The sequence below is a fragment of the Ascidia mentula genome, chromosome 3, assembly GCF_947561715.1.
Source record: "Ascidia mentula chromosome 3, kaAscMent1.1, whole genome shotgun sequence".
In the NCBI taxonomy this organism is placed as follows: Eukaryota; Metazoa; Chordata; class Ascidiacea; order Phlebobranchia; family Ascidiidae; genus Ascidia; species Ascidia mentula.
The window spans coordinates 22,085,500-22,327,987 of record NC_138568.1 but is presented as its reverse complement, the minus strand read 5'-3'; the positions used below and the strand labels follow the sequence as shown (position 1 = coordinate 22,327,987).

General features: G+C 38.7%; 25 protein-coding genes, 1 long non-coding RNA gene and 2 pseudogenes across 30 annotated transcripts; 14 read left to right on the top strand and 14 right to left on the bottom strand.

Annotated features, from left to right (window-relative positions):
* Nucleotides 1-15,394: 15,394 nt before the first annotated feature.
* Nucleotides 15,395-21,639, bottom strand: LOC145893995 (scavenger receptor cysteine-rich domain-containing protein DMBT1-like). Its single transcript, XM_082982425.1, has 10 exons — nucleotides 21,575-21,639; nucleotides 20,374-20,564; nucleotides 19,847-20,009; nucleotides 19,043-19,236; nucleotides 18,283-18,442; nucleotides 17,731-17,781; nucleotides 17,324-17,502; nucleotides 16,738-16,909; nucleotides 15,851-16,044; nucleotides 15,395-15,595 (listed from the first exon to the last, which is right to left on the bottom strand). Exons 1-10 carry the CDS (start codon nucleotides 21,621-21,623, stop codon nucleotides 15,425-15,427), a joined length of 1,524 nt encoding a protein of 507 aa, XP_082838551.1. The 5' UTR covers nucleotides 21,624-21,639; the 3' UTR covers nucleotides 15,395-15,424.
* A 6,929-nt stretch (nucleotides 21,640-28,568) lies between these two features.
* Nucleotides 28,569-34,820, bottom strand: LOC145895971 (scavenger receptor cysteine-rich domain-containing protein DMBT1-like). The gene is made up of 10 exons (XM_082984736.1): nucleotides 34,772-34,820; nucleotides 33,570-33,760; nucleotides 33,043-33,205; nucleotides 32,280-32,473; nucleotides 31,518-31,677; nucleotides 30,966-31,016; nucleotides 30,559-30,737; nucleotides 29,976-30,147; nucleotides 29,089-29,282; nucleotides 28,569-28,832 (listed from the first exon to the last, which is right to left on the bottom strand). The coding sequence occupies exons 1-10, from the start codon at nucleotides 34,818-34,820 to the stop codon at nucleotides 28,665-28,667; spliced, it is 1,521 nt and encodes a 506-aa protein (XP_082840862.1). The 3' UTR covers nucleotides 28,569-28,664.
* A 2,803-nt stretch (nucleotides 34,821-37,623) lies between these two features.
* Nucleotides 37,624-43,495, bottom strand: LOC145893994 (scavenger receptor cysteine-rich domain-containing protein DMBT1-like). Its single transcript, XM_082982424.1, has 10 exons — nucleotides 43,377-43,495; nucleotides 42,368-42,558; nucleotides 41,841-42,003; nucleotides 41,235-41,428; nucleotides 40,480-40,639; nucleotides 39,934-39,984; nucleotides 39,542-39,720; nucleotides 39,105-39,276; nucleotides 38,156-38,349; nucleotides 37,624-37,899 (listed from the first exon to the last, which is right to left on the bottom strand). Exons 1-10 carry the CDS (start codon nucleotides 43,423-43,425, stop codon nucleotides 37,708-37,710), a joined length of 1,545 nt encoding a protein of 514 aa, XP_082838550.1. The 5' UTR covers nucleotides 43,426-43,495; the 3' UTR covers nucleotides 37,624-37,707.
* A 3,824-nt stretch (nucleotides 43,496-47,319) lies between these two features.
* LOC145893993 (tolloid-like protein 1) lies at nucleotides 47,320-52,432 on the top strand. Its single transcript, XM_082982423.1, has 10 exons — nucleotides 47,320-47,447; nucleotides 47,762-47,964; nucleotides 48,262-48,421; nucleotides 48,918-49,117; nucleotides 49,289-49,448; nucleotides 49,789-49,830; nucleotides 50,259-50,437; nucleotides 50,929-51,100; nucleotides 51,563-51,759; nucleotides 52,136-52,432. The coding sequence occupies exons 1-10, from the start codon at nucleotides 47,393-47,395 to the stop codon at nucleotides 52,349-52,351; spliced, it is 1,584 nt and encodes a 527-aa protein (XP_082838549.1). The 5' UTR covers nucleotides 47,320-47,392; the 3' UTR covers nucleotides 52,352-52,432.
* Nucleotides 52,433-57,446: 5,014 nt separating this feature from the next.
* On the top strand, nucleotides 57,447-61,381 carry LOC145895970 (scavenger receptor cysteine-rich domain-containing protein DMBT1-like). The gene is made up of 9 exons (XM_082984735.1): nucleotides 57,447-57,561; nucleotides 57,900-58,102; nucleotides 58,671-58,830; nucleotides 58,981-59,180; nucleotides 59,519-59,678; nucleotides 59,880-59,884; nucleotides 59,981-60,152; nucleotides 60,587-60,783; nucleotides 61,160-61,381. Exons 1-9 carry the CDS (start codon nucleotides 57,507-57,509, stop codon nucleotides 61,379-61,381), a joined length of 1,374 nt encoding a protein of 457 aa, XP_082840861.1. The 5' UTR covers nucleotides 57,447-57,506.
* A 693-nt stretch (nucleotides 61,382-62,074) lies between these two features.
* LOC145895968 (CUB domain-containing protein 2-like) lies at nucleotides 62,075-64,349 on the top strand. Its single transcript, XM_082984734.1, has 5 exons — nucleotides 62,075-62,080; nucleotides 62,594-62,683; nucleotides 63,464-63,635; nucleotides 63,859-64,052; nucleotides 64,152-64,349. The coding sequence occupies exons 1-5, from the start codon at nucleotides 62,075-62,077 to the stop codon at nucleotides 64,347-64,349; spliced, it is 660 nt and encodes a 219-aa protein (XP_082840860.1).
* Nucleotides 64,350-65,585: 1,236 nt separating this feature from the next.
* On the top strand, nucleotides 65,586-70,824 carry LOC145895967 (tolloid-like protein 1). The gene is made up of 10 exons (XM_082984733.1): nucleotides 65,586-65,641; nucleotides 65,980-66,182; nucleotides 66,751-66,910; nucleotides 67,061-67,260; nucleotides 67,599-67,758; nucleotides 68,386-68,427; nucleotides 68,817-68,995; nucleotides 69,603-69,774; nucleotides 70,169-70,365; nucleotides 70,651-70,824. Exons 1-10 carry the CDS (start codon nucleotides 65,587-65,589, stop codon nucleotides 70,822-70,824), a joined length of 1,542 nt encoding a protein of 513 aa, XP_082840859.1. The 5' UTR covers nucleotide 65,586.
* A 293-nt stretch (nucleotides 70,825-71,117) lies between these two features.
* LOC145893991 (uncharacterized) lies at nucleotides 71,118-79,678 on the bottom strand. Its single transcript, XM_082982422.1, has 14 exons — nucleotides 79,562-79,678; nucleotides 78,733-78,873; nucleotides 78,088-78,176; nucleotides 77,638-77,818; nucleotides 76,874-77,199; nucleotides 76,282-76,479; nucleotides 75,702-75,899; nucleotides 75,271-75,465; nucleotides 74,555-74,608; nucleotides 73,680-73,839; nucleotides 73,417-73,489; nucleotides 72,340-72,556; nucleotides 71,993-72,132; nucleotides 71,118-71,476 (listed from the first exon to the last, which is right to left on the bottom strand). Exons 1-14 carry the CDS (start codon nucleotides 79,648-79,650, stop codon nucleotides 71,270-71,272), a joined length of 2,268 nt encoding a protein of 755 aa, XP_082838548.1. The 5' UTR covers nucleotides 79,651-79,678; the 3' UTR covers nucleotides 71,118-71,269.
* Nucleotides 79,679-81,214: 1,536 nt separating this feature from the next.
* On the bottom strand, nucleotides 81,215-81,694 carry LOC145894003 (uncharacterized). Its single transcript, XR_014401534.1, has 3 exons — nucleotides 81,665-81,694; nucleotides 81,518-81,578; nucleotides 81,215-81,279 (listed from the first exon to the last, which is right to left on the bottom strand). It is a non-coding gene; the product is annotated as an uncharacterized LOC145894003 (long non-coding RNA).
* Nucleotides 81,695-82,145: 451 nt separating this feature from the next.
* Nucleotides 82,146-84,660, top strand: LOC145893996 (proteasomal ATPase-associated factor 1-like). Its single transcript, XM_082982427.1, has 8 exons — nucleotides 82,146-82,197; nucleotides 82,253-82,415; nucleotides 82,472-82,697; nucleotides 82,749-82,847; nucleotides 82,929-83,056; nucleotides 83,450-83,685; nucleotides 83,754-83,961; nucleotides 84,150-84,660. Exons 2-8 carry the CDS (start codon nucleotides 82,354-82,356, stop codon nucleotides 84,442-84,444), a joined length of 1,254 nt encoding a protein of 417 aa, XP_082838553.1. The 5' UTR covers nucleotides 82,146-82,197; nucleotides 82,253-82,353; the 3' UTR covers nucleotides 84,445-84,660.
* A 111-nt stretch (nucleotides 84,661-84,771) lies between these two features.
* On the bottom strand, nucleotides 84,772-87,843 carry LOC145893999 (popeye domain-containing protein 1-B-like). The gene is made up of 6 exons (XM_082982430.1): nucleotides 87,621-87,843; nucleotides 86,938-87,139; nucleotides 86,365-86,513; nucleotides 85,867-85,975; nucleotides 85,381-85,512; nucleotides 84,772-85,016 (listed from the first exon to the last, which is right to left on the bottom strand). Exons 1-6 carry the CDS (start codon nucleotides 87,800-87,802, stop codon nucleotides 84,885-84,887), a joined length of 906 nt encoding a protein of 301 aa, XP_082838556.1. The 5' UTR covers nucleotides 87,803-87,843; the 3' UTR covers nucleotides 84,772-84,884.
* Nucleotides 87,844-89,104: 1,261 nt separating this feature from the next.
* Nucleotides 89,105-92,938, top strand: LOC145893998 (popeye domain-containing protein 3-like). The gene is made up of 7 exons (XM_082982429.1): nucleotides 89,105-89,481; nucleotides 89,691-89,822; nucleotides 90,358-90,449; nucleotides 90,760-90,871; nucleotides 91,395-91,506; nucleotides 91,670-91,834; nucleotides 92,692-92,938. The coding sequence occupies exons 1-7, from the start codon at nucleotides 89,125-89,127 to the stop codon at nucleotides 92,841-92,843; spliced, it is 1,122 nt and encodes a 373-aa protein (XP_082838555.1). The 5' UTR covers nucleotides 89,105-89,124; the 3' UTR covers nucleotides 92,844-92,938.
* Nucleotides 92,939-93,248: 310 nt separating this feature from the next.
* Nucleotides 93,249-105,567, bottom strand: LOC145893990 (uncharacterized). Of its 2 annotated transcripts, none has more exons than XM_082982420.1 (22): nucleotides 105,277-105,567; nucleotides 105,044-105,134; nucleotides 104,836-104,971; nucleotides 104,117-104,452; nucleotides 103,807-103,867; nucleotides 103,353-103,531; nucleotides 102,211-102,336; nucleotides 101,826-101,889; nucleotides 101,385-101,592; nucleotides 100,788-100,866; nucleotides 100,648-100,729; nucleotides 99,788-100,228; nucleotides 99,193-99,418; nucleotides 97,837-97,980; nucleotides 97,685-97,768; nucleotides 97,355-97,435; nucleotides 97,122-97,282; nucleotides 96,555-96,667; nucleotides 95,951-96,112; nucleotides 95,470-95,576; nucleotides 94,777-94,980; nucleotides 93,249-94,079 (listed from the first exon to the last, which is right to left on the bottom strand). In XM_082982420.1, the coding sequence occupies exons 1-22, from the start codon at nucleotides 105,483-105,485 to the stop codon at nucleotides 93,825-93,827; spliced, it is 3,549 nt and encodes a 1,182-aa protein (XP_082838546.1). In that variant the 5' UTR covers nucleotides 105,486-105,567; the 3' UTR covers nucleotides 93,249-93,824. The 2 variants fall into 2 exon arrangements, with proteins under 2 accessions (XP_082838546.1, XP_082838547.1); XM_082982421.1 differs by having other exon boundaries at nucleotides 103,491-103,531.
* Nucleotides 105,568-106,774: 1,207 nt separating this feature from the next.
* On the bottom strand, nucleotides 106,775-120,238 carry LOC145895966 (gamma-aminobutyric acid type B receptor subunit 2-like; annotated as a pseudogene).
* Nucleotides 120,239-123,702: 3,464 nt separating this feature from the next.
* Nucleotides 123,703-125,771, top strand: LOC145894001 (uncharacterized). Of its 2 annotated transcripts, XM_082982432.1 has the most exons (3): nucleotides 123,703-124,232; nucleotides 124,524-124,609; nucleotides 124,667-125,771. In XM_082982432.1, exons 1-3 carry the CDS (start codon nucleotides 124,198-124,200, stop codon nucleotides 124,882-124,884), a joined length of 339 nt encoding a protein of 112 aa, XP_082838558.1. In that variant the 5' UTR covers nucleotides 123,703-124,197; the 3' UTR covers nucleotides 124,885-125,771. The 2 variants fall into 2 exon arrangements, 1 of the variants encoding a protein (XP_082838558.1); XR_014401533.1 differs by having other exon boundaries at nucleotides 124,306-125,771.
* Nucleotides 125,772-128,105: 2,334 nt separating this feature from the next.
* Nucleotides 128,106-130,244, top strand: LOC145893997 (D-serine dehydratase-like). The gene is made up of 2 exons (XM_082982428.1): nucleotides 128,106-129,039; nucleotides 129,476-130,244. Exons 1-2 carry the CDS (start codon nucleotides 128,290-128,292, stop codon nucleotides 129,878-129,880), a joined length of 1,155 nt encoding a protein of 384 aa, XP_082838554.1. The 5' UTR covers nucleotides 128,106-128,289; the 3' UTR covers nucleotides 129,881-130,244.
* Nucleotides 130,245-130,316: 72 nt separating this feature from the next.
* On the bottom strand, nucleotides 130,317-132,558 carry LOC145894000 (protein lin-7 homolog C-like). The gene is made up of 4 exons (XM_082982431.1): nucleotides 132,360-132,558; nucleotides 131,840-131,992; nucleotides 131,249-131,458; nucleotides 130,317-130,750 (listed from the first exon to the last, which is right to left on the bottom strand). Exons 1-4 carry the CDS (start codon nucleotides 132,432-132,434, stop codon nucleotides 130,586-130,588), a joined length of 603 nt encoding a protein of 200 aa, XP_082838557.1. The 5' UTR covers nucleotides 132,435-132,558; the 3' UTR covers nucleotides 130,317-130,585.
* Nucleotides 132,559-133,119: 561 nt separating this feature from the next.
* Nucleotides 133,120-138,926, bottom strand: LOC145894782 (uncharacterized). The gene is made up of 11 exons (XM_082983429.1): nucleotides 138,716-138,926; nucleotides 138,137-138,256; nucleotides 137,591-137,710; nucleotides 136,924-137,437; nucleotides 136,372-136,557; nucleotides 135,614-135,793; nucleotides 135,337-135,531; nucleotides 134,522-134,698; nucleotides 134,178-134,309; nucleotides 134,004-134,112; nucleotides 133,120-133,697 (listed from the first exon to the last, which is right to left on the bottom strand). Exons 1-11 carry the CDS (start codon nucleotides 138,825-138,827, stop codon nucleotides 133,482-133,484), a joined length of 2,061 nt encoding a protein of 686 aa, XP_082839555.1. The 5' UTR covers nucleotides 138,828-138,926; the 3' UTR covers nucleotides 133,120-133,481.
* A 348-nt stretch (nucleotides 138,927-139,274) lies between these two features.
* Nucleotides 139,275-150,041, bottom strand: LOC145893799 (uncharacterized). The gene is made up of 13 exons (XM_082982140.1): nucleotides 148,968-150,041; nucleotides 147,794-147,977; nucleotides 147,453-147,601; nucleotides 146,513-146,688; nucleotides 145,303-145,531; nucleotides 144,152-144,301; nucleotides 143,427-143,519; nucleotides 142,918-143,113; nucleotides 142,470-142,701; nucleotides 141,955-142,199; nucleotides 141,671-141,873; nucleotides 141,141-141,455; nucleotides 139,275-140,824 (listed from the first exon to the last, which is right to left on the bottom strand). The coding sequence occupies exons 1-13, from the start codon at nucleotides 149,947-149,949 to the stop codon at nucleotides 140,076-140,078; spliced, it is 3,903 nt and encodes a 1,300-aa protein (XP_082838266.1). The 5' UTR covers nucleotides 149,950-150,041; the 3' UTR covers nucleotides 139,275-140,075.
* A 1,570-nt stretch (nucleotides 150,042-151,611) lies between these two features.
* LOC145895123 (prostaglandin E synthase-like) lies at nucleotides 151,612-153,341 on the bottom strand. The gene is made up of 3 exons (XM_082983882.1): nucleotides 152,898-153,341; nucleotides 152,500-152,582; nucleotides 151,612-152,185 (listed from the first exon to the last, which is right to left on the bottom strand). The coding sequence occupies exons 1-3, from the start codon at nucleotides 153,018-153,020 to the stop codon at nucleotides 151,942-151,944; spliced, it is 450 nt and encodes a 149-aa protein (XP_082840008.1). The 5' UTR covers nucleotides 153,021-153,341; the 3' UTR covers nucleotides 151,612-151,941.
* Nucleotides 153,342-154,645: 1,304 nt separating this feature from the next.
* Nucleotides 154,646-164,641, top strand: LOC145894184 (uncharacterized). The gene is made up of 3 exons (XM_082982675.1): nucleotides 154,646-163,047; nucleotides 163,254-163,358; nucleotides 163,762-164,641. Exons 1-3 carry the CDS (start codon nucleotides 162,278-162,280, stop codon nucleotides 163,976-163,978), a joined length of 1,092 nt encoding a protein of 363 aa, XP_082838801.1. The 5' UTR covers nucleotides 154,646-162,277; the 3' UTR covers nucleotides 163,979-164,641.
* A 1,680-nt stretch (nucleotides 164,642-166,321) lies between these two features.
* On the top strand, nucleotides 166,322-175,797 carry LOC145895965 (uncharacterized). The gene is made up of 19 exons (XM_082984732.1): nucleotides 166,322-166,385; nucleotides 166,770-166,917; nucleotides 167,018-167,063; nucleotides 167,231-167,583; nucleotides 167,823-168,020; nucleotides 168,443-168,838; nucleotides 169,115-169,309; nucleotides 169,631-170,029; nucleotides 170,274-170,451; nucleotides 170,876-171,018; nucleotides 171,074-171,136; nucleotides 171,514-171,737; nucleotides 172,347-172,597; nucleotides 173,098-173,229; nucleotides 173,399-173,572; nucleotides 173,888-174,172; nucleotides 174,468-174,616; nucleotides 174,921-175,129; nucleotides 175,520-175,797. The coding sequence occupies exons 1-19, from the start codon at nucleotides 166,322-166,324 to the stop codon at nucleotides 175,795-175,797; spliced, it is 3,885 nt and encodes a 1,294-aa protein (XP_082840858.1).
* A 4,034-nt stretch (nucleotides 175,798-179,831) lies between these two features.
* Nucleotides 179,832-181,488, bottom strand: LOC145894047 (uncharacterized). The gene is made up of 2 exons (XM_082982487.1): nucleotides 180,623-181,488; nucleotides 179,832-180,472 (listed from the first exon to the last, which is right to left on the bottom strand). Exons 1-2 carry the CDS (start codon nucleotides 181,423-181,425, stop codon nucleotides 180,334-180,336), a joined length of 942 nt encoding a protein of 313 aa, XP_082838613.1. The 5' UTR covers nucleotides 181,426-181,488; the 3' UTR covers nucleotides 179,832-180,333.
* A 3,862-nt stretch (nucleotides 181,489-185,350) lies between these two features.
* Nucleotides 185,351-187,412, top strand: LOC145894048 (uncharacterized). Of its 2 annotated transcripts, XR_014401535.1 has the most exons (3): nucleotides 185,351-186,130; nucleotides 186,283-186,536; nucleotides 187,341-187,412. XR_014401535.1 is itself a non-coding variant. In XM_082982488.1 (2 exons), exons 1-2 carry the CDS (start codon nucleotides 185,376-185,378, stop codon nucleotides 186,431-186,433), a joined length of 906 nt encoding a protein of 301 aa, XP_082838614.1. In that variant the 5' UTR covers nucleotides 185,351-185,375; the 3' UTR covers nucleotides 186,434-187,199. The 2 variants fall into 2 exon arrangements, 1 of the variants encoding a protein (XP_082838614.1); XM_082982488.1 differs by lacking the exon at nucleotides 187,341-187,412 and having other exon boundaries at nucleotides 186,283-187,199.
* A 165-nt stretch (nucleotides 187,413-187,577) lies between these two features.
* LOC145895964 (uncharacterized) lies at nucleotides 187,578-195,492 on the top strand (annotated as a pseudogene). The gene is made up of 15 exons (XR_014401632.1): nucleotides 187,578-187,621; nucleotides 188,159-188,365; nucleotides 188,670-189,068; nucleotides 189,314-189,493; nucleotides 189,981-190,106; nucleotides 190,162-190,224; nucleotides 190,602-190,825; nucleotides 191,437-191,687; nucleotides 192,188-192,319; nucleotides 192,489-192,662; nucleotides 192,987-193,283; nucleotides 193,590-193,770; nucleotides 194,042-194,210; nucleotides 194,523-194,731; nucleotides 195,147-195,492. The product of XR_014401632.1 is annotated as an uncharacterized LOC145895964 (transcript).
* An 11,318-nt stretch (nucleotides 195,493-206,810) lies between these two features.
* LOC145894053 (uncharacterized) lies at nucleotides 206,811-208,968 on the top strand. The gene is made up of 2 exons (XM_082982493.1): nucleotides 206,811-207,670; nucleotides 208,082-208,968. The coding sequence occupies exons 1-2, from the start codon at nucleotides 206,904-206,906 to the stop codon at nucleotides 208,155-208,157; spliced, it is 843 nt and encodes a 280-aa protein (XP_082838619.1). The 5' UTR covers nucleotides 206,811-206,903; the 3' UTR covers nucleotides 208,158-208,968.
* Nucleotides 208,969-215,824: 6,856 nt separating this feature from the next.
* Nucleotides 215,825-220,464, bottom strand: LOC145895963 (uncharacterized). The gene is made up of 4 exons (XM_082984731.1): nucleotides 220,433-220,464; nucleotides 216,942-217,067; nucleotides 216,711-216,821; nucleotides 215,825-215,963 (listed from the first exon to the last, which is right to left on the bottom strand). The coding sequence occupies exons 1-4, from the start codon at nucleotides 220,462-220,464 to the stop codon at nucleotides 215,825-215,827; spliced, it is 408 nt and encodes a 135-aa protein (XP_082840857.1).
* An 826-nt stretch (nucleotides 220,465-221,290) lies between these two features.
* On the top strand, nucleotides 221,291-224,129 carry LOC145894046 (uncharacterized). Its single transcript, XM_082982486.1, has 2 exons — nucleotides 221,291-222,903; nucleotides 223,274-224,129. Exons 1-2 carry the CDS (start codon nucleotides 222,107-222,109, stop codon nucleotides 223,479-223,481), a joined length of 1,005 nt encoding a protein of 334 aa, XP_082838612.1. The 5' UTR covers nucleotides 221,291-222,106; the 3' UTR covers nucleotides 223,482-224,129.
* The last annotated feature ends 18,359 nt before the right edge of the window (nucleotides 224,130-242,488 follow it).

Sequence of the window (242,488 nt, the reverse complement as noted above, 5' to 3'; positions counted from 1 at the left end):
AACTGGCTGCCCGGGTAATCCAGTCTCAAATGGTGTGCGTCGAGGCTTTCAAATGATACAGCGTTTTTGTAATGGCGACAACTCCCAAGGCCTCGAACTACTATAGAACCATGTGAAAATTTTGTTTAGGGTAGTAAGATTTTACAAAGCTTGGAAATGACACTTTCAGTGAGTAGTTTGACCATCCTGGAAATTTAACTGCACCTAAATATGCAAAAGTAATTGTTATGTTCTGTACTCACTGTGTGCTGCAGGGACCTAAGATGTGTGCAGTGCCATACACCTTCCGCCATCGGTTACGCTATGCCGTCAAAATGTTTTTTAAATAAATTCCAAAACTTTATTACTAGTGGGAAAAAAGGATTCCCTTCAAAACTACAAGTTGGTAATGAGAGAAAAAAAGGTAAAAAGAATAATTGCTTTACGAGATTTGGAAACATATCCCAGTTAATAAGTAACTAATTATGCACTCATAAGGCGACCCGTTCCGTTAGTCAGAGACAGCTTATTAAGGCCAGATGTCAATTATGCGGGCCTATACTGCCTCGGTGCAAAGGTGATAGTAAAAGATAAATAGGTAGTTAAAAGTTTTAAAACCTATAAATAGACAACAAAACTTGATCAAAATTACGAAGGTTTGCGCACTACACAAAAATTGTGCACAAGCCTTGTAGTAGCAATTGCAGTAGTGCCAGTAAAGCTGCATTCTTTAGTGACAGAACTTTAGGAGCAGAACCAATAGTTGAGCTGGATAAAGTATTTTTATCACAATATGTTTCACAAATTACCGCCAAGCCACTGGTTAGTCTAGCTATTGCTGCATATTTTTGGAAAGACAAAATAATCTGACAGAGCACCTACTCTCCTAATGAAAACCTCACATTATTTTGTTCAATTTGGACGCCAATTTACAGAATAAAACTCCGGTTTTCTATTGCTTGTCAGGTTCCAGTTCATTGCTAGCATAAAAAACTTTTCACGACATAATTCAATATCAGAGTATTATGACGTCATACAGAAAAACCAAATCATAATCACTCAACGCATTATTTAAACTAGAGCGTGGCCAGGCCAGGTCTGGTAATTCATACACATGTAATACAGTAAAATGACGTTATAACCTGTTGCTTGCATTTTTACAGGTTCGCACATTTTGTAAATCACAGCGTTGAGCCATAATCGCTGTTCAAAATTCGACATTGTTTAAATGTCTGTTTGGAACAAGGCAAGATTTTTTTGTTCTGTGTTAAAACCAAGACTTAAATATACGTTTTTAAAGGCGGTTGCTGCCGAGGCGGATCTAGCGGAATCAGTAGAAGGTCAAAGTCATACGTCTTCAACTTTTTCCCTTTCCTCAGACGAAGTATTCGAACCAGAATGTTTTTGCAGTGACGATTTTAAAACGTCACCCACTATTGGTAAGTTAGAGCTGTCTAAAGATCGCTTTGTTGGGATTTTAATTTCTAATTATTGATACGGTGAGCGATCGACAGCCTGCGAGGGGCCTTTGGTCTTTTGATCCAGTTTCTATTTATTAATCACATCCACTATTGGTAAGTTAGAATGTCATTTGTAGTGATAGTTGTGGATAAAAATGTTTTGCGTGCCCAGTTAAGTCATGCATACAAGACAACGACCAGTAGAGAATATGTTTGATTTGCTCTTTGGAGTATTTTCATCGGTATTTAACTATATGCGAGTCCGTTAGCTTGTGGCGAAACCGCCAACCATTTCACGTAACTTAAGTAAACAGTTGGCGGCTGTGATAGCATTGCGCCATAAAGCAGAGTGCTGTATGTATTTTTTGCTTGCGAAGGTTCTATATTATGTCATATTTTGTTTTATATCTTGTTTATTCAAACAAGATTGTAGTTAAATAAAGAAGCACCCGGATAATTAGGTTGGCTAATGGTTGTGCTCTGTAGCAACTGAGTTAAACGTTGGTTTCCAGAAGCAAAACAGATTAATAAATAGGTTGTGCTTTCGTAACACTTAAAAACCGTTTGTAAATCATGAATAGCAAAATGGGCCCACGAACACCATTGTTTGCATTGAATGTAGGGGATTTCTAGCGTAAAGGTTGGGTTCCATCGATAACGTCATGCGATGTGAAAAAAAAACAGGTCCACACACCTTCACATTTTTGCTCCCTAAAGGCTCTGGATCTCTGTGTGTTCGTTGCGCGTTCTTCAGACGATTGTGGTAATGTTTAATATTGAGGAGAACTGTCAAAAAGGCATGATTTTACCCCAATGGTCACTGCACGTGTATATTTGTAATTTTGAGTTTTTGTGTCATTATAATTTGTTTTATAAAAATGCGTCAATGGCAGTATACAATACTATGGTTTTCCACTAGTACCGCTGAAGATATGGTTCGAATAGTTTGTGTCCTTCATATAGGGCGAGTAGTACGTCATATCTCAAACAGCGAATGACGTTAAATCCAGTCGCGTGCACTAGTTTTGAATGGGAGTGCAAACAGAAGTAAAGTTTTTGAGTTTCACCATAAGTGAAATGTTTGCGCCAATCAGAAGCGCGCATGGAGACACTCCCAAGCTCAAAGTACGAAGTGTCCTTTTACCAATCCTTTCTACAGTAGTATTTCTATGATCTATATGTTTTATTAAAAAAATACTCTATTATTGCTAAATAATTGCAACTTTTTAATGTATAAGTTTTTATCTGTACCTAACCCAAATTATGTTAAAATTCGCTTGACCAAACATTCCTCCCCACTGTGTATCAACACTTCCTCCATACTCTTACACAAAACATTGATTTTGGCTGTCACGTCATTACTTAGTGCTGCTGTTGTTCGGTTATAGAATAAAGTGTTTTACTACATAGAGAGGTAGACCTTTGTGCGTGCCTTAGTTAACAGCAAGGTTTAATTTTTGATAATTTCTTTTCAAAGGTAAAACAGTATTCGTTCGTTTAAAAATCTTAATTTTTTGGTAGATTCAAAAAGTTTTCCTGGCACTTCATCGCAATCAGTCTGTTCGTGTCTGGAACATGTTACGCCAAATGTGGTAAGTTTTCTGCAGCTTTAGATGATTGCCAGTTACTAGTAACTTCCAGATTGGAATTGCTCAACAAAGGTAATATGTTTACTCAGCGGTTTGTATCCACAGAGCGCCCAGCAGGCGAGAACCAAAGAACAGAAAAATGGTAAGTGACCTTGCCTCCCTGCTTGAAGGTCGACATTAACATAGTATTAAGTATAAACAATATTTTCCGCTCCACGTGCAGCATTTATGTGACGAATACATACCTGGCATGTAACAGTATAAATACCCTGCTAAACCAGTATCGCTGGGCATGTAACGCACATACTCAGATCATACAATGACAAATATGAGTCGAAAATCTGAAACATTTGGCCGATGCTCTCACTTTGGAACATCCACGTATTGAAATAAAGTCATTTTCCATAAACTAGAAAAGTCTACAGCAGGTGGGCTTCTGCATTTAATTGGTGAGAACAAGTGGTCTCAGCGAATCCCCAACAACACAAAAACAACCACGCTTTACCCGACGTAAAATTTCAAATGAAATTGCAATGTAAAATGCTGACTGGGGTTTAACTTGTTTCAGATCTAAGCGCGAATCTCAAGAGATTGGCATTGAAAGAGGCCGGCAGACTGTCATGGTCGACGTTTATTCAAAAAGGCGACATTGGCGGATGCCGAAAGTTTGTTTCTCGAGAATATCGACTAAAAACTGAACAAAAAGGGACTGATGACGCCCAGGTGGTGAATCTTGAAAACCTGTTCGAAATTTCTGATAAGGAGGCGAAAATTTTGGCCGAGAAACGCACAAACACAGAGGAAGCATATTTAGATTACATGGAAACTGTTAAAAACAACATTTTCCTTGTGGCAAACGCTGGGTTCGGCAAAACGTGGACAAGTAAACAATTGGTCAAGCTTGCGATCAACGGTGAAATGGGGTTCGATGCAAAGTACGTGTTCTTCATCCAATGCGGAAATATTGACCTGGAAAGTTCGAGCACTTTACCTGTGTTCATTGCAACGGAAAGTGGTTTGAAAACAGAATTTCTTGGTCAGATTATCCATCTAGAGGAAAGAGACGACATTTTGTTCGTGCTCGATGGCTTGGACGAAATTAATATCAGTCGTTTAATGCAAGAAAACGGCAAGAGAGCGAAGCGTAATTTGTCGACCCAGAAAAGTGGATACGCTCATTTGCACAGCATCTTTGTGAGGGGGGTGTTTCGCAAGGCAAAGAAAGTGTGGACGTGCAACTACCAAACGTGGCAGGATTTAAAGAAACAAACCAGCGGCATCGTCTTCGACATTCTACCATTAAGTGACGACAAACAGCAAGAACACCAAGAGAGCAGGTTCTGCCGAGACGAGAGTAAAAAAAGCAAAGCGCGCTCGATATTCGAAAACCATCAGTTTCTTCGAGATCTCTGTCGTTCTCCTTTCTATGCCGACTTGTTTTACTCAACGTTGAACAAGGACTTCGAACCCAACCAGTGCTCTGTTAGTAATTTGCTGTGCATGGGTTTACAATGCCACGTGAACCGTCTTCATGACATTGGCGAGAGCCTGGAGGTCGTCTACAGAGACCAACTGCCTCGGATTTGCGAAATTGCGTGGAAAAACTTTCTTCTCTTCAAGTTTGTGTTCGAGATTGACGAATCCCTGCAACGACTGAATGAGCGAGTGAAGGAGCGATTTCTGGAACCGGCTAAAAGTGCGGGCGTGGTTAAACGTTACAAATTCCCCCATCGGCTGCGTCAGGTGTTCCTTGCCTCCGTCCACGCAATGACTTCCCTAGATTTCAAGGAGTTTAAAAACGTGGTGAACGCGAAGTCATTGGCCGACGACAGATGGGCCACGATGGCAATGTGTCTGTTCGGTATGTGTGACGTCACAAAGCAAGAGCTTTCGGAGTATGTGCATCGACAGGTACAAAAGGTTGATACAAAAAAAATTGATCACCTCGTGGAGGTTGCGCAAACGGTGGTGCGCGAGGCGACATACGCGGAAGGATGCGGCGAAAGAATACAGCCACTCTTTCACGTCGGGCGCTGGATGCTGGAGGCCAAATGCGAAAGCGTCCTCACGTGCGTTTCAGAATACTTGCCGAATCACGTGGTTCTTACTGAAAAGATATTTTCCCGCGACGTCGGTGCACTCTGTCATCTCGCCAGGCATCGTCGCATGGATCTCTCCATCGGTTTTAGGTGTTCCCCCCACTTCAGGAACGACGCCTTGTTCCTGTTGTTTGCTTCCGTCGCCATGGAAGACAAACTAAAGGTGGGGACCAACTGCCGGTGTTAAGCCAACTGCAGCAGCTGGGCAAATTTATAGGCTTAGTTCTTATTACTTTATGCGACGATATACCTCTGTACTAAGACACAATTAAGTTCGTTTATTTAAAGATCTCTGCTTTCTGTCAAACACTCACTAGTGGAAGTGGAATTTCACACTTAACATACCAGTAGAATAAGCTCTCTATTTTACAGGATCTCAAAAATATATTTTTCGCTTTTGTCATTCACGATAACCGAAACTATTATGACAGTTTTCTCTAATATTTCCACGCATGATAGAATTCACAGTAATGAGACGTCATCAAGTGCCACAACCCAAATATTTCAGATACGATTTGTGGACTTGAGAGGAAGAGAGATCAATTTAAGGGTGGGCAAGGAGATTGCGAAGTGCATTTCCAAAGTCCGGTCCCTCAATCTTGGCGGGGCGAAAGTTGATGAAGAAACACTCATTTACATTGTTGACTCAATTGCTGCACTTGACCGAGTCGTGAGTACTCCGCAATAATGTTTTGAAATAAGCGAACTAATTAGCTATTTTGAGCGATCTTAAGCTTTGATGTTACAAATCGCGATTCAGCCAAAAGAAAATATGCAGTCTGAATATGACTACAATTGCACCACAGCATGCACTCACATCATTTTGTAGAATGTTACTGAACCCTTATGACAAGGGTGCACAATTCACATAATTTTAACTTTGGTAAATTTGTTGAACTTATTTAAGAAATCCCACCTAATATAACAGAACCATACGTTCTCACGCTTAAATTAAGTTGTTACGATAGGATTTTGTACTTACACCATGTACTGTTCACGTTATATAGAACACCACGTGCTGTGACCGCGGACACAAGCTTCAACTGGGAAGCAGTGATATGAAGATGGGAGAAAGGCTACTGAGGGCCATTGCAAGGTCCGTTGTGAATCTATCAGAACTGACCCTCATCGCGGACAATGTGTCTTACCCCGGTTTGCTGTTCCTTGTCCAAAACATTTCAATGCTGACTTTCAAGGTGAATTACTATTGATTTTTGTCAATCTGTAAGTTCGAAAGTGTGATTTCTCGTCGTGGCCAAGAAAAGGTACCACCCAGAATATGATACGACTTTGCTGGAGATAATATTTGATCGCGTACTTTTATACAGGCCGTAACAAAATAACTGTGGCATGAACGTAAGTGACAACAAACGCTTATTGTTCAAAACCAACAAAAAAAGTATTGCTCTTGTGATCAGCAGGGAATAATTGTGCAAATAGATTTTTTACTCCTTGATGGTTTCATGGGGGTTATTCTATGTACCACGTTTACTATTAATCTGTGCAGTAACTTTACGTGCAACAGAAAACGGATTTGATTTTTTTAAGCATATTTGTGAACGTTTTTAGTTGGACTTATTGGATCTCGGAGTTCCTTTTTTGGACGAGGAGTTGTCCCACGAACTCGGTAAAAGCTCAGATAAGTTTCATTCCCTGCGGCTGCGAGGATGCGAAGTAACCGAAAACTCCATACCGGTACTAACTGAGCAAATACTTCAGCAGGAGGAAGAGGTGAATATATTTTTGTTTTCGGTCAGACGCTATTTCAACCTGCAAGGTCTCATTAGTGGTACAGGTGACGTTGGCTCTCTGCTGGCTGCTAAACTAGCCGGATTGACAAAAACGTGACGAAACACTGTGCTGGTTTACACTATGTCAAAATACTCCATCAATAGTGGTGTAGAATAGAATGTCAGCCAAATTTATTTGTCACACATTTGTTCGTCTCGGCTGTTGTTTTAGTAATGGCCACGGACGTTGACTCAGAGTCACCACAAAGTGAAAGTGTCTCTGCCCGGCTGGTTTATCAGCTAGGCCGGAGCCACAATCATCAGCAGCACTGATGATGACCTTGCAACAATTATCTGCAGCTCCTAATGTATTTTTGCTCTCATGCAGATTTTGGACAGCTCTAAACTGGCGAATTCTTCACATATCAAGAAATGATTTTCATTACAAAATTTATTTCGCAGATGCGTGGACTGTACCTCGATCACGTGAAGGTCACAGAGCGTGACGTCAAAGCTATTGGCCAGTGTTTGCACAAATTTAAATCTTGGCTCGTTATCATGTATTGTGACGTCACTAAAGAAGGATTCGAATACCTCAAAGTGAAGCACGTGGCACTTGGGCAAGATGTAATTAATTTTTTTAAATGTTTAAGTCCTTTGTAAATAAATTTGGTTCGCGGTTTTCACCTTGCAACCCCTTCGGGTCGGTTGCCATAGCAACACGACAAACACTTCGCTGCCTTCTGCGTGTCAGTTTTTTGTGACTCCTCCACATTAACCATCCGTACCATGTGAACTATTTGCACCACCTGTAGCAACTGCACGGCATTATATCATACAGAGAGCTAGTATTGACCCAAAGAACATATGTTTTCAGAACTACCTTCAGATTTTTCTCGGCGACGTGGAAGGAGTTGGTGAGAGTGTGACGTTGCAGAGGTCTTGACAATTTTACAGGGATGCCAGCGGAGAAGGTGTGTCTGTACAATTCAAATGCAATCCCGCCATTTTGGGGTTATATTTCCGTCCATTGTTCGGCTTATTGGAAGACTTCATCATTATAAAAAGGCAAACTGCCACAACCAATATGAGGGACAGCAGTGCACAAACTCTTCTTTGTATATTTGACTCCATACTGGGGTGAAGAAACAAGTGTGAGTTGTGTGTAATGTTTATGCGAAACGATCCATGTTATTTTGTGTTGTTGTTGTGATTTTATTTATAATTCATATATTTTTCTTGCCGTGATGGCAAGTACAACTTATTGCAATCGTTGTAGGCGTTATTGCCATTACGACGAGAAAAAATTAACTTTTGATTCATGATTTTTATCGTTTACTCGTTTTCATACAAATCTCTATTTTAACGTCTTATAACATTGCTTTGCCTTTTGTCATGTTGCATGCGGCCGTTTTAGATGCGCAAAACAGATATGTTTTCATTTACGTCGTATCTTTGCACGCTCCCTACATGTCGCAACCTTCATGCAATGCCTCGAAACCTCTGTCACCATTTGAGCAAAAAAGCGACATACGAACATTTCTCCACAAACCTCAATATTAAACAACAGGAAGCTGTTAATAAAGGATGTCGTGATTAGGAAAACGTATAAATGTTGAGCAGGAAAATGTAGCAATTAACGTGTTGTCATTTCAAATTTAATGTCGTGTATGACAAATTTAAAGAAAGCCGGGAAATCCCCAGAGCACGAATGTCCAAGTAGCTGTCACGGAAAGTGGATTTTGGTTGCATGCTAAATGACCACAATATCTTAGAGCCAGGTGTACGTTCACATGAGACGGTCGCTGTCTGAGATAAATATAAAATGGTTTCTACCCTTAAAGAATTGCGATTAATTTCTGGCCGAATCTGTACTGATGGAAAATCGTCTTCCCAGACTCAATCGCATTTTGTTCCGCGTCCACCAACATTCGAAGTTAAAAACATGCTTGATGGCAAAATGTTGTAGTTTTGCAATAATGCCCACGCATGCATTATACCCCGGGCAATCTGTTTGTCGACAAATTCGTTTATCTGATGACGATTATGTGCAGAAGTGTGTTTTAAATTTACCCACCAACCACGGTATCCAAATCGCGATTCGTTTGCCCAAAACACTAAGCCTGGCTTACCTCGACGATAAAACCTAATCGATACCAACATACGACAGGCAGAACATGGGGTAAAAGGAGGCGACACTGCTCTGTTTGAAAACCTGGTCGTTCCGACGGTGCTTTCCGAAAATTTACAACAGTACAAAGGCCCTTTTTAAAGGCTTTGGCCAACACGACCAAAAACAGCCCGATAATTTCAAGCAAGTTTCATTAGTGAGTGATGTATTCATGGGTTTTTGCAGAGCATTGCGGTGTCATGGCGTAGTCTCTAAACTAATCAGTTACTTTTAGTGTTGAGGAGGTGGTGTACGTTACCAACCACCAGAAGTCACCTACAGAATTCGACTACAACCTATGTGTTTAATATGGAACCATTCAGCTTGCTTAACGAAACTGACCATACACAACATGTGCATAATATCATTATGTTTATTTACAAATGTGTAACAAATTTTGCAGCCAGCTCCGTAAACTTGGACTCAGATTAAACTTGGATCCACTTGCACGTGGCTCGAAACCCACCCTCGGCCAAACTTGAATCACTTTCCAGTTCCACTCTGGCAACGTTCGAAGATGTTGTCACCGTGGTCATCCGATATAATTTGCCCGTTAACTGGATGAGCAGTTCGTGGGCGCGCGTGAGGCCGTCGTAAACCTTAACATACGCATGCGTCATCACTCAATGACAAGAAACAAACTCTGTTTCCACCGGTGTATCGACACTTGCTAGAGAAAAATTATGCCGATAGACATTACGCACTTCAAAAACCGTGATAAAACCGTGCGGTTAGTGATAAGTATACTGTGCAGGTGTGTTCGCCCTTATCGCTTTTTCGTTGTTTCACTTCTTCTTTCTTTTGTAGCGTTTCTGTTTATGTGCCTCAAATCGTCCACTGTGGTAGACTTAGATACTTCCTCCTGATGAAGGCTGTTGCATGATAGCCGAAACGTCGAGAAACGTAAATACAATAAAGTTTGCCAGAAGAGCAGTATTAAGCAATGAAGTATGTTTGTTGCAAGGAATATTCAAATATTTTTGCCTGACAAGATTTTTTCATGTAGCACTGATAGTGTTATCACAATGAATTATAAATGTATATTACCTTGACGAAATCCCATCCATGTTCCACCATCACAGCCAAAAAGTGGATTTGAACTTTAGTTCCGACCGGTGCACGAATTATCCAAGTCAGCGTAGCTGAATTCGGGTATTTCCCATTCGGAAAACCAGGAGATGAGAAGTATTGCACACTTGGTGTCGCTGTGAGTTCGTAGGTGCTCGATTCGGATGCGAGAGCTTAAAATATTTCGGCGGGTGATTGTCAGCATTGGTCAAGCGCCCGACCCATATAGCAAGAAAACCTGATCGGGATTCGTGGCCAGGATATCCTTCAAAATCCCGGTGTGGTAAAAAAAAAACTAAAAATATTTGATAAAGTAACTTGAACAGGAACCTTTGTTTTAATACGGAAGAGTGGATTGAATATGGAAGAATGAAGGGCATTCTGCATTGGGCTGCGATGTTTTACACGAGCAGGGTTTCTTATGCCTGCTGTAATTTCTTTTATCGAGGAAATTCATAACTAAATTAGGTATGGAAAAAGCAAACGTTTTGAATAGTGCGTTTATAAACGGTGCTGGTGAATGGAACTGTATTTGCTGAGTCTAATTTCCATGATCCCAAGCTAACTTCCTACTTTGAATTTGCTCTTCAGAATTACTTATTCCAAACATTTGCGACTTATTGTGGTTTCTAATCTCCTTATCTACCTTCTGGTCTGTGTACTTCGTAGTAAGCCCTAAAGCCACGCTTGTTGTAAGTGCTGTCGCTGTCGAACTCGACCCGAATCACGTTGCTGGTTGACACAAAACTGTAGAATCGATCTATTGAACCCATCAAAGTGCCGAGTATTTTTGATGTCGACCTGTTTCCTGCTCGAACCTGAACATGATAGGTTTTATATTTGAATCGTAAAAGCCTCCAGTATTTTTGATGGGAAATATTTCAAAGAAATCATTTTGTACTTTCTGTTACATGATTTCCAACTGTGTGGAAACAATAATAAATATTATTTAAATGAACAAGTAAATATTGACTTCTTTCCTGTTTCTAAATCAATTTACTATATTTACTATGTAAAAATCAGGCAAAGCCAGTGTCGACTGTAGACTATCGAATATTGGCAGTTAACGCTTTATTTTCTTACTTATCTTGTCAAAGTTCCTCTCCGTTTCAAACGTAACCGAACCAAACATGGACTTGTGTATCCGGAGGTGAACGGATCACCCACGAACATCTAACACTGGATGGGTAGTTGCTGGGGAATTTTGGTGAAGTGAAGAATCTATATCCACTATCTGGCGCTGTGAGGCTCTCCGAGCATTCTGAAAATATACCTTTATTTTCATCTCAATGATGCGGTAAATAGATTGCAAACGTTCAGCCTCGGGCTGTTAAAACTTACCAAGGAAATGTGTTCGAGGGTTTATGACTCACACGAAAGAGCAAATGTACTTATTTTACCTTTATTTGTATGGCATTCATCATTTTATTTTATTGGAGAGCACTCCTTATATTTTTACCCCATTCTGGACGTCAATCTGTAAATTCAATCCAGCTTGATAATTTCAAAATGTTGAAACATTACTGCAAAAACGTATTCTAAAATAAAGCCAAAAAGAGTGGCAGTCGGTAGAAATCGACAAATACCTTCATGTCCAGTGGTTCCAGTGGTTCCAGTGGTTTCAGTGGTTTCAGTGGTTCCAGTGGTTCCAGTGGATCCAGTGGATCCAGTGGATCCAGAGGTTCCAGTGGTTTCAGTGGTTCCAATGGTTCCGGTGTTTACGACGTTTCCGTTGTTAACGACGTTTCCGGTGTTAACGACGTTTTGGATATTTCCGGTGGCCCTAACGGTGTTTCCATGGCCGATGATTCTGTTGTTTATTATCCCAATCCCTTGCCCGGGGTGCGATAGGTCAAACGTACCGCCAAGTGGCATACCAGGTGGAATGACATGTGGAAAGATATGTGGAATGAGAGGCACGGCGGGACGAATGATATATGGAATGTCAGGTACGACAGGATAAATGACATGTGGCACAATCCCTAAGATAAAGCCAGTCACACCTGCAACACAGAAACCAGTTCTTCTTACTCCAAGCTTTTTTACTGAAGAAATTTAATCCGTATTTCCAATATTCGTTTGGAGATATCAGTTATTGCAACAGAAGAACCACTGTAGCTGGAAAGCCAACGCAATTTCAGTATTTTTATCTTTTGATATCTCGTCTTTTGATATACTTATCAAGGTTAAGTTACGTCACCACTAAATCAAAATTTGGTATAGAAAAAAAATTTCAATGTTTTTGCTGATTTCTTGGCAAATCTATGCAACGCTTCCTTAAAGATATCCAACGCACAGAAGAACAAGAAATGTTGCAAAACAATTGATCATCATGACAAAAAACAATACATACCTCTACTGACAATCGTTACCAGGACGAGGATTGCAAGAAGCTTCATCATTTTCGTTGTAGATCTCGTGCAGACAAACGCAGAATGTGATTTGCTGCCGTTGTGGGCTCTTTACATATTCATCACGTTCGTTGGCAATGCCAGATTTACGGGGAACGATTTGCAAAAGTCTCGGTACAAAACGTGTTGGCGTTTATTGAAAGTACATCACAGCTTGCAAACTGCTACAAATAACAGGAAAATGTTGGGCGCTCAGAAACATCAATAATTTTATTATTTACTGGAATTGTTTTGAATTTTGATAAAGCACAAATTGACGAACAATAAAAGTACCAAGCACCGAAATTTAAATATACGTTCATGCATTGAAACTGGGGAACTAACTGCAACTATCGCGTTAGGCAGATACTTGGCTTTGGTATGAGTTTTTACTGTGACTATTAAGTCTCGATTGTGTGGAAAACAACAGCATATGAATCAAAGGTCATTTGAAGATTATCTGTTACGTTTTTTGTTGGTGCTTACTACCAAGTGCAAAAGTTTTTCAAAATTCCCAAATTTTCATAACATATATTTGAGAACTTTAGTATGTATTTATCGTTTGAAATAGTTTACTTTCTTTCATTTTAATTTTCCGTATCATATGACTTGAGTCTGCGCTATATACGTTTATTGGACGGACTCCAATTTAAACCAAAGTTATCTTAGCAATAATCTTTACCAACAGCATCCTGACGTCAGGGTTAGGATGCGTGAAATCAGAATAGGATTGTATTCAATCATTCCAATACAAACATATACCGAGATTCGCATCAATACCAATATATATGTTGTTTGTGAAGTTCCGTTGGCGTAACGAATTTATTTTCATCAACAAAGTTGTTTGTTCATAAGTTTGCGATTTGAACGATACAAGAGCAAATATCGGGCAAAGAGTTTTGGCTTCTTATCCACATTTGTTTCTCTTCCAGGTCGTGCGAATGTCGGACGTTGTTTTTGTGACATTAGACCGGAAACAAGTCGTCTCTGGCATTGCAGAATGTTTGGTCGCATGAGATTTTTGCAAATGACGCCCAATCCACGGCCATGAAATGTCATCACATCCTGAAGTTTCTCGCGGCTTGGTCCAAACGTGGGCGTTTCGCGTTACATCGCAAAAATACATCGACACTTTTTACAAAAGTACTTCCTTCAAATTTTTTCAGCGACAAACATTTGCTTTTGAAACATTTCATTAATTGGACATTGTTTGGTTGTGAACACTGTTGCATACTTAACCCTGTTATAGTGCAAAAAAAGGAAAACAGGAAAACATGTTTCTGTTTTGGTCTTTTGTTGCATTTCAAACAATTCAAGGTTTTGAAATAAGTTTGTTCAAGCTTTCATACGCAGAATAAACAAACACTTACTTCACAAACTCGAAAGATTTTTGCGAATGCAGCGCACGAAAAATGGCACCGGTTTATCTTTAATAAAACTAATAAGGTATGCGATATTTGAATTTGCAATTCGGTTTTAAACGATTGCAAGGAGGGCGTAACTTTGGACCTATTCGCTACATTTAGACAAATAATGTGTACATATTTGTTCGGAACAAATTTTGTTAACATTGCAAGCTATCGTCTTAAACGATCCTTCAGCTGGCAAGACAACCCATTACCACCTAGCTTTACCCAGAGATAAAAAAATTAAAGTAATCATAATATAGTGAGAATCAGAAGTGAAAAATTACATGTGAGCATCAGGCAGTGCATGTACACATGAAAGTTTGCGCTGTGGACTTTACTGTTAGGCTGACTCCAAGTCGTTGGTCTGATGCAGTTCAGTTGTTGGGTCGGCTATAGGATTATATTACTGTGCTATTATGCTAGATACTATAGGCAAGAACAGTCAACATGTAGTTATCTACATGAAATAAAGTGGTATTGACTTAAAACTCAACAATGATAGGCTAAGGCAGGGGTTCTCAAACTGGGGTCCGCGGAACCCTGCGGGTGCACGGGGGTCTGTAAAGATATTAAAAAACAACTGATACGTTTCCTACAGCGCTGGAGCAGCATTAACTGCAATATTTTATAACTTAAGTGGTTTTATGAGCTGTACAACACGTAGAGTGGACAATTACTCCACTTTTGAATGGTTCTTATACTATCTCATATCTTTACGAATAAATATTGATACAACACGTTTAATAATTTATACTATCTTTGTATCTTACGATTTCAACGTTGTTCACAATTGTTTATTTTACTACGCGTCTATGACGTAGGAATTCACACTTATTGCAGGTGACAAACTCTGATAAGGTTAAGGTCGTATTTGCTGTTTCGTGGAGTGAGTTACAGGTGAATGTGTGATTACACAAAACTAAATTGAGTGCCGAGTCCAGACTATGCGTAGACTTGGATTGAAGAGTCTGTCGCAGTATATTTGTCTGGCGCAATAAAGCTTCGTAAATAAACATGTTTCGTTACTGTTGATATTGTTTTGTAGTAATTTCCACTGATTACATGGGAAAAATTGATCTGACGTAAGATTAGGGGTCCGAGAAAAAACATGTTCACGAAAAGGCGCTAAACCTGGGAACGCATGGGGGGATTTCCCATAGCAAACATTCACGTTTTGATGAATGGCTAAGTTTGATTGTCAACCTCACTGCGTTTCGTTCGCATTTAAAATGATTATCGGGGTTTGTATGGTGGCCTCACACTGTTAGAATGCTCTTTACATTTTCGCTGTTTTCGCGAACGATAACTACCAGGTATTGTTTCAACCCTACACAATTTTCCCATAACTGGCATTGCAAAGTATTGGTTTGTTTGTCATGTGTTTAACATGCAACCATGCAGTTCAACTCTTTCGACATATCTTACACAACATACGTTTAATGCCACCATGTTTATTAACAAATGTGAAATAACTTTTCCATCAGGTTCAAAAGCAGGGATTCAGATTTGTCGAATTTCATCACTTCGGCTCTATTTCGTCACCCACTTGTAGCTGGCACGGAATCCACCATGGGCTGTTGTTGAATCGCTGTGAAGTTCAACTCTGGCAGCGTTCGATGATGATGTGACTATGATGATCTGGTAGAACTTTCCGGTGATGCCGACGAGCAATTTGTCGGCGGCTGTCAGACCGTCGTAAACCTTGACACAAAATCCAAAGCGTGTTCGTTTCATTATATAGCTAGGCTGCAATGCTTGGGCTGCGAAATCTGTAAATCTAATTATTCCGATACGATAGCTGTGATCGCCAAGGAAGGACCTGCACATTGGGGAGATCCTGTCAATCATGCGATTACATTTCATACTGCGTTTCATAACAGATATTTAAGTATTTTCTGCATCACGAAAAATATTATTTCGTGCGGAAGTAATCGAAAAAAAACGATTTGAAATTACCCGGATCCAATCCCAGCGACGCTCAACGCTCAGCGCCAAAAAGCCGATTTGAACTTTGGTTCCAAATGGAGCCCGAATAGTCCATGACAACTTTACCGAAACTGGGTAACTCATGTCGGGGAAACCAGGAGACGAGAAGTATTGCACACTTGGTGTCGCTGTAAGTTCGTAAGTGCTCGATTCGGATGCGAGAGCTGAAAATATAAATGTTTGTTTGTCGAGTGTTCGACCCATATTCCTGTGAGGAAACCTGACCGAGAAGCAACATTCAAGGAAATTTTACCCTCACCGGTAAAAGATTGGCGAAGTAGGAGCTTCGTAAATTATGTTAATTTTTGCGACACATGTGGCCGTAACATATGAACTGATGTTATTTCAGTTTAATTTAACGCTTGTGCACTGGACGGTTTTGGTGGACGTTTCAAACATGGCTGTGCTCAGAAACAATCCGCCAGAAAATGTTCAGCATATTAACTTTGGCTTTTCTGTTTTTTTTTTTTTTCGATTTATAGTTTTTTAACTCTCAAAGGATTTTCTGTTTTTGTCATAAAAACTCGTGACAAAGAATAAATTGTTATTTGTTATTCGCTAATCCAGAGGTTACGACGCGACGCAGGTGCGTTGTTGTTGGATTGTCACAAACTTGATTAAAGGCCTATAGACGAATTTTATTTTCACAATAAACTGCGCGGGCTTTTTGGCGGTTAAAGTGGAAGTAGAACTAATTTATCGTAGCAGGTTTGCGAATCTGCCTCCAAAAATGCGGTCAAAACTACAAATATCTTCGTAATAGGTCACACTTTTTTGGGTGCCTTGGTATAACAGTTAGATGGGGATCAGTTCGTCGCCGGTTCGTGAAAGTTGGAAATCACTAAAATCCAATTTACCTCCTGGTCTGTGCACTTCGTAGTAAGCCCTGAAGCCACGCTTGTTAACGGTGCTGTCGCTGTCGAACTCGACCCGAACCACGTTGCTGGTCGACACGTAACTATAGAAACGATTCTTTGAGCCACTCACGAGGCCGAGTTTGGTGGAAGTCGGTTCGCTTCCGTCCCGGACCTGGACACGAGAAGTTTTCAATTAAAACCGTAAAAAGGTTAAAATACCACAAGCACTTTTATGGTTGTGGTTTCAAAAAAGTCGTTATGCAAATGAAAGTTTGTGTTTTCGCAATCTCCTGGAAGCTTTATGGGCAACTTAGTAACTGAGTAAAATATGTTTTAAGCAACACCTGTATGGAATGCTAAATCTTTCTTCTAGTCAAACAAACGGCTTAGGATACCTTACTGGAGTAACTTAAATCGTATTGCATTGATATGTAATATATTTTTTTTCATACAAATTCGGATGTAGCATAATTGTTTCTCTGTGTTGTGCTGAATGCAAAGCGAATATGTGGTGTCAGTTGAGAAGTACATTCGCAACAATCGGTCGGCGAGCAAGATTGAACTTATTTGAATAAGTACGAGTTACCTTTATCCAGTCACAGCATGTCTCGGTATCAATGTAACCGAACCACACGTGGACTTGTGTTCCTGGAGGTGAACGGATCACCCACGAACAACTAACACCGGCTGGGTGGGTGTTGGGGAATTCCGGTGAAGTGAAGCTGCCGTGACCGTTAGCTGGCGTGGTGAGACTCTCCGAGCTTTCTGGAATTGCATTGGCAAAGTCACGCGCCCGGTATACGAGATACCATGAAGTAAACTTGATCGGGATTTGTGGCCAGGATATTCGAGGTTCAAATCCCGGCGTGGCAAAATAAAGAAAAATTAAATGATAGAAAATATAGTTAGTAAAGCGCTATCTGGACAGGGGCTGATAAAACTGGCCGCCCTACTTTTACTTTGAGTAACGCTGTAAAATATTGAAAATCATACTCATGTTGTATGGAAGAGCTGGAATTGGTAGCAATCCTGGAGGAATGATCACTGAAATACAGGAACAGTGTTAATGCAAAGGCTTATACTGTCTCACCAACAACATCAGTGGTATCATGTTGAAAACCTCATAGGATATTATAGTTTACTTTCTAGTTTGACATCAAATTTTTGTGTCTGATTTATCATATAGAAACCAAGATCACATAAATCTAATCGTTACCACATGGAAAGCATTGTACGTTCTGTCTAATGTATCAATAATTAAGGTTTTTTCCCCAAGATTAAATCTGACTTCACGTTAAAAACTACAATATTAAAGACCTCGTATCTAAACGCAGTTGATTTTATGAATAGATGTTTCGCTGGAAAAAACACCATCAGTTCTTATTCAAGTAACAACTTGTGGTCATAAAATAATAAACAATGTTAAAAACGAGGTTTTTAGATAATATAATTTCTTCTCAATTGTTTCTAAGCCATTGAAATATTTTATTCAAAAAGCATATTGAAAGCATGCGATTATGTAATTCAATCTATATTTCCACCCACCTGCTTTAGCGCTTGCTATAAAGCCAATGTAGTTTGCGGTTGTGTCCGACCTAAATCTCACCACCAGCACTCCTGTTGACGATCGGTAAATAAGATCTTTGAGACTTTGTCCGAACACGTATCCGATAAGCTTGGAAGTCATTTGCGAACCGTCTCTCACCTAAAAACCATATAACTTACGATGTTTGCCTCGTCAGCATGATTCATGTATAACGCAAAGCATATAATTGACGAAAATACTTCGACATAACTGGTGCCCAGGCAGCAAATAAATTTCAAAAAATCCAATGTGATGCAATGTTTTAAGTGAGCTGCATAAAAGGCCACTGCACAAGTGACTGGTGAGTTGACATTATATAGGTATCATCGGTGCAGCTGGTGCAGCTGGTGACTAACAACGGTCATGTCGGCTAACTCTATACAGACAGAGGTTGTTCTACTGTGCGGTGGCTTTGTAGTCGGTCTCTTATGTGACTATGTACGAAGTACCGGAGTAGTTAAATAGCAATATTGTGCGCTTGCCCATGCAGTACGTGTGGCTATTTTAATCTTAAATTTTTGCATCAACTGCTTTTATTTGGTGTGCATATGTTTTTAAGCCCTCCGTACCACAAGAAACTTATATTTCCTCGTTAAAATCAATCAGTTTTGTGTCTAAGACAAATATAAGAAAAAGCATCACTTAAAGCATTCCATCCACTCTTAAGAACCCATCAACCCCATAAAACATGTATTGATGTTGTCATATTTTAAAGCTTACTGTAACACTGTCACAGCATGTCTCCAGTTGGTGATTATATATTGTGATTTGGACTTGCATGCCTGGAGGTGCGGTGAACTTCCACTCGCAGTAGCGATTGTTCGGGTATTTCGATGGATATCCCGGGGAACTGAAGGTTCGAACCCCGACCGTGTTGAGAGTATGGGAGCCTCCACAGCTGGTTAGGTCCGGAACTGTGGAATATATAACATTAGTTATAGGGTTGGCGTCTCAAGTTCAAACCTTAAACAAGGTTCTTAGACATGACCCTGAGGATGCTTCAGGTATATTTACTAGAACAGTGGTTCTTAACCTTTTTTATCTCATTTCCGACTTCATTTTAAACGGAATCCTCATTTCCCACTAAGATTTAATTTTTTAACCTTTTTTTTTTAATTATTGCATTTTCGCTATATCTGTTTTCCTCTTTTCAAACTTTTTCGGTCGCATGACATGACCAGTTGCCAATAATTGTGCGACACACAGTGAATACAGAACATGATATTTTCTTTTCTAAACACATTTGTATATTTTAGTGCCGTCTAATTTCCCACCGGTTAAGAACCACTGTACCAGAGAGACTTTTTTAAAAAGATTTTCAAATTAAAAAGTGATTTCCTTCTTGGTTTAAAAAGTAATTTTTGTTCCTGGTTCAAATGAATCCACCGAGGGTGAGACGTTTAATTTTGACACTTTTTGTGTTTCAGTTATTTTTGACACTTTTTGTGTTTCAGTTATTTTTGACACTTTTTGTGTTTCATTCCATTGTGACACTCCGTTTCTGTTTAAACTTTTACAACTTACTGATTCGATATTGTACACTGAAACCGGTTCCTACAATCGATTCGTCGGATGTGAAGGTGATGTAGAGAGAGCCGAAGGAAGATACGAAGTTGAAGGTTGTGTTGATTTGTCCGGTCAGAGGTACAAGAAGCACTTGGGCCTCGGCGTTGTCCCCATCACGAACCTACAGCACACAGTCGGATACATTTTACTGCTGTATCAACGTTGCTACAACGCTGGGTAATATCTAATAACCTTATAATGCAGAATAAAATCAGTGATCTTATACCATAGGTCGGCAACCTTATAAAGAGTCATTTAGACTGCGTTACTGTTAACAGGTTGTCGAAAATTTTAAGGTGATAATGAAGGCACCAAAAAATCGCTTCACCGACTCAAGAAACTGTAATTTGGAATACGTCGTCCGCGTGGGTCAGATTAAATCAGGGTGAACCCCCATGACCGATAAATAAATTTTCCTTGGTTGTGACTTCATGCAAAATGAAATTTATCCCTGAAAGTAACATTGTTTCGGGGGAGTGATTTACCCTGACAAAATCACCGCCGGCTTCAGTATCGATTTTCCCAAATTGTGCTTCAATTTGAGCTCCTTCGATTTGACTCGATATGATCCAGACACAATTTAGGTTGTTGGTGTAAGAGTACGGATGGTTGGGAGTTGTGAATGTCTTTAACGAAGCGGTTGCTGTCAGTTCACCTCCGCAAGTTTGGCCTTCACCTGAAAGTAAACTATAGTCAGAAATCTGATTCAAAGCAAAGCAATTGTTCGTAACAATGCGATCTGTGACGTAGATCAGGTCCGATCTGTTTGACCGTGGAGCTGGACCAACCACGCTTCTTTAAGCTGATGATGGAACAAGTTTTTGCCGAAACGTTTTTACTAAAAAAATATGTTAATGTTTTCAGCACTTGGAGCAAGTCTGTTTCTTATCAGAATGCTGCAAATGTTGAGAGGAGCTGTGTGATCTTTCGAGGCAAGCGATTCAAAACTTTCCTTTATATCATGTGTTAATTATTTCGCACAAACAACTTAATAACACATATATATCATTAGAATTTTGCCCTCATGATTAATTTAACTTTGGCACACTTTGTAATTATAAGTAAAAAAAGTATTTTAACGCAACAAACCGATGACGGCGAATGGCTTTTATGTCAGTAATGAGATTATCAAAAACATTTAATGTAAAGTCTTAAAGTAAATTAATTTATTGCCATTTCTTTGAATCGAATATTTTTTCGGGATTTACTATAAATACCTCCTTTAGATTTTTAACTGTTTCAACATTCCTGGTACTCGCGACAAATTTAGGCAAGTTAGCTTATGTGCTGCCTCCCGGAAGCCATTTTGTTTTTTTCTAATTGGACCAGCGTCACACAAGGCTTCCGAAAAGGACGCTTTTTTAAATATTTATAGCGCACTTAGTTGACTAATCTTTAACTTTTTTTGCAGGCGTTTTGGTTGCGGTTCTAAGTTAGTTGTGTGAAACTTTCACCATTTGTCGATATCCCCACTGTGAATAAAAAAATAGTAATTTTTTTTTAAATTTTGAAGTCTATTGTGGCAAGATTACTTCTACAAATTAATTTTCACCTTTGGAAAAAAAATGCTTTCTAAAATATCCTTTATTGTACAAGTTTGTTACAAATTATCGGCGCTAACTTATCACCAAAATGTAAACTTGCTTCAAAAAAATAAAATTTAATAATGAAAACAACAACACATACCTCTACTAAAAATCGTTGCCAGAACGAGGACTGCAAGAAGCTTCATCATTTTCGTTGTAGATCTCGTGCAGACAAACGCAGAATGTGATTAGCTGCCGTTGTGGGCTCTTTACATATTCATCACGTTCGTTGGCAATGCCAGATTTCCGGGGAACGATTTGCAAAAGTCTCGGTACAAAACGTGTTGGCGTTTATTGAAAGTTTATCACAGCTTGCAAACTGCTACAAATAACAGGAAAATGTTGGGCGCTCAGAAACATCAATAATTTTATTATTTACTGGAATTGTTTTGAATTTTGATAAAACACAAATTGTCCAACAATAAAAGTACCAAGCACCGAAATTTAAATATACGTTCATGCATTGAAACTGGGGAACTAACTGCAACTATCGCGTTAGGCAGATACTTAGCTTTGGTATGAGTTTTTACTGTGACTATTAAGTCTCGATTGTGTGGAAACCAACAGCATATGAATCAAAGGTCATTTGAAGATTATCTGTTACGTTTTTTGTTGGTGCTTACTACCAAGTACAAAAGTTTTTCAAAATTCCCAAATTTTCATAACATATATTTGAGAACTTGAGCATGTATTTATCGTTTGAATTAGTTTACTTTGTTTTCCTATAATTTTCCGTATCATATGACTTGAGTCTGCACTATAAACGTTTATTGGACGGACTCCAATTTAAACCAAAGTTATCTTAGCAATAATCTTTACCAACAGCATCCTGACGTCAGGGTTAGGATGCGTGAAATCAGAATAGGATTGTATTCAATCATTCCAATACAAACATATACCGAGATTCGCATCAATACCAATATATATGTTGTTTGTCAAGTTCCGTTGGCGTAACGAGTTTGTTTTCATCAACAAAGCTTTCACTGAAACGTTTGCGATTTGAACGATACAAGAGCAAATATCAGGCAAGGAGTTTTGACTTCTTCTTCCACACTTGGTTCTCATCCAGGTCGTGCGACTGCCTGTCCTCGAACGTTGTTTTTGTGACATTAAGCCGGAAACAGTTTGTCTCTGCCAATGCAGAAAGTTTAATCGCATGAGATTTCTTGCAAATGTCGCCCAATCCACGGCCATGAAAATGTCATCACATCCTGAAGTTTCTCACTGCTTGGTCCACACGTGGGCATCGCTTGCGTTTCGCGTTACATCGCAAAAATACATCGACACTTTTTACAAAAGTACTTCCTTCAAATTTTTTCAACGACAAACAGTTGCTTTTGAAACATTTCATTTATTGGACATTTTTTGGTTGTGAACACTGTTGCATACTTAACCCTGTTATAGTGCAAAAAAGGAAAACAGGAAAACATGTTTCTGTTTTGGTCTTTTGTTGCATTTCAAACAATTGAAGGTTTTGAAATAAGTTTGTTTAAGCTTTCATACGCAGAAAAAACAAACATTTACTTCACAAACTCGAAAGATTTTTGCAAATGCAGCGCACGGAAAATGGCACCGGTTTGTCTCTAATAAAACTAATAAGATCTGCGATATTTGAATTTGCAATTCGGTTTTAAACGGTTGCAAGGAGGGCGTAACTTTGGACCTATTCGCTACATTTAGACAAACAACGTGGACATATTTGTTCGGAACAAATTTTGTTAACATTGTAAGCTATCGTCTTAAACAATCCTTCAGCTGGCAAGACAACCTTTACCACCTAGCTTTACCCAGAGATAAAAAATTAAAGTAATCATAATGTAGTGAGAATCAGAAGTGAAAAAATACATGTGAGCATCAGTCAATGCATGCACACATGAAAGTTTGCGCTGGAGACTCTACTGTTAGGCTTACTTCAAGTCGTTGGTCTCAGTCTGATGCAGTTCAGTTGTTAGATCGGCTATAGAATTACATTACTGTGCTATTATGCTAGATATTATAGGCAAGAACAGTGAACAGTTATCTACATGAAATAAAGTGGTATTGACTCAAAACTCAACAATGATAGGCTAAGGCAGGGGTTCTCAAACTGGGGTCCGCGGAACCCTGCGGGTGCACGGGGGTCTGTAAAGATATTAAAAAACAACTGATACGTTTCCTACAGTGCTGGAGCAGCATTAACTGCAATATTTTATAACTTAAGTGGTTTTATGAGCTGTACAATACGTATAGTGGACAATTACTCCACTTTTGAATAGTTCTTACACTATCTTTAAATCTTTACGAATAAAGACTGATACGACACGTTTAATAATTTATACTATCTTTGTATCTGACGATTTCAACGTTGTTCACAATTGTTTATTTTACTACGCGTCTATGACGTAGGAATTTACACTTATTGCCGGTGACATACTCTGATAAGGTTAAGGTCGTATTTGCAGTTTTGTGGAGTGAAACTACAGGTGATTGTGTGATTACCCCAAACTAAATTGTGTGCCGAGTCCAGACTATGCGTAGACTTGGATTGAAGAGTCTGGACGATATATTTGTCTGGCACAATATGGCTCCGTAAATAAACATGTTTCGTTACTGTTGATATTGTTATAGTATTTTATAATGATTACATGGGAAAAATTGATCTGACGTAAGATTAGGGGTCCGAGAAAAAACATGTTCACGAAAAGATTTGGAAACCCTTGGTCGCCAAGGCGCTAAACCTGGGAACACATGGGGGGATTTCCCATAGCAAACATTTACGTTTTGATGAATGGCTGAGTTTGATTGTCAACCTCACTGCGTTGCGTTCGCATTTAAAATGATTATCGGGGTTTGTATGGTGGCCTCACACTGTTAGAATGCTCTTTACATTTTCGCTGTTTTCGCGAACGATAACTACCAGGTTGTAGCGACATATTATGTTGTATGGATGTGCATTCGCGGGTTTGCGTTGGTTTCTGTGCGTGTTGCCTTTTTCGTGCGTTTCTCTCACGTGTCATGTGTCACGCCATGTTCGCATCATTCTATTGACTATGAATAAAGAGCAAGCACACCACATTTTGGTGACCCCGAGCGTCAAGAAACGATATTTCTTGGACAATGCAGGATCAAGAAGAAGTACTACACACTGCTGTTTCTTTGAAACTACCCACGTTCTGGACTGAACAACCCCGAGTGTGGTTTCAACAAACCGAAGCACAATTTACGCTACGCAAAATATCTTGCGATAGAACGCAGTATTATTATGTGGTGTCAGCATTGGACCAACTAACAGCAAGCCGTCTTTTGGATCTACTTGAAAGTCCGCCTGAGCAGAACAAATACGCAGCAATCAAGGAACGCTTGCTTAGAACATTTGGACTTACGGAGTATGAAAGAGCTGCACGATTGCTTAACATTACCGAGGTTGGAGACCGATCACCATCGCAGCTCATGGATGAAATGTTGTCCCTGATGGCCGGTCATAAGCCATGTTTTTTGTTTCACTACATTTTTCTTCGAACCTTGCCAGAAGAAATTCGGCTCGTGTTGACAAAAGAGACGTTGGTCGAACCAAGGCAATTAGCACAACGTGCCGACGTGACGTACTTTGGAAGGCAAGAAACAGCGAACAATTTTTCGTTTCAAAAGTCCGCAAGCGTGAGATGCCTTCAGCAAGACCTGCGCAGCAATCACGTAAGAACGGTTTCTGTTTTTATCAACAACGCTTTGGCGACCGTGCCCTTAAATGCCAGCAACCTTGTGCTTATCAGGAAAACTTAAAGGCCGGCCGTTGTTAACTGCAGCAGCGGCCGGCGTTCACAATAATTTGTTTTTTCTATGGGACAGTAATTCACAACAACAATTTTTGATCGACACTGGAGCAGAAGTTAGCGTTTATCCGGCTTCCAGCAGGGAACGCTTGCGTCAATGCAACGACTTCAAGCTTATAGCCGCTAATGGGAGCGCCATTAAAACATTTGGAACAAAAACAATTTCGCTCGATTTAGTAGCCGGCAAGTTTTCTTGGAAGTTTGTTTTAGCCCACGTTCCCAGGCCGCTTCTCGGAGCAGATTTCCTGCGTGCAAATTCCTTGCTTGTCGACCTGAGGCACAAATGCTTGTTAAACGCTCGTTCCTTTGCGAGTGCACCACTTCATTGTACCAATCACTCACCAATGCAACTCAACGCACTTTCGACAAGTAACAACATTTACGCACGATTGCTAACGCAGTTTCCTTCCATAACTACTCCCAAGTTCTCCGCAGCAACGCCAAAACATCAGGTAGAACATTATATTCCAACTGACGGTCCACCAGTTCACGCAAAAGCACGACGCTTGTCGCCAGAAAAATTGCAAATAGCAAAACGCGAGTTTTCTAAAATGTTGCAACTGGGTATTATTCGCAGATCTTCCAGTCCATGGGCATCACCATTACATATGGTGCCGAAATCCTCCGGTGATTGGCGACCGTGTGGTGATTATCGCCGTCTGAATGCTGCCTCAATACCAGACCGTTACAATATACAGCACATTCAGGACTTTAGTTCTCGGCTTGATGGAGCAAAAGTGTTTTCAAAAATTGATTTAGTGCGCGGATACCACCAGGTGCCAGTTGCTAAAACCGACATTCCAAAGACAGCCGTCATCACCCCCTTTGGTTTATTTGAGTTCCTTCGCATGCCTTTTGGATTAAAGAACGCTGCTCAAGCTTTTCAAAGACTTATGGATTCTGTTTGTCAATCATTGGATTTTACCTTTGTTTGCCTAGATGATATACTGGTTGCGAGTTCCTCGTTAAAGGTTCACCGCACACATCTCAAACAACTTTTTCAACGACTTGCAGACAATGGCCTTGTCCTTAACGTGAATAAATGCGTTTTCGGAAAAACGCAAATTGATTTTCTGGGACATCGAATTGATTGCAACGGTGCTCAGCCACTTCCTGACAAAGTTTTAGCCATTCAACGTTTTCCGCCCCCAACTACGATTAAGGGCCTACAAGAGTTTGCTGGTATGATTAATTTTTATCATCGCTTCATTCCTGCAGCTGCTAAAATCATGTCCCCAATCTATAAACAATTTTCTGGTAAAAATTTACAGCTGCAGTGGACACCTGAATTAAATGCCTCCTTTGAAAACGCAAAAATGGCTCTGCAACGTGCAACCGTTTTGTGCCATCCGCAACCACGGGCTCCAACGGCATTAACCATCGATGCGTCGGATAAAGCTATTGGCGCGGTATTGGGGCAGCAAATCAATGGAATTTGGAAGCCGTTGGCTTTCTTCAGCAAGCATCTGCGACCCGAAGAAACAAAGTACAGCACTTTTGATCGTGAACTCTTGGCGTTGCACCTTTCTGTTCGCCACTTTCGCTATTTTCTTGAAGGTCGAACGTTCACCGCGTACACTGATCACAAGCCTTTAACATTCGCTCTGAATAAGCAGTCAGAACCTCTTTCTGCTTGACAGCAACGCCATTTAACTGCTATATCCGAATTTACAACGGATGTTAGACACATCGAGGGAAAACAAAATGTTGTTGCAGATGCATTGTCCCGGTCGTACATTGCCTCTGCAGACCAAGCACATATTGACCTTGATTACAACACCCTCGCTGCTGCTCAACAAAGCCAAGAAGTACAAGCATACCGCACAGCGCTTACCAAGTTAAAGCTTCAAGACATAAAGTTTGAACCCGATTTAACGCTCTTATGTGACATGTCAAGCGGTTCCCCTCGACCAATCATTCCACAACCATGGCAACGTCGTGTATTCGACGTGATTCACGGGCTGGCGCATCCTTCTGTTCGAACCACACAGAAGCTGGTATCAAGTAAATTTGTCTGGCATGGCATGAATAAGCAAGTTCGCACATGGGCTCAACAGTGCAATGCTTGCCAGAAGGCAAAAGTTGGCAGACACACGCGTACACCATTGAAGCATTATCCTACAGCTGCAAGCCGTTTTCAACACATCAACGTTGACATTGTGGGGCCTCTTCCACAATGCCAAGGTAACAAATACTTATTCACAATCGTTGATCGGTTTACTAGGTGGCCTGAGGCTATACCTATATGCCTGATGCTACCACAGAAACTTGCGCACGTGCTCTTATCCACCATTGGATAGCCCGATTTGGCGTTCCATCTCAAGTTACCTCGGATAGAGGTTCGCAATTTACATCGCATCTGTGGGCGATTGTTACAAACGTTATTGGTATTAAGCGCAACTGCACAACAGCTTTCCGCCCTCAGGCAAATGGTCTTGTGGAACGTTTTCACCGACACTTAAAAAGTTCCTTAATAGCCAGACTCAACTCTTCAAATTGGATAGATGAGGTGCCATGGGTGTTGCTGGGAATCAGGGCCATGCCGAAAGATGATCTTCAACCCTCCAGCGCTGAGCTGGTATATGGCGAACCGATCGCTGTACCGGGTGATTGCATTCCGCACGCCACCACTGCCGTTGAACCCTCGCAATTTCTTAAAACGCTTCGCAGTTCCGTTTCCCGTGTTCTACCTGTACCAATGTCCCGCCATCGAACTTATCGTACTTTTGTTCCTGATTTGCTTTTTACTTGCAAGTATGTGTTTGTTCGGAAAGATGGGTACCGTCCTCCTTTAAATTCACCATATCAGGGACCTTTTCATGTTGTAACGCGCAACGACAAATATTTTGTGTTAGATATTTCTGGAACCCGGCAAACAGTCTCCATTGATCGCCTTAAGCCGGCCTTTATTGATGCAACACAGCCAGTTCTTACACCAAAGCCTAAAAAAAGAGGCCGACCTCCAAAAAGTGCAAAACCCGCTTCTGGGGGGGAGTAATGTAGCGACATATTATGTTGTATGGATGCCGTCGCGGGTTTGCGTTAGTTTCGGTGCGTGTTGACTTTTTCGTGCGTTTCTCTCACGTGTCATGTGTCACGCCATGTTCGCATCATTCTATTGACTACGAATAAAGAGCAAGCACACCACAAGGTATTATTTCAACCCTACACAATTTTCCCATAACTGGCCTTGCAAAGTATTGGTTTGTTTGTCATGTGTTTAACATGCAACCATGCAGTTCAACTCTTTCGACATATCTTACACAACATACGTTTAATGCCACCATGTTTATTAACAAATGTGAAATAACTTTTCCATCAGGTTCAAAAGCAGGGATTCAGATTTGTCGAATTTCATCACTTCGGCTCTATTTCGTCACCTTAGGGAACCCACTTGTAGCTGGCACGGAATCCACCATGGGCTGTTGTTGAATCGCTGTGAAGTTCAACTCTGGCAGCGTTCAATGATGATGTGACTCTGATGAGCTGGTAGAACTTTCCGGTGATGCGGACGAGCAATTTGTCAGCGGCTGTCAGACCGTCGTAAACCTTGACACAAAATCCAAAGCGTGTTCGTTTCATTGTATAGCTAGGCTGCAATGCTTGGGCTGCGAAATCTGTAAATCTAATTATCCCGATACGATAGCTGTGATCGCCGAAGAAGGACCTGCACATTGGGGAGATCCTGTCAATCATGCGATTGCATTTCATACTGCGTTTCATAATATACATTTAAGTATTTTCTGCATCACGAAAAATATTATTTCTTGTGGAAGTAATCGAAAAAAAAACGATATGAAATTACCCGGATCGAATCCCAGCGATGCTCAACGCTCAGCGCCAAAAAGCGGATTTGAACATTGGTTCCGAACGGAGCCCGAATAGTCCAAGACAACTTTACCGAAACTGGGTAACTCATGTCGGGGAAACCAGGAGACGAGAAGTATTGCACACTTGGTGTCGCTGTAAGTTCGTAAGTGCTCGATTCGGATGCGAGAGCTGAAAATATAAATGTTTGTTTATCGAGTGACCGACCTATATTCCTGTGAGGAAACCTGATCGAGAAGCAACATTCAAGGAAATTTTACCCTCACCGGTAAAAGATTGGCGAAAAAGGAGCTTCGTAAATTATGTTGATTTTTTGCGACACATGTGGCCGTAACATATGAACTGATGTTATTTCAGTTTAATTTAACTCTCGTGCGCTGGATGTTTTTGGTGGACGTTACAAACATGGCTGTGCTCAGAAACAATCCGCCAGAAAATGTTCAGCATATTAACTTTGGCTTTTCTGTTTTTTTTTTTTTTCGATTTATAGTTTTTGACTCTCAAAGGATTTTCTGTTTTTGTCATAAAAACTCGTGACAAAGAATAAATTGTTATTTGTTATTCGCTAATCCAGAGGTTACGACGCGACGCAGGTGCGTTGTTGTTGGATTGTCACAAACTTGATTAAAGGCCTAAAGACGAATTTTATTTTCACAATAAACTGCGCGGGCTTTTTGGCGGTTAAAGTGGAAATAGAACTAATTTATCGTAGCAGGTTTGCGAATTTGCCTCCAAAAATGCGGTCAAAACTACAAATATCTTCGTAATAGGTCACACTTTTTTGGGTGCCTTGGTATAACACTTTGATGGGGATCAGTTCGTCGCCGGTTCGTGAAAGTTGGAAATCACTAAAATCCAATTTACCTCCTGGTCTGTGCACTTCGTAGTAAGCCCTGAAGCCACGTTTGTTGTAAGTGCTGTCGCTGTCGAACTCGACCCGAATCACGTTGCTGGTCGACACGTAACTATAGAAACGATTCTTTGAGCCACTCACGAGGCCGAGTTTGGTGGAAGTCGGTTCGCTTCCGTCCCGGACCTGGACACGAGAAGTTTTCAATTCAAATCGTAAAAAGGTTAAAATACCACAAGCACTTTTATGGTTGTGGTTTCAAAAAAGTCGTTATGCAAATGAAAGTTTGTGTTTTCGCAATCTCCTGGAAGCTTTATGGGCAACTTAGTAACTGAGTAAAATATGTTTTAAGCAAAACCTGTATGGAATGCTACGTCTTACTACTAGTCAAACAAACGACTTAGGATACTTTAATGGAGTTACTTAAATCGTTTTGCATTGATATGTAAAGATTTTTTCATACAAATTCGGATGTAGCAAAATTGTTTCTCTGTGTTGTGCTGAATGCAGAACGAATATGTGGTGTCAGTTGAGAAGTACATTCGCAACAATCGGTCGGCGAGCAAGATTGAACTTATTTGAATAAGTACGAGTTACCTTTATCCAGTCACAGCATGTCTCGGTATCAATGTAACCGAACCACACGTGGACTTGTGTTCCTGGAGGCGAACGGATCACCCACGAACAACTAACACCGGCTGGGTGGGTGTTGGGGAATTCCGGTGAAGTGAAGCTGCCGTGACCGTTAGCTGGCGTGGTGAGACTCTCCGAGCTTTCTGGAATTGCATTGGCAAAGTCACGCGCCCGGTATACAAGATACCATGAAGTAAACTTGATCGGGATTTGTGGCCAGGATATTCGAGGTTCAAATCCCGGCGTGGCAAAATAAAGAAGAATTAAATGATAGAAAATATAGTTAGTAAAGCGCTATCTGGACAGGGGCTGATAAAACTGGCCGCCCTACTTTTACTTTGAGTAACGCTGTAAAATATTGAAAATCATACTCATGTTGTATGGAAGAGCTGGAATTGGTAGCAATCCTGGAGGAATGATCACTGAAATACAGGAACAGTGTTAATGCAAAGGCTTATACTGTCTCACCAACAACATCAGTGGTATCATGTTGAAAACCTCATAGGATATTATAGTTTACTTTCTAGTTTGACATCAAATTTTTGTGTCTGATTTATCATATAGAAACCAAGATCACATAAATCTAATCGTTACCACATGGAAAGCATTGTACGTTCTGTCTAATGTATCAATAATTAAGGTTTTTTCCCCAAGATTAAATCTGACTTCACGTTAAAAACTACAATATTAAAGACCTCGTATCTAAACGCAGTTGATTTTATGAATAGATGTTTCGCTGGAAAAAACACCATCAGTTCTTATTCAAGTAACAACTTGTGGTCATAAAATAATAAACAATGTTAAAAACGAGGTTATTTGATAATATAATTTCTTCTCAATTGTTTCTAAGCCATTGGAATATTTTATTCAAAAAGCATATTGAAAGCATGCGATTATGTAATTCAATCTATATTTCCACCCACCTGCTTTAGCGCTTGCTATAAAGCCAATGTAGTTTGCGGTTGTGTCCGACCTAAATCTCACCACCAGCACTCCTGTTGACGATCGGTAAATAAGATTTTTGAGACTTTGTCCGAACACGTATCCGATAAGCTTGGAAGTCATTTGCGAACCGTCTCTCACCTCAAAACCATATGACTTACGATGTTTGCCTCGTCAGCATGATTCATGTATAACGCAAAGCATATAATTGACGAAAATACTTCGACATAACTGGTGCCCAGGCAGCAAATAAATTTCAAAAAATCCAATGTGATGCAATGTTTTAAGTGAGCTGCATAAAAGGCCACTGCACAAGTGACTGGTGAGTTGACATTATAAATAGGTATCATCGGTGCAGCTGGTGCAGCTGGTGACTAACAACGGTCATGTCGGCTAACTCTATACAGACAGAGGTTGTTCTACTGTGCGGTGGCTTTGTAGTCGGTCTCTTATGTGACTATGTACGAAGTACCGGAGTAGTTAAATAGCAATATTGTGCGCTTGCCCATGCGGTACGTGTGGCTATTTTAATCTTAAATTTTTGCATCAACTGCTTTTATTTGGTGTGCATATGTTTTTAAGCCCTCCGTACCACAAGAAACGTATATTTCCTCGTTAAAATCAATCAGTTTTGTGTCTAAGACAAATATAAGAAAAAGCATCACTTAAAGCATTCCATCCACTCTTAAGAACCCATCAACCCCATAAAACATGTATTGATGTTGTCATATTTTAAAGCTTACTGTAACACTGTCACAGCATGTCTCCAGTTGATGATTATATATTGTGATTTGGACTTGCATGCCTGGAGGTGCGGTGAACTTCCACTCGCAGTAGCGATTGTTCGGGTATTTCGATGGATATTCCGGGGAACTGAAGATTCGAGTCCCGACCGTGTTGAGAGTATGGGAGCCTCCACAGCTGGTTAGGTCCGGAACTGTGGAATATATAACATTAGTTATAGGGTTGGCGTCTCAAGTTCAAACCTTATATTTACTAGAACAGTGGTTCTTAACTTTTTTTTATCTCATTTCCGACTTCATTTTAAACGGAATCCTCATTTCCCACTAAGATTTAATTTTTTAACTTTTTTTTTAATTATTGCATTTTCGCTATATCTGTTTTCCTCTTTTCAAACTTTTTCGGTCGCATGACATGACCAGTTGCCAATAATTGTGCGACACACAGTGAACACAGAACATGATATTTTCTTTTCTAAACACATTTGTATATTTTAGTGCCGTCTAATTTCCCACCGGTTAAGAACCACTGTACTAGAGAGACTTTTTCAAAAAGCTTTTCAAATTAAAAAGTTATTTCCTTCTTGGTTTAAAAAGTGATTTTTGTTCCTGGTTCAAATGAATCCACCGAGGGTAAGACATTTAATTTTGACACTTTTTGTGTTTCATTTAATTTTGACACTTTTTGTGTTTCATTTAATTTTGACACTTTTTGTTTTTCAGTTATTTTTGACATTCCGTTTCTGTTTAAACTTTTACAACTTACTGATTCGATATTGTACACTGAAACCGGTTCCTACAATCGATTCGTCGGATGTGAAGGTGATGTAGAGAGAGCCGAAGGAAGATACGAAGTTGAAGGTTGTGTTGATTTGACCGGTCAGAGGTACAAGAAGCACTTGGGCCTCGGCGTTGTCCCCATCACGAACCTACAGCACACAGTCGGATACATTTTACTGCTGTATCAACGTTGCTACAACGCTGGGTAATATCTAATAACCTTATAATGCAGAATAAAATCAGTGATCTTATACCATAGGTCGGCAACCTTATAAAGAGTCATTTAGACTGCGTTACTGTTAACAGGTTTTCGAAAATTTTAAGGTGATAATGAAGGCACCAAAAAATCGCTTCACCGACTCAAGAAACTGTAATTTGGAATACGTCGTCCGCGTGGGTCAGATTAAATCAGGGTGAACCCACATGACCGATAAATAAATTTTCCTTGGTTGTAGCTTCATGCAAAATGAAATTTATCCCTGAAAGTAACATTGTTTCGGGGGAGTGATTTACCCTGACAAAATCACCGCCGGCTTCAGTATCGATTTTCCCAAATTGTGCTTCAATTTGAGCTCCTTCGATTTGACTCGATATGATCCAGACACAATTTAGGTTGTTGGTGTAAGAGTACGGATGGTTGGGAGTTGTGAATGTCTTTAACGAAGCGGTTGCTGTCAGTTCCCCTCCGCAAGTTTGGCCTTCACCTGAAAGTAAACTATAGTCAGAAAATCTGATTCAAAGCACAGAAATTGTTCGTAACAATGCGATCTGTGACGTAGATCAGGTCCGATCTGTTTGACCGTGGAGCTGGACCAACCACGCTTCTTTAAGCTGATGATGGAACAAGTTTTTGCCGAAACGTTTTTACTAAAAAAATATGTTAATGTTTTCAGCTCTTTGAGCAAGTCTGTTTCTTATCAGAATGCTGAAAATGTTGAGAGGAGCTGTGTGATCTTTCGAGGCAAGCGATTCAAAACTTTCCTTTATATCATGTGTTAATTATTTCGCACAAACAACTTAATAACACATATATATCATTAGAATTTTGCCCTCATGATTAATTTAACTTTGGCACACTTTGTAATTATAAGTAAAAAAAGTATTTTAACGCAACAAACCGATGAAGGCGAATGGCTTTTATGTCAGTAATGAGATTATCAAAAACATTTAATGTAAAGTCTTAAAGTAAATTAATTTATTGCCATTTCTTTGAATCAAATATTTTTTCGGGATTTACTATAAATACCTCCTTTAGATTTTTAACTGTTTCAACATTCCTGGTACTCGCGACAAATTTAGGCAAGTTAGCTTAGGTGCTGCCTCCCGGAAGCCATTTTGTTTTTTTCTAATTGGACCAGCGTCACACAAGGCTTCCGAAAGGGACGCTTTTTTAAATATTTATAGCGCACTTAGTTAACTAATCTTTAACTTTTTTTGCAGGCGTTTTGGTTGCGGTTCTAAGTTAGTTGTGTGAAACTTTCACCATTTGTCGATATCCCCACTGTGAATAAAAAAATAGTAATTTTTTTTTAAATTTTGAAGTCTATTGTGGCAAGATTACTTCTACAAATTAATTTTCACCTTTGGAAAAAAAATGCTTTCTAAAATATCCTTTATTGTACAAGTTTGTTACAAATTATCGGCGCTAACTTATCACCAAAATGTAAACTTGCTTCAAAAAAATAAAATCTAATAATGAAAACAACAACACATACCTCTACTAAAAATCGTTGCCAGAACGAGGACTGCAAGAAGCTTCATCATTTTCGTTGTAGATCTCGTGCAGACAAACGCAGAATGTGATTAGCTGCCGTTGTGGGCTCTTTACATATTCATCACGTTCGTTGGCAATGCCAGATTTCCGGGGAACGATTTGCAAAAGTCTCGGTACAAAACGTGTTGGCGTTTATTGAAAGTACATCACAGCTTGCAAACTGCTACAAATAACAGGAAAATGTTGGGCGCTCAGAAACATCAATAATTTTATTATTTACTGGAATTGTTTTGAATTTTGATAAAGCACAAATTGTCCAACAATAAAAGTACCAAGCACCGAAATTTAAATATACGTTCATGCATTGAAACTGGGGAACTAACTGCAACTATCGCGTTAGGCAGATACTTAGCTTTGATATGAGTTTTTACTGTGACTATTAAGTCTCGATTGTGTGAAAAACATCAGCATATGAATCAAAAGTCATTTGAAGATTATCTGTTACGTTGTTTTGTTGGTGCTTACTACCAAGTACAAAAGTTTTTCAAAATTCCCAAATTTTCATAACATATATTTGATAACTTGAGCATGTATTTATCGTTTGAATTAGTTTACTTTGTTTTCCTATAATTTTCCGTATCATATGACTTGAGTCTGCGCTATATACGTTTATTGGACGGACTCCAATTTAAACCAAAGTTATCTTAGCAATAATCTTTACCAACAGCATCCTGACGTCAGGGTTATGAAATGAAAGAAATCAGAATATGATTGTATTCAATCATTCCAATACAAACATATACCGAGATTCGCATCAATACCAATACATATGTTGTTTGTGAAGTTCCGTTGGCGTAACGAGTTTGTTTTCATCAACAAAGCTTTCACTGAAAAGTTTGCGATTTGAACGATACAAGAGCAAATATCAGGCAAGGAGTTTTGACTTCTTCTTCCACACTTGGTTCTCATCCAGGTCGTGCGACTGCCGGTCCTCGAACGTTGTTTTTGTGACATTAAGCCGGAAACAGTTTGTCTCTGCCAATGCAGAAAGTTTAATCGCATGAGATTTCTTGCAAATGTCGCCCAATCCACGGCCATGAAAATGTCATCACATCCTGAAGTTTCTCACTGCTTGGTCCACACGTGGGCATCGCTTGCGTTTCGCGTTACATCGCAAAAATATATCGACACTTTTTACAAAAGTACTTCCTTCAAATTTTTTCAGCGACAAACATTTGCTTTTGAAACATTTCATTTATTGGACATTGTTTGGTTGTGAACACTGTTGCATACTTAACTCTGTTATAGTGCAAAAAAGGAATACAGGAAAACATGTTTCTGTTTTGGTCTTTTGTTGCATTTCAAACAATTCAAGGTTTTGAAATAAGTTTGTTTAAGCTTTCATACGCAGAAAAAACAAACATTTACTTCACAAACTCGAAAGATTTTTGCGAATGCAGCGCACGAAAAATGGCACCGGTTTATCTCTAATCTCTAATAATTCGCTACATTTAGACAAACAACGTGGACATATTTGTTCGGAACAAATTTTGTTAACATTGCAAGCTTTCGTCTTAAAACGATCCTTCAGCTGGCAAAACAACCCATTACCACCTAGCTTTCCCCAGAGATAAAAAAATTAAAGTAATCATAATATAGTGAGAATCAGAAGTGAAAAATTACATGTGAGCATCAGGCAGTGCATGTACACATGAAAGTTTGCGCTGTGGACTTTACTGTTAGGCTGACTCCAAGTCGTTGGTCTGATGCAGTTCAGTTGTTAGGTCGGCTATAGGATTATATTACTGTGCTTTTATGCTAGATATTATAGGCAAGGACAGTGAACAGTTATCTACATGAAATAAAGTGGTATTGACTCAAAACTCAACAATGATAGGCTAAGGCAGGGGTTCTCAAACTGGGGTCCGCGAAACCTGCGTGTGCACGGGGGTCTGTAAAGATATTAAAAAACAACTGATACGTTTCCTACAGTGCTGGAGCAGCATTAACTGCAATATTTTATAACTTAAGTGGTTTTATGAGCTGTACAACACGTACAGTGGACAATTACTCCACTTTTGAATGGTTCTTATACTATCTCATATCTTTACGAATAAATATTGATACAACACGTTTAATAATTTATACTATCTTTGTATCTTACTATTTCAACGTTGTTCACAATTGTTTATTTTACTACGCGTCTATGGCGTAGTTATTCACACTTATTGCAGGTGACAAACTCTGATAAGGTTAAGGTCGTATTTGCTGTTTCGTGGAGTGAGTTACAGGTGAATGTGTGATTACACAAAACTAAATTGAGTGCCGAGTCCAGACTATGCGTAGACTTGGATTGAAGAGTCTGTCGCAGTATATTTGTCTGGCGCAATAAAGCTTTGTAAATAAACATGTTTCGTTACTGTTGATATTGTTTTGTAGTAATTTCCACTGATTAAATGGGAAAAATTGATCTGACGTAAGATTAGGGGTCCGAGAAAAAACATGTTCACGAAAAGATTTGGAAACCCTTGGCCGCTAAGGCGCTAAACCTGGGAACGCATGGGGGGATTTCCCATAGCAAACATTCACGTTTTGATGAATGGCTGAGTTTGATTGTCAACCTCACTGCGTTGCGTTCGCATTTAAAATGATTATCGGGGTTTGTATGGTGGCCTCACACTGTTAGAATGCTCTTTACATTTTCGCTGTTTTCGCGAACGATAACTACCAGGTATTATTTCAACCCTACACAATTTTCCCATAACTGGCATTGCAAAGTATTGGTTTGTTTGTCATGTGTTTAACATGCAACCATGCAGTTCAACTCTTTCGACATATCTTACACAACATACGTTTAATGCCACCATGTTTATTAACAAATGTGAAATAACTTTTCCATCAGGTTCAAAAGCAGGGATTCAGATTTGTCGAATTTCATCACTTCGGCTCTATTTCGCCACCTTTGGGAACCCACTTGTAGCTGGCACGGAATCCACCATGGGCTGTTGTTGAATCGCTGTGAAGTTCAACTCTGGCACCGTTCGATGATGATGTGACTGTGATGATCTGGTAGAACTTTCCGGTGATGCGGACGAGCAATTTGTCAGCGGCTGTCAAACCGTCGTAAACCTTGACACAAAATCCAAAGCGTGTTCGTTTCATTGTATAGCTAGGCTGCAATGCTAGGGCTGCGAAATCTGTAAATCTAATTATCCCGATACGATAGCTGTGATCGCCAAGGAAGGACCTGCACATTGAGGAGACCCTGTCAATCATGCGATTGCATTTCATACTGCGTTTCATAATATACATTTAAGTATTTTCTGCATCACGAAAAATATTATTTCGTGCGGAAGTAATCGAAAAGAAAACGATTTGAAATTACCCGGATCGAATCCCAGCGATCCTCAACGTTCAGCGCCAAAAAGTGGATTTGAACATTGGTACCAAATGGAGCCCGAATAGTCCATGACAACTTTACCGAAACTGGGTAACTCATGTCGGGGAAACCAGGAGAAGAGAAGTATTGCACACTTGGTGTCGCTGTAAGGTTGTAAGTGCTTGATTCGGATGCGAGAGCTGAAAACATAAATCATTTTTATCGAGTGACCGTTTTGTGTCCAGATGACCTGGGTTCGAATCCCGATGTGGTCAAAACAAGAAAGTACAGAGCATTTGTTGAAGCAACATGCAAGGAAATTTTACCCTCACCGGTAAAAGATTTGGCGAAGTAGGAGCTTCGTAATAGTAAATTATGTTAATTTTTTTGCGATACATTTTTCAAATGAGGCCGCAACATATGAACTGATGTTATTTCAGTTTAATTTAACTCTCGTGCGCTGGACGTTTTTGGTGGACGTTTCAAACATGGCTGTGCTCAGAAACAATCCGCCAGAAAATGTTCAGCATATTAACTTTGGCTTTTCTGTTTTGAGCAACTCCAGGTTTTTCGCGCTCTAGTTTTTAAATCTCCATGGAATTTCTGTTTTTTTGATAAAAACTCGTGACAAAGATTAAATTGTGGTTTGTTATTCGCTAATCCAGAGGTTACGACGCGACGCAGGTGCGTTGTTGTTGGATTGTCACAAACTTACTTTAACGCCTATGGATAAATTTTATTTCGATAACTAACTGCGCGGCCATTTTGGCGGTTAAAGCGGAAACAGATACTGATTTATCGTAACAGGTTTGCTAATTTGTCTCCAAAAATGCGGTGAAAACTACAAATATCTTCGTAATAGGTCACACTTTTTTGGTGCCTTGGTATAACCGTTAGATGGGGATCAGTTCGTCGCCGGTTCGTGAAAGTTGGAAATCACTAAAATCCAATTTACCTCCTGGTCTGTGTACTTCGTAGTAAGCCCTGAAGCCACGTTTGTTGTAAGTGCTGTCGCTGTCGAACTCGACCCGAACCACGTTGCTGGTCGACACGTAACTATAGAAACGATTCTTTGAGCCACTCACGAGGCCAAGTTTGGTGGAAGTAGGTTCGCTTCCGTCCCGAACCTGGACACGAGAAGTTTTCAATTCAAATCGTAAAAAGGTTAAAATACCACAAGCACTTTTGTGGTTGTGGTTTCAAAAAAGTCGTTATGCAAATGAAAGTTTGTGTTTTCGCAATCTCCTGGAAGCTTTATGGGCAACTTAGCCACTGAGTAAAATATGTTTTAAGCAACACCTGTATGGAATGCTAAATCTTTCTTCTAGTCAAACAAACGGCTTAGGATACCTTACTGGAGTAACTTATATCGTTTGAATAAGTACGAGTTACCTTTATCCAGTCACAGCATGTCTCGGTATCAACGTAACCGAACCACACGTGGACTTGTGTTCCTGGAGGTGAACGGATCACCCACGAACAACTAACACCGGCTGGGTGGGTGTTGGGGAATTCCGGTGAAGTGAAGTTGCCGTGACCGATTGCTGGCGTGGTGAGACTCTCTGAGCATTCTGGAATTGCATTGACAACGTCACGCGCCCGGTATTCGAGATACCATAAAGTAAACTTGATCGGGATTTGTGGCTCAAATCCCGGCGTGGCAAAATAAAGAAATAATTAGTGAGAGAAAAAATCCTCAGTAAAGTGCTGTGTGGACAAAGGATGATAAAACTGGTCGCCCTACTTTCACTTTGAGTAATGCTGTAAAACATTGAAAATCATACCCATGTTGTATGGAAGAGCTGGAGTTGGTAGCAATCCTGGAGGAATGATCACTGAAATACAGGAACAGTGTTATTGCAAAGGCTTACTGTCTTACCAACAACATCAGTGGTATCATGTTGAAAACCTCATAGGATATTGTAGTTTAGTTTCTAATTCAACATCAAATTTTAGTGTCTGATTGATGACGTAGAAACCACGATCACATATCTGAACGTTATCACGTGGAGAGCATTCTACGTTCTGTCTAATGTATCAATAAGTAAGGTTTTTTCCCTAAGATCAATTCCAAGTTCACGTTGAAAACTACAATATTAAAGACCTCCTATCTTAACGCAATGGTTTTATGAATACATGTTTCGCTGGAAAAACACCACCAGTTCTTATTCAAGTAACAACTTGTGGTCATAAAATAATAAACAATGTTAAAAACGAGGTTTTTTGATAATATAATTTCTTCTCAATTGTTTCTAAGCCATTGGAATATTTTATCCAAAATGCATATTGAAAACATGCGATTGTGTTATGTAATCTATATTTCCACCCACCTGCTTTAGCGCCTGCTATAAAGCCAATGTAGTTTGCGGTTGTGTCCGACCTAAATCTCACCACCAGCACTCCTGTTGACGATCGGTAAATAAGATCTTTTAGACTTTCTCCGAACACGTATCCGATGAGCTTGGAAGTCATTTGCGATCCGTCTCTTACCTTAAAACCATATAACTTACGATGTTTGCCTTATCACAATGCTTGTATAATGTGTATAATGTGTATAATGTATAATGCAAAGCATATAGTTGATGAAAATACTTTGACATAACTGGTGCCCAGACAGCAAATAAATTAAAAGAACATTCAATGTGATGCAATGTTTTAAGTGAGATGCATAAAAGTCCAATGCACTTTGAAGGTGACTGGTGAGTTGACATTATATAGGTCTCATCGGTGCAGCTGGTGACTAACAACGGTCATGTCGACTAACTCTAGGCAGACAGAGTCTGTTCTACTTTGCAGTGGCTTTGTAGACGAAGTACCAGAGCAATTAAATAGCAATATTGTGCGCTTGTCCATGCAGTACGTGTGGCTATTTTAATCATGAATTTTTGCATGAACTCCTGCTTTTATTTGGTGTGCATATGTTTTTAAGCCTTCCGTACCACATCAGAAACGTATATTTCCTCGTTAAAATCAATCAGTTTTGTGTCTAAGACATATTTTACTTCACTTAAAGCTTTTCATCCACCCTTAGGAACTCATCAACCCCATACAACATGTATTGATGTTGTCAGTTTTTAAGACTTACGATAACACTGTCACAGCATGTCTCCAGTTGGTGATTATATATTGTGACTTGCACTTGCATGCCAGGAGGTGCGGTGAACTTCCACTCACAATAGCGATTGTTCGGATATTTCGATGGAAATCCAGGGGAACTGAAGATTCGAGTCCCGACCGTGTTGAGAGTATGGGAGCCTCCACAGCTGGTTAGGTCCGGAACTGTGGAATATATAACATTAGTTATAGGGTTGGCGTCTCCCATCAAGTTCAAACCTTAAACAAGGTTCTTAGACATGACCCTGATTGCCAATAATTGTGCGACACACAGTGAATACAGAACATGATATTTTCTTTTCTAAACACATTTGTATATTTTAGTGCCGTCTAATTTCCCACCTACAACCCCATAATTTCCCACTGTTGGGTAATTTCCCACCGGTTAAGAACCACTGTACTAGAGAGACTTTTTTAAAAAGATTTTCAAATTAAAAAGTTATTTCCTTCTTGGTTTAAAAAGTAATTTTTGTTCCTGGTGCAAATGAATCCACCGAGGGTGAGACATTTAAGTTTGACACTTTTTGTGTTTCATTTATTTTGGCATTCCGTTTCTGTTTAAACTTTTACAACTTACTGATTCGATATTGTACACTGAAACCGGTTCCTACAATCGATTCGTCAGATGTGAAGGTGATGTAGAGAGAGCCGAAGGAAGATACGAAGTTGAAGGTTGTGTTGATTTCACCGGTCAGAGGTACAAGAAGAACTTGGGCCTCGGCGTTGTCCCCATCACGAACCTACAGCACACAGCCGGCCACATTTTATTGATGTATCAACGTTGCTACAACGCCTGGTAACATCTAATAACCTTATAATGCAGAATAAAATCAGTGATCTTATACCATAGGTCGGCAACCTTATAAAGAGTCATTTAGACTGCGTTACTGTTAACAGGTTTTCGAAAATTTTAAGGTTATAATGAAGGCACCAAAAAATCGCTTCACCGACTCAAGAAACTGTAATTTGGAATACGTCGTCCGAGTGGGTCAGATTAAATCAGGGTGAACCCCCATGACCGATAAATAAATTTTCCTTGGTTGTGGCTTCATGCAAAATGAATTTTATACTTGAAAGTAACATTGTTTTGGGGGAGTGATTTACCCTGACAAAATCACCGCCGGCTTCGATATCGATTTTCCCAAATTGTGCTTCAATTTGAGCTCCTTCGATTTGACTCGATATGATCCAGACACAATTTAGGTTGTTGGTGTAAGAGTACGGATGGTTGGGAGTTGTGAATGTCTTTAACGAAGCGGTTGCTGTCAGTTCACCTCCGCAAGTTTGGCCTTCACCTGAAAATAAACTATAGTCAGAAATCTGATTCAAAGCACAGCAATTGTTCGTAACAATGCGATCTGTGACGTAGGTCAGGTCCGACCTGTTTGACCGTAGAGCTGGACCAACCACGCTTCTTTAAACTGATGATGGAACGAGTTTTTGCCGAAACGATTTTACTAAAAAAACATGTTAATGTTTTCAGTACTTGTTGTTGAGATGAGCTGTGTGATATTTCGAGGCAAGCGATTCAAAACTTTTCTTTATATCATGTGTTAATTATGTCAAAGACAAGTAAATTTATTGTTTGCCATTTCTTTGAATCGAATATTTTTTCTGGATCTACTATAAATACCTCTTTTAGATTTTTCACTGTTTTAACACTCCTGGTACTCGCGACAAATTTAGGCAAGTTAGCGTAGGTGCTGCCTCCCGGAAGCCATTTTGTTTTTTTCTAATTGGACCAGCGTCACACAAGGCTTCCGAAAGGGACGCTTTTTTAAATATTTATAACGCACTTAGTTGACTAATCTTTAACTTTTTTTGCAGGCGTTTTGGTTGCGGTTCTAAGTTAGTTGTGTGAAACTTTCACCATTTGTCGATATCCCCTCATTTTTCTTGTTGTGAATTAAAAAATAGTAATTTTTTTTTTAATTTTGAAGTCTATTGTGGCAAGATTACTTCTACAAATTAATTTTCACCTTTGGAAAAAAAATGCTTTCTAAAATATCCTTTATTGTACAAGTTTGTTACAAATTATCGGCGCAAACCTATCACCAAAATGTAAACTTGCTTCAAAAAAATTAAATTTAATAATGAAAACAACAACACATACCTCTACTAAAAATCGTTGCCAGAACGAGGACTGCAAGAAGCTTCATCATTTTCGTTGTTGATCTCGTGCAGACAAACGCAGAATGTGATTAGCTGCCGTTGTAGGCTCCTTATATATTCATCATAAGCGGAACCAACCCAACGAGACTTTCCACGAAGCGACTGAAAACTTTCCACTGGATCGAAACCAATCAACAAAATATCGGGAACTGAAGCCACGCAGGTTTCAAACATGAGGTAATTTTTTGGTTGTTGCGCAAAAACTTAGCCATGGCGCCGTTTCATTTAATTAAGTCGTAACAAACTCATTAAAAATGCGTTGACTTTTGTTTAAAGTTGATTTCAGTTTGTCGGCCACGTTGTGGAAATAACCAGGGAATAATATTTTGCAATTCAAATTACCTAATTTTGACTTCTGCGAAACAAATAAATGCAAAAAGAACTACCTTATTTTAAATAAAAGTAGCCACACATAAAAACTAATTCCCTTTATTTTCTATTTGGAAATCCAGATTTTTTTAAGATTTCAACATGGAAATAAATACCAATTTTTTTATAACTCTACAAAGTAAAAACCCGTGCATTGACTTTACCCACGTGGCCAGAGTTGTTATTCAGACCATCTCGAGCAATAATACCAAAAAATTTCTGTAATTTTCCACGACCCTGCAACACGGCCGTAAAACTTCATGCAGAAGAACCTTCTTTCAACGGAGCTACAACCGGTTTATCACGTAGGCTTAACGGAACGAAAAATCGACGTCTATGTGGCCATGTTTGGTCATCTGCATGCTGCTGCTGTATAGAATGCGAATGCATCGTGTCGAAAGAATGCAACGCGGCTCTTAATCCCGATAGGATTACTGCAAACCGGCGAAGAATAAAAAACTGACTTCTACCTAAACTTTTAACTTTTAAACCAAACAAACCGGCCATCACGGAAACTCTGTTTAAAGCCAGGAATATTGTGAATCACAGGATTAAAGAAAAATTTGCTGGTCACATGTTGCTCATGAGCTTTTAACCGGAGCATTTGGCAGCAAGGGCAAAATAACGGACAAAGAATTTGTTTGATTAACGGTTGTTTTTTTGAATCTCTTCCAGGTCGTGCAAATGTTGGTCCTCGAACGTTCGTCTTGTGACATTGGACCGGAAACAGTTTGTCTCTTCCAATGCCGAAAGTTTAATCGCATGTGATTTCTTGCAAATGTCGCGCCATCCACGAACATTAAACATTTAATTAATCAACACCAAGATGAAGTGATTCAATGCCTGTAATAAGGATTTTGGAGCAAGCGGGATTCGAACCTCCAACCTTCAGACAAACTACAGAGGCGCTTGTGTTCTTTGGTTTTACTACAATATGGCGAAATGCAAACTCCTGGTGATGTACCCGGCCACGTCCTGCGTCATATCGACGCTGGGTAAGCATTCAAACAAGATCAGGTGGAATTTCTCGCAATCTTTGTTGCATAAAAATCATGTAAATATGATTTATTAACTTTTACTACAAGATAGCTTTCCAGGTAAAATGGTGTCAACGTTTCGGTTGCTGTGCAGCTTGCAACTGATTTTGCCAGCATGTGTTGACCAATATGCCTTAAAATACATAATTAGAAATGTGAACTTTGATGTTAAATTTAGTTTGTCGTTATTTTTTCACGGTTCAAAGTGTAACATTTGAATGTAATACTTGTCATATTAATTAAGGACCACCTCCCATGTCCGCAGAAATTTCAGTAACCCCTGAAACACCAGAGATGTTGTTCCTCATTTCAAAATAATGTTTCGAAGTCTCTTTTCGAAACAAGAACCAATTCGTTATGTGGGCCATGCATAGGTTTCTGGTTGGAAAGCACTGCGCATTTGCGCTGTGCCGTGATTAAACGCACCGAACTAACTGGCTAAATGAAAATCGCTGAATTTAGCAAATATTTTCTCAGGAAGTTTATTTAAAAGGTTTAAGAATTTATTGTCCCCAAATCCAACCCCGGCCCAATTACAAAACCGCTGTAAAAGAAATGCGTAAACACAAAACAACATGCAGGTATCAGAAGTGGGATATTATGAGGTGGTGTAATTCAAAACTTTAAGAGCCTTGAATTCATCCGCCAAGAAATTATTCATCGTGATAACGCAATGGGGGAACTTTGTGAGAAAGATACAACAAGGAATGCCGGTTATTTTCCAACCCACGAAGTAAGTTTTAAATCACCACAAGGATGCCGCGTCGCTTAGCGACAAACCCAATAATTCCTCTCGGTAAATGTAGCGTTTAGCTGCAGGCTGGAAACTCGCGCAAACTGATGGAAATTATTTCTGTAAAATTCCACCCAACGTAGGGTCACGTGCCTCGCATGAAACAGGAACTGGAACAAAATAAACGAGTTTTGTCAAAAAAGGGCGAAGTCATTTTTTTTTCTTGACCTCTCCAACTCGTGTTCGGAATGCGTGCAGGTCGTTGTTGGTGCGCAACAAAGGAGACAATACCGCACTTCACAAATTATTGTTACGTAATAAGCGCAACGTCTGCAACTTCGAAAGAGAATCGGAAATTCAAGTTAATTTAAAGCGCATTTTCGATACAGTTGTTCATTATGACATATTTTTACCAATTTTTAATTTCCCTGACCTCTTGTCCTGCTCTGGTGCCAAAACTTCAACACAAATTTAAGAATAAATTGCATCGCAACTACTAGTTTACAACACAAATAATGTCTATACTCGCCTAGCGTGCGAAAAGTTATTGTTACAATTTCCGACCCAATAATTGCTTTTAAAAAAAGATTGCAAATAATATTCTCTTGTATATGTCAATTTAAGCTGCAGATTGTTTGAGTTAGACACAACTACAGATAAGCGAGGCGCTACAACCAACTTATTCGTTTGGTTGTATTTGCGCACGGAAATATCACAGGTTAACTTAGAAAGGCCAAGCCATAATTATGACGCATTGCCGAGAATTGTTATCTGTCGTTGACCAAATGTTTTCCAGCTTGAAGCAAACTGTGGTAAACAACTTTAAAATGTCAAACACGATGATTTCATTTCGGGGGATTTACCAAAACGTGCAACTTCTTACGTGTTGAAGAATTTCTTCTTCGCAGAGTGAACACTTTAGCCCAAGGGTAAAATTGCGGCTTAAACTTTTGCGTAAAGCTGTCGACCGTGTTATTAGCGATGCTATCGCGAACAAATCACATGATGATGGCGGCTGTTCACTGCCATGTTCTCTTCTCACCGGACAACTCATGTTCTTGAAATTCTCATTTTTAATTTTATGAACAGTTGTAAGTCAATGTTTTTAACACATAGCTCAGAACTGCGGATGGACCAATCACTTGTGATTACGTCACTGCTCTGCCGATTTCAACAGGCGAGCTGTTGTCACGTGATGGTGAGATTAGTTGTTTTGTTCATGAACTCGCTTGACCCTTGCTGGGCTCAACCTGTGCGTTAAGTCAACACTAAGTACTGTTGATGACCAAAATATACGCTTACAAGCAGCATTCTAGGTTTTGGCTTTTTTACTAATTTTTCTAACAACAACAACTACGAGAAATGTGAAAACAGCTGACATTAGAACTGTTGAGGTTTCATCGGAATCTTCATCACAACAGCACATATGTAGTTCATACGCATATATAGTCTATAGAAACCATGCTTTGTGGGCATGTTTTTGTCCCTGCATATTAATTACCGTATTCTGCCATGTACGACTTTTATAAGCGTAAAATGGGGAAAGGTAAATATTATAGGATTAAAGGGAGTTTGTGCAGCGAATTTAATATAAACTGAACTTTGGCAGATATTAAGAGTACAACAACGCGCAATTAAATTTGACACATTGTCCGCAAATGCTTAATGGGAGATGATTCAGCGTAAGTAGGCGAAATTAAATATAGCATCAAGCAAAGTGCAAGCCGAACCTGCAAATGGCCTGCAGCAAAATTAGGCCGGGTATAAGTTGGCATCCGGACCAATATTTCGGCGTCTTGCATTGTCAATATTTTCACCATGAAATTTGTGGCAGCTTTGCTTGGTAGCTTTGTGCTGGTGGAAGCGTTTCTTGGTGAGTGATGATTCTGTATATTGGTCTGCAATGTTTAGCCAGTAGTGTTTGTTTTTGCATTCATTCAAATTTGCAATAAATGCAAAAACAAACACTACTGGCTAAACATCAATATCGTTTCAATTGTGATAAGATTTAACCAGACTGTGACGGTGACAAAATAATTAAAATTAGGTGGATTGACAGCGAATGATGAAAAGTGCAGTGTTTTGTTGAGCAAAATTAAAAAATTACATTGTGAATCGGCAAACCTGTTTAATTCACATCTATGTAATTTCGAAAACTTTTGTCATCAAAACCTTTTATCGGTGTAGCTGTTTTTGGTCAACAACCAGAGGAATGTGAATTCATTCTGATCGCCAACGAAACGGTGGATTCTTTTGCCACCCCTAACTATCCCGAACCGTATCCCAACCATCTGAATTGCGTCTGGATCGTGAAAGCTCCAAACCCTGACCAGAAGGTCGAAATCCTCTTCTCTGTAATCGACACCGAAGCTTGTTGCGACTTCATTCACGTAAGTATAGGAAACAGTAAATGTGTTTCGGATGCTACTATGCGGACATTGTAAATTTGCAACCGTAAATCCGCTAACATTTTATCAAACCTCGTAAACAGAACCAAAACTTCCTGCTAAAGTAACGCTTAATTGGGTTTTGTGATAATACATTTACCGTGTAACTTAAAGGCTTATATTGTTAAAGGCTTAAACAACAGAGCTTATACTGTTTAAGCAAGTTGAATCTCACTGAGAAATATAATCCAGCTAAATTATAAAAGTCTTATTTCTGATTGGTCACTTGGTTCTTTTCAGATAAGAGATGGAGAATCGTCCGCGTCACCGATACTTTTCCCTGCAAGCGGAAACAGAACAAAGACACGATATTTCGTATCGACATACGACGCCCTGCGCGTATCATTCAGCTCAGATGATTCCATTACTAAAAGTGGTTTCCACGTTCAGTATCATATCGGTATGTTAGGTATCGATATGTAGGTATCGTATCGAATACAGTAGCACACGACATCAAAAAAGAAACAAAAATTAAAGATGTTCGATATAATTGGTCTTTTATGACGTCAGCATATCACTGTGATGTAATAATCGTAAAAGAACTTAATTGGAGGTTAAGAGGTTGGCACCAATTCCGAATTCGAAAGATTTCGCAAATTGCTGTCATTCTAAACTCACATGGACATTACTGATTACTAATCACATATTCAAAATGTGCGTTTGGAGGTTTCACAAACAAAATTTCATCGTAACCTTGGTGGGAAACAAAATCCAGAATATTAATCAACCTCACTGCACAAGTTGCTCGAAAACATTTCATTCGCTTTGTGTACTTTATGACGTAACAACTCAGCAAACTTTTCCAACGGTTATTCCAATCAACTTATTGTAGTTAGTTTTTGAAACATGTAGTAATCTATAGTAGATAAATGTCGTATGATTCTTATACATTTCAGCTGTCACTCAAGACTTTCCGGAATGTGGAGGTGACGTCACAGCTACACCATTCAGGCAAAGTTTGTCGTCGCCAGGTTGGCCTGGATATTACAAAAACAACTTGTTCTGTCTTTGGACGATCCGTGCCTCAGATCCTGATCACATGGTCGTACTTACTTTCGTCGCCTTCCAGTTGGAAACTTGCTGCGACAGCGTCCTGGTGAGTGATTTCTATGGAAATTTCTTAATTTGAATCATTCCAGCTGCACGATATTAATTACGTGACCGTGATTACTTATCTACATCACGATTTAAATCACAGGATCATAGCTACACAATTAATATTTTATCGTTTTTTTTCACATTTTGTACTTATCCCCACTTACCTCAGGTACGGGACGGAAGTGACGTAAACGCGAAGACAGTTGCTTACGTCAGAGGGAGGGGTGGTCGAGCCCGCCCTATCGTTTCAAGTAACAACACTCTACAAGTTCGGTTTCGTTCCGACCAGAGTCACAGCTTTCGTGGTTTTTATGCCATCTTCGAATCAGGTAGGAAAGTAACAACCTGCAACGGACAACGATTCTGACAATATTAAGGAACCAGTCTTTCTCAAAATAGCTTGCCATCTGGCAAGAATGAACGTAGTGTGTGTTCTTGCAACGTTTCATTTTCCATACGGCGAGATTTCATCAGTGTTCAAAAACGCAAATCAAATATGTTTAATCCTAATGAGGTTTTGTAGCAGACGAAACGCTGCATGAATAAACACAACGTTAATTCTTTCCAGAAAGTCAGCTATCTTGAATTATGCCAGGTAGCAACTGCAAAGTAAATAAATTTGTATATAATATAACCAAATAATAATAAATATATTGTTCTTTGTTTTAGTTCCACGAGGCAATATGACAGCTACGATACCAGAAGATCCTGGTAAGACAAAACGAAATGTTTCAACTTTTATGAGTTTGGAAGAATTATCGATAACATTAAAAGCCTCGGTTTAAAGTTATGAGTTTGAATTCCGGTTTGGTCGGTGTTAGTAGGCAGTATAAGAATAAGTGGTCAGTATAAGTGGTCAGAACCACAGACACCACTCCCGTGAGATTTCGTGTTGCGTTAAATTTGTTTTTTTCTACCTGGGTGAATGAAAATGTGATAACATTTTCTAACCTGTGTGATTGCCGTAAAATTAATCTAATGATTTTTGTTATTTGAACAATGAAAAGCCTTACTTTTTCGTATGTATGTTTTAAACTCTGCATCTTACTAATCTCGACCAAGTTGGTTAATTTCTGTACGAGGCGAATCACTGTAGCAACGTCGCCAACCTGATAAACAAACGATGCGTTTTTCCACAGAATGTGGCGGTGAGTTAGTGGCGCCACCTAACGGACACGAAAACTTTACTTCTCCGAATTACCCGAAAGCATACCAGAGCAGTTCTCAGTGTGTTTGGGTCATCCGGGCCTCAGAGGGGGAGAGGGTTCGAGTGTGGTTCTCGTACGTTGACACAGAAAGATGTTGCGATTGGATTAAGGTAATACAGACGATCATTGGGGTGGCGATACATTATCCCCAGTTATTTCCTTGACGCCTCAAAGATCGCTGTCTTCTGGTAAAACTTTGCCGCTGCGAGGACCTTTAGTAACGAAGACCACATGACGTTTTCAGTGAAACCAAGCCCTTTATGATATAAATGCCCTATTCCTGAAGCATACTATGATACTTCATGGGCCCCTATTTGCCTTCTAGGTGCTTCCCCCACATGTGGTCAGGTGCTTCCCCTACAAATGGCTAGGTGCCCCCCTCCCCCCAAAAAATGTTACTAATTCTTGAAAATGAATTGTACGAAGACATTTTAGTTGTTTATTGGTGATTGGGGCGACGATTGTTCAAATCAACTTCTACTTGTACTTTTAATACCCAGCATTAGTACACACTACCAGCACACACAACGTCATAAAATGACAAAACCTTGCCATGATCCAATATTAAAGTTTCCAACAATGATGATGTCTTGTATTTTAGGTGCGCGACGGAGCAGAGTTCGATTCTGACAAGCTCGGGGTCATCAGCGGTTACCCTATCACTTTCAACAGCTATGTATCAAGCTCAAATGTCATACGTGTTGAGTTTGACACCGATTCAAGCGTGCAAGAACGCGGTTTCTTTGCTTATTACGAAACTTACAAACCGACACGTAAGTAAATAAAGGGTTACGTGTGTCTGTGATGATTACTTAAGCATACAATTTATCAATGGGAGCAACATTGTCTAATTTTCAATTGGTTTTAATCGCAATTGTTACTTAGACGTAAATATTTTGACCATTTCATATATGGCTGTGTTTTGTAAAACCATTTTTTGGCATATTGCACTTGACTATATACATTACTGTGAATATCTTGACCATAAACATTACTTTGAATTGCATTAATTTGTACAATAACCACTTTCCATGAAACCTGAATCTTTTAATGTTGGTCTTCATTTTAACCTGAATGTATTGTAAAGTTTTGGGTGTGGGTTTTGTTGCATGATCTCAATCTACCATTGCTCGCACCCACTAAACAGAGCGTGGCAGATTTTCTTTTATTATTTATTTTCTTATTTACGACCATTGCATGTAAACAGGGGAAATAACCTAAACATATATTTTCAGTCGATATTTCTACTTCGTCATGCGGAGGAAATCTGAACGCCGACTCCAACCCTCAGTACTTCTCGTCACCAAATTTCCCTAACGGTACTTACCCGGTTGGTGTCACGTGTTCCTGGATCATCAGATCCCCGTTCGGGACCCAAGTGAGAATCAAGATTCTCGGGGTCATCCTTGAAACTTTCCTGGACACGCTGACGGTGAGATAGACAGAGTATAGAGAGAGACCAAAAGACAATCGACATTTTCACTGCGCAACTTTGCTCCACTGTAAAACGCTATGACATTTCAATCAAATATTCGATGGGCGTGTTAGTGATAAAGTAAAGCAACCATTGGGAATTAAGTCGTGACTTGTAGACATTGCACAAATCACTACTACAGCTCTAAACGAGGGTAAACCGTGAAACCAGTAGAGGGAGTGTTTGTGACTTAGCTATGCTGTTGTTGCACTTTTCTAGTTAATTCAAATATTTTGAAATAGAAACAACGAAATATTAGTTTACAAAAATTACTGAAAATATGACTTGGTTGCTTTTGTCAAGCCTTCGTCTAAGTGTTGTTTTCTTCCCTAAGGTGTACAATGGAGGGACAACACTCTCAAAGAGGATCGTTACCCTCACAGGAAAACACCCGCACAAGTTCACAATCACCACAGGAGGTAACGAAGCGCTCGTGGTTCTTTCTTCGAGCAGACGCGAGAGTCACGCGGGTTTCAGGGCAACCTACGAAGCCGTTGAACGACAGGAGGATGTGACGTCAGAGGGCGGTGAACCGGAAGAACCGAAATAGGAGAAACCCGCGACTTTTGATTCACAATTGTTGTTTCCTTTTTCACACAAATAAAGGCATGTAAATCTTGCAGTATCCAAACTCAAGATGTGTCCATTTTTGCATGAGTATTTTGAAGGTTTACACAAAAAATTTTCTGTTCCATTTTGTGTCAAGTTAGACAGAACTTTTCATTCTCACGTCAACCACAACAGGCAATTTTCAGCTAATATGCATGTTTTTAATAATGATTGCATAAAGCCCCAGATCTTAAATACACTGGTGTTAAACATAGAATTGGTTAAAATTTTGTAACTACGAAATGTCCATCAATGAAATTTAAATTGCAAAACGAAACCAATGTGGACGCATTGACCAAGTCGTGAAGGCTCTTCGTCATGACATGGTGTCATTTGCAAAAAAAATTTAGGCGATAAAATTTTCGCATTGCCAGAAACGAAATTGTTTCCGGTGAACAGTCACAAGATTCGAGAACCGACATTCGCACGACCTGGATGAGAACCAAGTGTGGATGAGAAGTCAAAACTCTTCACCCGACATCTGCTCTTGTATCGTTTAAACCAGAAACTTTTGAGCAAAAACTTTGTTGTAAAAAAAAACATTTGTTTCGGCAACGGAAAACCACAAGCAACCTATTTCTCTTGTAAAGTAGTGTTTCTGCATGCGTTGTGATGGAAATGATTGCATACAAGTGATATTTCTGGCTTCGCATTTAATGGACCTAATGTTACAATGCAGGTAAAGAACACATCAGAAAAGGTGTCTGTTTAAAATGGATAACTACGTTTAATTGATGTTGATATTTCTTTGTCTGCTACTGGTGAAAATTGTTGATTGTTGAGAGAAATCTGAAAATAACAGTGAAAACGCAGAGGCTAAATGTTTCCCATACTTTTGACCGGTCAAATCAACACTACCTTCAACTTCGTATCTTCCTTCGGCTCTCTTTACATCACCTTCACATCTGACGAATCGATTGTAGGAACCGGTTTCAGTGTACAATATCGAATCAGTAAGTTATAAAAGTTTAAACGAAATGTATTAAAATCCAGTCCTCGTTGGTCATAATCTGAACAAGGAAGAGAAATAAGGTTCAAAGTTAAAGGAGGCAAGTTATATTTTAAAACGTAAATACCACACCGTCAATAGCGTGCCTAGGAACCTAGTTCAAGATTTAAAGTTGAAGAAAGGCGCTAACTTGTAATGGATGTCATACATTCCACAGTTCCGGACATAACCAGCTGTGGAGGTTCCCATACTCTCAACAGGGTCGGGACTCGAACCTTCAGTTCCCCTGGATTTCCATCGAAATACCCGAACAATCGCTACTGTGAGTGGAAGTTCACCGCACCTCCAGGCATGCAAGTCCAAGTCACAATATATAATCACCAACTGGAGACATGCTGTGACCGTATTATCGTAAGACCCTTAACAAATGTCAATACATAAAAATATGTTTCCATAGGTTGGATGGCTTCTTTATGGACTGGGTAGGATAGAAAACTTATGCACACACACAAAAATAAGAGTTCGGGCATGATTCATTAGTAAATAGACAATTATGCTGTGCTGTTAAGCGCTCAATGGCTATGTATAATTGCTTGGCAATCCTTTTGTTTATTTTAGTGTTGTATTTAAATATTTTTGTATATATTTATATTTTTTTTATATTTTACTTTTAATTTTGTCATAAATAAACATTATTTATGTCAACGAGGCGAGCAACGTAACTCGTATTGTTATAGGTAAGGGACGGAACGAAAATGACTTCAAAGATTTTCGGATATTTGTCAGGGCGATATATCAAAGTCCTCACTTTCCGATCATCAGCAGGAGTGCTGGTGGTGAGATTTAGGTCGGATACAACCATCAATTACGGTGGCTTCACAGCAAGCGCTGAAGCAGGTGGGTGGAAATACGCGATAGTCTCAAGTACTTCAACAAAACCATTAAATCGCAAATTACAGTATAAAAAAACTAGTGTTTGAGCGCTGTTTTGATCCAAAAATGCATGTTTCTATTCGAATAAAAACTCATGATGTTCCATCCTGCTAAACATCTATCCATAAATTAACCCTTCAGACATGAAATCTTTATATTGTAATTAAATATTTTTTTATTTTCACGTGGTTCACGAAAAACAAGTGGCAATGGAAGAAGTTTCATGAAAAAATAGTTATGTTTTCGAAGAACGTAACAAGGTTCTTTCAACGGTTAGATTTTTAACTTTTAGAGATGTTGGTTTCCGAATTGTAAATATGACACAAAAGTTTGATGTCAAGCTAGATAGCTTTTGCATTAATACAGTTCGTATATTACAGTGAACACTCCTCCAGAATTTCTACCAATCCCAGAATACAACATGTCTAAGGATTACTACGTTCTGTAAAGTGAAACTAGGGTGGCCAGTAAGATCCCTTGTTCAGATGATGACGCGTATTCGTTGTTGTCACTTCACAGAATCGAGACGTACGTGACGCATTACAAGTGTAATTTGGGGTCGGCCCACATTGTTGTGAAATACTTTAAGACGTCGGTAAGCTTTTTTCGTGAGGAAACTGTGCCCACTCCTCAGGCAGACTTTGCTACAATCGTATTTCCGATATTACCAATATAAGTCTTGCAAGTTGTTATCTGCAATCACTCCCGCTCAGATAAAAATTCCAAAAAAAAAATGTTTACTGCGATTTTCATAGTTTTGTTAAGCCATGCGTGTTTGTTGAGCATCCTGGGCACGAATCCCGATCAGGTTTTCTTCTTGGTATAAAGGGTCGGGCGCTTGACCAATGCTGACAATCATCCGCCCGAAACAAAGAAATGTTTAAATTCCAGAATGTTCAGAGAGTCTCACCACGCCGTAACATCCAACTAGGTGGTACGCGTCGAAATTGTTTTACCTGCAAGTGGTACGCAACCGCAAAAAGGTTGGGAATCACTGCCATAGGTGGGCGGTCGTCAGAAGTATAGACTATATGATATACATATTGTATGTAAGTTCATAAACATTTGATTCAAATCCACTTCCACAAAAGTGCTTGTGGTATTTTAACCTTTTTCGATTTGAATTGAAAACTTCTCGTGTCCAGGTTTGGGACGGAAGCGAACCGACTTCCACTCGGCCTCGTGAGTGGCTCAAAGAATCGTTTCTATAGTTACGTGTCGACCAGCAACGTGATTCGGGTCGAGTTCGACAGCGACAGCACCGTTAACAAGCGTGGCTTCAGGGCTTACTACGAAGTGCACAGACCAGAAGGTAAAACAGATTAGTGTTTTCCAACCTTTATACAACCGTGATATGCTCACCCTTAACAAAATGTTACACCGAAACACCTAAAAAATTTAACTTTTCTTAGGAATGTTTGGTTCACAGACTCTGTAATAAAGAGTTTTACAGGCGAATTAGCTGCGAAATAAAATGATTAGATTTTACAGCTGAAAGGATAAACAAATCGATTTGAAGGCGTATTTGTCTTTTTCAGCTCTTGCATCCGAATCGAGCACTTATAACCTTACAGCGACACCAAGTGTGCAATACTTCTCGTCACCTGGTTTCCCTAATGGGAAATACCCAGTTTCGGTAAAGTTGTCTTGGAATGTTCGGGCTCCGTTCGGAACCAGAATTATAATCGAATTTTCGGCCATGATCATTGAACGTGGGACTCAATCACGGTAACATGTTTTCGTGTCACTCTTCTACACAAACTTGTATTATCGATGGTGGTGTAGGAAATATTGCAATTAAAATAAATTTTGAAATTTTGTGTCGAGGTTTTCAACGGTCTGACATCCGCAGACAAAGTAATGTTCCGGTTCTCTGGAAATTTCTACCTGACCTACCGTATCTTATTTTCTTCAAACGCTGCCAGACTTGAACTTCGCAGCAATGCAACCACAACCCATGGTGGATTCCGCGCCAGCTACAAGTCAGTCCCGATAGACGATGTGTTCTTAAGTCCAGAGTGATAGAATATATCAAATCTGAATAGCAGTTCAGTAAATAAACGTGTTGGCATTACGTCAGTTTGTGTAGGGTTTTTTAAAACAGTATAGCTATAGCTGGATTGATTTGCACTGCTTCAGCGAAAGCAAAAAAATCTAAGGACTGTTGCGGACTTTGCGTACGAATGTTGTTGAGATTGACCTGGGATAACCTTTATTGGGGTATGACCTGGAATACCCTTTATTGGTGTCTGTACCACTCTATTTTGTTTTGTCGCACGCCGCACTCCTTAACGGTCAATATATTTTTATCCGTTTTTAGCTTTTAATACCTAGAGTAACCTAAATAGATACCCATTAACCCAATGACATTATCGCAACATGCAAATCCTTGTTCGCAACGCAAAGTGTGAAAAAACTAAACACTTGCCATTGTAACAAGTGCAATATATTAAATGGACCACCTGTAGGAAGCACATGTAGTATATTGATGCAAAAAACTACTTTATTACCTGATCAAGCAACTGCGCACACCTTAATAAAGTTCCTCGTGCCCCACAGAGATATGAGCACCCCCGATAGACAATATCTGGGATAGATCTACACCAGGTGTGTTAAACATGTCCGTTTATTCTCTGGGGTTCTTTTGCTTGCAGAAAAAAAATGTTGAGGTTTCATTACAATCTTTGCAACCTTCATCACAACAGCATATTTCGAGCTGATGCAAACCAAAGAATGAAGTTCCGTGGCGTTAATTCACCTTTGGATGCAATCTACCTCCGCTTTATAACATTCGAAATTGCATGTTAAAAAAAATTGTCTTCCACAAAACATATGCAGTCTATTGAAACCAGTTGTTTGTGCACGAAGTAACCGCATTTTTCCAGGTACGCCTTTCCTCAATGCAAAGTAGCGAACGGTAAACATTACAAGATTAAAAGGGAGTTTTTGAAACGATTTTAATATAAATTAAATTTTGGCGAATAATAAGATTAGACTTTGGCAGATATTAAGATCACAACACCACGCCATTGAGTTTGACACATTGTACGCAAATGCTTAATGGGAAATAATTTAACGTAAGTAGGCGAAATTAAATATAGCATCAAGCAACAGTGCAAGCCGAACCTGCAAATGCCCTGCAGCGAAATTAGGCCGGGTATAAGTTGGCATCCAGACCAATATTTCGGCGTCTTGCATTGTCAATATTTTCACCATGAAATTTGTGGCAGCTTTGCTTGGTAGCTTTGTGCTGGTGGAAGCGTTTCTTGGTGAGTGATGATTCTGTATATTGGTATACAGGTTGCAGTCTTAGCAGTTGGTGATTATTTCATAACACAATGTTGATTGCAATGAATGCAAAAACAAATAACTTCAATATCTTTTCAATTGTGATAAGATTTAACCAGACTGCGATGGTGAAAAAATAATAAAATTAGGTGGATTGACATGCGAATGAAAAATGTACTATAATTTTATTCAGCAAAATTAAAAAAGAAGATTGGAAATCGGCAAATCTGTTTAAATCACATCTATGTAATTTTGAAAACTTAATAATTAATGTAAAACACAAGCAATAAAGTAATATTCTCATCCTTTATCGGTGTAGCTGTTTTTGGACAACAACCAGAGGAATGTGAATTCATTCTGATCGCCAACGAAACGGTGGATTCTTTTACCACCCCTAACTATCCCGAACCGTATCCCAACCATCTGAACTGCGTCTGGATCGTGAAAGCCCCAAACCCTGACCAGAAGGTCGAAATCCTCTTCTCTGTAATCGACACCGAAGCTTGTTGTGATTTCATTCACGTAAGTATAGGAAAGTGAGTGTGTTTCGGATGCGAGACATCGTAAATTTGGAAAACTGCACTTGAAAACGTAAATCCATAACATTTTCCTAAACCTCGAATGCAGGTTAGTTAAAAAAAATTAAACTTACTGTTAAAGTAACGCTCAATTGTTGGTTTCGACCTCCCGCAAGTTATTTCACCATATTAGAGTGATTAAACCGGATGAATTATTTGCTTAAACAAACTGTTTCATCAGCCGCTATCTGAGTTTTACATGAACAATGTTTCAAAAATAATCAAGTGACGTTTTATGACCAACAGCATGCAAACCACAAACAAAACTTCATAACGAAATTGTTTCTTTACTAATTTCCTTGACGCACACAGAAATAATAGCGATGAAAATGTCAGTGTAACGCAAGCAATAAAACTTATGCTGGTTAAGCGAGTTGAACCTCACTGAGAAATATAACATGTCATTCTTGCAATAGATATAAAATGTAAGAAAATAACTAAACAATAAAATATAAAGAAACCAGCTAAATCACAAAAGTCTTATTTTTGATTGGTCACGTGGTTCTTTTCAGATAAGAGATGGAGAATCGTCCGCGTCACCGATACTTTTCCCTGCAAGCGGAAACAGAACGAAGACACGATATTTCGTATCGACATACGACGCCCTGCGCGTATCGTTCAGCTCGGATGAATCCATTACTGGTCGTGGTTTTCGTGTTCAGTATCATATCGGTATGTTTTGTATCGATATATCGGTATGTTTGGTATCCATATATCGGTATGTTTGGGAAAACCAACAAACCAACCTCACCGCACAAAAAGTCCTACAATATTTCAATCGATTTACTTATTTTGTAATCGTATGATTCTTATACATTTCAGCTGTCACTCAAGACTTTCCGGAATGTGGAGGTGACGTCACAGCTACACCATTCAGGCAAAGTTTGTCGTCGCCAGGTTGGCCTGGGTATTACAGAAACAATATGTTCTGCCTTTGGACGATCCGTGCCTCAGACCCTGATCACATGGTCGCAATCTCCTTTTTCCTCTTCGAGTTGGAAACATGCTGCGACAGCGTCCTGGTGAGTGATTTCTATGGCAATTAATTTCAATCATTTCTGTTTTACTGCACGATATTAATTACGTGACCGTTATTACTCATATCGCGATTTGAATCACAGGATCGTAGCTACACTACTTTATTGTAATATTTTATGTGAAAGTTGATCTGTGATTATTGTGTTAATCACATGATCGTAATAGCTTTCTTCTCACCCTTTTCACATCTAGATTTACTACAAAAAAGTGGAAAAGAATAAGAAAAAACGATCCTGTTCCTTGCGTTACGATTCACAACAATGTTTATTACCTAGATATGTATTTATTTTTTCACTTTTTCACTTATCCCCACTTACCTCAGGTGCGGGACGGAAGTGACGTAAACGCGAAGACCCTTGGTTACGTCACAGGGGCGGGTGGCGGAACCCGTTCTGTCGTTTCAAGTAACAACACTCTACAAGTTCGGTTTCGTTCCGACCAGAGTCGCATCTTCCTTGGTTTTTTTGCCACATTTATATCAGGTAGGAATGCAACCGCTTGCAAACGACAAAAAAATACAATTAAGTAGGTGCTTCCCCTACAAATGGCCAGGTGCCCCCCTCCCCCAAGAAAAAATGTTACTAATTCTTGAAAATAATTTGTACAAAGACATTTTAGTTGTTTGTTGGTGATTTGGGCGACGATTGTTCAAATCAACTTCTACTTGTACTTTTATTACCCAGCATTAGTACACACTACCAGCAAACACAACGTCATAAAATGACAAAACCTTGCCATGATCCAATATTAAAGTTTCCAACAATGATGATGTCTTGTATTTTAGGTGCGCGACGGAGCAGAGTTCGATTCTGACAAGCTCGTGGTCATCAGCGGTTACCCTATCACCTTCAACAGCTATGTATCAAGCTCAAATGTCATACGGGTTGAGTTTGACACCGATTCAAGCGTGCAAAAACGCGGTTTCTTTGCTTATTACGAAACTTACAAACCGACACGTAAGTAAATAAATGATCACGTGTGTCTGTGGTGATTACTTAAGCATACAATTTATCAATGGGCGCAACATTGTCTAATTTTCAAATGGTTTTAATCGCAATTGTGACCTAGACGTAAATATTTTGACCATTTTATATACGGCTGTGTTATGTAAAACCATTTTTTGGCCTATCGCACTTGACTATCAACATTACTTTGAATAGCATTAATTTGTACAATAACCACATTCCATGAAACCTGTATCTTTTAATGTTGGTCTTCATTTTAACCTGAATGTATTGTAAAGTTTTAGGTGTGGGTTTTGTTGCATGATCTCAATCTACCAATGCTCGCACCCATTAAACAGAGCGTGGCAGATTTTCTTTTATTATTTTTTTTTTTTTTACGACCATTGCATGTAAACAGGGGCAACAACCTAAACATATATTTTCAGTCGATATTTCTACTTCTACGTGCGGAGGAAATCTGAACGCCGACTCCAACCCTCAGTACTTCTCGTCACCAAATTTCCCTAAAGGTACTTACCCGGTTGGTGTCACGTGTTCCTGGATCATCATATCCCCGTTCGGGACCCAGGTCAGAATCAAGATTCTCGGGGTCATCCTTGAAACTTTCCTGGACACGCTGACGGTGAGATAGACAGAGCTTATAATGAGACCAAATGACTATCGACCATTTTCACTGTGCAACTTTGCTCCACTGTAAACGCTATGACATTTCAATCAAATATTCGATGGGCGTATTAGTAATAAAGTAAAGCAGCTATTGGGAATTAAATTGTGACTTGTAGACATTGCACAAATCACTACTATAGCTCTAAACGAGGGTAAACCGTGTAACCAGGAGAGGGAGTGTTTGTGACTTAGCTATGCTGTTGCTGCACTTTTCGAATTAATTCAAATATTTTGAAATAGAAACAACGAAATATTAGTTCACAAAAATTACTGAAAATATGACTTGGTTGCTTTAGTCAAGCCCTCGTCTAAGTGTTGTTTTCTTCCCTAAGGTATACAATGGAGGGACAACACTCTCAAAGAGGATCGTTACCCTCACAGGAAAACACCCGCACAAGTTCACAATCACCACAGGAGGTAACGAAGCGCTCGTGGTTCTTTCTTCGAGCAGACGCGAGAGTCACGCGGGTTTCAGAGCAACGTACGAAGCCGTTGAACGACAGGAGGATGTGACGTCAGGGGGCGGTGAACCGGAAGAACCGAAAAAATTTTGATTCACAATTGTTGTTTCCTTTTTCACACAAATAAAGGCATGTAAATCTTGCAGTATCCAAACTCAAGATGTGTCCATTTTTGCATCAGTATTTTGAAGGTTTACACACAAAATTTTCTGTTCCATTTTGTGTCAAGTTAGACAGAACTTTTCATTCTCACGCCAACCACAACAGGCAATTTTCAGCTAATGTGCATGTTTTTTTAATAATGATTGCATAAATCCCCAGATCTTAAATACACTGGTGTTAAACATTGAATTGGTAAAAATTTTGTAACTACGAAATGTCCATCAATGAAATGTAACTTGCAAAACGAAACCAATGTGTACTCGTTGACCAAGTCGTGAGGGCTCTTCGTCATGACATGGTGTCATTTGCAAAAGAATTTTAGGCAGTTAAAATTTCCGCATTGCCAGAAACGAACTTGTTTCCGGTGTACAGTAACAAGATTCGAGGACAGACATTCGCACGATCTGGAGGAGAACCAAGTGTGAGAGACAAGTCGCAACTCTTCACCCGATATCTGCTCTGGTATCGTTTAAACCAGAAACTTTTTAGCAAAAACTTTGTTGTAAAAATAAATTTGTTTCGGCAACGGAAAACAACAAACAACCTATTTCTTTTGTAAAGTAGTGTTTCTGTATGCGTTTTCTCTGGCTTTCTGGCTTCGCATTTAATGGACCTAATGTTACAATGCAGGTAAAGAACACATCAGAAAAGGTATCCGTTTAAAATGGAGGAATGCGTTTAATTGATGTTGATATTTCTTTGTCTGCTTTTGGTGAAAATTGTTAATTATTGAGAGAAATCTGAAAATAACAGTGAAAAGGTATTTCCAGTAAGTTTAACAACATTGTTTAGTGTCCACAAAACAATGTAGCATCGTTTTAGTGGCAACAATAGACAGTGTGTGGTGTAGCGGTAAGTATATTTTCTTTTTTACAAAACAAAAATTGTCGAAGAAAATAGTTTTCAAGCGCTTTACGTTTAGGCATAAAACTCTAGCAGCAACTATCGCGTCATGTGTTTATGCTGTGCTTTTAAGCGCTAAATGGCTTTGTATAATTGCTTGGCACTCGTTTTGTATATTTTAGTGTTGTATTTAAATATTTATATATGTATATATTTTTTTTTATATTTTACTTTTCATTTTGTCATAAATAAACATTATTTATGTTAACGAGACAAGCAACGTAACTTGTATTGTTACAGGTAAGAGACGGAACGAAAATCACTTTCGGATATTTTTCAGGACGATATATCAAAGTCCTCACTTTCCGATCATCAGCAGGAGTGTTGGTGGTGAGATTTAGGTAGGATACTACCATCAATTACAGTGGCTTCACAGCAAGCGCTAAAGCAGGTGGGTGAAAATACGCGATAGTCTCAAGTACTTCAACAAAACCAATAAATCTGAAATTACAATAAAAAAAATCTAGTGTTTGAGCGCTGTTTTGATCCAAAACTGCATGTTTCTATTCGAATAAAAACTCATGATGTTCCATCCTGCTAAACATCTATCCATGAATAAACCCTTCAGACATGAGATCTTTATATTGCAATTAAATATTTTTTTATTTTCACGTGGTTCACGAACAACAAGTGGCAATGGAAGAAGTTTCATGAAAAAATAGATATGTTTTCGAAGAACGTAACAAGGTTCTTTCTTTAATAACCTTTAGATTTTTACCTTTTAGAGATGTTGGTTTCCGAATTGTAAATATGACACAAAAGTTTGATGTCAAGCTAGATAGCTTTTGCATTAATACTGTTCGGTCGTACGCACGCACCTTTTTGTAATATGCAGATATAAATCGAATTTAAAAAATCGTAAGTGATCTTAAAATGTTTGTTACTTCATTCCCTAGGTTACTTTGTAACACTCAACTAGGTGGTACGCGTCGAAATTGTTTTACCTGCAAGTGGTTACGCAACCACAAAAAGGTTGGGAGTCACTGCCCTGCGGGTGAGCGGTCGTATTGTATGTAAATTCATAAACATTTGATTCAAATCCACTTTCACAAAAGTGCTTGTGGTATTTTAACCTTTTTACGAATTTTATTCAAAACGTCTCGTGTCCAGGTTCGGGACGGAAGAGAACCGACTTCCACCAAACTCGGCCTCGTGAGTGGCTCCAAGAATCGTTTCTATAGTTACGTGTCGACCAGCAACGTGGTTCGGGTCGAGTTCGACAGCGACAGCACTTACAACAAACGTGGCTTCAGGGCTTTCTATGAAGTACACAGACCAGAAGGTAAAACAGATTAGTGGTTTCCAACCTTTATACAACCGTGATATGCTCACCCTTAACAAAATGTTACACCGAAACACCTAAAAAATTCTTTTCTTAGGAATGTTTGGTTCACAGACTCTGTAATAAAGAGTTTTGCAGGCGAATTCGCTGCCACATAAAATGATTAGATTTTACAGCTGAAAGGATAAACAAATCGATTTGAAAGCGTATTTGCCTTTTTCAGCTCTCGCATCCGAATCGAGCACTTACAAACTTACAGCGACACCAAGTGTGCAATACTTCTCATCTCCTGGTTTCCCTAATGGGAAATACCCAGTTTCGGTAAAGTTGTCTTGGACAGTTCGGGCTCCGTTTGGAACTAGAATTATAATCGAATTTTTGGTCATGATCATTGAATGTCAATGGGACTCAATCACGGTAACATGTTTTCGTGTCACTCTTCTACACAAATTTGTATTATCGATGGTGGTGTAGGAAATATTGCATTTAAAATAAATTTTGAAATTTTGTGTCAAGGTTTTCAACGGTCTGACATCCGCAGACAAAGTAATGTTCCGGTTCTCTGGAAATTTCTACCTGACCTACCGTATCTTATTTTCTTCAAACGCTGCCAGACTTGAACTTCGCAGCAATGCAACCACATCCCATGGTGGATTCCGTGCCAGCTACAAGTCAGTCCCGACAGACGATGTGTTCTTAAAAAGTACAGAGTGATAGAATATATCAAATCTGAATAGCAGTTCACGGAGCTGATGGAAAAGTTGTTTAGCATATGTAAATAAACGTGTTGCCATTACGTCAGTTGTGCTTGTGTAGGGTTTATTAAAACAGTATAGCTCTAGCTGGATTAATTTGCACTGCTTCAGCGAAAGCAAAAAAATCTAATCTATTGCAAAGACTGTTGCGGACTTTGCGTACGAATGTTGTTGAGTTTGACCTGGGATAACCTTTATTGGGGTCTGACCTGGAATACCCTTTATTGGGGTCTGTACCACTCTATTTTGTTTTGTCGCACGCCGCACTCCTTAACGGTCAATATATTTTTATCCGTTTTTAGCTTTTAATACCTAGAGTAACCTAAATAGATATCCATTAACCCAATGACATTATCGCAATATGCAAATCCTTGTTCGCAACGCAAAGTGTGAAAAAACTAAACACTTGCCATTCCAACAAGTGCAATACATTAAGTGGACCACCTGTAGGAAGCACATGTAATATATCGATGCAACAAACCACTTTATTACCTGACCAAGCAACTGCGCACACGTTAATAAAGTTTTTCGTGTCCCACACAGATATGAGCACCCCCGATGGGCAATATCTGGGATAGATCCAAACCAGGTATGTTAAACATGTTCGTTTATTCTCTGGGGTTCTTTTGCTTACAGAAAAAAACTGTCGAGGTTTCATTACAATCTTTGCAACCTTTATCAGTACAACATATTTCGAGCTGATGCAAACCAAAGAATGAAGTTTCGTGGAGTTAATTCACCTTTGGATGCAATCTACCTCCGCTTTATAACATTCGAAATTGCAAGTTAAAAAAAATTGTCTTCCACAAAACATATGCAGTCTATTGAAACCAGTTGTTTGTGCACGAAGTAACCGCATTTTTCCAGGTACGCCTTTCCTCAATGCAAAGTAGCGAACGGCAAACATTACAAGATTAAAAGGGAGTTTGTGAAACGATTTTAATATAAATTAAATTTTTGCGAATAATAAGATTAGACTTTGGCAGATATTAAGATTACAACACCACGCCATTGAGTTTGACACATTGTACGCAAATGCTTAATGGGAAATGATTTAACGTAAGTAGGCGAAATTAAATATAGCATCAAGCAACAGTGCAAGCCGAACCTGCAAATGCCCTGCAGCAAAATTAGGCCGGGTATAAGTTGGCATCCAGACCAATATTTCGGCGTCTTGCATTGTCAATACTTTCACCATGAAATTTGTGGCAGCTTTGCTTGGTAGCTTTGTGCTGGTGGAAGCGTTTCTTGGTGAGTGAGGATTCTGTATATTGGTATACAGGTTGCAGTCTTAGCAGTTGGTGATTATTTCATAACACAATGTTGATTGCAATGAATGCAAAAACAAATAACTTCAATATCTTTTCAATTGTGATAAGATTTAACCAGACTGCGATGGTGAAAAAATAATAAAATTAGGTGGATTGACATGCGAATGAAAAATGTACTATAATTTTATTCAGCAAAATTAAAAAAGAAGATTGGAAATCGGCAAATCTGTTTAAATCACATCTATGTAATTTTGAAAACTTAATAATTAATGTAAAACACAAGCAATAAAGTAATATTCTCATCCTTTATCGGTGTAGCTGTTTTTGGACAACAACCAGAGGAATGTGAATTCATTCTGATCGCCAACGAAACGGTGGATTCTTTTACCACCCCTAACTATCCCGAACCGTATCCCAACCATCTGAACTGCGTCTGGATCGTGAAAGCCCCAAACCCTGACCAGAAGGTCGAAATCCTCTTCTCTGTAATCGACACCGAAGCTTGTTGTGATTTCATTCACGTAAGTATAGGAAAGTGAGTGTGTTTCGGATGCGAGACATCGTAAATTTGGAAAACTGCACTTGAAAACGTAAATCCATAACATTTTCCTAAACCTCGAATGCAGGTTAGTTAAAAAAAATTAAACTTACTGTTAAAGTAACGCTCAATTGTTGGTTTCGACCTCCCGCAAGTTATTTCACCATATTAGAGTGATTAAACCGGATGAATTATTTGCTTAAACAAACTGTTTCATCAGCCGCTATCTGAGTTTTACATGAACAATGTTTCAAAAATAATCAAGTGACGTTTTATGACCAACAGCATGCAAACCACAAACAAAACTTCATAACGAAATTGTTTCTTTACTAATTTCCTTGACGCACACAGAAATAATAGCGATGAAAATGTCAGTGTAACGCAAGCAATAAAACTTATGCTGGTTAAGCGAGTTGAACCTCACTGAGAAATATAACATGTCATTCTTGCAATAGATATAAAATGTAAGAAAATAACTAAACAATAAAATATAAAGAAACCAGCTAAATCACAAAAGTCTTATTTTTGATTGGTCACGTGGTTCTTTTCAGATAAGAGATGGAGAATCGTCCGCGTCACCGATACTTTTCCCTGCAAGCGGAAACAGAACGAAGACACGATATTTCGTATCGACATACGACGCCCTGCGCGTATCGTTCAGCTCGGATGAATCCATTACTGGTCGTGGTTTTCGTGTTCAGTATCATATCGGTATGTTTTGTATCGATATATCGGTATGTTTGGTATCCATATATCGGTATGTTTGGGAAAACCAACAAACCAACCTCACCGCACAAAAAGTCCTACAATATTTCAATCGATTTACTTATTTTGTAATCGTATGATTCTTATACATTTCAGCTGTCACTCAAGACTTTCCGGAATGTGGAGGTGACGTCACAGCTACACCATTCAGGCAAAGTTTGTCGTCGCCAGGTTGGCCTGGGTATTACAGAAACAATATGTTCTGCCTTTGGACGATCCGTGCCTCAGACCCTGATCACATGGTCGCAATCTCCTTTTTCCTCTTCGAGTTGGAAACATGCTGCGACAGCGTCCTGGTGAGTGATTTCTATGGCAATTAATTTCAATCATTTCTGTTTTACTGCACGATATTAATTACGTGACCGTTATTACTCATATCGCGATTTGAATCACAGGATCGTAGCTACACTACTTTATTGTAATATTTTATGTGAAAGTTGATCTGTGATTATTGTGTTAATCACATGATCGTAATAGCTTTCTTCTCACCCTTTTCACATCTAGATTTACTACAAAAAAGTGGAAAAGAATAAGAAAAAACGATCCTGTTCCTTGCGTTACGATTCACAACAATGTTTATTACCTAGATATGTATTTATTTTTTCACTTTTTCACTTATCCCCACTTACCTCAGGTGCGGGACGGAAGTGACGTAAACGCGAAGACCCTTGGTTACGTCACAGGGGCGGGTGGCGGAACCCGTTCTGTCGTTTCAAGTAACAACACTCTACAAGTTCGGTTTCGTTCCGACCAGAGTCGCATCTTCCTTGGTTTTTTTGCCACATTTATATCAGGTAGGAATGCAACCGCTTGCAAACGAAAAAAAAATACAATGAAGTATAAAAAATTGCTTCTCAAAAAAGTGTCAATAATTTGGGCTGATTTATAATAAAATTTGAAAAATCGATTTCGCCTGCACGGGTATCCTCTGTTTTTTCGCAAGTACAAAATTGCAAGTAAACACAGTAAGCTGTACGGGAATTGTTAAAATAAACAAAGCTTAGTAGCGGGATAAATTCTGGCAAAATTAAGGAAATAGTCTTTCTCAAAATAAGCAAAGTGGAGTCAATAACATGAATTGTGTATAAGCTGCATACAGATGGCCACTGTTTCTTGTCACCACAAAGTTGAAGTCTTTGCTTGGCCGTTTGGTCAGCAAAGTCGTTTCGACCTGTAAGGTCTCATCAGTGCAGTGCTAGCTGGTAGACTAGCAGGCACACAGATTTCCACTTTGTGGTACCTTTCGGTCAATCGTCGATATGTTGGGTACCAAACTAGGTACCAGCTAGCACAGTGCCACATCAACAGCTGCACTGATGAGACCTTACAGGTCGAAACAGTGCGTGTATACACCCTGTCTGCAGCTCTCATTGATTATTATGGCTCTTTTGCGCATATAAATATATTTTTCTTTGTTTCAGTTCCACGAGGCAATATGACAGCTACGATACCTGAAGATCCTGGTAAAACAAATCGAAATGTTTCAACTTTTATGAGTTTGGAAGAATTATCGATAACATTAAAAGCCTCAGTTCAAAGTTATGAGTTTGAATTCCAGTATTGGCGAAAATAAGTGGCTTGTGTTACACAACTATTAGAAGTAAAGACACCACTCCAGTACGATAACATATTGCGTACATTTTCTGACCTGTGTGATTGCCTTAAATTTGACCGATTGATATTTGCTACTTGAACAACTAAAAGCCCTACATTTTCTTATGTATGCTAGATGGCTGCACTGGTTTGAATCCCGTATCTTGCTAATCTCGACCAAGTTTGTTTAATTTCTGTCACCAACCTGATAAACAAAAGATGCAGCATTTTTTTGACCACTCTGGGATCTTTTCCACAGAATGTGGCGGTGAGTTAGTGGCGCCACCTACCGGACATGGAAACTTTAGTTCTCCGAATTACGCCAATGGATACCAGAGCAGTTTGCAGTGTGTTTGGATCATCCGGGCTGCAGAGGGAGAGAGGGTTCGGGTGTGGTTCTCGTATGTTGACACAGAAAGATGTTGCGATTGGATTAAGGTAATACAGACGATCATTGGGGTGACGATACATTATCCCCAGTTATTTCCTTGAAGCCCCAAAGATCGCTGTCTTGGGAAAAGAAAATAGGCGGATTTTGCATGACATTTTCAATGACACCCAAACTTTACGATAGAAATGCCTTAGTCCTGAAGCATGCTATGATGTTCATGGGCCCCTATTTGTTTTCTGTGTGACGCATAGACGTACTAGTGGCCAGGTGCTCCCCCAACAAGTGGGCAAGTGCACTCCCCCCTCCTCCCAGAAAAAATGTTACGAATTCGTGAAAATAATTTGTACAAAAAATTTTTAGTTGTTTGTTGGTGATTGGGGCGACGATTGTTCAAATTAACTTCAGTTAAACGAGCTACTTGTACTGGGCTGTCATCCGTAAATATTTTGCTACCACACATATTCTTGGAAACGGGGAAACGTTTCCGTCGGATGCAAATCTCTGTAATGTTGCGGTAGTTTGAAATTAATGCATAGTCGGTTTTAATACCCTGCATCAGTACACACTACCAGCACACACAACATCAAAAGATGGCACAACGTTGCCATGATCCAATATTAAAGTTTCCAACAATGATGACGTCTTGTATTTTAGGTGCGCGACGGAGCAGAGTTCGATTCTGACAAGCTCGGGGTCATCAGCGGTTACCCTATCACCTTCAACAGCTATGTATCAAGCTCAAATGTCATACGGGTTGAGTTTGACACTGATTCAATCGTCCAAAGACGGGGTTTCTTTGCTTATTACGAAACTTACAAACCGACACGTAAGTAAATAAAGGGTTACGTGTCTCTGTGCGGTGTTTACAAGTGCTTAATTTATCAGCTGGTGCAACATTTTCTAATTTTCAATTGGTTTTATCGTAATTGTTACTTTGACGTAAATATTTCAACCATTGATCTGTACCACCTTCTTTAAGAAATCTCTTGAGGTGGTTTATATAGGCCTGTGTTTGGTCAAACCCTTTTTGGCCTATGTTGTATTACGTTAAGTAGTATTGGTTTGTACAATAACTAAACTGTGGGTTTTGTTGCATGATCTCAATCTTCCAATACTCGCACCCATTAAACAGAGCTTGACATTAATTATTTTAATATTTATTTTCTTATTTACGACCATTGCATGTAAACAGGGGCAATAACCTAAACATATATTTTCAGTCGATATTTCTACTTCGTCATGCGGAGGAAACCTGAACGCCGACTCCAACCCTCAGTACTTCTCGTCACCAAATTTCCCTAACGGTACTTACCCGGTTGGTGTCACGTGTTCCTGGATCATCAGATCCCCGTTCGGGACTCAGGTCAGAATCAAGATTCTCGGGGTCATCCTTGAAAATGCCCTGGACACGCTGACGGTGAGATAGACAGAGTATAGAGAGAGACCAAAAGACTATCAACCATTTTAACTGCGCAACTTTGCTCCACTGTAAACGCTATGACATTTCAATCAAATATTTGATGGTCAGAGTAAAGCAACCATTGGGATTGCATTGTGTCTTGTTGCCATGGCACCAATCACTACTATATAGAAAATTTGTAACTGCAATGTTGATGATGATGTTTAATCATTTCCCTAGTATATTCAGCTAAAAAAAATATGATTTCTTCAAACCCTCGTCCAAGTGTTTGTTGTCTCAAAGGTCTACGACGGAGTTACAACAGATTCCCCGGGGTTCCTTTCCCTGTCAGGGAAACACCCACACAAGTTCATATTCACCACAGGAGGGAACGAAGCGCTCGTTGTTCTTTCTTCGAGCAGACGCGGGAGCCACGCGGGTTTCAGAGCAACCTACGAAGCCGTTGAACCAAAGTAGGAAACGACAGAGAAGAAAGAGGAGAAATCTTCTCGGAACAGATGCTTTGTTCGTTTACAATTTCACGCAAATAAAAGCATGTAAATCTTGCAATATCCAAACTTTTTCGGAGTTTTTGCAACAAATATTTGTGTTACGTTTAATCTCTGGTGACAGCAGACAAAACTAAAATGTCTACTCGTGAATCAAGTCGTGTTGAGGACTCACCACGATTCAAATGAACTTAATGAAACTTTCTTCATGTTTTCCGTGTGTTCAAACACTCGAGAAGAAACAATTAATTTGTAATATTTTCTGCGATTCATGCCTTGCTTCACCGTCTTGAATTTTTTTGCCATTTGCAGAATATAATGCCTTGATATTCTGTCAAGTTAGAAACCAAAACACTCGGTAAATGTTTGTGCAAATGCGACAACATTTATATTCGCAACGAAACCAACAGAAATCACTGCTTCTCAACCCACTCGAAATTGGCTCCACCCGCGCAGTCGGAAGAACCGGCCATCTGCTGACGTAACCATTTCGTGTATGACGTCACGCGGGTGTACACAGCGGGGAACCCCCGGGCGCCGCACTTCAATCCGTATGACGTCACTCCGTCGACGTACCACCGTTGTCCGTGTTTACAGATGAGGGGTCCGCCACTGTCCCCCTGCGAAGGATTTCAGCGGTTAAAAGTGCGTGGATACTTTCTCGGGGGTTTTTCGCCTTCATGGTTTGACTGCAAAAGTCGTTAGGTTGTCGGGATTTGCCCAAAAACTTGTCGTTGAAACTATTGTTCTGTAACTGATTAATTAATCGCAGGAACAATACAGCCGGTGTAAAAGCAAGAAAGTGTTGGTTTCCGCTAAATATGGCGGGGACGACCTCAGCCCTGTGTGAACAAACTTTCGACTTAAAAAGTAGATTCAGGTAAATACGTCAAAAAAGATGTCTTTAATTTACCGTTGGCTTGCGCTAGAGAGGCGAGGTTTACAATGGACTTGTGCGATACCAAGACGATAACCTGATTGGGATTCGTACCCAGGATATCCCGGGTTCCAATCCCAGTGTGGTCAAAAAAAAGATTGGCAAACATCAACACAGTCGCTTCGCTAAACTCGTATACCAAGAGAAACCTGATCCGAATAACCCGGGTTCGAATCCCGGTGTGGTAAGTAAAGTTTACCTGACACGTGTCGTGATTTCCATCACCTCCGACACAAATCATCGTCCGCTCATCGAAATCCTGATATAAGAGCTTGCACTCATGGGATGATCGCACACGAAGACTCGCTTGCTTTAGAACTGTTGCCGCGGGTCCGCGCTCTGCGTTGTAATTTCAGCATAACATGATAAAACCTACAGTCAAAACTTGCCCCGAAAATTAGCCTTTCTTGCTGCTGTATTGGATATGCCTAGCTCATATAGTTATATAACATTATTTCAGAAATATGGGTCAAGCAGACAGCTATATATATATTATGTTGCTGAGGCGTATCCTATTTACCACAAACATTTCTGCAAATATCTCACTTTTTGTTGAACCCCAGCCCGCAACATAGCAGAAAGCACCAATCGGTGGACCCCAGGCACTACCACGCTGGTACGGATCAATAAATTCGGGTACACACGCTGGACGGATGTGACGTGTCATCTCGATCTTCTTCGGGATTCTGATGAGCGCGATGTCGTTCACGTGGTTGTTCAAGTTATAGTGGGGGTGGATGACCACTTTGTCCGCAACCTGGTTCTGTGTATATTCTCTACAGGTTGAGATTAAACTTGAAACATAAGATCGAGGCATTGAGTGTGAACGGATTCAGAATTTTCTCTGGATGGGGTAGGTGGTTACCCTACAACAAGATAAAAACCTTATCGCGATTTGTGGCCAGGATATCCAGGGTTCGAATCCCGATGGGATACAAAAAAAATGGAGACTTGGATCAACAGACGAGTAGATAGCTATATAAGCGCCAGACAAAACACGCTGGTGATAAACGAAAATAATTTTAAGACAACCTTTGTTTTCAGCGTGATAACTTTTTCATAAAGTTTTTCAGCAGCTGCAAAAAATATAGGGATTTTAAACCCCAGCAATGTTACTTGATTGGGTCGGAAATGATGCATTGTTTGTTAGTCAGGGTGACATGGTAAGACGTATCTCGGCCATTTTGGGCGATGAAGGCCGCTTTTGGTCAGTGCAGTTATGCGCATATTCGGACGAGGTTAACAACGTGCAAATCTAATCCTTACCTACTTTGTAAATCACGTTTTTAAGTTGGAAGAGAAAGGTCCAAGCTACTATGTTGCTATTAATAGACGTACTGAGAGGTTTTAGACACTTATAAGTTCTTCATTCCTTTAAACGTTCTTAAGTGAATCTAAAGTTCATGTATTCGTAGCGACATGGAACCTTTTGGCGTTTTTGCAGCCTCGAGGGAAAACAATACCACAAGCAGTTTTAACGGTTATATTCCAAGCGAATGCTCTGCTATTAATACACATACACAGGTGTTTTGAAAACAATGCGTTAACCATTGGACTGAAGTGATTTTAGTTCGACACATATGAGTATTTATTTGCAGCATTAAGACTTTATTTGCATCTTACCACAACCAATCTTGCCGTTTCGTTTCCTTTTTTGTGTTTCCCAACGTTGACGCTGTACAGATAAGCTTGTTTCCTGCGAAATAAATAGACATAAAAAAGAATGAAATGAAGCATTCATTAGCAACCACATGTTTCTATTCTTACAATAGAGGGCCGGATTCTCGTTGTGTTCAACAGTATTTCAATGCTTATGAACTTCGTTATGTTTTAATCAAGAAACAATTTGCAAATGTTACCAACAAACACTTTAGGCCTCAACTCACTCCAACACAAATCCACTTTCGTGCTGAAAACAGTGAGCTGCCGTTAGAATCCAGTTTGAACATATTAGTGTTCCGCCACATTGGTGCTTTTCAGCTCCAAGTATTCCCTTTATAACTTGAGTAATCCAAGGCCAAGATCCAGCAACTGCCCACTCACCACCTGAAATGGCAAATTGTTAATTGTTGTTGTACCTTAGTTTTGTAACATCGTTAATTTCAACCCTAGTGGTGTGGATTGTGTTGACCTGGTGACCTCATGACATTGTGGTTTGTTATTGCTGTTGGAGGTCATCATTATTTTGTGCTGTTCACTGTGAAGTGTGCTTTGTGTCAGGTGCATGTGAGTCACACTGTTTTACTTAATTGTTAACATTTACTTGTCTTCTATTCTAATTGAATAAGGATTCTGCTTAAACAAGACATATTTGGTCATTATAAATTCTTGGATAATTGGGTAACGACTGCCAAGGACTACAGACTATGCAACAGGTAAAGTGCATAAACAAAAGTAATTCAGTCTATGTGAGATAGAATTTGTAGAAATAACAAGGCTAACGTATTAAATGGCTTTGTAATATTCCTTCATAAAACTGCATGATTTTAAGCTGACCCACTCACGGTGAATGTCCAGTAGAGTCGTAAGCATTCGCACATGCTTGGAAGTCAATATTTTTTTCTGAATTTCTTACAAAGCACCTGGTCCAATTACTTTAACTTTCTCTTTTCACACACGTATGTCAAATTCAAATTTCTTGTATCAGTATTAAGGGCCGGGGCAACCTCTTTATAAATTACCGATTTAGATAGGAGGTTTCTATTGCACAAATCAGAAATGTTACAAAAAATGTAGAGGCAATCTATCGCCCCCAACTTACCAACAATTCTTGTTTTCGGTAAGTAGTATTGCGTTCCGCACTTAATTTTCCTCACTGTAAAACATAATACGTTTTGCTTACAAGAAAGTTCGACAATTATTTGTGATATTTGTCGTTTATTTCCATTGTGTCCCGAAGGGATGATGATTCTTGATCGTGTGTTTCATAGTGCATGTATTAAGCAGCAGTTTATTGCTAAATTGATTTAAATCCCACTGTGTTAAAAAATGAAGTTATTCACATATTAACAATATCATTATAAATTAGGCACAACAGCAACTTTTGAAATCCATTTATTTTGCCACCAACCGCTTGTTTACCAAAAACGCTCGCAGGAGGATTTTCAAGAAAACAATGGGCAACTATTCATCTAAATATTGCTTCATGGAATGCATTGCCTTAAACATTGCGGCGGTGATTGTAGTGGTAGAGTTCCAATACGTAAGTAAAGGTTGCCTGGCAAATTGTGCGCTTGCACACCAGTGTACCTTGGCCACAATATACCCTCGTGAAACCACTGAGCTACTGTAGCTCAGTTGGTAGAGCGTTGGGCCTGGTTAGCCCAGGGTCGTGAGTTCAAACCTCACCGGAAGCTTGATTTTCAAATCTCGCTCCGACTTGCATGTATAAATATGGCTGATCTAGCTTAACTGCAATGCTTGGGCTGCGAAGCCTGCGTAAACCTTATGATTCGTAGCAGTATTGTACGTGATTACCAGGTGGTGGAGGACAAACGGCGACACAAGTCCGGTTGTGCCAGAAAGGAATGTAGCTCGGGCAAGCGCAACCGGAAACGCAGTTGTTTGGATCGGGCACGCAGGTTGCTGTGATGGGATTTCCCCATCCCGGGCATGTTCGTGGACACGTGATGCAGCCCGTGTAAACTCGACCGCCCTCGCATTGCGGGAAAACTGAGGAAAGAACGGTGACGTTTATGGAGCGGATTGTGAGAGTCTCTCGGCTTTGTCTGTACCCATGGTAATAGTGATTTTCGTTGATATATCCAACGTTACATTACGACATCTTAATTTGAAAATATCAACACCACAATGTGGCTGGAAATAGAATCGTATGACGGTTCTCTCACATCAACCAAAGAAACAATGCTTGAAAAAATTATACCTTGGTTAACACACCACAAGCTTACCTGGAGGAAGGGGGCAGAGTATATGTGGAATGCATCTCTGCGCGTAAACGTAAGGAGCAAAACTGGGGCAGGAGCATCCGTTTCTGCAGTTTCCCGGTGCATCTGTACATGGAGCAGCGAACCGTTCGTAGCCAGGACAGGAGAGGGGGCATCGCATACAGGTCGTGTGCTGCTTTACTCCCTCGCATTTCGGTGGCACTGAATACAACGGGAAATTGACGTAAGTTCCCAACCATCGCCATAAACTTGAGTCCTAACGTATGGGCGAACACAGGAGGGGGCGGATGGGGCATCCCCTCCTAGAATATGTTGTAACACAGAAACGCTGCAGTGGCAGACAAAAGGTTGTCTGAAATTAATTAACGTTCATGACCAGCGTTTTCTGTCTGGCGCATACATTGTTAACTACTCGTCTATTGACCACCAAAATTGCCATTAGTTTTAAATAGATTTAAATACAGTAACCGAACACCTATAGACTGTTTCCGCATTTCCCCCCTCCTTTTTTGATATACCGCTACCATCGTTATAAACAACTTCAAAAGACGGTGTTACGAATACACTTAAACATAGTGCATACATTGGTCGTGACACTGTTGTTCCGAGAGACACCGACTTCCGTGCGAAATGTATCTCTCCAAGGGACAAGCACAGGTTGGAGTGCAAGTCCTCGCAAAGCAATTGTAAGAGACGATTCTTCCCAATTCACAGCGGTAGTTACAAGGTGGTTGGCAGGGAACGAATTCCTGATCACCAAGACAGAGGTTGTTGGTAAGACCTGAGCGGAAAACACACAACTGATTTGCCGCCTTCTGTAGTTCCAAGCAGGGTTTCTCAAACTGTGCGCCGTGAAGTGTGTTCTGGTTTGCCGCGAGAAAATGTATTAAAATATCATAGACTTCCACTGCAATTATCGGTTTCCTTGATGCTACTAATTAAAAATAAAAAACGCTAGGAAGTAAAAGTAGCCCCGAATCAAAGCAATTCGTTCACCTAACCAAGGTCATCTGTTATCTTTTGACTTGAACTAACTTAAAAGTTTGGTGTGCCGCAAACGAATGAAAGAATAGAAATCCAACACAAATCTACTTCTCAACATGCATCCAATAGACAAACCCATTGTGACAATAGCGCCTTTTCATGAAAAATTTTAAACAAGTTTACAAGCTTACTTCGGTTCGAACCAACTGCCGTGGAAGGGATCAGTGCCACTGAAGTTGTAGTCGTTGGTGACGTGGTGGTCGCCTGTGGCGTGGTTGTTGCTTGTGACGTAACAGTCGTGGTAGTTGTTTCCGGGACAATGATGACGTATTCCATTCTAAACCCAGGGTAGGTAGAATGACTGTCGGTGGTGAAGGTCACGTTGACCTTGTTTTCCGATGAAGTGAAGGAGGCGATAGTGGAACGCGACCCGCACAACTTGATCGAGTTCGATTCGTCGTTTATTTCCAGTTTATCATCACAAACTTGCGTACAAGTTCCTTGCGTGCAAACTAATCTAAGACAAACACCAAGCATATTAACACTAAGTTAAAAAGGTTATGTTCATCGGTGTAGCAAATATTACACGAAAATATGGAACACAAACAAAAAGTACAAAGATGTATCTTGTAACTAGATTACCTTAAGCCATTTTACACAGATCAAATATTAACATTTTTTAACAAACTCAATGCACAGCGATGAAAAGGTTTCTGACAATGATCAAAAAAATTATCGACATGAACAAAGGTTATTTTTTGTTTTCATTCTAATCGAATACAGCTTCCAGTTTAACTGAGGTTGTTCTTGTTTTAAATTGAAGGGAAGAGATCGTCAGACTGTCCAGACGATTCACATTTAGCCTTGATTCAAATTAAGGAAACGACACGTAAGGTTTCCAATTAAACTTCCTTTATAATCACAACAATTTTCAAATTTTCAGAAATATTGTTACCTCTGCGATTGCAAATCGAGTTTGGTGACACGAATAATAATGTAGGCATTATTCGGTCCCTCTATGTTCCACTGACAATTCATCAGATTCATATAATTCTGCGGGTGATTGTATGACGTCAGAAATCCCGATAACGTGTTGTTTATGATCATTGGAGATCCGTTGCAAGGGTTTTTCGAATCTAAGGCATAAGAATTGAGTAAAAGGATGCCATCCACCCGATCACATGGCCTTAAGGGCGAAACCCGATCATTCCAAGGCACATTTCACTGATTTGACGAAATCGAAACCGTGCTGTAAAAGGTTCCATACACCGTATCAATTCTCCTAATTTTCAATTCGAAAATTGCCCTAAAACTGTTTTCGAAAGGAGTAAAAGGCCCCGTCCGCATTTATTCGTATCGGTCCACATAAGAAAACGCATGATAAGCATAACCACAAGGAACCAACCGTGTATACATGCTGCTCCGAGAGCACTATATCCATCGCAACACACTTTGTAAGTCCTGGTGCAAGTTGTCGTTATAACTACAGGCCGTCTAAAAAAATTGAATTATTTAATAAGTCGTATTAGTTTTGTGACTCTCAATTGTAATTTTAAGGTCTTATCTCCATTGAAAGCAAAATGTGTGTGTTTTGTGCTTGTATACGCATTTTGTAGCGTTGCCATTATTTACACCTGATGAAGCGAGGGGAACTCGCTAAAGCTAGTAGTTTAGAAAATAAAATATCTTTTTTTTCAACAAAACCAGAAAAGGAGCCTGCAATAAAACATGCTGAATTATCACCACTACACGGATTATGTAAGAGCCTGTACTTGTTCGTCAATAGGACGTCATAGGGAAAAGCACAATTTTAAAGGAACATTCTTGGCTATAACTGACAGAACGACAACACGTGTAATTTATTATGGGAAACATTGTCATGTCACACTCATTTTCTTTACTGATATTCTGCACTGTCAGCTACAAAAGAAATACGCACGGAAATGTTTGTTTACCATGGCTACTTTACTGCTTTAAATAGTGAAGTGTTGACTAATTTACGCAACATTATAATTTGTGATCGAAGAAGTTGGCTCGGTGAGTCACTTACTGTTGGCAAATGTACGGGTAGAAGGTACCCACACAATATAAGGGGAAGGTCTGCATCACCGTTTTGGTGCATGGATAATGAGCTGTGTTTTGTGTGAAACATTCTTGGTGGCCGAGCTGTCTTTTTCTTCGATGCCTTAACCTGCGTCGCAAGATACACAACGTATAAGTTGTGTTAGTATCATATGCGTCTTTATTGCAAAACAGGAGACCACGTTTTACATGGTTTTTAAACTGTACAATATTCTGAAAATTGTGTAAGCTGCATACAGATGGCCACTGTTTCGACCTATAAGGTCTCATCAGTGCAGCTGGTGTGACTATCAGACGACTTTGCCGACCAAACGCCCAAGCAAAGACTTCCACTTTGTGGTGACTATACAATCACCGTCATCCGTTGGGCACCAAACTAGGTGCAACCTTACGGAGAAAATAAGGTGGAAACACTATGGCCAAGCAAAGCTCAACCAATAGTGCCGTCAGGCCCTGTGTAATATATATTATTGGCTCCACTTTGCTTATCATATTTTGAAAACTGTTGGCCGGGGAAAGTGCAAAACATATTGCGATTAAGCTAAGTGTTTCCAAATGTGGGCTCTAATCTACGATTTTAAGAAAAAACTACTGAGCCCAGAAGGCATCTAGAAAAAAGACGCATTCGCATGGAGCACAACAACATGGGGCTGATGAAGGCGAAACACTAATTAAAAATGTTTACTTGACTTTTTTGCCTGGTTACGCAAACAAATAAGTTAAGTTTTGTCAAAACAGAAAAAAGTGCCCTCAAAACAAGCTTTATGTTCATTGTTAACAAAAATGTTAGCATTCACCTCAAACTTTTCCCTGCTTCTGTAGATCCGACAATGAACAAGATTAAAACCAGCAAAAAGACATGCGCGGTGTTAACCCAAGCCTGCATTCCAAAACCACACAGTTAGTCAACAGCTGCAATAAAAAACATGTTGAAAAAATTATCAACAACATTTCCTGGTCGTTAGCACCGGCACTGTGCGCCATCCATAACGAACCTATGTAATCTTCTGTGATATTTTATTTGCGGAACAGAATTACAGTCTACCTCAACATACGTACTGTTGTTTGCATGCAAAACATACGAGTTTTCCAGCAGATCCATTTCCACTGACAGAGAGCGCGATTGTGACGTCAAACGACGTGATAACTTGCGCACGTTTTAGCCTGGGGGTGAAAACATTTTCAACGACGCAAATTACCACGAATTCTATAATTGAAACTTTATGGTCAGGCAAAAATGATATCACCAAGATGGCACTGTGGTATTTGCAGACACATTCATATCGGGTTGTTATTGGCATTGTTCCTCTGTTGGAATCATTATTGTCCTTATTTCCATAAACTTGCAAGGAATATCCTAGAATTTCTATTTAAGCCAACTGCGTTTACAAGGCATCAGGATTTCGCCAGACGTGTCCGGGTTTTCGGGTTCACATATCTACATTAGCAGAAAATCTTAAAATAATTTTGTTGCGTCATAGTTGTACGTCAGTAATTGCTGATTTCTGTTTACCTCTCCCACGAGTATGAAAGATTTCCGCCTTTGTGCGTCAGAATAACAACACGAATAAGTGCCTTTACAAACAGCGGTTTCTTATTCCTTATATCCTATTAACATAGTGTTTGTTTCATTGTGAGATGTAAGTTTAATTTGCAATGAGTGTCTTTTTGGACTGACACTAATAAGTTTCCTGGTATCATTATCAAAAAGTACAAATAATATGTTTACTGCGAAATTACCAATCAACAGGCACATGCCTTAGGGCCAGTCGAAAATCCAAGCCACCTAAATAACTTTATTGCCTGGGTTCAGAATTAAAGAGGCCACGATCGAATGGTGATTGCTTGGAAAAAATGATTGATAAGCTTTTCGCTAGGTTCGTTAATGCTTTATTATTACTCTATGGAACGCAATATTTTCGGGCGCCTTGGGTCCAGCAGATTCCTAATCTAGCACTGATCATAACTCCATAAGTTCTGCAGTTCACAACTTCAAATTAAAATGTAAAAATAAGTTTATTGCCATAAAATGAAAAACACAAAAAAGTTAAGCAGAACGAAGTTTATAAAACAAAAACTAAAAAGATGAAAAGAAATGAAAATTATTTGTTCTTAGTTGGGTGAAGACTTCTTGATACAACTTCTAACTTCTGCAACATGGCATTTTTTTCATTTAGAAGATCTATAAAAAGTCTACTTCAATTGATGTATAACTTTTACTTGCAGAATATCTTAACCTTTTTCCTGTTGTTTATAGTTTTGTAATAAATCATCCACCTTTTCCACACATTGTTTTTCCAACTGAGTGCTGTTTCTGGGCAAAAATAAACATATTATGATGACTCTGTAAATAATGAATTTAAACAAACTTGGTGCTACTGCATAGCATTTAATAAAACTACATTAACAAACCTAGTTTACAAATTTTTCCTCTACTTCTAAACTGAAACAAAAACAAACCGAAACATTGGAAGGTAATCCTGCATTGTGTACTCCTGTACAGAATTTGTTAAATCTATAAAAAGTTGCAAACAAGTTTAAACTGACTGACCATAGATGAAAAAATCTTTTTATCTAGATGAGCAACAACACCAAAAAAATATTTGTCAGCATCTGGTTATAATTCTTGCAGGACTAAGTCAGTATCTTTCACATTTACTTTCACACAAATTACATTTAATTATTGTGTACCTAAGCTACTCAGCATAATATAAAACTAAACAAAAACTGCTTTCTATTCATATATTTTTTACCCTTTAAAGTGCTGTCTGCATTCTTTTGACCAGCAACGTCAGTAGCTTCTGTTATTGAATTCTTAAACATACATTTAAAAAACTTTATTTGCAACGAAACATTACTACTTAAACACATAGAAACGCCAAATAGTACAAGATACGCACCAACTCCATGTCTCTCCTGTTCTGCTTGTTCTTTTTACAGCAAATTTTTCACGAAAACTCCCACGAAATGGTTTATTTTATTTGGTGCCAAAATCACAATTCAAATCTTGGGACCACATAAAAATCTTACACATTAAATTTAGCGTTGAATAAAAAAAAAAATTCACATAAATTGTACAATAGTCTGTTTGTTGTAACTGACTTTCAAATCAAATCATTTTTATGTTGCGCAAAACACTAACAACACATAGAATGAAACAAAATGGCATGGACAACGAGGGCCCATGCGAAATTGCCTCATAGGGAGCAAGCTCCGCCAGAGGATTTAATCTAGTCAAACTGCATGGAAGTCGCAACCAGTCGTACTTTTTCATGTAATTCTTTTAAGTTATGTTGCTTTAATGATGTTTTTTCAATGCCAGCTTGTTTCTGCGTGGAAACACAAGTGACACGCTTCATTTATTTCACAACACAACACACAACCACGTGATAACAGCGAAGTTGCTGTGTAATAAATTTGCAACAGAAAACAGGTTTAATGCTCAATTTATTTTCTCTTTTTCCTCTTTCAACTATTGTTAATTTTAGATTAATTTTCGCCTTCATGTGCGGCCATTTAAGTGGTTGGTTGCTGCAACAAGACCGAAGCTTTAAGAAATATATGAATAGTGCAACAATTAAACAGCATAATGAGCTGTAATTTAAGCAATTCCTACCTTGTCTTGCAACCAAATTGGAATGAAGTGTTGTGGTAAGGATTAAACAAAAAACGTGCACTACCACATTCACTAGTCACTTATTTTTAAGGCAATCTGGTGGAAAAGCTTGGGCCTACATAAAGCATCCACAACAACCAACTATTCATGCTGATATAATAAATTTGGATGAGTCAGATACAAATTTTCATGTTACTGAAGGTTTTTTTGTGAAGAAAATTGATAAAAACTCCATCTTCTTGGAACATGCTCAACAAAAAGTTGCAGTAAAGTTTATTGCGCCCTTTTCTGAATTTACAGGAATCCACAAAAGCAATGTAAGTTTGGCAACACACAAAATTATATTTTGCAATAATGATTTCGTGTAGGTGACTTCCCTTGACATATCTGTGGGAGGAGGACTTGGTGTTTCTTCTGGCAGAGATGAAACACTTGTGATATGGGACACCAAAACCGGCAATGTCAGGGTTAGATTTTTTAGTTTAAAAAAAATCCTTTCAATTCATTATTTTTGTTCCACATGTAATTGCAAAACACTTTTTGTGTAGAGAAAGCTTGATGGCCATTTTGGTGAGGTAGAATGCAGTAAATTCTTTCCTTCGGGTATGGTTGTTTTGAGTGGGGGGATGGACACACAGCTTAAGATATGGTCAGCTGAAGATGGATCCTGTGCAAGGTGACTTTGAACATGTAAACCACAAATACTCAAATGATGCATGGTAAATATTCGACAAAAATAAAGCGTTGAAACCCTAGATCTGTTATTTAACAAAAAAATACCTATTTTTTGTTTTATTATGCACTTATACATGATAGTTGCAATGGATGATTAAATGGCACAGACATTCATCAACATTATGACTGTAAAGCACTAGAGAGGCCATTAGTTTAGGGGCACCAAATCTGTTTCAATTCAATCAACATAAGTATTTGTGTCAGTTTAAGGAGAACTAAAAAATTTTTTTCAATGTTATGGTCAGAGTCCTAATAAAGGTTTATTAAATTATGTCCGGAATGTTGATTAAATTAAATTTATGCCTGGCAGCTTTAGCGACAAAATATTTCTCAGAACACTCAATGGTCACCACAAGAGGGCAGTACGGTGTATAGCAGTTGTTGACAAAGGAAAAAATGTTGTGTCTTGTTCTGCTGATGGGTCAGTAAGATTGTGGGACTGTGGATCATCGTTACAAATTGCTTGTTTAGCTGAAGGTAAAGAAGAAATTAACTGTTGTGCTATTGCAACTGGCACACCAAAACTTTTGGAGACTTTTGATTACAATGCTGACAAAGATATATCAAGAAGTAAGATGCACAAATTTTATTTTGAGAATAACTGTTTACCCTTTAATGCATTTTTTTTTTGTTTCAAGGTGATTTAGAATGTGCCACAGAAAATAAAATTCTGATCATTGGAAGTGAAAGTGGATTCCTGGAAGGGTATCACATCGCAAACAGATCAAATGTTTTTACAAAGCAATTGTCCAGTGCTGTGAACTGCTGTTGTTTTATCAATAGTCAGCTTGTGGCAGTGGGGTGCCATGATGGAAGTGTGAATGTGATTGACTTGACCCTAGCAAGGTTTGTTTGTTTGTTTAGGAGTGTAGGTAACTCTTGCTTTCAGTTGATCACGATTTTCTTTACAATCTGTTAGATTTTGTTGAATAATTTTGTAAGTGGTAATATGCTTTAAAGTTTACTGACATTGCACCCAAGGCATTGCAGTCTTTACGTGAAACCTTGACTATAAACTTATGATAATGTTGCAGCCTACCCATGGTTACGGATCGCGGAACAGAATCCCCAGTTCTGGCTCTCCACCCAAGCTCGACTGCGAACTACGAGTTGAGTTTCTGGGTGGGTTTCGGCAATGGAAGGTGTTCGCTCATGCAAGTTTCTAAACCAACTGGAAGCGGAGATAATGCGGAAGAGCAACACATAAAAGCTGCCATTGAACTTACTGGACCCGACTGTGATTCTGTGTACCAAGTCGTCGAATCACGTGACAGCTTCGTGTACACCGCTTGTAGAGACGGCCTGATACGAAAATATAAACCATCCTGAATCCTCTAAAAAAAACTTAATTGTTGAACTCTTTGTGTGTTTGGTTGTTGCACAAAAACTCTTGTTGTAATTTCTGCGTTAAATATTGAAAGAAAAGTAACTGGTTGTGAAGCATAAAAACGTTTGCTGCTAATCCCTTCTGTCTATAGACTGATATTTTTTGTATGCCTGTCGTATAACCCGCGTGAGTCCTGTGTAATTAAACTGTTGGTAAGGCATGAACTTGCTAGAAAAACACATTATCTGCTGTTAAACGAACAAACCTCAGAATTAGTTTAAAAATTGAAGAAAGACACTTCTGGTGTGTGAATAACTTTTAGGTACAAATGATATATACACGGCTTTATTCACTACAGTTGTAAATCCCACACATGGCTTACATTAATCAACAATATGAGCAACATACAATTCTTTCAAAGGGAGCCAACAGCCTTTAACATCTACTGGTAGATGACGCTTGGATCCTCATGGACAAAACCCTCTCTGATGTCGATAGCAGTCAGGTGTCTTTCCTTGAATTCCCCGTCGGTGTTAAGACCTTTTCTCAATGCGTTCATGGATGTCTGGTAGACCTGTCCACACACAAAGTTGCTTTATTTTTGCGAGCAGTTACACCAACATTTAAAGCAGAGGACAAATGAAACGGTCGGGAATATGTTATACTGAGAAAGTTGTTGTGGCAGATAAAAGTTAGTTTTGAAGATTGATTACCCGTTCATCGCTAGAGTGTTTTGTCTGGCGCGTACTACATGGCATTCTACTCTTCTAACGAACACAATCACCTTTATTGCGTCACAATGTGTTTTGAATGGTAACCGCCCACTATATAAACAAAATTGATCTGCACATGACCCAAAAGTGTCGATGTTTTTTTAACGCACTCGCTCTACGCAATACCAAGCTTAGAATGGTATAAAGCGACAACCAATGTGTCACCTTTTCCATGATGTCCTTTCCCCGGATGTACTCGAAGGCCGCCTCGATTTTCGGGTTGACTTGCATGTAATATTGCAGCTTCTCGCGGTTCCAGCAAAGGTAAAAGCAACGGTCAATCGCCTCAATCGTTACCTGGTTGGAATTAAAACAAAACTGCATAAAATCGTAATCTAATATTGTAATGTAATGACGTTTCAACAACATTTTCAACCATTGGTGGGATTCAAATATTTTAGCATCCGGTTCCCTCATCAGCAGAATACCATGGTAACCGCGTAAATACGGTGCTGTGAAACATACGCTTACACATATGGTTGTTTACAACCGGTTCGTGTTGGTCATTAACTCACAAAGAACCGGCACGGTCTTATTAGTATTGCGCCGGCAAGCTGACGTGTTATACTAATTGTGTAGGGTGTGTAGAATGCGAAAAAAACGCGCAGGCACGACAGACGCATACAGCATCAGCGCAACACAGTAAATTACCTGAAACATTTCCCCTCTCCTGAGCTTGGTCGTGTCCCACTCAACAGAATCGATCATTTGTTTTTCCTTCACATCGTGCAAGAACATCCCCTTGTGAGTCACGCGCATGCTGAACAGTAAGAACAGATTTAAAATCCCGAGACGTTTGACATGAAAATGTCCTTTTGTTGACATAACTGATCTCTCCAATGCTGCGTCGACCAAGCTAATGGAGCTCTGTTTGTGTTATAAGTGCGTACATTGCGGAAATGGGAATTTACCTCAGGAACAATATACGATTTCTATTATAAAGTCAACCCCCAACACCCCCAATAAATTTACACTGTATTCAAAAATAAACTTCAATTATATTGAAATTCTGATGATATTTAATATTCTAGAGTGCACGATGCCGACCGCAAGGAATCGCGACGCGCTCTAGAGTTCAAACCACCCTGATTCACATAACAATGATCCGATTCCACAACCAACAGCATGCACCGGATAAACTGCACCCACCATCCAACCACGAGCATTGAAACTCTCGCTTCCACCGTCGTGTGATTCTCAACGGCGTATTTATCACCCGGATAGATGTTCACCCACTTGCAATTCTGGTGAGTCAACCCTTTGAACTCTCGTCTCGTAATATTGAAGGGTTCGAACACCTGTCGATTTAAAACAATCCCGTGCTGATTTACAATATGACGTCATGTGTGACATCACGTGGACTGCAGAAATGCAGCGATCCGATTCGTTTTAGCTTGCTTGTTTGCTTGTCTAAGTTGGCGACTTGAATGATATTGGTTTAAGAAAGAAGATTTTTGAGAGAGAATTCCGAAAAAGGGCGGATTGATATATTTGCGGACAGCGTTATACAAGTGGCAGAAGTGTTGTAAAATATTGTTAAATTTAATTGATTTCGCATCTTATAACATGTAGTTGAACTTGACGTCTAAGCATGGATGAAATATGTATGCAGTAAAAAGTTCAGAAAAATGTTTTCCGCCCGTAAATTTACACCCGAAACTTCATGTTTCGGATTCCATCCGGCGAGAAAACTTCAAGGAAAGTGAGGATTTTCCCGCCTACCTCCAAATACACATCCTCCAAATCCGCGGGAAAACGGACTTGCCTCATCTGGTAGAAAGCATAGAGAAGTTGCACCAGGTTTTGTACAAGATACACCGAACACCAGATCACGACATCGTACGTACACCAGAACATCACCCCCCACACAATCAGCAACGCGAAGGCGAAAACCAACAGAGATCTCAAGGTGATGACGTAATGCCTGAAAAAAGGGGGGGGGGGTATTTGTTAAAATGTTGCTGCTTCCGTGGGTGACGTCCCCCAAATTTTTGTCACAAAAGATCGAATTTAATATTCTGATGTAAACGTCACGCATTATGAAGTAGATAAAATGATAAATGCTTTGTGGCAAAGAAGATTTAAAGAGGATTATTTCACAACTAACACACAAAAGCAAGTGTAAGAAGAGGTGGAGTTTTAAGGTTTTCGATACTTGGATGACAATAAAAACACACACTGATGCTCAGGAATATTAAACCGAACAGGTTTTATTAAGGGCAGGTATGACGTCATATTTGAACGTCACGGGATGTGAAATAAAAACTACGTGCATGCAAGAATTCGCGCCTCACATGAACGCACAGCGTTTCCAATAGATAATTTCAGATTTATATAAAACCCACACGATCATAATGGAATACGACTATATTTTATTGAGTTTTACCCGGCGTGTGTAGACTTACTTGAAAGACACAGGGACCAGGAAAGCGGCAGCGAACAAAGCCATGCTTGCATGGTAGGTTGGGTTCTGAGCTTTCAACCATTCATTGCACATCCCTGGTAGATACGGAATAACTTCGACCGTCGTCGCAGGGGTTGTGGTGGGATACAGAGATGTGGTGACATAAGGTGATGTACCATTCATGGTGTCCTATATGAGATTGTCTGAAAAGCGTGGCCGGTTTACGATTTTTAAACATTCAAACAATCAAAAATCAACCAGCCCATAATATTTTATTGCTACAAATACTAAGCAGAACAAACAAGTTGAATCGTTTACGACATCATTACAAGATGTCAGGATATCTGTCTTGTTTGGCAGATGTATTGTCTGCATATGAGTACTTGCAGCTAATATCCTTCCTTGCATTATTCCACATCACCTCTGTTTTCAATTTAAATGCTTTTCGCGGCACCTTCCAGCTTGTTACCCCTAAATGTATACCAAACAACCGAGTAATTCTGTTATCTGACTTCCCGCGAAGTTTTACAACTGAGACAGCTCGCTATTGGAACGAATGTGGGAGTTGGTGTCGAACTGCGGAGAGCGCAAGTAACATTGGAAGCAACCTCTCTTAGCCTTTCATCAGTCACGCGGGATTAAACAGCTGCAAAGTTGACGGTATTTTTAACACGGGCGACGAAACCTCCTATCCTTGATTGAATTAATGCAAAGCGCCGCCTGCTTCCCGGGACGCCTGCAAGATAGCAAGAGGGAAAAACTCAACTCATAGTTGCAGCAAGTTGTTCAAGCAGTTTAGCGTCAGTCAATCAGATAGAAAGTTCGAGTTGTTTGGTTCAAGCTCAAGTTTTCTGCACATTTTATCAAGTTACGCTCGAGGTTGTACATTTGGAACTAACAGTCGAATATATTGCGCGAACATTTCAGAAAGTTGAAAGTTACTTTTGTGGTTATTCGGCGTACGATGTTTTATTGATGTAATTTCTGATATAATTCACAATCCATTCAATAACAGTAGAAATTAAAAAACAGTTAAATGGTTTACAAATATAATTAGAAGAATAACTTACTGATTTTACATTTGAGGAAAGGCGACAAACCGAGCGACTATGGCAGGAAATATAGATAAAAACATGACCCCTGACAGGAGCTTGGTCGGGAGCTACGAATTTAGCAGCAAAATTGCATTTACATTTGTGATGTAAACGGAGAAAAACATTTTCCCTGCTTTGTGCAAAGGGACGGAATTGCATTTAAAGTTTTGCTAAATTTATGGCGTTCGGCCTAACGCCTGCCAACCGATTTTGTCCACCACCACAAAACGCTTGATGATTTGGAGGCAGACATTATTTGTTTGTTTTTTCCTATGTGAACTCTGTTATTTTTTTTTGTGAGACGCGCGGCTGCTGCGCTGTTGACCATAGTTTGTATTTCAATCGCGGATGAATTTATTTCCGTTCGAATGCATTTTTTGCATTGCAGGTTCTGAAAGTACGTAACAAACAATGACGTCATCGGGAATCCCCGCCTTTGCTCTGGCGAGGGGTGATAACTACGTGGCATCCACGGTGACGTCACCAAACGAGATGACGACAGCAGCACCGGTGCCGGAAATTCGTGGTGACACGTGGTTGCAGTGTGAGGTTTGGTATCGAACCATGCCTGGATCCTTCTTTCAGTGCTTCTGCGTCTTCCTCTGCCTTGCTTTCATGGGGAGCGGGAAGAATGCGGTGGCCGCCATGTACCTCCACGTCATGTGCGCTTTCGGTTTCTTCTTCTGTGCGATTTGGGCGATCATCGACTCCTGCACTGCGGACGTCGTGGTTTGGAGTTTTCTGATTGTTCTCATCAACGTTTCCCACGTGAGCGGTTTGGGGTTGTCTCGTATTTATACACGGGATAACTTGTTTTAACCAATTTGATATGCATGGATTTTTGTAGGTCAGTTTTAGACGAATTTGTATGAATACATGTAACACTTTATAACATAACAAGAACCTTTTTTGCCATTTTTTAAAAACAAAAAGAGAAAAACTTATTTATGTGCACGTTTGTCTCAATTACGTTTCAGATCGCTTACAACACGTACAGATCCAAACAAACGGAGAAAGTGTTCGTTGGAAAAACTCAGTTAGTTTATCTCCTTCGGTTCGCCCCGTTTGACATTTCCCTGGAGACTTTCGTTGATCTTGTAACTTGCAAGGTGAAAATATAAACCTGACCACTTGGGTTTCACTTTGCTTCTCCAAGTTTTAATAGTTTTGTCACATTGTTTTGAACAAATCAAAGTTGTATTGCGGCCAAAGACAACACTGGAAGTGAAATGCGTAAAATCACGATTCCTAGGTGAGGTTTGAACTTCTGACCTCGGGCATTCGTACAGAACGGGGCAGCTCACCACTCACAGTGGGCAAAGTGCGGCTGATTCGTGTCTAAACGCGGTACATGCCCTTAGAAATTCAAAGGAAGATAATCCTTAAGTCCTGTTTTCGAAAACGGCTGTGTTCATCATCAGTGATAACTAATTGAAAGCACTGATGATCACCACAGTGCTGGTGCTCAAACCTTTGCCAGAAAACGTCCAGCATATTAGCTCTGACTTTCTTATTCGAAGTTTCCAATTCCATGCTTTTCACACCTAAATATCCCACACCATACTTTCTCCAACAAAAGCTGTTTTCATTTAACTTTTCTTGTCCTTTTCTCACAAACAAAACACTAAAGGACAAATATTACAGGGCTGCGAAATGCTCACCCTCTCCAAGGGCCACAATTACTCTGCAGAAGGGAAAACACCTATTGAGAAACTGTCGCTCCTTGTGTCTGGCAGGTGAGCAATAGTGATTGTTTAAATATTTAACTTTATTGGTAACATCGGTTAAATGCCCGACAAAGGAAGAAGAAATCCTGGTAGGGATTTGGAGCCAGGATATCGTGGGTTCGAATCCCGGAGTGATAAAAAAAACTGTGGGATTTTAAATGATTTATGTGTAACCAATAAGCTTTAAAACAAAGTTGGGATTTGGGAATTACGAATAAAGTCCACAAAGAACTTAACGAGGAGACATCCAGCTAGCGTTCATTCACATTAATTATCTCGCACACATTTATCTTCTGCCTGACACGCATTACCCTTTCAGAGTGAGAGTATCACGCGACAACAAGGTTCTGCATTACATCAAAGCGAACGAATTTATCGATTCCCCTGAGTGGCAATCGCTCAAATCGTCCAGCAACAAGTCAACTTACAAGGTTTGTTTGCTTTCTTTATCAATTGGTTTAGCTTTTTCAAAATACTTTGATCACTTGCTCTCGCCTTCTTGAGCTTATGTTGACTAGAATACAAGATAAACGACCAATGCTGTCGTATGTGTATAGCCTATAATTGGTTATTATTTGTTAATCGTGCGAAATAATACGGATTGCAAGAAATGGTCGTGCCTGTGTGTTCGAATGCAAATATTAAAAACTAAAACTAACATACTAGTAGCAGGGCCGAAAAATCGGAAACACAGATATCACAATGCATTCTTGTTGCTGGCTTTACCATGCAGGCATAATTTTCAGTCAATCTAAAGCTCTTCCGGTAAAAGAAGCTATTTTATAAGTCACGTACTTAGTCCCGATGAAGGTCAATTGCATGACGACCGAAACGTCGACATATTAAGTAGTTTCTTTTGCCAGAAGAGGATTGAATCGACCCGAACCCCTTGAATTTATTACACCAGACGCGCAAGCGGTCTTGTTGTAATTCTGGTCATTATGTTACTTGTAGGTCACAATCATGGCTGAGACAGACTGTAAATACATCACCTGGAAACGAAAGCCGCTTCTCTCATTGCTCGCAAAACGCAAACGACTGGAAACACTGATGAGTCACATGATTGGTTTGTTTGTAGCTATAGCAACGACGTACATTTGAATTTCTTTAAGTTCAGGATCACGTGTTTAACTCCTTACTTTAAAGTTGGATCAAACTCGAATGACCCCCAAACATTTGATTCTTATGTTCGCAATGAATAAAGACCGAACATCCTCCATATTCGACAGGTCGTGATATTGTGAACAAACTCTACCAACTCAACAACACACAGTTCAATCAGAGAGGATTCCGTTATGACATCAGACTGCCCCTTGTTATGTCACTGCGCGATGACGTCATGGAGCGGGAAAAGCGCAAGAAAGATGTTTCGATGGGGTTGGAAAGTCCTGCAGGTACAGCGGGGTGATATCAAATTTGATTTATGACGTCATGCGTCATTTGACACGTCATTGTTTCAGTTGATGTTACGTCATCACAACCGTCACCATCTTTATCATCATGAAATGACGACATATATTGTTTGTTTGTGTTTGAGTCAACCTTTTTATGTGTGCTGGTGTTAGATAGTGTGAGTAGTGTCATCAATGCATAAACTTATCTTCAGTAAAGTAACAGTGGTTTTTTAATAACAAGAAAAAAGTTTGTCACAAGGTAAATCAATTTGTCAGCTTCTGTGAAAATGATACAATAAAAGTAAAAAAAGTGATTCGCTACTTTATTTATATCTCTCGTTTGCAAAGCAGAGATGTCAAATTATGATGTATCGCATGTCACGCTCATTTTCATTTCCAAACATACTATCACGATATATACCTCATTCCCCCATATATATCTGCTGTGAAATTCATTGGGAAGAAGTTTTTTTTGTTTGTATAATCACAACTTCAACTTAACAAACTTTCATAACTTGCGGATAAATAATTGTTCCACAACAAGTTTTTCCGTTTATCCCACAGGAAGAAATCGTGATTCATCTTAAATCCTGGTGTAACTTTTAGTAAAGTATCACATCAAATTTAGTTGCTGTGGCTTTGTAATTCCTTATGCTAAACGCATTTAAACGCATTCAGTCACCGGTTCAACATGGTTCACGATCACACTAATGTAATTAGCCGAGGTATAAAGGGATTCACTTTGACCGACAACAGCTGCATGAAACCATCGCTTGCCAAGACAGCCGTCCTTCACTCCATCCATTGCCTGCGTCACAATCAATTAAATAGCAACTTCAAATGCAATTGTGACGTAGGGCGACGTCATAAGAAGCTCGGCAAGACAGCCTCTGAGCACTACAGTGCGCTATTCGCCCGTAGAATGTCACAGAGGCTGGGTTTGCTAAACAAAATGAGAGACCGCAAATCCGGCGAGCCTGGAACAGCGGCTGTGCAGAAAGAAGATTAGATTGCTTGCTTGTGTGTTCAATAAAGACGTGTTTAAAATGTAAAATTTTGTGATCACTTGATGTGGCGGATGTTTCAAAAAACCATAAACAAATCATACCCTATTAAAATATTTAAAGACCTGTTTTTTTGGGTAGCATAAAGCAGAAAATTTGTAAGAAACTGATACAATTACATATCTAAGGCGTTAAGGACGGTAGAGCGGACATACAGGAGCATATTTTTGGTGCAGTATTTTCGGTAGGAAACCTTATCAGTGACACCAAATTCTCCGCTTCGTCGAATGCCAGCTCCAAAGATATGATTGATAACACAAGGGCTTGTGGTAACCAGCGGATACAATTACATATTAACGTCTCTTTGCAAAGTACCTGCCTTCCATAACTTACTTAAGAAATAGTTTCACATAGTACGATTTATTCCAAGTAAAACCCGTCAGAAAATATATGTCAAGTACAAAGGCACCGTCAATAAAACAATGATCACGTGACAACAAGGTCAAATAAGGTAACAAAAATCCTAACGCAAAGTCAACTGGCTTAGAGCTAAAAGACAAACACACCGTTATGCCTCTGGTAAAAAAGCACCATAACACCAACAACAAAAAAACGTCGTAAAGAATGAAATCATTTCCACAATTGCTCGTTTAAGAGAAAAATTCTCACAGATACAGTGGGGGTATTGATAAAGTGGCAGGCGTATCAAGGCTTAAAACCCAACGGAACTTTATGAGAAATTTGGCAATAACAACAAACGACCCTTACTTCCTCTCCATCAGGTACTTCCGTTTGATTTTGTGACGTAACAACGTCGCCCGGCAGTGCAACAAACTATTACGTCACAATTAAATCGAGAAAACGATCATAAAACAAGTAAAGCGTTTAAATATATGCAAAAATATAGAAACAAGTTTTTTTGTATATAAATATCACCACGAAGGGCCAGCCTTCAGGTCGTAAGTAACGCAAAAGGGAAACCACCGTCAAACGTACGCGGGATCGATGGACGAAACTCGGCCGCTGTCGCGCGTGTCCATGTCGTCATAGTAACCGGAGGACTGGGCGCGCCCATCTTCGTCAAAAAAACGCCGAAAAGTGAATTCAAAAAACGCGTGTTCGCCAGGACCCAGTTTCATGGTGCCATTGTTGAGGGTGTTCGCGCACTTTCCCAAGTTCAGCGTGCTGTTCTCGCCACTAGGTGGCAGGTCGAAGTTCGACGTGTCCTCCGAGAACTTGATCTGAAGAAAAAAAACAAGTCTGTGTAATCACTGTTTCAACATAGAAATTCTGCTTGGGAAACTAATTTTTTGACACACGAGTTCAAGCTTTCAAACCCCAGTCATAGAAACTATGTCAATCCTTGAACCACAACGTTTGTTACATAAGTGAACCAAACCAAATCATTAGCACTATTTTTTGTTAACTAACTATCTATGTTGGGTGACTTTTCCATCCTCACTTCAGTGCTGGGTTTGCGAATACTTCATAATGTGACACAAATAATTTTTTCACTGCATCGCATCCTCAATAAGAGCTTGACAAGCTGTTTCACTGCCAGTTTTTTCTTGTGGCAAAACCCCTCACTCAATAACTGTGAATGCAACCTTTGCAAACTATTGTGTGACAACATAGCCAAAAAAAGACTTATTTGAAACCTGTCAAAACTTTGTGAATCTTGTTGTTTGCGTCTTTACTGTGGTCGCCTTTACTGGAATAATCTAAACAACTCAATTTTTGTCACAAGTAGCTTAACATCTTGAAGTTCACTTTGACATATCTACTTTAGTCTAAATCAACTAATTTTGCAGACGTAAGTTGAGTAGTCGTTCAAACAGCTATGGTTGTATGACCTTTTTACGCTCACACATTCTAACACAAGGAAAATTTGTTTATAATCTTCTCCAAAAAATGGCAAACATTCCTACAACTGCGTACCTCGGGTACGTAGGGTGCCTCCAACTGCCGTAAAGTGTTCCAGTTGATTCCAGCAAAAAAATCATGTTGTTTAACATCAGCGGCACCACCCTTGCAACCCAAGCGCTCATGCTGGTCGCAACACAGTCGTAATATGATGTCTACGGTGCTCCGGTGCAATCTCGAGCAGGATGGTATTTTTAAATGTTGTTTGAAATTGATCACCTACAAACAATCAGTTTTGCATAAATGTTTCAAGGTAGGTGCAAAATAGTTGGGAGCTGAAAATCAAATAATTTTGCTGAAAATAGACCAAAAGCTTGGCATAAGCACTTGTTGAAACGTTTTTAAAAAAAAAAACATGTCAATGTTTTCAACATTATAGGCCAGTCTCCTTATTCTCAGAATTATGAGTAGATCTGCAAGTAGTGTTCCTAAATTTGAGCCTATTATCTTGATATAAATGTGAAACTATAAATGCCAAAGCTAGGAACCTGCTAATTTGCATTTATATCAATGCAAACTGTGTTTAACATCACTACAGTTGCAATATTACCATGCTAATCAGCAGATTCTTAGCTTCATCAAATCAATTCAGTAAAAAAAAAACATTAATTTAGACTCACAAATGCTTGCGACAATCATTGAACCATTTCTTACACTCAGTGATTTATGAGTTTTAATTCAATCGAAAGTAAACAAATGTTGGGGTACCTTCATTTGTGTTTCAGCTGGGTTATTTGAGTGGAATGGTGGACATCCAACCACCATTTCGTACAGAATCACACCCACACTCCACCAATCACACAGCTGGTTGTAACCTAAAAAGCAACACAGACCATACATTAAAATGTGAATATGTAGTCCAGTAGTCTAGTTGTACTTTGTTATCCTTATCAAAAATGTGGTTTAGGTTTTCTGGCATCCATTTGGATAAAGTGATCCACAGCTGCAACCATTTTACCTCTGACATTATTTATTCAGGAATCATTGCACACCAGGATTCAGCAAATACACTTTCTCAAAGGTTTATATAAAGAATGCCTGAATTAAATGCAGGAATTGGCTCAGCGAGTGCTGAATTACCTTTGATTAAAATTTTCCACTAATCCTTTTAACCAAATTTGACAAATTACAGAAAAATTGATAAACTTTAAACTCAAATGTAGAAATAATATAAAAAATGTTCGACTACCTTCTCTCAGTAAAACCTCAGGAGCTATGTAGTTTGGTGTTCCAACAAGAGATCTCGCTACTTGTCTGTTAGCTTCCTGTAACCTCCGTCGGTGGAGAGGTTTCATCGGGGCTCCGTCCCACTCATAACTAAGGTCCATGCTGTCTTCACGGGCATGACCATCTTATAAAACATCAAGTTGTTTACCAGGAGGTTTTAGAAAGGTTTTTACGACAATTTTCACTTACAGCTATACAGTAAAACAAAGAGAAAATGACAGATATGCACATGTTTGACTTGTAACAAATATATAATCATTGATAAATGTGCCATTTTCATTTCAATTTAAGAATATGCAGAGATTTATATGCAGGGTTGACATATCATCCTTATTTCAAGATTTTTTCCAAAAAATTTTAAACACCAGCTTTTTTTATGTAAGTATGACAGTGCTGCGATGATATTATGGCTTTAAAACCATTGCAGTATGTGGGAAACGCAACTGTTTGAAAGGCAATCACAGACCAGTAATTTTATTAACTTTTACTACCAAAGCTTTCCAAGTTAAAATATTTAATCAGCTGTGAATTGAACAAACTTTGTACCCCATAAAAACTGAACAAACCTCTTTGGTAGTATTTCGAATCGTGAGTCCATCGGAATCCAGTACACAAACCAAAGTCAGTTAACTTGATGTGGCCATCACGATCTATCAGGATATTATCAGGCTTGATGTCTCTGCAAAGTGCAAAAAGAATCGTTGTTTGTGCTTGAAAGATAATCGCAAGTTTTTGCGCATGTTGTATGTTTTTAATTGTTTAAATTATTATTTTTTATTTCTATTGACATTCAGTGCTTTAGCAGCGACACAACAAAATTTTATTTAAAATATACATGGTTACTTTAATCTAAGAAATTCTTGCCAGTTGATTTTGGAAAACGTTCCCCATTCTATTGCAATCACATATGTTGATTTCTACCTCATATACTTTATCACAAGCATAGAAACGTTTATTCCTGGTCAAAAATTGCAAGCTTTCTGACTAGGAACAAATATATTTCGCTTTAAATAGAATCTTTAGTGCCGTATTTAAATGGATTTGTATTCTAAACATGTGGAGTAAATATATCATTTCATCAAAAACATAGTTTTCGATGTTGCCATGCATAGCTTTCTAGCAGAAAGTATTACCTGTGAATGAACCCCATCTTATGAACGCTTTCCAGGGCCAGTGTGAGCTCTGCTGTGTAAAACCGTGCAAGTGTTTCCGGGAAAATTTCTTTCTTGATCAACAAACTCATCATGTCGCCCCCAGGGATGTAGTCCATCACAAAGTATAGATTTTCTTTATCCTAAAACAAACAAAGCATTTGTTCAGTTACACAATCCCGATTAAGCTACTTGGGGTTAATTCCTCATTATACCTGGAAGGTGTAGTAAAGCTTTACAACCCAGTCATTGTCAGCTTCAGCCAGGATATCCCGTTCAGCCTTAACATGGGCAACCTGAAAATTAAACCATGGCATATTTTTACACGAAGTTGAATGTGACACGACCAGATTGTAACAGAATTGTTGGGTGGAAAAGTATTGGAGCATTTTCATGATGCTCTTAGACAATAATTGATCAAATTAACACTTTGGATTGTATTTGCAGACCGCAGCAAAACTGAGTTATTGGGGAATTTTAAACATTATCAGGTACAAAAATACTTTTGCAAAGTGAAAACGTCAATAAAATAAAACACAGCTAACCTGGTTCCTCTTGAGAACATCTTTCTTTTCAAGGAACTTTATGGCATATAATTTGTTGCTCGCTTTGTTTTTGGCCAGCATAACCTGAATAACAAGTGTTTCAGTCATATAACAGCTGAGCATACAAGATGGAAGTTCTAAAATACACAGACCTTTCCAAAAGCACCGTGTCCAATCTTTTTAATCATCTGGAACATTTCCAAATCTATTTTTGCTCTCTTCAAGCGAATGTAGTTGGATTCTTTCTTGAACAACATTTTCCTCATTTCCGATTTCGTGTCTTCTGGAAGGCTGAACTGCAACCAATGGACAAACACGATAATGCCTTGAACTAAATACTACCACTGTATGACTACTATATTCAATGGTGTATTTAGTTCTGCATTATTGCATTGGTGATGGATATAAACAAATTCAATGCTAACTAAAAATTTACAATCTAATTCACTTGAGTGCAAAAATATCTGGAGTTTAAATAGCAAGCCAAAGCTAAAATGCTGTTGATCATATTAAGCTAGTAAACGTTTCGCATTCTTACTGGGTTCATGATCAATTCACTTGAATTCAACAAACTAATTTGTGTGTATGTGTGTTTTTTTCTAGCAACTAAGTATATGGACTGCATGGGAGAATAAAATGATAAACTCGAGGTAAGAAAATTGCTGTAAACCATGGCAAGATTTTAAAATATTTTATACATTTTGTGTAACATTAAAGTGTTAAATTTGGTCAAAAAAATTATGTTAAAACTTGGATGCACACCAAAAAACACCAAAATATTTTTAGCAATATGCTGACTGCATCAATCTTTTTCAGGCTTTTTAACATTATATATACACACGACACATGTATATATACCATATTTAAATACACACGTGTATATATACCATATTTAAATCATAATTTTGAAGGTCAAAGTTTCAAGTTATGGTGCAACTGGAGTCATACTGGGTCAGACATACCTCCCATTGTTATATGGGAGTTGGGTTACAGAAACAAACGGAAAGAATCTGATCTGGAGATACCTAAAGTCTGTCCATAATATAGTCTGACTGCAGTAGCAAAAATGTTCAAAGGTCAAAAACTTTTGAAAACAAAACATTTCTGCAGTAATCTGATTACAGATTTTCTTTAAAAAAGCAGACAAATTTACTTGACAAATTAGACCTACACTGTGGTATACAACACAGAATAATAAAACCTTAAATTAGACCTACACGGTGGTGACACAGAATAATAAAACCTTTTTTTTTAGGAAACTACTAAAAAAAAACTTCAGTGTAGCAAGATTGTAAGAGAAGAATGCATTTTATTGGCAATATTGTCCATAGTCGAACCAAGCTGCACTGATGAAGCCTTTTTAGTCAAAACAGTGACCATCGGTATGCAGTTCACAGAATTCATATAATTGGCTTAATGCTTATTCATATAACTTATTACTGTTTGGCATCATACACACAATGCAGTATGTACAATACAATTTATTAAACATAAAACACACATCTTACTTTGGTCATTTCTTTTTCCAATTGCCATCTTCTACCTGTGCGAGCTTTGTGACCCTTAATGACGTTCTCAATGTGTTGTTCCATGTAGAACTTGTATGCTTCGGGCGAGTACTTTTTAACTCTGCGCGTTCTGGTCGGTAAAGGTGGAAGTTTGGGTTCTTCACTTGCTTCCGGATTCATTTCTTCCTCCCAATCAGAGTCTGTTCCATCCTGGTTGTTCATCAACCTACAGTAATATTTGTACACAATGAAACAACGGAAAGCACACAAACCTGAAAACATTACAGCTAAAACATTCAAACTTTACAATCCAGGCAGCGCTTTATTAGTTTGTCTATATTTTAAATCTATCCCTAATATTTGTTGATAATTTTACATTACAGATGTGACCACATGGCACAAAAACAAAATTTATGGTTCTTGCAGTTTATAATCCGCCTTCCAGATACAGGGAAATCAATGCTGCTAAATTTAAAAAAAATCTAAGAACACAAAGATGTATTACAGCCGAAACGTCAATAAAATAATGTTTAAATGCGCTGGAAAGTTCCGCAGAAATAAAAAACATATTTTCACAACTTGAAGCTACACTCACCTTGCTTGTGGGTTTGCCGTTTCTTTCTTTAAACCACGACGGACAGGCACCGGAGATGTGTTGATAATAGGTTTCTCAACAGGAGCATCGACTCGAAACATGGGAGCCTGCTCCTGACTTGAATCGGAATGCACAGAATTGTCCGACCAACGGTTGGGTTGTTTTGAGCTGGGTGCAGCCGAAAACGACCCCGAGTGTCGTTTGTTCGTAACCTTGGCAGCTCTCTTCACATTATCCAAGTCTTTGCCAGTCGGCCTTCGCATGACAACTTTCTTCTCGACAGCTTCAATGTAAGCATCTGCGACTGTAGAGGACGGACTTGGAGCTCCACCACGAGGTTTTGTTGATGATTTTTTGGCAACATTGATGTCGAGCGACAGCTTCGGTGATGTTGCAGGTATTTGTGATGAAAGGTTGTGTTCGTTATATGGCGGAGGATCCCTGAAACATAACACAATTATTTGCAACCCAATGTAACAAAACCATAAACAGCACACATTAAACCAATTTGCAATGGTTAATAAAGAGTATTTTTATTCCATGCATGTAATACAAACAGGATCCAATTAACTTGGAAATCATATTTAATGCATACCACACGCATTATACAATAGTTGTAGTGATTTGAAGTCTCATATCATCTGAACATCAGAGATTTAGGCACCAATATGCAAACTTTTGGAAGCTATATGTTGTATGTTCACTTGAAAGTGCAACACAACAAACATCAAATTGAGCGATGATTACTCATGTGGGACAAGCCTGAATTCAGATGTTAATAGTTGGACAAGGGAGACAGTTTCATATTTAAATAATGACAGCTCATGGAAAGTAAATATGCGTTGTCCTAAAAATTGTACCTTTTCTGTGTAGTAGACTTCACTTGGTACTGCTTTTCAGAATAGTGTTGGGCTTGTGAATGGTGACTCCCATAAGCAGTATCTGCAAAGAAAGTGGCTTACATTATCTCTGTTGTAACTTATCATACCATAATCCATACCCATTGCTGCTTCATTGACCAAGTGGTTTTGGATCACAGACTGCTTCATGTCGCCTCCTGGCTGTGCTGGTCTGGATAACTGAAAACAAAAAATTATTATCAGACTTTCTTGTTTTAAAACACAGCTTTTTTCATTATTATTTATTTTACAGCTGAGCTTCAACCAGATCAGCGCTCTTCAACCTGCGTCATGGAAACCTTGATATTGTGAAACCCAAATTCAAAAAAAAACAATGAAAACCTGTTCTACACAAAGAAAAACATATATTTTTCACTAACAAGCTCTTGACACATTAATGCATAGTTGCATAGTAGCATAATAGTTAAAACAGAATATTTCAGTGTAACGCAGTAGTATTTAACGTTGTGAATGTCATGATATAATGAGTTGTATAAACTCCCCCCGAGAGTGCTTCCCGAGCTACTGAAAAACCCAGGTTGAAGAGTTCTTAAATGTAATGTGTGATAAACAACTGTGCACAGAACAGGGAATAGTATGAGTTTGAACAATTAACCACAGACTAACATGCTGACGCCAAATTACTGCGTGGCAAAAAATTATTGTTATGTACAGTTACCATTTATTATTTGTTTTACCTGATGATAGGAAGGGGGAGGTTGTCTAACTCCATTGTTCTGATCGTTATCCATCATTGCAACGTATCCATTCCTTGTATTATGAACATCCACGTTTTGCTGGACGTACATCGGGGATGTATATTGTGAAGGGTGGCCAATATCATGTGGAGGGATGTTACCCATTAGGGCACTGTTGATTGCAGAAGATGCACAATCTGCTCTAATCCTGCAGCAAGGATTTTTGCATCAAATTTATTTTTTATAATAGGCAACATTTAAAAACCTGAATTTAGTGAAATAAAAAAAAAGTGTAACACAAAAACATTTTTAACCTTCAAAGAAAATTAATAGGTATATATATACAACAGACAATAGATTGCACGCACTGCTATACGGCAACATGTAGACCTGACCAGCCTGAAGAAAAGTAAATTGTGACAATAAGGAAGTCATACTCACACATCATGTTGTGATTGCAGCAATTCAGGATGTCCCTCCATATGAGGTTGAGGTGGCGTGGGAGCTAATGGCAAAAAAATTAAAATGGGTAAGTCAGTTGTGAGTTGGTAAACTTGACCAATTGACACATGTTGTTCTCATGACAAATTTGATTGCAACAGTTATTTTTTAACAAGAAAGAAAAAGAAAAATTGTTAATTTTCAGTGTTGATGTGAATAATTGACTACAAATCATATGGTCCAAGACACAAAGTTATGAAATTTGTTTCAAATAATAAGTGCATGTCAGTGACAAACAATGGAAGGCAATGTTTTGGCAAATGCATGCACAAAAAACTTAGTAATTATACTTTGTGTCGCACTGTTGCTTACATATATAACTTACTGTATGAGTTTGGTTGGGTGAATTTCATGAACCTTTGTGCTGTAGAATAACTGGGCAAATGCCTGGATGGATTGACCTGGCTTGATTGACCATTATTATGATAGAAAGGACTGTTTGCTGTTGACCCTGTTGCATGACAATAAGTAATTGATTACGCTTTGCATAAAACAAGACAACAAACTCTCTCCATTGCGCAAACATATCAGATGGTTTAATCTGATATGCAAAGCCCTTCAAGCCAACGCCAAGCCTGTTATGCATTTTGTCACTTGAAAGTGTGAGCCAAAATTATGCTTCCCTAAATTACAAGCTGCGCAAAAGCAACATTGGAAATAAAATTTCAAGAAATGCTGAGGCAGTGGTTCTCAAACTGTGGTACGAGGGCTTTTCAAGTGGCACGCGATTTAGTCTACTCTATACAATTTGCCGCACTTTGCAGAAGCCAAAACCGCTGCAAATACATGATGTCGGTTTTCTTTATTGTGTATTTGTGACGCAATAGTATCAACATGAAATTGTTGCACTGTTGAAGTAATTCTGACATTGTGTATTCAACTGTGCAACAATTTCACGTTGATACTGTTGCGTCACAAATGCACAATAAAGAAAAACAAGCAACTGGTGATATTGGCTAAATTGTTATTCATTGGTGTTATGTCATAACAGTTATGGTATAGTAATACGGTGGTACGCAGTGCATTAAAAAACAAATGAGCGGTACGTGATTGGAAAAAGTTTGAGAAACACTGTGCTAAGGAAATGTTGGAATTTTGGTCTAGAATAGGGGGGTGGGTAAACGGACAAGAAATTATGACAAAAAATTGACAATGGAATACATAAGTAAAATAATACAAACACTGTTTACATTACAGTATATAAATGAACCTATTCACAATAATTAATATTTAAATACTATAACTGAAAAGCAAAAAACGTTTGATAAAATTGCACTAGGCTGCGATACGAACAATTTTCTGAGAGACAGTAATTTATATCAACCCTAGTTTGATGGCAGGAAAAAACAAACAGGTCAAATTTGACAGCAGTTTGCCCATATTTGTGTGGAAAGTTGCTAATATGCCAGGAATCACAAGCATGCAAATTATTAAGCTGTTAAATTAGAAGAGAAATTATTGGGAAACCTTTAATTATTGGTTGGTGCGCTGTGACTTCAGATATACCAGATTTGTGGATTTCATGCAAACTGTCCACATGTGCTGTTGCCATGCCTGCTGGATTGCCACCTGGCGACATGCGCTTAACCATTTTTTGGACATGACCTTGTTTAACCACCATTTCACTGGAGTCACCAGCATCAGATCTACAAAATAGGAATTATGTAAAATATCTAGTAAGTCTGGGCCGGTCATGGTTATAACAGTGATTCCCAACCACAAAGCAAGGGGAAATTTAATAAATTTTGGAAAAGAATTTCAGCAAAAAGAATCCAAAGCAAACTTTGAAAATTTCCAAATTTTTTCTGTATATTGTGGTGTTATATGAGGCTCTGGGACTGCATGGACTTAATTTACATATCACAGCTATAAGTTTACTCGCAATCCAAACAAATATATGCACTGAAGCAACAATATTTACCTGTCTTGGGTATAGTGGTTTGAAGGCACACCTTCTTTAACATGATAAACTGTTTGCTGGCCTATAAAGAGACAAATACAGTCAAAAACAACAAATTTTCTGTTAGGATTTCATATAAATGGGCAATTCAGACGAAAACCAAACTAAAATCTAACTTAAAATGAAAACAAAAACACATGCAGTAATAACTCATAATCTCCCAAAAGATAAGACATTACACAGTTTCAGCAAAAATAATATTTTTAAACAGGTATATATATACATATATATATATCCCAAACAAATTAAATTTAAGCACAGAGTCACCAACCTGACAATCCAATATCAGAAGTTTGTGGTGAAAAGGAGCCACTATGTCGATCAGCGTGTGTCATTCCAGGATAACTTGGAGGCTTAGTTGTCGGAATTTTATCCAAACCCTTTTCAGAGGCAAACTGTCTGGGATAGTTATTGTAATTTTGATCCATGTAAAGCTGCTTAGGGACTTGGGCAGGTTTTGTCTCGTAGTAGGCCCCCGGATGCATCCTGACTGCGCTTGATGGTGGCGGACTCTCTGCTCGACTACTTGCACCATCTGGACTTCCACGCACGGCCAGGGATTCATGGGAGCCGTACATAAAACGATGGCGCATTACTTGATTGATATCTGAACAACATTTTACCATTGATATAATGTAGCATTGCTGCACTGCCGTAGGATAAGACAATGCTAGGGGTGCCAACGTTTACAACTGATGTTACTTGCAGAGGGTTTGCAAATGAAAGTTAAATAAACACGGGCAAACCTGTTGTGAGTAAAGTTAAATATAGCTTTTATATTGCTTTAAGTACAGTTAGACACCTTTAAACTAAACCATGATCATTACAAACCCACACTATCTGACATAACCAGAAACATACATCACTAATTCTTAAATTCATTAATCCATATATCCTGATAAACCAACATCATATAGCTCTAAGTAGTTCAGACGAATAAGGTTTGAAACTGTTACAACTTTGGAAAAGTCAAACTTTTACACTGCTGACCTGGAGGAGGTTGGGTGTACAAATGATTGGGGGGTATCTGCCCTTCTTGTTGCATTTTCCGATGCAAAATATTCATCAAAATCTCTCTTGCAGCTTCAACACTTTTAGTTCCTTGCAAGGCTTTGGTAGCGGTGTCCTGTGACACAAAGTTGAAGTAAAATTTTTTTGAAGGAAAAACAAAATGAATAATAAAGGAAAAAGTCATTACTTTGTCCACTTGCATTTCCTGCATGAGCTTTCTGACATGCTTTTGTTGGTCCAGATCATTGCGAATTTGCTGCATCTTCGCTTTAGTGGAGCTTCACATGTATTTTAAGAATAGTTTTTTTGATGTATTTTCATAAAGGTTAAAAAATAGTTTTTACTGGAGGTAAATAATTAGTAAATGTATTTTAGCTAACTGTTAATATTTATTAATGACTTGCTGTGACGACAACTGACCTGTTTGCTGATGTTGAGATATCGGAGGCTTCAGATTCTGTCAAGCTGTAGCGCTTCATTTTCTTGTCATTACTTAAATTAACTCTCATGAACTCCTTATGCAGCTCTGGCATGCCAGCTGCTCTGGACTGCTGCATATTTGGGAAAGATACAGGCCTTGGTGATCGCCCTCTTGATGAATCGCTTGCCGATGAATCTGCACGCCTCATTTTAACACTTGGTACCAACACAAATAGTGATGTTTTGTGTCATAAAACTACATTACGGAAACACAAACCTAACTTTAACAAAAGAACTGCAAGACAAGCTGTTTAGTCCCCAAATAACGAGTTTATTAAAAAGCATTTAGTTGCAAAGCATCCATCAAAGCTTAATCAGCAATTCTAACCATAACGTTTAAACGTAACAAATCAACCTAGTATTCCTTGTATGATCGTTATTATGTGAAAAAGATTGGCAATATCCAAAAAAATATTCAGTATACTGTAAAAAATTCGAAGCTTGCAAATCAAATAAAAACTTCACAATAACACTGAAAAAAAGCTAAACTTTAAAACGCTACTTTTCCTATTGCTAATATTTCCCGAGCGAACAACAAAGTAAAAAACAAACAAGAAAGGAATTCCAATAACGTTTCGCGATGCACAAACTAACCGAGCAACGTCCAATCGATAAAATGCAACAAGTGATTTCTATGGTAAAACAGATTTAGGAATACCAAAAAATAGGCGTACACCCTTGACTTAAACTCATTTCCATGGCTCAGAACTCATTTTCGTTAACCACGAATTCCTCAATTAATTTGTAATATGTCAAAACTTTTTTTTTTATTTTGATAAGAGTCGTACAACCAAAAAAATTGATGCACAATATCTTGTGGCAATATATTTTAATTAGGGTTGGTGAACTTGTGATGACGCACAAGTCTAACGACGTCTGATGATTCAAACAAGATGGTTCATGTTTTTTTGTCATTTTCCATTAGTTTAAAACAACTCCAACGAAGGCACTTGAAACACAATAGAGTGCTCGAAATTCCTAAATCTCCTGACGCTTTTGTGTCCGCCCGCATTCTAACATTCCATTGTTGAATTCGCGTTATCGTGACAACAGTAGGGCTTTTCTTACGTTATAAACACCTGCTTAATTTTAAGGTCAAAATTGTTCTAAAGTGTTTGTTATGTAATAGTTCCCGAATCGCGGACTGGACAATAAAACAGCCGGGGCGAGTCAACTCCAGTGAACTAGTTGCAAAGTAGAACAGCTAACAACATGACACATTGCCACTCGCTTAATACATTCATATTAGATTACTTGGCGCTTGTTGTGTTACGTGTCACATTTCAAAATTCCCGTATGAACTCACAATGGCGCAACTGTCGCATCACAAACACTTTGAAACAAAATATGCGTTGGACATTTTTTCCTGGGTAGCGAAAATATTGATCAGTACAATCAGACGGGGATCGAATTTATTAGAAAAATGATTCGCGCTACATCATAACACTGAACTTGGATGCCTTTCGTGTGAAGAGGTTGTATTGGCGTTGTCAGTATCCTTGATAACAGCAGAATTAAATTCGAAGTTTTTCTGGAAAATAGAAACGACAGCATTTGACTTTTGCGAGTTTTAAAATGTTTAAGCGAGAAATTTTGTTTTACTTTTTGACACGTTTAATTAAACCTTAGCCAGGGGTAATCCTGTGTTAAAACAAATAAAAATTCTTGGTTTCTTTAACAATTTATCACATCAGGTCTAATTAATATTAATCTATCTATAGTATATCGGTGCTCGCTCACATCTTCTAGAATCTTTTCCAAGCGAATCCTTTCCGTTCGCAATCGCGCTCTGAGATTCTTGATGTCCTGAATAGAACTGGGATCGTGTGATTGGGAGGAGCTGCTCCTCTTCTCATCCACTGAAGACTCCACAGTCTCACTCATCATCCGAGCTACTCCTGGTGTGTTTCTGACGATGTGGTTTCGGTTAAAAGCTTTATTTTAAACTGACGATTTCGTTCAGGCGCAGTTATTATTTATGTATACTTTATAATGAAAGATCGCACTCGCGGTAATCGTCAGCCACTCTTTCGGAGTAATTTGGATATGTGACAAGAAAAGCCAGATTCGTTGACACCACAAACCATAACACGCTAATTCCTGAAGTCTTTGTGGCATTTTTCCTTAGTTTATTCAATTGCGCAAACAAAGCTTCAGCACTTGTGTATGACGGACAGATTGTCCGTAGACCTCAATGGATGCAATCCGCCAGCGCGAAATTGTGGTAGAAGTCGGTAGGGTTTGAGGGAGTTTATGTTTTAATGCTCAACGGCAAATCTTATCAATAATTTATCCGCAAAACGGGTTTTCGAACAGCTGAATCCCATGACCTTCAAATATTGCATCGGTCAAAAGGAATCATTGCTTTCCCGAGCGAATTCGTGCAAAAAAAAGTCAACAATATAAATATGTATAAATAGGTTTACAGGCGCGGGATTGGGCACTTTTCCTGACAAGTCGAAGCGAGATTTGAAAAATCAAGCTCCCGGTGAGGTTTGAACTCACGACCCTGGGCTAACCAGGCCCAACGTTCTACAAAACTGAGCTACAGGTGCTCGGCGGTTTCACGGGGAATATTGTGGCCGAAGTATACCAACAACAAAAAGCTCAGCATTTTACGCGTGTCGGTATAACACTTTGTTGGGAGCAAGTACGTGTCATAGGTTCGTGAAAATTTGATAAAGAGGATTTATTCCTACCGGATTGTCATTGACAGCATTTTCCTCACTGGTCTCTCGGATGCCCCCTTCCGTTGTATCTACGACAAACCACAGAAGATGTTATCTACAACCGAGTTGAAAATTCAAAGCCATAAGTTACACAAACTACTAACATCTATGAACAAAGAGAATATGTCAAAAATGACGGTCTTTTGGGAGTCTCAGGAATAAAACATACACAAACATAAAATAAAAACCTTATGTTTTTATGTGTTAACCGCAATATCATTGAGTAGGTTAGAATTTTAATGCAAGAAAAACTATGGCCCGCAAGTCGGAAGGATTAGAAACACTGCTAAAAAGCATATGTTATGCGTTAATGTCCTTAATTTATATCAATAATTTGTGTGATTTAGTACAGACAGTTGTTATGTAATTGCAAGACGAAACAGGACAGCAGTTACTTTGTTGACGTAACAAACACTTTCAGAACACTTACCCCGCGCAAACGCACGTGCATCAGAGCGTCGGGGTTGTCTCTCATGCGCCGCAGAGCGGTCACTTTCGGTACAAAAACCAAGCACAAGGTGGCGGTAGTGCACAGGAGAATGGAGAGCGTGGAAATTGTAAAGGAAAGATTCAGGTAGTCTCTGAACAATGAAATACAACAAATTACTACAGTTAAACAAGGTATTCTTTGCGAAAAGAAAAACGCCAGCAGAGCTTAGCGCCGTGGGGCGAACATGCCGAACATGCCGTTGTATGAAATATCACTACGCCGGAGCTAATATGCCATTTATGGTAAGAGCAAACGTTTCGAACACTGCTGTGTTCATTATCAGTGCTGTGAGGTAACGGAGTTGCAGCAAATCGCCTACAGAAGCGGGCACGCAACCATAGAGACGAGGAAACAAAAACCAAGGCAAACTATGTAATTGATTTTGGAATCATTCCCCCATTCTGTTTCAATTTATGCGACGATTTTTTTACTTATTAGGAATCCTTCCCTATTTCTGCGTACTAAAAATCAATTATTCAGCAGAGTTTAAATTTAGTAAAGACCACTGCTAGCGGGTTTTAAAAAAGTGAAGGCACTTTTACCAACATTGCTTCATTACAAAAAAGTCATTCGCGCAATTAAAGACAACTCGGTATCTTTGGTGGAAACCTTTGGACGAAACCTCCCTATCGATTTCTATCCAACGTGCGCAGCAAAAGCGGCGCAAGGCGAGCTAGAATCAATTCATTCCCGACGTCTTCTTCGTTTGAACTCGATTTAAACCTGGGAAGAGCCGATAACCGGGGTTTGTGACATTTCAAAATCGACTTGACAAGAGTTCGGAAATCGATTAAAGCTTTTTCAGATCTCGCACTCCACACGTCACCTGAGGGCAAACGACGTAGTCGGCCCGATGACGCAAGCCACGACCGTGACATAGACACTGGCGCCGATGTACTTGCTGTCGTTGAGAGTTGTCAAGGCAACGTGACGCGTTTCCCAGGCGAGAAACAATCCAAAAACCTGAAAATGTGAGGTTTTCGTGAAGTTACTTTGTTTCACGAAACGAACGAAACGTTCACGACGCCAATTCCGAACCGAATCAAAATCTTAAAATGCCATTGGGTTGTCGGCAATCTTACAGACAGTTTTACGCCGATTAACACACAATGTTTCAACAAAAACACACTTATAAGATATATAAAATGACACGCAATGATCCAAAGTTTGCTTTGAATTCTTTGGGGCCCGAATTAATTTTCGCCATTCTGAAACGACGTTTCCAGTTCAATAGAAAATTGTTTTGCATACAAAAAAAAATCCTTCTTTATTGACTTCAGCTACAAATTTTAAATGTTGTTACTCCACATTAAGCAGCGTCCTTTAATATAATTATTGTTGTTGTTCATTACGTCATACAATACAAAATAGGGGATTCCCCCAACATCCAGTCCCACATACAGTTTGTGGAGATATGATAGACCGAAGGATTACGTTCAACCCTTTTTCCGGGAGAATTTCGCGTCATCACTCACCAATAGCACGCCCTTGTATACGCATATGATACCCAGCCACAAGATGGCGTAACTGCTTTGGCAGAATTCGTTTTGAAATATGACGAAGAAATTTTCCTGCTCATCCCAACGCTGAAAACAAGGGAAACAAAATGTTTGTCCAAAGGATCAGGTGGAGACTAAGTTGACAGAATTTTGCATAGCGCGTTTACAATCATAAATTCACAGTTTTAATTAAAAATGTCTGCTTGCAGAGTTTTCACTTGAAATGTTTCGCAATGACAGAAACCTTACCTCGTCACTGGCGTTTTTTACGACACGCTTTATTGGGTCGACCACGTGCCACGTTGTGAGTACAACCACGTCCACAGACAGAAAAACAGCCAGAATCCCGAAAAGCTGGTAGTCGCTTATCACCTGCAAAGCGGTGGCACCAGTTACTGCCACGTGACGCAGGGAAATCAGGCTATTATTACGTCACAAATGTAGAGAATTTCATTACTTTTGCATCAAAATTGATCAGCTGGCTTCATTATGGTACCAGTATTGTAACTAAACATATTTACGAAGTATGGGGAAAACGCAGGCATGCGCATCAGTGATCAAACTAAGAACACTATTTTGTCACATTATCCCTTCCAACCTGGCCTCCCAAACATTGGTACAAACTAGTGGCCGTTAACATCAGTTTAATGAAATTTTAGAGCAAATTTTTTGCGTTTGGCGAAAAGTTTTTCTTCCTGAAATCAACTTTTTCCAACGCCACTGATGCGTGACACAGGTGCAACTTCACGTCGAAAACCACAATTTTAAAGACCTCGAATCTAAACGCATTTCATGCAACGTCATCACTTCTATTTAAATAGATTGGTAATTTTTACAAAACAACAAGTTACAACTTTAAAATTTTATTATAAATAGAAAGTTCATAAAGTGTTGTTGAAACAATCATTGCCCGCTTTATACTCGCATGGACAATTGGTCGTCAATCAAATTTTTGTAAACTTCTGGCTCGTGAGTTTACTGTGCTGTATAGGATGAAAATAAAAACAGAATCACAATCAAATACCTTTTTCTTTACTGTGACGTTTGTAAAAATTGCATGAACCCTCCAAGTTTTCAAAAACATGGTACCGAAGGCCAGTGTGAACGCACACGTGGGGAGCAGGTTTCGTATCTGGAAGAAGTGAAGATGAAACGTGCATAAAAATGCGACCGTTTAAACTTATTTAATTCGCTCACAACATAATATGTTCGGATAGTTGGAGTTTGAAGGTAATACCATAGTTCGCAGTACTGAAGTATGTTCACATATTTTGGGTTGCGTTGTCACAAAAACTTTAACCCAAAACAAATAGTTATTTTACACAAATTTACCATTTTTTTCTAGCGTTTTAGACAGGCATCAATTTACACACAATAATGTTTCTCACATAAAAAAAATATATAAAAAACAATAAATATGTTAGGTTTGAATATCGGTGTGGTGAAAAATAGCCGTTTAGTTACCAGAAGTCTCACCTTACAAAGAATATCGAAGGCGGAGGGAGTGACGTATTTGGTCTGAAGACAGGAAAGAATTAAACTGACGTAAGCGGTGACGCAACCGACGACAATGACGTTGTTTAAATTTGGACTCGACATTTTGATGATTCTACAAAACAGAAATGTTCAATTTAAGGTTGTGTCGAACATAATATTACATTAAATACAATTTAATGCTTATTATGTTAAGAATATTTAACTTTATAAAATGTATGGATCGCCCGCTGACAACTGTGTACGTTCTTGGTCGTTCCTTAAAACGTTTTGTTGATTGTGATTTTCAAAACTAACCCAGGCACTGTATATGCAAAACCGTCCGGAGACGCCTGGTTGCAAGAATACATATATTTCGCCCATATATATTTCGCCCGTTTATATTTCACCCATATATAATTTCGCCCTTTATTTTAGAAATTAACATGAAACTGCAATTGAGGAATATAAAGTCAGTCATGACATTTTGAGTATAAATTTAAAACGTTTTTCATTGAAGCAATGTTTCGCTTGTGGAATTTTAATTACAGTTAGAACTAAAAAGTTTAAAGCTATTTTCCCCCTAAAGGTCATTGACAGTTGCTTCCACAATGACAAACGTCTGTGGCCGCAATGACTCTATTTGAACCTTGCAATTATTTTCAATTGCTCGTTTAAATATTTATTGTTGAAAATTGCGTTCACGCATCCCAGACAATGATACAATAAATTCTCACCTTATGGTGCGATGACGAATGTTGAAAGCGAGAAAGAGGAGGGCCAGAATGATTCCGAATACGGAGAAGGTTAATATCATGCTCACAATATACGGGGAAAGATAATCAATCTTCAGCAAGGTTTCAACTCTATCCAAGGGAGCTCCTACCCCCGTGCCTAAAACCAAACAATAATTCGTAGCATTCACATTGCCGAGTTTTTTCGAGACTTGTAACCAGCAAGTAAGAGCTTATAACGCATAGGCTGCTGTGCCATTGATACCTTTTCAACAATCGGTGACATAGCTTTGACAAAAATACACGTAATTTTACTTCAAATATCAAATTATTTTTTCAACCTGGCCAAGCAATAACGGATTTGTTGAGAACCAGCGATTGCGTCATCATTTCGTAACGTCCTGTGGTGACGTAATCGGAGGTTTGAAATTGGCGAAGGAAGAGAGTGGATTGGCGTTCACCATCTTTAAACTCAAGTTGCCCCTGCGGGACAAATTCGTTTATTACGTCACAAAGTACTTAGGGTTACTGTGGGTTACCGAATTTCCGCTGACATTCACAGATTGGAAAGCGGTGAGAAATCTTTTCCGGAAAGCAGAGGAAGAAATTTTATTTTCGATTGATTGTGGATTCGCCTGGAAACGAACGTGTAATCGTCCAAGTCATTAACTGACTGTAAACCGCCTTCGGCATTTTGCCCAACATTTAAAAATCGATTAATTTACCGACAAAGCTAAAAACCGATTGCGTTATTTTCAACTGGTCCTGATACCAATGTAGGAACTCATTCACACCTTCAGGGCTATGTCGAGCGATGATGACGCGGCTATGATTGTGTCATAGGCCCATGACGTCACGGACGCTTTCCAGCTTGGACGAAAACTTGCCTGCATCAAATATTCAACTTTTTCTCTGTGCAATGTTTTTCAAACTGGCATAGATTTTACCGAGCTCCTGTCGTCAATCAGGAAATGACCGGAAACTGCTTGTGTCATTTCCTCTGACGTGCAGTTGACGTCATTGTTACTCCACCAACCGTTGTCAAAGTTTCCGATCATAAACCATATTGTATTTTGCTTGCGGCCCAGACCGCCTAATTTGTGGACCTAAAATTAAAAAAAAACTCTAAAAAAATTCGAGCAATATTAGCACTTTTTGTAATACTGCAGCATACTTTCCACGTGAAATTTTTTTAGAAAAAATAATTTAGATTGTGAACAATCTTAATATGTTTAGGACAATTAAATTAAGTTGTTGATTTTTATAGCATCATTTATAATGTGGAGAGACAAATTTAATTTTGACGTCATCGATAGAAATCACTTTGCATTCTTCAATAAACAGATTGATTTAATTGGAACCAACCACGCCATGATTCGATGAACAATATACAACGACCCTCACCTGGCAAAAATATCTTCTCGCGATTTCCCCTTCCCCCAAATAAACCTTGATGTTGTTCCTTGTTTCCTGCGAATCAAATTTGCAAAATTTTAACGATCGCAATGGTTTGAATACTCGGTGGGTCGATGGCCGCATTACCACGTGCACTGCAGGCTGACAAGCATGGTTTTGACAGGTTTTGAACCCAGGGTGGTGTTTAGAAACGAAAGCCTATGTTGCCAAGCCTGCTGCTAGTTTCGGTTTCATTTTTAGAATTGCACACTCCAAGTATTTTTCACCTGAGATTTAAGTATTAAACTCTGTAAGGAAATTTCACCAACCTAAACATATTAACACGAGGCGTGTGTTGGCGCAATCATAAGTCCTTTAGGTTTTAAATGATATTCCCCCCCTTGGGCACAATACCAATCTTATATGAGCGACACACGTTGACAGGGAATATTGGAGTCGCCATCACAACGAGTTGAAGTTGGCACGAATTTCAATGACGTGCGTTCGTGTGTTACAGTTGGTTACTCGGCTTTGAAGGCCCTCATTGGGGCTTTCAACAAACCAATCGATCACAAAGTTCACGGCCGTCAAGCGAGGGAACGTTCTTTCTGCTTGGCCAGGTTGTGTCATGCATTTCCCTGTAACCTTATATTTCAGTACAAGTACCATTAGTCTCGTGTGGGTGCGGTGCAAATGAATGCTTTTGAGGTTAAAGCAAAATTTTCCGCCCTATTGAACACTCTGACTTAACAGAGCTCGGGGAATCCCCGACCGGTCACAACGGGTAACCAGGCGTGACGAAATACGTTACATGCTTAACTAAGCGAGACGAGACACGCAATTAGCACGGCACGCCGGAATAGGGACGAATATTTAAATTATTCAAGGCTTTCAGTCAAACAACGTCAGTCCTTACATGCATGACGTTTGCACACGTGGTGTCGTTGTTCCTCGATTCTTCGCCGAAAACGCAAACCGTCCCGACCCGAATGTCCCGAGAGGCGAGAGTGCCAATAAGTTGGTTGTATTTCTTTGAAAAGACAACCATACAATTGTAGTTAATCGACCAACTCAAGGCCAAAAGTAATATTTGCTACCATCTAAGGTGCGTTAAAAACATCGTCCTTAAAACTTTGATATTCAAATCTTAGTTTGATATTCAAATGACATTTCAACCAATAGGCGACATAAGCGGGTGAGAAACGCGATTGTTCGGTTCCTGTAGGGGAAGTCCCCATTATTACGAAATAACCAGACTAGGAACAAAAGCGTGTATGAAGACAATCTGTGGGTCGTGAAATATTTCGTACACTCCTCTACAGCACACGGGCTTATGTTGCAAATTGTGCCGGGAACCTCAACGCTATGTGGCCGCCACCATCTACCTCGTAACAGCGGGGGTCGTCGTTGTGGACCACGTCTATCACCGACCAATTATAATGCGCCATTATCGTTGTCAGGGGAACAAGCTGCGCGCGCAGACTCGGCATGGTCCGGACCAGGGTGGGAAAAAGTCGTCTGTTCGCTAATTCTCCTTCGTTCACGTTGAAGACGATCTGCCCGGAACCAAAACAGGCGTTTTGCAAAGAAAACAACACGTTTCGAAATCATGGTGACGTCACCTCCACAACGTTCCACCATTGGATGGTTTGAGCCAGAGTCGAAATCACGTGATAACAGTTTGGACCAATCACAGCAAGAGTGTCAGGACGTTTTTCCATTTGGTAAAACAGACTCCGGATGGCGAGGGTTGTGTCACACTGGGAATAATGCACGGATCAATAAACCGATTGACATCAAGACACTCTGAAAGCATTTTGTTCTCGTAGATTAAAAAATACATCCTTAATGCACACAAAGCACTAGCATTTGACAACATCAGGATCAGCCTGACTGTTGTTTATTGTTTTTTAATAAGTGTTATTGATTTTTTCAGACGATTTCTAAATAATTTTATTATTGTGTTTACTGTAATCAAGGAACTGAAGATGCCCACAGGCGAAATATATAGTGGTTTGTGTGCATATTGTCATTACGGAAGGTATACAGTGATTGCTAGGCCAGCATCTACAGTCCATGGTTTATACGGTTTTTCTCAATTGCTCAATATTGGAAGGCATTTAAAAACCCTTCATGTTTTAGTTTGGTGGTTTAACAACAGGTCTCCCCTTGCACCGATCCAACAATAACCTGCCGAAAACTATAGACCGAACACCACCTGTTCGCTGACTCACACGCATAATTTCTCGGCAAGTTGGGTGTAAGGAACAGTTTTAAAACGCCCAAAATCCAAACCGTGTCCCTTTTAACAAAATGGTTTTTCGCTGTTGCAAATGTCAATGCATAAAAAGAATGAGGGTCGATTTTGAACTTCACCAGGAACGATGACAGGAAGGCCGGAACCCGGAAAAGCTTTTAAAGCGGAGGGATTAATCTTGACGTTATTGCGCATGCGCATTGCTCGATAAAGCTCTTATACCGGTGTGTGAGACGCTTCTATGCAGATGTCGTATCTCTTGTTAAAGTCGAAATTCACTCTGCGCTGAGCATTAATTATCCCTTTCCATATTGATTCCACCGAGGTCTCGGAAGCTTTTACTTCATTTGACGGCGATGATTTCCCAGCATCGATCTAAACAAAAAGAAAGTATAATCACGTTTGAAAGCAACGCTAAAATAACCTGGGAACCGGTAAAAACAACGTTATCTCGTCAGGCTCCCATAAGAAGCGAATGTGTCCGGAGGTGGATTCTCACGTCATCCTAAGTTTTATAACTAAACATAATTGTGTGCAATATGCATCAGATTTATCAAGCTTTCTGGAACATCAACACCAGAAACTTGTCCACTACGAATGTGTTGAAACAGTTTGTACGCAGTTTACAATAGAACTAAACTTCTGGCAAAAAATTAAGGTATAAGTTTAATTCTCCGTTGTGACGTTTTGTCTGCCATACAGCAAGGCTCCCAAAGTGTATCACAGCAATTCAAAGTCCGGTAATTTTTGCCAGAAGTAAGTGATATTGTAAATTGTTGCATGCCTGGCAGCATCAACAACACAAAATATGTAACGCATTTTCTAGACTGGTGCATGTTGTGGAAATTAAAATATATGAAACATGTCAAAGTTTTCTGCAAAAAGGGTCGTCAGAATTTTGTTCTCAGAAGTTATTTATGATGACGAAAGCAACGAAACAATTTGGTACATCCTGGCCATACATGGATTTTTTTTCAGGAGGTTTCCATTGGCATGCGGTAAATGCGTCAATATTAAAAACTGAAAATAGGTTTAGCCACCGGGTTACACATGGTAAATTACCACAAATTTAGAAACAACGAATATACAGCTTTTTTAAAGGAAGATATTGTAGTCGTTCGGACGATCACAATGTCAGGAAAAAGTGGCCAGTGCAGTTTGTCCGCAACGCCAGAAAACCTAAGCGTTATCATCCAACGCATGACTTATTTATTGTCCATTGTGGGTATGGGTGTTTTCTGAAAGGAATTTAATGATATTTCAGTTTCCTTGTGACATCTGCAGTTTGTCCCAATCAGAGGCAAACATAGCAGACAGGGTACTGACGCCTGTATTTCATCTGCGCTTTTGTTGCAGATTTTCACGAAAAACTGTGCAGGTGGTTGACAAAAGATTTGCGACATGCGCAAAAGCCCGTCGAACTATAACTGCTCTCTGATCTTTTGTGGCGCCATCTGCAGAGATTATTCACATCGATTCAAACGTCAATCATTTTTATCGCGTGAAAACTGTTTCGATTTTCGCACAACCAATTACACGAATGTTCAGAACGCGTCGCTTCTTTGTGACCCTTTTTTTCTTTTGAGGGTTTTTATTGTTGCCATTGTTTTGCGCCTGATGACGCGAGCGTAAAACTGACAATAAAGTTTAAAAGAATCGGTCTGTTTTAAAGGCATTAGAAAAGTGCTTCGAATTCCTTGAATTGGAACTGCGCGTACCGAGAAGCTTCTACTGTTAGTAAACTGCCTGCTGTCTTATCGTTTAAATTCAGGTTGCCCAATATTTCGGTTTAAATCTAATGTTTATGTAAAACTAAGACTTTTGCTTAAATGATTTTGTTTTACGGTGCAATGATTTACTAAAGGTCACATCTGGTGTCGTGAGATAAAGTTCAAAGCAGGAAATCCCGATGTAATAGAAGATAACGTCCAGGTTTCCGTCACAAACTTTCACACTTGCGGAATTGAATGGTTTTTATCATATATTTGTTGTGGAATCTTTCATAACTAACTGGGAAATTTGTTACATAACAAAAAAGCCAAACAGTACTCCACAAAATATTTGTGTGCCATCCATTTGCCGTCATTGGGCCCGAAATTACAAACAGAGAAAAATTATTCTCTGCTGGGCAACAAATATTTCCGTTTAAATATCGGCGCGTCAATAATGCGTGTGTACAAGTTCGATGACGGGACGTTCCGCGGGTTAACGAGAGAAGCTCCCCTCTCAGCGGGTTCGGAACACGTGTCCCTGCTCGTTTCCCTATTGATTTTTGTGTCTGATCGCATTACCGTCAAGTTAAACTACAGTTAGTAATGAGGGGGTCACGCAGACGGAAGCGGTTACGAGTGCAACGCGAGTTCCTTGAAGATCTGGCGAACTAACAACACACTACCCCCGCGAAAAATTGTTCTTATATGTTTGCGATATCGGAAAGCTCACCGTGAAAATGTTTTGTGTAAGGCTGGCATTACTCCGCAAAGTTGGAAATAAATAACCACTCTGTTTCTACGTGTTTTGCTTGCCTAGCATGACAAAACACCACCAGCCAAAAACTTAAAACAAGAAGATCTTCCAAGGTTGTCTCAATCAACCACAGTTTACTGCGTTTAACAAACAACAAATTTCCGTTTTCATAACAACCATTGGGTTCATGTTATTTCGTTTCTGAGGCAAGGAGGGAGATTGTAACGAGGCAGTGGGAAATGCAACCTATATTTAAGCACAGTCTGAACTCATTCCTGCTTGAGTGAGCTTAATATACCAACTAGCTGCAAATTGAAATGGAACAAAAACTCTTTTAGCGACTTTGGGCGAATGTATGCGACAGTTTTTTTGAAGACATGCCGCGCGTTGTCCAGTCGCCAATTGAGTACAAGCTCCTTAATTAACATGAGGTATCCCGCCAAAACGATAGAAATCATATCCCCGGCGTATACTGTCCAATTAACTTGCCATAATAAATATCCAACCTTGCGTGTGGAGCCGTCAGCATGCTGCGCTTACAACGTTAAGCAACGTGTTCCGTCAATAACTGATTTATTATTAATGCGGCCTTACTTAGTGTGGGTTCGGTGTATTTCGCCAACTGCATCTCATGCCAATCGCATTAAAACGCATGAAGTTTAATGCACTTTGTGTTCTGTGCGCTATTCCATACCGCCGGGATCAATGGCCAAATAAACCGGTTTTACAGTTTACTATATTGCAGCTACATTCAATTTATCTCAAAAATCCAGAAACAAAACTAAAAACCCTACAGTACAAGGGGCAATTTTTTTTGACAAATTGTTTGTGAAACTTCATGTTAATTTAGGTGGAAAAAAATATAGAAAACCCAGAGTTAATCAGAGTAAAATGAACAGAAACCATTGGTCGCCTGCTGATTTTCTTTCTATATCTGCTCCGCGAGTCGAAAGGTTTGCGAATATCTCTGCTACAAATCATATTGTGTCCGGATTTGTGTGAATTCAAACAGGAACTTGGCTTTCAATTTTTTTTAAATTATTGATTCCTGTTGAGGAATGATCAACTTGGCCACTGATCCAATTTTTAGCATCAATAGTAATTTGATTCGGCGTATTTGGGTCAAACACTACAATTGATTATCTGCTTCGTTCGCTCGTTTCCGTTGTGACGAATGCAGTTCAACTTCACCAACTCAATCCAAATATCACACACAAAATCTTTTGTCAACTAATGGCTTGCATTTATATCTAAGAATATGTCACAAATTAGGTAATTGCAAGTTAACTTACATTACATTGTTTAATCGATTGTGATGTCATTGTTGAATTGTACTGTGTGTGAATTACCGCACAGTGAAAAGAGAATTATTGTTCACAAAGTACGTTTGCAATCAACAGCATTTGTGGCGCCATAGACGGTTCGAATCGCCGATTAAACTATAATCCGGAAGCGTCGTTTTACCGCTTTTTTAATGTAACAATTTACATTCTTTATCATAATTAATGTTAACTTCAGGTGATGAGAACTGATAATTCGAAATATTTCTGTGGACAACTTTTTGCAGCTCAGTGATGGTTATTGACTTGTACATAATGTTAACTTACCCGTACGAAATCCCACGACGGAGGAAAAGGCAGAAAAACCGCGAACCACACTTTTGTCCTGTTGGAGGTTTCATTGCAAAATGTCAAAGTCCTTTCCGCAGATGTTAGGTTTAAATCCTTGTTGTGACGAAGTCTTTTTAACGTGGAACTTGATTCCCCAGCAGTGTTTCCAAAATTATTCCCATCTTTTTGAAGACTGATTGGAATTAAGGCGAGAAAAGTGACACACATCGGTAGTCGCATTGTCTTCATGATTATGGGGATCTTGTGATTTGCCGAACAAAGAAACAACCACAATTAGATTTTAAATCAAAGAATTAATTTCTCCTGTCCAGAACACAAGAAATACGGATAAATTTCTTATTCCGGAAATCATTCCCCATCAATCTATCCCAACGATTACCACCTTTTACTTTTGACCACATTTATGTAAACATGGTTTTATATATCGTTAAAATCTGTTGCCTTTCATATCAAACAAACACATTTCTGGTTAATTTTGCCCTAACACGAAAATCAAAATATGTAACAAAGTAAACTTAAACAATAGGGAAGGGGAAGGAAGACGCCGAAATAACCTGCGATTTTCAATGTCAGGTGTCCATGTAATTAGTAAAATAATTAGTGATCACTAAAAAAGAAGTATTTATTGTTGCGTCAACAGTTCTGCAAATAACAATTTGTTGATAATTTTGTTTCTGCAAAAGACAATTGCAAGCAACAAATCATTAGTTAGTAAAGGTAGCAGCGAAACAAAAGCTATTGCTGTGAACTTCAGCAAGCTCAAAGAAATTAATGTTTCTGTCTGTAAGAAAAAAACACGCCGATGTTGATCGCCTGCTGCTCTTCTTTGAAATCCGTGAAAAACAAATATCAGTCGATCAACGCCGGCCTAAACTGGCTGTTTCCTGTAAAATGCTATTTTTACTTTTGCAAAAAGGTGTTAAAACATAAAATCAAAATCACAAAAAATAAATGAATTTCAAAGTTCAACTTTCACAAAAAAACGACCCTTTCGACTTTTCAACACAAGCTAGCAGAAGTCCTCATGTTAATCCCTGACGGGCAAGACAACAGTCACAGGTGCGAAAGTAAATTTGATCCATCAGTCTCGATCCTTACACGAGAAAAAGCTTTTAGTCTATTGGAGCAGATGGCCGTTTGCCGCTTCCGATGGTAAAGATCGCATTGCTTCACAGCGTACGAAGCAACGGAACCTAAACCGCCTACAGACGAGACCGAACGCGGCCCTCACTCGGACCAACCTGCCTCGTCGCAACCTTTTTTCTGGGCGGGAAAATTTCCTCCCGAGAATGGAAAGAATTTTGCTGGCGTTGCCAGACATGATGTTGAATTTACCCAAAAAGCTCTTATGGCAAAACTCAAAATACAGTTGTTTGCACTTGAAAGTGATGCGTAACTCTGCATATTACACTCTTGATCCATTGCAAGTGGTAAATGCTAAAGCGCCATTCAAGTTTTTGCCAACAAACCGCTGCGTGTTTTGCGAAGTTTTCCGTCAGTTAAAATCACTGCAGTTGATTTGAAAAGTGTTACAGCATCAAACATATTCCGTTTCTTGTCAAAGCCAACAAGATAATAGCCTACATGTTTAGGTATTTCCAATATTGCAACACCTAATCCTATGAGAAGCGTTTATTTTGTCTGAAAAGGTTTAAATTGTCTGCAAACGATTTTCGTTTATTTGACAAACCAAAAATATCCACCAACAAATCCAATGTAAAGCATCCCAGTATATGCTATCCTTAACATCTGCCATCCTTGGGCCTGTGTTACATCCATTATTTCAGGGCAGAAAAACTTAATACTGGTCGTTTGCGGCACTCCATAGGTCAACCATCCTCATTTAATTAAAAATTTATTGCTTTTTACGGTGCGTCCCCAATCACTCTATTCATTGCCCAGTGGATGTGCAATGTTTCTTGCAGGCTTAGGCTGTGCGCATTACTTTTATCCCTTGTCATCCACGTGCGACATTTCTTTACGTATGCAGAGAACGGAATCAATAAAATGTTAACACCGATGACTGCGAAAAAGCGGATTTTAAACGTAATCGTTTGATTTTGATTTCGTTATGAATTTGTTTTTAATTTGTTTAATTGTCGTTTTGTCATTAGTCATCATAAACAAACGCATTTGTTTCGTAATAACAAAACACAGAATGTAACAATACTTGTAGTTTATTCGAGAACTTTCCTCTTATTAGCGCTGTCTGAAGGTTTTCAACCAATTTACGAAAACTTGTTTGATTTGTTTTGTTTCAAAATTTCGTTCTTCAGTTCGTTTATTCCAACACTTGCAAGCTGTTTTTGCTCCAATTATATTTTCGTGTTTTTTTCCGAAACAAAAACGGTAGTTTTTTTTGTAAACGCACGACATTTAGGGCGAGCATGAGGCGATCATTTTTAGAGACAATCTCATGAAATAGATCTGATTTGGTTGTTTTGTTTCACGTACCCCTTATAAAAATGCTACCTGAAAACAATCGACGTGAAACAGGAATTAAAAAAACTTTCTCTTGCGAACTCAGAAACAATTACGCTTAAGTGAAGTTTCACAGAATATTTTGATTAACTACAGGATAGAATAATACTTTTCCCTTGCGTGTGCCGACCGGCATTTACAAACCAAAGATACATGTCAGAATAGCCTAACAAACAGAACCCAGCCACTGATATCCGTAGTTTTAATAAAGATACGTAACTCCAGAGCGCATCTACAAGTCTTTTGCAATTAGGTATGTACTGCCATCTACCGGATACAAATAGTGAACTGCACGTGATTACAATTTTGCCTGATATATCCAGAATATTTTGACATTCATATCAGGCAACTTTTTAATTGCCAGTAAGTTAACATAACATTCCGCATGTTGCGACGCTCAACATTCTAAAAATATGAAAAATGTTGAGACACAGCCATAAATTCTTTTGAATTTGTGAAGTTGTCAGATAACAGATACACCTGTGTCTGAAATATATGTGCTTTAACAAATATGGTAAATCCAGTGCTAAATTAAGGTTCTGCTAACCCCAGGGTAAATTGTGGCATTATCTATTGATGCAAACCAAAGGTTCGTTGACCGTTTTACCTATTAACACTAAATGTCATTAATGGGGCCTGGATTTTTGGTTGCTGGCCCTAGTCGCATGCATTGTTGCCTAATGATTAATCTTCACTGGATAAACCTAGGTTACACCCACAGCAATGGGGCATAACAACGCACCCCCAAAACTGTGGCTTCTACTTCAAAGATATGTGGTCGACAGTTGTTATTGTGTTAGCCTTAATTGTTAGAAACAAATTCGCCGTTTTCAGTGGGTACACAACTCAAATAAGTTTCTAATATATGGATGTACTCCACACGTTTAAGTAATTTATAGTATTAAAAAACATCCCATGTCAGTGACATGTCACATATCAAAAACTGTACAAAACATTTTGAAAAGTTTCCAAAACAACATAGGCTAATGACCGTAACCACTGACAACTACTCAAATCACCGATCAGTGCGGCAACGAAAACAAATAGACCAATATTAAGCCGTAACAAAATACACTCCGAGCGTAATTTTCCAACCGACATGCGCTGTAAAAATTGCGTCTTTGCTACGCATTATTTGGGAACCTCCTTTTCATCGCAGTCTGTGAGAAATACGTACTGTGTTATCCGTTCGTACGTCACACAACTAAAGGTGGCTGTACACAGGATGCGTTTCGGTCCGTTTTCGTCCGTAAGCGCATACGCGCGTAAAAATTCGGTCCGTCGCCTTCCGACGGGGTCTTTACACAGAATGCGTAACGTCCGAAACTTGCGAACCATGCGTTAACGCAAGGCCATCCGACGCGATCAAACATGTTTGATTTTTACGCACGTACGCATGCGATTTTGTTGCTGTGAAAATATACCCATCTTTAATAAAGTGGGTTTTTGTAATATTTATGCCTACTTGAAAGGTTAAAATGGTACTTTTAAGATCAACAGTTGGTTTTTTACCCTTTTTTGGGATAAATATCTTTTTGAGGCAGTGATTATCAGTAATAATAGCTGTTACAATGGCATAACAACTGGTAGGCCCCTAAAATGGAATATAGTAAAGAAAAAAACTGATTGAACTTGTCCGTGAAAGACCAGCTTTATATGATATAAAAAATACAAAACATTGTGTCAAAATATATTTTCAAAAATGCATGGGATGCTGTTGGCAAAGCGTGTGGTATAACAGGTAACAAAAATTATAAAACTTCGAAATTTTATTGTTGTACAATTTGTCCAAGCAAAGATAATGTTTTCGCCAGCCTTTGAAAGATAAAAGTGCCAAAGAAAAATGGAGAAACCTAAGAGATACGTATGTACGCAAAAAGAAAGAAGCAGAGACCAAGTGGATCTGGTTACATACCTACACCAACCTGGCCATACTTTTCATCAATGATGTTTTTGGACAATTATACAAAGCATCGCATGCAATATTGTTATTAAACTTATTTGGTTGTATCTGAACTTACTACATGTTTAGGACTGAGTCTCACATTTTGCAAGAGGACCCAACTTTGACAGCAGAACAACAAGTTTACTCTGCTTTTTGTGAGGCAGCAGACATTGGTAATACAATCAACAGCATGTTAATAAACTGTTAGGACAAGGTCCTGTATTTTTTAGGCATAAGTCCTGATACTTCAGGTAAACAGCCCGAAGTACATGAAATTGGTACACCTGAAAGTTTAGAAACCCCAAAAAAACGAAATCCACAAGCATTAACTGGTCGTTCATCCAGTTCAGTTGGTAAAAAGAGAAGGAGGAAGGCAGCGGGTGTGGATCTATCGGTAATATTATTTAAACCTAGCAAGAGGATATGTAAAATAATTTATATCATTTAATTGCAATGATTTTGCATGGGAACAATTGGGTAAAACATTGCACACAACCAATGCTTTGATTTCTGAACAACTAAAAAAACCTCAGCATTCCATTATGCCAAAATTATTGAACAAAGATTAGATGCATTGCCAAACAACATGCATAAAGCTTTTGTAGCCATTACTGTAATACTGGCAGATTATGACAAAGTTGAGATGCAGGAAACTATAGCTTTGTATTCATTGTGTACATGCAAATATCAAACTGCTTTCAGTTCTTTTTTTACATGTTTGACTGCAATTTACTTGAAACACAAGTATTGGTACTGCTCTTTTCATTTCACTGTTCACTTTCTTTAGTATTTTACTGCCAGTGTTCTGTTCTATTCATCTGTAGTGTTTTTTATTTCCTTCAAATACCTCTTCAATTTGCATTGTTATATATGCCAACATTCAGTATGCATTAACTGTTATTTTATTACAAAAAAAAACAATAAACATAAAAAAGAAAAGCAGTCGGTCTTACTCAAGGGTTGTTCCCTGTGAAACAGGGAAAAAAAATGTTGTAATGCCAAGCAACTTCCCCTGGTGAAAAGTGGTGAAATCTTTGATGTTGGGAAGACATACAGTTTCCTCTTGTCGTCAAGCTTCCTCAACAAATTCAACAGTTACTTCATAGGCACCAATGCACTGTATTCCCTAGTTTCCAAAGACTTCTTCAAATTTTTGCTCTGCAACCAGTTATGTAAAACCACAGTAGCCTTGACAACTTGAGTTGCAGTTTCAACGTTTGCCATTATTGTTGATCCAAGTATCCGCCATCTTTGAGCAAGGATACCAAAGGAAAATCACTGATCTGCAATTGTATTGTACATGTGCGCAGCAGCAGTCATCGGTCGTTTGTTGACATGCGCAACCAAGCGTAAATTCGTACGATAACGGATTCTGTGTACAGTGCCTTTTAACGGATGGTTCGGAACGAAAATTCGGTCCGTTTACGTGCGTAATCTGTCGGTCCGTTTTCGGATGCGATTTACGTACGTTCACGCATTACGCATTCTGTGTACAGCCACCTTAAACCCGACATGAACTAATTCACAATTTAGAAACATAACTCACGGTTTTATATATCTTTAATATGAACAAGATAGCCAATACAATGGTAGAGAACTTTATACAGACGTTTCGATTGTTTTCTACAATTATTTTCAATGCAAATGAAGGCGAACCGGCAAAATTGTACGATGAAGTTGCGATAAATAGGCGATCTATTGGCTACTTGTTCGTATTAAATCACAATTTATCAGCATGTATTTTTCATAATTATACGCCGTAAACGAGTACGAGTCGGGCGCTTGACCATACTGCCATTCACAGAATTTTTTTTAACCATACCGGGATTTGAACCCAGGTCATCCTGGGCATGAATCCGATCAGGTTTATTTCTTGGTGTACGAGTCGGGCGCTTGGCCTCATATAGGGCTGTAACGTTACGGCTAACATAGGTAAGGGTCCAAGATCAGTAAATTGGACAAAATCAGTAACCTAAACACGTGACTGCAGCGGAAAACAGGGAGGGTACATATTTTCATCCAAGGGGAGTAATTAAAATCATTTAACCTGTACTGCGTCATCGATAGGTAACTTCATTAATTGTTACGGGAATCACGCTATACCTTGCACTGTGTCCATGATAGGTAAGTTTGTTAAACTTTAGAGTAGTCACGCTATACCTTGCACTATGTCCATGATAGGTAAGTTTCTTAATTGTTAGGGTAGTCACGCTATACCTTGCACTGTGTCCATGATGGGTAAGTTTGTTAAACGTTAGAGTAGTCACGCTATACCTTGCACTATGTCCATGATAGGTAAGTTTGTTAAACGTTAGGGTAGTCACGCTATACCTTGCACTATGTCCATGATAGGTAAGTTTGTTAAACGTTAGAGTAGTCACGCTATACCTTGCACTATGTCCATGATAGGTAAGTTTGTTAAACGTTAGGGTAGTCACGCTATACCTTGCACTATGTCCATGATAGGTAAGTTTGTTAAACGTTAGGGTAGTCACGCTATACCTTGCACTATGTCCATGATAGCTAAGTTTGTTAAACGTCGGGGTAGTCGCGGTATACCTTGCACTATGTCCATGATAGGTAAGTTTGTTAATTGTTAGGGTAGTCACGCTATACCTTGCACTATGTCCATGATAGGTAAGTTTGTTAAACGTTAGGGTAGTCACGCTATACCTTGCACTATTTCCATGATAGGTAAGTTTGTTAAACGTTGGGGTAGTCACGGTATACCTTGCACTATGTCCATGATAGGTAAGTTTCTTAATTGTTAGGGTAGTCACGCTATACCTTGCACTATGTCCATGATAGGTAAGTTTGTTAAACGTTAGGGTAGTCACGCTATACCTTGCACTATGTCCATGATAGGTAAGTTTGTTAAACGTTGGGGTAGTCACGGTATACCTTGCACTATGTCCATCATAGGTAAGTTTCTTAATTGTTAAGGTAGTCACGCTGTACCTTGCACTATGTCCATGATAGGTAAGTTTGTTAAACGTTAGATTAGCCACGCTATACCTTGCACTATGCCCATCATAGGTAAGTTCGTTAATTGTTCAACGTTTAACAAAGTTACCCATCACGGACATAGTGCAAGGTATAGCGTGACTACCTTAACGTTTAACAAACTTACCTACCATGGACATAGTGTAAGGTATAGCGTGACTACCTTAACGTTTAACAAACTTACCTATCATGGACATAGTGCAAGGTATAGCGTGACTACTCTAACGTTTAACAAACTTACCCATCATGGACATAGTGCAAGGTATAGCGTGACTACTCTAACGTTTAACAAACTTACCTATCATGGACATAGTGCAAGGTATAGTGTGACTACTCTAACGTTTAACAAACTTACCTATCATAGACATAGTGCAATGTATAGCGTGACTACTCTAACGTTTAACAAACTTACCCATCATGGACATAGTGCAAGGTATAGCGTGACTACTCTAACGTATAACAAAGTTACCTATCGTGGACACAGTACAAGGTATAAAGTAAATGATTTCAATTACCCCCCTTGGATGAAAATATGTACCCTCCCTGGTTGCCGCTGCAGTCACGTGTTTGGGTTACCGATTTTGTCTAGTTTACTGATCTTGGACGCTTACCTATGTTAGCCGTAACGTTACAGCCCCTTCTCCTTGGCCTTGCAAACACTGCGTTTATAACAGCGTTGGCACCGCTAGTGACGTAACATTGACTGCTGTTTTTGCACACAATTACCAAAAATTTGCAGAGCAGAGTCGAATTGGCAGCCTTTAATCTGAGACCAAGCAAGAACTGACTGTTTGGAACAGTTTAAAGCAGCAACCAATTCAAAAGCACTTCATGAGCAAACGACGCAACTATGGCTTGTTCACCAGCACACGTCGATGAATTACAAACCCCTGCCCTTGTGTTGTACAAACATATTGTCAAAGCAAACTCAACCAGAATGCTTGACCTTGCAAAGAAGTTTGGTGTGAAATTGAGGCCTCACTTTAAAACGACAAAATGCGTTGAAGCGGCAGTTATGCAGACAGGAGGTTCGCGAAAGTGCATGGTGGTTTCAACTATTCCTGAGGCCGTTTGTTTAATGGAAAATGGTTTTGATGACATTCTGTATGGCGTCCCGCTGTCTGTTAACAAAATTCAAAGGTGTCAAGACATAAGCAAAGAGATGGATCATTTTTCAGTACTTGTTGATAGCTTGGAAATTGCCAGGTTGCTGCCAAACTATCCGCTTGCAGATGGAAAGAGGTGGTCAGTTGTAGTTAAAGTTTCTTGTCAAAATGCCAGAGCAGGTGTTTGCCATGATTCTCAAGAACTTGATGAACTTGTTAAATTTCTTAGCAGCTCAAGTTGTACAAGTTTTAAGGCACTTTATGCCCATTCTGGTGCTGAAACTTATGGTTGCTCTAATACGACAGAAGTTCAAGAAATTGCAACACGAAACACCATACTTTTGTTGAAGGTCGTCGAAAGGTTAAAGGACCAAAATATTGAATGTTTAGAATATGGCATTGGTTGCACACCATCCTGCAGCAACCCGACAAATGTCATGTCAAATCTTACAGAATGGCATCCAGGAAATTATGTGCTCTATGATAAAATGCAGGTAATTTTTTCATACATTGCTGTTTGTTTGTTTTTCCATAAATCCTTTTTAAATTAATCGCAGAAATTCCACTAACCTTACTGTCACTAAAGGTGTACAATTAACTGAACAAAGTAACTAGTAATCACATTATGTCTATGATCTCAAAAGTATTAGGCTCTCAGGCATAGCAGCCATGGAAGCAGTGTACCCTGATCACAATATTCAACCCCTGAGCAGTTGGTGGGGTATTTGTCCTGGTTAGCCAAGGTTGTGCATTCAAATAATATGCTCAGACTTGTTGGGAAATAGTGGCTGATGGAACTTGTCTGCAAAGCCTGTGAACCTAATGATCTCAATATGATAGCTGTGGTAGCCAAGTAAGGACCTGTCCAGTGGGGCCTATCATGTGAAAGCATGAAACACTGAAGCGAATCCAAAAAAATTGTGTTTTCAGATGGTTATTGGATCTTGTAAGGAGGCAGATATTGGGTGTTTTGTGGTAACAACCATCATTGGCCATTATCCCGATAAAGCACGGAACTACATGATTGTCGACTGTGGGTTCACAGCCTTGAGCTTGCATGGTGGTGGTGATGGTTTTAAGAAGACCCCGGGTAGTGGTTATGGTTCGATTGTTGGACACCCAGAGTTAATTTTACGCTCTATGTCGCAAGAACATGGTGTGGTGACGGCCAAAAACCCATCAAGTGGTCTCGATTTTTCCAAATACCCCCGGGGTAGTTTGTTAAGAATTAGACCAGACCATTCCTGTGCCACATGTGCTATGCACTCTGTGTTCCACATTGCAGATGAAAACGATAAACTTGTGGATAAATGGTTTCCTGTAAAGGGTTGGTAATGATCACGTTTAAAATAAAATCACGAATTTGCATCAAAGGCTTCAGTTTCTATAGGTATGGGTTTAAATGCCTAATAACAAAAAAATCAATAAAGTTATGAATGACCGGTGAGAATATTTGTTTATTAAAAAACGGTGTTGGAAGAAACTGCAAAAATATGATGGTGTGGTGTTAGTAATAGTGGTTGTATTATTTCAACAGTTCAGAGACTGAAATGTCGTAAAATTTCGCTTCACATTTTATTTGATTGTGTGTCTAATGTATTATACATACATTATATCATAATATACAAACACTTGTGTACAGTAGTCTGTTCCTTGTACTGTTTGTGGTTTGCATTTAAATAAATCAATATTGACCATTTGGTAGACTATATATCATTTAAAAAGACAGTTGTTTATTTATAACATTTATTGACATATGTAAGAGATGCAATTTGTACAAACACAATCTCCATTAAAATATAGTTTTGTAAATGTATTGTGACTACAAATTTTAAATGATCGTCACAATGTGGACAGTTAGTGTAAGCAACTTAAAAAATATTACAAAGGGACCAACAAATAAGATAATATTAAACTAAACTTTTGTTTTCACCAGAGCAATTAGCGAATATGGCACCACAACAACAAAATTACACTATTGACAAGCAGCAATCGAAGTATACGAACCAACATGATTTATCAGAAAACAATGTTGTTTGTTCAACCCGAGCTGTTTTGGTTTTGTCGTCTGGAAAGCCTCATTCTTTCAAATCTATTTTCCATGTCCTCGAGGACTTTTGGTGTGTACCGAACAACCAGTTTAACACTTCCCTGGGCAGCTTTGAGCAAATCCACAGCTTTCTCATGAAACTCCCCTTCCACCGACTGCGCATAGAAATTAAAATTCCATCATAAAAAGTCTCCCCAAATCATACTAAATTTGTAACATGTCTAGAACAGTGTTTCTTAACTTCGTAAATAGCCCAGTGTGAATAAGGTTTTAACAGTGGTGAATGAAAACAAAATTTGACAAAACATTAGCTATTATTGGGATGACATAAAATCCATACTTCTAGGATTTCGATTGCAACAATTGTTGTGTATTAAAATCAACTGTAAGGATGCACAATGTATCATGTTTAGTCTGAATTAAAATTGTCCAAAAGGGCTTTTTTCTCAATACTAGGCATAGCCAAATATTGCTTTTGAGCAATGAATATGCCTGGTTACGTCAGAATGGAAATTAAACCAAATTGCCACCTCTTTTATTGAGGTCTTACATGACAAATAGCTTAAAATCAATTTATTTCGGTTGTGATGAGTAAACATTGTTTTTAAAACTATGTGACTGAAAAGTATTAATTTATTAACAAAGTAACTTACCACACCATTCACAGAGAGCAGTTGATCTCCTCTCTTTAAACCTCCGTGACGATCTGCGACACCACCAGGAATAATTCTAGAAATATATATGGGAGAACTTTGTTCTTTGCCACCCATCACATTAAACCCAAGGCCCTCGTCTGTTTTTGGAAGCTCAATCACTCTAGGATGGGCATGACCCTCACTGGCTGCAAATGCTGCTACAGTTGCCTGTGTACACAAAATTTAGAAACAAATAAAGCCCAATACCAGAGATTATTACGCAATAATATATATTATGCCTCTGCACACTTGCATGGCCAGACACCATAAGAGGGGTTATATAAGACAGGTTGTTCATTTAGAACTTGTTTAGGAACTCAAATAAAGTTTATTGACTAAATACAAGATTACTTTTCGCCATTAAGGGCTGAGCAGATACTTAAGCAACTACTGGTCACATAAAAATGTCACATGTTTAATGGGATGTGCTGTTGGTAAAATGTTAAATTATAGTTGAAGTACTTTTACACATGAAACATTTTCATTATTCTCAAGATGGTAAACATTAAACAAAACACAAATTAAGACATTTTGTTGTGATGTAACTACCTTTGCGGTTGCGTTTGCAGCAATTTCTGGGCTTCCTGATATGTCAACAGTTTCGTAAACATGCTCATAAACCTCACGGACAGCTCGAAGAAATTCACTTTTTAGAACTGCTTGAAGTTGTTCCAGTTTCTGAGTTGGAACTTGGCCACTTTGCTGCAAATGTAACAAGCTCAATTTAACACAATTGTTCCATGCTATTGCAGAGGAAATTACAAACAAGCAACACATAAAACATATTATTAGGAAAGGCTTTTGTAGCAAAATACCAGATTGGAAAGTTTGTTTATTGCGCAGAGGATTTTGTTTCGGCAATCGTTAATTGCGCGGACGATCGAAACGTTTTTTTCCTATGTTAATGCAGTAGCTCATCAATATTGCACGGATTATTGGTAAATTTTCGTAAAAGTGAGCGGATGATAAATCCTCTGCGCACGACGTTTTTTCATAAAATATCTTACTTACAAGTTATTTTCACACTTTATGCAAGTTTTTTCACAGAAAAATATACTAATTTTCCCACCTTCAAAATGTCGATTAGATCGCAAGCACGATTGATATCCCTTTCCAGTGTAAGTGGTTCAGAAGTGAGAGCCATTTCTTAAATTTTGTGTAAAGCACTGAATTTATTTACAAACAGCAGTGCTGGACTCCCTATGCCAAAAACAAAACAGCTTGCGTCTTTTAACTAAATACTTCTTTTCGAATAACCGTATTTGAAATACCAAAAAAGAAATACAAATAAAAGGTTACTTGATGTGAGTATACTGCTTGTACTTTTATTTGGCGACAAAGAGAGCGCCAATCATCCGGCACGCAGGTCAGTGCAGGGCAAAACAACCGGCAAGGGTTTTAACGGAAAAGGGTTTTATGCAACGTTTAAAATTTAACTGAGGCGTTAGATTACTAAAACTACTGTTTAGTGCAATAGTAAAGTAACCTATCTAAGCCAACAAAACCGCCAGTAAATACACAAAAATGCCATATTTCTTACTGTAGTCCAGAATCAGTCATGCAAAACAGAAAGCTCCAAACCTCGAACTCACTTACATTATTATCGTACATTTTCTGAAATATTTTGTAACTCTTATTTTTGTTTGTATCGAAGATTTCGTCCTTCACTAGGGGCTAATTATTGAAAAAAATGTATTACGAACTACTTCAATCCTTTTATCCAATATGCATAAATCAAAACAGACGGGTTTATCCATCTGCTATCCCTATAACGAAACGTCCATTTTAGTTTTATCCATCTTCAGTTGTCTTCTTAAAAATCAAATTGCTTCTAGAACGGGCGCTGTATATTTTTATGTAACAACAAATTTGTTGACCTGACTAAAATCACACATGAATACAACAGGAACCCATAATCAAACAACGGAATCTTCAATAACAAAATAAAAATGTCCCATTATAACCAGGCCTAAAACTGTTAAACCAATAAAAATATCTTATGACTGTCCGTCCAGGATCTTGTTGAGCACCATATTCCATCCAATCTGCAGAATTGTGACAGTCATACGCCAATTTTAGTGACAGACTTCCTGTGTTTGTAACCCCAACACAGCATCACATCCTCCATGTTGACTAGGTATGCACATAATTTTTCCTTCAGGTAAGTGTATTTAGCTTGATTCAAAAACGATCATTTTTCTCCTTCAGATGTCTCCGAATTTTCTTCTGTTGTTTTTTTGTTGCCCTTCTTCTTTTGTGATTGAACAAGGTGCCTGTACTCCAGTGGCAGACAGTCAATTGACTGATTGGGAACGTGGACTTCGATCATATGCTGTTTGAAAAGATCTCGCGCCTTGAAATTTAACTTGCAGGCCTGGCATCTGTACTCCACCCCCTTGCACCTGGCCTGTTGTGTGACAAAAAATTGATGTTGTACGTTTGTTGTGATTACAGCATCAACTTTAGGGAGCAGATGTTATTATTTCTTCTTGCCATTTAACAAATCTCTATTCAACAAGAAAATAGCTGAGAACAATAACATAAAATATCTTAAAGACCACAATGGTATAAATTACAAAAGGGTTGAAATTGTCATGGTAATTGCAACATAATGAGGAACGATTCCCAGAATTTTTAACTTAAGTTTGTTGCATTTAATGACATTCACTTTACAATTTCACACTGATAGAAAGTATTTAAATGTTACGAGTACCGTATGGCATTGATAGCTGAGTTGACTTTTTAGTGTTTTCCCGCACAATTCGCACATCAAACTTTCATTTCCAACACAAGTGTCTTTGTGTTGGGTGAATTTTGCCAACCTGGAATGCACAGACAGAAATTGCCATGAAATGTTGTGAAAAACAAAGCAACCAATGTAACATACAGATCATATCCCTTGCCACAAATATCACAAGTGTATGTTGGCTTCTTTCCGTGCTTCATCTTAATGTGGTGGGCCAGACTTTTTTTGTAGGTGTAGGCGAGCCCACAGAATGCACATATCTCACCCTTGGTCCTGTATAATATATAACCAATCAATTTTGAAAAGCAGGCAAAATAGATTTGTCTTCTAAAATGTAATAAACCAGCTAACTTCAATCTTAAATGGTCCTATTTTAAATTAATAACTTCTTATTCTATTAGCGGGTTAGATTCTAGCAAAATTAACCAACCAGTCATTGGAAATAAATGTTAGCAGTAAACGATAACCGAACTACATTAACTCACGGTCCATGGGTTGACATGTGACTTTCAAGAATGCTTTTCTGAGTGAAAGATTTTCCGCAAACGTCACATTTGAAAGGTCGTTCCCCTGTGTGGGTTCGTTCGTGCACTTTTAACTCCCTCAAATGGTGAAACTTCTGATCACACATCGTACATTGGACCTTTTTCTCACTGTGGTTTCTTAAAATCACATTTCAATGATGTCACACACACTAAGCCGGTAGTTAGTGAGAATATCATTATCAACTGCACTTGTATTTTATTGTTTTTCTGGCACTTCTAGTAGTTCATAGTTTATGATTACCAAATTTATCGTTGTGATAAACTGTGGTTTCTAAAAAGTATGCACTTTGTGACCTTGTAATTACAAAAAGAACGTCAAAAAGTTATACATGTATTTGTAAGTCAGACCCACAATAGGGATGAAATCTTACAGACTAAATGTCAAATTAATCAGATTATGACACTATATGTACACGATATAAGACAAACATTGTTTATTTCATTCTCTGTACCATCACTACAATGCCCCCTTGCTCTGCTTTATGTGACAATAAGGTGATTATTCACACACAATCCTTACTGATTTGTAATATTGCAACTTGGACCACAATTTGTCGGAAAATTCCAAGGCAACCCTTATAATTTTTTTTCAAAACGCACAAAATTACAAAAAACTATTTTTCAGCACAAATTGTCATTATTTATGAACGTAGAAGGATTAGAAACTGTATAAACATTTCTCGGGCTATCATAAAAATATTGTAATGTACAAAGACTTGAAAAGAAAAGCTCAACCAAGAACAGAATCAACATACCTGCTATGGTATGCCAACTTATCCTTTGTACCAAACTCTTTGCCACAATCCCCAATTTGACAAACGAATTGACCAGTGGTTGCTATGACAACAATGTTTTCCTTGTCACCAGTGGAATTTGAAGTTTGATTTCCAGAGTCTTCGTTTGCACTTTCATCGTTAGTTTGGGGGTCACTAAGTTGATCTTCTGCCACTCTGTGTAAGCAATTTGGACGACAAAGACAAATAAATAAGTTTGTTTTTATGTCAAAACCACAAATGTACAAAAAAAAAACACCTTTTGATGTGGGTAGCATTGTGTGCCTCCAACTTGGACTCACTGAAAAATTTCATGCTGCAAACCTCGCAATCAAAAGTTTGCTGGCCCACATGAGAAATGTGGTGGAATTGCAACTCTCTGTTCGAGTTGAACTTCTCCTCACAATATTCACACTTGAAACGCATCCTTCCATGTTGTCTTGAAAATTTATTTCAATTTATTTGAATGACACTATTTAAGTTCCAGAGACTAAGTATATACTTTTATCATCAAAATAAACTATATATATATATATATTACAATTCCTAGAGCTCCAAAGGGAGTAAAAGACGATCAGCGCCAGAATACGATGTTTATTTCACAGAAATATTAATTTCGCCTATTGGCATCTTCAGTTTCTGTCTTATTCAAATAGATTAAATAAGACAGAAACTGAAGATGCCAATAGGCGAAATTAATATTTCTGTGAAATAAACATCGTATTCTGGCGCTGATCGTCTTTTACTCCCTTTGGAGCTCTAGGAATTATATTGATTCGTAAAGACAGATCCGTCGGTCACCAACTTGCAAAGGCTGATTCCTGTAGTCAATTTTTTGACGTTTTCTCTCTATATATTACATTTATCAATTAAATCAGCATGTTGCAAAAAATATATTGCATATATACCAGCTGCAAAAATATTGTATTGCTTTAAATCCCCCAAAAATGTGGGGCAAGGTTGCGATCACTTTACTGGGCACAATCGGAGCTGTTAATATTCCTTTACAACACTTACTTGTAATGCCTCCATAACAGAACCTGGTTTTCACAAATAACTGGGCAGTGAGTAGCTGGGCACTTGAATGGAGCTTCCGCTGGTAGTATTATTCCTTCATGGCTCAGTTCGTGGGCTTTCAGTACGTCGTATATCAAGAAAACTGAACCACATTCCTTGCATTTGAACTTCTTCTGTTGGTGTTTCCTTGAACAAAGGATATTTTGTTAAAAGAAAACAATGTGTTGGTTTATTAAGGCGATGAGTTGGGCGCGATATGCCTGGTATTTAAATTTGTGCTTAAATTCTGGAAATTGTTTGAATTTACCAATTGAAATTCCTATGAAGATGCTGCCACAACACAGCGTTGGGTTAAAAAAATGTAAACATAATTTAGCATGTGCATATAGGTTGCATGCAAAGTCATCCAAGTTTTGACATAATTTGTAAAGATGCAGTGTTTAAAATGTTACAGAATCCTGGTTTATAAGAAAAATTGTGAAAAGCAGTAAAGTAAAAACTGATTAGCATAAAAAAATATATGTACAATGTCAATTATAAACCCCACTTTACTTGTAATGCTTTAAAAGTTGTGGTCTATCGTCACCAAGAAAATCACAATCTTCTCTTGGGCATAGAAATGGAGCTTCTTTTGGAATTTTCAAATTTTTCCGGCCTGTTTTTGAAAATTTTTCCTTTTTAGGTGTATTTTTTTTAATTTTTGCAACTTTTGGAGCTGTTTTCTTTGCTGTGGTTTTCTTTGGAGTTGGCTTACCAATGCTTTCCTTACTTTTCCGTGCACGTTTTGGCTTTACAGGTTCTTCTGCAGCCACATCTTCATCATCGCTAATTTCAACATCGCTGTAACCAAGATCTACGTCTTGAACTGTTTCAGCAATTAAGTCTTCTAGTGTAAACTTGTCAACATCGTTATCAACAAGAGGAACCATGTCATCATTAGCTTTTGACTTTCGTTTTTCTTTTGTACTTGAGGTTTTAGTTGGTTCTGCTTTAGCTTTTTTGGCTCCTCTTTTTCGACCGGGTTTCTTAACTTCAGTGCTGGGAACTTTTTCCGGGCTTGATTTATCTGAAATAAATTACAAAATTACTATGATGACATCTTACTGTGTAAATGAACAGGCACTGCTTCGACAAAGAAACATGTTTCAATACAATGAAGCACAAATTTGTGAGTAAAATTACAAAACATAAATGGACAAATGTTAGAATATGTTGATACCTGTCGATAAAGGTTTTCCAAACATGAAAAAAGTGTCGCACACTTTGATGAACTCTGATTGTTCATCCAGAGACGAGGGTGCTATGCCAGTATAGATGTAGTCAATCCATAAAGACAAACCTGACCAGAAAAAAAAACACACTGTAGGTAGAAAATACATAATATGCCCAATTATATGCAATATTGTTTATATATGTTAATGCAATGTTTTGTTTTTTTCTACTTTAAACACATCATTTTTTCTATTCAGGCAACCATTAACTGCACAGATTCCTGATTGGAATGAATGTTATATATGTGTGTGTAGCACAATTCACATTTTCAAAATTTTTTTACCAATCTGCACAAAAAATAACTAACAGATTAATGTTGGATTGCCGGTACACATGCGTTGTTTGAAACTTAAGGGAAAATGTCATATGGACCATAGGATCAGTCTGTTCTGCTTGGTGGTACCAAAGGATTTATCTATACTGGTCAGATAATCAAAATTACTCATAAATAGAGGCATGCAATGTTTTCATTCTGGACATGACCCATAATTACCTTTTGAGGAAACTTCATTGCAAACAACGTAAGGGAACTCAGTCTGCGTTTCATCAATGAACGATTCAAGAATGGGACAAGCAGCAAGCACCACGCACTTGTGGGCAAAAAACTTTTGTCCTGAGTCAAAACAAAATAGACGTAAGTGCTACTGACAGAGGTTGCAACTGGAAAAATGATATCATAAAATGCAAAAAAAACATAAATCAAAAATACTGAAGCGTTTTTTTTTTTTTTAAACATAAAAGTATAAATGAAAAGAGAAATAAATGTGTCACACAAGTATCAGATTGGAAAGTTTGTTTTATGCGTGAGGATTTTGTTGCGGCGATCATTAATTACTCGGACGATCGCAACATTTTTTAAATGGTAATGCATTAGCTAATTAATATTGCACAAATTATCGGTAAATTTTCACAAAAGTCCATTTTTTCCAATCTGACACAAGTATGTGTTTACAGAACTTTTGATCAAATACAAACTAACAATATATTGATAGATTAAGTAAAACATGAAAAAGGCTGAGTTGTAGGTAAAAAGGTAAGCTTGATTTTGATAAAATATTCTGTGATAACTCACCTCCAGCACCCAGTGCCATGTCACAAAGTTTTTCGTTGCATTTCAACCGATGAAGATTTTGCATCACAGTCTTGCAATGAACGTCCACACTTGGAAGTTCTAATGCCTCCATTATTAAAATCAAGCACGTGCGTTTGTAAACACGATATCTTAATGGCCTCACAGATTATACACTAAAAATAGAATTCACAAAGGCCCCAAAAAATTTGAATGTACCACAGGAAGCTGCACAATGCGCTAAAGTGCAGGAACAAATGGTTTGCTGCGCATGAGTGGTGATAAGTTAGCGAAAATTTTTTTTAAAAAGGGAAAAAATATTATTGTCGTATTATTTCGTATGATCGTTCGCTAAAAAATCTGACATACTTCACGGCTGTCGCAATTTTGACGAAATTATTTTATGGTTGTAACAATTTCGCTCCGAAAACTAACATAAAGTCTAAGAAATTTGAACGAAACTACATATTTCTTCTTCTTTCTGCACGGCCTTATCAGTGATCATGCAGTTCAAACTGGTTTAATACATACTCGGAAATCAACCAGGCGTCACTTTCTCGCTAACTTTTATTGCCTTTTGGAAAGAAGGAAAAAGCTTTCGGAGCAAATGAAAACGTGGAAAGCCACCAAACGCCGACGTACAGCGCCCACAAGTGGTGGGAAACAACGCGCCGACACAGCGTGTTGTCGCAACCAACGCTCAGATGGAGGGGCGTTGTTCGGTGCACAAGGCTGTGATTAATATGGAGGGGATTATTGCAACGACGGCAAAAAAGGGGGGTTGGAAGAGAAACACCAGGGAAACAGCAGAAAGTCTTAAAAGATAGAGAAGGGGAATCACCGTATCATATCATGCGTCTGACGTCATGTACCATCCGCGAGCGCTTAGAAAATGTCATTTTGTCACTCGAATAAAAACGGGACGAGCAGTGCCGCGAAATTGTTGGCGACTCGTTTGCGGACAATCGCATCAAGATCATCGCCCAACAAGGCTAAAATATCTTTAAAATAACGCCAAAAAATGCCGCACTGTTAAATCACCATCGGAGTGCGACGTCACAAGAGCGGTAATGTTTTGATCGCGTTCACTTGAAACAGGGAGTATTACGTCACAATTATGGCAACGGTCGGACAACAAAAAGAAGGGGTATTTTGACGCCAGCAGCATAAAGCGACCCTTTATCATAAAAAAAAAACACTTCAAGAAAAGGTCTTTGGAGTTTTCAACGGAAAAGAACAGAAATATTTTAAAAGCGTTCCATGATTCCATGGTTTTGAATATAGAAGAAGCGCGGTTACGGAGCTACGGAGATGCGAATCTACATCATCGCCTTTTGGACGCAAACCTCCCTTGAACGTAAACTTAAGGCAAAAACTCGCGTTGCAACTCGCTAAAACTAACGAGTAACTCGTTATCTGTGGGTTTGCGGGTAGGTTCGGAACGTTGCTCCTTTTTCGGACTGTATCGCACCAGGGGGTCGTGGATGTCCTGCTCTTCACCCAAGTCCAAGTCCAATATGCTCCTCTGGCTGTCGTAACTCACGGTCTGGGGTTTGCGCTTAAATCGGACGGTCTTGGCAGGTAAGGGGGGTGCCTGCGGGTCTGAGCCGGAATCTGATTGGCTGGAAAGATGTGGGCGTGGCTTGGGCGTGGGAAACTTGACGTCAAACGGAGAAGGTTCCTCTTGAACTTGCTGCTGGGGCTGGTTCACCGTTAGGGGATTCCCGGACATCACTAGTGGGCTTTGGTTAGGGGGTTGATATGGAGTTTGAGTCACACGGGGAGAAGTATTGCTGTAGGAGGGGTACTGACTCTGTGGGTGGTACTTCCCCGAAGGCACCGCATAATACTGATCCATATATGCTGTGTTTTGAACATCAGACACCTTCGGCAGGTCAGCGAAGCGCTTTGTGCCCACGGGGGACTCGGATCCACCGCTAGAGGGCGACGAAAGGTGCCGGGGATTTCCCATGGGCCTCGGGCGGGTTATGGCCAGACTGCTTGGTCTTTCAACGTTGCTTTTCAGTTCGACTCCTTGGTCACTTTTTCTCCTCGATGCGGAAGCTGGAGCAGGAAGTCGGCACAGTTCCGGGTTTTTCCCGGCTTCCAACGCTAACGACAGAACATCAGGTCAGTGTTTGCCAAATTGCGTGACGTAAAACAAGAACTTGCTGATATAATTAACTATTTAAACAATAGAAAAATCGGAAATTAAAAAAGGTTTTTTAATTTGTCAAATGCCAACATCGCAGGCGCATTTAAAGCCAGGACAAATAAAATCATAATTAAACATATTTTGTAAATCGTAAGAAGCAGCAAGGACTAATGTATTAAAATAATGCCCACATTATCTGTGATGGCCATTTTTTGTCGAAATAAATTAATTTCTCGAAAGGTTTCAGGCGCAAAATTTAATATATTCACGCACCTTTCTCAGCCGGCGTCTTGTGATGCTGAAGAATTTTCACGGCGTTATCGAGGGACGATTTTGGCAGGCGACCATCGGAGGGAGTGCGTCTGTGGCCCCTGATGGCCCTCTGGCCACCCGACATCCCACCTCCTTGGTTCGGAAACGCGTCCGGGACCACCCCGCCGCCCATAACTTCCGTTGGACCCCAAGATGACCGCTTGCGGGCGGCAGAGGTCAAATCTGGTGCTGACGCGTGCGAGACCGGGGGCTTGCGGTAAACTACACTTGTTGAAGAGGTTGATGATTCCGGAAGAACTAAACTTTCCGGGTGACCTGTCAGGCAAGATAAAGATAGTTTGTCTAAAAACCTAGTGTTCCTCGCAAAAAAAAACCTTAATTGATCTTAGGACTATCCAGCAAGCTTTTTTAAACCGAAATGTTAAATTCGCTGATAAAATGCACTTTTAAAAGATCTTTTTTTAAACAAACTATCAACTAATACGGAACTTCCACCAAAACCCTTTTTGTGGCAAACATCAAAATAATACCAGAGTTTGAATCGATGGATATTTGAGCGGCGTAATTCACACGACCCTTTTCCAAGTCTTCGTCACCACGGAAACCCTGATTGGTGCAATCTACCAACATCGAGGTCACGTGTTGTTGGGTCACCACCGGGGTCGAAAGGTCAAGGTCAGATTCGCTGCTTGCGGTTCCACCAGCAGGGGAGTATTTTGCAGTGTCTGGAATTCTGTGCACGGGATTGGGAAAGTTAAGTTTGAGGCGAATATATATTTGTACTTGCATGTTAATATTAAACATCTGAACGTACCTCAAAGACACAGGTTGCTTTCTGAGCGACTGTGCCGGCGCCGAAAGGAGGTCACCGGTTGCTTGGTAGGCGGCCACTGCCGGCGCCACATTCTCAGCTGCCGTTATCGAATCAACGGAAGACACAGAGAAGAGTGTGGCTGATGTGGATGGCTCACTGCTGTCGATGGAGGAACGCGAGGATCGCTTTGATTTGTCGCCGTGATGCGATTGGCTCTGGACACGTGTCAACTGCTCATTGGACGGCTGGAAAAGAGAGTTTGCTTTGACAAATGTGTAAAAAATATACAAAGTACGACCAATGAATATTGGTGATTCGTTGTATTTTTTTATGAAGCAGCTAAATGTAAATGCAACGGCGTGTCCTTACACATTACATATTGAATATTTTTTGCTTAATTTTATATTACAGCTTAATAATATTTTAATTCATATTATTTCATGCTTTAGGTTTTTTCATAAATACCGAGGCATGTCCTCAAACATTGCATCACATTTTAAAACGTAAAAGCCTACTTTCGCCTTGGGGGAACCAGAGAGCGTTGAGGGACCGAGTGTTTTTCCTGGGACACTTGACTTGGATTCTGCTGATCCTGTGCTTCCCGAGTCGTCAGATGCGGAGGTTGGCAGGGGTAGGTGGGTTATGAGTTGGGCGACCGAGCATATATCCTTACCCAGTGCCACCGATGCCAGGATGACAGCGGCCTCTATCAGGGCTCTATTCATGTTCTTCTGAACCCTCTTTAAACTGAAGCACAAAAATGTACAGGTGACAATGTTGAATAATATTCTGGGGTCCAACTACTGTGTGGTAATTTCCAATTGCGATTGAATTGGTTTAAAAATAAAAATTAATAGTGAAATATGTAGAATCCCAAAGTAGTCAGCAAATTTTAACCGTGTTCCTTGTTTAAACATTTTTGTTATGAAGTTTGTATGCTGCCGTCGCAGTAAGATACTGCACCTGTTTTCCCTGCTACTTTGTGGGGTTGGACGTGGGGTGGGAAATTCATCGCTGTCACAATTCACAGGGACAGATTTTGTCTGACTTGCTGTCGATGCTGGGGTGATTGTGGACGGGGTGTCAGAGTTTAACGGAAGCTCGGTTGGACGGACTGTTTGGTCTTCATCATTCTCTGACGCATCACCTTCAGCGGATGCTGTAAAGAAATAATTTGTCAGGTGTCGGAACAGAAATTAATGTACTGAGTCAGGAAACTATTACTGCACTAAGCATTCCATCGGGTGCGACTGAATCTACAACTAGATGATAAAGATTTCATCGTGTGTTCTTTTGTTGTGATTTAATAACTTTCAACTCATCTATATTTACATCAAAATCTCTATTTTTCATTGTGAACTAAGTGGCAAAATTGGGATAGGTTTTTAATACAGCTTGTAGATTCAAAAACACCGCAGTAAAATTAATAACAATTAATTTGCAGTACACAAAGTTGAATGTTCAATACTCACAAGACACTTTTCCAGTAGAAGTAACAGCGCGTTTTGTAGCAATTAATTGTTTTGCTGCCTCAAGTGGCATAGCATCTTCACGGTTGACTGGATCTGAAGGAATTTGTTTAAATTAGTTATTTGCATAAAAAACTACATTTATTATATAAAATTTAGATAAAATATAACATTCACACTTGTTGAGGTGAAATACAAACAGACTCAAGAGTTTATATCTCAAACTACTCAACTACATTTTGTGGCAGACAAAGGATCAGTGTCTATGACAACACAAGAGACAGAACACATGAAAACAAACTTGTTAGACCACTTGTATTACGAAGTCTTTTGAAAGGATTTGTGACAAAAAGAATACTGCTCTGTTTTACATCTAGTGTTAACCAACTGGTGATCCAGGTTAATTTTACTGAGACGAATAAAAAGTTCCAAAGCTTACTTTCCACAAGTTCTGGTTCAGCTTATAGTATATTAAAACTTCATGTAAAATTCTTTTGGTGGAAAATGCTTATTTTTACCTACATTTTTCATCAATGTGTTCTGTACATTTAGTTTTAGTTAAGCTGTTATAAAAGCACCAGGCTTTGAATGCTGCGTAGATTCACAAGTTTAAAATGTTTGATAACCTCTGCTTCAACAGACATAGACTAACAAACAGATGCATGCAAGACAAGGACTCTAACTTATCTATTTGCTCTGCTTTTGTTTATTCAGAAAAATCAACTCACTTTTTATTGTCTGAAGTTGTGGGATAGCAGGTGAAGGACTGGGTGGAACAAATGGATTGGCAGAATCATGTTCGATCATCATGCTCTGGAGCACGCTTGTGTGCGTTTGGTGGTTTTTTGACTCCTTTACTGCCAGCAGATGCTTAAACTCTGGGGTACAATTCAATGATGTTATAAAAATGTGGACGGGTTGCCAGTAATCATCATTCAGGCTTTGCATATATTATATTTATACAGAATAGATAGTTAGTCATAAGTGTAATAAGGAGTTAAACAATAGTCAGTTATTTCAACTCTGTATTTCAATGAGTGTAATATTTTGAATGAGTATAGCATTCCATGAAAGTTAAGGTAAGTTTAGACTCTAAATGATCATGTGCAAAAACGCATACAACCAGCTATCAGTTATCGTCATTTGATTTTAGGATAAGGCGTATTATTAAAAAGATTCGTTGTCTGATGATCAGGAAAAGGAAGGAATTAAGCTGACGTTACACTTATTTTGCATGGTGGGCATTGTGGGTAACCACCTGCAGTTGATCAAGCAGTGAATCATTACAACCCCTCCTCTCCTTTCACAATGCAACCATTCAGTGCAAACACAATAGCTTGCAGCTTAAACAAACTGACACAGCAGGTCATATGATGTCCAATAAACATGTTGTTGGAGTTAGTTGGAACCAGCAATATTATGTTAATTATAGGGAGACTGATCCCATCACACAAAAGCTCGGTGTCAAAAAAGTTGGACATCGCTTAAATTCAGATTGCTTAGACTTTGTGAAGGTAAACAATTCTATAAACGTCTCAGTAAAGTAGTTTCACTTTCACTTTTCTTGTCTACATTTAAGCAGCAATGACATTGTAACTCCGGTAAGATTGAAAGGTAATAACCTAATCAACAACAAGAAATAATTCATTTCTCCGCATTTTAGCAGACAAACCCACAGTCACACCTGATGCAATTATGTCAAATTGATCTTTTCTGATTTAAATGTTTTTAAAGAAGCAGAAACGATTTACCACCAAGACTGTTTTACAATTTGTAGATCTCTGGAAAAGTCTTAACGTTGCATTTCTCAATTGAAAACCTTTCTTCAAAAGTTTAAAAACTCCAATCCTCAGAAGACAAACTAAAAAATTATCCTTACCCGTTGGTTTACTGATGACAATTTTCTCCCTTTTATATTTTCCTTTTCTTTTTGCTGGATGAGGTTTATCCGTGCCGGATGGAGCAACCAAGTAATACATATTTAACTCCCGCTGGACGATGTCAAGTTCACGTTCGTGAAGTTCACGTTCTCTCTCACGGAGATATTCCTCGTGCAGTTTGTGTTGGAGCGTTGCACGAGTGAGAGCTTCTTCACGACTGCACAATTCCTGTTTCAAAAAAATGATCGTCAGAACAATGAAAATAAACAATGGTCAGACAAGAATTATTTTCTATATTTTGGATATTGTACACTTGTAAGTTACAAAGCAACACAGAATGTAAACATACAGTTGCAAGTAATTCTTTACAATACATAAAATGATATTTCTTGCAACCAATTGCACATAACTTTATACCCAAGTTCACAAATCAACTACTTGGTCTATTCATTACATTGTCTAAATATTAAACACAATCGCAACATTGTATGTAAATACTATGTTTAGTGTGTGACAAACATTGTGCATGCAAAACAATCAAAATGTTGCATAAAAACTGATTGCATTCTGACTAAAGGTTTAATGGAATCCCTAAGCAGCTTACCATTATCCTCAACAGTATTATAACTACTACCCACCAGAGAAGGATTAATCTTATTACTTGTTGCAATCATAAAGATATTTGGTTTGATGTGATAAGGCATAGAAACAAGTGCTGGTAACTGCAATATTTTACATTAAGTCATGGCATTTTCACATTCAGGAAAGTTGTTGCAAAATTATGGCTTTATATGTAAACCTTTCTAAAAATAGCACAAAACATCTACTTTGGTTTGTTGGCAGAATATGTAGATCAGTGGCTCCCAACCCGGGGTTCACATGCCCCCAAGGGGTATATTAGATGGTTTCGTGGGTCCGTGAATGTGTAAGGACTGCCTTCTTATTAAAATATTCATATATATATATATATAATATACATTTTTCCTTTTTCTATATATGTATATATAACCTCTTTTTGTTTTCAATTAATTTTGGTATTGTTTTTTCCTACATACTTGTTATTTTACAAATGTTTCTCCATCTTTAATCTTAGTTTATCAAGCGATACCAGTAAATTTTCATGATGGGTCTGTATCATGCAGACTTCATGATATTTCGAAGGAATCAATGACCACAAAAATGTTAGGAACCACTCATGTAGACACACACCTTCTCTTTGGCCCTCAGATCATCAAACATGGCTTGAATCTCCAGTCTCCAATCCTCCTGCATACTTTTAAATGAATCGTCATCGACGGATGTAAAGTTGGATTCAGCGATCTCTTGAAGGCTGGTCAGGATCATGGGGAATGTGGGTCGTGATTGAGAGTTCGAAGACCAGCAACCTGAAAACCAACAGAAAATTGTCAGGATTTTATTTTAGCCACAGTTTTTTCTTAGAAAAACACTGAGGTAAACGTCGACCTGAAATAAAGAATTTTTTTCCAATAACGGAACTTTATTGATCTGTAGACACGCCCAGATGCCCCTATAAAGATATACAGTTATCACAAAATTAATCTTTTGGGACAATTCTTCATTTAGAACTATAGTTCTGGTTATTATTAAGCTATATCAAAAAAGTAGAGTTTAAGAAAACAAAATGTAACACACAGGTAGGGTGAGAAAATTGGTGGTTTACAGAGGGTTTATCTGCACCCCTTCACAATACTAAGCTATTAGATTAAAATTATAGATATTATAAATCCAAATAGTTTAAGGCTCAAAATGAAAACCACAACATTCCCACAGAATAAGTCGTACACCAAGGTGCATGTTGTAAAGGAAAAATAACGAGGAGTTAAAACGAAGAACATTTAAATCAGTGTTTCTCAACTGCCAATGCATGTTGATTTTTTTTAACAGTCCCCCAATACATATTGTTTTGACAATGAATGGATTTCTTCTGGTGCAAAGTACATATTTTTGCCTTGTTAAATTTTCTGTTTTGATTATATACACATACTTTCCAATACATTTCAGCTTATAAATCTATCAGATCTTTTAAAGTAATTTTGAAACATTAATAGTTCGCAAGTGGAAAAAGATTAAGAACCGCTGATTGAAGCATTTCTTGCCATCTATGTAGTTCTATGGCACAAAGACTCACGTTCAAGAAGGTCTTTAAACTCCTTTGGACAGGTGGATGGGATGGGAAGAGTGAGTTTGTTTACTGCTACTCCATACGCAACTGCAAGTCCATCAATTCCACGATAAGGTTGCTCGCCAGTAAGAAGCTCCCACAACAGGATACCATAACTGTTGAAAATTGTCAATAAAATATTCTCTTTCAGTGAATCTGTCGTAAGAACAACATCCCATAGTTTTCAAAATAAGGTCACAATAAAATTTTATATATGTCAGAATTAGGAATAATTCATAATATCATAACCCTGCAAGGTTTATTTATGTATTTCGTACTAATCCCCCAAACGAAACAAGAGTTAATACCTCCAAACATCACTCGCTTTTGAGTAAGTTGATGTTTTAATTACTTCTGGAGCCATCCATGCATAAGTTCCAGCTGCGCTCATGCGCGTCGTCTTGTACATTTCTCTCGCTAAGCCAAAGTCGGAAATTTTCATCGTTTTGTAGAAAATGTCTTCAGCATCACCAAGTGGTTCTTTAATGAGGACTGAAAAAAAAACATACCTGTAAATTTACACAGGCTAATTTCACATAATTTAAATTTGTTCATGTGAATTCGTCAGGCAAATATACTAAAACTCGTTTACAATGAAACTGAGTTTGTCTAAAACCTGAAACTTGCAAACTAAAAAGCAAACAAAATCTATGTACCAAAACCACTGGAACCTTCATAAAATACATAAACACATTATTTGCAAAGATACATGACACAAAGTTGAACATGTACCTTTTAAATGATTTACAAGATCACTTAAAACCTTTAAACAAATATCATTATTTTGGGCATTGGACCAGAAGTTTATTTGACCAAGAATGACCTTTGCACAGTGACTGTGTTTAGTGCAATTCTCCATGTGACATAAAAACACAGCTGTGAGGTATTTGTATGTTGGAACAGCAATTTTACAACCATATAACAAACTGTAAGGGAGTCCCAATGTTTACACTTCTTTGAAACCTACTTCCGTAATGAAAAGTCAATGCTGTTAAATTGTTCGGCAAGGAAGGTAAAACCCTATTTATGCTAGCAACCAAAAATATCTTGCCATGTTACATGACAATAAAACCAAACTCATACTTTTCAGCATGTAGTATAATGCAACATTTAAGCAAGTGTTTTAACTGGACAAGAGTGGTGGCATTAAAGGAAGTGTTGCAGTACTGATGTTATCTGTGATGTCACAGTTATTATAAGTTCAAATGACATCATGGCCAGTAGTATAAATCTAAGTAGTAAAAAACGTTTAAGTTGCGCTTCTTTTAAACAGCGTACACACATGTATTTTAAAAAGCTAGGTGTTTGTAAACAAACAAATGACCGATAAAACAATATTACTAAGCAACATATTATTTAGCATCTTGCTAGGTTGCCTAGCAATGCGGTAAACATGAAAGGACTTTTTCCTGGGTTAGGTGTTAAGTTATAACTGCAGAGCACTGTAACATGTTACTTGTTTTCGACACAAATGCTACTTACCATTACTTGACTTCAAATCACGATGTATAAGAGGGACAGGTGCCTCATAATGCAAGTACTGCATGCCTTGTGCTATCTGCAAAGCCCAGTCAACCAGTACTTGCGGAGGCAGCTTACGACCTTGCAGGCATCGATTAAGAGCACCACCTTGAGCATATTCCAACACAATGCAGAGGTTGGGTTCTTGGAGGCACACTCCTTCTAACGAGATGATGTTCTTATGACAAAGGAGAGAAAAGGATCGAGCTTCGGAACGGACACTTTCAACAGTATTTCGGACATCTTCATCGGGGTCAACTTTTGCCGCTTTGATGGCGACCTCCTTGTCACCCCAAAATCCATGGTAAACTTTACCAAAACCACCGACGCCAATAATTTCTTGCAACTTGAGCTCATTGAAATCAATCTCCTGTAGATTTATAATGGGTTTCTGCTCAATGACCCCATCTTGTTCTTCCACTTCCACTGGATCTGAAGGTGAATCATCCTCACAAAGTTTGTGATAAACTCTAGTCCTTTGTTGCGGTAGATGTGGTATGTTGGCTTTTGGTTGAGTAACATAATTACTCGGGAACACACCAAGCTTGTTCGCTACCTTACCAGTCCACCAACCTTCATCGCCAGAAATGCATGCATCCTTAGATATGATTTCTACCTTTTGCCCAGAATGGAGTGACAGCTCATCATCCGCTTTGGCGTCGTAATCGAACATCGCATACCAGCATGGGTTGGCATAATTTCCGTTACCCAATTGCCATTTTTCCTGATGATTATTGACATTAAACTGATTTGGACTGTCCACCCATTGCTTGTTGTTCTGATATATTCCTGCATCAATTTGCTGTTGGGCCAAAGCCATTGGATTAACATTGTTAACTAAAGACTCAGGACCAAGATATGTAGCTGGTGGCAAAAGCCTTTGTTGGGAATTAATAGCACTTATTTGCGTGGGAGTAATTCCATTCTGATGGGGGCCAAACATCACTGTGCTAGCCCAAAAAAAATTGTTTCAATGTCTTCTTGAATTTAAGACATTTTACACCCACACATTTCGGTTTCCAACACAAAACTAATAAAACTTGAAATAAGACATAGATATGTTTGAGGTAAATCACAGAAAAAATTATTAAAAATAAAAAATACTTTTATCTCTTATTCATTGGCATTAAAAAAAACATACCTACATATACAGATATCGGTAAAAAAAGTTGAGTCTTACAAAACCTTTCTTCACTATTTACAATTTAAAACAATTATTGTTCAGTTCACATTCACAAAAAAAACTGTGTCATGAAATTCTCAAAGCCGTATCGTCAACACCAGAACAACAACTACAAAAATTACTTAAATCAACATATTCTATTACACCAATTCAAGAAATATAAGCAAAATATCACGTTTCGCTGAGCCAGACATTTTCCAGACGAGACGCTTTGCTTCATCTTATTTCACAAATATGTTTTGTTCGCGACTTCAGCTGACTGTCAATATTTTCACTACTACTGGTGACCGGTAATAAAAAAGCCAAACAACCTGAAGCGAATCTGACTGAAACGCAGTGAATTAAATGTAGCGGAACAGGAATAAGCTTGATTTCTATGATTTTTTGACTCGTAAACGTTACTGTCACAATTTTATAAAGCCAATTGGTGCTCAAATTATTTAAAAGAATAAAAAACTTTACATGTAACTTTTTAAAGTGGATTTGTTTAACAAAATCACCAACCAAAGACACGCCTCATTCAACACCCACAATAAATCACGTGATTGGGGAGAGTCATGAATAGGATTTACAAGACCTATAGGATGTTTAAATATTTCGCAATATTCACATTGAACGTTCCAAAACCATTTATTGTACAAAAAGCAGTCTTTTATATTTAATACATCAGTTTTTAATAGCAATCGGCAATGTCCCGGCGAGTACGTGACGTAATTTTCCTTCGAGATTGGGTAAGTGTGCGATCGGAAAAATAGTACAGCGGTGTTGAACCTGCGGACTTTAACAATAACTGCCGAGATTCCATCAAACTTTGAAACTTTTAAGTAAAACTGGAATTTATTTGGTTACTTGAGAGCTGTGAGAAATTTAATTCGTAAACATGCCTTACAGCGCAACTTAGGCCGGGTCCACACTCACGCTTTGCGCCGGCGGATTCTTTGTTTGTTTCATTATACGCCGGCGTGCGGGCGTACGCTCGGGACAATGAAACAAACAAAGAATCCGCCGGCGCAAAGCGTGAGTGTGGACCCGGCCTTAAATACAAAGAATACTTGTCGCTACGTCGTTCCAGCAAGAAATTAACGGCTGGTTTGTCCCAAATGGCCACAAGAAACATAAAGTTGCTAAATTTAATCACTTAGAAATCTCATATAGGGTTCGAAAACACACTGGACCATTTATCCTGCATGTTCAATTGTTCCGGGAGGAATTTTCTACTTTCAACTAAGGGCAATTGTTGGCAAAATCTTGCTTATTAAAACAAGACTATTGCTCTTTTATGAACGAATATTCATGGGGAGTGCTGTTATTTTTCAACAGTCAAAGGCTTTCACTGAACTACGTGACCCGAACCCCGTTTACGTTACGCATGGTTGCACGCACGTGATTGGTATGACGTTTCAAGGGGCAAATTAGTCGTGTCTTTATTTCAAGTGAAGTCAGGTGCGCGGACATATCTGTTTTGCAAAAGAAATCTGAGCTCTGTACGTCAAAATGACAACGTTTTCACAGCTTACATTAGAAGAAATACAAATTTCCAATTGTTTCGCACAAAGGATATATGAAAAGGTAATTTTACTTCCTGAAAATAGAATTGAGCACCCAAACTCGGGAAATGCAAGCAAACGTACAACAAACGTATTAAACCATTGTGTTTTTGTGATTGCATAAATGCGTACGCCGTTGTGAGAATAACAAGCAAAGCGACAGAACGACTGATGCTGAAAGTTACTGACGTTGACCTTTGTGACGTCATAGAGAATACCACAACAATGCACACAGCATGGGTAAGTGCACAAAATACAAACCAACGCAGTACACAATTGAACGAATAGGAGCGGGAAACCTGAACATGTACGAACACAGATAGCTCCACCTAACGATAGTGAAGCATCTCAGTGTCCATGTGTAAATGTACAAGCTGGGTCCGGCCAGGGAGTAAAGCAAGGCGGTGACAAGAAACGGAGGAATGTTTTCCATTCCGTTTCTGTGAATTCTGTAATCATAAAAAATTAAAAATCGCAATGACATAAAAGGTATAGTACAAAGCATATGGTGGTAGCTCTGTACTGAAGCATTCCCGTACTTTTAATACCAGTTTATCCCTCACGCATATGATGGCATTCCAGACAACAACTTCAACAAAACGCGGAAAACATTATTTTCCGGTAACTAATTGGGACATACGATAATAATTACGCAATGAAATACTGACAGTTATTTTTCACGACATGCAATTCGTTGTGACTCAATACGTTAGCAATGGGGTGAACTTTTAATTAAACTTGAGAAACATGTTGTAGAGAATACCTTCTCATTCTCTCCACGTCCTCGCTTTCACGATAAAACTGCAATCCGCCACGCCTGACTGCATCCTCTGGGTTTGCGAAGGACTGAACGATGGTTATTGTTGTTAGCAACCCGGGATGTTATGGGATTTTATACGATATAGACTTTGTAGAGTGTATGACGACCAAATGCATGTATTATATGTCAATTATTGTTTTTTCAATTAAAAGACAACAATTTTAACATTCCTGGCTGATTAAACCATTTGTACAGAACCATATAGCACACGAAGAGCAATAAAAACACTGCCGTTTGCTCCAATGCACTTAAATAGTGAATTAAAAAGCTTGGCGTCTACACTTGGTAAAAGTTATACGGCGTCCGTTTATGGCTTACCGTTCTTATATCAAAGAACTTACTTTGGTTTTCACCCTTGCTTGTCCAGTCAAGAAGCTGAGAAGGACGTGAGTTAATGTGAGGAGAGCGGCGTAAAAGGCGAACACTCCAATCAGCTCATCTGTTACATTGGAAAGACGCAACATTCTCCTTTGCGCTGAACAACTTCAGATTATAAAAAACAACTTCTCAAATAACTTGCTGTAGAAAGTGTTAATACAAGGAGTGTGATATAAGCCTGAGGCAATTTGCAACTGCTAGTTTTAATATGCTGCAGGCGCTTTTAGTTCTCTGGCCATTTGTCCATAAAACCCATGTAACTCTGATTTTGTTTTTCTTTGCTGGAATTCTACCAACCATTCACATAGTTACAGTTAGATGAACGTAGGGAAACGTATCAGAAAACGATCATTTTGCAGCATGAAATCACCACTAATATAGAAATAAAACAAGTCCTAATACAAAATATAAGTTGACTCCCGTGGTGTCTTTTCACTAACAAAGCTCAAACTTTTTATAACTTGCCGAAAGCCGGTTTACAGCCTTTTACCGCGGGTCCGTTCTTTTACTGGATCACTCCAAAGCCCTAAACCTACCAATTTAAGTCACGCTCCAACGCCAAAAAGCTATTTTGGTCAAAGTGGGAGCTCGGAGTCACTTTGGGACGTGAGAAACCGAAACCATTGTCTATTATTTAAGCGTAGAAGAAAATTATCAGCAAATTTTGTAAAAAAATTGTGTCTCAATTTTCTGGTTGCTTGAATGACGCCACGTTTAATAAACTTAAAGTTTTTCTTAGGACGTTTAATACTTAATTTTTCCACAGATCCCTTTTATTATTGTTTAATAAATGATGACCGGAGGTACCGGGCATAGTTTAGCCATGCAATAATTTACTCTGGCATCAACGGTAACAGGATGAAGTATTTCCATATGTAAGAAAATCAAGCTATAAACATTCAACTTATTGCAAAACCAGGAAAGTCGTAAACCATCCCAAACAGCTGTCAATCATCCTTAGTAGACGTTTTAAACACGACGACGCAACATCGCGGACTGTCCTGACAAAAGTGATGAAGGAAAACCAGGAATTGTGTCACAAGAAACCAACATTACTTCAAAATATTTAATGTACGATGAACTATACTGTAGGCTGAGTTAAGTCTGTAGGTTGAGTTAAGCCACGCACTAGCAATGCAAAAAAAATGTTTCAATCATTTTTTTGTACAGTCCTGTATTCATTAACGACGGTAAGACTTTGCAAATATACAAAATAATTTGGGCAAGAAATGTCACGCATTACTTCACATACTAGCATGGTTTGATAGAAATTCAGAAAATCAATATAATGCGTTTGTTAAGCGTGAGCGCCGTAAATAACCACATGTACTGGTTAGTGTATTGACTTCACACGCAAATATATTGTGTTTTCACATCAGAATAATTGACAGAGCAACTAAACTAAAAAAGTTGCACGCTGCCCCGTTCGCTGGGTTGGATTGAAACATGTGCGATTCGTCGTGTTGAGTTTTGTCGAGGCCACACCCAATGCATCGGTAAAACACTGTGCGACGGTTGGTGTCCACATTTTTTATGCTGTCTTGACGGAAGCTGACGCCAAAGAGCTTCATTGTCTGATGGAGAATTTTGCAACAGAAAAAAGCGTCTGGATTATCTGGAATCGGGTGTGATGAAGTCAGAAAGAAGTTTATGGAATCTAGTGCGACGTTAGAAAGAAAATGCTAGACTGGGAGCTCCTGCGCTTCAGCAACTATTGTTTGTGTGTTTAGGCCGCCCCGTGATACCAAAGCTAAATCATGGGCGCGGCAAGTGAAGAAGGGTGTGACGTCAGAAAGAAATTTCTAGAATCAGGTGTGACGTCAGAAAGAAATTTCTAGAATCAGGGCCAGGTTTCGCAATAATGTCGTCATGCCCGAGGTGAACGGATATAAAAGGGTTGCGTCAGACGGGAGGTCGGTTATGGTAAGATCGGGGTCCCCAAACTGTGTGGCGTAAAGTGGGTTCGTGCCGCCAAAATTCTACAGTTGATAAAGAGAGACTGCAATTTACTTTCAGTGCCCAATAACTTACTAGTAGTCGTGTGACGCAAGTTTGCAACACAAACCACTACAATTGCAGTGATGGGCAAAGTGTTTACGGAAATTGGTTTGTTTGGTGACGGTGGGCTGCATGGAGAATACGGTAGAGTTGCTGTGATGTAGTATACAGTAACAGAAAAACGATTTTGTTTAGAGTGAAACTGTGTTAGGTGTCTGCGATGGGCGAGCTTGGTAAGTCATGTGTTGTTCGTCTGCCGGGGTTTTATACAGGGATTTAATGCGTTGTGATATTTTTACAGTCTTTGAAATTATTTTATACTTTATGGTGTACAGGATTTTACACAGAGAGACAAACATTTACAAAACTTAAATCAAATTAAGTTATTTATTGTATTGAGTGTGTGACCCACTGATAAACGGTGCCAAGGTTTTAAAGTGTGCTTGTGCGTTTAATGATGTTGAATTAAATTAAGTGATTGACATTGGCTTTACAAATATCTTGGATCCGACATGGCCACGTGTTCCCAAAACAAATTACCGTTACATGTTGGTGTTCTTCGGTTCGAAGCATGGGGCAATGGAGCAATGTAACGACCGCGTTCTTTCAACAGCCCTTATTTTAACGAGCAGCAAGGCTCCAGTAGAAGCAAACTGCTATACGGAGATCACGTGTATGAAAACAGGACGGCGAGTGTTCGACTCATGAACAAATTCCAGAACATCGTGACGTGTGTAGAGTTTCCGTGACGTAGTTTTGTGCGGAACAAGTTTGGAACATAAATCACTACAATTGGCGTGAAGGGCAATATTTTTGGTGGGAATGGGTTTGTTTGGTGACGTAGGCTTGACCAGAGTTTCCCAACCTTTTTTGTAGCGTCCAAATGTTTTAAAGAATCCTAATTTGCATTCAAAAATCTTCAAAATTCTCAACCGGTTTCTTTACACAAATTTGGATGATATGTTATTAAATGTGGTAGCAGTTGAATGTTGTGGGCATTTAAGTAGAAAAAACATACCAGAAAACATAGCTCGTGAACCCAAAATATTTTTCAGGCGTCCCAGCTTTGGCTCGCGACCCACACGTGTGGAAAGCAAAGGGCTAGAGAGAGGATACGGCAGAGTTGCGATGCGTTGTTTAATAGATGATGCAAAGAGAGAAACGATTTTGAGAGGAGCAAAATGTGATAGGTTTCTGCGTTGGGGGAACTTGCTAAGCCATGTGTTACCAGCCGCCTTGAGAATGAACCTTCGCCTAATACGAGGTGGTTGTTCGTCTGCTGGGGTTTTATGCGTTGTGATATTTTTTGCGGTCTTTGAAATTATTTTATACTTTATGATGTACAGGAAATTACACAGGGAGACAAACATTTACAAAACTAAAAAAAACGATTATAAACTGCGTGCATCCTAATAATAGGGTAGAGTTGGGAATAATCAAGGTTTTTATCATGTCGAGGGTTAGGCCAATCACCCAGTTAACATTGTCTGTTATAGAACCTGCACTCAACGTGTGGTTACAACTATAAGGACGATAATCACCGTATAAAATAATATTCTCGTTTCAAACCGTGCTGTTTATGACCATAAAACTTAGCACAACAGTGCTCCACACCTTTTGTTAAGTATCCGTCGACGCAACCCATAAAAGACGCGCGAAACACACTCCTTGGGCCAAGACCTGCTCCTCTCGTAAGTTCGGCCGCATGTTGAGCCGTAGACACCGTACAGCACCTGCTAGGAAGGATGTGTGCATTGGGCTTAGATACCGTACAGCATCTCCTGGCAATAATCATGACAGCATCGGTAACGGGTTTCGAGTGGGGAGCTACACTTACCTACATGACAGCATTAGCAACGAATTATATTGTGAGTGCGACCGACTGTTTAAACGGTGTCATAATCTGGATGTATTTTGTGAGGTCATAAAGTGTCGTTGTACATTTGATAATGTTGAATTAAATTAAGTGATTGACCTTGGGTTTAAGATTTATTTTAGCATGAGTCAGATATACGGTAGTGTTTCTTTTTGTGTGTTTTATTAAACGTCACTGCACAAAGTGGTGCCACCTTTGACGTGATAATTAAACAGACATTTAAACCCCTGATTTAATATTAAAATTTAAAGGGGTTGAAAAGGCTGATTCGGTGTTTGACGCCAGCGATTTTGATTGATATGACGCAACCACGAACGCAGGCACGCCTGGCGTTAATTTGTCCAATAGCAAACAACTTGCATTGGAGTTCATTGTCGAGCTGCTGGGTTTTGTGCAGGAAATTATTAAACTTTTCAACCGTTTTGGGGGTTTTCTATAACGAGGCATTATGGAGGGAGCAACAAAAGAAAAGAATTACGATTAGGCAGCAAAATTGTAACATTGCTAAGTGATATTGTTTGTTATAAGATAATACCGGCATGTCTGGTAAGGTCGGATTGGAATATTCTGCACTTTTTGTTTGGAGTTTTGTAAACCGTACAACGCCCAGAACAACTTCAGATATTTGGAAAACTATTGTTATTGCTGACAGACTGGCGATGGCTTAGTGCATTTCGCTTGCATAGCGGGCATGGCTTCAGTAACTTATGTTTGCGGGGTTAGGCCGTCACGTGATACTAGAATCAGGTGTGACGTCAGAAAGAAATTTGTAGAATCAGGTGTGACGTCAGAAAACAATTTGTAGAATCAGGTGTGACTTCAAAAAGAAATTTCTTAAATCGGGACCGGGATTGCAATAATATCGCCATGCCCCGCGGTGAGCACATAAAAGGGTTGCGTCAGACGGGAAGTCGCTTATGGTAAGATCATTGTCCCCAACTATGTGTCGTAAAGTGGGTTCGTGCCGCCAAAATTCTATAGTTGATAAAGATAGATTCCGTGGCATTTTGCGGACCCCACTCTTACAGGTTTGATTTTGAAAGACTGCTTTTGCGCAAATTTTTGGTTTGTGAAATTGAATGTGGTTCGACTGAAACGAGGCAATAGTGACGTAACAAGGTGATGTTTGTGAGTTAAGTATCAGAAATACCTTAGAACACGATGTGAGTTACTTTTGTATTGAGGACGGTAAACGTGGGATTTGTTGGTTTGGTTTGTTTTTCCAAATCAAATACAAGATGCTGATATGTTTCCCGAGCACCTACAAGTCAGTTGGAGCGAATTAAATATTCCCGCATTCGAGAAATAACAATAGGGTTTGTGGAGGACGCGATATTTCTTTGCACAGGCATCGCTACACTTACCTACATTACAGCAGCGTCAGCAACGAATAATATTGTGTGTGCGACCCACTGTTAAATAACGGTTATATAAAACTTTGAACGCGGGTTGCTCAGCCAACTTACGAGGTAGCGGCATGTTTTTTTTTCACACTTTATCTTAGGCGTAGACGGTTTTATCTCATAAAGCGAAACGTATTTCCGAGCATTTCTGTCGGAAATGTACAGCAACCGTCCCAGATATTCCAACGCCAAATTTATCCACTCTTGTTGGCTGCAAAAAGAGTAGACGAATTTAAATTTATACACATTAACAATAAACAATGCTCGAAAAAGAGTTCTTACCTTTGGCTGGGTACAAACATTCAACTAGTTTCGAATAATCGACTTCTCCATATTTCGTAACAATGTATGTCGTATCTTCGCTGTTTGCAAATTTGTGCCGATCAAACAGCCGCCAAAACAAGCCGCCCAATCTTGAACCTCGCCGCCACCGATCTCTCTGCTCGCGCACGGCCGTGAGTCTCGCTGATTCCAAAAACTGGCCTCGTCGACTTTTTAGATACCCCCGCCTAATGGAGTCCATGCAGCGTAAAAACAATGTTGATAAAACAACTGATAAGTAACATTCCTTTGTGGTAATCAACTATAAACAAAAATGATGCAAACATAATTTTGTAAAATGGACATGTGATATGGTTAGTTTTTGTGGTTGTTGTTAAATTTAGCATACCGCGATTCGTAGTTCAACCTACCTACTTGCACGCTAAACGCAGGCCGACCAAGCCATTGGTGACGTCACTTTTCACGCACGAATACATTTGGGTTTTTCGAACGTCGCACTTGGAGCTTAAAAATGATTTGTTTTCCACAATAGCAAAGGACTTTGTGGTGACGTGTGTAGAGTTTCCGTGACATTGAACGTAGTTTTGTGTGGAACAAGTTTACAACACAAACTACTACTATTGGCGTGATGGGCAAAGTGTTAACGGAAATGGGTTTGTTTGGTGATGATGGGCTGGAGGATACGGTAGAGTTGTGATGTAGTAAACATTTACAGACAAACGATTTTGTTAAGAGCAAAGCTGTGCTAGGTTTCTGCGTCGGGCGAACTTGCTGTGCCATGTGTGACCAGCCCATGAACATGAATGCTCACCTGATACGAGGTTGTTGTTTGTCTCCTGGGGTTTTATGCACGGTTTTAATGCGTTGTGATATTTTTTACGGTTTTGGAAATTATTTTATACTTTATGGTGTCCAGGGGTTTACACAGAGAGACAAACATTTACAAAACATTTTAGTTATTTATTGTGGCTCAGTCGTCAGCGCGCGATGTTGCGTTTCTAAGCAACCCCGGATACGGAAGTGACGTGAATGAATATAGGACGGCAAGCGTTCTCTTTGACCCATAAATAAATTCCAGAACTTTGCGAGAGGTTGCGACTTATAGAATCACTGTTGGAGTTTTGAAATGCTTTGTTTCCTTTCAATAGAGATTCCGTGGCATTTAAAGTGTTGCTCGACACTGAACAAGTTTCCGCGCAAAATTGCACAAATTTCGTCACATTGCTACGACTTGCTTCTGTTAATTTCAACACAGTTTTAATATTCGCTCTGGAAATTCCAGAACATCACGTGAGGTTCTGCTTCAATGAATCATCGTTGGAGCTTTATGCGGTTTGTTTCCCTCAATAGCAAAGGACTCTACGGTGACGTTCGGTGATTCGGTCGTTGAACGTAGTTACGGTAAATAATCTTTGGTGTTCGTCGGAATACAGCGCGGGAAAAATGTAAATCAACGAGGAAGTTCAAATGTTATGCGTCATAGCAGATTATAGCTGCAGGTACAATCGTAATATGTTGCAGGTTTGATTTTTAAAGATTGCTTTTGGGGAAAGTTTTGGTTTGTGAAATCGAATGTGGTTCGACTGAAACGAGGCCATATTGTGACGTAACAAGGGGGTGTTTGTGAGTGAAGTATCAGAATCGCTCACCTTAGAACACGATACGAGTTACTTCTTTATTGAGTCCTGTAAGCGAGGGATTTGATAGTTTGGTTTGTTTTTCCTAATCAAATATAAGATGCTGATATGTTTCCCGAGCAGCTGCAGGTCAGATTGAGCAAATTAATATTCCTGCATTCGAGAAATAACAATCGGGTTTGTGGTGGACGCATCGCTACACTTACCTTCATGACAGCAGCGTCAGCAACGAATAATATTGTGTGTGCGACCCACTGTTAAATAACTGTTATTTAAAACTTTGAACGCGGGTTACTCACATTTTATCTCAGGCTTAGACGGTTTTATCTCATAAAGCGAAACGTATTTCCGAGCATTTCTGTCGGAAATGTACAGCAACCGTCCCAGATATTCCAACGCCAAATTTATCCACTCTTGCAGGCTGCAAAAAAAGTAGACGAATTTAAATTTATATACATTAACAATAAACAATGCTCGAAAAAGAGTTCTTACCTTTGGCTGGGTACAAACATTCAACCAGTTTCGAATAATTGGCTTCTCCATATTTCGTAACAATGCATGTCGTAGCTTCACTGTTTGCAAATTTGTGCCGATCAGAAAACATGCCGCCCAATCTTGAACTTCGCCGCCGCCGATCTCTCTGCTCGCGCACGGCCGTGAGTCTCGCTGATTCCAAAAACTCGCCTCGCCGACTTTTTTGATACCCCCGCCTAATGGAGACCATGCAGCGTAAAAACACTATTGAGAAAACAACTGATAAGTAACATTCCTTTGTGGTAATCAACTATAAACAAAAATGATGCAAACATAATTTTGTGAAATGAACATGTAATAAGGTTAGTTTGAGGTTGATGTTAAATTTAGTCATCGTTAAATTTAGCATACCGCCAATCGTAGCACAACCTACCTACTTGCACGCTCAACGCAGGCTGACTAATCCATAGGTGACGTCATACTTTACACGCACGAACACATTTGGGTTCTTCGAACGTCGCCCTTCAAGCTTAAAAATGGTTTGTTTTCCTCAATAACAAAGGAATTTGTGGTGGCGTCTGGCGTGCAGAGATTCCGTGACATTGAACGTAGTTTTGTGTGGCGCAAGTTTACAACACAAACTACTACAATTGGCGTGATGGGCAAAGTGTTTACGGAAATGGGTTTGTTTCGTAACGCTGGGCTGGAGGATGCGGTAGAGTTGTGATGTAGTAAACAGTTACAGACAAACCATTTTGATAAGAGCGAAACTATAATAGGTTTCTGTAATGAGTGAACCCGGTAAGCAAACCCTGAAAAGGAACCGCACCTGATATGAGGTTGTTGTCCGTCTGCTGGGGTTTTATGCATGGATTTAATGCGTTGTGATGTTTTTTACGATCTTTAAAATTATTTTATAATTTATGGTGTCCAGGTGTTTACACTGAGAGACAAACATTTACAAAACTTAAGTCAAATTTAGTTATTTATTGTGGCTTAGTCGTCAGCGAGTGATATTGCGTTTCTAAAAAACAACACCGCGTACGGAGGTCTGAAAAATGCCAAACAGGACGACGAGGGGTAACAGGTTTCGAGTGGGGAGCTACGCTTAGCTAACTCACAGCAACGTCAGCAACGAATTATATTGTGTGTGTGGCCCACTGTTAAACGGTGCCATAGATGTACTTTTCAAGGTTTTAAAGTGTGGTTGTGCAATTAACGATGTTGAATTAAATGAAGTGATTGGCGTTGACTTCACAAATATCTTAGATCAGACATGGCTACGTGTTCCCGAAACAATGAAAGTTTATTTAATTTTTGTACGTGTCCAGGAGAATAACAGAAGTGCACAAATTACCGTTATATGTTGGTGTTCTTCGGTTCGAAGCATGGAGCACGAAGCATTTTTTGTCTCATGTCGGAAAAAAACACAATAATAAAACTTTATGACGAGACAAAATATTGGCCCAGCAAAATCATAATAATATAAATTAAAATGTTTTCGTTGCAATGCAACATTTTTAACATTACCGCTAACTATCAAATATATTGCATTTTTTCGTAATTACAAATTGACATTATACAAGCAATCTGCTACAAACGACACGGGCGTAACCCTTAAATAACATTTTGCAGCTGAAATTTAGTACACAATATCTTACGTAACTGCAACAATGACGGATGATTATCAGGAATTTGTAGATGATGACAAAGCATTCCGTGACGAACTGCAAACATTCCGCGACAAAAAGCCTGAACTAGAGATATTACCCGATTCAACAGTAGCACTCAATGAAACTCTGTTTAAAAACCTGACAAAATATTGCCAAGATTACAATGAAGGGAAAAAAAAATGGGAGAAAATCCCTGTGCCGATAAAAGAAAATATGATTAAATACAGGCTGGAAGGATGCAAAGGGCAACAAATGCTTTCTGCATTCACAAAAAGTGTTCAAAACCAAGCAAATTTTGAAAAAGGAAGATGTTTCTACCTACGCTGCGGGTCTAATGAGAGTCGAGATATTATTTTGCTCGCCAACCCAACTAAAGAGCAACCTGGGAACGGAATAATTATTACCTCCGCCAATGTTTCTAACACACAGGGTAACAAACAACCTAGCAGTTACCAATACATTCTGGCAAAGGGCAGTGAATTGCGTGGGTTTTGGGAGTATTTTAAGAAGTTTATGACAAAACCAGTCAGTCTGAATGGCAATGATATATTTTTCGAGCTTTCCGTTCTCATTTTGTACGAGATTGCCAGACGACTTGTTCCAGATATTGAAAAAAGTCCTCGAAAGAAGAAGTCCCTCGATTCCATTCCTGTGCTATCCTGCATCGTCGCTTGTCTGTTGAGAGTAGAAAGTCGAAATAATTGGGAAAAGAATGCATTAAAGAAAATGGACAAGACTTCTGATGAATCAAGCAAAAATCTGCTGATGAGGTCGGTTTTTAAAATTCTGTATCAGTTTACAACAGGAAAATAATAATATTTTTCAGCATATTTTACCGATTGACTTCTATGGTTCTTTATCTTTAAAAAGTTTTTCTCGGTGTTTGTTTCTTTTGCATGAAAAAAGTAAATCTATTATTGACATTTTTTGCTCACGCTATTATTTGCAAATAACTTTGTTTTTTAACTGTTGCCAGTTTCATGAAAGATTTGTTGGATCATGAGGAAGAAATTTTGGAGGAATTAATCGACGTTTTTCGAGGCGACAGAAGGGAAGCAGCGGCAGTAAACATGCATAAACGGTGTGTAGGGATGTAATCATCGTAGAGCTTTTACTTTTCCTTGTTGAATCATATTTGTTTTATTGTTTACTGATAAAAACCCGACAAAAGTGTTACTCCTAATCTTCATGGTTACTAGAAAGACTGCGAAATTACATGTAAAACTTTTCTTTTGTGTAAACTGATACCAGCACGTTGTTCATTTATTCAGTTTCACTTAAAAGCACGTAAATGACCTAACCTGCAAATAAGTTATACAAATCCTGTTTTAAAAACATGGTACACGAGATGGGCATTTCCCTACGTGAAACTTATTTAATAGAAACAGATGTGCAACATTTAATTTAATTTGTAATGGGATTTTCCTGCTATCATTGCGTCATTGTTCCTAACTGGGTAATAAGCACCTCTTTAACTTCAACAGTTTCTTCAAACGTGCAAACAATGCAAAGAAACAAGACCTCAAACAAAATCTAAACGACAAGAGTAAAGAACTCTTCATTCCAGAAATTGAAGACCTCTCTAAAAGTGTCCAAGGGTTAAATTTAACCCCTTCAGCCAGCTTTTCTGAAGAAACTCCTAGCTCTTCTGGAACAACAAGCAGGAATCTGAAGAAACAATCAGCGAAAAAGAAAAAATAAACTGACAACGCAATGCGTTCAAATGAATATTAACCTGGACACCATGAATTTACTCATTTGATCATTCACAATTGGAAAAACGATAAAACGTATCAGTCTTGTGACACCAACCTGAATATTCAGTTAATGTTATTTTTCACCAACAAATTCCTATTTTCGCAATCTCTTTACCGAGTATTTATTTAGTGCAGCATTGAGTTTTTCTTTTTGATTGTGGATTTGTTTATTCTTGTAAGTATTTGAATTGAATTATAAAATCTGGAAGAAGCAAAATTGGCAAAACCAGATATTGCTTTTTAACTTTGCGTTCCTTGGCAACCAATATTTGCTGGTCGATAGTTTGATGTGCGTAGCCTAGTATTTAGTTTGAATTTAATGTGTTTACAAATATAAGCAAACGCATTTAAATCTCATCTCAATCTGATTGCATGGTTGGTATTGATAATTGTGGCACGATATTATCAACCTTTAAAATTTATTTTAAGCATTGACTGGTTTTAGCTTATTTACAGGAGATTTTGAATAAAAGTGTCTTTTGTCGTGTTTTAAAATCGTTTTGTCGACATTGCAGCGCATATTTTTGCATGTGCTGTACCTTGTGTAGTTCAATTATACCCAGTTTGCTGTTCTCTAATTCTGTAAATAAACTTCATACAAGCTTGAAAACAAGATTTCGGGATAATTTTTAGAGCGACCGAATGAAATTGCAGGGATAAAGCCAACTTAAACCTTCCATTCAACAGAAGCCAGCAAATCGCAAAACTAAACTAAAAACACTGAACGAATCTTTTTTAACAGTGAAACGAAATGGAAAACCCCTGGTAACTCGATGACTATTTTCAATCCAGTTGAGTGAAGAAGGCGTTAAAAACCGGTGAAGCGTTGAAGTCGGTTGTTATGGTGTAAATCACAATGGTCGTGAAACAGCATAATAGGCAGCACCGCTCGCCGGTAATGCACGGTCCCTATATAATTAAACCAGGTTATACAGGCGACTGGCATTCCACCTGGTCTACAATTGAGTTGAACGAAATGCTTGACTGGTGTTTACAACCGAGAAACTTGGAGTTAGTCAGGTGTGACGAAATTCTACGTGAATGAATAATGCACGCAAGGAATTACGGCAGAACAATAAGATGAGTTCCAAAAGCTAACACTCTTGTCGTTGTTGCAGTCGGCAACGGTAGTCGCGAACTTTTCGGAATTAATTTCTCACATGACTGATCAAGCGTGAACTATTTTTAACCAATCCGGAATGTTCAGGTTGAAGTTCGACAACTTTTGCAACAACGGATTCGCACTGAAGTAGGAACCGAAATTTGAAAAGGATATTCATCTGTTGTGGGATGTTGTGGCATGAAACTCGTCCACTTGAACTTCGAAAAACAAGCTGCGATACATATGGATGTTACAATAAATTTTGTAGCGGCTTCACCAAATACAAAAGTTAGAAATGAGTTGTAGAATTGGAAAACTGGCTCTCTGGCATCACCATGTGGACTGAGACAGCTGAAGAGATGCAAAGATTTAAAAGATTAGCAAAGATTGTTTGGCGTCTTAAATTTAGGGTGATAAGCGGGAGAAAGAACCTGCTCCCACTACAACAACCGCTTCACAAATTAATGATCATAGATTTTTCTTGTAAACGCAACTAAATGACGCTGGAATAAGGATGCGCTCTTGGCGTATCCTGATCCATTACCAATCCACCACATGTAATTAGTACAAGGCTTTACAAAAGCAAAGCTTTAAAATGACTGGATATACAATTGCTCGCTTTAAAACGAATTCTTTCCGTACAGGCTGGGCTTTAAAACTTTATGTGATCTTCAACAAAAAAAACTGCACAAAGAACCTGGCTCAACCGACATTGAATTGCAAACGGTAATGTTTGGTGATTCAGTTTAGAAATTTTCAGTTGAAAGGTTTAGCTTTTGTAGCACTTTTTGTAACACACAAACCCCAGACAAGATATATCGGGCACAAGCGGTTACCCGTCCAACTTTTAACGAGGTTATTTTTCCTGCACGCGTCGCTCGCGTGGCAACTCAACTAACGCAGACTTCCCGTCCTCAGGGTGAGCGGTTGTCACAACCTGTCAAATTTCTGATGAAGTGCTTAAATTCATTCCATTCATTTCCACACGTATAAGAGGGGCGTATAGTGATGTTTAGTACCACGTGTTGTCAATTAATATACTTAGCAGAAACGAATAGTTTGCATTTATTAAAGACGTTAATGAGCTGAGGCAGGAGGTTTGTGTTTGGTTTCCAAATAACTTTACCACTAATACGTCATCGTATGTTACGATAGTCAGTGAATATTTTGCTTTAAACTGACATGATGGGCTCCCTCATTTTGTTAATCCTGCTCCTTTTACTCAGCTTTCAAAACTCCAGGTCTACAGGTATGTGATTTGTGATTGGTTAAACTTATTTATCTATACATGTAACTGACTGGTTTGGAAATCGTCTGGTGATCAATTCGAACAAAAATATCCAAACCACAGAGTCACTCTTTCTGAAGGTTATGATCAAACATGATTTGGGATTCTTAATTAATCCGTTTAATTTTCTTTTACGAAGTACACACACTGAGTTACTGAGGCTGTCAGGAATATTCCTATGATAAAAAATGGAGACGTTTCATATTATAAACTGCATGCGTCATCAAATATTCGAAAAACGTGTTTTTCAAAAAAAATGCTGTATATTTTATGCGCTTGACCAGATGGTTGTACGACTCATGCAAACTTGCTTAATAGAGTTGATTACATTATTTACCCCCACAGAGTGGAAACCGAATTTTATCTGCGACGACGGAACAATAATTTTACAAAATCGGTTTTGTTCCAACTTCGCCGATTGTCCAGACAAAAGCGACGAAAGAAAACCAGAAATTGTGTCGGACGAAACCAACCTTACTTCAGAATATTTAATGTACGTTTAACTATACTGTAAGTTGAGTTAAGCCTGTAGGTTGAGTTAAGCCATCCAACAGCAATGCAAAATTTGTTTTAGTTAATTTATTTTTGTGCAGTCCTGTATTCTCCACTTACGATAAGACTTTGCCAATTGCTGGCATGGTTTGATAGAAATTCAGAAAGTCAATATATTGCGTTTGCAAGGCGTTAGCGCCGTAAATAACTACATGTACTGGTTATTGTATTAATTCAAGTACACACGAAAATGTGTCAATGCTTTTATATTAGAATAATTTCCAGAACAATTAAAAACCTGCGTTGCATTTCAGTTGCTCACTGCCCCGTTTGCTGGGTTGCATTTCAGATGTGCGATTCGTCGTGTTGAGTTTTGTCGAGGCCACACCCAATGCATCGGTAAAACACTGTGCGACGGTTGGTGTCCAGATTTTTATCGCTGTCCGGACGGAAGTTGTCGCCAAAGAGCTTTATTGTGTGATGATGAATTCTGCAACGATTGTCCGTCTTCTAGAAGGTTTGACAATGGACACGGGTTTAAGTGTTTGAGAAATGGAAGGTTATGCAATCTGCCACAAAACGTTCTGTTTGATGGAATTTCTGACTGTGACGATGGTTCGGATTTATGCTATGTTCAAAGTGGGAGTAATCTGAATGGTGACCCAAGGTAAGTTTAATGTGTTTGTAATGAAATATATAAGTGGGTGTAAAAGTTACGTATTAGTGATTATGGTGTTCATGGTTTAACTTGGGCTTGATTCTGTAATGTACTTTGCATTTTTTGCATTTCGCTTTTTCGTGATGTAAAACGCTTTGGGCCCACTGGTTGGCTTGGAACGATATAACTGCAAATTTAAAGTTTACTGACTAATAATGTTTTGCAAACACAAAACAATTTATTTACAGAGACGTCAGAAACCGAACCGGGTCCTCATTTAACTCCACCATATGTTTCGCGTGTCGAGACGAACAACACACGATCGTATCGAGTTTAAACGTGTGTGATGGGAAGGTTGACTGCCCCAACCTGAAGGACGAATGCCAATGTGAGAAGGAAGCACAAGGAATATGTGGTTATGTCAGCAAATATGAAGAACACCCGACGTAAGTGGATTTATAAGCGGCCTAAGTTTCAACTAAGGGTCACCGGGTTTGCGTCGAAGCAAGCGTAAAATTGAAAACAGTTTCTTTAAATATGGCGACAGTCACATCACATATGAATACAGGAACATATTAGAAAAAAATTTGGCTGAGATGTGTTCAAAAATATTAAATTAATGATGTCGTCTACAACAAATTAATATTTCACTTGTAATGCTGTATTATTCACCGGCAAATTTATGCATGTCTCGGTAAAAATTCATCCACAACTAAACATGTTTTTTCTGTGAGCTGCATACAGATGGCCACTGTTTCGACCCATAAGGTCTCATCAGTGCAGCTTGGTGCGACTCTTCTTGGCCTGCAGCTCACAGAAATCATATTATTGACTCCACTTTGCTCATCTACACGTTTTTACTTCGCAGAATGATAAAGAAATGCGACTGCTTTGATTCGAACGGAATTTGTCACAATATCTTAACTCTCAACAAAACCACGTGCGCCCAAACTTCACCTCCAGCTTGCCACCTGTCGAACTCATGCAACCAAGACTTTCCCTGCGACATGCTCTGCCCCTCCCACTTCCGGTGTCCGGATATGACGTGTCTACCAAGGTCAACCGTGTGTGACGGTGACGTGTGCAACGATTGTTCGTCATCACAGAGATGGAACAACGGACACGGTTTCAAGTGCGCGAGGAACGGGGGATCTTGTGTTCTGCCACAAATCTTGTTATTCGACGGGATTGCGGACTGTGATGACGCAATAGACTTGTGTTACGTAAACCAGGATAACAGCACGGTTTTATTGGGAAATCCCAGGTACATAGAAATCACATTTTTGTTACCAAACCTTATCTAAATGTGAATGGAGTTACCGGTTACCATTACTTTTACATTGCCGCAAGATATAATTCTAAATGGTTAAAGTTTATTAAATTAATGCAGCAAAATCATTTTAACGCTCAGGCAAGGGTGCTAATGTACCATGAGGGTATTCTGTATTTATATGATTTGGTTAGACCGAATAATTACCAACAATCAACAAGTTTCTGTTGTGAATTAAGTTATACAAGTAAAACATCACTTTGTTTGAAGCGACGTCAGACAATCGATATTCGCCGAATTCAACAATTCCGCTTGCTTCCGTTGCCACGACAACGCAACGATAATCTCAAGCAAAAGCGTGTGTGATGACGTCATCGATTGCCCTGACTTAAGTGATGAATGTTCTTGTGGCGGGGAAACCCCAGATTTGTGTCGTCTTGCTACGTCATATGCCTCAAACCCAAGGTGGGCGTGAAGTTAAGTGTCTCTTATTGTCTTGAATTTAGGAGTGAATGTGTATTTAGGGGTTACATGGTTGCCATGCAATCCACATTGCAATTTTCTCATTCTATTTTAATGCGCATATGATCTTTAAACAGCAGGTTTTGCAGCGACACTAGTGGTTAACCCTTTATTAAAATGCTGTTTGTTTGTCAACTTTATTCATTGAGTGCAAACTGAAGGCCCTTCCTGTTGTATGAATTATATGCTCACCAATTACCATTTTCCAAATTGTGAGCCCTATTTACTACTTTTACAAACATAATTTTCTTATTTGTCTTTCAGCCTCGTGCGAACTTGCGAATGTTTCGACGATTCAAACACGTGTCACAACCATTTGAACCCGGATGACCCCAACATGAACTGCAACAAAACCAAACGTCAGTTGTGCGATTCCCTCGTCCACCCTTGTAACCCTGGCGTCCCGTGCGACATGGAATGCCCGACGCACTTCCGTTGTCCCGACTCCACCTGCCTCCATCGATCCACCATCTGTGATGATGATACCTGCAACGATTGCTCGTCCCACCTCCGATGGCAGAACGGGCACGGGTTCAAATGCACGCGGAAGGGCAGTGATTGCAACTTGCCTCAGATGTTTCTGTGGTACGGAGTAAAAGACTGCGATGACGGGAGTGACCTTTGTTTCCTTGACAACGAAGGACTTCTCACCGACAATCCGAAGTAATTTGCTTCAAATGTTGTTGTTTCTTGTGGGGTCTGCCATCAATACTTCAAACTAAATATCTAAAATAATTTTGTTTCCATTTAAAGTGAACGCTATTTAACTTCCTTTTAGGCGAACAAAAGTGGGAAGAATTTAAAAACTTATGTTTTCGTGGCACCAAAAAAGTGGCCGCACACAAATAATACCAAATTGTATTTCTCCAAATTGTAACAAAACAACACATCTCGATTTTTTCCACAGCGACATTCGATCATCGATGTGGGCCCAGTTCAATCGCTCCCTGTGCTTCCACTGCCTATATGATGACCTCATCATTCCTAAAACCAGCGTATGCGATGACGTCATAGATTGTTACGACATGAGTGACGAATGCTTGTGTGAAGGTCAACTTCCTAAACTCTGTGAAGTTACAACCACAGTAAGAACTCTCATATCTCAACAAATCTATAGCATTTTGAATGATTACTATGGGCAGTTAATAATAATCAAACTGGGCCATGGTGTAGACCGGGGTTTCTTAAACCGTGTGTCGTGGCCCTAAAAGGTCTTAGAACCCCTGGTGTAAAAAATGTTGTGTTGCAAGACTTCGACGTTTATAACTAGTCTGGTTTGGCTTGTGACGAAAAATTTAGCTTGCATTGGTTGCAACGCGAAATGTAACATCGGTTTCTACCCGTTTGGAACATGCTCAAGTCCAATATAGTTTTTTGACATGATCTGTGTACAACACCACCAACATCCAAGCAATAACCAAAGTCCTCAACTGTATGTTCACGTGGTTCTGTATGTTGTCACAATCCACTGCAAACGATGACGAGCTCATTTCATATATTTAACCTTAGTTGACACAAACGCTTCCATTCAGCGTCATCTCCCAACAAAGCGTATCCAGATGCAACGGAGGTGATTGTGGAAGTGGATTGTGTGTTGACACTCGTCAAGTCTGCGACGGAATTGTGGATTGCAACGATGGATCGGACGAACTGTAAGCCATAGCAAGAGTTGTAAACTACATAATATAAATGCATGTTGTGTTTCAGGTCGGATCTATGCAGTGGAACAGCTCCTTGTGGAAACCAAACAGTGCCAGGAAAACTATGCCGGTAAATTGAAATTTAAAACATCATTGTTAAAACTGGGTACAAGTTACAAGGTAGGTACAAGAAAATGGTTTAAAATTTATGTTTTGCATGACTGTTGTGAAAATTTGTGTGTACAAATCTCTGAGTCAGTTACGCAAAAAACATAAATTTTCAACTATTTTTTGTTCGATGGAGCTTGTGTACAACCACTCACCATAGCAACCTCATGCTTTTATTTTGACTTTGGTTCAATATAAAATAAAACATGTTTCTCATCATCAGTTCTTAAAAAAATAGAAGCGTTGACACAAAGTCATTTTAGTAATATTTGAAACTATACGCGTATATGAGAGGTTGTTTTCAAGTTTTTGTGCAGTAAAATTGAATTTGTTGACTAGATGCAGTCATTTGGCATCCGAAACTTGCGAGCAGAAAACAGCCATTTTCTGCGATGGAAGAAGCGAATGCGTAATTTTATCTGGAAGTCGGAGAGATTACAATTCACCGGCCGAGGACGAGTGTACGGAAGTTTGTGAGAAATTTACAAGAAATTCGTCCAAACCCGAAATTAAAACTGGATGCAGGGATCAACATCTGGTTCCACTGTTTGAATGCAGCGACTGTAAGTGACCATGTTGCATTAGCTGTACTGTAGCTGTTAATAAACCATTCTGGTGTACTTGATACAAGTGGGACAGCAACAATGTGAATTTATAACATTTTATAATCATGTTTCTCTATTTGCTCGAATGAATTTATACTAGCAATCATGCCACAATATTTGCATGGAAACTACCGAGTAGTATTTTCTCAGGGACTTAACTGCGCTCTTCACTTTGGGCGCTAAAGTGATTTTCATAACCCTCAAATGAACTTGAACACGATTGGGGCATTTTGTCCAATCTGGGAATTGGCGGCAGCATTTCCGTCATTTAATTTTATGGCATTTTTGTGAAACATTTACTAATAACCCTGACCGATATTTAGTTCGAAACTTCCAAAACGCAACTTCGAAAAAAACTTAAATAAAACAAATACCAAACGACTCCTTTGTTGTTGATGAACACGGTATAGTGTTTAAAACGTTTGACCGACTTAATTGAAAACTGCACAGAATTACAGTTAATGAAAAAAACAAGGTTCTTTGCTCGTGGTTCTGATGACAGACATGTTGTAATTTCTGAGGGACTCAACTTTCGACACGTTTCTTATCAAACCTTCTTTTTCCCAGATCACGTTAAACCTAACCTATGCAACGGACTCATTGAATGCAACCACGCTTACTTTAACGACGTTTACGTTTACCACGATGAAGACCCGACGATCTGCACGTCGAAGTTCGCTTGCAACACAATGGACGGCTACGTCAGCATCGATCAACTGAAAGTATGGGATGGTTTCGTCGACTGCGTGGACGGAAGTGACGAAAATAGAGTATTGTGCCCAGGTCGTATGCATTGCCAGTCGCTTGGTGGCGCTGCAGTGAGTAATTAGTTAAATCCGAAGGTTCCTAAATTGTATACTAGCGTTGAAGTGCACTTTATGATGCATGGAAGCAGGAACTTGAGCAAGCCAGTACGGTGTAACACAAAAGTGTCATTGTTTTAATTAATGTTTGTTTCAAAATAGTAATTTGTTTTTCATTACGCAGTAATATTTCATGCATTGGCATGATTGACTGAATCGCCCCACTGCGCAGGTCCTTCTTGGCAATCACAGCTATCGTATCGCGATCATTAGGTTCACAGGCTTGGCAGCCAGGTATTGCAGCTTAGCTGGATCAGCCACTTTTTCCTCCGACTTTTTTCAATTACGCTTTTTTTCAAAAACGCTTTCAACCTTTAACCTTATTCCAATAACAATTCTTCTGCGTGGACACACGTGGAAACTTCACAGTCAAGTTATTAAATAACCTGTCTAAAAACTTTGAAATTGATTTCCATCACAAATTATTAATAATTTTCTGTTTTCTTTTCTGTCAGCTTTCAATCGGCAAGCATCAAATTGGCGACGGTCAGATAAACTGTGATAGGTCGGAGGATGAACTGGGATGCTCACACGACGGAAGGTTTTATTGCGAAAGTGGAAAACCTCTATTTGTGCCGAAAAAACTGGTATGAGGTGATATTTTTATCAATGAACATTGTTTCTAATTTCTCCGAGGGACGTTCCCTAGTTGCCATTTTTCGAAGCGAAAACCGGAACATTTGCAGTTCTTTTTTCAAACATAAATCTTCATGGTGGTGGATTGTTCTTAGTAACAAGATTCAAACTACTGTGTAGAAATTCAATGGCGTCGGAGATTGCAGTGACTGGAGTGACGAATGTCCCTCGGTGACGTCATCAAGTGGAATGTCGTTTTCATCGAGATACGAATTAATCGCGAACCCTTTGTTACGTGGAGCTGTGTGGATCATGGGACTTGCAGCAAGTTTAGGCAACATGGAAAGTATTAAGGTTTTATCTGATAAAGTCTGACTCTGGTTTCGACTTTAGTCTGCTTACTCAGAAAACTAAGTGTTCGCCTTACGGCTGTAGAAACACGTCACAGAACACGACATTGAATATTGTCTGTATCTCGAAACAAATGCTCAAATATTCTTTCATGAAATATTATAACACTCAATGGATTTCTTCTGGTGCGAAGTGCTTACTTTAATAAATAAGTTCTTTTTAATCCATTTGAGCGTGCACCTTACATATTTACTGGGCCGTTAAAGTCTGTATCCCATTAAGTATAATTCGAAAAAACAAATACAACAATTTTTGCAGATGGTGATGTTAAAAGAAATAAAACCGGCAAGGCAGTCACGTGGTGGTCACGCATCGTCGCGCGCCAATCACATTCTAGTGTTCAATCTCAGTGCCTCAGATTTTCTCATGGGAGTTTACCTCATCATACTTGGATCAGTGGGGGTTCATTACTCGGGGGAATACTGCAACAGCGACCTCTCGTGGCGGTCCAGTGGGACATGTGTTGCCCTTGGAGTGATGGTGGCGCCAAAGCTTGGGTCGAAAAAAATTTGTTCTTTCGTGACGTCACGGTCGATTTTTCCGGTAAAATATTCTGACCAAAGTTGTAGTTTTGCAAGTGGATTTCACCCAAATTATTGATGAATTTAATGGCAAAGCGTTTACGTAAAAGTGGCGAAACTTTATGGCAATGAATAAAATTATTCTTTCCATTGTTAAGCTGCTTGTTGTAAGTTAGAAGTATAGTTCTTTACATAAGCATCAAACAAATTTCTCCCACTGTTCCGTAACACATTGTTGTGTGCTTTCAAATTTGTATTCGTTAGAATTTACAAACGCTAACTTTTGTTTCTATACAGACATGAAAACTTTTGTGAAGCGAGTGGTGGAGTTTTATCCCGACGTAAACCACACCGACGTCACTTCCGCCTGGAAACAAACAAACCTTGCTACGTCATGGTTGGATCTTTACCATGTGCTCATCCGAGGTGGATACCATATACTGGATAAGCCGAAAGGATATTTCGGGTACGACGAGTCCAAGTTTGTTTCCACACACACACGATTTGGTGAATTCGTTGTTCCTTTATCGGTAGCGTAGGCTCGCGAGCCAGCAGAATCCTCCCGTGCAAAGCTTGTGTTATGGACTCTGCCTAACTGCTTCAACCATGTAAAACCCGATTGTATGAAATCACGTGAATTCTTTACCGAAGCAAAATATTTTTTTTATTCTGTTTATCTTCTATCCAACAGTTCAATTTCTTTGTATTTCTTTCTCTTGGAACGTCCTGAAATATCATCTGTAAAAGAAAAATGGCCTTTTCAATTTTAGATACTACAGCAGCAACAGTGTGTGCATAAGCAGATTGTTCGTCACTTCGTCGGATGAGGCGTGGAGTTATACGATGTCTATTATATCTTTTAACTTCGTCGCATTCTTGTACGTTGCCTTCTCGTACTTTATCATCTACAAAAAGTCGACCAAAAGTGGGCGGATTGTCAACCATGGTCAGAATGCACGAGTTTCAAAGAAAAATAAAGGTTTGATTAAAACTTTCTTCGTCGACTGTCATCCAATAATATACAGACCCTCACTGACTAGTTCTGAAAAGTAACTCCGCAAACCAAGTCACCTCTTCTACAAATCATTACACCACCAATGCGCGCGCTGTCGTTTTTAAATACCAAAGTAAAAATGCATCTTTCGGTATTTTAACGGCCTCGCCTCCATGCTCTACGTATATCCACGTTTACCATAACATGAAATTTTTTCACGAATTTATTCGAGTGTTGCGTGAATAAGATTTCTATGTCAGTCGTCACAAAGTACGTAAACCATTGTATTTGTATGACGTGAATATGACTTAAATTCTAGCCGAAATAACCGCCTCCCATTTTGTCACATCTATGTATCTTCCCGTTGTGTTGCAGATATGCAGAACAAAATCATAATCCTCATTCTCACCGACTTCTGTAGCTGGATTCCACTTTCCCTGATGACTTTCCTCCATTTCACCGGTTTCACTTTGCCCTCTGTGGCTTACGTCGTGTCGGCAGTTATTCTGCTTCCCATTAACAGCGCCATCAACCCTCTCATATACTCCACCGCTTTGGATAAATTGCGCAAGAATGTGGTTCACAAAGTCAGCTCAAAGTTGTCCAGGCAACCGAGAACCCAAAGCACGGGTTTTCAAACCGCCCAAGTTTAAAACGATCTGCAACCCCACAGAAAAACATAACACGGTTGATTTGCGCTCTTTACAGCAATATTTTTATGATGTATTGAAGTAATATTGGTTGTTTGTATAACTGACTGCAAACAGAATATTGTGCAGTAAATATTTGATGTTTTCGATACGGTGTAACCTTTTCCCTCGATTGGAAAAGGACTGTAGATCGATCCATGACGTCATCACTCGTGACGCGACAGAGAATCTTATTTATTTGTGACGTTTGTGACAAAAACTTTGAACTTAACATCCTGTGACCACATCAGTGCAACATTCGATCGATCTGCGGAAATTCTAAGGTCGGTACAATGAACAAACCTAGCGAACCGGAACGGAAGTCTAAAGTCTCAAACGGATGCAGCGGAATTTAAAGTGAATCATTACATATGCAGTGGAGGTTGCATTACCTTTGGACATTGGATTCATTCCAAAGTCCGACTGAACAACTGTAAATTCAATCTGATACTGAATGCGAAAGGTTGCGATGAGTTAATGCTGGCCTCTGTGCAAATGACTGAAGCAAATTCAAACAAACCATGCCACTGTTGTTTATTGACAAGCACTGTTGCTAAGCAATGCGGAACGCTTTAAATTGACTTTCAAAGCATTATTGTTCCGGAATGTCGTGACCACGGGAAATTGCATCTGCATAAAAAGTTTGAATGAACTTCAACAGACTGATGAATGATCAGTTTGGACTCACTTTGTGAACAAGCAAAATAATAATAAATTACCAATTACAACTATGGTATTTGAAATTATTTCAACAAAAACTTCTGTCAGGATTGTTGTGGACGTTAATGTACCGTTGATTCGTTTTGAGCGTTTTAAGTATAACGATATGGTATATACCGAATAAAATATATGTACTATTATAGTTTTTGGCCAGAAGAATTTGAATTAAGTGCTTGCTGGCATTCGCAATGGAACTGTTTTAACGGTTAAGAACATTAACACTTACGAAAGGAAATAAAACCATCTTTTGTGCAGCCCGTTAAAACGTGATCAAGTCAGTTCAGGTATTTTTGTAACAGAAGGCGATTTATTCCAGGTTATTCACAAATTTTGGGTTTACTTAAGCAAAAGCTCCTACTCTCCAGACACAAACAACAGTAGTGAGGTTGTCGTTGACCGAATGGAAGCTTGGGTTCGCAAATTGCTTCAGAACGACAATCCGGTGAACTCCCATCTGTGCAGTAATATCCACGTAATATCTCTGGGGGCTTGATGAAATCACATGACATTCCTGGAAAATAAATAACCACTTGATTTTTTTCTTCACTCCATTTCTTTACTTAACGTAGATTTTTATAATGCAATTTTCAGGGATTCACGATATCTCGCTCACCATACGGCAATGCCTCATGTGTTTTGGTTATCGTTTGCTCATATGCAAAAGGAATAAAGTAATTGAAACTAACAACAAATAATCGTGTGTCATGAGACGCACGTGTTCAGTTCCAAAAATAATTATCCCGAATATATTTAGTTAAAGAAACCAACAACCATCTTTAAAATTCAGGTTTAAACCAACTCCTATCGTAACAAAGTGTACAAAACTCCCGCAAAATGGAACTCAAAATCAACCTCACCTGGGAATGTCATGACGACGTTGGTACTGATGAGGAGGAGAAGGATGCAGGAGGTGAAGATTTTGTTCATGGTTTAACAACAACGAAAGAGCTCAGGTTGAAAGGTAAAAATGTCAAATTACTTTCTAGGTTGAAATACGCAACAATCACTTGACTACAATGAATAAGAACGCCTGGCTCGATTGGTTTTATGCTGAGATGACGTCAACGCCCTTCCGGTCCAACTTTTTAATCGTGGTTTGATTTAAAAATTTTGCAGTTAAAGAATTGTCACTAACGTACTAAATAAAACTGGAAAAAAGTCAGTAAGCCTTTCCAACATTTAACACTAGGTTCACCGCTACGTGACGTAACAGAACTTGACACCCTTGCATAAAGGTAATTTCCCTTGTAGAAAACCAAAGCACCCTGGTTGGAAATACCGAAAGATAAAAATTCGTCCATTGGCTGAAAACAAAACAAACCTTTAAATTGGCATAAGTTAATAAACATTGCGTTTTTGGCGGATAAAGTGGTCAATATACGGGATCTTCATACGGAAAGTTTAACGATATCTAAATGTTATATTGCCTGGATTTGCAAAGTTTCAGAACAAGAAGTTAATATTCTGAGCGTACCTGTTCATCGTAACCCATTGAATGGTGATGTCAAAATTAAGTATTTCTTCCAACCTTACACCGGCCCAAAGAAAGCAAATATTTCGAAAATATTATTCTCAGTACTTAGTACCTAATGTAAAAATTTATGGAAATGCACAGGTAATAAAATAGCCGTTTCAGAATTTGTGACATAAATCATTTATTGGTATATTTTTTTCAGATTTTTCCATATTTTTCTGTTTTTGTTTAATTTCTTTGTTCCTGAAGCAATGACAAAAGACGAAATTTGTAAAATGATTCCCAGTCAGTTTTCGTCTTGCTACGAATTTGTTTAAAAACAAAGCAATCGGGAGTTGATTGAACTTATAGATAGATTTTGCACGAGATATTCTGGTAAACCAACACTTACTAAATTTATAATAGAATACGTATTTGATGGAAGATGGCACGACTCGCTCTAGAAGTTTATTGAAGACAAGTTTTGGGAATAAAGCCAGGCATGGTGTATATGTGTTGTTTTTCACCAGAAGAACGTCAGATTCATAATTCATTATGATACCTGGTGGTCACAACCCATTTTTAGTTTCCATACTTCCTCTTCCGCTGCAAATCTGTTGCTGGGATCGAGCTATTATCTTGCTTGCGAGCTATTATCCAACCCAACTGATGGATGGATGGATTAATACATCATCACTTACAAACCAAACCATTATAGCTTCTTTCGTGGAGTTTATGCCTTTTTGCCTGGGTTTGGGATTGCTTTCAGAAATTTATGGCTACTTAGTCAGCACCGTAGTCTACACTGGAAACGAAGGAAGGTGGATTTTTCGAGGTCTCTGTTCTCTGGGTGTTCGAGATTGTCAGACGACTTATTGATGGTGATGTCCGCCAATCCACTCCTTAATTGAAAACAGCCATATGGAATTGTTTTTCGTGTCGAAAATAATTTTCGTTTGGACGACATTGATCTACAGAAAAATTTTGAACAAAAGAACAGCAGCAGAAGAAGTGCTGAAATGGTGCATTAGATAACTTTTAGGAGTGCAAATAAAACCTGTAAAGAGACAGCAGCGAAACAGGAAAAAAACAAGTAATTCACCCGTCTGACCACGTCGGTTTCAGGCATAAAAAACACCCACACGTTATCTTGATCACGAATCAACCTTAACGCCGAATAGGCTCACCACGACTAAATGAGGGGCAAAGATCTAACACGGGACAACTGTAAATGTTTTTCAAAGTTTTTATCTCCACTCTTTCCGTTTTAAGGAGAATTTTATCCTTATCAAGACCGGTAAACAGAAGTATCTGTGAGTATCTCCGTAAGACGATTTGCAATTCAAAATTCACAGGTGGGAAACGGAAAGACTATCTCTTACCCCAAATTATGAAATGTGCCGTATCAGTCTTACGTCTACCAACTGAATTATCCGGGTTGGGCTCTCTTTCGGAAGAGAGACTGACTGCTGTATTCTAAAGTACACAAGCAATGTGAGACACACGTTTCGGCCGGAAAAATTAAAACGATTGTCATGTAGCGGCCTAATCCAACTTGGCCTACAAATGTTTCTGACGATGACCACGCATATTATGTTATGATATATCAGTTTTTAGGAACGATGAACTCATGTATTCGAAACTGCACCTTCGCATATATGGAATACAAGGGTTTCAACAATTTCTTGGGCATCATTGCTTGTGTAGTTTCTAAGGTAACCTATCACATTTAGCAGTTGTAGAACCGCATACTCTTGACTGAAAGTGGTTTTCTTAACCCTTTCAATCAAACACACAAACATTCTGTGTACAATGATATTTAAAAGACAGAAATAGTCTTTCGATTAAAATTTTAAACAAAACAACACAGTGTCATTTGCAAAATTATAGCGACAACGATTTTTGATTAAACAGTGTTTACAGGAATTTAGCAATTAACAAACTTAATATTACACTCAATAAAATGCACAAGACTCTTTTTAACGCGATAAACGAAAGTCAAAGTGTCTTTGAACATAGTCACAGGTAAAGCGTTATTAATCAAGTACAATTAAGTGCACACAACTAACAGTTAATCAGTAGATGAAAAAACATTCTACGTCATTGCTCTGACATCAGAGAACATGAACATTGAACATTTTAAAGGATTTAAAATATATTTCTTTCGTCGCAACATATCGTATATATAGAACTAGAAAATAAAGCAAAGCACAAATCGAGTATAATTTGACAACCTATATATATATATATATGGATATATGGAACTGCAATTCATAAGAACAAACAGAATATATTCGAAACTGGTGTCACGAGAGTTTAATGTTTTCTCATTTTTCTTCAACAAGTTTTCGCTTTCTTCCAACTCTTTGATCAGTGAACATTTTAGTATCATTGGCAAAAGCTGGATTAAAGAGTTGTTTCATCAGTTGTTCTTTTTCTTCCTTCACACATCTTTGCTCTTTGAACCTATTTTAAACGAACACATTTTACAAACACATTAGAATATACAAGCGTGCAGAGATTTCTTTGTGTGTTATTAGTAAAATACAACAGACTAAGTGCAAATGAAATTGCTTCTGTTAAAAGTTAAGTTGAAGGGTATTTTTAAAAACTAACCTTTCCAGCATTGTTCTTGCTGCTTCTTCTCTTTTATCAAATTCCTTTCGAAAAATGTAAATCAGATCTTCGATTATATTCTCTTCCCATTCTTTCGACTTAGTCTTCTTCCTGGCGATTTCAGTCTTCTTCCTGTCGATTCTCAATAGACAAGCGGCGATGCAGGATGACACAGGAATGGAATCAAGCTTTTTCTTTATATCTGGACTATTTTCATTGTCTGGAACAAGTCGTCTGGCAATCCCGAACAAAAAGAGAACAGAAAGCTCGAAGAAACGACCCTCTTTGCGTTTATTGCGGCCTTCGATGTTGAATGATTCTGTCATAAACTTCTGAAAGTAATTACAAAACCCACGCAATTTTGGGGCGTGACCATCATTGATAAAATATTTGTAACCATTGGGTTGTTCTGTAAGAGCAAAAGTAATTATTAACCCGTTCCCAGGTTGGTTATCAGTTGGATTGGCGAGCAAGATTATATCTCGATCCCCAGCATCAGACCCGCAGCGGAAGAAGAAATAATTTCCTTTTTTATAGTAGGATCTGTTTTTCACAACTTCAATGAATGTGTAAAGTAAGTCTCGTCCCTTGTGCCCTGTAAGTTTGTATCGAGGCATTAAATCGTCCGATGGCAAACAATGTTTATATTTTTCACAATGTCTTTTTAAATTTCTTAGCAAAATTTCATTGAATAATGTTGATGGATCAGGTTCAATTCCTGGTCTAGTTAGTTGATCGCGGAAGTTTTTGTCAAACTCCGCAAACTTCTCATAATCATCGGAAATGGCAGCAGTTGAAGCCATTTCAGATACTTTATTTCAAACCTAAGCTGAATTATTGAAACAAATAATTTCCCTTTTGTAACCGTTACTATTTATGACCAAATATGATAACAATTTGTACAAACGTTCAAAAAACACAACGAGTCCCTAAGGTTCTCGGAAGTTATCAGACTCAGGTCTATACTCACTGTACGCTTGATATCATATCTGGCTTAATAATATATATATATTAATATGGCGTCACACTAATATGCCACTTTTATGCGCCACGTTGATGTTTTCAACGTATGGCCACTTCCTAACAAAAACAATCCCATTAAATACGATAACGTCAGGTAAATATTTGGATCACCATCAAATATAACCGCAATAAGTAAAACCAAAGTTTTGCATTTTTCCGTAAACACATGTGTAGAGCAAAACAAACGTTGGTCCTAACTGCAACAACACAGACATAAACACCCACATATTCTAAAACTTTTCGCTTAAATAAGCGTCTGTCAAAACTAATCCAAAAAAATTTTGGGAAATTATTCCACTATACACAAAGAGTAACACACCTTGCACCGATGTTCATTCAGAACGTGCATGCCTTGCCTCAAAAGTTTATAGTAATGTTTTTGTGGACCAGTCATATTAACCTGGTGCCTTGCTAACTCCACGTAAACACGATTATGTGTAACTGTCCCCTCACTCCATAGTGCCTCCCTATATATATCCGATCCTTTGTCTTTTGGGCACGATTCAAAACCTGATTACTCGAAATTCTACCCCACCCCCAAGCGTTACCAACCGCTTTTTATATTGTTACGAAACAATATCACTTAGCAACGTAAACAATTAACAAACACCATGTAACGAACATTCTATGTGAGTTGTTCAGTGACAAATATTTTCTCAAGATCATATTACGTATGGATGGCGCGTCCTTCCACACCGGTAACACAAGACAACAATAAACACAATATTTATTATGATTGCGGCAAATGCTTCGTCTCCAAAACGAAGTGAGTCGGATCGTTTTGCTTTCGGCCACGATTTCAAACCTGAATACCCGCATTTGTGAACGAGCCCATGTGGCGTTACCAACACGCTTTTTGTATTGTTACGAAACAATATCACTTAGCAACATAAACAATTTAGCAAACACCCTTTAACGAACATTCTTTGTGAGTTGTTCAGCTACAGGTATTTCCCCAAGAACATATTGCGTACGGATAGCGTGTGTTTCCACACCGTTAAAATGCTTGACTGCTGGTGTTTACAACAGAGAAACTTGGAGCCAGTCAGGCGTGGAGAAATTTTAACCCACGCTAACCCCGTAACAATGGAGTGACTTCAAACAAAAACAAACACTGGTGACTCACCGGGGGTACCTTGATGCTAAATCCCATCGTTTGTAATATAGATACACACATAATTATATCTCCATCTAAGGAGAAGCTGCGCCAATTGGTATAAAAGAAAATAACATTTATTGTCGTGATTTAATGAACATTGTGTTTATTGTTGTCTTGTGTTAACGGTGTGGAAGGACGCGCCATCCATACGTAATATGATCTTGGGAAAATATTTGTCGCTGAGCAACTTACATAGAATGTTCGTTACATGGTGTTTGTTAATTGTTTACGTTGCTAAGTGATATTGTTTCGTAACAATATAAAAATCGGTTGGTAACGCTTGGGGGTGGGGTACAATTTCAAGTAATCAGGTTTTGAATCGTGCGCAAAAGACGAAGGATCGGATATATAGAGAGGCACTATATGGAGTCAGGAGACAGTTACACACAATAGTGTTTCCGTGGAGTTAGCAAGGCACCAGGTTAATATGACAGGTCCACAAAACATTAACATAATGTTTGATGAAAGCCATACACGTTCTGGGTGAACATCGGTGCTATGTGTTACTATGTGTGTGCAGTGGAATAAGGATTTGCCAAAAACATTTTTTGATTATGTTTGACAGACACTTAATTGGGCGAAAAGTTTTAGAATATGTGGGTGTTTATGTTTGTGTTGTTGCAGTTAGGAACCACGTTTGTTTTGCTCTACACTGTGTTAATGGAAAAATGCAAAACTTTGGTTTTACTTATTGCAGTTATATTTGATAGTAATCCAAATATTTACCTGGCGTTATCGTATTTAATGGGATTGTTTTGTATTTGAACTGCAAAATCAATAACTACAGAGCATATCAATCTCTACATATAAATTTAAAGTTATTGGTCGTCTAATTGGGTGTTTGCTTTGCAAAACTATGCAAATAAATGCGTTTTAAGCCGCAAGGTTAATTAAATCTGTAGACAGAAATGAACACAATCATTCGCTCATCACTTATACGCCTTCAAATTAACATCGTGTGATGATTTCGCATATGAACTTAATCTCTTGCTAATGTGACGAAGCGTGAAGCTTTCCCAAATAATTTCAACGTAAAGTTAATATCAGACAAAAACATCTCGCCGGGGATTGAAAGAAAGATTGCCGCAGAAGGAATGAAATATTCCTGAGGTCTTTATATTATCTACCACTACAAAAAAAATCCTAAACTATTTGCCATTTAAAACTTGTAGGCGGTTTGCTGCCCACACAACGTAATTGTTTGCGGCTTGTAACATGGTTGGGCCAAAATTGCTGACTTTTTTGCTAAAACATAAACTTGTACAAAGACTTATTATTCCGTCACAAAACCTAAATTGGTCATTAATAACGATTGTTGTATCACAAAACCTCAATACGTCACATACAAGAAGCAAGTGCCTCATACTTAATCGCATCCTACCCTGCAGCTGTGCAAGAATTTGTTTCCATGAAACCCACTTTGGTCCGTAATTCCATGCACCCTAGTTAAAATTAAAAAAATATTTTGCACATGACTGCTCCTAGCCCAAATATTCCAACTACTTAATACAAATATATTAAAAACAAATAAAAGAAAAATATATTTAGCTGACAATACCGTTGTAAGTCATGCCATAGCTGCACTGATAAGACCTGTTAGATCGAAACATCCTTCACCTTTTCCGCAACTCACTGTGAAAAGCATCATTGCCTTCATAGCTTATACTTAAAACAAAAACATTTGCCAGTCAATTTTAGTTCGCAAGGTTTCCGAATCTCTTAACAGTGTTGGCACATATACATAGACGTACAACCACAAGATATATCAACAAAACACACGTGTATGATGGTGTTTACCCCCGGGGGAATCACCAGAAGGTGTTTTAAATTTTTTTTTAGGTTTCAAAACTTTTTTCACGTATGTGTGATTTTGTAAACTGTTTGCTAATCAACTGACTCTTCCTTGTTAGTTTAAGTTTTATAAACTTTCCCCATTGATCCGGCGTCGGTTTGTAATCTGATCGTCAAATTACTGTGGGAAAAGTTTGTCGCTGAATAATCCACGTCGAACTGTGTTTGTTAAATTGCTTACGTTGCTAAGCGATATTATTTCGTAACAATGCAAAAAGCTTGTTGGTAACGCCACATGCGCTCGTTTAGAATTTCGGGTATTCAGGTTTGAAATCGTGGCCGAAAGCAAAACGATCCATCGAACATCGTTTTGGAAATAAAGCATTTACAGCAATCACAATAAACATTGTGTTTAGAATCAAAGGGTCGGATATATATAGAGAGAGACACTGTGGAGTTAGAAGTTACACAGAATCAAATTTCCGTACAAAGCAAAGCACAAGGTAATTTCAGGCTCGCAAAACGTTACCATAAAGTTTGATGAAAGGCAAGATCTGGATGAATTGATCACGCAGATATCGAGTAACTACTTTTGGGTATTTTCAAGCGTGTTGGTGTATAGGTGAAGAAAACAAATACTCAAAAAAAATCTTTGATCTAACATATGATATGTGTCCTATATGTAAAATTTACCCAAATGTTACTTTTTTCTGTCAACAAGTCGCTAAATTGAATGTTTAGATTTTATCAAATAGAGTTGATTTATTTATAACTAAAACAATGGGAGAATCTTTCGAGGAATTTCTAGATTTTGACAAACAATTTCGCACCCAGTTGTTGGAACGCAAAGGGATTGATCCTGATGAACGTAAAGCAACACACGGCAAACTGCGGGATGATTTGGAGTTGTGGTGCAAAAATAAAAAAGAAGAAGAGTCACATCTTCCTCCTCCTCCCCCTCCAGAAAACCTGGTAGACAGCTACACATTTCAAAAAGAACGCAACGGACAGGAGTTACTTTACACGTTCATTGACATTGTGCGAAACAAAAACAAATTTAAGAAGGGAAACTATTTCTACTTCAATTGTGGTACCAAACAGGACGTTATGTTGCTTGCCAATCCAACTAAAAAGCAACCTGGAAATGGCGTAATTATAACCTCTGCAGACAGCAAAGAAGATATGAAGTCAAAAGAAAAAAAATTTACTCCAAAATCTATAAAAGCCATTCTGAGAGCGAGATCAGATCTTGATAAATTTCCAACTTATTTCAAAAACTTTATGACTGAATCGGTTTGTACCAAGTATAAGTCGACTAAGGAAGGTCAGTTTTTTGACATCGCCGTCCTGCTGGTGTTCGAAATCGCCAGACGACTTGTTGAAAATGATGAACTCCGTTACGTCCCAGTGATGTCTTACATCGTAGTCTGTCTTTTGGAAAAAAACATTTATATCTTGAGAGAAACTGAGAAATCCAGTATATTTAAAGGCTCATTCAAACAACGGACAGCGGAAGCAGAAAGAAGTTTTACAAGGTTAATGCAAGGTCATGAAACAATAAACCCATAATTGTAGAATAATAAAACCTTGTTTTTTTGTCTGTTGGATGGGCATTTTATTCATAAACAATCGCTATAGAAATAAATAGAAACTTTATACCGCTCTAATGAATTTAATATTTTCACAGATACTACGGAAATAGGCAGGAAGAGAAAGAAGCTCTGATGAAAACATTATTTAATCCACAATTTAGAAGTACAGAAAATAATGAACAAGACGCTCAATTTGAAGAAGGTTCTAGTTCTGACAACTCGGAGTCAGAAGGTCCCGCAACCTGAGAAAAGAAGAAAGTAAAGATAGAAAAACAATTGTTTACCCACAGAAGCAAACAAGTCTCGTCACTGCAGTTGGTGACTGCACTACTCTGTCGCTAGTAAACAAGTAAGGTCCAGCATTTTTTTAGCACTTTGCTTTTATTTCTGGGCATGGTTAGTTTACCAGCAAGTCGGAACATTGTTTACTACTAATGCAACTTCACTAACGTGACTAAATCAACCAATAAGATCGTTCTTTCTTTTATCTTAAATTCAGTAATTTATTCCCAAAGAATGATAATACACTGTTTGTTCGGATTTAACTGTTTGCTGGTGAAACTTTGAATCAACAATTATGCATTGAATTATAAATTCTTGTGGAACCATAATTAGCGAAATCAGATACTGCTTTTTGATGCAGCTTTTTCTAGGCAACCGATATTAAATCGTTGTTGTTTTTACATGAGGAGCTTAGTTAGCTTCTTTGTTTGTTTTTAATGTGTTTACAATTAAAAGCAAGCGCATTTAATTCGCATCTAAATCCGATTTCATGGAATGTGTTTATAATCGTGACATGATCTCGTCAAACAGTAAATTTATGTTGAATCATTGACTGATATTAAACAAGATTATTTACACAAGTTTTTAAATGAAAATGTCCTCATGGTATTTTCCCTACGTTTCATCGTTTTATCGTCATGCAGCGCATATTTTTGTATGACCTATCCCCAGTGTAGTTAAATTATACCCAGTTTGCTGTTTTTTAATTCTGTAAATAAACTTCATACAAGCTTGAAAACAAGATTTCGGGATACTTTTTAGAGCGACCGAATGAAATTGCAGGGATAAAGCCAGCTTAAACCTTCCATTCAACAGAAACCAGCAAATCGCAAAACTAAACTAAAAACACTGAACGAATCTTTTTTAACAGTGAAACGAAATGGAAAACCCCTGATAACTCGATGACTATTTTCGATCCAGTTGAGTGAAGAAGGCGTTAAAAACCGGTGAAGCGTTGAATCAGTCGGTGGATATGGTGTAAATCACAATGGTCGTGAAACAGCATATTAGGCAGCACCGCTCGCCAGTAATGCACGGTCCCTATATAATTAAACCAGGTTATATAGGCGACTGGCATTCCACCTGGTCTACAATTGAGTTGAACGAAATGCATGACTGGTGTTTACAACCGAGAAACTTGGAGTTAGTCAGGTGTGACGAAATTCTACGTGAATGAATAATACACGCAAGGAATTACGACAGAGCAATAAGATGAGTTCCAAAAGCTAACACTTTTTTTTTTATGTACAAAAAATTTATACACTACAGGTTTATATTCAGTTTAGCAATTTTCGGGTGAAATGTTTAGATTTTGTAGCACTTTTTGTAACACACAAACCCAGGCAAGATATCTCGACCACAAGCGGTTGCCCGTCCAACTTTTAACGATATTCTTTCTGGAAGCGTCGCTCGCGCGGTAACTTAACTGACGCAGACTTCCCTTCCTGAGAGTTACAGGTTGTCACAACTTCGCTGTTCCCGTAAAATTCGCGTTCTCAAATACCTGGCGAACCGCGTAAATTCATTCCATTCATTTTCCAAAATCATTTTAACGCTCAGGCAAGGGTGCTAATGTACCATGAGGGTATTCTGTATTTATATGAGTTGGTTAGACGGAATACTTACCAACAATCAACAAGTTTCTGTTGTGAATTAAATCATACAAGTAAAACATCACTTTGTTTAAAGCGACGTCAGACAATCGATATTCGCTGAATTTAATTCCACTTGCTTCCGTTGCCACGACAACGAAACGATAATCTCCAGCAAAAGCGTGTGTGATGACGTCATTGATTGCCCTGACTTAAGTGATGAATGTTATTGTGACGGGGAAACCCCAGATTTGTGTCGTCATGCTACGTCATATGCCTCAAACTCAAGTTAGGTTGATTTAAAGTGTTTTTTATTGTCTTGAATTTGGGGGTGAATGTGTATTTAGGGGTTACATGGTTGCCATGCAATCCACATTGCAATTTTCTCATTTTATTTTAATGCACATATGATCTTTAAACAGCAGGTTTTGCAGCGACACTAGTGGTTAACCCTTTATTAAAATGCTGTTTGTTTGTCAACTTTATTCATTCAGTGCAAACTGAAGACCCTTCCTGTTGTATGAATTATATGCTCACCAATTACCATTTTCAAATTGTGAGCCCTATTTATTAATTTTACAAACATAATTTTCTTATTTCTCTTTCAGTCTCGTGCGAACTTGCGAATGTTTCGACGATTCAAACACGTGTCACAACCATTTGAACCCGGATGACCCCAACATGAACTGCAACAAAACCAAACGTCAGTTGTGCGATTCCCTCGTCCACCCTTGTAACCCTGGCGTCCCATGCGACATGGAATGCCCGACGCACTTCCGTTGTCCCGACTCCACCTGCCTCCATCGATCCACCATCTGTGATGACGATACCTGCAACGATTGCTCGTCCCACCTCCGATGGCAGAACGGGCACGGGTTCAAATGCACGCGGAAGGGCAGTGATTGCAACTTGCCTCAGATGTTTCTGTGGGACGGAGTAAAAGACTGCGATGACGGGAGTGACCTTTGTTTCCTTGACAACGAAGGACTTCTCACCGACAATCCGAAGTAATTTGCTTCAAATGTTGTTGTTTCTTGTGGGGGCTGCCATCAATACTTTAAATTAAATATCTAAAATAATTTTGTTTCAATTTAAAGTGAACGCTATTTAACTTCCTTTTAGGCGCGTAAAAGTGGAAAGAATTTAAAAACTTATGTTTTCGTGGCACCAAAAAAGTGGCCGCACACAAATAATACCAAATTGTATTTCTCCAAATTGTAACAAAACAACACATCTCGATTTTTTCCACAGTCGACATTCGATCATCGATGTGGGCCCAGTTCAATCACTCCCTGTGCTCCCACTGCCTATATGGTGACCTCATCATTCCTAAAACCAGCGTATGCGATGACGTCATAGATTGTTACGACATGAGTGACGAATGCTTGTGTGAAGGTCAACTTCCTGATCTATGTGCGAAGTTACAACCACAGTAAGATCTCTCATATCTCAAAGAATCCAAAGCATTTTGAATGATTACTATGGGCAGTTAATAATAATCAAACTGGGTAATGGGGTAGACCGGGGTTTCTTAAACCGTGTGTCGTGGCCCTAAAAGGTCTTAGAACCCCTGGTGTAAATAATGTTGTGTTGCAAGACTTCGACATTTGTAACCACTCTGGTTTGGCTTGTGATGAAAAATTTAGCTTGCATTGGTTGCAACGCGAAATGTAACATCGGTTTCTACCCGTTTGGAACAAGCTCCAGTCCAATATAGTTTTTTAACATGGTCTGTGTACAACACCACCAACATCCAAGCAATAACCAAAGTCCTCATTTGTATGTTGGCGTGGTGGGCAACAATACTCAATCCAACCCAACCGATGACGAGCTCCTGTTGACTGCAACCTGAAACCAAAATGGCCGAAATTTTTTTTTTTATATATTTAACCTTAGTTGACCCTAACGCTTCCATTCAGCGTCATCTCCCAACAAAGCGTATCCAGGTGCAACGGAGGTAAGTTTGATTGTGGAAGTGGAATATGTGTTGACACTCGTCAAGTCTGCGACGGAAATGTGGATTGCAACGATGGATCGGACGAAATGTAAGCCATAAAAAGAGTTATAAACTACATAATACAAATGCATGTTGTGCATCAGGTCGAATCTATGCAGTGGAACAGCACCTTGTGGAAACCAGACGGTGCCAGGAAAACTATGCCGGTAAATTGAAATTTAAAACATCATTGTTAAAACTGGGTACAAGTTACGAGGTAGGTACAAGAAAGTGGTTTAAAATTTATGTTTTGCATGACTGTTGTGGAAATTTGTTTGCACAAATATCTGAATCAGTTACGCAAAAAACATAAATTTTCAACTATTTTTTGTTCGATGGTGCTTGTGTACAACCACTCACCATAGCAACCTCATGCTTTTATTTTGACTTTGGTTCAATATAAAATAAAAGATGTTTCTCATCATCAGTTCTTAAAAAAATAGAAGCGTTGACACAAAGTCATTATAGTAATATTTGAAACTATACGCGTAAATGAGAGGTTGTTTTCAAATTTTCGTGCAGTAAAATTGAATTTGTTGACTAGATGCAGTCATTTAGCATCCGAAACTTGCGAGCAGAAAACAGCCATTTTCTGCGATGGAAGAAGCGAATGCCTAATTTTATCTGGAAGTCGGAGAGATTACAATTCACCGGCCGAGGACGAGTGTACGGAAGTTTGTGAGAAATTTACAAGAAATTCGTCCAAACCCGAAATTAAAACTGGATGCAGGGATGAACATCGGGTTCCACTCTTTGAATGCAGCGACTGTAAGTGACCATGTTACATTAGCTGCACTGTAGCTGTTAATAAACCATTCTGGAGTACTTAATACAAATGGGACAGCAACAATGTGAATTTATAACATTTTATAATCATGTTTCTCTATTTGCTCGAATGAATTTATACTGGCAATCATGCCACAATATTTGCATGGAAACTACCGAGTAGTATTATCTCAGGGACTCACCTGCGCTCTTCACTTTGGGCGCTAAAATGATTTTCATAACCCTCAAATGAACTTGAACACGATTGGGGCATTTTGTCCAATCTGGGAATTGGTGGCAGCATTTCAGTCATTAAATTTTATGGCATTTTTGTGAAACATATACTAATAACCCTGACCGATATTTAGTTCGAAATTTCCAAAACGCAACTTCAAAAAAAAAACTTAAATAAAAAAAAATACCAAACGACTCCTTTGTTGTTGATGAACACGGTATAGTGTTCAAAACGTTTGACCGACTTAATTGCAAACTACACAGAATTACAGTTAATGAAAAAACAAGGTTCTTTGCTCGTGGTTATGATGACAGACATGTTGTAATTTCTGAGGGATTCAACTTTCGACACGTTTCTTATCAAACCTTCTTTTTACCAGATCACGTTAGACCTAAGCTATGCAACGGACTCATTGAATGCAACCACGCTTACTTCAACGACGTTTACGTTTACCACGATGAAGACCCGACGATCTGCACGTCGAAGTTCGCTTGCAACACAGTGGAAGGTTATGTCAGCATCGATCAACTGAAAGTGTGCGATGGTTTCGTCGACTGCGTGGACGGAAGTGACGAAAATGGAGAATTGTGCCCAGGTCGTATTCATTGCCAGTCGCTTGGTGGCGCTGCGGTGAGTAATTAGTTAAATCCGAAGGTTCCTAAATTGCATACAAGCGTTGAAGTGCACTTTATGATGCATGGAAGCAGGAACTTGAACAAGCCAGTACGGTGTAACACAAAAGTGTTATTGTTTTAAATAATGTTTGTTTTAAAATAGTAATTTGTTTTTAATTACGCAGAAATATTTCATGCATTGGCATCATTGACTGAATCGCCCCACTGCGCAGGTCCTTCTTGGCAATCACAGCTATCGTATCGCGATCATTAGGTTGACAGGCTTGGCAGCCAGGCATTGCAGCCTAGCTGGATCAGCCACTTTTTCCTCCGACTTTTTTCAATTACGCTTTTTTTCAAAAACGCTTTCAACCTTTAACCTTATTCCAATAACACTTCTTCTGCGTGGACACACGTGGAAACTTCACAGACAAGTTATTAAATAACCTGTCTAAAAACTTTGAAATTGATTTCCATCACAAATTATTAATAATTTTCTGTTTTCTTTTCTGTCAGCTTTCAATCGGCAAGCATCAAATTTGCGACGGTCAGATAAACTGTGATTCGTCGGAAGATGAACTGGGATGCTCAGACGACGGAAGGTTTTATTGCGAAAGTGGAAAACCTCTATTTGTGCCGAAAAAACTGGTATGAGATGATATTTTTATCAATGAGCATTCTTTCTAATTTCTCCGAGGGAATTCCCCTAGTTGCCATTTTTCGAAACCAAAACCGGAACATTTGCAGCTCTTTTTCTAAACATAAATCTTCGTGGTGTTGGATTGTTCTTAATAACAAGACTCAAACTACTGTGTAGAAATTCAATGGCATCGGAGATTGCAGTGACTGGAGTGACGAATGTCCCTTGGTGACGTCATCAAGTGAAATGTCGTTTTCATCGAGATACGAATTAATCGCGAACCCTTTGTTACGTGGGACTGTGTGGATCATGGGACTCGCAGCAACTTTAGGCAACATGGAAAGTATTAGGGTTTTATCTGGTAAAGTCTGACTGTGGTTTCAACTTTAGTCTGCTTACTCAGAAAACTAAGTGTTCGCCTTACGGCTGTAGAAAACACGTCACAGAACACGACATAGAATATTGTCTGTGTCCCCAAGCAAATGCTTCAATATTTGCACTACACCACTGTTTTTCAACCACCCATCTTATATGAAATCTGGTAACATTGAATGGATTTGTCTAGTGCGAAGTGCTTACTTTAATGAATAAGTTCTTTTTAATACATTTGATCATACATCCTACAAATTATTGGGTATAATTCGAAAAAATTAAACTAACCTTTGTTTTTTGCAGATGGTGATGTTAAAAGAAATAAAACCGGCAACGCAGTCACGTGGTAATCACGCATCGTCGCGCGCCAATCACATTCTAGTGTTCAACCTCAGTGCCTCAGATTTTCTCATGGGAGTTTACCTTATCATACTTGGATCTATGGGGGTTCATTACTCGGGAGAATACTGCAGCAGCGACCTCTCGTGGCGGTCCAGTGGGGCATGTGTTGCCCTCGGGGTAATGGTGGCGCTGTCGAGCGAAACCTCAGTGCTAACCATGGTTCTGCTGACTACGTTTCGTCTCTACGCCGTCTTTAAGGTGAAACATATGTGTGGAACGTTTTAGTTGTGAACGTAGACTGAGAACTTCGTGTGACGACAGGATAACGACAGGCATTTGTGTTTAATGTTGCTAAAGGCTTTCATTCAATAACTGTTTTCAGTTGGGTTTTTGGATACTATATTATAGTTTTACTTTTACAAATGTTTGTAATATGCAACAAACCGAAAAAGAAAACACGAAGTAACACTGTAGGACATCACATATAAACTGAACAAACAACCTCAATAACAATCAAGGAACAACAGCTACATCTTCATACAAACAGATCACTTGAATTTTTAGCCTTTCCAAGCATCTTCAAACCCCAGCACGCGCATTGTGATGTTGTCAGTCTTCATGACTTGGTTCGTGTCGTTCTTCATCGCGTTGCTGCCACTCACGGTCGAGTTTGAAGAAAAATTCCAAACCAAAGCTTGGATCGAAAAAAATATGTTCTTTCGTGACGTCACGGTCGATTTTTCCGGTAAAATATTCTGACCAAAGTTGTAGTTTTGCAAGTGGATTTGACCCAAATTATCATTGAATTTACTGGCAAAGCGTTTACGTAAAAGTGGCGAAACTTTATGGCAATGAATAAAATTATTCTTTTCATTGTTAAGCTGCATGTTGTACGTTAGAGGTATAGTTCTCTACATAAGCATCAAGTTTATTCCATTGTTCCGTAACACATTGTTGTGTGCTTTCAAATTTGTATTCGTTAGAATTTACAAACGCTTACTTTTGTTTCTACACAGACATGAAAACTTTTGTGAAGCGAGTGGTGGAGTTTTATCCCGACGTAAACCACACCGACGTCACTTCCGCCTGGAAACAAACAAACCTTGCGACGTCATGGTCGGATCTTTACCGTGTGCTCATCCGAGGTGGATACCATATACTGGATAAACCGAAAGGATATCTCGGGTACGATCAGTCCGAGGTTGGGTACACACACCTCCGCTTTGGTGAATTCGTTGTTCTTTTATCGGTAGCGTAGGCTCGCGAGCCAGCAGAATCCTCCCTTGCAAAGCTGGTGTTATGGACTCTGCCTAACCGTTTTATCCACGTAAAACCCGATTGTATGAAATCACGTGAATTCTTTACCGAAGCAAAATTTTATGTTTATTTTATTTATCTTCTATCCATCAGTTGAATTTCTTTATATTTCGGCAACTTGCATTTGGAACGTCCTGAAATATAAACTGTAAAAGAAAAATGGCCTTCTTTTTATTTCAGATACTACAGCAGCAACAGTGTGTGTATAAGCAGATTGTTCGTCACTTCGTCGGATGAGGCGTGGAGTTATACGATGTCTATTATATCTTTTAACTTTGCCGCTTTCTTGTACGTTGCCTTCTCGTACTTTCTCATCTACAGAAAGACGACCAAAAGTGGGCGGACTGTCAACCATGGTCAGAATGCACGAGTTTCAAAGAAAAATAAAGGTTTGATTAAAACTTTCTTCGTCGACATTCATCCAATAATACACAGACCCTCACTGACTAGTTCTGAAAAGTAACTCCGCAAACCAAGTCACCTCTTCTACAAATCATTACACCACGAATGTACGCGCTGCATTTTTTAAATACCAAAGAAAAAATGCATCTTCCGGTATTTTAACGGCCTCGCCTCCATGCTCTACGTATATCCACGTTTAACATAACATTAAATTTTTTCACGAATTTATTCGCGTGTTGCGTGATTAAATTTTCTATGTTAGTCGTCACAAACTACGTTCAAGCACTGCATTGTCGACTTTTATCTGCGGAACCTTGCAATTGTAAACCATTGGATGTATTTGTATGACGTGAATATGACTTAAATTTTGTCACATCTATGTATCTTCCTGTTGTGTTGCAGATATGCAGAACAAAATCATAATCCTCATCCTCACCGACTTCTGTAGCTGGATTCCACTTTCCCTGATGACTTTCCTACATTTCAGCGGTTTCACTTTGCCCTCTGTGGCTTACGTCGTGTCGGCAGTTATTCTGCTTCCCATTAACAGCGCCATCAACCCTCTCATATACTCCACCGCTTTGGATAAATTGCGCAAGAATTTGGTTCACAAAGTCAGCTCAACGTTATCCAGGCAACCGAGAACCCAAAGCACCGCTTTTCAAACCGCCCAAGTTTAAAACGATCCACAACCCCGCAGAAACATTTCATAACACGGTTGATTTGCGATCTTTGAAACAATGTTTTTATGATGTATTGAAGTAATATTGGTTGTTTGTATAACTGTCTGCAAACAGAATATTGTGCAGTAAATATTTGATGTTTTCGATACGGTGTAACCTTTTCCCTCGATTGGTAAAGTACTGTAGATCGATCCATGACGTCATCACTCGTGACGCGGCATAGAATCTTATTAATTTGTGACGTTTGTGACAAAAACTTTGAACTTTACATCCTGTGACCACATCAGTGCAATATTCGATAGACCTGCGAAATTTTAAGGTCGGTACAATTATCAAACCTAGCGAACCGGAACGAAAGTCTAAAGTCTCAAACGGATGCAGCGCAATTTAAAGTGAATCATCACATATGCAGTGGAGGTTGCATTACCTTCGGACATTGGATTCATTCCAAAGTCTGACTGAACAACTATAAACTCAATCTGATAATGAATGCGAAAGGTTGCGTTGAGTTAATGCTGGCCTCTGTGCAAATGATTGAAGCGAATGCAAACAAACCATGCCACTGTTGTTTATTGGCAAGCACCGTTGCTCGGCAACGCGGAAAGCTTTAAATTCACGTTCAAAGCATTATTGTTCCGGAATGTCGTGACCACGGGGAATTGCATCTGCATAAAAAGTTTGAATAAATTTAAACAGACTGATAAATGACCAGTTTGGACACACTTTGTGAACAAGCAAAATAATAATAAATTACCAATTACAACTATGCTATTTCAAATTATTTCAACAAAAACTTCTGTTAGGATTGTTGTGGACGTTAATGTACCGTTGATTCGTATGGAGAGTTTTAAGTATAACGATATGGTATATACCGAAAAATATATATGTACTATTATAGCTTTGGCCAGAAGAATTTGAATTAAGTGCTTGCTGGCATTCGCAATGGAACTGTTTTAACGGTTAACAAAATTAACACTTATAGTTTTAAAGGAAATAAAACCTTTTGTGTAACTCTTTGAAACGTGTTTAAGTCCGTTCAGGTATTTTTGTAACAGAAGGCGATTTAAATGCGAAAATTTGTTCCAGGTTATTCACAAATTTTGGGTTTACTTAAGCAAAAGCTCCTACTCTCCAGACACAAACAACAGTAGTGAGGTTGTCGTTGAGAGAATGAAAGCTTGGGTTCGCAAATTGCTTCAGAACGACAATCCGGTGAACTCCCATCTGTGCAGTAATATTCACGTAATATCTCTGGGGGCTTGATGAAATCACATGACATTCCTGGAAAATAACCACTTGATTTTGCAACTGTTTCCGTGTAACAAAGCGAAATTTTTACTTCTTCACTTAACGCAGATTTTTTATGTAATTTTCAGGGATTCACGTATAGGCGTAGATTTTTAACGATATCTCGCCCACTATACGACAAGGCCTCATGTGTTTTGGTTATTGTTTACACATACGCAGAAGGAATCAAGTAATTAAAACTAACAACTAATATTCGCCTGTGATAGGACGCACTTGTCTATACCAGTTCCAAAAATAGTTATCCGACACCCATCTTTAATATTCAGGTTTAAACCATCTTCCATCTACGTAATAATGTATGAAAAAATTCCGCACAATTGAGCTGATGAAGGGATTTTCAACAAAATCATCCTCACCTGGGAATGTCATGACGACGTTGGTACTGATGAGGAGGAGAAGGATGCAGGAGGTGAAGATTTTGTTCATGGTTTAACAACAACGAAAGACCTCAGGTTGAATTGAAGTAAAAATGTCAAATTACTGTCTAGGTTGAAACACGCAACAATCATTTGACCACAATGGATAAGAACACCTGGCTCGATTGGTTTTATGCTGAGATGACGTCACCGCCCTTCCGGTCCAATGTTTCAATCGTGGTTCGATTTGAAAATTTTTGCAGTTAAAGAATTGTCACTAACGTACTAAATAAATTGTATAAGCTGCAGACAGATGGCAACTGTTTCGACCTAAAAGGTCTCATAAAGTTTGTAAAGGCAGTCACGATTTCCAACATTTAACACTAGGTTTACCGCTAATATTTAGAGTGGAGTAACAGAACTAGACACCCATGCATAAAGGTAATTTCCCTTGTTGAAAACCACAACACGCTGGTTGGAATAACAGAAAACAAAATTTTTTCCATTGGTTGAAAGCAAAGCAAACCAACAAATTTATCCAAAGGTGAGTGGCATAATGTAATAAACATGCGTTTTCGACGGCTAATGTGGTCAATATACGGGATCTTCATACGGAAAGTTTAACGATGCCTGAATGATATATTGCCTGGATTTGCAAAGGTTCGGAAGAACAAGTTAATATTTTAAGTGTACCTGTTGATCGTAACCCGTTGAATGGTGATGTCAGAATTAAGTAATTCCCTGAATCTTGCACACAAAGAAAGCAAATATTTCGAGAATATTAATATGATTATTGAGTAACAATGTATACTTTTTGTGGAAATGTACAGGAAATAAAATATCCGTTTCACAATTTGTAACATAAATCGTTTATTGGTAGATTTTTTTTAGATTTTTTTATGTATTTTTCCGCCCTTGTTTTAATTTGATAAAAAAGATTCCCAGTCAGTTGTCGTCATGCAACGAATTTGTTCAAAAAGAAAACAATCGGGAGTTGATGGAACTTAAGGATAGATTTTGCACCAGACATTCTGGTATTTATAATAGAAGTATACGTATTTGATGGAGGAGGGCACGACTCGCTCTAGAAGTTTATTGAAGACAAGTTTTGGGAATAAAACCAGGAAATTACTTCCTCTTCCGCTGAAAATCTGATGGTGGGGTCGAGCTATTATCTTGCTTGCCAACCCAACTGATGATGAACCTGGGAATGGATGGATTAATACATCATCTCTTACAAACCAAATTAAACCATTATAGCTTCTTTCGTGGAGTTTATGCCTATACAGATTACGTGGGTTTGGGATTGCCTTCAGAAGTTTATGACAAAATCAGTCAGCACCGTAGTCTACACTGGAAACGAAGGAATGTGGATTTTTCAAGCTCTCTGTTCTCTGGGTGTTCGAGATTGTCAGATGACTTATTGATGGTGATGTCCACCAATCCACTCCTTTGTTGAAAACTGCCATATGGAATTGATCAATGTTTTTCGTGTCGAAAAGAATTTTCGTTTGGACGACATTGATCTACACAAAAAATTTTAAACGAAAGCAGCAGAAGAAGAAGTGCTGAAATGGTGCAATAGATAATCATTAGGAGTGCAAATAAAACCTGTAAAGGGACAGCAGCGAAACAGAAAAAAGCAAATAATTCACCCGTCAGAGCACGTCGGCTCCAAGCATAAAAAACCCTGACGTCATCTTGATCGCGAATCAACCTTAACGCCGAATACGCAAACCACGACTTCAACTGAGGCACAATAAGAGTCAACTGAGGGACAAGGATCTAACAAGGGACAAGTCTTTCAGAGTTTCTCTCTGCATTCTTTCCGTTTTAAGTAGAATTGTATCGTACTCCTTATCAGGATCGGTAAACAGAAAGTACCTGTGAATATCTCTGTGAGACGATTTGCCATTTAAATGTATACGTATAGGAAACGGAAAGACCCCAAATTATGAAATGTGCCGTATCAGTCTTACGTCTACCAACTGAATTATCCGGGCGGGCTCTCTTTAAGAACACTAACTGTTGTATTCTAAAGTACACAAACAATGTGAGACACACGTTTCGGCCGGAAAAAGTAAAACGATTGTCATGTAGCGACTTAATCCAACTTTGCCTACAAATGTTTCTAATGATGACCACGCATATTATGTTATGATATATCAGTTTTTAGGAGGGATGAACTCATGTATTGCATCTTTGCATATATGGAATATATTTGCCTTGAAGTTTTTCAACAATTTCTTGGGCATCATAGATTATGTAGTTCCTAATTCTAAGGTAACCTATCACATTTTGCAGTTGTAGAACCGCATACTCTTGACTGAAAGTGGTTCTGGCATTAATTGCGGTGTCTTAGGCCGCAAACTGTGAAAGAAAAATCACCTTCTTTTTATTTCAGATACTACAGCAGCAGCAGTGTGTGCATAAGCAGATTGTTCGTCACTTCGTCGGATGAGGCGTGGAGTTATACGATGTCTATTATCTCCTTTAACTTCGTCGCATTCTTGTACGTTGCCTTCTCGTACTTTCTCATCTACAGAAAGACGACCACAAGTGGGCGGATTGTCAACCATGGTCAGAATGCACGAGTTTCAAAGAAAAATAAAGGTTTGATTAAAACTTTCTTCGTCGACATTCATCCAATAATATGCAGACCCTCACTGAGTAGTTCTGAAAAGTAACTCTTCTACAAATCATTACACCACCAATGCGCGCGCTGTCGTTTTTAAATACCAAAGTAAAAATGCATCTTCCGGTATTTTAACGGCCTCGCCTCCATGCTCTACGTATATCCACGTTTAACATAACATTAAATTTTTTCACGAATTTATTCGCGTGTTGCGCGATTAAAATTTCTATGGTAGTCGTCACAAACTACGTTCAAGCAATGCATTGTCGACCTTTCAATCATCCCTTTATCTGTGGAACCTTGCAATTGTAAACCATTAGATGTATTTGTATGACGTGAATATGACTTAAATTTTAGCCGAAATAACCGCCTCCCATTTTGTCACATCTATGTATCTTCCTGTTGTGTTGCAGATATGCAGAACAAAATCATAATCCTCATCCTCACCGACTTCTGTAGTTGGATTCCACTTTCCCTGATGACTTTCCTACATTTCAGCGGTTTCACTTTGTCCTCTGTGGCTTACGTCGTGTCGGCAGATAATTCTTCTTCCCATCAACAGCGCCATCAACCCTCTCATATACTCCACCGCATTGGATAAATTGCGCAAGAATGTGGTTCACAAAGTCAGCTCAGCGTTGTCCAGGCAACCAAAAACCCAAAGCACGGGTTTTCAAAACGCCCAAGTTTAAAACGATCCACAACCCCGCAGAAACATTTCATAACACTGTTGATTTGCGATCTTTGAAACAATGTTTTTATGATGTATTGAAGTAATATTGGTTGTTTGTATAACTGACTGCAAACAGAATATTGTGCAGTAAATATTTGATGTTTTCGATACGATGTAACCTTTTCCCTCGATTGGAAAAGGACTGCAGATCGATCCATGATGTCATCACTCGTGACGCGGCAGAGAATCGTATTAATTTGTGACGTTTGTGACAAAACCTTGATATTTAAACCTAACATCCTGTGACCACATTAGTGCAATATTCGATCGACCTGCGGAAATTCTAAGGTCGGTATAATGAACAAACCTAGCGAACCGGAACAGAAGTCTAAAGTCTCCAACGGATGCAGCAAAATTTAAAGTGAATCATCATATATGCGGTGGAGGTTGCATTACCTTCGGACATTGGATTCATTCCAAAGTCTGACTGAACAACTATAAATTCAATATGATAATGAATGCGAAAGGTTGCGTTGAGTTAATGCTGGCCTCTGTGCAAATGACTGAAGCGAATTCAAACAAACCATGCCACTGTTATTTATTGGCAAGCACTGTTGCTGAGCAACGCGAAAAGCTTTAAATTTACTTTCAAAGCATTACTGTTCCGGAATGTCGTGATCACGGGGAATTGCATCTGCACAAAAAGATGATTAAACATTAACAGATAAATTTTTATACACTTTATGAACAAGCAAAAGGATTGTTGTGGACGTTAATGTACCGTTGATTCGTATGGAGAGTTTTAAGTATAACGATAAAGTATATACCGAAAAATATATATGTACTATTATAGCTTTGGCCAGAAGAATTTGAATTAAGTGCTTGTTAGCATTTGCAATGGAAATGTTTTAACGGTTAAGAACATTAACACTTATAAAAGGAAATAAAACCTTTTGTGCAACTCTTTGAAACATGTTTAAGTCAGTTCAGGTATTTTTGTAACAGAAGGCGATGTATAGGCGACAATTTGTTCCAGATTATTCACAAATTTTAGTTTTACCTAAGCAAAAGCTCCTACTCTCCAGACACAAACAACAGTAATGAGGTTGTCGTTGAGAGAATGAAAGCTTGGGTTCGCAAATTGCTTCAGAACGACAATCCGGTGAACTCCCATCTGTGCAGTAATATCCACGTAATATCTCTGGGGGCTTGATGAAATCACATGACATTCCTGGAAAATAACCTCTTGATTTTGCAACTGTTTCCGCGTAACAAAACGTAACTTTTACTTCTTCACGCAACGTAGATTTTTAATGTAATTTTCAGGGATTCACGTATAGGCGTAGATTTTTCACGATATCTCGCTCACTATCATGTGTTTTGGTTGTTGTTTACAAATACGCAGAAGGAATCAAGTAATTAAAACTAACAATTAATATTCGCCTGCGATAGGACGCACTTGTCTATACCAGTTCCAAAAATAATTATCCGACACCCATCTTTAATATTCAGGTTTAAACCATCTCCCATCTACGTAATAATGTGTGAAAAAATTCCGCACAATTGAGCTTATGAAGGAATTTTCAACAAAATCATCCTCACCTGGGAATGTCATGGCGACGCTGGTACTGATGAAGAGGAGAAGGATGCAGGAGGTGAAGATTTTGTTCATGGTTTAACAACAACGAAAGACCTCAGGTTAAATCGAAGTAAAAATGTTAAATTCCTTTTTAGGTTGAAACACGCAACAATCATTTGACTACAATGGATAAGAACACCTGGCTCGATTGGTTTTATGCTGAGATGACGTCACCGCCCTTCCGGTCCAATGTTTCAATCGTGGTTCGATTTGAAAATTTTTGCAGTTAATGAATTGTCACTAACGTACTAAATAAAACTGGAAAAAAAGTCAGTAAGCCTTTCCAATCATTTAACACTAGGTTCACCGCTACGTGACGTAACAGAACTTGACACCCTTGCATAAAGGTAATTTCCCTTGTTGAAACCAAAACACGCTGGTTGGAATTACCGAAAATAAAATTTGTTCATTGGCTGAAAGCAAAGCAAACCATTAAACTGGCATAATTTAATAAACAGTGGCAGTATAGGTTACCCAACAGATCGACGTTGACGGACAGGTACCACAAAGTGGAGACTAGTGTGCCTGCTAGTGTGAAAGCTAGCAGGGTGCCACTCAACAGCTGCACTGATGAGACCTTACAGGTCGAAACAGTGCGTGTACACACCCTGTCAGCAGCTTACCAATATTATTATGGCTTTTTTGCACATTATTATAATTATTGAGTACCTAATGTAAAATTTTTGTGGAAATGTACTGGAAATAAAATGGCCGTTTCAGAGTTTGTGACATAGATTATTTATTGGTAGATTTTTTTCACATTTTTTCATGTATTTTCTGCTCTTGTTTTAATTTCTTTATTCCACAAGCAATATTGATTTAAAACACTACAGTTTGGTTTCAGCAACTTTCCACGCGATATCACAAATCAAATCATTTGTGGTTTGAGCAAAACTCTACTACGCGAATGAATGTGCACACAAGGGATTGCAACGGAACAACAAGTATAGTTCCACAAGCAAACACTTTTGTCTTCCTTGTAGTCGCCAACGGCCGTCGCGATCTTTTCGGAAAAAACTTATCGCATGACTGCGTATGCATAAAACATTGTGAAAAGATGAGGTTGAAGTTCGGCAACTTTTGCAACAACGCACCGAGCTTATTGACGTAGAAAACCCAATGTTTCAGAGGAAGTGGAATAATGGGTTTTCGTCGAGTCAATGTGCCTGACTTGAGATACTTAAAAAAAGGGTGAGAATAATATGGATTTTATAAAAAAAAAGTTTATGAAGGCAAATTTTCACAAAATATAAAAGTTACGAATTATATTTGCTTTCATCAGCAAATCAAACAAATCAGAAATAGGTTAGTTGTAGATATTGGGAAAATTGGCTCTCTGGCATCACCTTGTGGGCTGACTATATTGTATGGCGGCCTGGGTTTGGGACGAGGATCTATTTAAGCAGGTTGGCGTTGGCATTAATATCCAACTTTTTGTTTACTACTTACCAACATAAACATTTTGCCAACCATACTTATTATTAATTGTTACGCCACAAGATTGTCCACATTGCTTGATTTACATTTCATACCTCCTGATGAAGGCTGCTGCATAACAGCCGAAACGTCGAGAAACGACAAAAAAATAAAATTTGCCAGAATATCAGTATTCAGCAATACTTTATTCTTATATGGCTGGTAAAATAAAATAAATGAATTCATCCGACAGACCGACCAAGCGTATACGCAGAAATGTATTTTGGTGTCAAGACTTTATGGTGTGGGTAGGGTCGCAACATGTCTAAAAATAACAGCATATCAAACCCTTGATTTCAAGGCAAACGTCGTTCGTGGAAAAACTATTGGAAATCTATTCACATATCACGTGACGTTCCGCTCCAATGCTTCACAACTACAACTTCTTCTTTTCTGTTTTCTTCGAATACGAGAGAGATCTGAAAAATGGAGAAAGGTTAAGAACTATTTCAATCAAGTGGTTGATTTTATTGGTAATGAAACCATTGTGGTTTTACTTGTGCCAAATATCCTGCTTTCCAAACACAAGCCGCAGTAATGAAGTTCTCGTTGAAAGGTTTTTACAGACATCATATACTTAACACATTAATTGGGCGCACCTTAAATTACAAGTGTTATTAACAAACTGTGCAGGAGGACATACCAGTCTCAGGTTGCTTAACTGCTTTGGTTTCTGATACAGTTTTTGTGACAGATTGATTTTTAAACAACGTTCGACAGCACGAGCTTTCGCGAGCTACTACGTTCATTTCGTCGGGTATGGATTTGTTCCTCTAAAAACAATCGTACAGTTGATAACGATTAATATTTAACGAGATTATGTAAATAACGTGGAAATCATTTAGTTGTCTGCCACAAACGTTGTTTGCATTTAGATTCGAACAACTTCTCATCTACGTAACAAAATACAAAAAGAACGCCCAAGCAAAGTTGTATGGGGAAGGTCTAATACATGAGTTATTTTATTTTATATTTCATCTATGAAACACTCGTCGGTCAGTGATTCTGACTTAGTGAAAAGTTAGGAAAATATGTTCCACATGAATTCTCGTAGTCTAAGTATTCATTTAATTACATTTACAAACATATTCAAACAAACAGCAATAAAATATTTGACAACCAACTTCTTTTTCGCAGGGTTTAATAATCTGTTTAATAGTGTTGGTACATATACATAGACGTGCAACGAAAAAGGATATATGGCAAGGCATACATGTATAATGGTGTTTACTCACGGGGAATCACCACACTGTCAAATTGATAAAGGTAAAAAACGGCGCCCGTGAACAGATTTGAAAACATCAAACTTATCAAAGTGTATGTGGAATGTGCACTAATAAACCTGCTTCTTTCTTGTTAGTTGATGTTTTAAACTTTCCCCACTTATCCTTCGTCGGTTTGTAATCTGATCGTTAAGTAACTGTTGAAAAAGTTTGTCGCTGAACAATCCACGTGGAACTGTGTTTGTTAAATTGTTTACGTTGCTAAGTGATATTGTTTCGTAACAATGCAAGAAGCGTGTTGGTAACGCCACATAGGCTCGTTTAGAATTTCGGGTATTCAGGTTTGAAATCGTGGCCAAAGCAAAACGATCCGACGCTTTGTTCACAACCAGACATGTTTGCTAAATAATAGAAATAGCATGGACGGCAGCGATTTAATGAACATTGTGTTTATTGTTGTCTTTGTGGAAAGTGTGGAAAGACGCGCCATCCATACGTAATATGATCTTGGGAAAATACTTGTCGCTGAACAACTCACATAAAATGTTTGTTACATGGTGTCTGTTGATTGTTTACGTTGCTAAGTGACTTTGTTTCGTAACAATATAAAATGCTGTTGGTAACGCTTGGGGGTGGGGCGAAATTTCGAGTATTCAGGTTTAAATCGTGACCAAAAGACAAAGGATCGGATATATATAGGGAAGCACTGTGGAATAAAGAGACAGTTAAACAGAATCGTGTTTCCGTGGAGTTAGCAACGCACCAGGTTAACATGACACAAAACATTACCATAAAGTTTTAGGGAAAGGCATGCACGTTCTGGATGAACATCGGTGCTATGTGTTACTTTGTGTGTATAAGGATTTGCCAAAAAATTTTGATTATTTTTGACAGACGCTTGTTTATGCGAAAAGTTTTAGAATATGTGGGTGTTTATGTTTGTGTTGTTGAAGTTAGGACCCACGTTTTGCAGTTATATTTAATAGTGATCCAAATATTTTCGTTTTGGTATTTAATGGGATTGTTTTGTATTTGAACTGCAAACTCAATAGCTACAGAGCCTATCAATCTGTATATAAAAATTTAAAGTTATTGATCGTCTAATTGGGTGTTTGCTTTGCAAAATTATTCAAAGAAATGCATCTCAAGCCGCAAGGTTAAAATCTGGAGACAGAAATGAACAAAATCATTCGCTCACTACTACGCCTTCAAATTAACATCGTGTGATGATTTCGCATTTGAACTTAATCTCTTGCTAATATGACGAAGCGTGAAGCTTTCCCAAATAATTTCCACGTAAAGTAATACCAGACAAAAACAGCTCGCCGGGATTCGAAACAATGATTGCCGCAGAGGGAATGAATTATTCCCGATGTCGTTAGGTTGGCAACCACTAATAAAAATCCTAAACAATTCGCAATTTAAAACTTGTAAGCGGTTTGCTGCCCACAGCGTAAATGTTTGCGGCTTGTAACATGGATGCGCCAAAATGACTGACTTTTTGCCTAAAATATAAATATGTACAAAGGCTTATTATTCCGTCACACTGGAATCGAGCAGGAGGACTTAGTAGAGTTATTATGTATAGCGTTGTAACCATGGTTTTCATGGTTTCAAAATACATTGAGGCCTGCGCGCAAAAAAAGGTTTTTAAATGCAGCTCACATTTTGAAAACCTATAAGTGACGGAATTAAACCTCTTTTTCGTAATTTGTTTCATGACAATTAAAACAAAATTATATTAAAATGCCCAAACTTTTTCTTTCGGATGTGTGGGACTTAAAAATTCAATTCGACGTGTTTAATAAGCAATGGCATTAAGCCTGGCCCAAGTAACTCTACACGTACACTTTCTGCATAAATCCCATGTCCACTGATTTCTCATGTGGAAGGACTTTTAAATTTTGGACTGGCAACTGTTCAGGTAATTATTCAAAACCACAAAATAATATCTTAGTGAAGAGCAGGCGAAACGTGTTGTTCATATCATTTTCAAAAAGTCTTGTTTTCGTTCTTACGATGCACCAAAAAAACACGATCTTTTTAAACCGTTTGTTTGTAACATTTAGAATGGCTAGGGAAACCGTCTCGTAATTATTTTTGATTTAATTTGTATAATTTGTGATAAAACACTTAATTGAATTGACACAATCGTAACTTGAAACAATGGGAGATGACGTCGAAAAGATTGAAGAAGAATTTCGTGATCAGTTGTTATTGTCTGTGTCACCAAATCCGAACAGAATTCTGCTTGACAATTTGACGGAATATTGCAGAAAACGACCATGGCCTCGTTACCTGCCTAAACCCGACCCGCCCAAAAACCTGGTTCCCAGTTACTTTGGAGTTAACAAGGGGCAAGACTTGCTTCACGACTTCATTAGAATTGTACAAAACAGAAAAGTATTTAAAAAAAAAAATTACTTCTTTTTCCGTTGCGGATCTGATGCTGGGGATCGTGATATTATATTGCTTGCCGTCCCATATAAAGACCAACCAGGGAACGGGTTAATAATTACCTCCGCTTTTAATTCAGAAGTGAACAATTACACAACTTTTGTAAAGAAAAAGTATTTCAGTGCGTTTAATGAATACTTTGGGAAGTTTATGACAGAATCAGTCAACGGCACAGCAGGTGCTACAGAATACAGTGGTTTGTTTTTCGAGCTCTCAGTTCTCTTGTTATTCGAGATTGCTAGGCGACTTGCTGATGGTGATGTTTTCCAATCCATTCCTGTGTCATGCTGCATCGCCGCTTCCATGTTGATCTTATCTAGGAGCGATCTAGGAAAGAGTGACCAACAGAAAACAATGGAGCAACTGTTTCAGGCCTTTGGAAGAATTGACGAGAAGGGGAAAACAGAAACCAAAAACCTATCGAATCAAGAAAGGAAACAAAAAAGGCAAGACGCAACAAAAAAGATTATGAATGGGTTAGTCATTGGTTAGAGAACTTAATTTCATTACTTTTTAAAACAATTCACACTGTTATTTAATTTGAATCGTTAAATTAAATCGTTTATGTAATCGTTGAAGCAAATCCTTCTGAGACTTTACTCACAATACAGGCCATAATTTGCAACGTTGTCGTTGATAATGCCTCGGTGTAATTCACATTCAAGTTTATTTAATAAAAAAGAAGTTGGGATCTTCTGGTGAATTTTTGTACATTGAATTTACCAAAACGTCGTCCAAATTAAATCATGATCACCCCAGTTTATTTTTGATAATGGTCATTTTACTTGCATTTTATGTTTGGCTTTGCCAGAAATTGTACAATGTTTTTTTTCTTGCGTAATTGCTAGCAAGTTAATGTAATTAACAATATACTTTAATTGCAATAGATATTTCGACTCAAAGAGCAGCAGAAAACAGATGGCGACAATTTTGAAAAACAAGATGACATCCCTTTTCGATTAAAGCTAATTCCCGAGTTGCAAAACCTAACAAATGACAATATTTGCGTCCGGTTAAAAAAATTTCTAGCAAGCAAAATTGATTTCTTTCTACTCTTGCCGAATTTTCATTTTACTGCAAATTTTCCATACATACATAGGCATGATGTTTTTGCATTTCATGTTTTCATTTTACTATAAAAGGCAGCGAACGATTTCAAACCTTGAAAACCGGTATTTGTCAAAATATTGCGATTGATGTGTACTTGTGTAAATATATTTAGTTTTATGTAAGCTGCAGACAAACGCCACTGTTTCGACCTAAAAAGTCTTTGTTTGGCCGTTTGGTCAGCAAAGTCGTCTGACAGTCACACCAGTTGCACTTTTACGTCGAAACAGTGGCCATCTGTCCGCAGCGTACACAAATCATATTATTGGCTCCACTTTGTTTATATTTAGTTTTGTTTGCTTTTAACGTTTAATCCTCTTTGTCAAAAATTAACGTCCTTAGCTATAAGTGACTAAAGAACTAAAGCGCTTTGGATTTGTACTGATAAACTATGTTATTTTTCGGTAAGCCCAACTAGATATTATATTTTTTGATGGTGTGTTGCTTGACCAAATGTTTTAGTTGTCGTTGCTTTTACATGAGCAGTTTAGACAGCTTTTAGTTTGCATTTTATTGTTTTTCCAAATTTGTGCAAATCCATTTACTTCGCTTGTAAATCTGATTGCACAGTTTTTGATTATAATAGTGACATTATTTCGTCAAACTGAAAAAGAAGCAATTTTGAAAAAAGTGTCTTTCATCGTATTTTATGAACATTTTATCATTATGTAGCATGCATATACAAATATGATTACAAGTATGCTGTTCGCTGATTCTGTAAAAAAACTATATACAAGCTTGAGAACAAGGTTTGGGGATAGTTTTTAAAGCAGGCGAATAAAAAGGTAGGGAGCAAACCGTCTTAATCCTGCATGCCATTCAACAGAAACCACCTTTTCCAGCAAATCGCAATACTAAACTAAAGACATTGAACGAAGATTTGTAAACAGTGAAACGAAACGTAAAACCCTGGTGACCCGATGACTATTTTCAGTCCAGTCAAGTGAAGAAGGCGTTAAAAACCGGTGAAGCGTTGAATCAGTCGGTTGTTATGCTGCAAATCACCATGGTCGTGTAACAATATATCAGTCCCTATATGGATACACCTGGCTTTACTTCTGACGTCACCCACGCTAAAATAAAAGTAATACTATTGTTCAAAAATGATGTCGGAGGTAAACGGTATAGTTTAGCCATGCAATAATTTACTCTCACATCAACCGAAGTAGGATGAAGTATTCCCATATCTGGAAAAATCAAACTCTAAACATTAAACTTGTTGCAAAACAGGAAAGTCGTAGAACATCATTAATGTTTTCCATGCAGCACATTTTGTTGCTGATGTGTTGTTGCCCCATATGTAATCGTTTCTAATCACAACTATTAACGAGGTTATTCGTTCTACACGCGTCGCTCGCGCGGTAACTCAACTGACGCAGACTTCCCTTCTGAGAGTGAAAAGTTGTCACAACTTCGCTGTTCCCGTAAAATTCGCGTTGTCATATTCCAGATGAAACGCGTAAATTCATTCCATTCATTTCCACATGTATTCGTGGGGCGTACACAGATGCTTAGTACAAAGTGTTGACAATATAAGTAGGTGAAGCGAATAGTTTGCTTTATTAAATTCGTTGATGAACTGAGGCAGGAGGTGTGTGTTTGGTTTCTAAATAACTTTACCACTAATACGTCATCGTATGTTACGATAGTCAGTAAATATTTTACTTTAAACTGACATGGTCTCCCTTCTTTTGTTAATCCTGCTCCTTTTACTCAGCTTTCAACGCTCCAGTACTTCAGGTATGTGATTTGTGATTGTATAAACTTGTTTATCTGATACATGGACCAGCAACTAACTGGCTTGGAAATCGTCCGGTGACCAATTCTGAACAAAAACAACCAAACCATAAATTCACTCTTTCTAACCACAGGTTATGACCAAACATAATTTACGGCGAGATTCTTGATTAGTCCGTTTACTTTTCTTTTACGAACTACACGCACTGAGCTACTGATGCTGTCAGGCATTATCATATTATAAAAAAACTGAATATAGACGTCATATATTTTAAACTACATGCGTCATCAAATATTCGTAAAACGCGTTCTTTAAAAAAATGCCACATATTTTATACGCTTGACCAGATGGTTGTTTGACTCATAAAAACTTACTTAATAGAGTTGATTACATTATTTACCCCCACAGAAGAGTGGAAACCGAATTTTATCTGCGACGACGGAACAGTAATTTTACAAAATCGGTTTTGTTCCAACTTCGCGGATTGTCCTGACAAAAGTGATAAAAGAAAACCAGAAATTGCGTCGGACGAAACCAACATTACTTCGGAATATTTAATGTACGTTGAAGTATACTGTAGGTTTAGTTAAGTCTGTAGGTTGAGTTAAGCCACCGCACGCACTAGCAATGCAAAAAATGTTTTAGTTATTTTATTTTTTGTGCAGTCCTGTATTCTCCACTTACGGTAAGACTTTGCTCTGAACAAAAATATTATTTACGCAATGTAAGTCATGTATTGCTGGCATGATTTGATAGAAATTCAGAAAGTCAATATATTGCGTTAATGAAGCGTGAGCGCCGTAAATAACCACATGTACTGGTTAGTGTATTCATTTAAAGTACCGCGAAAGTGTGTCTGTGTTTTTATATTAGAATAATTGCCAGAGCAATGAAAAACCTGCGTTGCATTTCAGATGCTCGCTGCCCCGTTCGCTGGGTTGGATTGAAACTTGTGCGATTCGTCGTGTTGAGTTTTGTCGAGGCCGCACCCAATGCATCGGTAAAACACTGTGCGACGGTTGGTGTCCAGATTTTTATCGCTGTCCGGACGGAAGCTGTCGCCAAAGAGCTTCATTGTGTGATGATGAATTCTGCAACGATTGTCCGTCTTCGAGAAGGTTTGACAATGGACACGGGTTTAAGTGTTTGAGAAATGGAAGGTTATGCAATCTGCCACAAAACGTTCTGTTTGATGGAATTTCTGACTGTGACAATGGTTCGGATTTATGCTATGTTCAAATTGGAAGCAATCTGAATGGTGACCCAAGGTAAGTTTAATGTGTTTGCAATGAAATATATAATGTGTTTATGGTTAAACTTGGTTTGATTCTGTAATGCACATAACGTGGGGTCGTACGAACTGTGAATTTTGCATTTGGCCTTTCTGTGATGCAAAACGTTTTGCGCCCACTGGTTGACTTGGAACGATATAACTGTAAAGTTTACTGACTAATGTTTTGCAAACACAAAAACAATTTATTTACAGAGACGTCAGAAACCGAACCGGCTCCTTCTTTAACTCCACCATATGTTTCCCGTGTCGAGACGAACAACACACGATCGTATCGAGTTCAAACGTGTGTAATGGGAAGGTTGACTGCCCCAATCTGAGGGACGAGTGCCAATGTGAGAAGGAAGCACACGGAATATGTGGTTATGTCAGAAAATATGAAGAACACCCTACGTAAGTGGATTTATAAGCGGCCTAAGTTTCAACTGAGGGTCACAGGGTTTGCGTCGAAGCAAGCGTAAAATTGAAAACAGTTTCTTTAAATATGGCGACAGTCACATCACATATGAATACAGGAACATATTAGAAAAAAATTTGGCTGAGATGTGGTCAAAAATATTAAATTAATGATGTCGTCTTCAACAAATTAATATTTTACTTGTTATGTTATATTTATCACCGGCAAAGTTATGCATGTCTCGGTTATAATTCATCCACAACTAAACAAGGTTTTTTCTGTTAGCTACATACAGATGGCCACTGTTTCGACCTATAAGCTCTCATGAGTGCAGCTTGTTGCGAGTCTTCTTTGCCTGCAGCTCACAGAAATCATATTATTGGCTCCACTTTGCTCATCTACATGTATTTACTTCGCAGAAGGATTAAGAAATGCGACTGCTTTGATTCGAACGGAATTTGTCACAATATCTTAACTCTCAACAAAACCACGTGCGCCCAAACTTCACCTCCAGCTTGCCACCTGTCGAACTCATGCAACCAAGACTTTCCCTGCGACATGCTCTGCTCCTCCCACTTCCGGTGTCCGGATATGACGTGTCTACCAAGGTCAAACGTGTGTGACGGTGACGTGTGCAACGATTGTTCGTCATCACAGAGATGGAACAACGGACACTGTTTCAAGTGCTCGAGGAACGGGGGTTCTTGTGTTCTGCCACAAATCTTGTTATTCGACGGGATTTCGGACTGTGATGACGCAATAGATTTGTGTTACGTAAACCAGGAGGACGACAAGGTTTTAATGGGAAATCCCAGGTACATAGAAATCACATTTTGTCACCAAACCTGATCTAAATGTGAATGAAGTTACCTTTTAACATTTTTTCAAACATCTTGAAAAGATCAGGTTGAGGTTTGAAAACTTTGCAAAACGCACTGAGCTTATTGACGTAGAAATCTCAATTTTTCTGGGGAAGTCGAATAATTTATGGCTGGATTGGGAAACGTCCACTTAAACTTTAAAAAAGCAAGGTAAAATGTTATACTAAAGGTTAAGGAGACAAAATCTTCACAAAATATGCAAGTTATATGAATTATATTTGCTTTCATAATCAGGCGAATGTGGCATGCAAGCGCACTGTTGCTGCCGTGTATACGTAATAAGGCGTGACCTCAACACCTTCCCACCGAAGATAGAAAAACCGGTTAATAGGTTAACAGTGAAACCCCTCTGAAGGTTTGCGCGATCGCTTGTCGCTTTGTGGATTGCTGGAACCGAACGCTTCTCGAAGACGGACATTCATTGCAGAATTTATCATCACGCAATGAAGCTCTTTGGCGACAGCTTCCGTCCGGACAGCGATTAAAATCTGAACACCAACCGTCGCACAGTGTTTTACCGATGGGTGCGGCCTCGACAAAACTCAACACGACGAATCGCACATGTTTCAATCCAACCCAGCAAACGGGGCAGTGAGCATCTGAAATGCGGTGCAGATTTGCGCTGGTAATTATTCTTATATAAAAACACAGAAACATTTTCGCGTGTACTTTAAATAAATACAGTACATGTGGTTATTTACGGCGCTCACGCTTTGCAAAGGCAATACATTGACTTTCTGAATTTCTATCAAACCATGCCACTAATACTTACATTGCGTAAATAATATTTTTGTTTATAGCAATGACTTACATTAAATGGAGAATTAAGGACTGCACAAAAAATAAATAACTTAAAACATTTTTTTGCATTGCTAGTGGCTGGCTTAACTCAGCCTACAGTATAGTTAAACGTACATTAAATATTCCGAAGTAATGTTGGTTTCTTGTGACACGTATTCTGGTTTTTTCTTTCTTCACTTTTGTCTGGACAATCCGCGAAGTTGGAACAAAACCGATTTTGTAAAATTACTGGAGTGTTGAAAGCTTAGTAAAAGGAGCAGGATTAACACAAGAAGGGAGACCATGTCAGTTTAAAGTAAAATAGTCACTGAATATCTTAACATAAGATGACGTATTAATGGTAAAATTATTTAGAAACCAAACACACACAGCGTACCCCAGCTCATTTACGTCTTTAATCAATGCAAACTATTCGCTCCACCTACTTATATTGTCAACACTTTGCACTAAGCATCAGTGTAAAACCCACTAATACGTGTGGAAATGAATGGAATGAATTTACGCACTTCATCAGGAATTTTACAACGCGAATTTTACGGGAACAGCGAGGTTGTGACGTCACTCTCAGGAAGGGAAGTCTGCGTCAGTTGAGTTACCGCGCGAGCGACACGAGTAGGAAGAATAACCTCGTTAATAGTTGGACGGGCAACCGCTTGTGGCCGAAATATGTTGTCTGGGGTTTTTGCTTAGAAACGATTACATGAGAGGCAACAACACGTCAGCAACAAAATGTGCTGCATGGAAAACATTTTCTTATCATTATATTCTACGACTTTCCTGTTTTTGCAACAAGTCTAAAGTTTAGAGTTTGATTTTTTCAGATATGGAATCCTGTTACGGTTGATGTCAGAGTTGGTTATTGCGTGGCTAAACTATGCCCTGTACCTCCGTCATCCTTTTTCGAGCAATAATGTAACTTTTTTTAGCATCCAAACACAACTCATTTAGAGGTCGTGGGTGACGTCAGAAGTATATCCAGGTGTAATTATAAACACAGCGACGCTGGTTAATATGATGTTACATGGCCATTGTTATTTACATCCGACTTAATCAGGATGACACAGGAATGGACTCGTTTGCATCATCATCAAATAGGCGTATGGCAATCTCGTGTTTAGAAACGATTACAGAAGGGTTGAACAGATCCTTGTCCCAAACTCAGCCGCCAAACAAAGTTTGTAATTTTATAATGTGACCAGCCCACAAGGTGATGCCAGAGAGCCAATTTTTCCAATATCTACAACTAACTTATTTTTGAAATAATTTGATTTGTGATATCGCGTGGTTATTACTACATGGGTAGGAGTGGATCATTTTATCGTTCCAGAGCATTGTGCGAAACAAATGTCCCTTTCTTCTTACGCGAGCTGCAATATTGCTGCTTCTGTCTGCACAGAAATGGTATTTGCGTAAATTGAACAACGGTGTTTTTTATCCCCACCATTATTTATGTCGAACGTTGTTGAAATCATCAAGTTTGGTTTGTTTCAAATACCAAGAACATCAACATACGCTAAGTCACCAGTGTTTGTTTTTGTATGAATTAACTCCGTTGTTACGAGGTTAATGTGTTTAATACTTTGCCACGTCTGTATGTCTCCAAGTTTACAAACCTTAGCTGTCACACATTTCATATAACTCAATTACAAGCCAGGTGTGATGTCATACGCCAGTAAATAGACCGTGCATTACCGGCGAGCGACGCTACCTAGCATATTGTTACACGACGATTGTGATTTACATCATAACAACCGACTGATTGAACGCTTCACCGGTTTATAACGCCTTCTTCACACGACCGGATTGAAAGAAGAGTTATCAGGGGTTTTCCATTTCGGTCCGCGGTCCAATATCTTTGTTCAGCGCATGTAGTTCAGTATTAAACTGGAAAACGTAGTTTCTGTAGAAAGGTTAAGACGACTAGATCCTAACAGCTTCATTAAAAACGTTTTACAAAACTTTTTATCAAGCTTGTTTATAGTTTATTTACAGAACTAGGAAACAGCAACCTGGGTATAATTGAACTACACTAAATGCGCTACATGACGATAAAACAATGGAAAATCAAATTAAAAAAACTTTCATTTAAAATTTTGTGTAAATAAGCACGTTCGAAACCAGTTAATTCCTAAAAATAAATCTTGTTGTTCATTTATGTTTCTTAAAATCGATTCAATTCAATAATGGAATGAAGAAATCCATATCAGAAAAGTGAAACTTGCTGCATTTAATAAAAAATCTGGAAAGAGATTGCGGAAATTGGTAAATGCTTGTATGTGCATAAAAATCATAACATTACCGTGAAATGAAAATATTCATGTGAATAAACCCATGGTTCCAAGTTATTATTTGCGAAGTTTTCATGCCGGTCCAATTTTCCATTTAACTGCTGCTTGTAAATGCTGGTTGCGGTGTTTACAGCCTTTCCATTCTATCAGCAATTGCATCAACATCAAATTGTGGATTGAGGAGATCTTTCATCTTTTGCTTGAGTTGTTCTTTGAGCTTCTCAGGTGTCATGTTTTCATCATTTGAATACATCATTCGGTAGTAACTGTTGCAACGGGACGAGAGGTCGGTTAAGGCCTTATTACATGTTTTAAAACAGTAACACAATAATAACAAAAACAATTTTTTTTATTTAAGATTGAACATATGTTTCTGTTAAATAAGTTTGGGGATTAACCTACGGGAAATACCCACCTCGTGTACTATGTATACGTCATCGTATGTTAGGTTTATGATTTATTGATAAACACATATGTTCAACCTTAAATAAATAACAAAAATTTTTTTGTTATTATTGCGTATCGTGTGCTGGTAGACACTTTAACCACCTCACGGACGGGCGATTACGTAGTATGCGTGACACATAAGACTGAAGCCCGTCATTGAACTGAAGTAACCCCATGGCGCGATAGGGATTTCCCCATATCGCCCGTCCGTGAGGTGGTTTAAGTGTCAACCACTGAAGTAACCCCGTCCTGTTCACTTAAATTCGCCTAAATAAACCACACAGCATGGTAGAAACTTTAACCATCTTTCGATCTAGTTTACACCAAAATATTATTTCACGTTTGAATTCGCAGTCTTTTAACTAACTATCAAGAATATGAGTAACAATCCTATTATCACCGAACAAAACCCTACTGTTGCTCGAAGAGTAAACTTAAATTTGAATTAAACCAAAAGAAAGTGCTTTTTTCTGTTCCCTGTTTGAATAATATATTTGTAAACAGCAATATCAGTAAACATGCAGTAAGGTAGAGTGGATTCTAATGATCAGTAAATCTCTACACACCGGTCATGCATTTGTTTTGCTGCTTCTTCTCTTTCATCAAAGCTCCCACGAAAAACTTTGATTAATTCCTTTATAGTTTCTTCCTCATAACCAAGCACTTCTCTTGTTACGCTGAGAACACCGGGAAAACACAATTAATAATTACATTGTTATAAGCAAGAAATATTTAATATATGGGCTATTTACTTTGTTAGGAAAGATGCAAACATCGATAAAAGCTTTTTAACCGACCTTCTCTGAAATGCTTCTTCTGCTGCTACTTTTTCAGTTAAAAACTCCTGAAACTTCGTGGTTATTTCTTCCATTGCTGCGTCTTTTCCATCAAACTCTGGTCCGTCTTCAATTATTTTGAGAACACTAAGGACAAAATAATTATACAGCGTTAATCGTTTTAGATACATTAGAAGCAAGCGTTTCGTGAAAACTAAACAGTATAAATATATTTCTGTTGAAAACGAATACAGAATCTCGAAAAGCTTTATAACCGACCTTGTCTGCAGTGTTTCATGAACTTTTTTTTTTCTGCGACGACGGAACAATAATTTTACAAAATCGGTTTTGTTTCAACTTCGCGGATTGTCCAGACAAAAGTGATGAAAGAAAACCAGAAATTGTGTCACAAGAAACCAACATTACTTCAGAATATTTAATGTACGTTGAAGTATACTGTAGGTTTAGCTAATCCTGTAGGTTGAGTTAAGCCACGCACTAGCAATGCAAGAAAATGTTTTAGTTATTTTATATTTTGGGCAGTCCTGTATTCTCCAATTACGGTAAGACTTTCGTATTTTACACAATTGCTGGCATGATTCGATTGAAATTCAGAAAGTCAATATATTGCGCTTGTAAAGCGTGAGCGCCGTAAATAAACAAATGTTGTGGTTAGTGTATAAATTTAAGTACACACGCAAATGTATTGTGTTTTCACATCAGAATAATTGACAGAACAACTAAACTGAAAAAAAAAACTAAAAAAGTTGCTTGCTGCCCCGTTCGCTGGGTTGGATTGAAACATGTGCGATTCGTCGTGTTGAGTTTTGTCGAGGCCACACCCAATGCATCGGTAAAACACTGTGCGACGGTTGGTGTCCAGATTTTTATCGCTGTCCGGACGGAAGCTGTCGCCAAAGAGCTTCATTGCGTGATGATTAATTCTGCAATGAATGTCCGTCTTCGAGAAGCGTTCGGTTCCAGCAATCCACAAAGCGACAAGCGATCGCGCAAACCTCCAGAGCGGTTTCACTGTTAACCTATTAACCGGTTTTTCTATCTTCGGTGGGAAGGTGTTGAGGTCACGCGTTATTACGTATACACGGCAGCAACAGTGCGCTTGCATGCCACATTCGCCTGATTAGTGGAATGTGCCGCAGTCCATTCTGCGTGATTATCATTTGTGTGAGTGTTATTTTACATGCAGTTTACTTCCCTATAAACGCCTGTGTGCTTGCCTTGTTTTTCATTCTATGGCATTGCAATTATTCGAACAAATACAAAGAAACACAACATAAACATTCAACCAGTTTCTGAATAATCGACTTCACCACAGCTTATTTCGTAACAATATATGTCGTAGCTTCGCCGTTTGCAATTGGTTTTTCAATGAGAATGAATGACTTTCGGTTTGTGTTTGCTTATATTGAGGAATCCATAATCACCCATGGTTGTACCGAGCAGAAAACAAGCCGCCCAACCTTGAACATCGCAGCCCTCTCTCTGCTCGCCGGGCTTCCGTGAGCCTCGCTAATTCCAAAAACTCGCCTCGCCGACTTTGTAGACCCCCCGCCTAATGGGGTCCAGCGTAAAACAATATTGAGAAAACAACTGATAAGTAACATTCCATTGTGGAAAAAAGTATAAAAACTAATGATGCAAACATAATTATGTAATATGAACATGGAAAGGTTAGTTTTTGTGGTTGTTGTTAAATTTAGTCATCGTTGAATTTAGCATACCGCCTCGGACTGAATTGATTCAAATTTGACTTCATTCAATAGTGGGATGGTTTAAGATTGTTTATGCAAAAGAAGAGCTAAAAGCTTGCAACTCGACATGTACCAACATTTATCGGCGAAAGTGTGTGACGCGTATGCACATGACTTGACACGCGTAATCCGATGTCGTCGTATTGCGGCGACTTGCGTTGCTTAATATTGGGTAAGATTCGTGTGCGAATATTTGTTAATGGTTGTGTCACAAAATCGCTTAGTTTTTGTGCTTTTTTCGCATTCTAACAGCAGCACATGTATTTACGCTACGAAAACGAATAGTTTTTTTTTGCATTGGGTTTTCAAATTCACTTTCGTTGAGCGATATGCCATGGTTTTAATGGACACAAGAGAGTATTAGCTAAATTACTGCATTATTACGTCACAATATCGTCTTTTTCAATCGCGTAAGGCCGGGTCCACACTCACGCTTTGCGCCGGCGGATTCTTTGTTTGTTTTGATGAGCGTACGCCCGCACGCCGGCGTATAATGAAACAAACAAAGAATCCGCCGGCGCAAAGCGTGTGTGTGGACCCGGCCTAAGGTCATTGTTTATTTGTATCTTTAGTCTGTCGAATCATGTATGTAATAATTTATCGTTTGACAGGAAAACGATCGTAGCTCAACCTACCTAATTGCACGCTAAACGCAGGCCGACCAAACCAAACCCATTTCCGTAAAAACTGTTTACGGAAATGGGTTTGTTTGGTAACGGTGGGCTTTAGAGTGAAACTGTGATAGGTTTCTGCGTTGGACGATCTTGCTAAGCCATGTGTGACCAACCCTGAACAGGAACCGCACTTGATATGAGGTTGTTGTTGTCTGCTGGGGTTTTGTGCATGGATTTAATGCATTGTGATGTTTTTTACAGTCTTGGAAATTATTTTATACTTTATGGTGTCCAGGTGTTTACACAGAGAGACAAACATTTACAGAACTTTTTTTACAAATTGAGTTATTTATTGTGGCTTTGCTGTCAACGAGTGATGTTGCGTTTCTAAGCAACCCCGAATACGGAAGTGACGTGTTTGAAAACAGGACGGCGAGCGTTCGACCCATGAACAAATTCCACAACATCGCGAGAAGTTGCGACTTATAGAATTACTGTTGGAGTTTTGTAATGGTTTGTTTTACACTTATCAGATTCCGGGCGACTGTATTTTGTACATGAAGCGGAGTCAGTCCATTATTTGATCGTTATGAAGGGTAAAAACCGCTGGTACACGTTTTTTGCGGGTTTCCAATAAATACCATTCTACATTTATTGGAATTCTGCTGGCGCGGATGATAGAATTATCCAATGCTAAATTTCGATTTTCATTAATATGTTAAATTCATTGTATGTTTGCTTAAATGTTACCAAATTACTGGACCGTAAAAGGTGTTTTGAAACTTAACGTGTCTGGGAATGCACAAAGCTATGGAAGCACTGAGCTATAGAAGAGGTTGAGTTGCCATGTGTTGTTTGTTAGATTTTCTACGTTGCTAAGTCACATTGTTTGGAATCAAAATAAACTGCTGCTTGCTGATAGTCGAGTTTTTATTATCATGTTCAAGGTTAAATAGACGCCACATGGCGAGACTTTCGTCAATCACCCAGTTAGCATTGCCTGTTATAGAACCTGCACTCAACGTTTGATTACAACTATAAGGACCCCAACCACTGTAGAAAATAATATTCTCGTTTCAAACTACCCGTTTATTGCCGCAAAACGTAGTACAACAGTGCTCCACACCTTATTGACTCGTAGCCATCGACACAACCCATATCACCACGCTCGTACGTGGTCCTCTAGTGTCGCAAGTCGCGCCGTGTTCTTGGACGCGCCATCCATCCGTAATATGATCTTGGGAAAATGCTTGTCGCTGAACAGCTCACATAGAATGTTCGTTACACGGTGTTTGTTAATTGTTTACGTTGCTAAGTGATATTGTTTCGTAACAAAAAAAAGCGTGTCTGGCAACCCAAAGTTTTAAACGTTCCCCATTGATCCGTCGTAGGTTTGTTAGCTGATCGTTAGGTTACTGTGGAAAAATTTGGCGCTGAACAATGCACGTGAAACTGTGTTTGCTAAATTCGTTACGTTACCAAACGATATTGTTTCGTAACAATGTAAAAAGCGTGTTGATAACGCCATACTGGCTCGTTTAGAATTTCGGGTATTCAGGTTTGAAATCGTGACCAAAAGCAAAACGATCCGACGCTTTGTCCACAACCAGACTTGTTTGCTAAATAATAGAAATAGCATTGATGGAAGTGATTTGATAAACATTGTGTTTATTGTTGTCTTGTGTTAACGGTGTGGAAGGACGCGCCATCCATCCGTAATATGATCTTGGGAAAATGCTTGTCGCTGAACAGCTCACATAGAATGTTCGTTACATGGTGTTTGTTAATTGTTTACGTTGCTAAGTGATATTATTTCGTAACAATATAAAAAGCGGTTGGTAACGCTTGGGGGTGGGGTAGAATTTCGGGTAATCAAGTTTCAATCGTGGCCAGAATCAAAGAGTCGTATATATATAGAGAGGCACTGTGCAGTTAGAAGTTACACAGAACCAAGTTTCCATGCAAAGCAACGCACAAGTTAATTTCAGGCTCGCAAAACGTTACCATAAAGTTTCATGAAAGGCAAGGTCTGGATGAATTGATCACACAGATATCGAGCAACTACTTTTGTATCAAGTTTGACAGTGGGTAAAAACGCTGAATAGCGGCTGCGTTTTGAAACGAAAAAGCCTGTGAATAACTGATAGGGTTTGGTGGGTTTGTCTTGCTTGCTTCGTGCTGTGGACAATCGAACCTCAATGTAAGCAAGTAATCTATGCAATTTTGTCAAAGCACCAGTTGGGAATTACAGGCAGCAAACAGAAAAGTACTTTTTTCTGTTTTCTGCACCACCGTCGACACCGAGTTTTTGTTCATAAAACACGGTGTTTTATAGTAACCCCTGGCTTTACCGGCGTCTGGCAGTATTTCTAACGGAAAACCTGGTTTTCGTTGAAACAAAAGAAAAGATCGGTTTACGAAGTGTTTCACATAGTCAGTTCGGTGCACTGCTATGCATGCAGTAATATCCACAAAATACCACTGCGGTGGCTTAAAATCGCTAAATAGGACACATCATTCACGTGGGATAATGACACTACAATGATAAAAAAAAACACAATAACAAAACGTTATGACGGGACAAAATATCGGCCCGGCAAAATCATAATATTATTAATCAAAATGTTTGCGATGCAATGCAACATTTTTAACATTGCCGTTAACTATTAAATATATTGCATCTTTTCGTAATTACAAATTGGCATTATACAAGCATGCTGCTACAAACGACACGGACGTAACCTTTTGATAATATTTTGCAGCTGAAATTTACTACACAATATCTTACGTAACTGCAACAATGGCTGATGGTTATCAGAAATTTGTAGAGGATGACAAAACATTCCGCGACAAACTGCCTAATCAGGGAATATCCTCTGATTTAGAAATAGCACTCAATGAAACCCTGTTCAAAAACCTGAAAAATCATTGCATAAAAGAGAATAAGCGAAGAGAAAAAGAAAACAAACCAAAAATCCCTCTGCCGATAAAAGAGGGTATGAATAAATACAAACTGGAAAGGGTCAAGGGGCATAAAATGCTTTCTACATTCATTGAAATTGTGCAAAACCAAACAATCTTTACAGCTGGAAAATGTTTTTTCTTCCGCTGCGGATCTAATGAGAGTCGGGATATTATCTTGCTTGCTGATCCAAATGATAATCAACCTGGGAATGGGTTAATAATTACCTCTGATCTTTCAAAGCAGCCCAACAGTTACAAATTCTTTCTGAATGAAGTTCACGTCAGCAAATTGCGTGGGTTTTGTAAATATTTTGAGATGTTTATGACAGAATCAGTCAACACCAAAGGCGACAGCACGGGAGAAGAGGGTCGGTTTTTCGAGCTTTCTGTTCTCTTCGTGTTCGAGATTGCCAGACGACTTGTTGTTGGTGATTTCTACCAATCCATCCCTGTGTCATCCTGTATCGCCGCTTGTCTGTTGAGAGTCTCGAAGGGTGGGGAAGGTAAACCAGAAGAGAAGATCATAGAAGAATTGATCGATGTTATGCGAGCCAAAACGACACGCGATGAAAAAATTTATCCGGCGGAAAAATTAGAACGAAGGAATGAGGCTGCAGATCAGATGCAAAATTGGTAAAATACATTCCTTGTTATCAAAATGCTCCTAAACAGATTATTTTATTTTTTTTAAAACGGTTTAATTTAAATCATTAACTTCTTTTTTACTCTACGCACGAAAAAATAAACAAAATAAATTTTCCTCGGCTAAGATTAAGTTTTCAATGAACAATAGCTGCCCTTTGTTAGCAAACAATACTATTGTTACCCTTTATAGTTATGTTAAGTCAAACTCTCTTCAAAATAAAAACTATTTGCAGTTTGTTGCTTTTCAGCAAAGTTTAATCTTAATTATTAACTTTGCATTTTGTTACCCGTCTTTCTGCCATTATTGTTCTTAAACATGTAATAAGTCCCTCACAGATATCTTGTTTTGTTGCAACAGTTACTACAGCGATAATAGCATGACACCAGAGAAGCTCGAAGAAAAACTCAAGCAAAAGATGAAAGATCTCTTCAATCCACAATTTGATGTTAATGCAATTACTGCAGGCGTACGTAACACCAGCATGAGCAGTCCTGGTGAAACTTCAGGAGCAAACAGAAGCTCTTCTAAAGCAACCAGCAGTCAATCCACAAAAACAAAAACCTGAAGAAACAATCAGCGAAACAGAAAATTAAACCGACATTAAAACCATAAAACATGTAATATTTAGAATTTGAACTCCTGAATAATAACTTGGGTACCATCTACTTACTTACATGATCATTCATGTTTCGAATAATCTCATTTCCTCATGCTTTTTCTTTTGCACTCTGTCAGCCGATTTTTGAATTAATTTCAGCACAAAATTTAATTTTACTGATGTGGATTTGTTCACTCAGTTAAATTGCAAAATTCCTGCAGAAACATATATTGGCCCAACCAGAATTGTTTTTTAACATTGCGTTGCTTGGATGACAATTTTACTTGTTGTTACTTTTGTGTGAGTAGCTCAGTTCGCCTTTTAATTTGTATCTGATGTGTTTACAAACAGAAGCAATGGCATTTAAATCTGATTGCATATTTTGCGTTGATATTAGTGACATAATTTTGTTTCATTTTAAGCATTAAATAGTTATATACGTTATAAAGATTTTCACAAGTTTTCAAATGAAAGTGTCTTTTATCGTATTTTACCATCGTTTATCGTTTTATCGTCATGCAGCGCATATTTTTTGCATGTACTATACCTAGTGTAGTTCAATTATACCCAGTTTGCTGTTCGCTAATTCTGCAAATAAACTGTAAACAAGCTTGATAAAAAGTTTTGTGAATAGTTTTTAATGAAGCTGTTAGGATCTAGCCGTCTTAACCTTTCTACAGAATCCACGTTATCCAGTTAAGCGCAATACTGAACTGAATGCGTTGAACAAAGATATTGGACCGCGGACAGAAATGGAAAACCCCTGATAACTCTTCTTTCAATCCAGTTGAGTGAAGAAGGCGCTAAAAACCGGTGAAGCGTTGAATCAGTCGGTCGTTATGATGTGAATCACAATGGTTGTGCAACAACATATTAGGTAGCGTCGCTCGCCGGCAATGTACGGTCTATTTACTGGCGTATGACATCACACCTGGCTTGTAATTGAGTCATATGAAATGTGTGACAGCTAAGGTTTGTAAACTTGAAGACATACAGGCGCGGCAAAGTATTAAACAAATTAACCTTGTAAAAACGGAGTCAATTCATACAAAAACAAACACTGGTGACGTAGCGTATGTTGACTGTTCTTCGTTTTTGAAACAAACCAAACTTGATGATTTCAAAAACGTTCGACATAAATAATGGTGGGATTAAAAAACACCGTTGTTCAGTTTACGCAAATACTGTTTCTGTGCAGGCAGAAGCAGCTATATTGCAGCTCGCGTAAGAAGAAAGGGACATTTGTTTCGCACAATGCTCTGGAACGATAAAATGATCCACTTCTACCCATGTAGTAATAACCACGCGATATCACAAATCAAATCATTTGTGGTTTGATTAAAACACAACCACGCGAATGAATATGCACACAAGTGACTGCAACCGAACATCCGTAAGCATAACCTTTTTTCAAACATCTTGAAAAGATGAGGTTGAGGTTTGAAAACTTCTGCAAAACGCACTGAGCTTATTGACGTAGAAATCCCAATGTTTCAGAGGAAGTCGAATAATTTATGGGTTTCTTGAATCCAATATGGCTGGAAATCCAATATGGCTGGATTGGGAAACATCCACATACACTTATAAAAGCAAGGTAAGATGTTATACGAAAGTTTAAGGAGACAAAATCTTCACAATATATACAAGTTATATGAATTATATTTGCTTTCATCAGCAAAATCAAAAACATCAGAAATAAGTTAGTTGTAGATATCGGAAAAATTGGCTCTCTGGCATCACCTTGTGTGGCTGGTCACGTTATAAAATTACAAACTTTGTTTGTTGGCTGAGTTTGGGACAAGGACTTACGAACAAAGCACTGTGATACTGCGATGCTGTATTACAAAATTGTGTGGAGACGTCATGTATTATAAACTGCATGCGTTTTCCAACACGTTCTTAAATGCCGCATATTGTATTTGCGCTTGATCAGATGGTTGTATGACTCTTACAAAATAGTGTTGATTACATTATTTACCCCCACAGAGTGGAAACCGAATTTTATCTGCGACGACGGAACAGCAATTTTACAAAATCGGTTTTGTTCCAACTTCGCGGATTGTCCTGACAAAAGTGATGAAAGAAAACCAGGAATTGTGTCACAAGAAATCAACATTACTTCGGAATATTTAATGTACGTTTAACTATACTGTAGGTTGATTTAAGCCAGCGCACGCACTTATAGCAATGCAGAAAACTGTTTTAGTTTTTTTTGTGCAGTCCTGTATCCTCTAATTACTATAAGACTTTGCCATAAACAATTGCCGGCATGGTAGTGTAGAAATACAGAATGTCAATGTATTGCCTTTGCAAGGCGTGAGCGCCGTAAATAACCACATGTACTGGTTAGTGTATTAATTCAAGTACACACGAAAATGTGTCAGTGCTTTTGTATTAGAATAATTGCCAGGGCAATGAAAAACCTGCGTTGCATTTCAGATGCTCGCTGCCCCGTTCGCTGGGTTGGATAGAAGCTTGTGCGATTCGTCGTGTTGAGTTTTGTCGAGGCCACACCCAATGCATCGGTAAAACACTGTGCGACGGTTGGTGTCCACATTTTTATCGCTGTCCGGACGGAAGCTGTCGCCAAAGAGCTTCATTGTGTGATGGAGAATTCTGCAACGATTGTCCGTCTTCGAGAAGGTTCGACAATGGACACGGGTTTAAGTGTTTGAGAAATGGGAGGTTATGCAATCTGCCACAAAACGTTCTGTTTGATGGAATTTCTGACTGCGACAATGGTTCGGATTTATGCTATGTTCAAAGTGGGAGTAATCTGAATGGTGACCCAAGGTAAGTTTAATGTGTTTGTAATGAAATATATAAGTGGGTGTAAAAGTTACGTATTGGTGATTATGGTGTTTATGGTTTAACTTGGGCTTGATTCTGTAATGTACATAACGTGGGGTCGTACGAACTGTGAATTTTGCATTTTTTGCATTTCGCTTTTCTGTGATGCAAAACGTTTTGCGCCCACTGGTTGACTTGGAACGATATAACTGTAAAGTTCACTGACTAATGTTTTGCAAAAACAATTTATGTACAGAGACGTCAGAAACCGAACCGGGTCCTCATTTAACTCCACCATATGTTTCGCGTGTCCAGACGAACAACACACGATCGTATCGAGTTCAAACGTGTGTGATGGGAAGGTTGACTGCCCCAATCTGAAGGACGAGTGCCAATGTGAGAAGGAAGCACATGAAATATGTGGCTACGTCAGCAAATATGAAGAACACCCGACGTAAGTGGATTTATAAGCTGCCTAAGTTTCCACTGAGGGTCGCATAGTTTGCGTCAAAGTAAGCGTAACATTGAAAACAGTTTTTTTGAAACATAGCGACAGTCACATTACATTTAAATACCGGAACATAATAGAAAATGTTTTGATAGAGATGTGGTCAAAAATATTAAATTAGTAATGTCGTCTTTAACAGCCAAATATTTTACTTGTAATGTTATATTTATCACCGGCAAATTTATGCATGTCTCGGTTACAATTCATCCACAACTAAACATGTTTTTCTGTGAGCTGCATACATATGGCCACTGTTTCGACCTATAAGCTCTCATGAGAGCAGCTTGGTGCGTGTCTTCTTGGCCTGCAGCTCACAGAAATCATATTATTGGCTCCACTTTGCTCATCTACATGTATTTACGTCGCAGAAGGATTAAGAAATGCGACTGCTTTGATTCGAACGGAATTTGTCACAATCTCTAAACAAAACCACGTGCGCCCAAACTCCATCACCAGCTTGCCACCTGTCGAACTCATGCAACCAAGACTTTCCCTGCAACATGCTTTGCCTCTCCCACTTCCGGTGTCCGAATATGACGTGTCTACCAAGGTCAACCGTGTGTGAACGTGACGTGTGCAACGATTGTTCGTCATCACAGAGATGGAACAACGGACACGGTTTCAAGTGCGCGAGGAACGGGGGTTCTTGTGTTCTGCCACAAATCTTGTTATTCGACGGGGTTGCGGACTGCGATGACGCAATAGATTTGTGTTACGTAAGCCAGGAAAACGACACGGTTTTAATGGGAAATCCCAGGTACATAGAAATCACATTTTTGTCACCAAACCTGATTTTAATGTGACTGGAGTTACCGGTTATCCTTACTTTTACATTGCTGCAAGATATAATTCTAAATGGTTAAAGTTTATTAAATTAATGCAGCAAAATCATTTTAACGCTCAGGCAAGGGTGCTAATGTACCAGGAGGGTATTCTGTATTTATATGATTTGGTTAGACGGAATATTTACCAACAATCAACAAGTTTCTGTTGTGAATTAAGTCATACAAGTGAAACATCTCTTTGTTTAAAGCGACGTCAGACAATCGATATTCGCTGAATTCAACAATTCCGCTTGCTTCCGTTGCCACGACAACGAATCGATAATCTCCAGCAAAAGTGTGTGTGATGACGTCATCGATTGCCCTGACTTAAGTGATGAATGTTATTGTGACGGGGAAACCCCAGATTTGTGTCGTCATGCTACGTCATATGCGTCTAACCCAAGGTTGGCGTGAAGTTAAGTGTCTCTTATTGTCTTGAATTTAGGGGTGAATGTGTATTTAGGGGTTACATGGTTCCCATGCAATCCACAGTGTAATTTTATCATTCTAATTTAATGCGCATATGATCTTTAAATAGCAGGTTTTGCAGCGACACTAGTGGTTAAACCTTTATCAAAATGCTGTTTGTTTATCAACTTTATTCATTGAGTGCAAACTGAAGGCCCTTCCTGTTGTATGAATTATATGCTCACCAATTACCAAAAAAAATTTCAAATTGTGAGCCCTATTTATTAATTTTACAAACATAATTTTTTAATTTTACAAACATATTTCTCTTTCAGCCTCGTGCGAACTTGCGAATGTTTCGTCGATTCAAACACGTGTCATAACCATTTGAACCCGGATGACCCCAACATGAACTGCAACAAAACCAAACGTCAGTTGTGCGATTCCCTCGTCCATCCGTGTAACCCTGGCGTCCCATGCGACATGGAATGCCCGACACACTTCCGTTGTCCCGACTCCACCTGCCTCCATCGATCCACCATCTGTGATGACGATACCTGCAACGATTGCTCGTCCCACCTCCGATGGCAGAACGGGCACGGGTTCAAATGCACGCGGAAGGGCAGAGATTGCAACTTGCCTCAGATGTTTCTGTGGGACGGAGTAAAAGACTGCGATGACGGGAGTGACCTTTGTTTCCTTGACAACGAAGGACTTCTCACCGACAATCCGAAGTAATTTGCTTCAAATGTTGTTGTTTTTTGTGGGGGCTGCCATCAATACTTTAAACTATTTAAAGTGAACTCTATTTAACTTCCTTTTCGGCGAACAAAAGTGGAAAGAATTTAAAAACTTATGTTTTCGTGGCACCAAAAAAAGTGGGCGCACACAAATAATACCAAATTGTATTTCTCCAAATTGTAACAAAACAACACATCTCGATTTTTTCCACAGCGACATTCGATCATCGATGTGGGCCCAGTTCAATCACTCCCTGTGCTTCCACTGCCTAGATGATGACCTCATCATTCCCAAAACCAGCGTATGCGATGACGTCATAGATTGTTACGACATGAGTGACGAATGCTTGTGTGAAGGTCAACTTCCTAAACTCTGTGCGAAGTTACAACCACAGTAAGAAATCTCATATCTCAACAAATCTAAAGCATTTTGAATGATTACTATGGGCAGTTAATAATAATCAAACTGGGCCATGGTGTAGACCGGGGTTTCTTAAACCGTGTGTCGTGGCCCTAAAAGGTCTTAGAACCCCTGGTGTAAAAAATGTTGTGTTGCAAGACTTCGACGTTTATAACTAATCTGGTTTGGCTTGTGATGAAAAATTTAGCTTGCATTGGTTGCAACGCGAAATGTAACATCGGTTTCTACCCGTTTGGAACAAGCTCCAGTCCAATATAATTTTATAACATGGCCGGTGCACAACACCACCAACATCCAAGCAATAACCAAAGTCCTCAACTGTATGTTGACGTGGTTCTGTATGTTGTCACAATCCACTGCCATCGATGACGAGCTCATTTCATATATTTAACCTTAGTTGACCCAAACGCTTCCATTCAGTGTCATCTCCCAACAAAGCGTATCCAGATGCAACGGAGGTAAGTTTGATTGTGGAAGTGGAATATGTGTTGACACTCGTCAAGTCTGCGACGGAAATGTGGATTGCAACGATGGATCGGACGAAATGTAAGCCATAGCAAGAGTTGTAAACTACATAATATAAATGCATGTTGTGCTTCAGGTCGGATCTATGCAGTGGAACAGCTCCTTGTGGAAATCAGACAGTGCCAGGAAAACTATGCCGGTAAATTGAAATTTAAAACGTCATTGTTAAAACTGGGTACAAGTTACAAGGTAGGTACAAGAAAATGGTTTAAAATTTATGTTTTGCATGACTGTTGCGGAAATTTGTGTGTACAAATCTCTGAATCAGTTACGCAAAAAACATAAATTTTCAACTATTTTTTGTTATATGGAGCTTGTGTACAACCACTTACCATAGCAACCTCCTGCGTTTATTTTGACTTTGGTTCAATATAAAATAAAACATGTTTCTTATCATTAGTTCTTAAAAAAATAGAAGCGTCACAAAAAGTCATTTTAGTAATATTTGAAACTATACGCTTAAATGAGAGGTTATTTTCAAGTTTTCGTGCAGTAAAATTGAATTTGTTGACTAGATGCAGTCATTTGGCATCCGAAACTTGCGAACAGAAAACAGCCATTTTCTGCGATGGAAGAAGCGAATGCGTAATTTCATCTGGAAGTGGGAGAGATTACAATTCACCGGCCGAGGACGAGTGCACGGAAGTTTGTGGGAAGTTCACAAGAACTTCATCCAAACCCGGAGTTAAAACTGGATGCAGGGATCAACATCGGGTTCCACTGTTTGAATGCAGCGACTGTAAGTGACCACATTGGCTGTATTATAGCTGTTTACAAACCATTCTAAAGCACTTGATACAAATGGGACATCAACAATGCATTTTTGTAACATTTTATGATTTTGAAAGAACTGATGCTGGAAATCCTTTCGCAGTACTTGCATGAAACCCACCGAATAACCCGTAAAACGTTACATTGCACATAAAGGAAATTTCACAGAATTAGATTCTTTGCTTGCTGCTTTGCCGTTGCTGCCAGGTTGCCATGTTGTAATTATTTTTAGGGATTACCTTTACGCTCTTCGTTTTGGGCGCTAAGGTTGTTTACAAATCATTTGAACACAATTGGGAGCATTTTGTCAAATTTGTTTATTGGCGACAGCATTATGGTCAATTTCATGCCATTTGTGTGAAACTTTTACCACTAACACTGACCGATATTTAGCTCGAAACTCCCCCAAAAACGAAGATTTTCAAAACTTGCAAGAAAAAAACTTGCAAAAATAATATGAAACGACTCGTAATAGTGTTGTTGATGAACACGTTATAGTGTTTGAAACTTTTGCCCCATCAGATTTTACGAATTTCCCTTTCATATCTAGAATAAGACAAGTAGTACCTTAACCTATGCACAAATTAAATGAAAACTACGCAGAATTACTGAACACGAAAAACAGAAAGATTCTTTGCTCGTGGTTCTGATGACAGACTTGTTGTAATTTCTGAGGTACTTACCTTCCGACACTTTTCTTATTAAACCTTCTTTTTCCCAGATCGCGTCAGACCTAAGCTATGCAACGGACTCATTGATTGCAACCACGCTTACTTCAACGACGTTTACGTTTACCACGATGAAGACCCGACAAACCTTCTTTTTCCCAGATCGCGTCAGACCTAAGTTATGCAACGGACTCATTGATTGCAACCACGCTTACTTCAACGACGTTTACGTTTACCACGATGAAGACCCGACGATCTGCACGTCGAAGTTCGCTTGCAACACAATGGAAGGTTACGTCAGCATCGATCAACTGAAAGTGTGCGATGGTTTCGTCGACTGCATGGACGGAAGTGACGAAAATAGAGAATTGTGCCCAGGTCGTATGCATTGCCAGTGGCTTGGTGGCGCTGCGGTGAGTAATTAGTTAAATCCGAAGGTTCCTAAATTGCATAGTAGCGTTGAAGTGCACTTTGTGATGCATGGAAGCAGCAACTTGAGCAAGCCAGTACGGTGTAACACAAAAGTGTTATTGTTTTAATTAATGTTTGTTTCAAAATAGTAATTTGTTTTTCATTACGCAGTAATATTTCATGCATTGGCATGATTGACTGAATCGCCCCACTGCGCAGGTCCTTCTTGGCGATCACAGCTATCGTATCGCGATCATTAGGTTCACAGGCTTGGCAGCCAGGCATTGCAGCCTAGCTGGATCAGCCACTTTTTCCTCCGACTTTTTTCAATTACGCTTTTTTTCAACCTTTAACCTTATTCCAATAACACTTCTTCTGCGTGGACACACGTGGAAACTTCACAGTCAAGTTATTGAATAACCTGTCTAAAAACTTTGAAATTGATTTCCATCACAAATTATTAATAATTTTCTGTTTTCTTTTCTGTCAGCTTTCAATCGGCAAGCATCAAATTTGCGACGGTCAGATAAACTGTGATAGGTCGGAGGATGAACTGGGATGCTCACACGACGGAAGGTTTTATTGCGAAAGTGGAAAACCTCTATTTGTGCCGAAAAAACTGGTATGAGGTGATATTTTTATCAATGAACATTGTTTCTAATTTCTCCGAGGGACGTTCCCTAGTTGCCATTTTTCGAAGCGAAAACCGGAACATTTGCAGTTCTTTTTTCAAACATAAATCTTCATGGTGGTGGATTGTTCTTAGTAACAAGATTCAAACTACTGTGTAGAAATTCAACGGCGTCGGAGATTGCAGTGACTGGAGTGACGAATGTCTCTCGGTGACGTCATCAAGTGCAATGTCGTTTTCATCGAGATACGAATTAATCGCGAACCCTTTGTTACGTGGAGCTGTGTGGATCATGGGACTCGCAGCAACTTTAGGCAACATGGAAAGTATTAAGGTTTTATCTGGTAAAGTCTGACTCTGGTTTCAACTTTAGTCTGCTTACTCAGAAAACTAAGTGTTCGCCTTACGGCTGTAGAAACACGTCACAGAACACGACATTGAATATTGTCTGTATCTCGAAACAAATGCTCAAATATTCTTATATGAAATATTATAACACTCAATGGATTTCTTCTGGTGCGAAGTGCTTACTTTAATAAATAAGTTCTTTTTAATCCATTTGAGCGTGCACCTTACATATTTACTGGGCCGTTAAAGTCTGTATCCCATTAAGTATAATTCGAAAAAACAAATACAACAATTTTTGCAGATGGTGATGTTAAAAGAAATAAAACCGGCAAGGCAGTCACGTGGTGGTCACGCATCGTCGCGCGCCAATCACATTCTAGTGTTCAATCTCAGTGCCTCAGATTTTCTCATGGGAGTTTACCTCATCATACTTGGATCAGTGGGGGTTCATTACTCGGGGGAATACTGCAACAGCGACCTCTCGTGGCGGTCCAGTGGGACATGTGTTGCCCTTGGAGTGATGGTGGCGCCAAAGCTTGGGTCGAAAAAAATTTGTTCTTTCGTGACGTCACGGTCGATTTTTCCGGTAAAATATTCTGACCAAAGTTGTAGTTTTGCAAGTGGATTTCACCCAAATTATTGATGAATTTATTGGCAAAGCGTTTACGTAAAAGTGACGAAACTTTATGGCAATGAATAAAATTATTCTTTCCATTGTTAAGCTGCATGTTGTAAGTTAGAGGTATAGTTCTCTACATAAGCATCAAGCAAGTTGATTCCACTGTTCCGTAACACATTGTTGTGTGTTTTCAAATTTGTATTCGTTGGAATTTACAAACGCTAACTTTTGTTTCTATACAGACATGAAAACTTTTGTGAAGCGAGTGGTGGAGTTTTATTCCGACGTAAACCACACCGACGCCACTTCCGCCTGGAAACAAACAAACCTTGCGACGTCATGGTCGGATCTTTACCGTGTGCTCATCCGAGGTGGATACCATATACTGGATAAGCCGAAAGGATATCTCGGGTACGACGAGTCCGCGGTTGGGTTCACACACATCCGCATTGGCGAAATCGTTGTTTCTTTTATCGGTAGCGTACGCTCGCCAGTCAGCAGAATCCTCCAGTGCAAAGCTTGTGTGATGAACTCGGTCTAACTGCTTAATCCACGTAAAACCGATTGTTTGAAATCACTCAGTGAACCATCCAAACACAAACTATTTTGTTTATTCTATATATCTTCTATCTATTAGTTCAATTTCTTTGTATTTCGGCAACTTGCATTTGGAAAGTCCTGGAATATCAACCAGAACAATTCGAAAAATGGCCTTCTTTTTATTTCAGATACTACAGCAGCAACAGTGTGTGCATAAGCAGATTGTTCGTCACTTCGTCGGATGAGGCGTGGAGTTATACGATCTCTGTTATATCTTTTAACTTCGTCGCATTCTTATACGTTGCCTTCTCGTACTTTCTCATCTACAGAAAGACGACCACAAGTGGGCGGATTGTCAACCATATGGTCAGAATGCACGCGTTTCAAAGAAAAATAAAGGTTTGATTAAAACCAATAATATACAGACTAGTTCTGAAAAGTAACTCCGCAAACAAGTCACCTCTTCTACAAAACCCATACATCACCAATGTACGCGCTGTAGTTTTTAATACCAAAGTAAAAATGCATCTTTCGGTATTTTAACGGCCTCGCCTCCATGCTTTACGTATATTCACGTTTAACACAACATGAAATTTTTCCACGAATTTATTCGCGTGTTGCGTGATTAAGATTTCTATGTTGGTCGTCACAAACTACGTTCAAGCACTGCATTGCCGACTTTTATCTGCGGAAACTTGCAATTGTAAACCATTAGATGTATTTGTATGACGTGAATATGATTTAAATTCTAGCCGAAATAACCGCCACCCATTTTGTCACATCTATGTATCTTCCCGTTGTGTTGCAGATATGCAGAACAAAATCATAATCCTCATCCTCACCGACTTCTGTAGTTGGATTCCACTTTCCCTGATGACTTTCCTCCATTTCACCGGTTTCACGTTGCCCTCTGTGGCTTACGTCGTGTCGGCAGTTATTCTGCTTCCCATTAACAGCGCCATCAACCCTCTCATATACTCCACCGCTTTGGATAAATTGCGCAAGAATGTGGTTCACAAAGTCAGCTCAAAGTTGTCCAGGCAACCGAGAACCCAAAGCACCGCTTTTCAAACCGCCCAAGTTTAAAACGATCTACAACCCCACAGAAAAAACATAACACGGTTGATAACTTTACAGCAATATTTTTATGATGTATTGAAGTAATATTGGTTGTTTGTATAACTGACTTCAAACAGAATATTGTGCAGTGAATATTTGATGTTTTCGATACAGTGTAACCTTTTCCCTCGATTGGAAAAGGACTGTAGATCGATCCATGATGTCATCACTCGTGACGCAGCATAGCATCCTATTAATTTGTGACGTTTGTGACAAAACCTTGATATTTCAGCTTAACATCCTGTGACCACATCAGTGCAATATTCGATCGATCTGCGGAAATTCCAAGGTCGGTACAATGAACAAACCTAGCGAACCGGAACGGAAGTCTAAAGTCTCAAACGGATGCAGCAGAATTTAAAGTGAATCATCACATATGCAGTGGAGGTTGAATTACCTTCGGACATTGGTTTCATTCCAAAGTCCGTCTGAACAACTATAAATTCCATCTGATACTGAATGCGAAAGGTTGCGTTGAGTTAATGCTGGCCTCTGTGCAAATGACTGAAGCAAATTCAAACAAACCATGCCACTGTTGTTTATTGGCAAGCACTGTCGCTAAGCAACGCGGAAAGCTTTAAATTTACTTTCAAAGCATTATTGTTCCGGAATGTCGTGATCACGGGGAATTGCATCTGCACAAAAAGATGATTAAACATTAACAGATAAATTTTTATACACTTTACGCAATGGAAATGTTTTAACGGTTAACAACATTAACACTTACAAAAGGAAATGAAACCTTTTGTGCAACTCTTTGAAACATGTTTAAGTCAGTTCAGGTATTTTTGTAACAGAAAGCAATGCATAAGCGACAATTTGTTCCAGATTATTCACAAATTTTAGTTTTACCTAAGCAAAAGCTCCTTCTCTCCAGACACAAACAACAGTAGTGAGGTTCTAGTTGATCGAATGAAAGTTTGGGTTCGCAAATTGCTGCAGAACGACAATCCGGTGAACCACCATCTGTGCAGTAATATCCACGTAATATCACTGGCGGCTTGGTGAAATCACATGACATTCCTGGAAAATAACCACTTTATTTTGCAACTGATTCAACAAAACGTAATTTATAATTCTTCACCTAACGTAGATTTTTATGAAATATTTTCATGGATTCAAGTGAAGTAAATTTTTAACGATATCTCGCTCACTATACGGCAAGGCCTCATGTGTTTTGGTTATTGTTTACAAATACGCAAAAGGAATCAAGTAATTAAAACTAGCAACTAAAAATCGCGTGTCATGAGGCGCACGTGACCATACCAGTTCCAAAAATAATTATCCGGAATATATTTAGTAAAACGAACCAACAACCATCTTTAAAATTCAGGTTTAAACCAGCTACGTAATAATATGTGAGAAATTCCCGTACAAAGGAACTCAAAATCAACCACACCTCTGAATGTCATGGCGACGCTGGTACTGATGAGGAGGAGAAGGATGCAGGAGGTGAAGATTTTGTTCATGGTTTAACAACAACGAAAGACCTCAGGTTGAATCGAAGTAAAAATGTCAAATTACTGTTAATTAAGGTTGAAACACGCAACAATCATTTGACTACAATGAATAAGAACACCTGGCTCGATAGGTTTATGCTGATGTGACGTCACCGCCCTTCCGGTCCAACGTTTTAATCGTGGTTCGATTTAAAATTTTTGCAGTTAAAGAATTGTCTCTAACGTACAAAATAAAACAGGAAAAAAGTCAGTAAGTCTTTACAACGTTTAACACTAGGTTGACCGCTACTTGACGTAACAGAACTTGACACCCTTTCATGAAGGTAATTTCCCTTGTTGAAAACCACAACACGCTGGTTGGAATTACCGAAAGATAAAAATTCGTCCATTGGCTGAAAGCAAAGCAAACCATTAAATTTAACCAACGGCAATTGGCCTAATTTAATAAATATTGCATTTTTGACGGCTAAAGTGGTCAATATAAGGGATCTTCATACGGAAAGTTTAAGTATACCAAAATAATATATTGCCTGGATTTGCAAAGTTTCAGAACAACAAGTTAATATTCCAAGTGTACCTGTTGATCGTAACCCGTTGAATGGTGATGTTAAAATTAAGTGTTTCTTTCCACCTACACCGGCCCAAAGAAAGCAAATATTTTGAGATTATTATTATCATTATTTAGTACCTAATGTAAACTTTTTGTGGAAATGTACTGGAAATAAAATGGTCGTTTCAGAATTTGTGACATGGATTATTTATTTGTAGATTTTTTCTCATTTTTTCATGTATTTTATGCTCTTGTTTTAATTTCTTTATTCCTCAAGCAATCGGGAGTTAAAACACCACAGTTTGGTTTTAGCAACTTTCCACGCGATATCACAAATCAAATCATTTGTGGTTTGAGCAAAACTCTACTACGCGAATGAATGTGCACACATGTTATTGCAACGGAACAATAAGTTTAGTACCACAAGCAAACACTTTTGTCTTCTTTGTAGTCGCCAACGGCCGTCGCGATCTTTTCGGAAATAACTTATCGCATGACTGCGTATGCATAAACTTTTACTAAAAACATTGTAAAAAGATGAGGTTGAGGTTCGGCAACTTTTGCAGAACGCACCGAGGTTATTGACGTAGAGAACCGAATGTTTCAGAGGAAGTCGAATAATTTATGGGCTTTCGTCGAGCCAATGTGCTTAGATTGGGAAACGTCCACTTAAACTTAAAAAAGCAGGCTGAGGTTAATATGGATTTTAAGACAAAACCTTCACAAAATATAAGTTATACGAATTATATTTGCTTTCATCAGCAAATCAAACAAATCAGAAATAAGTTAGTTGTAGATATAAGGAAAATTGGCTCTCTGGCATCACCTTGTGGGCTGGTTACGTTGTATGGCGGCCTGGGTTTGGGACGAGGATCTATTTAAGTAGGTTGACGTGGGCACTAATATCCAATTTTTAGTTTACTACTTACCAACATAACCATTTTGCCAACCATACTTCGTATAAATTGTTACGCCACAACATTGTCCACATTGCTTGATTTACATTTCATACCTCCTGATGAAGGCTGCTGCATTACAGCCGAAACTTCGAGAAACGTCAAAAAAATAAAATTTGCCAGAAGATCAGTATTCAGCAATACTTTATTCTTATATGACTGGTAAAATTAAATAAGCGAATGCATCCGACTGACCGACCAAGCGTATACGCAGAAATGTATTTTGGTGTCAAGACTTTATGGTTTGGGCAGGGTCTCAACATGTCTAAAAATAACAACATATCAAACCCTTGATTTCATTGCAAACGTCGTTGGTGGAAAACGTTTGGAAATCTATTCACATGTCACGTGACGTTCCGCTCCAACGCTTCACAACTACAACTTCTTCTTTTTTGTTTTCTTCAAATACGAGAGAGATCTAAAAAATGGAGAAGGGGTTTTATTGGTAATGAAACCGTTCTGGTTTTACCTGTGCCAAATATTCTGCTTTCCGAACACAAGCCGCAATAAAGAGGTTATTGTCGAAATATTATTTTGCACATCACTGTACTTAACATATCAATTGGGCACAAGTGGCAATGACAAATTGCGCAGCAGAACATACCAGTCTCAGGTTGCTTAACTGCTTTGATTTCTGATACACTTTTTGAGACAGATTGATTTTTAAGACACGTTCGACAGCACGAGCTTTCGCTAGCTACTACGTTCACTTCGTCAGGTGTGGATTTGTCGCATTAGAAACAATAGTACAGCTGATAACGATTAATATTTAACGAGATTATGTAAATAACGTGGAAATCATTTAGTTGTCTGCCACAAACGTTGTTTGCATTTAGATTCGAACAACTTCTCATCTACGTAACAAAACACAAAAAGAACGCCCAAGCAAAATTGTATGGGGAAGGTGGAATACATGAGTTATTTCATTTTAAAATTCCATGATGACGTTTTTTGTTTCTGTGAAACACTCATAGGTCAGTGATTCTGACTTCGTGAAAAGTTAGGAAAATATGTTCCACATGAATGCTCGTAGTCTAAATATTCGTTTAATTACTTTTACAAACATATTCAAACAAACAGCAATAAAATATTTGACAACAAACTTCTTTTACGCAGGGTTTACTAATCTGTTTAATAGCGTTGGTACATATACGTAGACGTGCAACCAAAAAAGATATATGGCAAGGGATACATGTATAATGGTGTTTACCCACGGGGAATCACAACACTGCCAAATTGAAAAACATAAAGAACGGCGCCCGTGAACAGATTTGAAAACACCAAACTTATCAAAGTGTATGTGGAATGTGCACTAATAAACCTGCTCCTTCCATGTAAAAAGCGCGGCTGGCAACGGAAAGTTTCAAACTTTCCCCATTGATCCGTCGTCGGTTTGTAATCTGATCGTCAAGTTACTGCGGCGAAAAGTTTGTCGCTGAACAATATACGTGGAACTGTGTTTGTTAAATTGCTTACGTTGCTAAGCGATATTGTTTCGCAACAATGTAAAAAAGCGTGTTGGTAACGCCATCATGGGCTCGTTTAGAATTTCGGGTAATCAGGTTTGAAATCGTTTCCAAAAACAAAATGATCCGATGCTTTGTCCACAACCAGACTTGTTTGCTAAATAATGGAAATAGCATTGATGGAAGTGATTTGATGAACATTGTGTTTATTGTTGTCTTGTGTTACCGGTGTGGAAGGACGCGCCATCCATACGTAATATGATCTTGGGAAAATATTTGTCGCTGAACAACTCACATAGAATGTTCGTTACATGGTGTTTGTTAATTGTTTACGTTGCCAAGTGATATTGTTTCGTAACAATATAAAAAGCTGTTGGTAACGCTTGGGGGTGGGGTAGAATTTCGAGTAATCAGGTTTTGAATCGTGCCCAAAAGACGAAGGATCGGATATATATATGGAGGCACTATGGAGTGAGAAGACAGTTACACATAGTCGTGTTTACGTGGAGTTAGCAAGGCACCAGGTTAATATGACAGGTCCACAAAACATTACCATAAAGTTTTAACGGAAGGCATGCACGTTCTGGATGAAAATGGGTGCTATGTGTTACTTTGTGTGTGTAGTGGAATAAGGACTTCCCATAAACGGTTTGATTATTTTTGACAGACGCTTACTTATACGAAAGGTTTTAGAATATGTGGGTGTTTATGTCTGTGTTGTTGAAGTTAGGACCCACGTTTTGCAGTTATATTTGATAGTGATCCAAATATTTACCTGACGTTTTGGTATTTAATGGGATTGTTTTCTATTTGAACTGCAAACTCAATAACTACAGAGCCAACCAATCTATATATAAAACTTGAAAGTTATTGATCGTCTAATTGGGTGTTTGCTTTTCAAAATTATGCAAAAAAATGCATCTCAAACCGCAACGTTAAATAAAATCTGTAGGCAGAAATGAACACAACCATTCGCTCATCACTTATGCGCCTTCAAATTAACATAGGGTGATGATTTCGCATTTGATCTTAATCTCTTGCTAATGTGACGAAGCGTGGAGCTTTCCCAAATAATTTCCACGTAAATTTGTGCAAAGGCTTATTATTCGTCACAAAACCCAAATTGATCATCAATAACGATTGTTGTATCACAAAACCTCAATACGTCACATACAAGAAGCAAGTGCATCATATTTGATCGATAGTGAAAGTTAAGAAAATATTTTCCGCATGACTGTCTGTAGCCTAAATATTCCATTAACTACTTAGCTGCACTGATGAAACCTGTTAGATCGAAACGGCATTCACCTTGTCCGCAGGGCACTTTGAAAAGCATCATTGCCTTCATTGCTTTTACTTAAAATTACAACAATTTTAAGTCAAGTTTATTTCGCTAGGTTTCCAAATTTCTTAATAGTGTTAGCACATATACATACGTTCAACCACAACAACAGAAATCAACAAAAAACACGTTGTATGATGGTGTGGAGTTTCTTCATTTCGTTTTGACTTTCGTTTGGAAAACGAAATTTCGTTTCGTATGACATTTTTTCGTTTCGAAACGATAAACAAAAACGCACCAGATGATGTTTGAAATTGTGAAACATAAAAAACGGCGCCAGTAAACTGAATAGGTTTCAAAAATTCAAACTTATACACTGTGTGTTTAGACTATTTGCTAATCAACCTGACTCTTCCTTGTTAGTTGAAGTTATATAAATTTCCTCATTGATCAGCCGTCGGTTTGTAATCTGATCGTCAATTTACTGTGGGAAAAGTTTGTCGCTGAACAATGCACGTGGAACTGTGTTTGTTAAATTGCTTACGTTGCTGAGTAATATTGTTTAGTAACAATGCAAAAAGCTTGTTGGTAACGCCATATTGGCTCGTTTAGAATTTCAGGTATTCAGGTTTGAAATCATGGCCAAAAGCAAAACGATCCGACGCTTTGTTCACAACCAGACTTGTTTGCTGAATAATAGAAATAACATGGATTGCTGTGATTTAATAAACATTGTGTTTATTGTTATGTTGTGTTACCGGTGTGGAAGGACGCGCCATCCATACGTAATATGATCTTGGGAAAATACTTGTAACTGAACAACTCACATAGAATGTTCGTTACTTGGTGTTTGTTAATTGTTTCGTTTCTAAGTGATATTGTTTCGTAACAATATAAAAAGCTGTTGGTAACGCTTGGGTGGGGTGAAATTTATAGAGAGGCACTATGGAGTGAGGAGACAGTTACACATAATCGTGTTTACGTGGAGTTAGCAAGGCACCAGGTTAATATGGCAGGTTCACAAAACATTACCATAAGTTTTTCGCAAGGCATGCACGGTCTGGATGAACATCGGTGTTACTCTGTGTATATAGTAGAATGAGGATATCCCAAAATTTTTTTTGATTTTTGACAGACGTTTATTAAAGCGAAAAGTTTTAGAATATGTGGGTGTTTATGTCTATGTTGTTGCAGTTAGGACCCACGTTTGTTTTGCTCTACACATGTGTTTACTGAAAAATGCAAAACTTTGGTTTTACTTATTCGGTTATATTTGATGGTGATCGAATATTTACCTGACGCTATCGTATTTAATGGGATTGTTTTCTATTTGAACTGCAAACTCAATACAGAGTCTACCAATATCTATGTATAAATTTAAAGTTATTGATTGTATTGTTTTGTAACAAAGTAAAAAAGCGTTTTGGTAACGCCATGGAGCAGGGTAAAATTTGAAAACGTGGTCAAAGCAAAATGATCCGACTCACTTCGTTTTGGTGATAAAGTTTTTGCAGCAATCACTTTCTCCACCACCCGACAAGTTTGCCAAGTCTAAGCGGAATTCTCTACGAAATTTTGTTTTATGTTTTTTTGTGAATATTGCCTAAAATTATCCACATTTACACCGACCAGGGGTACATTGATGCTAAATACCATCGTTTGTAACATAGATAAACACAGAAGTACATCTCCATCAATTGGTATAAAAGAAATAACATTGATTGTCGTGATTTAATGAACATTGTGTTTATTGTTGTCTTGTGTTAACGGTGTGGAAGGACGCGCCATCCATACGTAATATGACCTTGGGAAAATATTTCTAACTGAACAACTCACATAGAATGTTCGTTACAAGGTGTTTGTTAACTGTTTACGTTGCTAGGCGATATTATTTCGTGCCAATATAAAAAGCGAGTTGGTAACGCCATATGGGCTCG

Excerpts from the sequence above, each read along its gene's own strand:
- LOC145893995 (XM_082982425.1), bottom strand. The coding sequence starts at position 21,623 with ATGATGAAGCTTCTTGCAGTCCTCGTTCTGGCAACGATTTTTAGTAGA. Across the intron at positions 20,010-20,373 it reads CCGGCGGTGATTTTGTCAGG|GTTCGTGATGGGGACAACGC; the intron begins GTAAATCACTCC and ends TGTGTGCTGTAG. Across the intron at positions 17,503-17,730 it reads AGCTCTTCCATACAACATGA|AAAGCTCGGAGAGTCTCACC; the intron begins GTATGATTTTCA and ends ATGCAATTCCAG.
- LOC145895971 (XM_082984736.1), bottom strand. The coding sequence starts at position 34,820 with ATGATGAAGCTTCTTGCAGTCCTCGTTCTGGCAACGATTTTTAGTAGA. Across the intron at positions 33,206-33,569 it reads CCGGCGGTGATTTTGTCAGG|GTTCGTGATGGGGACAACGC; the intron begins GTAAATCACTCC and ends TGTGTGCTGTAG. Across the intron at positions 31,017-31,517 it reads TATAGCAAGCGCTAAAGCAG|TGATCATTCCTCCAGGATTG; the intron begins GTGGGTGGAAAT and ends CCTGTATTTCAG.
- LOC145893994 (XM_082982424.1), bottom strand. The coding sequence starts at position 43,425 with ATGATGAAGCTTCTTGCAGTCCTCGTTCTGGCAACGATTTTTAGTAGA. Across the intron at positions 42,559-43,376 it reads GGCAACGATTTTTAGTAGAG|GTGAAGGCCAAACTTGCGGA; the intron begins GTATGTGTTGTT and ends GTTTATTTTCAG. Across the intron at positions 41,429-41,840 it reads CAGTGTACAATATCGAATCA|TTCCGGACCTAACCAGCTGT; the intron begins GTAAGTTGTAAA and ends TATATTCCACAG.
- LOC145893993 (XM_082982423.1), top strand. The coding sequence starts at position 47,393 with ATGAAATTTGTGGCAGCTTTGCTTGGTAGCTTTGTGCTGGTGGAAGCG. Across the intron at positions 50,438-50,928 it reads GATGTTGCGATTGGATTAAG|GTGCGCGACGGAGCAGAGTT; the intron begins GTAATACAGACG and ends CTTGTATTTTAG. Across the intron at positions 51,101-51,562 it reads CGAAACTTACAAACCGACAC|TCGATATTTCTACTTCGTCA; the intron begins GTAAGTAAATAA and ends ATATATTTTCAG.
- LOC145895970 (XM_082984735.1), top strand. The coding sequence starts at position 57,507 with ATGAAATTTGTGGCAGCTTTGCTTGGTAGCTTTGTGCTGGTGGAAGCG. Across the intron at positions 59,181-59,518 it reads CATGCTGCGACAGCGTCCTG|GTGCGGGACGGAAGTGACGT; the intron begins GTGAGTGATTTC and ends CACTTACCTCAG. Across the intron at positions 60,153-60,586 it reads CGAAACTTACAAACCGACAC|TCGATATTTCTACTTCTACG; the intron begins GTAAGTAAATAA and ends ATATATTTTCAG.
- LOC145895968 (XM_082984734.1), top strand. Across the intron at positions 62,684-63,463 it reads CATCAGCAGGAGTGTTGGTG|GTTCGGGACGGAAGAGAACC; the intron begins GTGAGATTTAGG and ends TCTCGTGTCCAG. Across the intron at positions 64,053-64,151 it reads GTCAATGGGACTCAATCACG|GTTTTCAACGGTCTGACATC; the intron begins GTAACATGTTTT and ends TTTTGTGTCAAG.
- LOC145895967 (XM_082984733.1), top strand. The coding sequence starts at position 65,587 with ATGAAATTTGTGGCAGCTTTGCTTGGTAGCTTTGTGCTGGTGGAAGCG. Across the intron at positions 69,775-70,168 it reads CGAAACTTACAAACCGACAC|TCGATATTTCTACTTCGTCA; the intron begins GTAAGTAAATAA and ends ATATATTTTCAG. Across the intron at positions 70,366-70,650 it reads ATGCCCTGGACACGCTGACG|GTCTACGACGGAGTTACAAC; the intron begins GTGAGATAGACA and ends GTTGTCTCAAAG.
- LOC145893991 (XM_082982422.1), bottom strand. The coding sequence starts at position 79,650 with ATGCAGGCTTGGGTTAACACCGCGCATGTCTTTTTGCTGGTTTTAATC. Across the intron at positions 74,609-75,270 it reads CGTTTGTCCTCCACCACCTG|TGAGGAAAATTAAGTGCGGA; the intron begins GTAATCACGTAC and ends TATGTTTTACAG. Across the intron at positions 72,557-73,416 it reads AAACGGCAAGATTGGTTGTG|AACCAGGTTGCGGACAAAGT; the intron begins GTAAGATGCAAA and ends GAATATACACAG.
- LOC145893996 (XM_082982427.1), top strand. The coding sequence starts at position 82,354 with ATGAGCTGTAATTTAAGCAATTCCTACCTTGTCTTGCAACCAAATTGG. Across the intron at positions 82,416-82,471 it reads AATTGGAATGAAGTGTTGTG|GCAATCTGGTGGAAAAGCTT; the intron begins GTAAGGATTAAA and ends CTTATTTTTAAG. Across the intron at positions 82,848-82,928 it reads CCAAAACCGGCAATGTCAGG|AGAAAGCTTGATGGCCATTT; the intron begins GTTAGATTTTTT and ends CTTTTTGTGTAG.
- LOC145893999 (XM_082982430.1), bottom strand. The coding sequence starts at position 87,802 with ATGAATGGTACATCACCTTATGTCACCACATCTCTGTATCCCACCACA. Across the intron at positions 87,140-87,620 it reads CTGGTCCCTGTGTCTTTCAA|GCATTACGTCATCACCTTGA; the intron begins GTAAGTCTACAC and ends CCCTTTTTTCAG. Across the intron at positions 86,514-86,937 it reads TGGAGGATGTGTATTTGGAG|GTGTTCGAACCCTTCAATAT; the intron begins GTAGGCGGGAAA and ends TTAAATCGACAG.
- LOC145893998 (XM_082982429.1), top strand. The coding sequence starts at position 89,125 with ATGACGTCATCGGGAATCCCCGCCTTTGCTCTGGCGAGGGGTGATAAC. Across the intron at positions 89,482-89,690 it reads TTCTCATCAACGTTTCCCAC|ATCGCTTACAACACGTACAG; the intron begins GTGAGCGGTTTG and ends ATTACGTTTCAG. Across the intron at positions 89,823-90,357 it reads TTGATCTTGTAACTTGCAAG|GGCTGCGAAATGCTCACCCT; the intron begins GTGAAAATATAA and ends CAAATATTACAG.
- LOC145893990 (XM_082982420.1), bottom strand. The coding sequence starts at position 105,485 with ATGAGGCGTGCAGATTCATCGGCAAGCGATTCATCAAGAGGGCGATCA. Across the intron at positions 101,890-102,210 it reads CACCCAACCAAACTCATACA|CTCCCACGCCACCTCAACCT; the intron begins GTAAGTTATATA and ends TTTTGCCATTAG. Across the intron at positions 94,080-94,776 it reads AGGCACCCTACGTACCCGAG|ATCAAGTTCTCGGAGGACAC; the intron begins GTACGCAGTTGT and ends TTTTTTCTTCAG.
- LOC145894001 (XM_082982432.1), top strand. The coding sequence starts at position 124,198 with ATGGGATGCTGTTGGCAAAGCGTGTGGTATAACAG. Across the intron at positions 124,233-124,523 it reads CAAAGCGTGTGGTATAACAG|GACTGAGTCTCACATTTTGC; the intron begins GTAACAAAAATT and ends CTACATGTTTAG. Across the intron at positions 124,610-124,666 it reads TTGTGAGGCAGCAGACATTG|GCATAAGTCCTGATACTTCA; the intron begins GTAATACAATCA and ends TGTATTTTTTAG.
- LOC145893997 (XM_082982428.1), top strand. The coding sequence starts at position 128,290 with ATGGCTTGTTCACCAGCACACGTCGATGAATTACAAACCCCTGCCCTT. Across the intron at positions 129,040-129,475 it reads TGCTCTATGATAAAATGCAG|ATGGTTATTGGATCTTGTAA; the intron begins GTAATTTTTTCA and ends TTGTGTTTTCAG.
- LOC145894000 (XM_082982431.1), bottom strand. The coding sequence starts at position 132,434 with ATGGCTCTCACTTCTGAACCACTTACACTGGAAAGGGATATCAATCGT. Across the intron at positions 131,993-132,359 it reads ATCTAATCGACATTTTGAAG|CAAAGTGGCCAAGTTCCAAC; the intron begins GTGGGAAAATTA and ends TTACATTTGCAG. Across the intron at positions 131,459-131,839 it reads CTGCAAACGCAACCGCAAAG|GCAACTGTAGCAGCATTTGC; the intron begins GTAGTTACATCA and ends TTGTGTACACAG.
- LOC145894782 (XM_082983429.1), bottom strand. The coding sequence starts at position 138,827 with ATGGAGGCATTAGAACTTCCAAGTGTGGACGTTCATTGCAAGACTGTG. Across the intron at positions 135,532-135,613 it reads AATGCTACCCACATCAAAAG|AGTGGCAGAAGATCAACTTA; the intron begins GTGTTTTTTTTT and ends TTGCTTACACAG. Across the intron at positions 134,113-134,177 it reads TGTGGCAAGGGATATGATCT|GTTGGCAAAATTCACCCAAC; the intron begins GTATGTTACATT and ends TGTGCATTCCAG.
- LOC145893799 (XM_082982140.1), bottom strand. The coding sequence starts at position 149,949 with ATGTTTGGCCCCCATCAGAATGGAATTACTCCCACGCAAATAAGTGCT. Across the intron at positions 144,302-145,302 it reads TGTCATCAGTAAACCAACGG|AGTTTAAGCATCTGCTGGCA; the intron begins GTAAGGATAATT and ends ATTGTACCCCAG. Across the intron at positions 141,456-141,670 it reads ATCCATCGATTCAAACTCTG|GTCACCCGGAAAGTTTAGTT; the intron begins GTATTATTTTGA and ends CTTGCCTGACAG.
- LOC145895123 (XM_082983882.1), bottom strand. The coding sequence starts at position 153,020 with ATGTTGCGTCTTTCCAATGTAACAGATGAGCTGATTGGAGTGTTCGCC. Across the intron at positions 152,583-152,897 it reads AAGCAAGGGTGAAAACCAAA|TCCTTCGCAAACCCAGAGGA; the intron begins GTAAGTTCTTTG and ends ACCATCGTTCAG. Across the intron at positions 152,186-152,499 it reads GACGTGGAGAGAATGAGAAG|AATTCACAGAAACGGAATGG; the intron begins GTATTCTCTACA and ends TTATGATTACAG.
- LOC145894184 (XM_082982675.1), top strand. The coding sequence starts at position 162,278 with ATGACGGATGATTATCAGGAATTTGTAGATGATGACAAAGCATTCCGT. Across the intron at positions 163,048-163,253 it reads AGCAAAAATCTGCTGATGAG|TTTCATGAAAGATTTGTTGG; the intron begins GTCGGTTTTTAA and ends AACTGTTGCCAG. Across the intron at positions 163,359-163,761 it reads GCAGTAAACATGCATAAACG|TTTCTTCAAACGTGCAAACA; the intron begins GTGTGTAGGGAT and ends TAACTTCAACAG.
- LOC145895965 (XM_082984732.1), top strand. The coding sequence starts at position 166,322 with ATGGGCTCCCTCATTTTGTTAATCCTGCTCCTTTTACTCAGCTTTCAA. Across the intron at positions 171,738-172,346 it reads ACTGTTTGAATGCAGCGACT|ATCACGTTAAACCTAACCTA; the intron begins GTAAGTGACCAT and ends TCTTTTTCCCAG. Across the intron at positions 173,230-173,398 it reads TATTTGTGCCGAAAAAACTG|AAATTCAATGGCGTCGGAGA; the intron begins GTATGAGGTGAT and ends ACTACTGTGTAG.
- LOC145894047 (XM_082982487.1), bottom strand. The coding sequence starts at position 181,425 with ATGGCTTCAACTGCTGCCATTTCCGATGATTATGAGAAGTTTGCGGAG. Across the intron at positions 180,473-180,622 it reads GCAAGAACAATGCTGGAAAG|GTTCAAAGAGCAAAGATGTG; the intron begins GTTAGTTTTTAA and ends CGTTTAAAATAG.
- LOC145894048 (XM_082982488.1), top strand. The coding sequence starts at position 185,376 with ATGGGAGAATCTTTCGAGGAATTTCTAGATTTTGACAAACAATTTCGC. Across the intron at positions 186,131-186,282 it reads GCAGAAAGAAGTTTTACAAG|ATACTACGGAAATAGGCAGG; the intron begins GTTAATGCAAGG and ends ATATTTTCACAG.
- LOC145894053 (XM_082982493.1), top strand. The coding sequence starts at position 206,904 with ATGGGAGATGACGTCGAAAAGATTGAAGAAGAATTTCGTGATCAGTTG. Across the intron at positions 207,671-208,081 it reads ACAAAAAAGATTATGAATGG|ATATTTCGACTCAAAGAGCA; the intron begins GTTAGTCATTGG and ends TAATTGCAATAG.
- LOC145895963 (XM_082984731.1), bottom strand. The coding sequence starts at position 220,464 with ATGGGTTGTGTCGATGGCTACGAGTCAATAAG. Across the intron at positions 217,068-220,432 it reads GATGGCTACGAGTCAATAAG|TGTTCTCAAAATAATTGAAG; the intron begins GTGTGGAGCACT and ends TTTTGTCCTTAG. Across the intron at positions 215,964-216,710 it reads GCAAAACAAATGCATGACCG|TTACTACCGAATGATGTATT; the intron begins GTGTGTAGAGAT and ends CCGTTGCAACAG.
- LOC145894046 (XM_082982486.1), top strand. The coding sequence starts at position 222,107 with ATGGCTGATGGTTATCAGAAATTTGTAGAGGATGACAAAACATTCCGC. Across the intron at positions 222,904-223,273 it reads GCAGATCAGATGCAAAATTG|TTACTACAGCGATAATAGCA; the intron begins GTAAAATACATT and ends TTGTTGCAACAG.